The sequence below is a fragment of the Antedon mediterranea genome, chromosome 5 (genome assembly GCF_964355755.1).
Source record: "Antedon mediterranea chromosome 5, ecAntMedi1.1, whole genome shotgun sequence".
Classification (NCBI taxonomy): domain Eukaryota; kingdom Metazoa; phylum Echinodermata; class Crinoidea; order Comatulida; family Antedonidae; genus Antedon; species Antedon mediterranea.
In genome coordinates, this window is record NC_092674.1 from 16,786,929 (window position 1) to 17,048,685 (window position 261,757).

Below are 261,757 nucleotides of genomic sequence, written 5' to 3' on the forward strand. Positions count from 1 at the left end.
AGTTTGCAGGTATATTTCAAGATGAACATCTATTAGACAGTGTATACCATGATTGGAAAACAACCCTCTTTGGGGCAAATGGTTGAACCTAAATTCGTTTTAATTGTCAATAACTAATTATCTAACTCAATTTAATTAGTAAACAGGGTACAGGTGGTTAAAACAGTACTGAAAGTACGCCTAAACCATTGAGTAAAAATTGTAGTAACGCATGATTTACCGAATTTTTCCCTTGCGTAAATTTGTATATAGATGATACGACAAACTTATTATTGGTAACAATGTATTTCAATGAAGATAAGATAGTGCAACTAATGAAACATAAATAATGGCCCAGAAACTTATAGTAACAGGAATGATCTTAATAAAGTTAATGATATGCAAAATCCCACTAGTTTAAAAAGAAATAGTTCCCCATGGAAAGGTTTGCATAATCATTATCTTGTGGTTCTGTGACTCTGGGGATATTGTCATTTTCAGACTGATCATGTCTTACTTGTCAAATGCCTGTTTCAGCAGTACATTGATAGCTTGTGTGTCCGGAGTTTAAACAGGATCTAATAGCATTTGGCATTCAAATTATAAATGAACTTCTTCCAAGCAATTTGTGCATTTAAAAAAAATCTGGCTTTAAAGAAACCAACTTTAATATTCATCGGAATGGCAGTCAAATGTTTTTGTACAAAAATGATTATATTTAAAAGGTCTGTCTGCTGGAGCTTTCTCAAAGCTAACAAAAGAAAATGATATTGATATAACACAAAAACAAAATTGAATGAAAAACATTTTTATTAGCAGTATTTCAATAATAATCACAGCAACAGACACTCGTTCTTATTTAACCATTTTTTATGACAATAAAACAGCAAATCTTTTAGTAAAGGTTTGTTGCAATTCAACACATTTAACAAGTAATTTGGACTAAATTCAAACACAAATTTTACAAATGTGTAACCTCGATTGGTTAGTTATTGTAACCAGCAACTGATAATCTAACTATAAAAGGGAATTAGGTTGGAGAAACTTGATAATATTATATGTATAACTCATGAAATTATAATATACCAGAGAGAAACAAAAGCATGGCTTTAGATGTTCAAGATCATGAAAAATCAGGTAAAACATTAACTTTTAGAAAAAACGTGTAGGCTTATAAAAAATAATTATGAGACAGCTATATTTCATCGATCATGATGCATATTTTTAATTATTGCATACTTCATAAAACAAAAAATTGTATTATTTTAACAATAAAATAACCACAACATAAACTTATATATATATATATATATATATAAATAATGTTATATTAACAGAAAATAATATGTTAATTGTGTGAATGTCTGGTTGTAAGTACTAGTAGTCTAAACTCATCAATATAGCTGTACCTCTTTTGGTCCAATGGTCTGGTGGCATACTGCCTGTTTTTAAATCAACACCAACAATAAAAGATGCTCTTCCTGATGAGCCAGCACGGTTGGGGTAGTAATAACATGGACAAGAATAAATTCCTAACAAAAAAACCAACAAAATAAAATTAATGACTAATTTATTATATACTGTACTAAAAATAGATGCTATCATCTATTTAGTGGTTTCAGACAAGTAATAATAATGTGTACACACAGAAATGTCTTGTAATTACCTTTTCCAGATTTCTTTTTGTTTTCTACTGGTTTGAAGTGAATAGTTGGTAAAGGACAAACTAGTTGCATTGGGTTAGCATCCACAAGCACTGAATTCTTCTTATCCCAACCAGCACCTTCCAGATACAGACCTTTAATCCATACTCCATCTTTTGGTGGTTGCATAATATTGTTGTCATCAACAGTTGACACAATAAATTCCCAGGAAAGAGAATCAACAGAGACCTAATAATATGATTTTTAAAAAAGGATAAGAAGCAGATATTAAATAAATTGTGAGTAATGATATACTCATGTCCAATTACTCTGCCCTCAACCTTTTCTTGGACAAAAGAATAATTATTGTAATTCAAACTTACATTGTTTTGACGTGCTGATGTTTGCAGGACAGCTGTTAAAAAACCAGTTGGAAAAGTAAAACCAGACATCCAAAATATGACTGGGGGATGCGCTGTAGTAGCCCACTTCTCAAACTGCTCCACACGGCTTACTAGATCTCTAGTCCATGTACCTAATGGTTTTCTTGAAGGATATGCCTTCAAGTATAAGAAACAATTTATAAATTATTAATTTTAGCAAATCTAAAATTTTACCATAAAAAAAATGAATTTGCTAAACAGTTATTAAGATGCAGTCTCATAAATATGAAATGTTTAATACAATTTTCATATTTTATATATGTATATATATAATCCAAAGGCAAATTACTGAAAAATGGCAATGCTCTGGGTATCAGTGGCTGGATCTCAATGGAGATACAAAATAAAATGAGCAAAAAGCTAATTCAAAACAGTAAAACAGCTAGACAAATTTGCAGAGCTTTCAGCCCTTCATCATCATATATGTATTGAAGCATATTTTGTTAAAAAAACATTTTACGAATTGCACTTTGATTTTTACATATTGTGTTACAATTTGCAGCTCTAAACTGCACATGCGTATAAGCCCAGTATACTACTTTCTGTTCATTATTGGGATGGCATTTGGTCAATTTAAAGTTTTTGACATAATTTTGAAACTTAACAATAAAAAATGGCTGATCAGCAGCGAATGCATATGTTTTTCATTTTTAGTTGATATAAACTTAACCAAAACATCATATTTTATGTATATTATGAAGCGTAATTTACCAATCAAATTGCAAAAATACAATTAGGTGTATTATAAAAATATTATATTTGATACCTTTTGCCAAGTGGAAGGAACTCTTGCATCATAGATGCAATTAAAGATTTCTTCTAAATCACTTGACATCACTACTAAACCTTTGATGCCTTTCTCTAAGTCAATCAGTGAAGAACGAATTGCTCTCAATAGTACATTGTACCGTTGAATCTGAACAATAAAAATATGAAAAATTATAGTGTAATAAAAATATAAATCAGCATTGGTTTAAGACAGATAGAATACCAAGAATAACCCACAAACATCTAGAAAACACATTTCTGAATTAGGCCATACACTGGGAGCAAAATTAAATAAAGTAGCCAAAGGCTAAATGTATTGCATTTAAATAACAAAATTGCAAATAAATGTATAAGTTTTAACAATTAGATTTGAATCAGACTTCAGCCCACCACACAGTCATTCACCAATATTCGCAGTCTTCCATTAATTCACTTTGTCAATGGAAAGCAACCCTTTATTGAAGGAGTGATACTGTATATTTGATGATTAGATTTTACCTCTTGCAGAAGAACAACATTGAGTGGAGAGGGATCATCTTTTAATATCTTTGCAGTTCCTTCATAGTCAATATCTTCAGGTATTTTCTCAAGTACATCTGCTGCAAGTTTCAGCACCTAAAACAAACAAGAGAAGATGACACGTGTTGCTATAATAAAATGATATGAAATTAAAAAATTGGAGCCCATTGTTTAAAATGTTTTCATTGTAACACTATTTTTGTGCAAATTTATTTATTATTATTTATTATACATATTAAAAACAGATTACATACCTTACTCTCTCTACTCTCACCAGTTGACATAGATACCTGCGGTTGCAGTGATAGCAATGTACCAAACAATGTACTGGTCTCTGTTATTTGACTAGCAATATCTGCATTTGGATGTTGACCAAATGCTTCAGGGTGGTCAATAGCTGGAAGCATACTAATGTATTCCTTAAAAAAGTAAAACTTTATATTTAGATCAACATTGCAAATGCACTCAATGAATACATTGTTTCTATTGGCATGAACACCAGAGAAAACATTACACCATCCCACAAAGAACCTCTTGAGTACTTACATCAAAAGGCTACTCAGTCAATGTTTCTGTTACCTGTGCTTGAATACGAGGTCTTATGAAGGAGGATATAATGAATGGTCTCGGTATCCTGAAACACTAACATTCTCAGACTTCTTACTTTTGATTAGTTTCCATAACTTCTTTTTGGGCACAATTTTCCCATCAGATGATCTTTTCTCAGTAACTGTCTCTTCAACATAGGTCCAGTATTGACGTCTCAGTGAGTGTTGTAGCTCCCTTTTTAATGCCTTATACTTATTTTCCCAGATAGGGTCAGCAGTTTTCTATTACTTTTTATATAGTCTGTTCTTCCTCTTGGTCTTCTTATGTGTGTCAATTGATATCCAAGGAGCAAGGTGTTTGGCTCTTGATAAATTTCTGTGGAATACAATTATTCACAGCCTCTTTATAGCCAGATGTAAACTCTTTCCAGATATCTTCAGGATTGCTTTCCTGTTTGTCATACTTGTTTAATTGAAGTGCAAAAATAGTCCCAATCAGCCCTTGTGTACAGGAACAATAGTCGCTGTGGATGTTTGGTCCTTATGGCCTCTAGGAATACAATGTCATGGTCAGAAATTCCTGGTAACACTTCAACTCTTGGGATGTTGTTGGGAAGGTTAGTCAGATATAAATCAAGAGTGTTCGATTCTCTGGTGGGAATTTTAACAACTTGAGTGAGGCCAGCTTCATCTATAAAGTCGAGGAAGTCTTGATGCAATCTTACGTATTGGGCACCATGCTTAACTGAGATGGTTTTCCAGTCAATGCAAGGATAATTAAAATCACGGCCAATAATGATGAAAGCATTCTCAATTGTGAGAGCGCGTTGGAATGATTCTTGAAAGTGGTTAATGCTGTTTTCATCCAACTTGTCAGGACGATGATAAGAGCAAACAAGAAGACTCCACTGTGCCTTGAGTTAAATTCTAGACTATAAAACTTCACATTCTGTGAGCAGGATGGGTTCCTCATTACATGGCAGATTATCAGCAATTGTAATAAGGACTCCTCCACCTTGCCTGTTCCTTCTCTTCAGAGCTATTAATAGTGTAATCAAAGTGGGTCTCACAACCAATGATGACATCGGGCCTAGTACTCAGGTTTTGAAAGATGGTTAATCAAACTTAAGATTCAGAAATAAACATTTCCAGATGATAAGGAAAGTGATATAAAACAAATATTTAAGAAAAAAAAAGTTGCATTAATCAAAAAACATTAAGAAATTTGCCAGCTTTAAATAAGCCTGCCACACATACTTACGACTGGTTTATGTGTAAGAAATTCTACTAAATGTGGGTAAAACTAACTATGTTGTGTCCCATATTAGGCAAAAAGCTACAGATTTTCATGATATTAAAATCAAAATTAACAGCATGCCTATTGACGGAAAAAGACAGTGTTCCTTGGCATTTTAATTAATCAAAACTTCATCTGGGTAGATCATATATAAAAAATGTATCTCTTAAAATATCTAAAGCAACGGGTTAAATATGCAAAGTAAAACACTATTTCCCCCAATACTTCCTCTTAAACTTATATAATAGTCCCATACTACCATATCTTCAATATGGAAATTTAGTGTGGGGAAGCACTAACAAGACTAATTTGTTACCACTACTAAACAACAAAAGTGTATAGCAAGAATAGTTACTTCATCGCATTATTTGGAACACTCCTAGCTTATCTTTAAACATATGGCATAAATAATGTGAATGTACTATAACTTATGTACAATATGACCAAAATATGTTCTTGCCTGACAGAATAATAAAGATGCTTATAGACAGTAAAAAGTTACACTATTTATACTTATTCTTTAAGGAACTGACAACAGCAATTTAGAGTGCCGTTACTAGACTAATTTCTAATAAACATTCCATCAAAGTACATGGCCCAATTTTATGGAACCACACCTGTAAATATCACAATTTAACATCTGCTAAAACATTTTTTACATTCAAGTCCAAACTAAAACAAATCTTCATTGAAAACCCAAGCAAACACCCACGATATTACAACATATATTAATTAATTGTAATTCTATTAACGTTAATGAATGCTTGTATATATTTATGTTTATGTCAACGGTTTGTTAATTTGTGTTTTTTTTTTTTATTGTAAAATTGATTTTATGTTTACATACGTTATGTAATTGAGGAGGGGGCGACAGTGACGGAATTATTTCAGTCTCTATGTCGTCCCTTGACCAAATGATACTTTCTTGTTTCTTGTTTGTATACATATGTTGATTTTTGTCGAAATTAATGTTGTTGAATACACTATTTGGGATTTCAGGGATTTAACACTGAACAATGAAGGGAAGGTAAATTTTTACAATACCATTTTACAAAACACCAAAAATTGTTTACTGTGTTTAATGTGGTACATTGTTCTATAAACACAAATGCAAATAACTTTATTACTGAAAATGGTTCCTTAACAACTTTTAAAAAACATTGTAATCATCATCAATCATCAATTGAATTTTTTTTAATTATGAGGGCGGTGTGCATAATTGTTTTAAATTTATATTATGTTGCATTGAATTTGGTCCCATTTCTTTCATTTACAGTCATACCTCACTTTTTTTTAGATTTATTAATGTTTATATAATGTTTTAATATGTTTAAATTAAATTTGAGGTTATTTTATTATTGGTAGAGATAAGATTGTGATAATAAATCTTTGATTGATTGTTTGATATGAATGTTATAATTGTAAAGGTATCACTCTGAATTCTTTAAATGTATTAAGACAAGAATTTGGTAGAGGATGCAATAAACATGGTTAAATCTTTCGTTTAGTGAATTTTATGCACTAATATTGTTCGTGTTTCGGAGGGTGGTTAAAGTTAAAGGTATAGTTACACTTTGCTTTTCTTTGACAATTTCCAATAAAACAAGCAGTATAAACACATTGTTCAGTTCAAAAATTGGTAAATATTATGGAAACAAGAAATGGAAATCTGATCTTTGTAATATTTTTAGAAATTTTTATTGATAATTTTAAAAAAAAGTTTACCTTGTAAGTATTGAGATGGCCATCTTTTGGAATGTAGTATGTAGACAGTGATGACAACCTGAAACAAATCAAAATGTAGTGTTTTTATAAATCTGATTCTATCCAAACAGTGTCTTTGTTCTTTCTCTGGATAAATAGAAGACATTAAACATTGAGACCAATGGAACATTGAGAAATAATGAATTGTACTCATTTTAATTGAAGCCATCATTATTCACTAAAGAAAATAATTGTTCTTTCTATTACAGAACAAAAACTGTGAATTGAGAACAAAGGATGAGAACATTTTTTTTCTTTGAAACCGGTATAAAAGAATTCCTTACTTAAAGAAAGGTGTCATAAGAGTTGTTTCACCAAAGTATTCATTAATGTATGTCAGTAGAAGACGACGATCAAAATCATCAGTAACATGACCACCATAATTCACACCAGCAATAAGGTATTTAAGAGCATCCCAAGGTGTTTCATCATACTCATCGAGGTAAATACTCAAGAGATTCTCAGAAACCTAAAATAATGAATGTAATTTTATGAGTGTTATTTTAACAATAATAAAGTCATCTATCTATAATATAAATATAGTAAAAACCTTTCAACTAATTAATTGAAGTATAATTTCTATGCCATTTCTGTACCTAATAATATGTATTAACCCTTTCACTGCGCAGCATTAGTCCCACCTACATGCGCAATATTTATGTGCAAAAAAAATGTGATTTTAATAAATTGCAAAAAATACTAAATGAGATAGTTTTGTAATTATTTTTGTGGTGTGTGGTGGGCAAAAAGGTTGGTCTACAGTTGGGAGGAAAAAAAAGCTAATTTGCATATTAATGACATCATGTGACGTCATTACAGCTATTTTGGAATTCCTGTTTTTTGTCAATGATAAAAACTATTAATAATAAAAACTAACTAATTCTTATGGAATATGGGTTTCCCGCTGGATATTGATGAAGATATGTATATAAATAAAAATATTTAAAAAAAATTGAATTATTTTTATCGTTTTATAAAAGTTTTGGCTAAAAAACTCAGAAAAATGACATTTTCCCAAAAACGATTATTTCAGAATTTTTTTTCTGTATTACGATGAACACGATATTGCCCTATTAGAGTGGGTAAAATTTGGTAACTGGAGGATGTTTATGCGCCATTATAGCTAATAATACAACTTTTCAAGGTCGAAATGATTATAAAACGTGTGATATGTATTCCCCAGGGGGCACAACTTGAAACCGGAATTTCTAGACGATATCAAAGATCTTATATACTAAAGATGTGACACTACCCGCGTTTACGCGTAACACTTTAGAAGCGTCAAATTATAGTGCGCCCCCTCGCTTAAACAAGTAACAAACTTTTGCGTGACGATCGCAGTATTCTTTAGGGATTGAGTATTCGCGCCAAAGTTTGTATGGTTAACAAACAATGAAAAGATAAAAAGTGGAGGGATATACTGTGCTGCAATTAATTGTAAAAGCAATTCAAAGGCCAATCCAGAACTTAAGTTTTACAATTTTCCCAAAGACAAGAACAGGTAAATTTATGTAATTAAATAGCCTACATCTTAACATATGCTATGTAGGGACTAACCTTACTTTACTGTATTCAATTTATACATATATTAATAAACTAGGCTAGGTAGGCCTATTATTAATATTTATTATTTAAACGTAGGTATGAAATGATTATTATTATCATTATTAGGCTATTACTAGTACATTAATTATATAACAGTGAACTTACACTAATTTCTTCACTGTTCCCTGGTTATATTACTTATCCTTTAAAATTTAGTACCCTTAAACAACTTTTAAAACTTTCAATCCAAGAAACATTTATTGACAAAATATATATCATTACAATTGTTGGCATATAAGTACAAATTTGGTCGAAAGACTACAAGAAGCCAAATTGGCATGTCGCTGTAGTCCCTCTTTTTACATTATACAAATAATAATAATAATACTTAATATAAACAAATTGTGATCTTAATTATTTCATGCTTTCCGTCTCATGGTTAATATTTGCTTTCTGTCTCATGGTTATTTTATTTTGTTTAATTTAACTAGCCGTTACGTACATTACAGTATATTAACGCATGAAATGATTATTATTATCATTATTAGGCTAGGACATAGTTATAATAACAGTGAAATTACACTATTTTTATTGTTCCCTGGTTATATTACTTATCCGTTGAGTAGCCCTAACAAACAATTTTTAATTGAATCTTATACTTAATATTTATAAAATTCAACCGTTAGTTAGTTAGTGGTTTTAGGTTAGGCTTAAGTATTTGACTTTAGGCCCTAACCAATTTGAAAATCAATTAGCACGCAGACGTCCTATAATTACATATACGTTAATTATGATAAAGCAAAAACTCACTAGACAATTATTAATTTACAGGTGTGCAAAATGGGCCCAGAACACACGACGCGCGGATTTGAGAAGGAAACCAAGTTCCTATTTACACCGTAATTGCCACTTGTGCAATATTCATTTCGAAGAATCTCAAATACTGATGGTCACAGGCAGACTAAATCAAGATTGCATTGAGAACTTATTTTCTATTGTCAGAGGGAGAGGGGGTCATCGCTATAACCCGATGGTAGATGAATTTAGAGCCTCCCTGAAGGAAGTTATGTTCAACAGGATGTTGTTCCGTTAGGGGAATTCGAATTGCCTAGAAGACACTGATCGACAGTACAGCTAAATGGAATTGATGGAATAATGATGGCCCAATCATCATCAACGCCACAATCGCATCATGTTGCCGATCAAGAAGACAACGATGCCACCACTGACGACGACTGCTGCTTAGAAGACTTTGAGATGACTCTACTTATACTTTAGTATAATTATGTAGCCGGTTACGTCGTCAAGAAAGTAAGTGTAAAGCACAACTGCGATATCTGTAACAGTGCGATGCGAGAAACCATTCGAAAACTGGAAGACCCAAAGCAGTTCCTAACACATTTTAAGTCTTATATGCCCATCAACCAGTACCGACTTCGGAGGATTAATTATGCCTACTGACAATGTAGTTAATGTCCTATCTATATGTGAAAAGATTTTTGTTTCTAATTTTAACAAATACTTACATACATCAAACATCATCAGAAAAATAAAGTTAAAAATCGCTACCATGTTACATAGATTTGGTATAAAGTTGAATGTTTGTTCACCAGCAATTGAAACATTGCTAATTGAAACATAAGTAAACCTACGCATATTCTATGCTGTTAAATTCTTCAACAGAGACATAATCAGTGATAAGAAGAAGAGTAACAAATTTACATTTCTGAGGTATGGTAAAGTTGTAGGAGGTCTGTACGCGCCCCAGTCTGTGCATTATCGGCTAGAAATGATGATCATTACGACGGTCTGGTATGATGAATAATTGTAAATATGATGATTTTATTTCAATGTTTCTACATTTTTTATATTTCCTCTCGGTGGCCCGTGCATCATTTCGCAATAGTTATTGAGTTAATTTTAAACTGAGACTACTATAACATAACTAATTGTTATCTCAGGTTTTAAATAAATTATAATAATAAATGAATGTCATGGCGAATGATGGGTACATAATACAGTAGGCCTAGTATGAATTGTCTCAGAATTGACTATCATAATCTGTTTCATATCATGCCTGTAGGCTTAAGCCTATGATTGTTTATAAATATATTCCGAAAAATTACTGCAATAAAATAGTCGAAGTAGTGATTTTAAAAAGTGACTTCTTGTTCTTTTTTAATTGTTTATAACACACTATTTGACTAATATATTTTCCTAATCTGCACTGTTTTGCTGCTGGATGAAAAAGAAGAACACATCAAGAACAAAAACGGAATACGATGCGCTTAGTGTTAATACCAGAGCCGACTCGCATAAATAAGTAGTAGTAGTGATGTGAGTGATGATTACTCCTAGATGATGATTTTGAGGATGATGATAAACATTCAATAATAACAACAATATTCAGTAATTAAAACAAATAGAGATATACAAAGTACAGGAAATAAGTCTATCATTATAATTTAATCGCACATTACCGCAATTATTGTGATGAAAAACATTGAGTATTCAGTTACAATACAGTAGACATATCTGATCCATAAATCTACTTCTTTGAGCGAGAGGGCGCCCTATAAAATGAGCTCCATGTGTGTTACATGAATTGCACGTAAAATTCCGAGAGTGTCCCATCTTTAGTATATAAGATCTTTGACGATATTAACACATATAGAGGGCGCATGTTGTGCTAAAAAATAGTTTTAATGAATTGCAAATGTTTTCAAGTTTATCGAAAAATTATAGAGGGTGCTATAGGCAAATACGATTAAATAATTGTTTTTCCCCATACCCGGTAATACTCTGTATATGCAGTTCATTTGTTTATACCCGGTAATACCAGGTATACGCAGTGAATGAAAGGGTTAATCTTTGTTCAATAAAAAATCAATCAAACTTACATTTCATTGCAGTTAAAAAAAACTTAAATAACAAATTATTTTCCTTGCTTATGTATACACCAAACATACCTCAAAATCAGAGTCATTAAATCCATACATGATATTCCAACCAAGCATTAAAAATTTGCGTCTTTCAAGGAGGACACTATGAAAAAAGCACAAAGCGAACAGCAATTTCTTGTATTTTTCTGGTTTGCGACATCGATTAAATTGCTGCTCTGTAACTAGATGGTAAAGACGTTTCATATTTGCCTTCAGACCCTGTTTATAAAAATAATAAAAACATATTTAAACAACCATTTAATGAAAAGTTGAAAATCCAGTGTGATTGGATTGAGAGAAAAATCACATCATCATTTTAATGTTATGAAAATTAAAATTTGACCTTTGGTGGTTCTGTTGTCATCTTGATGCCAGCTTGCAGGATAGAAATTGGAAATTCAGGATGTGGACTACTACTCAACCATAGCCTGAAGTCCTGGTGAGGTTCCTCAACTTGTAGCTGCTCAACCAGTTTAGCCAACTGTGGCATCCAGCTTAGAGACAGATGACAGTTAGCCAAGAAAACCCAGTTACCCTCCCTCACACCTTCTTTAATCATACGGGTTGCAATTGGTGCCTGACCCTGTCCAAGAGATAAGGCATGAAACCTGTGGGCCATCTTGCTCTGCTCTGCCAACTGTAACAACATGCTTGTAGGATCCTAAGACAAAGGCAGAACATTATTTACTGTATCATGTATCAACACTTAATTGTGAATGAACACAAGGTGTTTCATAAAGCTGTCCAGTGTCATGTTATATTTGTGAAATAATATAGTATTAAGATATAAAGTTGAACAAGCCCAAAAAAGTGTCCTTGTTAGGTTTAAAAAAAAAAAGAATTTTGCACAAAATCCATGACAATCATGGTAAGAACTTACTACCATACCCATATTCAATGTTGAGATTCTTCCTATTTCAAAATTATTGCCAAATACAAAAATGTGTTTAGAAAACAATGTTTTGGGGAATTCCACAACCTAATTAAAAAGCCTGATGAATATTAATTAGTTAGGAATCACAGTTGTTTCAGAAACAAGCATTACAAGAATTTATTTTACTTCCAAGAAAAACTGGTGGCGAAGGGATACACAATTTCCTTTTATCTTCTTTTCTGATTGTGTAAATCTAACCATGTACAGTATTATATCTATATTTCAAATAGCTATACCATGCTTATTGATTTTCAGGAAAATCAAATATTAAATAGTTACCAAAAATATTAACATGTTTTGGGACTACAACCTCTATGGGCTTCATAATGAGCTAATGAGTTAGTTTAGAAAAACAATATAAACAAAATGAGTTAGGGAGAGTGGGATGATATGAGCAATCAATATAGCTAGATATCCTAATTAATGATTTTTCCACCTTGTAATAAAATGGCAGCCATTTTTCGACCTTTTACAGTTATAAGGTACCTAATGACAGGCGAGTATCACAAAACCATATCAACTTTAGTAACTTCAGAATATAGAACAGAATAGTACATCCACCACCCGTCATCACCAAATTGCAAAAGGTCCACCTTTTATAGGGTCTTAAAATAGGTTTGTAGAGTATTAAAAATTGTATACTCTGTCTTGTCCCTTATTATTGCTATTAACTATATAAGAAATCATAGTCGATCATTCAGTTAGAGGTTGGTGCGTACACCATGTTCCCACACACTGTATAATTTGTTGAGTGTATAATAAAACCAGTGAACAGCTTTGAAATACTCATCAGCCCGTCATGTAGGCGCGCCTTTTACAACAATAGTCAGTCTGTCAAAGAGTAGGCCTAGTCAATAATCATTTATTACCTATTTAATTATAATGGGTTGAAAGAACATTATGATAATAATATTTCATAACAACAACCCCGAAACCTAGACTCAGCTGAGAAACACCGGGATGGATGGTGTCCAGCGGGGTATAGTTTATTTACTTTAGTCAATTCACACCATGTATATCTATTCCAAACCCAAAACATAGACTCAGAAATACCAGGATGGTGTTTGGCAGGGGATAGTTTATTACCTTAGTTAAACATTTTATTACGATTTTAAATTCACTCTTTCAATCAAGAACCATCGATATAGAATGCCATTAAAGAATAACTTATTTTATTTCATTTTGTTTATTATTGTTTAGCATTTTTACTGTATATATGTGCCTGGTAAACCGATTTAAATTAACCAACTTGCTCTGACCAGCCCATGGTTGCTCGCAAAGTACTCAATATTATGAAATTGGTCCCAAAAAAAAATCCTGCGTATGGCCCTGATATGTGATTGTTTTAATCTAATTGTTGTATCCAATCCAAATAAGTATACAAATTATGATACCTAGAAGTACAGTATTGGAATAAGTTACCATTCAGTAAATTCAGATTGTCCGAAACAACACATATAATACCTCAGCAGCAAGATACATCATATCATCAATTATTTCCACACTCAGCTACATCACATAAGTCAATGACGATGTATTTCATAATCTATGAACGTGCCATCAAAGACCTTCCCCTTTGATGCATTTCCAACATATTTTCTTTTACATCTTTTATAAATGGTTCCAGTATTTATAACCATTATTATCTTTGTCAACAGGTACTGTACAAATGGGTACCTGGTAAGGTCAAGACACACTTTGAGCTGATTCCTAGCTGCATTATGAGTACTAGATGGTACGCTCGCGTACCATCTAGGTCGTGCCCACAGATGGTTCTCGAATACATAATAATTTCAGCGTTGAAAAACTGGCAATTTTAAATGTACGTACCGCAGGACAATAATACATGTCGTTTACAGGAACGAATAAATAGACACTGTGATTTATATACTCAACTAAAATTAGCACCCTGGGAATTACTTACTGCAAGAGAAACTTGTCACAAAATGAGAGCAATTGTTTAAGTCAAATTTAAACAAACTTAATAATTTGTGTTTTGTATGTAACATTAGGGTTGAGGGATGGGGAAGAGGATGGGTGCAAAGAGGAAAATTTTTTAAATATATTCTTTATCCATTTAGTAACGAAATATTAATTGTTTTCATGTTTTACAAATAATACACCACTAAACACAGTAAAACATTGCGATGTAATACTTTGTTGAAACTATCACCGTCCTAGTCGATTGAAACTGTACAGTATATGTAACGATACATCAATACGACGTGTATATGTTTATATAATGTAAAACAATTTGTGAAAACCACCTCTATTCGGGGCAAATCATAAATTTGATTTAATCGTCAATAAATATTAAATTATCTAACTCAACTTAATTAGTAGGCCTAATGGTTTTCAATTGTTTCTTAGAGCCAATTCATACTTTAAGTTGGTTCCTACCCTACCCACAAAAGTTGTTCTGCGTTTAGGGCATGTGATGCACCGTAGGCCTATCCTCTACTGGCTTTACAACGCTACTCGTGCCAGTGAGGGAAGGGTGATGATGTGGGTGGTTTAACTGCAATAATAAATATTTGTACATAATATACGGCGACTGAAAACGTTCATTATCCGTTTAAAAAAAATCTATATCCAACCTCTGCAGTACAGATTGAAAAAAAAAAATGGATCAAATTTCTGTTATGAGTATACAGTACTTGCCTTTACGACGCCTGAGGGAATAGACACTTGAATTGTGGAACAGAGATTGGAATGTTCCATTCATCGCAAGTCAATACATTTGTATAAACGTATATTAAATTTATCAAAATAGTATTTTTTTAAGAAAATCGGCCTGTCTTCAACATTATGATGCTGTATTCGAGCTGTTCAACTGGTTTTCAGCCATTAAAAACAATTATCGTAGGAGGAGATAGGAAAATGCGAAGCATCCTCGTATTATTGTCTGCGGGTATTTTTCAAGATGGACATCCATTAGACAGTGTATACCACGATCGAAAAACACCCCTATTTGGGGCAAATCGTTGAACCTAAATTTGTTTTAATTGTCAATAACTAATTATCGAACTCAATTTAATTAGTAAACAGGGTTACATCAGGTGGTTTAAATCAGTACCGAGATTCTAACCAACTTTATATACCATCGAGTAAACATTCTAGAAATAACGCGCGATTTACCAAATTTTGCCCTTACGTAAATTTATATATAGATGTTTCCATATATGTTTGATCAAAAAATTACTGGATGGTATTCATCAAATTCCTAACCACTCTGAGGTGCAGTGTGTTAGAAATTGGACTACTGATCGTGAGATTGTGGTTTCGAATCCAATGCTTGTTGTAATGTTATCAAATAGTAGAGAGGCCAAATACACAAAAGTCCTCTACAAAAAGTTTGGGGGGCATTTTTTGTTAATAGCAGGCAACCATGTTGAATATATTCTTTGTGGGGTGACAAAACCGATAGGGGTGGATGCCATCTTCAATTTTGAGTTTTAAGGTCAGTTTATGTGGTCAAGAGGTCAAACAAGGTCAATTTATAAGATTTTTATTTTATTCACGGAAAATCATCTACATCATCAGATCTATCCAAAAAAAGGATTTTTGAAGATCAACTGATGTTTCATATTATAGTAATTATGAGATAAACATTTTATTTTACACATAAAAACATAGGAAATTAAATATAAAAGTGTCTTTTTCTCAAAATGTTGTTTTCACATACTTCTGTAAAGTACACAGTTTTATAATAGGCTTTCGATCCCCAGTCTGTTGTTAATTTGTCTTTTTTATGTTGTCCACCAGTCATCGTTTTGATTTTTGTCGGAAAAATAGGTCAAGTATAATATGTATGAAACGCCATATGTGCCAAAAGATTGCTCTTTTACTATAATATTATTAATATTATCTATAATAATATAATAATATTTGAAAGTTTGTTTTTAGAAAAATCTCGAACACAGAGACCCTCAATATATGACTTAATATCCTCTATACCCTCTATAATGTAATTACTGTATTTAAACATTTTTGTTCATTCTTTCAATGATACAAGTTTTTGTTGAAGTTTGTGTTTCAAGAAATCTTGAAAGAGAAACCTGTGTATCGAGTCTCAAAAACCCTTCAGTAGGCCTATATTGGACTTAATCAAGGTTGGAAGGAGTGGTATAAATGGGTTCTCCTTCTTAAAGCCTTCGCATCTATGCTATCTTGGCTGACGGTGATAACAGATATGAAACTCCTTAAGTAATTAAGAGGTCCTTTATACACATGGATAAAGACGGTTTCAACGTTATTTACAAACACTACGTAGGCCTACTGTGTCTAGGTATGGAATCCATATCTCCAAAAAGACATAAGCGCACTTGAAAGAGGAAACGTCATGCGACAAAACTAATTCCAGCTATCCATTCTTATTCATATGAAGATTGTTTAAAGTTTCTTGGCCTAACAACCCTGTATGACAGACGTATTCGTGGTGACTTGATTGAAACATTCAACATTTTCAAAAGGTTTCGAGGGTGTAGCCTAGGAAGACTTCCTTCAAATGAGATGCAGAAATACACGAGGACATCAGCTTAGACTTTTCAAACCTACATTTCACAAAGGACTGATAGGAGATCCAACTTTTCACAATGAGTAATTATATATTTGAATAGTTTGCCAACCGAAGTCGTCATTTCTGAAACCACCAACACATTTAAAAACCGATTGTATTCGTTTTAGAAATGAGGTTAAAAGGGTAAACAAGTTTACCTATCTAAACTAATCAGAACCAAATATTCTAAACACTGAGTGGATGATCGATTCAAAATAGAATCATTGGTATATCAAGAAACGCTGCAATTCATTGATAGGTTCTGTATGACATGGTCAGACTGATCACGAATCAAACTGACAGAAAATCTGCTGACCAACCATTGGAGTATGATCATAGCTCAATTGTAATATCTTTAACCAAATCTGACTTCAGATATCTTGATGGATGGCATTGAAATACCCACAGATGTTCCAGAAGAAAACCAAAACATGTTGGTCATGCACTAAAGGATTCAGAAACATAGCTGTCAAACATCTGGTGACTATGCAAGTATTTATAAGTTACCTAGATATTTTATCATTTTATTGTATTTGATCATAACATTGGAAAAAGCAGTGAAACGATTGAAACGTATAGTCCCAATGTACTAATCTGTACTTCCATGTGTTCGGAGCCACATTCATCGGTTTGGAGGAGAACAAATATGACAAACATTCTTCTATGTCAATCACAAAGAAGCTTATGCAATTATACATGAAAGTTGATGTATGATATACACTTTGTAACTCCAATAGCAACCGTACTAAAGTATGGACGAAACCTATTAAGAACAATCTAACCAGCTTCCATTCCATTACAGGTTGCAGCACGTCATTATTTGCTGGTTATGGAAAGAAATCCTACTGGAAATTGTTTGTAACGCATCCACTCCTTGTAAATGGAATTGATTAACATTAAGAATTTGCACGTACAGTGTACAGTAAAGTTTAATTGCCAAATATCTCTTGAGCAACTGTATACTAACAGACTCTTTGGAGGGTCTTGAAATGCTACCTCCATTTAGACTCAGTGACCATATACCATAAACACTAGTGATATATTTCCCTTAAATATTAAGTATTTCACTTTACAAAATAAATATTTAAGGACTGTATTTCCCTTAAATTGTTTTGACTTAGGGAAACACTTAACATTTTAAAAGCTCACCTATGGTGAATACAGACATCTTAGAACCTAACATACGGGTCAACTATCAGGTATGTGGCCTAAATTAATCGGGTCGTTTGGAAGCCCCTAACCCAGTTGTCAGTTTGGAACTTTGTTACATGTGTATGTAAACTAAAGAGCCAGATTAAGTAGTGTGATTCAATCCGATATTGACATGGGCCTATTACTCCCAACCCACAAATCCTCTGTGACCGTTTTTAAATGAAATTTATGACATTCTAGTATGCCTCCAATTTCGGTTATTTTGATACTGTAGGACTCATCCTCTCCATCCCTTGAACACCTTCCAGGAGTGATTCAAAAAGTTTAAAATCTTCCCAGTACAATTCTGGTCTTTTTGACACCACACTATAAACATCAGCCCCAGGCTATCATGAAAATTATATTCATTTCAATTATTAATACCGATAATTAACAGGTCTGTGCTTTATTTGACCTTATGACCTTGAAAATGACCTTTAAACTGGTAAGTTGAAAAATTGATGAACTTGACCATATACCGCAATATGTCAATAATGATCCAATAATGGTTACATTTCTTTTAATTGGCTTATATGTTGTTGAAAACAGCTTAAACCTCTATTTTACCATATTTGACCTTATAACCTTGAAAATGACCTTTGACCTGAAATTTGAGAGTGGCATCCACCCCTATATTTTTTGTCATCCCATAAGAGATATATTCCACATGGTTGCCTGCTATTAACAGAAAATGCCCCCCATGATGAAAAAGCTCACATTGGCCGCCCTACTAAAATCTATGAAATGAAATTATGGATGTTTTATATTTGTTTACGTGTTTTTAATTATACTAAATTCCTTATTTATTTATTGATGTCACCAGCTAACCTAATGACCTCAATTTTCAATTTAAGGACAACCTATGACTTTTCTATTTCATTTATCAAGATTATTCTTCAATGATTATTTTGTATCACTTTTACCTACAAAAAAAAGGCCAAAAGGGAGTTTTTCTGAATTCAAGCTTAGTGACACTGACAGCGATATTCACTCATGAATGTATAGATCACAAAATTAATATAGCCCTTACTAACTATAAAGGTGATGCAATTTCATACACATCTTAAAACTATTCAAAATAGGGTACGCAATTCTTGAATGAAGCCCAAGCATGACTGGAAATTGTCAATGTGAATCAATTCATGTTTACAATCAGAATGGAGTACAGCACCTTAAAATTAGTATTTTATATTTAAAGCCTCTTACCACTCCAGTTGACAGCACAAATATCAGTGGTGTTTTTGTTGTAGAATCATCAACAACAGATTTCATGTCCAACACAGGCGGCTCGACAAACCTGAAACATATTCATATCTCATCATTAGTTAATAAGATTCAGGTACAAAAACAGGCAGTTGGTGTGAATGCAGTTTTCTGTCAAGGAAGTTTATGTGTACCTTTAATCTTTAGCAATTGAATAGTGAATAAAGAATAATATGGTAAAAGATTAATAAGAGTGATACTTACTTGGATCCTAGGTTATTTATAATGAATGAGGTTGAACAGAAAGAAACACGGTCAGGCCGAAGTGATCTAACAATTAGCATTCTTTGTAGCTCATTACAGGCATTATCCCATTCACCTAAATAGACACAATATATATAGGCTTATATATAAATCCAAAGGCAAATTACTGAAAAAAATGACAATGCTGTGGGTATCAGTGGCTGGATCTCAATGGAGATACAAAAATAAAAAGCGAAAAGCTAAATCAAAACGATAAAGTAAACAGCCAGAAAAGTTAGCAGAGCTTATATAGGCTTATATAGGCTTATATATATATACTGTATATACATATTGTGCCAGATCTGCGGTACATTTCATTTCGAAACCTGAGCTGCACTGACGAGATTTAACAAGATCGAAACAGTACTGTCTGCAGTCTTCAGAGCCAAGCACCTGAAGATTGAGTTCATACTCATGAAACAGCCTGTAGTGCAATAAAATGTCCAGTTGGTTCATTTATTTATACATATATACATATATATATATATAAACAAATCAGGCACAGAACATTAATTCTAAACCACCCGGTGATATACTGAAATTTTAATATATATAAATCCAAAGGCAAATAACTGAAAAAATGACAATGCTGTGGGTATCAGTGGCTGGATCTCAATGGAGATACAAAAAAAAAGCGAAAAGCTAAATCAAAACGATAAAGTAAAACAGCCAGAAAAGTTAGCAGAGCTTTCGGGCAACACTAGCCCTTCATCAGTGCAAGTGAAGGAATTTGGAATATAAGAACTGGCAAGTGCTGCCTGGGTGGACAGGAATAAAAGAAATACAACAAAAGGAGACAGGGTGAAGTCTGAATAAGAGTAGAAAACAAAGAAGGTAGCTTGGTAGAGATATAAACAATTTTGGAATGAAACTAAAAAACAGCTTAAATGGTGGTTAATATTGAAACTTAAATTTTGGTAGTCAATGGAATAATTTTACCGATCTGGGAGTATGTTCCTTATGTTAAGTCCAAAAGGTTTTGTGATTTTAAGTTCTAATTCCCAGTGGTTTTCTTTGTCTTTGCGAGTTTTGTCACTCCATTTGACATTATGGTCTATTGCAATAACTCTGAAATTTGCAATCGAATGGCCAGCTGAATTAAAATGTTCGGCTACAGGTTGATCAAGCTCTAATGTTTTGATAGCTGATCTGTGTTGTGTCATTCTCATACGGAGAGTGTTTTTTGTTTCTCCGACGTACTGTTTGCCACAAATATTACAGTATATGAGATAAATGACGTTTTTGGTTAGACAATTAATCGATTGTCTTATCTGAAAAATGCGGCCAGTTTGGTTACTATTATATATATATATATACTTATAGTATACAAGTAATGAATGTTTATGAGTGTGATGGTATAAATAATTTCAAGAGGTGAAAGATGAAAATATCACCTTTCATCTTTCACGGAATGAAATTATTTGTACATACAGGTAGCACGAATATAAAAACATTCAATATTTGTTTTGTATATCATCTAAGTAGATTCTTTTCATTTCATTCAGATTGAATGAAAGTTTGGCCTTCAGCGTCCAAGCGGAGATCGCCATTGTTGTTGTTAAGGGGTCGCGTAATTCTCGCGAGCGTAAAAATGGGGCAATTATTTTTTATCAGTTTGATTTATCGTTTTTTTATCTGTCTTAAAGCCACTAGACCTACATTTTTTCAACCTAATTTAAGGTCACACACATTTTATGTAAAAATAAATACTATATGTATTATTACTATATTTCGTCTTTCAACGGTAAAAAATTGTGAAAAATAAGTTGATTCTAATAATTTAAGTGGCCCACTATAAATTGATTAATATTTTCATATTGTGATGTGATGCACCCACTTTCGATCGATCGTGAAAGGGTAAACAAACAAAAGAACTGCAACTTTTCAGCGAAAATACCAGGTCTTTAGTCCCAATAGATTCTGCCAAAAAAAGAAAAGACAATTAATTCAGCAACGAGACAACACAGGGCTAGGCGTACGTTACTACTCTTTACCAGCTAGGCCTACAAAACTGAGCCTAGCTAAGCTAGGCCTAAGACCGTCCACGAGAGGACATTCGACACAAGCTACTTAGGTAGTGCACTGTTTCTCTCTTTTTATCATAATTAACCATAAACACGTAACAAATTGTAGGTCTAGTGTCTTTAAACAATTTCCATAATCATATGCAGATCAGACAGAAGATGAAACACTTTGGATCATCGCTGTATAAAAATATTGTTGATATGTCGTTGTTTGCATCAAAGTGGGCTAGCAATCAATTTTAGAAAATCAATGTACTGTAGTACCACAGCACGTTGGCGTCTAGCTACACCATCAAGTTCGTAACACACTTGGTAGCCAAATCCACACAGTTACTGTTTAAACATATGGTACATTAGAATGTTGGTTTAAACGCAACATAAAAATATTATACGATCACCTACCGACAAGGGTCTCAATGTTAATTATCTTCACACATGCCACCGGTGAATGTCAGTGAACTGGGCCAACTTCTAGCAAATGTTTTAAAGTAAATTTGTACAATGGGGATACCGCCAGACAAATATCAACATGTTTTGATCAAGACAATTAGATTGTCTTGTTTTGATCATCTATTCAAGGAGGGTTATTATTACCAGAATTCGTTCACAATAAGAAACATTGTTTCTTTTGATAGCTAGTAACAATGGTGAACACGACGATCCGCCTTTTGACCAGGGAGCGCATGGGATTGCGATTTAAAATAAATAATACTTTGTATGATCACGATAAAGCTAATATGTTGCCTAAATCGTCTAAATGTTATGACAATCACTTTTTTGCACAATGCCAGTGATTTCCAGCCAATGATACAATTCTTGAATGTGTTGGCAACCTCAAATTGTTAGGGGTTACTATTCAGGATAATATGAAATGGGACATGCATGTCACAGACATAGTTTCTAAGGTATCTCAAAAGATGTTTGATTTATTTATGATGAGAAGGTGGTCTGGATGACCTGATCAAGGTGTTCTGTTGTTATATTAGACCAATTTTCGAGTATGCATGCTCTGTGTGGCATGGCGCAATTACTACAAAATTAGTATATAAAATTGAAGCTGTTCAAAAAATAGCTCTAAGAACTATCCTGGGAAAAAATTATATATCTTACGATTTAGCTTTAGAGAAGACGCAACTCCTTTCGCTTGCGGGAAGGAGGGAAAGTCTGGTTTGGTGTGAGAACGGAGCAGTAATTAATAGCTGTACTGTACATAGCTTAGCAAATTTGTAGAACTTCAGTTAAACTTCATGTACCATAAGACATTTCATATTTTACCTGGCAATGGTGCAGACTCTGGTTCAGCACTTGTGTACCATATGTGCCAATCCCGAGGATATTGTTCAAATGACTGCACCAATCCATGGAAGTTAGCAAGTCTACCAAATTAAAGACAAATCAAAATCGATCACTACATGTTTAAAGTGTCTGAAACAAAGGTATTATAACATGCATACAATACTTGTAATCATGTAGAACTCAGTGGCGTAACGGCTATGAGCGCTCACTGGCTAAACCCAGGGGTCCCAGAACTTAGAAGGCCCATGGGCAGTGCCCAGAGGAAAAACAGGCATTCAAATATGTCAAAAAAGCCTAATAACGCCCGGCCTCCAGCGTTAGAAGGCCACTTAGGTTTCCTAAACCAGGGGCCTCAGGCCTCTACACTACTAGTTGAAAGGTATTGCAGAACTTGGCAATGAACAAAAATAAACACTACAGCAGTGGATTTTGAAATAGAAAGAGATGGGGATCAGGAAGGGGCCTTCGAAATTGTGAAATGAAATGTTGAAATTAACCTAATATCCTATCTTTAGCATTGCCGAAATATAGGGGCTGGGCCATTTGATGTGGATGTAGTTTCTGATGACAAATGATGAAAACATTGAATAGTGAACAATATCCAACTAGCGCACAAGTCTGACCTGTCGCGGTTCTGGAAGTACAATGATCTTAGCGGACACTGGTCGTGCCTCTCATGTTAACCCAGAAGTGCCACTGCTGATATGGTAGAATTTACATCAAACTTCACCTTACAGGTAAGCCTCGTTTAATTTTCAAGTTTATTGCCTAAAAATATTGAATGTTGAAGCCTTTAACATATACAATATCCAACCAATTTTATTAACCATTTCATTATATCATATCCTATCATTTTTTCGCCATATATCTGTTAAGGTACCGCTTCTCATAATCGACCACCTCTTGTAATTGATCACTGCTCATAAGGGACCGATTCTCATAATAGACTACCTCTCGTAAGTGACAACCTATCTTAACAACCACACCTCCTTTATGAGAGGTGGTCGATTATAAGAAGCGGTCCCTTAACAGAGATGTTGATCGTTCAATAGAGGTGGTCCTTAAGAGGTGGTCGCTAATGAGGGTGGTTGCTTACGAAGTATGGTCGTTTAAGGGAGGTGGTCGCTTACGAGAGGTAGATAGACTGATAGCTTAGTAAAAAGATGCATTTGCACATGACATAGGTTTGTAAAATATATATTTTCTACATTAGCTGGCGATAGTAACTACATTAGCTGTGAGGCAATTTTCATTACTACATCAGCTGTTGGTGTTTCTACATTAGCTGGCGTTTTCTACATTAGCGGTTGTAACAAGGCTCTCCAAAAAGAAATACGTACAAAGAATTAAATATTTAAAAAGAATTAAAATTGCATGAAAAGTACATTAAAATTGAATGAAAAATATGAGACATGTTTATAATTATTAATTTTAATAATTAGTTATCTGCACTCGGCGGATAACTCCTAATGATCAGCTGATGCTGGATGGACCACCCTCATAAAATATTGTTGAAATAAAAATAAATAAAATAAATTACTGTATTGGATAATCTTTTTTTTCTTTTTATATTATTCTTCTTTCTTTCCACCCTATTTTTGTGTATCATGTTTCTCTAAATTTCGTAACTTAATTTTGTCAACATATCAACATTTACATGAAGTTGTGCACCTCTTATTTTTTAAATCTGCGATAGATTTCATTCATTTTTATGAATTTTAATTGCAGAATAATGACACACGTGCACGTTAAACTTTGAAAACCGTGTGCTTAAAAAAAATCAGAAATACGGTACATGTAATAAATGTGATTACATTTGACTAATTGATAGTTTGGATAACTAGCATTATTTAGTATACTACTTAGTATATTACTTGTGACGTATTATTCAAATGTTAAACTTTGACTTAATGCCAATGGATTGAATGATGAATGTGCTCTTTTCTACACTTTTCACAATTTCTTGGCCCCTCCCTGTAGAATGTATTTTGTAGAGAGCACAAGAGCAATACCTGTATTTTCATAGTTTACACATGTCACCTATAACAATTGGTATAATAATGAGTCTTTATTAGAATAAAGACAACTATATATCAGTGGAACTCGTTTCAAGAAGAACAAAACTAATCTGCACCATTGTTACTGTATTGGTTTTCCAAAACACACACAAAAATTGTTATGCCATAAAATTGTTTTAGTATGAATTAATATTCAGTTGAAAAACATGCAAGACTTACTTGTCAAGTTCAGTTATATTATCCCATGATGAGTCTGCAAGCCATGAACCACAAGGATTATCAATCTGACCCTCACTATCAAGTACCTATAATACAAGATAATGCAATTCTATAATTATGCTATAAATTCTAGTAATTACTTCAGCAAGTCACAGATACAGAACATTATTGTCAAAATGATAAACATTATGAAATTTGATTTCATGTAGCATAAAACTCCAGTAAAATGCAAACATATAATATTATACAGATATTGCCTGCTTAGAGGTTAAATATAAGATTTGACATCCCGAGGTAATGATATTTTTTTCGAGGAAATATATTCCCTCAAATATTCCCTCGTGGCCGAATAAATAATAATTCGTCTTCTTCGACCCGAATCACCAGATGTTCAGCGCGCCGCGTGTTCCAGGTTACTACCGTGAGTAAACCAATCACAAACAGTCTTTCATCACATCTATAGAGGACAAATAACAAATGAGGGCACTATGTATGCATAGTTTAAATAGTTTAGTTGATTTTCTTCAAGCAAGTTGCGTGGCGCAGCGGGTAAAACGTTGTATCGTGAGAATGTGGACTAATCTTCGCAAGTTCAAGTCTCAGTAGAAGACTTTTGTTTATCACCAATTGCGAGTGTTGCCATACGAAAATTACACAGTCAATATCATCGTACTCGAGAATTTACTTGATTTTATATGTTTAATGACAGGAACACGATAATCATGTGAAAATTAATATCAATATACGATTTACAAATCCTCGCAACAGTAGTCATTTGATTAAGTTTCAACCAATCACGTTCACGTATTTACATAGGCTATGTAATATAATAAATTCACACACACACTGGATACAACATGAGGCAGGCCTACCTATAGGTAGGGTTTGATACCAGGCTATGAGTAGAGACTACAAATAATTCCTTTTCACATCTGCAAAATGTAACAACTTGTAACCAGGTTTGCATAATGTGATGACAATTTTCTGGAAAATCTCCCGAGATTTTGCATGTGAAATTTCAGGAGAAAAACACACCGACGAGAGGCCTGTTTTTTTCTTCCTGAGTTTGTACTGCGCATGTGTGTTGCCCTGGAATTTAACTGACCAATCACAGTACACTAATAACTAAATAGCGCCCCCACCCCAACTATGCAATGACAATACTTTCTAACAAGATTTCTCAGGGTTCGCATATGCGTATATGAAAGTGTGTAATAATTCGGGAGATCAAACCCGGTTACAACTTGTAACAATTTACGCAGATGTGAAAAGTGTACAAGTCTATGCCTAGAGATGAAAACCACATTTTAGGGTACATTGTTTTTTATTTATATCATAATTAACCATAAAATGTACATTTTAGGTGATTTTGTTTTTAAAACAAATGACGTGTATTGATTGGGCAATAAATAGGCTGTGTTTTAAAAAAAACAAACATGTTAAATTATGCAATCATTTGCTAAACTATGACTGTTATGGAAATTAATAGAATGTCATCCATTTAAGTTAAAGTCTACCTGTTCCACAGAAAACTTGATATTATTGCAATAAATTAATCTTCATGCTACATAGTAAACTTAGAGAACATTTGATGACAACCAATCAACACTCGTGAAATTTCTTTTACATTGAACCTATTATTTTAATGCATGTAACTTTGTTTCTGTATAATACATTTTGTGTATAATTGTTTCATAATTTTATTATTTTAAATTAACCCTCTAGATATAGGCTAAAAAAACAAAACAAAGAATGCATTGTGGATTTTATACACTCCCAATTGTGCACTAAATAGATTGTCAAATATCAGCCGTTTTTATAATAGTGCTGAATGCTCAAAGCCTCAAGAGCTTCACATTATTATCCCAGTCATTTTTAATCAAGCACGTATGGAAACATACTTCACATAATGTTGTAGCTAGTACTGTATTGTAATCAGTGAAGTTTGACCGTACCAGGTAGGCCTACCCATTTGTACACCTTGGCGGAGAGAGGCAAATGTCTTTCCTAATGAGCATGTGCAAGTTTTTTTTAGAAAAAATGTGCTACCCGATAATCCATATAGAATAATGTACAGTACTATATCAATTTGATTGTGCTACCATTTGAATGAATGTGCTACCCGATAACCCGTATAGAATAATGTACAGTATACTATGTATTTGATTGTGCTACCCAATGTGCTATCCATTTGAAATAATGTGCTATCCATTTGAATGAATGTGCTACACGATAATCCTTATAGAATAATGTACAGTACTATATCAATTTGATTGTGCTACTTAATGTGCTATCCATTTGAAATAATGTGCTATCCATTTGAAATAATGTCTACCCGATAATCCTTATAGAATCATTAGGTGTACATCCCCATTAGAACTTTTTGGTCAAAATCTTTATCAGATAAATCAACTAAGCAGGTGATTAATTACCTGAATCCTATTATACCCCTGTGATTTTATTAGCTCTCTTGTAATTAGAGAGTTAGATCTAGACACAACTGCGCTGGTTACCGGCTGCATTATGGGAGTATGTTTCCATACGTGTTTGATCCCAAAAAATACTGGGGTAATAATGCTTGTAAAAGCGCCTTTGAGCATGATTACTCATGAAAAGGGCGCTATATAAATCTGGTATTATTATTATTATTAATTGATTGATTAGGAAAAGGTACATTCTTCAGTATGCAAGGTCAATGGTCAGGCAAAAACTAGCAGAAGTCGGCAATGATCAAATAGTTTAACGACCTGCCTATCAAAGTTGGACTTAAATAAACACATGTCACAGTAGGAGGTTAAGTGACATTTACCCGAAGTTTTTCAAAACATCGGGTAAAAATGAACACCTTCTCTAATGGGGCTGTACACGTAATGATAATGTACAGTACAATTATATCCATTTGATTGTGCTATCTATTTTGCTATCCATTTGAAATAATATGCTGTTTATTTGTTCGGGTTCTTTGTTTTAAATATTTCGTGCTATCCATTTTAAATGTGCTAAAAAAGATACATATTTGATATTATATCCATTCAAATAATAAAAAAACCACAATCGATTTAATACAAAGTATTTTGTTTATATCGTAGCTATATTCAATCATGGCATATTCAGGGGATCTGTTTTCTCAGAGCAGGGTCTGTTCCGTATGTACTGTATGCTATTTTTTAATAATGTACAAAAAATGAAAGGAATACCAACATAAATATTAATTCTGTACGGAGAAAGCTCGAGCGGAAGTTGAGAGTTACTTTTCGCGAAACATTTGTTACAATGAGATTTATTTCATTCATAACTTTTTAACATTTAATATATGTAAGTCATTTTCCAGGCTCGGACCTGGAAGAAGGTCCTTAAAAAAACTGAATTGCTATGTTAGACCACATTTGCATAACTTTTCAAAACTCATCAAACCCTCTGCTAGTAATTAATATAGGAAGGTATCGCCAAATTATTCAGAAAAAAAAAGAATAAAACATGGCAAGATGTAATTAATCAAACGACGGCCAAAGAATACAGACAATTTTAATTTAGGTTTTGATTCATACGGTGGTGGATTAAGCCTAGTTTGAAACTATAGTGACCATTTATTTTTACTGTAGATAGAAAAAGTTGTTTCCATCTCCATGTTAATACCCAGGCACTTTTCAAGAAAAAATTATTTGTCACAGCTCCAGTTACAAGTGTCAATCATTTGGCCAGTGAACAGCCCACTGGTAGGATAGTCCTTGAAACCGTCCGTAAAACACATTAATCATAAAAATCAGTCATGCCGCTAATAGTTGAAAACATCACTTTTTGAGGTTTTCAAACGGTAACCAGGGCTTGTTCGCCTAATGAGGCCTAGATAAAAAATGTATGTGTAACTTACAATGCCTCCTCTTAGAAAGAAGTTGTACTCTTCCATATTTAGCTTGCCAGATGCCTCTAAAATCTTGGCACACATTTGGAATGAAAATAAGAGTTTGTGTTTTTCAAACAGACCTCTGCATGTAAATCTATTAAAGACAATAAAAACAAATATATAATTCAATACTAATGAACAATTACAAAAGTACTAATAATTTGCTTTACAGTATATGGAGCTGGGGTCCCATTAGGCATTTGAAATCAGCACTGCTGGCAGCCCCTGCATCTAGGATCTGCCTCAGACGTATTGGCTTATGCCTCTCCGCTGGTTAATTATTATTCACTTTTATTTCAAATATCAAAAAATTGACCAAAATTACAACTCGTGGCTAAGAGCCAAATTGCGTGTAAAATACATGTCATATCAAAAATATAAATATATATAAAAAATATGAAAACAAAAAAAACAACAAAGAAGGGGAGAGCAGTCGCAAACTAGCAGGGGAGAAAATTAAGAATTCAGTAATTTGATGAAGTAGGGTATAGGGCTATTGGTAAATCTGGATGTTTTAGACGCTAGCTGGGTAATTTTGTTTTTATTTCTTAAATTCCTACCATGACAGCTATGTCTGGTCGGTGGGATTAAATCAGCTGTTTGTTTAATTTTGGGGAGATACTCAGCGAACTTGCGACAATGCTCCACCCTTCTTTGAGCCAAAGTCTCTAATTTAAGAAATTCAAGGGCACCAGAGTAAGAAAAGTAATCATTGCCTAACATTATACGGCAAGCCCTCTTTTGAACATTTTCAATACAATCGCTTAATCTACTAGACAGGCCAGAATGCCAAACAACATCAGCATACTCAACAACTGGTCTAATGTAACCACAAAAGGTCAATTTAAGCTCTTCAATGTTAAAACCAAATCGTTTTAGTGATCGTAAAAAGAAAAGTTTCCTGGAAGCTTTAGTGATGATGGAATCAATATGACAGTCCCATTTAAGGTTGTCTTGAAAAAAAACTCCCAGGATCTTGGCTTTATTAACATATTGGAGCTTATCAGTTCCCAAGTGTATGTCAACGTGTGAAGGTTGGGTAGAACTGAAACACACCTTAAGGGCCTGACATTTTTTGGGGTTAAGCACTAAACAGTTGTCGTTACACCAGCGGAAAAAAGAATTAAGATCATCTTGTAAAAAACCAGGCAATGAGAGCTTACGATTTTCACAAAATGTAAGATCATCTACATATTTCAGATACTTAGTTTTAGCATTTGTACCAGCATCGTTGATCATGATCTGGAAACATAAAGGGCCTAACTTGGTTCCCTGTGGGACACCAGCTTTTAAGTAAGAGTAATTAGATAAGGTACCATTATATTTGACACACTGCATACGCATAAAAAGAAAATCACACAACCATGGTACCAAAGCCCCCCTGACACCAATATCAATGATCTTATTAACAAGGATGGTATGGTCGATAAGATCAAAGGCCTTGGAGAAATCAGTAAGAACCATGGTACCAACATTGTGCTTATTCTCAGCACCTTGACAGAGATAATGCACCAAGTGGGTCAGGTAATGAGCAGTAGACAAACCCTTAACATTTCCAAACTGGTTAACATCGATTTTTGAACTTATATCTTGTAAGATCCAGTCAGTGATAAACTCCTCAGCTACTTTGGCAAACACAGAAGTAATGGAGATAGGTCTGAGTTTGTCAATAGTAGGAGGCTGAACCTTGGGCACAGGGACTACAACTGCCTTTTTCCACTGAGAAGGGACAATACCTTCAGAAAAAGAACAGTTGAGTATATCACAAAGTGGTTCACAAAACTCCATGGCAAATAATTTAACAATTTTGGGTGGGACCAAATCTGGTCCGCAGGCCTTGTTTTCTTTAATAGATCTTAATTTTTTATAAATATCCCAAGGATGAAGTTTAGGTGCAGGTTTGTCAGAGGGAAGGAATGCAGGGAGTTGAGTTTTATTTAGAAAAGGGATGTGAGCACTAATGTTAGTAAACAAGTCATTGATGACATTAGCAATGGATTTATGATCCAATGGAGAGATTTCAGGAACTGGTATATTGAGATCAATTTTCTTAGTGTTTGTCATAACTCTGACCTGTTGGTGCCATTTACCTGGGTCAGTTTTTTGCAGGTGTCTAACTCTATCTACATTAAATTTTACTTTAGCTTTAATGATTTCCCTCTTGACTTTGTTTCTGCAAGCTTTCCAATGGGTTAAGTTATTGGATTTAAACGCTTTTTGGCGTTCAGAAATAGAATTTCTGATATTTTGTGTTAGCCAAGGTTTATCAGTATTGTGCGTTTTAATATTTTTCAACGGGAAAAACTTATTAATAGCAGTGATCAGTTTGTAATAGAAAGCATCAACTTTACTCTGTGTAGAAATGCAGCTATAAATATCATTCCAATTCTGAGATACAATCCAGGTGCCAAACGATCTTATTCTGGTATCATATAAGGGACGAACACTTATAGATTTGACAACATTTTTGATAGCTTGAACTTTAGGTTTCCATAAAATACAGATGTGGTCACTAAAACCAAGAGGAGACATCGCTTCTGGGGTATGGTATTTAGTTTCAAAATTAGTCAAGATGAGGTCTAATGTAGCAAGTTCACGGGTTGGAAAATTAACAATTTGTTTTAAACAGTTATTACGTAAAATGTAGTTAATGTTCATTCTGTTGAAATCGCCCATAATGCAAAAACCAGTCTGAAGTGATCTAGAACGAATAAGGTCTATCGTTTCACAAATATGCCGCTCAAGAAGAAGTTGATATGGGGAGTCTGTTGTGATGTAGATAGCACAAACAACGATTGATGACATTCCTCTTGGTAGACGAGAACATTTTAAGTTTATCCAAATGACTTCCAATTCAGGTGGTACAGGGATGTCAAGGATTGCACAATCAATGTTATCCTTCACATAAATTGCCACACCGCCTCCACGTCGATCCTCTCTACATTTGCCAAAAAAAGAATATCCTTGAACATGAATTTGAGCATTACATATATGAGGTCCATACCAGGATTCAGTAAATACTCCGACATCAACCCCTTGGGTGTTTAATAACAAACTCAATTCATCATGTTTATTGCAAAGTGATTGAGCATTGGTAAGTAAAAACAAAGGTAGTTGGCAAGAAGATGGTCTATCCTTGGCACCCACATTATTTGATAATGGGATGTTTATCAGTTGTCGATGCAGAAAATGAGTAAAATTTTTTCTTCTTTTATTAGAGTTAGGCAAAGAAGCATAATAACTAATTCTCACTGGTATACGTCGATGAATATGAGAACCACCACGTCTTCCTCTCTTGCTAGGCCGAAGCCTAGGCCTGGTAGGAATCCAGCTGTTAGTGCTACCAGGCGTGAGTTGAGAACAGCAAGGCATACAACTGTTAGTAGAGCAAGTAGAGCAGGCTTGGTCCGGCATAGGCCTAGGCCTAGCAGATTTCATCGAAAATAAGATGAAAATCAGGAAATGAATCGAAATGTCCGGAAAAAAAGCAATGATTAAATCCACTAAACAACAGCAAAATTACAGACATAACACAATACGACATCAAAAAGTTAACAAAACAACAGCAAAAAAATCAAAAATCATGAGAAAATCAAGGAGGTCGTCAGCTAGCTCAGCGCCCTCTGTAATAAATGGTTAAGGTGGGCACTGAACGAGAGAAGCCCTTGGTCAATGTTGGGACCAGCCAAAGTTGCTTTAAACAGTCCCAGGCTTAATCATCATTCAGATGAATGTAAGACTAATTGACATTGTCGTTTACGACAAAAGTCGGCCATATAAAAATAAAAAAATAATTAAAAAAAATAATACTAACAAAAATTAATTTTTTTGTATGTTTGTCAACTAAATTCTATATTCTAGTTGGTTTTTTTTCTATCTATTGTTTTTTTTAAAGAGAGGAAATCATTTGTTTTTGTTTTGTTTTATATATTTTGGCAAATTAGCCAAGGATAACCATAAGCAAATTCATTCACTATCCTTTACAAGACAACATATACACAAGATGCTCTACAAAATTGTAGTGGAGTTGTATTAATTGTCATTAGAAAAAATCCTGACATATGACAGGATCAACAGCAAAATAAAACCAAAGTAAATGGACAATGTTTAAACTCTCCAAATCACTCCTATTTAATAAAATATACCTCAAATGTGTTAGAACAAAGAAGTGAGATTCCAAATTACAATGACAATTGTAATAAAAAACAATAATAAATGCAAATTTGCTCTTGTTTTTTATACACTACCTATAGACAGAATAAGTATGATATTCATTCAGGTTTGTAATTCTTTGCTCCAATTGTGGACTGCGTTGGCTTTTATCAATTGAAATGTTAAAGAGATCAATGTAAGCATCTAATGAAAACTGGTACATTGGGTCAATTCGTCCCATATCATTCAGGACAAAAAAAAGAATTGATGCTCGTTGTGCGCAAGATCTGTATCCCTGCAAATAACAAACAGAATAAAAAAGTGAGTATTTGATTGAATTTATTTTATTTATTTTCCATTTTGCATTGATGTTTATAGACTATTCTAAGCAAATTTTAGTACATCCTTTGATCTTGTTGAGAAAGTGTGGCTGAATGGTATTAAATGCAGAGGAAAAGTAAAGTAAATGATCTTGCTGTTACCTTATTGTGAATTTTCTAAGTAGGAATAAAACAGATCTATTTTATATATAACTGCATCCTCAGTACTACATGTTCCTCTAATAATAGGCAAACTGTAGAGGATCCAGATAATGTACAGCAAATGGGATTCTTAATGATAACTTTTTCAGATGTTAAAGCAATGGGCAACAATAATACTGTAATAATTGTTATTTTTTTTATATAATAAAATGCACCCGTTTTGTTCCTATAATATAGTTACCGGTATTGTAGTAAACATTATATTCTAAGTCAAGACCCATCAGCCTTTTCAAAATAAAAGTGGCAGAATAATTATTTGTTTGTGATTGGGTGGCTTCTGATAAGATGTAAGGCAGTATGGCAATGTCAAAGATGCATGAAATAACCCTAACCCCCAGTTTAGTTCACAGTCTAAAGCAGTTCATGACATAAGCTCTGCAGCTGAGGAAGCCCACAAAATTAGGAGGGTCATCCTTTACTAAAGCCTTTGATAGAATTGTAAAAATTCCCTTTCAAATGTTACCATGTTAAAAGCTGGTATCAAACAAGTTAGATTCCATTGCCTTTCAAATCATGATTAATGATGCTTAATTAACATTTGTCACCTATACTATATACTTTTGGTTGGAGTCACATTACAAAACAACTTGAAATGGGATAAAGCAAAATTGGCAATATCATCCTCAAAATATAAATGAACAAATGTTTAGTTGTTTGTAATAAATTAAATAATTAAAATAAAAGAAATAATGTATGGTAGGCCCAACCTATTAAATATGCTGAGCACATAATAGCCTCATTTATGTTTTTTTCATGTACCTAAAGCCTGTTTTCCAGTCGACGTTGAGTTGCGACGAGTTGCATTGAAAGAAAAATTAGTACTTGCGTTTAATTTTCATTTTATCAATTGTTATATCATTTTGATTTAGTAACTACTTAGTTGCTTAGGGCCAGGGAGCTGGTTAATTGGTGTTGCCTAGATGTTTGCCTATTCTGTTGTAATTGTGCTTAATACAGTTCAGTCTGTCAATCATTGCAGTTTTATAATGTTACCTACCTCCCTAGCAGCATCAATTTTCGCTTCTGTTTGTTCAGACACTTGTAGTTGTTCAGATACTTCTTCAGACGTTTTCTTTGAAGACTGTAAAGTGTTTACAAGCTGTTCATCATCTAGTAATGACCCTGTAGCTTCATTCAATAGCCTGTGCCAATCAAGGACAAAGATCAACCATTTTAAGGAAATTATATTATTTTTACACTCAAAATCAATCAAATATAATAGTCAACATCTTCTTTAGCGATGTATTGTATAATTCAAATTTCCAAATGACTTGGCAAAAACAGACTAACAAGACATGAGCTAAATATGTATCAGTAATATATTCAAGAGCAGCTGATCAAATTTCAACATTTTAGTAAAATATATTGACTGATTCTAGAAACCACTACTGTACTCTAATAGAATATTATATAACATAAACACCTGAGAATCTCATCTTCAAGTTCAACCAATTTTTTTTTTCCAGCTGCAATATTCATCACCAATGTATCTTTCTGTTCTTCTAATTCTGGCCTTTCTTTACGAACAACAATTCCAAGCAACTGGGCCTCAAGACCTTGTTCCTTAACAGCAAAGTTAACAATGGTGGTCTTGGTAGAAATTTCTGGTGTGTAGTGAGGGTTGCTAAGTTTAGTTGTTATATAAAATTTAAACTCAGGGTTATAATCCAATTCTTTGTCACCAACTCGGATTGTCATGCGATTACCTATAAATAAAAATAACACAAACCTTTGGTTTCATTTAATGATTTTACATAATAATTTATGTGTTAAATATTGATAAAAAATTATTATCAATATTATTAAAACTAATACCGTATATCATCTTGTATAATCCCACCCCCCTAGAACATGAAATTGGGGTGGGATGGGATTGTTAATATATCGGAGAAATCCCTGGTTCAGGAAAAAAATGATTGATAAGCATTTCTTGTACAACTCATCTGAACTGGCTAGTCAAGAGGCCGTAACATCCAAAACAAAAGTCAATACTGGGACTATACCCGTTTGTGAAATCAGTCATAAAGTTGGAGGTTGGATTAGACTCGAAGTGGGACTATACCCGCGGATATACAGTATATGTGCAGGGCCGGTTGCAGGACTATTTTAAGGTGGTTGCCCAAGAGTCCAGGGCCGTAGACACAGTATTTTCTCCTGTGGCGAAGCAAATTTTGCTAAATGACACCCCTAGATGGTCGGAAATGGTACTCTCACACGTAAAATTCATGATAAATGGCACCTCTAGTTTGCCGAAAATGACACTCTATATCGCAATACCGTAGTAGCCAGCCTGCCTATATTTTCCGCTGGTAAAACACATGCAACTAACAATAGGATAACATTTTTTGCGTTCAATGCGAACGTCAGAGGTACTTCCAGTAAGGTAATAAATTATAGCAATTATAATCAATTAATACAAATTAATTATGGTTATCAATGAATAATGAAAAAAAATTTAGACAAAAAATATGAAGCTGCTGCTATAAATATATTGAGCAAAACGTATTATTTTAAAATAAATACTAACTAAGTCAGTAAAACCAGTGTTGCTTAAACCAAACTTCAGGAAAAAAAATATGATCGAAATTTGCAGAATGAAGCAATTAGGAACGTCTGTAATTACTATGGAAATTCGGCCCAATATTATGGATATACGGAAATATCTCAGTATCTTTCTTCAATAAATAAAACAATAACATATAAAAATACAAAGCAGCACAAGTCTAATCTGTCAGAAATTCATTCTGAGCATGTTCAGAAACATATCTACAATAACAAAAATATGCTGACCGCCGGTAAATTGTGCTGATTGGGTATTACACTGCAGTCTCTCAATTTACATACTGTATAAGCTTATTTTCTTCAACCCGGACCTCTATAGCGTTAATGGTTATTACATTTTAATTTAGTGGCAGAAAAAACATTTAGTATGAAATTAAGGATCTTTTCTGATCTCTATAATGGGCTCTGTAATGAAAATGGGTAAAACATTTGGTCCCAATAGGCTGGCCCATACAGGAAAAATTTCACACATTTCTATAAAATTCAGTATTATTGCATTAAATTAAAATCTATCTTCCCACGAAAGTTAATATTACAAATTAATTTAATCTCACATGTCGTACGTACCACCCTGTATGATACAACGAACATGTAATGTATGTAAAGATTGTATAGCATAGTACAGCGTACTGTAAGGCGACGTTCTTTGTGTTTACCGACAGTACGCGATGAATCTACAGTATCAGTAGTAGGCATGCGTGTACTGAAATTGCTAGTTACAAGTTCTTTGACCCAATTCCAATGCCCAGGCATTGATCGTACCATCGTACAGTACTGTATGTATTCTCACTGCGCATGTACCGGAAAAGTACTTGTAGTACTGTATTTTGCGTACATACTTTCGCGAATTGCAATCACTCGTGAAATTTTCTGGTTTTACAGTATGTCGGAAAAACATAGTAGCGTAGTTTTAGAGACTAAAGAAAGTTGTAAAAAGAAAAAATAAAACTAGATTTTCTAATGAATGGAAAAATATGTTTCCGTTTGTTAGTGCAAGTAATCAACACGTTACCGAGAGTGAATACAAGTTTTTTTGCACTATTTGTAACATGAATTTGTCATGCTCACAGGGAGAAATCAACGATGTTGCTGTACACTCCAGTAAGTTGTTTTTTTAATTTGTATTTTTGTTAATGAATTAATACAACTAAGTACAGATTTGATTTGTACTGTGAATGGTTTTTTATTTAAGTGTATACGACAATATAAAGTTAGTAAATCAAGTTTGATTTATAATCACCAAACAAGCTCTTTTCTTTTTGTTTGTATTACTGTATCTCTCAACTCAAAGCAAAACGTAACTGCAAAATCAATCAGAAAAGGCACTTTATTTATTACGATAGTTTTCAAAAAGCAATCAGCCATTAGTTCACTTTTATTAATGCAATAAATAATTCTTAGGCCTTACAAACATAATTATTATTAAAGTTAGTAAAATATAAGGTTTAAATATATCATCATCAATTAAGTTCCTTTTTTGTGTTATCTTACTAAAGGAACTCAGAAGCACAATTTGAATGAAAAATCGATCAGAAATACTTCAATGCGACGGTTTTTAAAACAACGACCAATTGATCAGCCAACTGTTCACCCTTCTATTCAGGCTGAGGTAAAGATGGCATTGATGATAGTTCATCATAATACTTTCTTCAATATTTCTGATCACCTAACAAAAATTATCAATCATGAGTTTCGTGGCAGCGCTGCAGCCGAGCAGTTTGCGTGCGGACGAACAAAAACGTCCGCAATTGTTAATTGCATTGGTGTTGAGCTAAGAACACAGCTTGTTACTGAAATGAAAAAGCAACCATTCAGTATAATGATTGATGGTAGCAACGACACAGGCATTGCAAAAATGTACCCGATAACCGTACGTATCTTCGATCCTGAATTTGGCAGAGTAATGACCAAGTTCCTGGATATCAATCTGATAGAAGGTCGTACAAGTGCTACAGCTGCAACAATCTTCGAGCACGTAGACGCTCTGTTTCAGAGAGAGGGACTTAATTGGAGTTCGGTCACCGGACTTGGTGTTGACAACACCAATACTAATATCGGAGAACACAATTCAATTAAAAGTCGTGTGTTGGAAAAAGAACCAACTATTGTCATTGCGGGATGCCCATGTCATATGGTACACAATGCAGCAGGCAAAGCATCAAGTGCCTTCGCCGTTGCAACCAAATTTGACGTCGAGGATCATTGCCTTGATCTGTTTTACTGGTTTGACAAGTCAACCAAAAGAAAAGGAGCTCTAAAAGAATATTTCGAATTTTGTGACATGGAGTATGCTGAGGTAATGAAGTATATTTCTGTTAGGTGGCTTTCTTTGGAGCATTGCTTAAACAGAGAACTTAAGAAGTTTGATGGTCTTAAGTCATACTTTTTATCAGAAAGCGAACGTGATGGCAGATTTCAGCGATTAAAATCTGCATTCAGTGAGCCGATCAGTGAGGTTTGCCTTTTGTTTTTTCAGTCTACAATAGCTATGTTTACTAAGTTTAATCGGTTTCTTCAAAGAGAAGACCCGCTTATATGTCTCCTGCATGAGCAGATGGAAAATGTTATGAATAAGCTGGCAGTTAAATTTGTAAAGCCCGAGGAGGTTATGAAGCACAGGGAAGAGTTTGGAACTTTGAAATCTTGGAAACTTCACTTGAAAATCAGAAGCCAGACGAAAGTCTCTCTATCGGCCTTGTGACAAAAGCGAAACTAAGACGGCTTTTGGCGGATGGAGACATCGATGTCAGACAAGTTGACGCTTTTTATGATGGTGAGAGAAGCTTCTATAGTACAGCATTCCAATACTGCGCTAAGTGGCTTCCACTTGATGACCCATTAATGAAAAATTGTGTTTTCATTGACTTCCTTCAAAGAATGGATCAAAGCATGGATAACGTTGAACATGTTTTAACATCACTTGAGCACATTCATAAAGATCTGATTAACGACCCGCATACCATGGATGAACTGGAAGAAGAATTTCTTGCATATCAGGCTATGTCTACCGCTCCAAGGTAATGGAAAGACCAGACGAAGAAAGTGGAGATACCCATCGAATGGATGTTGTATGGGGGTATATTAAAGGGAAACTCCCAATTTTTAGTAACGTTGCGTTATCGATATTAATAATTCCTCATAGCAACGCTGGTGAGGAAAGAGTTTTTTCGCTAATCAGAAAAAATAAAACCGATTTCCGGTCTACACTAGACCTTGAAAGACAGCTGAGTTCAATCGTTCGAATTAAAATGAATATGCCCTCCAGTCTTGTGCCCTGCCATAGCTTCAAACCATCTGAAGACCTCCTGCAAAAATGTAAAAGGTCCTGTATGGAGTACAACCGAGCACACAGCAGCACAAACACAGACGCATAGATGTTTCAAAATCAAATTATACACACAAAAATTGTGATGTTTCTTGTTGTTTAAAAATAAATGAATAGAGAAAATAAGATCGTTCCTTTTATTTTATTAATTGTTATTTCGATTGTAACTAGTAATGGTGACGTGGTTAAATGATACTGAGGGCCTATTATTACAGATAAATAAATAATACATTATAACTGAAATACTGTACTGTCACCGATGTAATAATATAACAATAAAAATAATACTAACTAGAGGGTACTCCGAGAGTACAAACCTCTGCCTACTGTAAAATTCCCCTACATAAAATGCCCCCTGAATATTTTTTTTTATTAGTTCTAAGTGTAAATATGTTAACTGCACACTAAAAAGTTGTGGATGACAGTGTGGTATAATGGTTATGTATCCAGCCTCTCACAGTTGAGATCGCTGTTTTTTTTTTTTATTGTTTTTTTATTTCTTTTTGTTTTGTTTTTTGTGGACCTTGATCTTTGACCCTGACTCTTCAAAATTTAACCACAATTATATGATGTGTCATTGATCATTGTGGCTAAGTTTGGTGAGAATCGGATAAAAGCTGTGGTCTCTAGGCAGTAAAATAGTTTTTTGTTAGTTGTGACCTTGACCTATGACCTTTTCCCCTCAAATTCGAACTCGTCCGAGCTTTTGGGGCATAGATCATTGTTGCCAAATTTGGTGAGAATCGGATAAAAACTGTGGCCTCCAGGCTGTTCACAGACACACACACAAACACACACAAACATACAGGGGTGAAAACATAACCTCTTTGGCGGAGGTAATTACGATACACGTGCGTACATGCATATACAATTCGTCAACTTCAATATATCCCTCTGATTTGCAAAGAGCTGTCTTAAGATTCGTGTTGGTAGTACAGTATACTTTTATTCTTGAACGTTGGTGGCAACAGACTTCACAGTGTTAACGTTGGTGGCGGTATACCCTCCTGATTTTTAATTCATTTAGGTTGGAACGTCTGCATTTGGCTACATAACGCCCTGTGTTAGAAATATATCGGGTAACTAAAACTGTGGGTTTAAGCCATGGGAAAGCCTGTCTGTTGTGCACCCTCGATCCTTAAGTAACCCATATGGATTTGCCAAAATGAACCAAGGGTAACTTTGGATTCTCTATGAATGCATGCCCTTTATTGGAGATACATGGATACGTGGATTAAACTGTTTGTCTTATATGGATTCACCCATATGGGAAAAAGCTACGATTCTTAAGGAACTCGTATCGATTTGTCCAAATTAACCTTTTGGGTACTCTTGGCGTATAAATGGGTCTTGCATCGGATATATATCGATCGAACTGTGAGTCCCTTGCAAATTGGTCCATGTGGGAAAAGTATAAACTCAATAAATCTTTAAATTGGTCTGCAGCCCAAATTTCGGTTGAGACATATTAACACCGTATTATGTTGTCCAATAACTTCTGACCATTCTGCCATTGCTTATAAAATTTTTCTAAAAGACATTGTACTGTATAGTAGTAGTAATAGTATCCCCCTTCTACACCTCTTTGAATTAAAATCCACTCCGATTGGCTCTTATGTACAGGATTTCAAAGCAATAGTCACACTTGTATTTTTCAAACAGTATAATAATAAAAACATCTATTATAAACAATTTGCGCTTAGAAATCTCTATGCCATGTCGTTATTTACTAGATGAGAAGAACATGTCAAAGGTTAAAATTACAGAAAAAATGGCTGTTTCACTCACTTTTTGAAAAAATGTTGCATTATGGCAAGTATACACATATATATTGTGAACAATTTTACACCACTACAAATATTATTAATTTATGTTATTATAATATAGAATAACATTATTAAATTATGTCAAAGGTCAATAACCACACTTCCTGTCATTTTCAAGCAATATCATCTGTTAAACTGAATATAAATGTATATATTGGGAACAATTTGCTCCGAATTTTAATGCTCTTAATTTTGAACAATTTGACAACAAAATTATCTCACTACGTCCAGTATTTCCAGAGATATAGCATGTTTTATGAAAATAGCGGCCATTTTGTTTATGCTAATTATGCAAATTGCTCAATGCTGACAGCCGTCCAGTAAAAAAATTCTTCATTCTGATGGTATCGAGAATCAAAATCCATAAAAAAAAAACTATAGAAAACATTGCAAGGTTATGGGAAAAATAGGCATTTGGCTGCTGGACAATATTGTTTTGTTAGAGTCCACTCACGACACCGCACCAAACACATTGGTTTGCCATCACATTTCTATGGGACATCAATAAACATGCTTATTGCAGATGAAGCAATTGTATAAATATTTGCCAATTCCCTCTCAGAAAATGATTACTTATTATACATAGATGAGGTTAGTATATTTATATCAAAGTTTGATTTATAAAATGTAATAAATTATGTGAGATTTATGTATGTTTATTAAAAAGAAAAACTCTAGGCTAGACTAGGAGTGAAAAACCCTATTATCTAGCCTTTGTACTTTAATTGAATACAAAATGCTAAAAGTGAGTCATGTTCTTTGTATAGTTATGTGGTTTTAGAATGTTATTTCAATAAAATATTCGGTATCGTTAACCTCCACTGTGAGCTTTGAAAAACAGATGAATTTAGCAAAAATGTCTGGTGGTGAAGTGTACTTCCTTTAGTCAGGCATGCATCCCCCCCACCCTTATTTTTTCGATGGAAAAATATTATTATCGGCCTAGGCTTAGTCCTGCCTGGGCCTGGCCTACTAAACGGGGTTTTATCTTAGAGTTATTGCCAAGAGTTCATTCCATTGTTATTTACTATTTCAAACATTCCAACCATCAAATGTGTAAATAATATGTGATTAAAATATCTATAATATAATAGAACTAAGTCAAAATTTGTTCCTCTATCTCCTCCTAAACCGCAAGCCCGATACTAACGCCGTTTGAACTGGTGCACTTTTTAATTCCTCTCTATCAATTAGTCTATATTAGAACGGCAAATTTGTATGAACAACAGTTTTTTTAGGCCAATTTCTTTGCAACTGGCAAATGCTTACGTAAAATTGAGATTGAGCACTAGGCTAAGTTATGTTTCTTATACGAATTAATATTCTAAAGCTGCTATGTAGGCAATAGTTAATTGAATGCGGGATGGTTTGGCCCAGGTGCAATGGGACGATTCTGCCCACTTTAGGCCGATATAATGTCTGACTAAGAGAAGCTTCTCATTTCATTAGCGCCTGATAGGGTTTTATGATATGAAATATTGTACATTATGCTAACATTATGTTTTGCATTATGTTTTATGTACAGTAATTTATTTTCAAGGGGTGTAGGCCTACAACGAGGTACAAACAAGGAGGATGAAGTTGTAATCATATTTACTTCTTTCTAATTAGGCCTACACCACCAACTACTACCAACACAAATCAAGACATTCCACTGAACAACAGGAGACTGCAAGAATATTCAACCAGATTCAACTAAGTCATTGTTCTCCAGTCGGAATTGATATTAACATACTTTGGAAGCTTTTACAAAACATGACAATTTACCAGATGACTATGAAATGCAGGATTATGTCCAATACCAAAATTGAGGACGGAAACAAAATTGAAATAATAGTATTAATCAATAAAATTAAGAACATGTGTTCTTCTTTTCGATACATCTGTATACTTAAAACGATAACAGAACTAAGGATAAAACAGATGGACGGTGAACTGCGTAATCACTCCAAGAAGATCGCACGCCTATTATACAAGGATCGAGACACATTACCAACTTATCTTCGTACCAGCTTTCCTTCTTCCAAAAACTGGTTCTTAGTCGTGGCTTACAGTTCCCCTTACCACATCAATCACAACGTAGGGAAATTTTAGCCAACTTTGAAAAGACTTACTGGCGTGTCGAGAAGAAACTAAATAATGAGGATATGAAGGAGCTCACATCAGCAACTTTAAAGTCGATTGCTCTAAACTACATTGAACGCAAGGACCCATCTCCACCTAGGTCCCTGAAAAGAGCATTGGGACAATTGAAGAAAAGGGATGACATTGTCATTACTAAACCTGACAAAGGTTCCGGAGTCGTTATCATGGATACACATCATTATGACCAACTTCTTAGACAATCGTCTATAAACAACACATCTAAGTTTATACCCGTAAGTAAGACACAACCTAAGTCTAGAGGTAGACCAATTAAGCATTTCCATCCTCTCTTAGAAAAGGAGAAGCAACTATCTAATATTGTTCGTAATATACTACCGAAGGAAGTAGCATCTACACTAACACCACAAGGCTCGAGGTTAGCCCATCTTTATGGTCTTCCCAAGACGCACAAAGAAAATCTATCTATTAGGCCAATACTCTCAGCCACTGGCACTTACAATTTTTAAATTAGCACAATGGTTAGATGAGAAGCTAAAACCATTAGCCAGCAACGAATACTCTATACCAGACATTTTTGATTTTGCTAAAGAGTTACATTCTACTGAAATTGGTTCAGATGATGTTCTTGTCTCTTACGACGTAGTTTCTCTATTCACCAATGTTCCACTTGATGAGACCATTAACATTCTTTTTCATAAGGCCTTTAAAGATGACTGGCTTAACATTGAACACGGTTTATCTATCGATAAACAAGGTCTTAAGGACCTACTTACAATTGCGACCAAAAATCAACTTTTTCAATATGATGGTGATCTATACGAGCAGGTTGATGGCGTAGCCATGGGTTCACCGCTTGGACCACTGATGGCAAATGTTTTCATGTGTTACATTGAAGATACCTTACAAGCAACAGGGAAAATGCCGCAGTTCTATCGTCGCTACGTTGATGACACAATCGTATTCATGCCAAGCCAGGTTTCAGCACAGAATTTTTTGAACACTTTGAACAATTCACACGATGCCGTTGATTTTACAATGGAAATTGCTAGAGATAACTCAATAAATTTTTTAGGTATGACTATCTCAAAAAACGATGTATCTCTTGAAACCAAAGTATATAAGAAATCCACTAATAAAGGCTTATTATTACATTATGATAGCCATGTGGATATCAAACATAAACGTAATCTAATTCACACAATGCTTAATAGGGCCTACAAATTGTCATCTACGCATGACATTTTCCTATCAGAGGCTGATAATGTAACTAAGATTTTTCAAAAGTTGAATTATCCTTTAGGTCTTATTAGTAATATTGTTAAGGCTTTCAACCAATCCATTAATACTTGTGTGACTCCTAGTAATACTAATGAAGATATGCTAACTGATGAATCTCCCCAGCCTATTAGGATTGTACTACCGTACAAGGATCAAACTTGTTGTAACACGGTTACTAAACAACTTAAACAACTTAGTGCGAAGATTGAAAATGATATTTTACCAGTATTTACTAGTCGTAAGATAGTTGACACCTTAAAACCTAAAGAAATGAAACCCAGAATCATTAATTCACAATGCGTTGTGTACAAATTTCAATGTGGTTTGTGTGATACAAACTATGTCGGTTACACTTGCCGACACCTTTACAAACGCATTAATGAACATAACAAAAGTATTATAGGCGATCACCTAAAACAACATGGCATAACTGGTGATATCTCAGAATACTTTAGAGTCTTATCTAAATGCAACAATAAGTTTGATTGCCTAATTAAGGAGATGTTGTGGATCAAAGAGATAAAACCTACACTCAATAAACAATCAGATTCCATCAAAGCTAAATTGTTTATCTAACTCAGTAGGAGGAGCTAATTACTTAATTAGCCCCAAATTAGCATTTCCTGTCACCAACTTTGGTGCTTAGTGCACATAATTATTATTGTTTTGTATTCACTTGATCTTGAAAATGGTTCTATGGTGGTACCGAAACGTCGATCTCTCTTTTTGTCATTAAATTTTATATTGAAATCAGGGAACATTTTCGCCAGTGTAGCGTAGCAAAAAGCTATACAAAACAACCTTATTGCAACACATTTTGAAAATTGTGTAGCAAAAAATACAATACAAAACTATGTTTCTCGACTTAAAAATCAGTTTGATTAGCAATATTGCTAAACAAAATTTTTAAATGAAAATTTTCCCTGGAAATTATATAGTAAACGTCTTTTAATTCCAAATAATAAATGTCTATTATATTAATATATTTACACAAACAAAACAAGAACAAAGATACAGATGAATATTACAAATTATTATGATTCTGAGTTTTTTTTTGTGACTGCATGTTTTAAAGTGAGCACTACTATTATTTGCGATTGGACAGGTACCTGCTAGTTGTCTATCAAGAGAAATATTGATTATAAATGTTAAAAAACGATATTTTCTCTATATCAGGCATTTATTATTCAAATCTTTTAGAGAAGATGTACCATAAAGTCGAAGTTTCATTTCTTTCATTTTTAAATGAATTTTGTGAATATTCCTGTGAGAGTTTGTACTACAAAAACCATTGGTGGTATGATGTCATTATAAGCTAATCAAAGCTGAGCTTTCCCGTGATTGGCAGAGCTGATGGTTGATTGATTTTGGATTCTGTTTTTTTTTTATTTCTGGAGACGCAAATACCCACAGCCGGAATATTTTATCTCGCACATGGTTCTCTCCTAGACTGATCCATTTCAGAACATCTGTCATTTACGAAATTCGCTTCGCCACAGCCCCCACCCTTGGGTGCCTGTGGTGAATGGACTTAGTATCTGCTCTGGGCCCCCTATTTCAAAATGCTGGATCTTCCCTGAAGTGAGTGCCTGGCAGTGAAAGTCAGTCTTCTACAAACTTTTTATACAAACTTTTATAATTATGATGCACCGCCAAATGTCTGTTCACATAATTATTCCATTAACACCAAAGCTGTTTTCGTTTTTTAAAGATGGAAGGGACAATCCTACTTGCCTACAAGCATGCATATGCAGTATTTCTGCCAAGCTTTATTATTTTGTAGCAGACTAGCTACGTAAGTATACAACAATGGAAACATATGGTGAACTCACCAGTCTTGACAACAGCCTTATTTAGAATTGGAGACAATGACGGATCAAGTTCTTCCTGGACATTTTGTAGAAGAACTGGAAAGCCATACTGAATTGCATTTTCTAAAGTACGAAGATAATCATGCTGTTGAAGATCAATGAGTTTCAGTTGTCGCGTACCCTCCATATTCTTGATCCACTTAATGGCCTGACCTTGAGGATCTACCATCAATGGCCACCTAGTAAAAAAAAAAAGATTTATACTGGTTTCTTTTTAAATGTCAAATTTGATTCCCTATTGACTACATAAATATAAGTTTCAATATTAACCACCATTTAAGCTGTTTTTTAGTTTTATTACAAAATTGTTTATATCTACCAAGCTATCTTCTTTGTTTTCTACCGTTACTCTCTCCACCCTCTATTCACCAGCCTGTGTCTCTTTTGTTTTATTTCTTTTATTCCTTTTTAATTTAGCCACTCAGGCAGCGCTTGCCTGATACAGTATATCTATCAATGCACCTTCACTTGCACTGATGAAGGGCTAGTGTTGCCCGAAAGCTCTGCTAACTTTTCTGGTTGTTTTACTTTATGGTTTTGATTTAGCTTTTCACTTTTGTTTTGTATCTCCATTGAGATCCAGCCACTGTACCCACAGCATTGTAATTTTTGCCAGAAAAGTTAGCAGAGCTTTCGGGCAACACTAGCCCTTATATATACACATATCAGGCATAGAACATTACTGTAATTCTAAACCGTCCGGTGATATACTGAAATTTAATTAATTTGTTTGAAACGATAAAGATAAGGAAATCTGTGAGAATGAGAAAAAGTCACCCCAGCCGAGACTCGAACTCGGAACCTTCTGCTTGATATGCAGATGTCCTAACCATTAGACCACTGGAGCTTTCATGGTATTGTTCAAACTCGATTGGATAGCGACCTCTTTAACACTCTCGACATGGTACAGCACTAGTCCCTCAATTGTACGCATGCACACAAGAGATCTATATAATATATATTATGAGATCATGTTCTGAATATGAGCACTGTTTCTATAATTTGACAGTATGATTCATATATAATTTGCACAGTGCTACGCAACATGACATTTTAGCAACTTAACACCTTAATAAAACCAATTTCCATTGGCTAGATTAAAAAAAATCCCTTAGGTTGTTAAAAATTATGGTAGCTGATTTCGAATAGATAGACCAAACATGACGTGATTCGGGTTAGTGCTTTGTTTACAAAAGCGTTGTAAAGAAAGTTGATTTTTCAGTAAACAAAAATACAATTTCCTAATAGATTTTCAATAGAAACGACATAAATAATTGCAAAATACACATACTTGTGATATTTTTTTATGAACAAGATTTTGATATGTTAAAGATAAGTGTTTATAGTATCGTATTTGAAATTTTAATATGGATAGGTTAGGCCGTTTTTCACATTCTGAACTTCAAGGCTAAATATCTCAAAAGTTTAGGTTGCGACTCTGCACCGCTTTTGTGATGCCAGGCCTCATATATATATATATAACTCGTGGTAAATTTAAAGCAGATCATGTAAACGAAAGTGCTCGATACAAGATGTAGAGTCAAATAGAAATAAATGATAAAGACGCTTGTAAATTACCAATTGAACATTTTATTGCACTACAACAGGCTGTTTCATGAGTATGAACTCAATCTTCAGGTGCTTGGCTCTATTCAAAACGAATACAAAAACTATAATATAATGAGTAAACAAGTTTTTGATATACATTTCACTCACTACAGTTTTTGGGAGTTCCACCATTCAAAAGGTGAAGGGTCTCAAATAAATATAAATGTGTAGCTCCTAATGAGATAAAACGAACATTTTTTGATTCTCATGTTGAGAGTGGATACAAACTAATTTGAATGTGAATTTGTTGTGAATACCAAAGTGACTCAAACTCTGTTGTATATGTTTAGATATTTAGATAGTAATAAAACATTATATTACCTGTTCCCTCTGGTGACAATGACACCATTTTCAGTTGAGAATGAATCAGACGGTAATCCTTGGATATTCCAGTCCCTAACTGCAGTTGGTTTGGATAGGAATGTTGAAAATGTAAAATTGGGACTGCAGGGTACCGAAAGCTTCCGGACTTCCTTTAACCATACCTCCTTTACAAGGAAGTCACGATACTCGGATAAGAACGGCCCCATATACGAGAGAAAACCGGCAGCTACTAGACAGTCACCAACTAGGTAAACCATGTTTTCTTCAAGTTCCTAATACAAAACAACAACCAAAATAATTATACATTGGAATTCAAATTAGCAGTTTCGAGATTAAAAAACAATAATACTATAATGAAAGATTTATTTACTACTACTACTTATGTAAAAGTAAAATTTTGGAAAATTGTAAAGTCGACCTCCATCCCCAACCAACATCATTAAAGGACAACTTTTATATATTTATATTTTGACAACGTATTAAGGATGTACGTATGATTTTAGAACAATTTGTGAGATTTACAATTTCGCGGTACGAGCTCGCCGTACAGCCATCGCAGTAAAACTGTGACGTCATATGTGCATAGCAAAATGTACCTCACTGTTGTTAACATACAAGAAATAGGTACCGGTCATTTCAATTGCTAATTTGACCTGCATGTAGGCTTAAATTTGAAAAAAAAAGAAGAAACACTTCAATATCCAGATAGGCAAAAGAAAAAAGGCAAAAAATTCAACATTTCTATTTTTTATGATTTATTTATTTTTTATTTTCACATGTTGGTACTTTGCTGGAAAGATTAAGTAAGTTTGGGTTAAACCTTGTAAATAAATAAAGGAAAATAATAATAAAAATAATAACAATAAAAATAATAATAACAATAAAAATAATAAAAATGTTGATATACAATTTGCGGTACAGAACGTGTATTAGTTCTGAAAAGAACTGTTGAGTTTCTCGACGTTTCGATCAATATGCTTTGATCGTCCTCAGGAGTGAGAATGCAGAAAGTCCAGGAAACTAATAAGAAGAATATAATAATAGAATATAAGTGGAAAGGGTGGGACTGGTGTGAGAGTCAGAAACAATGGCAAGTTTACACAGTGGGAGGGATTGAAACTAGCTATAGCAGAGCATTGTTTCTCATGAACAATAGTGAATGGAAACTTTGCTATAAAAGAGCATTGAAAAGCAAGGTGAGAGTAATAAAACTAACAATAAAATAATAATATAAAAAGAGGAATTTTTCAAGGAGACTCACTATCACCGTTCTGTTTGTCTTAATCATGCTGCGACTAACCTTTGTATTACGGAAGGTGAGAGCTGGTTATAAATTTCCATCTCTTGTTCATGGATGATCTGAAATTTTATGGATCTAACAACGACCATCTATTTTTTAAGATATTAGAATGTCGTTTGGACTTGAAAAATGTGCGGTCCAGAAATGAAAAGCGGTTGGCTGTAGTGGATTGGATCAACCTATCAGAGAGGTTGGAGAAGACGGGTACAAATACCTTGGTATATGCAGCTGGATAAGATTCTTAATGCCAAGATGAAAGACAAGATCACAGAGTATATAAATAGAGTTAAAAAACTATGTAAATTTAAACAAAATGGGGGAAATATGATAAGTGGCATCAACGCATGGGATGTTAGTGTGTTATGCTACAGAGCAGGGATAATTGATTGGTCGGTGGAAAGCTGGGCAACATGGACAGAAGAACTAGAAAAATTATGGCAATGAACGGAAGTATGCATACCAGAAGTAATGATGATCAGCATTGAAGACAGTGTAAAGAAGGAGAGTAAGTCACTGCATGGCTACCTTAAAATACATCAGAGTGGATGCTGCAATCTGCTTTGAGGGAGAAGGTGTTAGATGGAAAAGAGAATGTTACAGATTATCAGAAAAGATGGCAAGAGGAGAAAACCAAGGGTTGGAAAGAGAAAGCACTACATGAAGAGTTTGTGCTGTATCAGGAAAGATTCTTGAAGATGGCTTAGGAATGGTTTTTTGAAGGAGACAGAAGGTTTGATACTAGCTGCTCAAACGAATGCGATAAAATACAGATAGATAAGACATATTATCAGTGGATGCTCACTCAGAGAGAGTATAGAAATCGTCATGACAAGGTAGCATGACAAAAGCCATTAGAAGTCACAGAGAATAAAAACATTCAAATTACATGGGACATGACAGTTTACACTGATAAGAAATTAAAACACAATCGACCTGATATTACTATTCTAAAGAAATGTAGGCCCACACACGAGTGGACATTGGTTGACATAGCTGTGCCAGCGGACCAAAATATCATAAACGGAGAGAAAGAAAAGGAAGAAAAATACCTTTTGAAATAAAGAAAATTCACAAAGCGAACATTATAGTGATTCCAATCGTAATTGGCACTCTTGGAACAATTTAAAAAAATGCAAAAACATGGCATGAAAAATTAAATGTACCTGACATTTTAGCGGTCGGAAGACAGGATGGCATGACCTACCCTGACAAACAACAAAAATGCTTTGATTTCAAGAGGACTGTGTCATTTTATTTAGCCTGGACAATGCAACCTAGAATTGCACACAAGGAAATTGATGCAAGCAATTTGATATATATTTGGGATATATATATTTGTGGATATAACTCAAAGTAAGGTCTTTAAAACCTATAAATGGTAAATACCTGCTGTTATAAAAAAAACAACTAGCCTATCTTAGACCTACCGTTTAATCTGAATCAAATGTACCTTTCATTTCATATTCGCGGAATGGTACAAATAATTTAATTCGGTGAAATATGAAATTCCATTTTCACTTGGCTGTCGTCTTGTAAAAATAGACATTTTTTCTTTCACTTCATGAAGTTATTTGTACTGTACTATTTGCACTCCTAAACATTCATTATTTGTACGTACTGGAAGCTCAAGTCGTACATTTTAACTCTGGTTATGACAGAATGTTAATGATTTCCATTATATATTACTCATAGGCTGCTTTGAGTTATAGTTAAATATCTATCAATATACATTGTTATAACAATTTCCCAATTTGTTAGTGTTTTTGACATTAGAAATGTGGTAAATCTTAAATTGGGACAATTGGCAGTTATGGAGGGTGAATCAAAGCAGAACCATATGCAGTATAATTAATTATTACTAAATTAATTAATTTTAGGCAATAATAATGATTTATTTGGCTAAATCTATATTTAAAGAAACTTTTAAACTAGGTCAATGTTGTTGTGTTAAATTGCTTTTCAACTTTTGTGTGTCAATTTGATTCAGTTTAGTTAATGTTGACAAGTTTTTAAGTATCTTTGTTTAATTTTATGTATTACACCCAACACATTAATTCTTTATTCATTCTGAGAAATAAGAAATTAATTTTATTTATTTATTTTTATATGCATTTTTTGTGTATCTTATTCTTGTATGCCTTATGTTATGTATTACACACTACATTTTATTATTTTAACATTTATTTTGATTCATTTTGAGTAATAATTTTATTTATTTTTCTATGCCTTATGTTGTGTATACACACATGTTATTTTTTGCATTTATTTTGATACATTTTAAGTTAATATTTGGACGCAACTTTATCATCAAAGTGTGCCACTGTGAAGTTTCCAATAAATTATTATTACTTCGCTCGCATACCATTTAGTACGTGCCCATGGATGGTACATGTAAAGTCTCAACCAAATTTGGAAAAGGCACATAAATAAATATTTACACATTACATTATAGAACCTAACCCAAAATTATTATATATATATATATATTATTTATTTATAATGTAAACAGAGCAAATCGTTTTCAATCGCTGCTACAATTTGGTACGGAAAGTATGAACCCATTGAGAAAAAGGTTACGCATGATTTACTGAAATTTGTCCTTAATAATAGGAATACGAATAAAACTTTATGTCCTATAAAAACCTACATCTTTCGTAAATTTATACACGCTTTTGCCCAGATGTCTATCCCACCTCTGCAGTCACAGATTTTAAAAAAATGGATTGAATTTCTGTTATGAGTGTACTGGCTTTTGTTTGGCACTGATTTATTGCCACTGAGTGAGTGGCCAAGCGGTTAAGACAGTGAAACCGTAATTACGTAGCCATAACATCGGCAAGGGTTCGAGGCTCACTTGCTCAATGGTTCTGGTGGTAGAACGAGTCTTATCGGATAAGGACTATAAACCGTAGGTCCAGTGTACACATAGCTCATGTGCACTTTAAAGAACCTAGTACATCTTTCGAGACGAGTAGGGGGTTACCCCGGTGTACTAGTCCACACAAAACACAGCCACTGTCACACACAGCCACTGTGCAATTGGGACTTCACCGTTTTTAGAGGTGTTTACCACCTGTTGGTCCTGATCCTTCACTAACAGTGTTAGTGCAAAGTTGAATAAATAAAATAAATAAATATTATGCCTGAGGGAATCGACACTTGGAAGATAGATTGGAATGTTCAATTCATCGCCAAGCAATACATTTGTATACATATATATTTTAATACAGTTGGTTTGTCTTCAACATTGTGATGCTGTACTCGAGCTGTTTAACTGGTTTTCAGCTATTAAAAACATTTATTGTAAAAGGAGATAGGTAAATGCAAAGCATCCTCGAATTATTGTGTGCAGGTATTTTTGAAGATCGACATCCATAGACAGTGTATAGCACGTTCGGAAAACATTCCTATTTGGGGCAAAGCGTTGAACCTAAATTCGTTTTAAATTGTCAATAACTAATTATGTAACTAAACCTAATTAGTGTTATTTCATTAGGTGTTAAAAATCAGTACCGACAGTATGTACCAACTTTATATACCTTCGAGTAAATTTATATATAGATTATGAAAGTATAATATACTTATAGTGACTATACATACTGATTGAAAAGACACTTTTCCTACAATTTTTTCGTTCTATTTTTATTTATGTGGATGATATTTTCGTTTTGCTTCTATCATGCACCCACTTTTGGTGTGATAGAATAAAAAAATTAAAATGGAAGAACCTCAACTTTTCAGCAAGAATATCAGGTCTTTTATTAATGGACTCTGCCAAAAAAAGTAAGAAATATGTGTGTACATTAATGCTGTTATTACATGAGCCTAAAAACTAGTCAAAGCGAGAACTGTCTTTTTATCAACATTAAAAATTGCAGGGAAAGTGTAGTAATTACAGATCATGTGTACCTCAACATTCATTTCCCAACGTTCCCTCTCACCAGCTAAGCCAGAGACAAGCTTTCCAGCTCTATCTAATTTAATCTCCATCTGTTCAGCTTTGATTCTCAGTTCTTCTTTTTCTTTAAGTCGCTCATCATACTGCTTTTTTAGGTTTTCCATTCTATCTGTTACCTATAAACACAAATGAAAGTGTGATTTGAAACTGAGAAATTGTAATCCTTATAAGGTTTTTTTACGCATAAAAATTTCACTGAATTTTAAAGAACATTAACAACAACAGCAATCAGAGATTACATACTTCCGCCAAGGGCTGACCCCCCAAATTAAATATGATTAAGCCACGTTTTTACAAATATAGTAGACAAAAATATAACACGGTAATAACAATATTTCAGCTATAGATCAGCAACAATTGTCCAAATACCGTACCTCTTTAAGCTTAGCTTTTGCCTCAGCAAGAATTGCTTGTTTCTCTTGCAACTGCGATGTAGCATTGTTTAGTCGTTGTCTCTTAGGTTCCACTACACGGTAAATACGACCATACACTTCCATAGCACGTACCCACATGCACAAGGATTTGGCAGCATTTGACACGCGTCCAATGATCTCGGGTTGGAAGTCTGGCTGGGAACAGTATTTGCCAATCTTATTCAATACACGGTCAGACATGTTCTCTTTATCAAATTCAACAAGCTCTTTTATGAAATTTTGATTACCTGTATGAAAAATTGTTTCTAAATTACATTCCTAGTTTTCACACATCAAATTACAGAATACTAAAATATTATAGTATCAGTATCAAATTGATTAACCAATAATAAATATAATACAGATTCTGATATTAATGAGGCATACAGTACAACAAATGTCTTACAAAGATCACTATAGAAAAGTCAGACAATTATGATCTTTGCAACTGCATTATTATTGATATAAAGTTTGCAGTACACCACTGCAGTACTGTATATGATCATTTAGAATAAAATGATCACCTATTGTTTTATTATATAACACTTTGTTCTTATTTATTTCCTTCAGTAGAGATTTGTGTATTGATTATCTGAAAAACCTTTGACAACATCTTTCTCATAACGAAACTTAGCCATAATAAGCTTTTCAGCGTGATCACTCAACCATGACATCATAGAGGTGCCATTTTGTGAATTCACATTATCCATCATATTTTCATAACTGAAAAATTCACTACACAAAAGAAATGTCATTGTCAATGATCTCCAAAATTTCACAATATCTTTAAAATAATTTTAATTAATCCTAATAAGCTTTTCAGTGGATCACTCATCTGTGACGTAATTTATACGCCATTTTGTGAAATCACATTATCGATCATATCTCTATTACTCGTCATCACATTTCAATCAAATTCACTATACCTGTACATGTTTTTTTTGTAGATATATTAAGGAATAAACATTAATTTATTAGTGAATGTATTGAAAAAAAAAAACAAATTTCGGGTAAACAATAGAGGACGTGCTATGATTTAAAATTATATAGAGGGTGCTATATAAGCTAATATTAAGTTATACAAAAAATCTCGAGCATACATCATAATGGGAGTGGGATATCCAATACCAAATTTACTAGTCCTAGTCCTTTTCACCTCGTGGAGACATCGCCCGACTCTCTCTATTGACACATCAACACAACAACAACAATACAATGTCACATGTGTGATGGGCTTGGCAGTTGATAGATGGCTGTTAATTTAAGAAATAAAGCCCTAATAAATGCTTTTGTTTAAATACTGGGAATCATTATAAACAGTGCCAGGAGTGTTGTGAAATAACATGTTTGTTTTGGAAAAATGTTGTTTAATTTCAGTTATTTTAGATGAAAAATCTCTAGACTAGGCCCAGTTAGCCTAGACTTAAATCGTCCAGATTTTGTTTGGGAAATAACCAATTTTCGGGTAGGCATCTGAATAAAAAATTCAGGAAAATCGGAAAAACCCGCAAATTTCGGGGAACTTAGGACCTCTGATTTCAGGTTTTGAATTGTATTTCTTATCGCAGGAATTATATTCATCTGTGATTCTTTTTTATTTGCTGATATTTTCATATATGAATAAAGCATTTCTTTACAATACAAAAAGCCAAGAAAACTCATTCGTTGTCAAGAGCTAGTATGCAATGAATTTAGCAATAATGATACTGTACAAGCAATAAACATACCAAGTTGTCTTTTTGCTTCAGCCCATGTAGGATCACATCCTTTAAGTATCATGACTGCTTCCATGACCTTCTCTACCAGACCAGGTGGCTTGGCATACGATTTAATTTCTCCAACATCCTTCTTGTTTAAAGATTCCAGAGCCTAGAAATTAATGCATGCAACAATAAAACTAATAGTCCACAGGAAAGAAACGGTTTTTGTAATGTATTCTTTGGACCCTAACACACAACTTTCAAAGTTAGAACATTTTTGGCCATGGGAAAGTAGCCTAATTTGGAGAATTAAAAATGCAAATATAACCACCCCATATCTTGGAAACTGCTAGTAACAGAGAATTAATTATTGTGTGAAAATATTCTGAATATACATTGTATGAAAGTGCAAAAATATAAAAACTAACATTTAACATAAAATATGATGTTTTCTCTTCCTGTTAATCAATCATAGGTAATGAAAAGAGCATATTCATCATTTCATCAGTTGACATAAGGTCAAAGGTCAACATGTAATCACATTATTTGATCAGTAAATTAGTTAATTGTATTTCTTATATTTTTTTCTAGTGCACATTATTTAAAATGATAATACTGTTACATAAATAATAAAATTAATAATACTAGAGGCTGAGCTCGCTCCCGGCCCTCTAGGAAGTGTAGACGATGGTTCTCGGAATGATAATGTTCTCCTTGTACGTTTTCTGTCGGTTACCATTATTGAAAATGCTTGACATTTGTAAAACTAAACTACCTTTATAGGGCGGAGGTGGGGAGGCGGAGTTCATTTGAGGGAGGTGCTTATTCAAGGGATTTGTTAAATTTTTTAGTTTTAATAATATGGTAACATTTATAATCAAATGAAATCCTCTAATAGATATGAAATGCTCCCTTGTGTATAAAAGAGAGAAAATAGTTGAAACCAGGTTGTTGCGAGGTGAACTCATCGTGAACCCGGAAATTACTTTGACCACGAAGAATTGAAAATGAGTTGAAAATCTACTGTTGAAATCATAAATTTTGTTAAAAAACTCTTTATAATATCTTCCTAAGATAGAAATATGGAACAATATCGTAATAGTGAAAACTAATGTTATCAAATTTACATTTCACGGTACATATGAGATAGATCAGGTAGGTATACAAGGCAGAGATTTGTACCGAAATTTTTCCATTGTGCTCGCCTATGTCAGAATTAACCATAATTTATATATAGATGACTGTTAAAATGTTATGCTGACTTTCAACGCAATAAGGCAATAAGGTCTACAATTCATTGGATTATTTCGATCTGTCAATCTGATATAGTAGGATCTGACGCAAATAATCATATGTGAATGGATATAGAATTTTTTTACATGAGAATTGTGAGAATTTAAGGCTCTAACTAGGTTAGGCCAGGGCCAAGAAAAGCAAGCGTGGTTTTGAATACCATCACACCGGACCCTACCATCATGGACAGTGTCAAATGAAACTGCACTCACTGGGCCTACAATTATTGGAAATTGAGCCTAAGGATTACCGGAAATTTATCAATTTATAACTGGTGAGTTTATCTACAGAACAATATACTAGCAGTTTTGGATTCCTCTATTAATGTGAGATTTTACAGGAAAAATTGTTGGTAGCTTTTTCCTTTTTGCGCCAAACCATAATAATAGAGTTGCGGCATCACAATAGAGTTACGACATCACAATAGAGTTACGACATCACAATAGAGTTACGTAATAGCCACAACGTTCGTACGTTGCTTTGTTTACAAACACTGGAGATGACATTCAACGGAATTTTGACAGCTTTTTGCATCTACTTGACGATCTTACGTTACACAATAAACGTAACGAATGGAATTACGAATGATATCCCAGGTCCTACCTAAAAAAAGCGAAAAACTAAATCAAAACGATAAAGTAAAACAGCCAGAAAAGTTAGCAGAGCTTTCGGGCAACACTAGCCCTTCATCAATGCAAGTGAAGGAATTTGGATAACGTCATAGCTATTTATAATGATATATTTAATTTCCTCAACAAATTGATGTAAATAAATATTGAGCTATAATAGGCATTGAATTTTGCGCTTTTTTCAGGGCTTCCCATAGATGTACGTTCACATTGAACTTGAACGTACAAACAAAATTCATGGAAACATTTGTATGAACAAAACTGTATCAAATTTTTGTCATGAGTACTGATTTGTTGGGCTGTGATTTATGACGCCTAAGGGATCTAGACTTATTTTTTCAAATAAATGTACGTACCTATCAGATACACTTGTCTTGTGTCGTATAACAAATAAGTACTGTAATAGTTACTTAAGTTAACTATTACAAAATCGTCAATGAAAACACAAATATGTTTATGTTTATTCACTTATTTATGATAACACATACTATAAAGTTTCGTTTGTCTGTAAAATGATGTAATCAAGGTGTTTACAGGAGTAATTAAAAACCTAATTGTAATTTGGAGAAAAGAAACTACGAAGCATGTTTATGTTATGTTGTGTGCCGTTATGTTTTCACCATTGACAGCAATTGGAGTGGAGCTGTATCATGGAGGTTGGTGTTTGCCTTCCAATCCCAAGGTCCGCGGTTCATATATGGTTATAACTCACACTCTTTCAGTTGCACTGCCTGAGCTTCAAATGAGACGTAGTTTAACTGCATGATGCCTATTATATACTCTACGATAATCATTTGATTTCATACCTTTTTATTTGATGTTGTATGTGTAGGCTTAATGAAGTTTATTTTGTAGCAGCGGATAAAACGTTGTCTTGTGATGGTGTGTGGACAAATCATCGTGAGTTCAAGTCTAAGTAGATGACTTTTGTTTATTTATCGCCATTTGTTGCCACGTGAAAATTACACAGTCAATATCATTGTACTCGAGAATTTGCTGGATTTTATATGTTTAATGACAGGGACACGATAATTACGCGATATTTACGATTTACGATCCTCGCAGCGGTAGTCATGTGATGCAGTTTCAACCAATCACGTATTTACATAGGCTATGTAATATTAAATAATAGAGACTGATTCTTTTAAAATGTTATGTAGTCCTAAATTTTACCTTGACAGCTTCTTGTAAAGCAGGCAATGCTTCAGCCAAATCTTGCTGAGCTGCATCTGCCATAGACTGACATCGAACCTCCTCCTCTGCAATCTTTTCACTTCTTGCTTGTACAGACTGAATAAAAACAATAAAATACATGTTTGGACTACTACATGAGTTGAGAAAACCAACAATTAAATGTTATTGCCAAACAACTTCCACAAAATGCAATTTTTAATTTGTTGAGGTTTTGTTTATCAAACAGTGACTATCTAGACAAAATATCATAGCGATTCTTATTAATACAATAGATTGGAAATAAATAATTTTTAAGTAATGAGATCTATTATAAGAACAGTTGGAACAATGTATTGATTGACGATTGTTTTATTTTTGGGTTTGTTTAAATATACATTTTCCAAGTAAGATATTAAGATAAAATATTGATATTTCCAAAAAAAACCAAACAGCCTGCTATTAACTTGTGTATGTAGAGATTCATCTGGTTTAGAAAAAAAAGCCTACTAAAACAGAAATTCCCTATCGAAAACAGAGATCCCCTATAAAGTGACCACTGTAGAACACAATATTGAGATGTTGAGTTGCATGTCTCTTTTTGAGATGTGTATGTGCGAGAATATTCATGTCGTACAGCTGCTATTAAATGGCACTCATTCGTCCACAATGACAGGGGCTGAGATACTATTCTGAAATGCACTGGGTTCTTTAAAGTGCACACAAGACCTTCACTATACTAGTCCTAATCCAAGAAGACTACCGCCAGAACAATGGTCAAGGAGAACCTTGAACCTGTGACAATTGTTTGAATATGATTTGCGGTGCCCCTTCCTTAATTGCTGGGTCATTCGACTCAACTGAGATATCTCGAACACAAATGGTCTCTTTCGGGTTCGGGACAAGCTTTTTGAGATTGAATGGTGATGGCAAATCCACTGAGAAAACTTGACATGAAAATCAGTTTGGACCAGTTTATGATGGCAAATATTTTTATGAAACTATACCTTCTGTTGTTCATCTGCTTCCCGCTTCTGCTGCACAATAATTACTAAGTATTCTTCACATTGTTTTTGGAATTCAGCAACTTTAGTCTTGGCATCTTCAAGTTCTACAGACATTACTTCTACTTTAGCTCTGGTTTCATCAATCTTTTGCAATCCATTTCTCAGTTTGTTTGCAGCATCACCGAGATCTTTTCTTTTTTCACTCAACAGCCTAAGTTATTAACAAGTGTTATTTTATATAATATTATAACAATACTGTACATGCTCATTTTTGCGATTTTCTAATTGGCCTTACGTATAACAATAGAATGGATTTTGTAATAATATCTTCTAGTAACACCTAATAAAAAAAATTGAAAATCCATTTTTTGTTCATGTTATTGTTAAGGAGGACCTTAGTACTGTATCAAATTGTGAACACTCCCTAATCACCATAAATTTGTTTTAAATCCAAATTATTTATCTTCCCAATAATTTATTTAACTGGTTTTTATTACTGTAGATCGTTAAAAATGGTACAGGAATATGTATCAATTTTAAAAATAAAACTACAAAATTAATTACTAAAACGTATTCTTAACCTATTTTTCAAAAGATGAGAGAAAATACTTTACATAAACTGTAACATGCAATATAGTGCTTTTCTGTTTAAAAACACAAAATTAATTTCATACAAAAATATATTTCTAAATTATACAAAACATTTACAAACAAGGTTAAGGTAATTATAATCTGTGACTTACACTTTGTAGCCTGTAACCAATTCTAGATAGTTTGTAGGTGTCACATAGTTGTGTCTTTTTAGCTCAAACAATAATTTGCGAGAACTTTCAACAACAGATCGGTGAATTGTGCAAAATATCTGTGCTACATTTGTTTTTATCTAAGGAAGTAACAACACTGAATGAATTAGAAAATGATTTGCTATAAATAACATTGTGGTATGGAAAAAAGTGATACGGTACAATGTTTTGACATTCTTCCAGTAGGAGGTTGGAAATAACTGACAGAGTTTACTAACTTCTTCAGCTTCCCCTATATCTATTGTCTCTAGATATTTTTCAGCAACCTCTATGAGTGCTTCCTTAGGCCACTCGGTAAACCAATCAATTGTGGTACAGTTCACAAATGCTGGATACATACGAATACGATTTCTAAAAAAAGAAGATAACATCCATTTAGATAGTAATCATACTATAAAGATTTGACATTTCCAGTTGATTTCTACTTCAATTATATTTTGTTTACTGCATGCCAACCATACTTATCACAAGGTTTGAAACCTTCATTTCCATACAGATTGAAGTACAAACATTTAATAACTTGATATTAAACAATAAATCATGAAACAATGCGCTATTAGCAAATCAGCAGCATGTTAGAAAGCAGGTTAAAAAACATGGTTTTCTGCAAAAATAGAGGGTTTATAATGTGTTCTCTAAAAAAAATATTGCAAAGCTCTCCACACAAAATATCTCAAAAAGAGGAAACCTAGAACTACCATCCCGGAGTATTAGGTCATCCCTAAGTATAAGTCAACCAGCCAACCTTGGACTGGATTACTGTTATTGACAATCATTACTTAATTACATAATAAATTGGTCCAACTTGTACACTGAAAACAAACTTTTAGTAAACATACTATTTTGTGATAATGTACCAGAAACGTCCGAGATATTATGCCAAGACAGGACTGTGAAACGGGCGATGAACCAAGAGTGTAGTCCAAAATAAATTGGAGCTCAGAAGGCAAAAATGCAAAACAGTGTTGTGAAAATGGCTGATACTGTAGTCGAGAGCAAAATATGTGTGGTCCTATTACGCATATAGTAGTAGTAGGGACTAGGATGGTTAGGGAGAGGACGGAGATTCTGTGTTCGCAACATAGCCGTTTTATTAGTTACGCACCCTTGCTCATGAAGACGACAAGTCAGAGAAAACATGCCTCTTACTACTATTAGTTCACTATTAGTAATAGACCATAGGGGCCTCCTAGATAGTACTAATGGCAGTTGTAGTAAGCTACTAGTAGCTATAGGTATATTGATAGGCAATTGTATGAACTTAAAAAATTATGTTTTTAGTACTATATTTTGTATATCAACATTGTAAAATTCAATCAAATATGATATTACATACTTATTAAATAAAACGCAGTGGCTGTATCTACGCCTAGTCGTAGATCCAAGCTAGATTCTCTATCTACGCCTATTGACCCGATTGGGCCAAGGCTCTCTTTCTCGGGCCTCCGGCCCTCGTAACCTAAAAAAACATGTCCATTCAGCCATCGAGCTGGCTTACAATCCACTGATATCATAACATATTAGTATTTTATTATCCACTGATATCATAACATATTAGTATTTTATTATCCACTGATATCATAACATATTAGTATTTTATTATCCACTGATATCATAACATATTAGTATTTTATTATCCACTGATATCATAACATATTAGTATTTTATTATCCACTGATATCATAACATATTAGTATTTTATTATCCACTGATATCATAACATATTAGTATTTTATTATCCACTGATATCATAACATATTAGTATTTTATTATCCATTGATATCATAACATATTAGTATTTTATTAAAAACTATAAGGGGCGCGATATCGGCGTAAATATAGAATCTAGGATTGGATTTACGACTAGGCGTAGAGGCAGCCAGTTCGTAAATAAAAAGTGTTTTTATTTAACCTCATTCAAAGAATTTCAATACACGCGTGTTGGACATGCAGCAGTCCTCAGAGACAACGGCACACATGTGAGAAAATTCTTCTGCAGTCTGTTGATTCGCGTCAACCAATCAAAAGGCGAGAATCCAAAATCATTCAACCGTGAGCCCTCATAGACTCTCTTTTCCCAGACGTTTTTTGGGTCCAGCAGCTTGGATCAATTAGTCGAGTTTATAAAATATTAAAACTGTCAGCCTTAGATATACAGCTTTCGCGATGATAAAGCTTCTTATTGATTATGTCCTCTGGAGTTTTAGCTGACAGAATTTCATGCTAAGCTTCGGCCACTTTGTTAAATCTCTTGCATAAATTATTCTAAGCACCGTCCTGTGGCTTCTTGTCCTGTTGCGTAAAGTCCCTAGTTACTCTAGTAGCTAGATCAACTTTCGTATGCACTTTGAGGTCCAGAGAATTTGACTTCAGAAATTGGTTTAGGGTGGTCAAACAATCATTTTTGGCTTGGTTACACATTTTGAAAATGTGGCGAAAGGTCAAAAGGTCAGGGTCAAAGGTTATAAGATCAAACACCATTATGTCCTTAAATCTCGACAACCACTGGTCACAGCGAGGTAATTTTGGTCTCAAATTGATCAGAAGGTATACATTCATATTCAGTCTAATGAAACATTTTAGTCGAAAACGATCGGAAATGCCATTTGACCCATAAACCAGGGCATGTCTGTATCTCCGAAACTATTGGCCGTAGAGACTTGAATTTGGGCTCAAATTGTTCGAAATATACATTTAGTTATTTGTTACACATTTTGAACAATGTTACAAAAGGTCAAAAGGTCAAGGCCAGGGGTTATATGAATAAACACAAATAGGTATTTGTATCTCGGCAACCACTGGTCACAGCGAGTAAATTTTGGTCTCAAAATGTTCAGAAGGTATACATTCATATTCAGTCTAATGAAACATTTTGTAAAAAATGACCGGAAATGACATTTCTGACCTTTGACATACATACCAGGGCATCTTCTTATCTCTGTAAGTACAGGTCGTAGAAACTTAAATTTAGTATCAAATTGTTAGAAATACACATATTTACATTCATTCTAACAGAAAATTTGGATAAAAGATGATCATAAATACTATTAATTACTAATCTTTTAAATGAAAAACATATCTACCCAACTTATCATTAGACAGTAATGTTATGCAATAATTGATGCTTAATGATTTCCTTATACTGTAGGAATTAAAACAAATCCTTTACTGTTTGTAATAATTGTACTTTTGCTTATAATAATGCTAGAAATTATTGTTGACCCCCGAACGTTCAAACATTTTGAGAATGCTAGAAGTAATTTACTGTAGTTACCCGAATAAAAGCCTCGGGCATTTATTTATTCAGGGAAGGCGTTTATTTTGTTGGGTGTAATAATGGTAACATGTATAATCAACTAAATACACCCCAGATATATATATAAAAAAAATATATATATATAATAACGGGATTAAACCTCATTCTATCCTGGAGGAAGTACAATCATGTAATAAAAGGTATCGGAGACCACAATAATATATTATTACGTAACACTGTTGCATAATAGTTTTGAATGTCAACGACAAAACTTATACATATACACGTCTGTTCCCAGTGTAGATAATAAAACAATATATATTTCTGGAGATTTATTATCAATACCACTAGAAACTTTGACATGTTTTAGGTACTGAAAGCATTGACAATAAAACCATCAGAAGTTTATCATGATAAAATCATACTACAACACTGTACTACAGTACACAAGGGTGTTTTCAGGAAAGCTGGACATATTGTACAATAGTAATGAAACTATGTATTGGCATTTAAAACTATGCAAAAGATTGTTGTCAAATTGTAGTTACAAACAAATAGATGATAGAATGAAGATCCATTATGAGTGCAATCGTGTCAGGATAATGATGTGTCATTGTTTTATATCATTATACTGGCACATGGAGGGGAAGATCCATTTAATGGAATCTATCACTTTTATCTTAAAAGACAGAAACATTTCGTTAAAAAGCATAAAGAGGAAAACGAATCATGTAAATACCTTTTATCAGTTGAGAAAGGAAATACAATTATTAAAATTAGAGTATTCCTTCAAACTAGATGGTACGCTCGCGTACCATCTAGGTCGTGCCCACAGATGGTTCTCGAATACATAATAATTTCAGCGTTAAAGAACTGGCGATTTCAAATGTACGTACCGCAGGACAATAAAACATGTCGTTTACAGGAACGAATAAATAGACAATTTATGTACTCAACTAAAATTAGCACCCTGGGAATTACTTCCGAAAGAGAAACTTGTCACAAAATGAGACACATTGTTTAGGTCAAATTTAAACAAACTTAATTTGTGTTTTGTATGTAACATTAGGGTTGAGGGATGGGGAAGAGGATGGGTGCAAAGAAGAACAATTTTTAAATATATTCTTTATCCATTTAGTAACGAAATATTAATTGTTTTCATGTTTTACAAATAATATACCACTATACATAGTAAAACATTGCGATTTAATACTTTGTTGAAACTATCACCGTCGATTGAAATAGTATAGTACATGTAACGATACATCACTACGACGTGTATATGTTTATATAATTTAAAACAATTTGTGAAAACCACCTCTATTCGGGCAAAATCATAAATTCGATTTAATGGTCAATAAATATTAAATTATCTAACTCAACTTAATTAGTAGGCATAATGGTTTTCAATTGTTTCTTAGAGCCAATTCATACTTAAGTTGGTTCCTACCCTACCCTCCAAAGTTGTTCTGCGTTTAGTTAGGGCATGTGATGTAGCGTAGGCCCATCCTCTACTGGTTTTACAACGCTACTCATGCCAGTGAGGGAAGGGTGGTGATGTGGGTGGTTTAACTGCAATAATAAAGATGTGTACATAATATACGGCGAGTGAAAGCGCTAGCTCATTATCTGTTTTAAAAAATGTATATCCAACCTCTGCAGCACAGATTGAAATGGTTGGGTTGGTTGGAAAAAAAATGGATCGAATTTCTGTTATGAGTATACAGTACTTGCCTTTACGATGCCTGAGGGAATAGACACTTGTGGAACAGAGATTGGAATGTTCCATTCATCGCAAATCAATACATTTGTATAAACGTATATTAAATCTATCAAAATAGTATTTTTTTTTACAAAATCGGCCTGTCTTCAACATTATGATGCTGTACTCAAGCTGTTCAACCGGTTTTCAGCCATTAAAAACAATTATCGTAGGAGGAGATAGGAAAATGCGAAGCATCCTCGTATTATTGTCTGCGGGTATTTTTCAAGACGGACATCCATTAGACAGTGTATACCGCGATCGAAAAACACCCCTATTTGGGGCAAATCGTTGAACCTAAATTCGTTTTAATCGTCAATAACTAATTATCGAACTCAATTTAATTAGTAAACAGGGTTACATCAGGTGGTTAAAATCAGTACCGAAAGTACGAACCAACTTTATATACCATCGAGTAAACATTCTAGAAATAACGCGCGATTTACCGAATTTTGCCCTTACGTAAATTTATATATAGATAAACGCCACCATTCTCTCAAATAGAACACCATGTGGAATAAACGCCCCGCCACATGCATTTACACAATAATTGTATCACGTCAACACATTTCATTAACTACCATAATCTACAATTTACCAAGCATTTTGACATAATTTTATCACTTTTTGATATTAATTGTGCAGTATTTGTTTACATCTAGGTGGTATTTATTTGATTATACATGTTCCCATATTATACCCCAAATAAAGATGTCTCCTTTACCCCTAAAAACCATTTTGAACAATAAATTCCTGGGGCGTTTAATCGGATACATATGACAAGTTACTTCTAGCATTCTGAAAAGAACTGTTGAGCTTAACGTTTCTATCTATTTTCTATTGTACAGCGCTTTGGTCACTTGGAAAAGCGCTATATAAATCCAAAATTAAATTAAAATTAAAATTATCAAAATGTCCTCGGGGACAGCAATAACTAGTACTTGAAATTAAAACAATTTAAAGTATCAGTTATTGCATAACATTACTGTCTAAGGATAAGTTGTGTAGATAAGTTTTTTGTTTGAAACATTATTAAAAGTGTTTCTGTTCATCTTTTAACCACATTTTCTATTACAATGAATGTAAATATGTATATTTCGAACAATTTGATACCAAATTTAAGTTTCTACGACCTGTACTTACAGAGATATGAAGATGCCCTGGTATGTGGGTCAAAGGTCAGAAATGGCATTTCTTATCATTTTTTACTAAAATGCCCCATTAGATGGAATATAAATGCATGCCTTCTGAACATTTTGAGACCAAAATTGACTTGCTGCGACCAGTGGTTGCCGAGATAAAAGTACCTTTTTTTATTTGTTCAAATAACCCTTGACCTTGATCCTTTGACCTTTTGTAACATTTTTAAAAATGTGTAACAAATAACAAAACATATATTTCGAACAATTTAAAACCAAATTCAAGTGTCTACGACCAGTAGTTACGGAGATACATACATGCCCTGGGTTGTGGGTCAAAGGTCATAAATGGCATTTCCGGTCATTTTTTACTAAAATTTCCCATTAGACTGAATATAAATGTATACCTTCTGATTAATTTAAGACCAAAATTACCTCGTTGTGACCAGTGGTTGTTGAGATTTAAGGACATATTTATGTTTGGTCTTATGACCTTTCACCTTGACCTTTCGCCACATTTTCGAAATGTGTAACCAAGCCAAATATGATTGTTTGACCACCCTAAACCAATTTCTGAAGTCAAATTCTCTGGACCTCAAAGTGCATACGAAAGTTGATCTAGCTACTAGAGTAAGTATGTTCATTTTTTTTTACCTTTGAATACTAAAATTCCAGGGATGATTGAAATAATAGATATAATATATCTTAAAACTGTTTTCATCTGAGTAGACTATCGATGCCGACCACATGCTGCTTGTTTGCCATATACTGTTAAAAGGGTATTTTCCATAATGGACTGTTCTGCGACACAATTGTGTTCAAACAATCGCCATTTTGTTTTGACATTCAAAAAACAATAGCTATAGTCATTGGTGTGACATAAACATGTGTTTGTTTGAAAGGTGTTTTGAAATGGTGCTCTAGCTTATGAATATTATTATTGAGGTGAAATAATTAGAACTGTTGATTTTCAAACACGTTTGAAAGGCGGCACAAAATCTGTACATGTTCTTGTTGTTGCAAAAAAATGACATATTTCTATAAAAAGTGGATACAACCTACCTGAAAGGATCTCCAACAGGACTCATACATAGAACAACGTGTAAATTACTACGCACACGCTCTATAAAGTATGCAAACATAATTTCAGGGGTGTCTTGAATACCATCCTTTTTGGCCTCTTCTGAGAGGGATGTACGAACCTCTTCAAATTCATCTGACTTGTAAAGATTTGGAACCTCACCGCTACTGAGAATGTTATTGATGTCTTCGAGAAATGACTCATCTACAACTTGAGTGTCATTAAAAAGGAAAATAGTAGGCTTGTTTTCAACTCCTGCCTGCATGTACAATCGTTTCAGATCTGACAAAAACATAATATCATTTAAGAATCAGTAGAAAACAAAATATTTTTATTTATTAAAATTAGAAACAACAACCTGCTTATAATCAAATTCAGCGCGAGTACTTCGGAGGGCTATTACACTTTATATATTTGCATTATTGCCAGCGACCTAAACAATAGGTACACTTGTCTGGCGGTGTCCCTTTGTCAGTCGGGCAGCAGATTGGATGACCTCACAAATTATTCAAAATTTGAATTGCCGCCATCTTGGAATAGTAGTTCGAAAATACAAAATGTAGCAAAAGTAACCTTCAATAAAATTTGAAAAACAAATTCATAAAATTAAATTTATATTAATAAAATTCACAAAGGGGTTTACGAAAGAGGCTAATTCAGAAATACTGCCAAGATCTGTTCCCCAATACGACGTAGGGGAACTCAGTGCTGAAATCAGATTTTACTTATTAAACATGCTTGAACCAAAGGCATTTCAATATATATTATCCAGATTATATATAAAAACTAGAAAGCCACTCCGAGAGTGCATACCTCCGCCTACTGTAAAATTCTCCTACATAAGATTTCTCCGGTAAAAAAAATATATATACAGTATATTTGTGTGTGTCTTAATGCTGTTTGTGATTTAGGCTAATTTCACTACAAGCATGTGTATGCGAGTTTGGTGTAATGGTTATGTAACAAGCCTTTCAATTAACAATAGCTTCAGTTGACTAACAATAGAACAGCAACGCGAAAATCAAACAAGTGAATTTGAAAAGAAAATAGGTTTTTTAAACTACTGGCATAAAAAATGTGAACATTAAATCAAATTATGTTTTAAAATTACAAATCACAAATTATAACTCTTGCCTCTTGTACAAAAATGAAGTTTTTTTGGACAAGTAGTTCTCGAGAAAATGCAATTTCAGTATACTTGTTACTTTAAGACTGCTCGCCGGCTTTTGAAAAATTCTGTCCTATCTTTTAACACTAGCAGGTCTGAAAAGTATACTAAAAAGTGGTCCAGAATTGGGAAAATGGTCCCAAAATTTAATGGAATGGTCCTTGACCACATATCTATCTGTATATTCATTTTGGTAACGATCTTGTAATTACTTTTTTAGTAATCCTGCTAACAAACAAACAAACAAACACACACTACCGATTACATATACCTCCTTGGCGGAGGTAAACAAACTGATAAAAGGATTTGATGATTTGCTTATGAGAAAGTGCCGCATTCATTTCGCTAATGGCGAATTTTTTTATAATTCAAATTTGATCGCTTATTTTCCTTTACCCAAGAAGAAGTACAAATACAGTAATTTATTTAAATTCCTAATACAGAATTATTACATACAGTAACAATATATATCAGTTAGTTGACTTTACAAAATATTAAAACTGTCAGCCTTAGATATATAGCTTTCACGATGATAAAGCTTCTTATTATGTCCTCTGGGGCTAAATCCGCGGTACGAAAACCTACTAATAAACATCATTGGGTACATTAAATGGTTCAAAAACTGATTACACTTCTGATATTGAAGGAAATTATTCAACCACACGGCCTGTATTAAACATACAAATTCAAGATGGCATCTGCTTAGAATATATTCCAAGCTTTGAACGGACATTGAATCCGTCTTAAAAGGTGAATCAAGCTTTAACTTTCAGAAAAGATAGATCAATAATCTAATAACCAACCACTAAGTTTTTATAAAGGTTTCGTGCTGATGAGAAAAGTGCCGGATTCCTTACGAAACCAAAAAAATAAATCCTGTAACGTACGCACACCTCCAGCTGCACTTTTTTCTTCCTTAAGCTCTGTCGTCTTTTCCTGGGCTATTTATACCAAAATTTGTGGCGGGAATAATCTTCCATATTAGGAATGTCAATTCCCAAATATAGAAAGACATCATTTAACTCGGATGGTGGAAATTGCAGCAGATTTGGAAGGGTATTCTCATGCAAAATTCTTGCCGCAAAGTGAACAGCAAACTGGAAGTCACTATAACTTGGCGAAGCTCAGTGACCTGCGCAGTTAAAACACAGCGTTTTAACGGCTAAATGAGCACTCTGCTGCCCGACTGTCCAGGCAGAACATTGCGGTTTACGTGTGATATGTTAAATCCTCCACACAATTGGGGCAATGTACGCTTTTTGATGCATAGTTCGTTGTTAATAATACAAGTGGGGAATCCCCTTTTAGGACGTGGATTTAATAACCTACCAACTGGTTCTACAACGCTATTTTTCTGTAGTTTGCAAATGAGTGTGTAACTTGAATAGTGTGTAACATTAGAATAATGGAAAAAACAATATAATAAACAATACAGGTCCATCCTAAATTACATTCATAGTGATGTTGTTCAGGCCCTAGCCAGGGGAAATATTTATGGATTCGCATTGAATGCGAGCACGCTATTATTAGAGTGTCATTTCCATGGTATCGACATTCACTACAGCAAAAGGGTACGAATTATGTTCACGATGTAATTGTTACTGCTACAATTTTATAAAAATGTAAAAGAATTCTATTTATGATCACTAACTTTTTTTTTTTTTTTTTTGTAATTTGTTAACATCACTAGCATGTTATAGTATTAAAATGTGTTATATTAGCTGATTTTAAGCACTTAACATGAATTTATCAGAATTATGTGTATTTATTAAAACATTTTATTATTATTTAAATAAAGACAATTTAATTATCTATCCATTAAGACCATTTTCAAATTATTATGGCTAAAACTTAATTAATTCTTAATTAATTCTTTTACATTTTCATAAAATGTTGTTATCATATAAATGTAAATTTTTCTAAACAATTTAAAAAAAAAAAAAACTTTACGGCCAATAGTTTGTTAATGTACTAGAGCATGCACGCGCAATATTCTTTGCCGCAACTACTTCTGTACGCTGTGCACATCGATATTTCACCGTAAAATCACATTTTTTATATATAAGAAAAAGTTGAAAGTATTTTGTTGCTCCTATACTTTACATGCATTAACGGAGACAAGTTTGACACAATTTGATCTGCATATCACATGACTTTAATCCAATGTCGTAACTCTTTATATATATGGGTCTGGCCTAAACCTGTCTGTATTGAGGCATATATGCATCCTAGGCTGGATACTGGGCAGACAGGGGCCTAGCATCTCTACGTAGCCTACTAAACTGGCGCTAATTTCTATTACAAAGAAATGAGAAGCCATCTTCCATGAAAATAATGGCAGTCAAAACAAAAACAAATAAATGAATATATAGGCCTAGCCTAGACTAATTTGTATGGTGAGGATGAAGAAAAAAGGTCTAGATGCTACTCTAACCAAACATGAATCCTAGGCTGGTTACTGGGCAGACCAACAGGGCGCCTAGCATCTCTACCTAGCCAAAACTGTGGGGCTATCTACAAGTAGGCATAGTACTCGCACATACAGAATCGTCCGCACAACCAAGGTAATGAAGAGTTATGGGAACTTTTAAGGGACCTCTAAGGGGTCCCTTAAAAGTTAAGGGGAAAATAGACCAAGTCAAGGATTTCACTTAACCTTAAAACCTTTGTGAATACCACTTAAGTGAAACCCTATTTTCTTGATTTAAGGGAAACTCTTAGGATTCAAGGGAAATATTTCACTTAAGTGTGATTGGTGAATACGGCCACTGGCCTTTAGCTCGCATAAAATTCATAAAGAAATATTCATTAAAATTTGAAGAAAACAAAGGTTACTTACCATCTCTAAATTCAGTTTTTCTGTAGTTCTTAGTAACCTCAATTTGAAATGTATGAAACTCGCAGATACTGGATGCAAGTCTGGTCAAACTCTGTCGTCCACTCCCACCAATACCTACTAAAAGTATATTACCACGAGGCTGGCAAACAACGCGGATGATACGACAAACTGCAATTGAACAAAATCATTAATGATTAAAATTGACAAAATAAAATTCTTAATTCATTGTTTCCATGTAATTTATATTATTATAACTTGGACATTTACCATGCTCAATTGCATCTCTAAAAAGTACAAGATCCATCGATATAACACCTGGTGTTGAATTGTAGTCCTCTAATGCTTCTTCCATAAATTTCTTTAAAGCATTAAATTCTTGAAGATCCTCATAGATTGGAACTTCGCCTTGAGTCATGAAGTCACCAAAAATGGGTGGTTGTTTGTTGGGACAGATGTTATGAAAAGTCTGTTCAAAAAGACTACCAAGTTTTTCTGAGAGAATAGTGATGAACGTTTCCATATCATGATCATCAACTAGACGATCTGAAAATACTCTGAGAGAATTTGTGTTGCAAAAGTTAATTTTAAAATGTAATTAAAAAATTTAAAAACAAGCCACTGGAACACTTTCAATTTAAGCATAAAACATGATAGGTTTTATGAAAATCATACATAATTTACACCATCTTTTTAACCAACATACCACACAAAATGTTAAATTTATTTATTCATTTGTCTCAAAATAGAAAAACACCAAGGTAATGTAAATAAATACTGTTTTAGCTATCATTTTCTGTAAAAATTAAAAATTAAAAAAAATGTAATTTTCCAGCCTTATTGTTTTTGGTTGTTTCTACAAATCTGCACATGCGACTTGTGCAATTTCGCTTACATGTGCTATATATTGCAAAAAGATTTGAGTTTGAGTTACCATATTGTCTTTTTTACTTTACTTAGCACCGTTATAAATCTTGGTTAATGTTTTATATAACAACTGAAATATGGAAAGTATAATCCAGTATTACTGCACTTACAGTATTACAAAGTAATTAGGTATCATTATCATTAATTTACCTATAATTTCTCTTATTTGTCTTCTCCTCAATGTCAATATCTTTCCAATATTTAAATACACAGCTAAATACTAACCTGAAGCACTCATGTATCCATAGTCTAGTCATGCTAGCCTTTGTATCATGGAAGTCTTTATGAGCACGTAGCAAACCCTGAAACACTTTACTAATGTCTCTTAAATTAAATAAGTAATGAATCTTTGCTGGTGTTGGCAAAAATTTCTGCACAATGGCCTGGTACATCTCAAGAGTAGCTTGAGTCATGATGTCACCTATTGGCTTAACATCTTCTTCAAAATCTTGAAGTTTCTGATTAATCATTGTTCCAAAAATTCGTTTAATTTGGGAGTCCTAAAAATGGAAGTCAGAAAAAGAAGAGTAACAAGCAAAGTGAGTTTGATGTAAGTTTCAAAATTGTTGAAGGCATTCAATCAATTTAAAAACTACAATATCTAATACATATTGAAAAGTTTTACGGCACACATTTCCTTAGCGGAAGCTCGAACTTTTGAACTAGTGGGTCGAATTTTTTTGTCCAAAAAGATTTAATAAGATCAAAACAAATCCTATTTTTATATTGTAATTAAAAATAGATGTTATAAATATTAGTGTCGGACTTTAAGGTTTTATGTAGCTAATTTAGTTTTATTTGCAGCGTAAATTACGTGAAAACCCCGATTTTTACTGATCAAGCTTTAACATTTTGCATCACAACTCCGCTGTTCCTGGAGCGATTTTCTTTGTCCAAAAACTTTTAGCAAGCTTGTAATGTTTGCCAAACAATGATCTAAAACTTATTTTCATTGGTCAACTATCCTCATTGGACTGGTACCTTTTGTATGAATGAAGCCAATCACAGCAAGTTTTCTTTAAGCACTGGGAGATAGCGTCACTCGAAATCTATAGCTGAGTCCACGTAGAAGTAGCTTTATAATATCACGCAAAATTGCTGTTTTATAACTTACAAAGCTAGTTAAAGTGTTGATTTTCTGATTCTACTATTATAAGGTACTAGTTTGATATTATTTATAATTTGTAAAACTTAATAATTATTTAGTAAGAGCTGTTTTAAAAAGTGGTATATTGCCTACTGTTTCTGTAGCGGTTTAGCGATAGATTTGGAATGTACCAGTCACATTTTGGTAAAGTGGTTGGTTCATCGGTTGTCAATTTTGAAGTTAAAATGTTTATAAAATAGATATAACTTTAATTTCATGACAATTTCAAAACAAAATACTTTACTGTTTATTTTTTTGTTTTACAGATTTTGGATTTTTGAATTGGAAGGCGTGTTTATTTAGTAGTACAATGGTTGGAAAACAACTTTGACATGTCAAAATATTATAGCAGATATTCTTAGTTTCAGCTACAAACAAAACATATATGTATGTAATTTAATAAAATGAAGTTATATAATTTGTGCTAATTCAATTTATTTGTATTTAGTATAGGTATAATGTATGTTTTACTTATGTGCACCAGCACTTGCTTTGTTGTATACTACTGACTCTACTGATCTGTATAAATAAATCTTAAATATTAATTTGGATGATTAATTTTAATTAATGTTGTGATACTCTGTGATAACAATATATAATGTCCAGTTTATATAAAATAAAGTTTATAACTGCAGTCCGTGGATCTATTGTATTTATTTCCAAGTGTTTGTCAATAAGATTACCCTTACTCTTTTTGAATGGTACACGCCGACTGCTACAGTGAGCAGCCATGGTGTAACCTTCAAACAGAAACTGGATAAAAAAGAAAGAAACTTTTCAATATGCTGTATACAAATATTGCCTGCTTAGAGGTGAAATATAATATTTGACATCCCTTGGGGATGTAACATTTTACATCACTCTGGGATGTCAAATTGTATATTTCACAGATATAAAAGGTGATGCTTATGGATCTAAAGATCACAAGTTCGAAATCCAACATTTGTTCATTTTTATTTGTCTGTAATGGCAGATGCCAATTCTTACCCAAAAATTACTCAGTCAATATAACAAAGATCTTAAGATCTCACTGAATTTTATATGTATAATGACGGGAACACAAGAATTACTCAGTCTAAAAACCATGACGATGATGATAATGATCCACCAAACGGTAATTATGTGATGTCATTCTGACCAATCACATATCAAGGCAGACTTGCCCCTAGTTCTGGTGGTGGAACAAGTCAGATAAGGACTATAAACCGTAGGTGCAATGTGCACATTTATAACCCGTGTGCACTTTAAAGTTCATTATTCGAGACGAGTAGTGGAGTTACCGCAGTTCACAAAATAGTCTCTGTATCAGTGGGATTACCACCTATCTTATAGGACAGTGATGAGCATGATAGATTCAAAACATGCGTGCACACAAAATTTGAGTGGCCACATGGTGACTTCAGAACATCGGGTAGGTAAACATTTTATATAATAGGTATATTTTTGCACAAATTTGCATTAAATTACCTTTTTTTAGAACATTAAAGTTCATCAAAAAAATGAAATCTACTACAGAAGGTATAAAAAAACAAAAATCAATTGCAAAAAAAACATTTTTCTACGCTTTGTACGAGCAGTGCGCACGACGCAAAACAAAAATTGGAACATTTTAAAATTTTGCGCATATCGAAATATTAAATACGCGTAAGCACGTACATTTTTGTGCAGCATGCTATTTTTATTATGTTAAAAATTGCTCCATATTATGAAGTACACTTTTGTACAGTTTCATTGAAAAATGAATTTTTGTTCAGAATTTATTATCAACTATAAAATCGCGCTTAACTTACGCTGCACGATTAACAAAGTTTCTTGCACATCGACAGGTACAGATCAATCTTCTGGCAAAGTTATAATATCTCAGATGTTAAATATTCTTTATTTATTACTATTTAGGTATTCATGCTATTTTGACCAATCACGTTCTAGTTATAAAATTATAGAATGTTTTTTTTTATCAGATGATTTTTTACATCATTTAAAATTTGCATTAATTTATATAGACAGTTAAAAAAAAACTTACACTTGGGAATGTCATATTGATGAGATTAAACCTGCTTTGTAGTCTCTTAGTGATTACCATTCTACCACCCCCTGGTGGTCCCATGGAGGCTAAAAGCTGCATATCTTTAATACACTTTGTGGTTTGCTTGAGACGATCATACCAGAATCCATAATCCATCCACAGTTTCATGAGTTCAAGTGGGGGCTGTGAACCAAATGTGTCTTTGGCAGGCATATTAAAATCATCCATAAAAGTTATAAGTTTCTTGCCACCAATTGGAACATACACACCTATGTAAACAAGGCAATTTTAAATGTCAATAAATAAAAATAAGTAAAGTGCCTGGAAAATTAACAGGCCACCTGTACTGTGAAATATTCGTTTAATTCCTTTAGCCTCCCACACTTTAATTGGATAAATTGGAGGTTTAAGTATGTATGTTCTTCACAAAAAATATTGTATACTAGTTTAGTATTCAAAATGTCGAGTTTGCAAACATTTAATTAAATCCTAAATAAAAGCATAGTTGCAAGTTACCTTTAGTACGTTTTTCAACCCTGCTCTCAATGATGTCTTGCACATTGCTAGATGTTGTCTGTGCAGACATGTTAATTGTCAACACACTATATTTGTTTGAATCCATATGGCCTAAAACATTCTGAGCTACAGAAGTTTTTCCTGTTCCTACTGGGCCACAGAGTAAAACTGGCTGCACTCGCTGAATTAAACGGCGTACAATAAAATCATAGCGTACAGTATCCACAGTGGGGACAATAATCTTGTAGAAAGGAGAGCTACAGATGAAAATTATTTATTAATAAATTTCATTCTCTTTGTGGATACAAATGTTATGTTGAATGTACAAAACTACCTTTTATAAATTTTAAATAATGAGTAATAGTGTAAAATATTAGAATTAAAAGTTCTTTGATAAATGATAGCAAACAAAAAACATCATATTTATAATGAGATACAATAAAACAAAATCTTCCAGTACAGGCAACAGCTGAGGAAGAGGTAATTACTAATTGTGTCAATAAGTTCCCCCGGACAGTTTGATATCTTGAAAGACTTTTTTCTGTTGTCTTGGTCAATTTATTCGGTTTATTAGGCTATTTCCTGGTTTATTTTACATCAAATTTTTCATTTTTATACTTGTGCTAAGCGCATAGAGACTATTTGTATTTTGCGCTATATAAATTTAAAACCATTAAACCATTTACCAGTAACCATAGTTTGACAACATATTATTATATTATTTGATATCAGAACAATTGCGAGATTTCCGATTTTTTGTTAATGCATAGGAAAATCTACTTGATCAGTTTTCACTGTTAACATACTACTGTAGGTATTGGTCACTTTATGTTCACTCTATTATTTGAGGAAACACTCATATTATAACAAAAAACAACATTTAAAATGTGTTAGTACTAGAAATTGCTTTTCGGTTTATTTACCAGTGGAGTTTCAACAAGTATAATCATGAGAAGAACTGTTTGAAACGGGGCTGAAAGTTCGATACCCTATGTTTTCTCCAGATTTAAAAAATAATATTATATTGCAGGCTTGGTCAATTTTGTGTTTATACTTCATTGCAAGTATATAGAGAAAATCCTGGGTAGTGGTATGCAGAAGTGCCGTGGGGGTTGGGGGGAGGTGAAGGAAGATGGGTGCGAGTAGGTATTTTCATAATTCCACGACCTGCTACACCCATCAAATTACATGCAGAATAATTAGGAATATAATTAAGGTTAGGAAACAAACAGATTTTAGAATCAGTAATTCAAAATGCAATTTTGTTAGTTTTACATTGTTTAACAGAATTGATAGGTCTGAAACTGCTTGTTCAGTGGTGATTTTGTCTAAATCAAAAGTGGCGGGATGGAAAATGTTAAAAAGTTGTTTAAAATTATTTAAGTTTAGCAGAATAGCTTTGGTGGTTGGAAATATAAAATAATCTATAAACAATATTAAAATTTTGTTAATCGTAGCCATAAAAGAAAAACTACAAGATGTCATGGTGGCGGTATAGAATTTATTCAACCTACAAATATTCTATTTCAAAAATCAGCCAATAAAAAATTGAATAAAACAATTAATCTATTCTACTGGTTATCATTGATAAAAAAAGTTTTACATTGTTTACACAATTTATTAGGTCTCAAATAGCATTGTTCGGTGATGATTTTGTCTAAATATCAAAAGTGGCGAGACAGAAAATAAAAAAGGGCAACACTAGCCCTTCTTCAGTACAAGCAAGAATACTTAGACAAGATTGATATTATAAATCAGGCAATCGCTGCCTGAATGGACTGGAATAAAAGAAAGAAAAACAAAGGATGCACAGTTCATAGTTCATAATACTATTAAGGGGCCGTATCAAAATTATATTACGCCGTGTAACGCAGTTAATACAATGTTTAGAACGGATGTTCGTTTCTGCATAATCTTGTGGATTTCAGTAATTGCGTTAGCAAATTGATTATTCATAAGTAAGCAAATGACTATTCATTCGCTTCGTTGATTTTTGGGGTTAATAAAAGCATTAAATAAAATATCCGGCCTACTTTGATTACATTCTACTGTTACTATTATTTATACCATTGTTTACACGTTCAAAAACAAGCTGCACGCTCTCACTCGGACAGTGAGCAAACCCTGTCAACATCTAAATATAGTGCGATAGTTGTTGACTATATAGGCTAGCAGGAATTGTGTACTCTTTCATTTTATTAAAATCATTAAATAAAATAATTACATAGCGATTGATGTTACACAAATATCTTATGGAAAATGGGCAACAAGTTTTATTTTCTATTTGTAACTTTGTTATTGTTACTTGACAATAAACCCCAAACACTATTTTGTTTACTGTACGGTATGTAGGCCTACACGAACTGGTAACCAATGAAATACACGAAACACTATATTATTATGTTTTATTGTACCGTACGGTTTTAAAATAACCACTTTTAGTAAGGGAGGGGTACATCAAATGGAATTTCCACAACAATGTTTCGGCTCACATGATGCAACGGACCCATGTAGTAATTTCTTACCAGAGGGATGCATGTACATCAAATGGAATGTCCACAATAATCGTTCGTTTGTTATGACAAACTCGCGTGAACACACGTGGTAATTTCTGACCAGAGGGGTAAGTGTACAATCAAATGGAATTTCCACAACAATCAAAATTATTTTCCAATGCTTGCGATCGTGCAACTCATGAACACACATGGTAGTTCATAGTAGAGGTGTGCGTATACACTACACCAAATGGAATTGTTTTTCTACAAAGATCGTTGGCAATAAATACACATACACCATGATAGGTTTAAATAAAAATAGCCTACATTTAAGTAATTATAAACCCTTTTTAGGACCTTGGGAAAATGTGCAAGAAAATGGGAAAATTGTGATTTTTTATTGTAAATATTTAGATCAGACATGATTTTACCATATTTTCATTATAGTTTCAAATTTAAAAAAAAAAAGTAAAACTGTATTTTAATTTTTTTTAAAACCCAATCCTACTATTACTAAGAATAAATTGTATACAGTAAGTATGTATAGTCAGAGCCTTGCAGCACGGCGGTGTGACAGCCACACAACGGGAGATCCCCTGTTCACTGAACAAATGTTACTACCGTACTGTACTACATTATACCGTATGTTGTCGCTAAAAATTGTTTGTGGGAATGGGAATAATTGAAATTCCTCTGAATTATATCATCATATTCAAACCATTTACCACATGTACTGTTTTTTTTTATTGAAGCAAACGAGTCTGTAATCACCTCATGAATATGAATGAGGCAAAACATTATGTGTTAGGGTTACACAATTGGCTCAATTTATTAAAGGAAAATCTGTGTTTACAAATAAAAAATTAACCTGCATGGAGAGAACAACGTTTGTTTTGTAACTTTTAACCTACCTTGATGGATATCTCCAACCACTTCGCAGTTTCTCTTCCCAGTGTACCCAATTCTTATTTTTGGGATCAACACAGTATTCATACACAGTATCTTTATTTGGAAAAGTGCCTTCAATTTCACGTATGTAATTATCTAATTTCTTTCGCCCATCTTCATCAACAGATGCACAGACAGACCAGATAATGCCGAATAGGAACCAAAGTTCTACCATGCGTTCAAAATTGTTCTTATCATTAGGATCAACCTTAGATATATAAAAAGATTCTATAAAAATACTATATTTTTACATGAAAAACAAACAATAACATTAGTAGTAAAAATTAAAATCCACACAAAGAAAAAATAATTATAAAAATAACATAATAAATAATTAGAAGAAAAATAATCAAAAATAAAAAAAGAAGAATTTATGCCCCCTTTTTTTTCTGGATCACCCCTTTAGAAAATGTCTGGAAATGGTATAAACAATTAAATTCAGTTAAATTATTTGTACTATTTCACTCAAAAACTGATTTGTATACTGTTCAATAGAAATGATCTGATATGCATTTCTTGTTTGAAGACGTGTGCAAGACTTACTGCAGTTACAGTATGTAACAATGTACACACTTTTTTTTGGTAGTATAGGGTGGGACAATCACTTACCCCATTTTCCACTGTCCCAAATGCATCAAAAAGTTTACACAGGGAAGTAACACCATTGAGCTCCGATATTGGCACTAGTTCATGACAATTAACACGCTTGTAGTCAATAATTTTCATCAGATACTTATCAAATAGACGATGAAGTGTATCAACCATTTGCTACAAAAAATGACAAAATAATACAATTCAATGGTTACATGCAACATAATATCAAACTGCTACATAAATAAATACATTTCTTAGATAAAATGATTTTTTTAATTATTATTTTCTTCTGTATGATTGATGTTCGTCAATTATTGAGAGATACAGTATGTATCATCAATCTAAATAAAATATTCACAGTATAATCCTTACGGTCAGAAATTGTTTGAATAAAACTTTTACGACAATTACACAATCTAGCTAAAATTTCAGTATCTCCAGAAACCAAATGCTAATAAACTTCATGTCTTGTGTCATCATGTCAGAATAAAAATGTTTGTGTAGTGTATATATATTTATGTAAGGGCAAAATTCGGTAAATCGTGCCTTACTTCTAGAATTTTTATTCGATGGTATATAAAGTTGGTTCATACTTTCGGTACTGATTTTAACCACCTGATGTAACCCTGTTTACTAATTAAATTGAGTTAGATAATTATTCATTGACAATTAAAACGAATTTAGGTTCAACGGTTTGCCCCAAATAGGGGTATTTTCCGATCCTGGTATACACTGTCTAATGGATGTCAATTTTGAAGACTCCATTTTTATGTAGTGTCCCCCCGTGGGTTCTATTGTATTCGAGAACCATCTGTGTGGACCCCTAGATGGTACCATCTGTGTGGACCCCTAGATGGTACCATCTGTGTGGACCCCTAGATGGTACCATCTGTGTGGACCCCTAGATGGTACCATCTGTGTGGACCCCTAGATGGTACCATCTGTGTGGACCCCTAGATGGTACCATCTGTGTGGACCCCTAGATGGTACCATCTGTGTGGACCCCTAGATGGTACCATCTGTGTGGACCCCTAGATGGTACCATCTGTGTGGACCCCTAGATGGTACCATCTGTGTGGACCCCTAGATGGTACCATCTAGTGTACTAATGCACATTTGAGGGCATCTTTGGCATTTCACATGGACTGCAGTTAAAGTTCTAATGCATTTTTTTTTACTTGATTTTTGTATATTTTCCCAAAATGTATAAATTACATTTGAGAGTTATTATGGAGTTAAAGATGTATTGTCCCTCGAAACACAAAAAAATGAAGGTAAAAATATTCTAAATTTAAATTAGCCATATCAAAGTAATATTAAAGTTATTCACTTTAAGTCGAAAATTTGAGCCAAAAACAACAAGTTTACGTAATTAACAGGTACATTTGATTACAATTCGACTGGAAAATCGTCGCGAGCGAAAGTAAACAAAGATTTCAAACCACGAGTACACATTTGCATATGCTAATTAGGATTGTTTACAACTTGTCACGGTTGAGAAGATATTTTCACACAGATCGTGAGGAAGTTTTATGATTATGCATACAGAGTAGCCAAACAAGCGCGTTTCATTATGGGATATGTTTTGATCGAAAACTTTGACTGGAAGTCAAAGTTATTTTTTTAACAAAAAAAACCGTCTGTATTTCAGTTAAGTGATTTTTTTTGTCGACAAATTTTTTGTGATAGTTAATAACTATTATGATACTTTAAAATGACCCACATTTTTTCGAAATCTTTAATTTTTTATTTTTTTGGAATTAGTCAAAGGGACAATACATCTTTAAGGAAAAAAATGGATAAAGTCTTCATTATATACATATTAAATATATTTTTGGGAAATTTTGATTATCGAAGAAAGTATAACATTTTTTTAGATAAAAAAAAATCAACACAAATTTGAATCACAGTAGAGTAACAACTTGAATCTATCAAAAAAATAGATCTGGATGTCCATAAACTTCTTGAAGCTTCATGACAAGATCGAATTCATTGTATTTGATTCATCTCAACAGTTCAACATGTACCTTACTTTTCTAGACATATCAATGAACATGAGCAGAAAGATTTAAAAAATAAATTTGGTGGATGTGTATGTATGTTGTCACAAAAACCTGCAATTGTAGATTAATCCGAAGCCAATAAGACGGAAGTGCAGTAAAAACCAGTAAATATCTATACTAAATGCGTGATTGGCGTGTCACACTTGTTACAATGTAGTATAATCCAGCTGTGTATAATATGCAAAGATGCATGGCGAGTCTTATTGTATGGCTACAGGGTTTTTTGGTTAGTGTATTTTGGGCAGGTAGCACATTGTTGTTGCCAGGGTTGTGGACTGCAGTGTAGGTATTACATTGTGGGAAAATCCGTAGAATTAGTTATCTGATACAGTGATAGTTAAAGAACCCTTCCCTGCAATTTTGGACGTTTTTTGGAAAATAATACATATATATCACTTTAAAAACATTAAACCATGTCATTCCTTGTCTTAAATGTACGTTTTATGGTAAATTATGATAAAAAGTGAGAAACAATGCACTACCTAAGTAGCTCGCGGCGATCGACCTCTCGTGGACGGTCTTAGGCCTAGCCTAGCTAGGCTTAGTTTTGTAGGCCTAGCTGGTAAACATCGATAACGTACGAACATCGTACGCTAGCTATATACCTAGCCTGACGTTGTATAGTTGCTGCATTAATTGTCTTTCTATTTTTGCCAGACTCCGTTGATACAAATTGGGGAAAACCCGGTATTTTCGCTGAAAAGTTAGGAGTCTTCCATTTGTTTTGGCTTCACGATCGATCGAAAAGTGGGCGAATTACAGGTAAAAAACAAAAATATCAATCCGCGCGCAATGCATTTTGGGATTTATAGCGGGCCGAATTAGAATCGATTTATTTTCCACATTTTTAACCGTTTAAAGACGAAAAAAGTTATCACAATAGGACCATATAGTATTATTTTTACATTAAATATAGTTTGTGATCTTAAATTAGATCTAAAAAACGTAGGGAATGGGGCTTTAACAGTGGGCTTCTCTGTTAAGAGTACATCTCCACTCCTGTATGTAGTTAGCCATTGGGACGGTGAGTAAATTGTAACTCCAGACATTATTTACCTTAATCATTGTATTGTATTGTGATGGGAAGTGTTGACTTAATTGTATATGGGCACACCATTTGGAACTTTGGGTTATTTTACTTTTAAGGTTTGTTTGGTTGTTTTGAACGGGTGCTGAATGACTTTGTTGGTCATCAGCATTTACTGAGATTCTTCCAAGCTGGGGTCGCCGACGGGTACCGTCAAGCCAAGGTTGTAAGAAGAAATGTAAGTGGAGCTGTATGCATCTAGCCTAAAACTTTTTTTGTGGTGAAAGCGATTGGTAGAAAATAGATGAGTGGAGCTGTATGCGTCTAGTTATTTATCGTCCAACTGCCTGGGCTCAAGTATTCCTCACAAACTTTTGTTTATCAATATTTATTGTACCATGGCAATGTTGTAGTGTTTGCTTATGAAATTAATGGATATGCTCAGAACGAGTTGTTACTTGTAGATAATTGTTGAGAATTTATATTGCGATATGGGGCTTGAATGACATTGGCATGGCATCACAATATCGGCGTAATGTCGGAAATAATAATTTTTTAGATTTTTATATATTCGTAATCTATATTTAATAAGCTTTAAAATGAGGCGTGAGGCAGGAAATCTTCATTTTGAGAAAATCAACAATGAAGTAGCGACGCCGATTAGCTGGGGCTGGCCTAGCCCGCCGATCAACTCTCTGTCAAAACTCGCTATTTTCTTCTCAACAACGGCAAACTAGTCGAACATATATCACTGTGTGGTACATAATATTATGTTTTGTGTTATTTAAAAAAAATATATGGATAAAAATAACGATTAAATTCCTAAATATTCACAAAATGTTGAAACGTTCATTCGAGAAACTAAGTTGGAAGCCATGCTATTTCATCGTAAACAAAAGCGTCAGCCAATCAGAGAGCGTAATTTATCTCTATAGCCAATCAGTCAAGGATTCACAAATTCTTGTTATAAATTTCAGCAACCTAACACCTTAATAAAACCAATTCCCATTGGCTAAATTAAAAAAAATCCCTTAAGTTGTTAAAACTTATGGTAGCTGATATATTTTCGAACAGATAGGTACCAAACATGACGTGATTTGGGTTAGCGTTTTTTTTTACAAAAGTGCTGTAAAGAAAGTTGATTTTTGAGAGAACAAAAATACAATTTCCTAGAATAGATTTTCAATGGAAACGACTTAAATAATTGCAAAATATGATTTGATATGTTAAAGATAAGTGTTTATAGTATAGGTAGACAAGGCTCGCACTAGATATTCGTGACATATGTGCACTTAATAAATCTTATCATTATTATTATCATTATTTTACAAGTCAATACAATGTTGCTTAAATTTCACTAATACTTTACAGAAGTAAAAAAAAAGTGGTTTCTACCTTATAATTTTTTATATATAATATTATTTATTTTTTCTACCTTATTCTTGATGCGATCAAACCATGAGTTGACATATGGTTCCCAACTCATGTCAGCATAGTCAGTGTATACCATACCACAACGGCTAACAGTTGCAGGTGATGCAACGGCTAAATCCTCAACTTCAAATAGTAATGTGACCTATAAAGAACAAAAAATGTCATTAAATGAGTAAATAAGTGAATAAAGTTAAGACAGTAATCATGACATTAGTAAAGAAAAATGGATACAATTCTGAATGAAGATTGGTAGTAGAAAAATAATAAAACAATTCAACGACATTCAATAAATGAACGACTATTTCAGTGATACCAACCACCGTCAGAGTTGCAAATCTGAATGCTGAACTGATAATAGAGAAGTTATGTTCATTAGGAAAGAGACTAGCCCCACTCTAGCCCCTACTACAGTACAGAATGAAGAAAAAATACTAACCTGATCAGGCATGGCAATACGTTCACCATTTATGAGTGTCAAAACTTTGTTGTCGTCCATCACAGAATTCATGCTCTCAATCCATAAGGTATCTACAGGACTATCAAAAAGTAGCCACTTCTCATCTGGTTTTTCATCTGCACACGTTGTTCTCATAACACTTGATAGTACACCATCAGTCCATTCATTAGTATTTAGGTCAAATTCACCATACAGTTCACCAAGAGATAAAGCTTTAGGATTGATGGGATATTCCTAATATAAAGGTAAAAAAGGGTTTGATTATTAAATAGTGCTTGTATGTAGCCTGGGTACAGTACAAATTTTGTGGGAAAAAGGATAAGGAATTTTTTTTTTGGTTTTTCTGATAGAGTATACCATATAGAATGTCAAAAAAATCCTCATCCAAGGGTCTTGGGCAAAATTTGTTATGGTAATTTTAAATTTTGGCCTATAACACACATAAATGCCTATTAACACACACAAATACCTATATATAGGGGATAGGGAAAACCAATTCATGTTTTTTTTTACTTGGAGTTGTGTTATGATTAAAATTAGCTGAGGCTTACTTTAATAACTACTTCTCATAGTAGTTGATAAATCGAGTCGATAATAATGACATCATCATGCTAGAATCCAATATGGCATCCAATTTGGAGGGAAAAAATACCGATTTTGAAAAATTCCTTTTAACGTCAAAATGTACGAATACTATCTTAAAATTAAATGTATACACCAATGCGATTGTATTTTATTATCCTTCCAACATTAGAAAAATAGGTCGCAAATAATGCTGACTCAAATTCGCACTTCAAATGGAAAGGAACATTCACGGTATGGTGATGTTTTTGGTATTCATGTTACAATAGCAGATTCCGATCAGGGTGTACAGTCTCTTGATGAACAAATACATGTTTAAATCATCTTCCAAAAAATCAAGCTTATGGATTCTGTATGTAAATTTAGTTGAAATTGCAGAAATGTTTATTTATGCCGCAAAATCAGTTTTTGAATAGAAATTATAAGGAATACATTGAAACTGCTATAAAGAAAGCAAAAGATATTCCTCGATATCAGCCAAATTTGACCAGAGCGCCATTGGTCACAACCTATCACCTTTTACTTTTAAAAAGTTATGCTTATTAATTTTTTTCATTAAAATAATGCATATCATATCAATGAAAAAAGAATGCATACCTTTACAATATTGTAACTATCGTCACCTTCTTTTTTAAGTCGAGATAAGACAGACTGTAGCATTTTCCATGTGACAGTCTTCCCACTTCCTGTTTTTCCAACAATCATTACCGAATGACGTGAGTTCTTGGTCTCGTAAAGTTGAATAATTTTCAAAACAGTTGACTGGATGCACTGGTATCCATTATTTTTTAACTCTGACTCTATCACTGAGCGCATCTTTTGTTATGAAAACAAATTATTTTAATATTTTTTTTGTTCGTATGGTGAGGCTGATATATATTAAAAAGGGGAAAAGTGGAATTCCGTGAAGCACCGAAAACATGCAAACTATACTCACTGCTGAAGTGTAGGTGTAGCCATATAGTCTAGTTCCTTATGTATTTTCATGTGCAAATCATGGGGAAAGTGTAAAAATTGTGTTTTATGAATATTTGAAGCATGCTGGTTATAAAAACCCATGTCAAATTTCTAAAATTTATCTTTGACCTCTGACCTCAATTTGAATATTTTGACCAATTGAAAACAAATGGTCATATCTTTGCAATGCTTAGATTAAATGAAATAATTTTAGTGTCAAATTATTTGGAAGATGAATATTAATATTCGTTCTAATGGAAAAGTTGGATTTTTGGCATTTTTAACCTTTGACCTACATGTCATATAACTCTGTAACTAACAGTTGGACACACTTTAAATATACTCTAGTAGCTAGATCAACTTTCATATGCACTATGGTCAAAGATGAATTTTAGAAATTTGACAAAATGGGTCTTTATAACCAGCATGCTTCAAATATTTATAAAACACAAGGTTTACAATTTCCACATGATCTGCCCACAAAGGCACTTTTTTTGACAGGGAACTGGACTAATAGTCTGACAGCACTTTTTACTGCCATGCCATTAGCCATGGTGTAGCCAATTTCTATTTCGGTCTATTTTCAAAAAGTTCTTACCTCAGCCACAAACAATGAGGTTTTCCAGATAGTTTCACTTATTCATCCAAAAATATAAGTTGTTTTTGCCTACAGACAGGTTTTAATTAAAATTTGAGGGGTTGGAATGTCGGCTTGTTTCATATGTCTTTTTCACAATACAGTAGAAATCTTTGATTGATAAAAACAATGATGTGCAGCGAAGCATAACAAAAAAAATAACATACTATGTGTGGCAAGAGGACAATTTATTTATGAAAACAATATACTTATGTATGGTATAAATTTCAAAAAAGACATTTTTAGTAAAATATTATAAAAGCCGCCAGTGTGCATGTGCATATGGTAGGTAGTAGGCCTTATGCATGTCATGGTATATTTTTCTATGACTCATGAGCGACATTATCTTACTAAGTAGTAAGCCGATTTACCGCTTTCCATGTTTCATTGTTTAAACTTGAAAATTGAAATAATGTGATAACCTAATATAATTAGTGAATTAAGGCAGGAATGACACTTTTTAAAATAAGCCAGATGGCATAAGACCACTGAAGTGGTCTAAAAAAGAAAAATCACAAAAGCCTACAGTACCTTGCCATAATCAATGACAGGGGTGTCAACACCTGGAAAGAGATCTGAAACAATGCCATTAAATAATGGAAGATCCTCTACTGTCATCTTTGGTACATTCATGTCTTTCATACCAAGCAACAGAATCTATGAAGCAAAAATAAACTTACTAGATAAAAGCTAAAATATTACAAGAGGAAAGTGTGATAAAGGTAGTATTATTGTTTCTTCTGGTTCACATGTCCCAAACTGACTTGCACATCAAGTCTTCATGTGAGCAACAGTGCTAATATGCTGTATGTTCACAATAATTCTTTGTAAAAGCATGGAGGTTTCCTCCATGGTAAAAGTGTGTGGTCACTTTTTGAAATCTTCATATTAAAAAAGCTTACCATTTTTTTTTAATACTTAGGGTATGCATTCCAATTTATTGTAATGTTCACTTACCAAGCAAAAGCTGGATTATAGATTTAGCAATATATACCTATGAACTAAAGTGATGACCGAACAACATATTTAAGATTTGTCCTAGAGCAATTCTGGATAATTATATTGAAGTAGTTGTTGTGAAGATTTCTGCTAAGTTTTATGATAATCTGACCATTGGTGAGTAAGTTATTAGAAATTATGTCAGGAAAATAAAAAAGTATTTTGAGAAAACTGTATAATATTAGTATTTACATGATTTTAAATAGAAAAATTCATTTTGGGGTTTGAAATTGATAGTTGTTAAAAAAAAAATATAAACAAAATATAGAATTGTTTTTCCTCTTAATAAGATAAGTAATAAAAAAAACATTGTTACTATAAAAAAAGTATACTGTACCAAGATTACTGGGGGCTTAAAAGTCAGGGACAAAACTGAAAATGGTTACCTCTTCATCAGTCATATTTGGGAAAGCTCTCTTCTTTTTTCCTGCATATCGAAGAACAGATGTCAATGCTCTAAGACCAAAGTCATAATGATCTTGCTTAGAAAGCTGTTGGACAGCTAATGAGTAAAGAGTATGCACTTTCTTTGCAAGAACCTGTAAAAAAGTAAAACAATTACAGGTACAAATACACGTTTAACTTTAAAAATCTTAAAAATGATAACAGGGTATCTTTAAAACGCTCTCTCTAAAACTGTTCATGTTTTGTAAAAATAAAGCACATATTACTTTAAAACATTAAATCACGTCAATCTATGTCTTATGTACACTCTATGGCAATGATCATAAGAGAAACATTGTATCAAATGTATTTCTCTACCAGACGAACCAAGGATAGTTTGTAGGCTCTACTCGTAGCCTGGTAACAGCGGTAACAAACAACCATCGTGCCCTAGCTATAGATAGGCCTAGCTTTACGCTATCTCATTGGTGAATTAATTGCCTTTTTTAGAAGGATCCGTTAATCAGGAAAGATGCGGTATGCCTGCTGAAAAGTTCAAATTTTTATCTTCACGATCAATTCTATCACATCAAACGTGGGTGCATCACAGAAGCAAGACCAAAATATCGATCTGTGCATGATGCATGCGGGTACTTATAGAGGGCAGCTTAAATTATTTGTTTCAAATTTCTCATTTTTAACCGATTAAAGCAAAAAAAAATTGATTGATTGAAATTGAATTTGAAATAGACCCATATATGATTTATTTTTACAAAAATGTAGCTTGTGACCTTAAAATAGACTGAACAAATTTAGAGAAAGTGCCATGATTTGAAGATTTTTTTTCTGATGATTTAAACAATACAGCATTAAAGTCAAACACACTTGATATTTTAAAAACTAAAATAAAGTATTTACCTCCGGTACCTGTAGAAATATATAAATTCTTGATAGTACTATATCTAAATCCAATTGTGGAACATTCCACTTTAAGTAGAAGATACTTAAATGTGAAAACATTTTCACTTGATTTAGTAATGAGATAGCTGACAGCTTGTGATTTAGTAATGAGATAGCTGACAGCTTGTGATTTAGTAATGAGATAGCTGACAGCTTGTGATTTAGTAATGAGATAGCTGACAGCTTGTGATTTAGTAATGAGATAGCTGACAGCTTGTGATTTAGTAATGAGATAGCTGACAGCTTGTGATTTAGTAATGAGATAGCTGACAGCTTGACGAAACTGTCTTCACCACCAAGTAATGGTTTACAATTCATGAACTCTATCTCATTAGAAGATACTTGACTTGATATGATTTAGAAAATAAAACAAAATTATGCTATCTTTTAAATAAGTCATGAAATAGCACTATTTTAATGAAGAAATGTTTTAAAATTTTACCTAAAAATAAGTGTGACTTTAACACCCAAATATAAGGCAAATAGTAAATAAAAATATTATAGTTGAATAAAGTGTAACGTAACATAAAATTCATACTCTTGTGTTACTGAAGCCTTCACCAAACAGGATAATCTCAGCAATGTATGCAGAGTCGGGGACAACCATAGAAATTGGTCTGAACATCGATTTTAAGTTATCTGGCAGCTCAGAACGTCCAGCATAACCTACAAAAACCAAATTATTATTTGAACAAATGTGTTTTCAAAAAATCTCTTATCATCCTTAGATTATTGCATAGAGATATTATAGTGAACTATAATATCTCTATGATTATTGTTATCCTATAAATTAAAATAAACAGGTCAAAATTGGTACATGCAAACATAATATTTCAGCATAAAAAAATTGTTTGGATATCATTTAGTACATACTTGTAAAATAAAAACAAATACAATCTAAATGACTGAGCCCAGCATCACTGCAATGACGACACATTATTTGACTTGATTTACTGTATTTCTAAACAACACAGGAAGCATATACCCCTTAAATTTACCCCTCCCAGGCATGTTGATTTCACCCCATCTCATACTGTACATGGAAAAAACAAAGTACCACATAGTAATGTCAATATTAATATCATAATATAACATTTTCTCATTTAATCAATCTATGCAATAATGTTAAAATGTACAAACCCCATGACCTTTCCAATCAGAGATTAATTTGTTTGTGTAAAAAAAATGTTTGGTGGGTGATAAATCGGGTGGAGAAGTGGTAATTTATTGGGGTTTGAAATGAAGTTTCTAAATGTTTACAATTTTGTCATATACTGACATACTACTAATTACTACTAATAACTATAGTAATGTTGGTGTGTACTAATAACTATAGTAATTTTGGTGTGAGATGGGGTAAATTAACAGGCTAGGAAGGGTAACTTTAAGACAGGCTGAAATGACCTCTCCAACTTTTTTTGTTTATTAAGTGACATACTAAATGTTTGTGCCAAATTTGCTCCATTGGTGAGGTGGGGTGAAATTAACAAGATTGAGATTGTTTTCAGTAGTACAGTATAGAACACAATGGGTTCAAATCTTCTGAGTGGAACAGGATCAAATCATCAATTATGTGCTCCCAGAATATATTTGAAAAAATTAAACAAATTACTCATTTACTATAACATTCATTGTATTGTAAAAAACACTCATGTATACCTGGGTTCATAGTAATAAAAATTCCACATGACCAAACAAGGTTAATTTCTCTTCCTTCAAATACAAAGCGGCTTGAGCCTGCAGCTAGGGCTGATAGTATAGAAAGGATTTGTTGCGCTACCACAGACAGAACTTCAATATTGATACGATTAAATTCATCAAAGCAGCCCCATGCACCAGTCTGTACATAATGACATTTTTAAACGTTAAAAGAATCATTTACAATAAAGATACACTGTACTGTAAGAAAACTGTTATTGTAAAAAATAAGTTGGAATATTGCACAAAAAAAAGAAAGAAAGAAAAAGATTATGGCATTATGACCCGAACTGAAGAATATGATATGTTGTTAGTTGCTGAATTCTGTCTATTTTGTGTCATATACTATAGACAGTATAATCTGTATACATACATACAGTGTAGAATAGGTGAAATTACGGGAACCGCTATTTATTCAAATTTTTAACATGGTGACGGTATCAAAATTATCTGCAACTTTGTTGCAGATAACCAATTAATGTAGACTTATTGATGGAAAATCGTCTCTTAATTTACAAGACCTAGGGCTAAGTGAATATTTTATTACCAAGGAATCATTAATTAGTAATTACCTGTATATTATTCTTCGCAAGGTATAGGTGCTTACTAGTCAGGCTTATTTACATAAAAGGAGGCCTAGCTACCCGACCCACCAGATATTCTACTTGTTGTTGGCTATATAATATAACATTAACAAATATAGCCTTTTATATCGGTAAAATATAAGATTTGACATCCCTCGGGAATGATATTTTGCTCTCAAGAAATATATTTCCCTCAGCTGGTTTTTTGGGAAATATATATTCCTTCGAGCAAAATATCATTCCCTCGAGGATGTCAAATCTTATATTTTACCTCTAAGCAGGCAATATCTGTATAATAATTATTGATGCAGGGGTGTGTCAAATAACATAGATGGTACGTCACATTAATAAACAATAGTGTGTCAATGTCCGTCACTTTACCACAAACCATAAAAACAACATGGTCACCTAAAGGTATATGGTATGACGCACATTGGACAAATGTCGCACCTCTCCCGGGGGTCCTATAGTGGGACATACAATTGACAAGTGCATTACTCTGTTCCTTAAGGGTCAATTTTAGGACTATAGCTATTTTCAATGTATGCTTCCTATCTATGTATTAATTTCAACTTTGTCATCATACATATATGCTGATTTGTTTCTTTTAAGCCCATGGTCACAGATGTTGAAGTAGCACTTTCTGATTGCATTTCTGAGTTGAAGATCTAGATGTCAACAAACTTCTTGAATATAATACCTTGTTATAATTTGTTAATTTTGAACTTTGACCCCTTATATCTAAAAAACGCTTCCTATCTTGATTACCTTCCAGATTCGTAATCTACGGAAAATTCTGGTCTAGAAAAATTAGGTGGTGGTGATACTCCTTCTGCCACCGGACTTGCTACTGGGCCTTCTGGGAGAACAGACCTTGACTGAATAGGTCCCCCCATACAAAGAAGAAATAAATAAATTTAAAAAATACCTGTGCAAGACCACTGAACATTCTACCCATTGACTTGAAATCCAGACCTTCTGAACAGTTGATAACAATAACATAATTACCAAGAGCTTTGCCTAAATCTTTAGTGGTTTCAGTTTTACCAGTACCAGCTGGTCCCTTTGGTGAACCACCACGATGCAAGTGAAGAGCAGTGGTCAAAGTCATGTAACAACTGGCAACAATTAAAAAAATATATAGATATATTTATAAAAACATGGTATTTGAGAAAAGGGCTTAAAACTACATTTTTATTCGAAATCAAGATTGTTGTCTTATTTGACTCTTGAGGGATTACTCTATCACTTGAATTGACCATTTAAATATGTCTATAAATATGAAATTTATTATAATAAATGGGGCTATCTACAAACAACCATAGAAATTGCGGTGTAATGAACGCAATTGAAAATTGCTCATGCATGGGCATTTTTATTTTTAACACCGATTTTTTTCAACTGGTTGGCTGGCTTAGTGGTGTGGTACTGCAGCCAGGGATCTTGAGGTTTTGTAGGTTTAATTCAAGTTTAATGTTTTCAATTTTTTTTTTAACTCACTATTGTCTTTTACAAACCATAGTCTTTACCCATCAGTCTTACCCACCATTGCTTTGTATGCCTTGAGGTATGTTTTTCTAGGCTTACTCATAATTTTTTTAGTCAAAGAGGTTAGACGACACATTCAGTTTACTCCAAACAAAACAAAGCTGTCAAAATCTAATAAAAAAATAAGAAACTAACCGATCGGTAAGAGGGGTAATAACTAGCCTTCCAGAATTTCCAAGGTACTCATAGCCATACTGAAATTGAGTATTAGTCTGTCTTACAACACAGTCATCAATCTCCTTATCCCAGTAAACACGTAGTTGACTAAGCCACTCAAATGCTGTTACATCATTTACATTTGATTTTATCAACTTTTCAATCACATCTCTTGCATGAACTTCTATTGTTACCAGGGACACCACCTTTGCACGTAGCATTTTACTTAGTGAGCCTCGAATCATTTCAGAGTACTTGTTTAGTACTGAAACTTGCTTTTTCTTCATATTTTTGAGGAATTTCTTTTCACCTCTTTCTTTGGTCATTGCTAATGCTTTTGTACAATCTGCTGTCCACTGCATCTGGCTTGATGTGATGGTCATCTGAAACAACAATTTAATTAAATACGTTTAAACATGATACTTTATCAATCAGCAAATGTCATGTTAAATAAACAAGTAAATCATTTTGGTCACTGGTTTAAATGATGTATTATATAGTTGGATAAAAAAAAACAGAATAGAAGACAATATTTTGCAAACACCCTTTTATGTGTGGACTATACATGAAAATATATTAAATGAATTACTATTAGTAAGAACAGGCAAATCATTAAATATCCATTGTCATATTTAGGTTCTGATCACGTACTTGTATGATATTTAACTATACAATGTCTATACCCTGGAGGATCTTTTATTAGGCAATTTAGCCTGTCCTATACAAAATAATCATCAAAGTTGCTGAACAACAGTCAGTTTTATGAATACAGGAAATTGTGATTTGTAAATAAATGCTACAGAGAATGTATCCATGTTACCTGTCCAGGCCATTCTTTGATCCATTTATCTCTCTTTGAGTTCTTCTTTGACGCTAAGTTTTTAAGGGAGATCTTACACTGTTTAAGAATATCTTTTAGTGTCCACCTCATTGTCCTCTCAATATCACAAAGCCATGCCTACACAACAACAACAATATGTAAAAAAGTTTAATAATAGTAAAGCCAAAATACCGCTAATATCAATTAATAATGATAGACATGAGAAAAAAAAAATAAACAATTTATTAGGCAACAGAAAAGTAGAAAAAAAATTGTATTCAGTGGCTGTTAAAAACATTGCAGGATTCGTCTTCACCAAATACAAAAGTAAAATTGGGTCCAGAGAAAACAAGAACACAACATACAACACATGCACAACAAACAATAAATTACTAAAATGAGGGTGTCCAATTTTGGCAAGACCCAATTGCATAGTCAGGTGGCTTAAAGCACCAAATTTGGCATGAGGCTTCTTTTATACCTACTAATTGATTTTTGCCAAAGAGCCACCCGATCATCTTCTGATTTTCCAAGATGGCAGTAAAAGTTAAAAATAGACAAATAATGTACTGAATCAAGAATTTCTGAGGTCAGTAAACCGATTCAGGAAATATTATATAATGTGAGTTCAAAGATGGCGGCCAAAAATAAAAATGGTGGTGAAATACATATAATCCTATACAAAGTCACAAATAATCCATTCCTTCTGTATTTTTGTCTGCAAATCAGACAGATAATGCAAGAATTGCATTTTAAGAATTGTTTAACTACAAAAACCAATGTTGTCAAATTTCTAAAGTTTTTCTTTGACCTCGAATCACAAATTATTTCTTTGGTCTTATCCGCATTTAATTGGAAGATGTATATTAATATTCGGTCTAATGGAAATATTTGTCAAAAATTGGCAGGAAAGATTATTTTTGGTATTATTGACCTTTAACCTACATGTCGTATAACTCCGTAACTAACAGTTGGATAAAATTTAAATAGGTCTCAAATTAATCAGAAGATGTATGTTTCTATTTAGTCTAATACAAACTTTTCCAAAAAATGACCCAGATTCTTTTTTATTGACCTTTGACCTGTACTGGTACACATTTCTATATCTATATATAAATTTACGTAAGGGCAAAATTCGGTAAATCGCGCGTTATTTCTAGAATGTTTACTCGATGGTATATAAAGTTGGTTCATACTTTCGGTACTGATTTTAACCACCTGATATAACCCTGTTTACTAATTAAATTGAGTTAGATAATTAGTTATTGACAATTAAAACGAATTTAGGTTCAACGATTTGCCCCAAATAGGGGTGTTTTCCAATCGTGGTATACACTGTCTAATGCATGTCCATCTTGAAAAATACCCGTATACAATAATACGAGGATGATTCGCATTTTCCTATCTCCTCCTACGATAATTGTTTTTAATGGCTGAAAACGGGTTGAACAGCTCGAGTACAGTATTGTAACACACGAGAGAATATAAATCTATTAACTTGTGATCGGTTATAATAGTAAAGGGGACATCTCGTAGATAATGGCGGAAATGACGGACACTCCACACAATTGCGTATAGTTCTCGGTCGTATGTCGCCCAGCGTCTCTCAGATTGTGTTAAAGTGTGGCTGGCATAAGCGACAACTCATTCTAAACCATCTTGCAATTGTGTTAAAACAGATCCAATAGCAAAATCTGAGGCATCAGTAAAAAAATAAAAGGTTTTGAAAAATCTGTATATGCAACAATTGGGGGGTTTAGTAAATCTTGTTTAAGTGCATTAAATGCAGTGGTGCAGTCGGCGGTCCACCGGAAGGGGACGTTTTTCTTCGTTAATTCCTGTACAGGACTAATAATATTAGCAAAGTCTTTAATAAAACGTCGGTAATACGAACAAAGGCCAATGAATCCACGAACTTGTTTAACATTTCTGGGAACAGGCCAATCTCTAACTTTCTCCAAATTGGATGGGTCAGGTTCGATACCATTTTGGGAGATAACATGTCCTAAGTATGTGACTTTTTCCTGAAAGAATTTGCATTTGTCGGGCCGAAGTTTTAAACCAGCCTGCTTAAGGCGAGAGAACACTTCCTTAATATTTGAAAGTTTCTCCTCACAGGTTTTACCAAAAATAATTAAATCGTCCAAATATACCATAACTGTTTTCCATAGAAGACCTTTAAGTACATTTTGCATTAATCTTTGGAATGTGGATGGTGCATTAGTCAAACCCATTGGCATAACATTAAAATGGTATAAGGCATCGCCTGTTGTAAAGGCAGTTTTGTGTTTGCTAGCTGGGTCCATAGCAACTTGCCAATACCCGGATGATAAATCAAGGGTAGTAAAGTATTTATTTCCAGCTAGGGCATCTAACATATCCTCAATACGAGTTAATGGATGAGAATCATGGAAAGTATTTTGGTTCAACTTCCAATAATCAACGCAGAAACGGTATGATTTGTCTTTCTTTTTAACCATGACTACAGGTGAACTCCAAGGACTATTACTGGGTTCAATAACACCTTTATGTAATAATTCATCAATTTGGTTATTAATTTCATCTCTCATTTTTGGGGATGTTCGATATGCCCTTTGGCGAATTGGGTTAGGATGTTGGGTATCAATAAAATGCTGAATAATATCTGTGCGACCATAATCAGATTTGTCTTTACTGAAAATAGAGTCAAATTTTTCAATTAAATCATTAACACTGTCAGATTGCTGTTGAGATAAAGCATTAGGCAGGGTGATACTAAATTTCTTATCCTTTTGCTCTTATTCGAATTATAAATTCCACAATATACCAACAGGTGAACAGTTAATAGATTTATATTCTCTCGTGTGTTACAGTATCATAATGTTGAAGACAGGCCGATTTTCTTTAAAAAATACTATTTTGATAGATTTAATATACGTTTATACAAATGTATTAATTTGAGATGAATGGAACATTCCAATCTTTGTTCCACAAGTGTCTATTCCCTCAGGCGTCGTAAAGGCAAGTACTGTATACTCAAAACAGAAATTCGATCCATTTGTTTTTCAATCTGTGCTGCAGAGGTTGGATATAGATTTTTTATAAACGGATAATGAGCTAGCGTTTTCAGTCGCCGTATATTTATGTACAAATATTTATTATTGCAGTTAAACCACCCACTTAAGTATGAATTGGCTCTAAGAAACAATTGAAAACCATTAGGCCTACTAATTAAGTTGAGTTAGATAATTTAATATATATTGACGATTAAATCGAATTTATGATTTGCCCCGAATAGGTGGTTTTCACAAATTGTTTTACATTATATAAACATATACACGTCGTAGTGATGTATTGTTACATGTACTGTACTATTTCAATCGACTAGGACGGTGATAGTTTCAACAAAGTATTACATCGCAATGTTTTACTGTGTTTAGTGGTATATTATTTGTAAAACATGAAAACAATTAATATTTCGTTACTAAATGGATAAAGAATATATTTAAAAATTGTTCCTCTTTGCACCCATTCTCTTCCCCATCCCTCAACCCTAATGTTACATATAAAACACAAATTAAGTTTGTTTAAATCTGACTTAAACAATTGGTCTCATTTTGTGACAAGTTTCTCTTTCGGAAGTAATTCCCAGGGTGCTAATTTTAGTTGAGTACATAAATCACAGTGTCTATTTATTCGTTTCTGTAAACAACATGTATTATTGTCCTGCGGTACGTACATTTGAAATCGCCAGTTTTTTAACGCTGAAATTATTATGTATTCGAGAACCATCTGTGGGCACGACCATGGAGTAAAGAATAAGAGGAGGCACAACACGGCCTAGCTATCCAGTTAATCCAATTAGTATCACGCTGTGTGGTAGTGCTTAAGCATAGGGTAATAAACTTCCCATAACGATCCTTTGGAGAACATCCTGTTTACCCGTGCAGCTCGCTGCAGAGTCGGCTCTGATTACGTAACACCCTAATTAAGGAAGAAGCCAGGCATGACATCAGTGACAAGAAAAGTAAACAACAGAGGCTGCGCAGTAGTTTCTAATACATCATAGTGAAGCATGACCTTTGTGCAGTTGTTCATTGTTCTTTGAGCTTTTTTCTGGAAAAAAACGTAGTTTTTATACCAGCTAACAAATTAATCATATTTTTATCAAGCCATAGACGTATCATTTGGTAAATCGAAATTTTACCGTTTAAGCAACTTTTTAATTTACGAACCCTAGTGCATTTTGTAGCATATTAAAGACTCCAACTTATTTTAAAATCATATTTAAGTGCGCGCAAATGCGTGCATGAAAAAAATTATATAATTTGTTCTCATGAATATTCAAAAATATACGTATATTAGAATTCCAACGACACAATTTCTTACTTTTATTACTGTATATGACATTTAATTTATGTTTCAGTCTATATTATGACCATTTAGCAAAACTAAAATTCTTCTATTTTAGTCTGATATTGTATAATTAAATTATTTATGATATTAATATCATAAAATATATGATTTTTACGATCACATACTTAGAGTTCAGTGAAATTGTAGGACTAACTTATATATCGTTTAACGATTTGTGGCAGGCTACACATAGGCCTACTACATAGTAGGCCTCAGTTCGTAATATATTATTATAATAAATAGCCTAAATAAGGATAATATTTAATCCCATAATGATGGACATATTTAGTGCATACCGTAACCGGTAGGCCTAATAGGTTCAGGCATAGGCGCGCCTATAGTAATAATAAACAATATCAATAATTAAATAGCAATAGGTAAAAAATTAGTGGTCATAAAAGTTTTTTTATGAGAACTTGTTGGAAAAATATATATTTATATGTTTTATAATAAAAAAGTTTCTATAAAAATGTAAAAGAAACCTATTAATTTATGATTAATTAAATTAACAAAATTTGTAATTTGTTAACACCCAACAGTATTTGTTATGTACAGCATTAAAATGTGTTATATCTGCTGATTTTAGGCACTTAACGTAACATTATCAGAACTCATGACAAAAACTTAACTAGTTACAGGTAAAAGAGTGTACTTTTACTTATGTGAACATTGCCCTCAATCTTTATTTTCCCAAATATGTTTCAATGACCATGAATACATAATGTTTTGCTATTTCATTTGCCTATATTGGACTTCTGCAACCAATGAAATATCAGGCCTTGTCTTTTAAGGCGAGTGAGTGTGATACTCACCTAACACACTCCTAAACCTAATTTGAGACCTACTTAAAGTTTGTCAAACTGTTACCGAGTTATATGACATGTATGTCAAAGGTAAAAAATACCAAAAATCATACTTCCGGCCATTTTTTGACAAAAGTTTTCCATTAGGACGAATATTAATTTGCATCTTCCAAATACTTGGCACTAAAATTAAATTAAAATTTAATGTAAGTGTTGCGGAGATATGGCCATTTTGATTTCAATTGGATTAAAATATTCAAATTGAGGTCAGAGGTCAAAGTCAAAGAAATTTTGATGGGTTTCCTGATTTGCAGACGAAAATACATAAGGAATGGACTATTTGTGACTTTTTATACGATTATATGTATTTCAATTTCAATGGCTACTACATGACATGTACAAGTTCCTTAGATTTTTTATTATTTCATTTAACCTGTCAAAATTATAATGAGGTATCATTTTAACACAAACACAGCAGGGTTCTTGTAACACCAATCTGCTTCATTGGGACTGCTATATACTTTACAGTAGTACAGTTTCTAGGTGGCCTTGTACCACTGGACATTAGTAATTAAGGGGTCATAAATCATCAGAATTGGTGATTAAGAGCTTTTATTACACCCAAGTGAGGCTCTCCTCATCAGGGCATGACTGGAAATTTATCTAAGGCCCTGTTCAGACCAATGGCGTTAGACCGTTAAATAAATACAATCTCCATCAGCAGGCCTGCTTTATTTTGTAACAACACAAGAGCCTGGGGGAGATGGCCGCCATTTTGGAACTCGATTATATATTATTTCCTGTTTCGGTTTTACTGACCTCAGAAATTCTTGATTCAGTACATTATTTGTAACTTTTACAGGCAGAGATATATGATAATCCAATCTACTGGCAGCCATTTTGGATTTTGGCTGCCATCTTGGAAAATCGGAAGCTGATTTTGTGGCTCCTGGACAAAAATAAACTTTTAATAGCATATCAGTAGCAACCACAACTGCTTCCCGAGCTATAGCCAAAATAGCAGCTATAGCAGTAACACTTAACCCTTAGACTTGATAGCATAATACAGTAACAGTCCCACTGTCTGTTGACCAATAATGGCACAACTAGCATTAACTAGCATGGTCATAGCACCAAAATAGCTAAAAATGTCTTAACACACAAAAAAAGCAGATACAAACCCAAAACAGTCAATTCTGCACTTTACTAAAGAGATGTTGGTACTAACCTCAACTGGACCATCTAAGAGCACTGGATGGCCAAATTCCACATATTCACCGTCTCCAGAATACATTCCTTGAGCTTCAAACTTCTGAGTGATTCCCATTTTATGCATCTTGAGACGACTAATATTGTCAAAGCACTTTTTTAGATGTGGTTGAACCTAGTAGACAAATTTTCAAGATTCGGTATTAGAACGTCATTTAACCAGTTATTACTGTGCAACTTTTAGCTGCAACGCAAAATAACGGAAAACCACTGACCTTTAGACCTAGAGTGATTTAAAAAAATAAGAAAAGGGAACCTAAAGTATTGCACAAATTGAAATTTGACAGACCTGTCCCATTTAATATTTAACAAAACTAGTAATATGAAAACAATTCATATTTTATCAATACTGTGATTAAGCAGTATTTGTACAAGTTCGAATAAAGTCGGCTCTAAAAAATGTCTGCTCAGCGTAAAGTCGGCCTAGTGTCAACGGCAACACAACCACAAACTAATCTTGCAACGCGGCCTACAAAGTGCAAACTACTTTCTACTTAGGTAGTGCAATGTTTTTCTCATTTTATCGTAATTAACCATAAAACAAGCGATGACCTGGTTTAATGTTTTTAAATGTCAAAACGTCAACAATTGTAGGTAAAATGTCCTTAAATGACGTGCACTGTGCCCTATCAATTCTTCTATCAAAATATAGAAAAGTACACATTATGGTCTCATAATTTGACTTTGACCCTAACCCACATCTGCTCTCACTTGAGCAGCTGATACCTTCAACGACGCTCTGACCGATGAGGTAGTTGACCTGTGCTTACTGGTTATCTTCCTTGACTTCCCGGCCGACGCACATGTTTTTTTTTAAAGTATAGTAGTTGAGCTACTTATTCAGTGAGACTAGATCTCTTATTCGTCATGCTATTTTGCTTTTTCTTTTTAATTTTGCTTTGGATGCACCGTTAGGTATTGTCTAACGTGTGCCACTGTTACACAAGTGATTCCATTAAATTGTATTGTATATTGACATAACCTCGACTAAATCGAGACGGATTTTGATAAATTTTTTTATTCCTCATGGGGGCAGGCTAAATGGTCAACTAAATGGTATTTAAACGAGGTTTACAAAAATGTAACAGTCATTGAGTTGTTATATTGGCCAGATATTGAAGAATGAAATATCTATTTTTATATTAGCTTAATTAAATATACATTGGCATATTATGTTATAATAATGAAAATCATCTTTATTTACAACCGTATACAAATTACATTATTTTCTTCACGCAAGTCCGACTTGAACTATGTCACGCCACAGCAACAATGAGAGATGCAGAAATTCACCACGCGATGGAATGTTTAGGGGGCCTAGCGCTTTCTTGTCACGCTATAAAGTGTGTGTGGTTCGTCGCGATCATACTTTGTTGGAGGCCTAGAAAATATGAAAGTTACCGTACCGCCATGGTTCCTAAATATATTTTGAAGATATTGTTTGTTGTTAATCAAAAGTACTTCACTGTTAAATTAATACTGATCTTGTTCTAATAATTAACGATTAAAATTATTTTTCATGTATATAGTCCTGATGCGTAAAAAGTTTTGTAAGAAAATGGAACTTTAGTGATATCAATGCGCAAAATTTCGTCTGCTCCTCAAATACTCTGTTGTCATTGGCAAATTTATAGCCTTTCTTACCCAGACGTGTGCAACTCGACTAAAAGCTCAACTTCATTAAGTCGAACTGCAAACTTCGATTACTTCGTTTATGAATCGAATTTGAAGTAATAGCTCGTACTACGACTTTTTCAAGTCGAACTCCGAACTCCGGTTTAAGAATACAGGCGTTAGCTCTAAAGCATTTCGCTAGTGAGTTTTTAAAACAATATTAATGAAAACACTAGATTTGAACTCGTCACTACGGACGAGTTAGGTTATCCGCAGCGCAAACGCCACGTGCACGTCATACGTTGGAATATTGCGCGCAGAAAAACGATTATGCCATTGAAAAAATGTTAGTGCGCTCTCTATTTTGCGTCACGTCAAAGTATATACGGTATAGGCTTACACTGTATTCTGTATACGTACTACATACAGTGCAGAATAGGTGAAAATAAGGGACCCAAGTTATTGACGCTTTTGGACATGATGACGTCATCACAATTTAAAAAATGGTAGATTGTGCGAAAGATAATTGATTGGCCTAGACAATATAACAAAATGGGGGGAAATGGAATACGGATAAGTGGAGATGCGCTCTATTAAATGTGATGAGCTATGAGAAAGTGACAAAAATCCTATATTTTATATTCGAGTGGCCATACGATGACGTCACAATGTCCGGTTAGCCATATCGATGCATGATTCGATATCTACAACTCATCACCTTTCAGAATATGTAATTTTAAAAAAGTTCACCACGTAGTTTACAATCTATGACTGTTTTAAAAAAGGCATAATTTTCACGAATTTTTGAACTTTTTAATCAAAAACGCGCGCAAATTGTTCAATTCTACGTGCTCGTATGACGTGATTTCAAGTCGAAATTGATTGAAAATTGGTAAATTTACTAGAAAAGGCTGAAAAAACTGAAAAAACAAAAATCAAGCAAAAAAAACATGTTTTTGCCTTGCGTGCGCACGCGCGCGTAAAAATATTGCGCACGCGTGGGAATTTTTGAAATGCTCAAAATGACATGAAACGCGTAGAAAGTTGATTAGAAATGAATTTTGCGCATTCTGAAATTTTGAACGCGCGTGCGCGCGTAACTTTATGTAAAACATTCCATTTTTAATCCATAGAAAGTTTGCGCATGATATAACTTAAATTTTCACCAAGTGTCAATAGAAAATGACTTTTGGTTTTTAATCTATGATCAATCATTGAAATTCATAAAATTGCGCGTAACTTACGCTGCGCAACTCGAAAATCAAAAAACAAAGTTTCTTGCACATCTACAGATATAGGTCAATCTTATGACAAAGTTATACAATCATTTGTTAGCCAGAATTAGAGATATGCGTGCAACAAAATTCGTGGAAAGAAAGAAGAATATAGAAAAAAAAAAAAAAGAAAAAAAAAAAAAAAAAGATCCTGACAATAACAAGGGGTTATCCGCCAAGTGCGGATAACCAATTATTTCTCTATGTAACACAAAACAGAAAAGAACAAGGTAAAAGAGAAGCAATTCTATTTTCTTTTTCATTAAAAATAATTACTTACAGCCTCTGGATTACGTGACTGACCAAGAATCTCCAGCAAGTCATCATTTGACAGAAAGTAAAATCGAGGGAAAATTTGCCTCTTAGTCTCTAGATACATGTCTAAAGATTTTTGAATCTCTTCTAATTTACCATTCATCTCATTCAAAGTCTCAAGCAGACCTTTAAAATGGAAAAACAAACACTTTATTAATCAAAGTCGAAGGACAAAAAAAAAACAAAAACCAGAAACCCTTACAATTGTGGGAGGATGGTATTTTACTAAACTATTTTATGTATACCACAAGATGTATTTTTGGTACGGTACTAAATAAGATTACATGTGTAAGAGTTCAGCGTAGTTCACCGGCAATAGAAGCTAGAGTAAGAGAAGGTTATTGGTACATTGAAATATATTGTAGATAAAATGCATTGAAATCATATTATAATACTTTAAGATACTGTGATTGATTGATAATCCTATTATACTTATATCTACCATGTTAATTAACTAGTGAACTTATTATTTTATTATTATTTTGGTCATTCATACGTGTGTGCATATCGTATGTATGCTAGCTACAGAACATGGTGGCGGAATGGGATGTTCCCGTTCTTTCTTGTTGTACTTTATTGTACTGGAACTAGGCCTGAACTAGAATAGTAATATGTCATACTTTAATTGATGATGTTTAAAATTATTTTTTTTTCTTATTGATTTTTTCAGAATCTTTATTTATTTATTCTTTCTCTAGCATTATTTTGTCGGTCAATTTCAACTAGCTACGTCAATTTTTCAGAGTATATTCCTAATGGCCAGGAATCGATGCGATTATCTTTTCACGGTGCGCAATCAAATATTACTCTCTACGCGCGCTTTAACAAAATCATGTTTGTAATCATATCTTCACAAGCATATATTATAATTAAACCAAATTTGGTAGTCATAAATTTCAGGTCATATAGCAATACAGCGTAGCGCATATAAGGTATGCGCTTAAAATTTTCAAAATTTGTTTTCAATGAAATTTCGTTTCAGGCAATTTTAAGCATTTAAAAACTTGCCACTCTTTTTGCCCGATTTCTGTTTTACAACCTTTCTTTAGCAATTTCTTCATATTTTATTTGCTTTTCAACCTGAAACCGTGGTATACAAGCACGTTAAAAGTGACAGGTTACGCACATGTAAGTTAACAAAATGGAGAAAATATGCTAAATTTAAACATTATTATAGATCGTCAGAATGCTCGGTGAACCCTATTTTTCATATCATTTCATTTTCTTAAAGTGTATGTATCATATGTATGATTTATTATGAAATAAAGAAAAAAAAAGTTGATCACGTCATCATTAGGTGGAGGGTCTTTGATCGGATTGTTTTATTCAAGCTCGATGTGCAGTGATACCAGCTATTGTATTTGCGCTATCAAGATCCTATCCTTCATATTATAAATAATTAAAGATTCTGACAAAATCAATCAATCTATCTTCTAAAAATCAATTATCTTTATTTAATTCAATGCATATAACCTATAATTCATCATAGTGACGAATTAAATCTAGTTATTTGTTGTGGTTATTTCTTGACTTGGCGTTGTGGTTATTTCTTGACTTGGCTTCGTGTGTAAGCCGATCGGGTTGCATTCAACATATGTGTATATGAATGTGAATGGATGATGTTTCAGATACATGTATCGAATGAAGTAAAGAACTTGTCTGTAATTTGACTATTTGTATACAGTCTCCTACCACACAATCAAAAAGTAAAGTCATGTTTGCAGTACACCATATGTTTCTAAAAGGATTTATAGATGGTTTAACATGCAATGATATAATTACAACTTTTTCATCTTTTCTGATTAAGCCAGAACCATATATATAAAGAGTTACGGCATTGCGCTCACGGATTTTAGAAAGTCACATGGTAAATTACCGGCCATCTTTGTGTCCAACTATGCCTACTGTATGCAGAGTATATGGAGTTGAGTCATTAATACGTTAATACTCACTATTTTTGTCTGATTTCGATTTTACAACCTTTCTTTAATAATTCCGGAATATTTGATTCACTTTTCAACTCGAAATTTTGTTATACGAGCACGTCAAAAGTGACAGGCAACACACATGAAAGTTAACAAAATCGTGAAAATATGCTAAATTTTAAAATTAATATAGATTGTAGAATGCTCGGGAACCCCTATTTTGCATCACTTTCTTAAAGTGTATGATTTATTATGAAAATAATAGAAAACAAGTTGATTACGTCACCATTAATTGCAATAATTTCGACAATCAAATAAACTATGACATTTTCTTGGACCGAAATAACAAACTTAACATTAATCTTCTTTAAAATGTTCATATATTAACGTTGGAAGTATATACTTTGACATTGCATCATTTTTGTTAAAATTACTTGTATGTTATTATGTTGTTGATGCAGTTTTAAAGGCCAGTTGTCGTTTTTTAAACGCATTTTGATACAAATTGATGGCAGCATAGAGATATTCATAGAGATATTATAGTGATATAATATCTCTATGATGGCAGTAAGCATGACGGAATGTTAGGCAATGTCCGTTGCTGTCGCAACCCCTGGACCACTTGTTGTCGAATAAAGAAATGAAATGAAAAATGAAATAAAGTGTAAAGGAAATTCTAACAGAAAGTATGCAAATATTGGTGTCACAAAATCTCCATTGTTCAATAAAAACTAACTTAATAAACTGTATACAATAGTACCTTCATGATGCGTTCCTCTATGTGCATTTTTGTCTTTGTTTAATCTCTGCATAATTAACTTCCAGTTGATGTTAACAGAATCAAATTCTGCAGACTCCCTGGGAAGCTGTTTTCGTATGTCCTCGCCCAGGAAAATATTCTGGGTTAAAAATATTAAAATAGTATATTTAATGTAAGAGTGGAAAACAGGGGCCAACAAAACTTCAATCCTCAACGTCCTAATCAAACCTACTTTAACTTATAGCGGGCTGCAAAACTGTCAACTCACAAGATTTCAAGTTCTCCAGATCTAATATTATTTTCACCCGATTTTATTACACCTGATATTACTGATTTTACAAATTTCCAGCAAGATACTCCAAACTAAAAAACCAGCAAAGAGACATATGGAACAATATCGTATTTCAAAACTGTTATTAAATCTATGTTTCGCAGAACGTCAAAGATTGAAAGGTAGGTACCCAAGATGGTTATTTCTACAAAATATATAGATATCAAATGTACCTCCAGATACATCCACTGTCGCTGGACAGTTAACAAGAGCTCAATGACTTCAAGAATATGTGACAGAGTCCTTTCCCAGTGATCCACATCTTTTTCAAACGCCTTCACATATCGTGATGCTTTCATAGTTGACAAGGTTACTTGATTGTCTTCCAAGACTTGAAATACTTCATCTGTAGATCTTTTTTTTTTAAATATAAAATTGTATTGGATTTGAGCCATGACTGAGCACAGAATTATAAATATTTTTGTGAAAGTATTTACATTACTTTTTACTATTTAGTTTATTTTATTTTTTAATATTATATTTAAGATCCATAAAATTAATTATCCACTATGTGTTGCTCAACTTGACTTAATGTGTTTTAATGACCATGTAATATTCTAAATAAAATGAATTTGCAAAAAAATGCATACTTAATTTTGAAGTGCCCCCTATCTTTATATGGTCCAATCTCAAGCACTGTTTGATCCCAGGTTTCCATAATCTGTGAAAGTGTCTCCTCAATATTCAGTTCTTTAGTAGCAGCAGCAGATATCTCTGATACTTTTTCAGCATGTTGATCAAAGCCAAGATCTATGATCTTCTCAAGAGTAAAATCTGTTGATGTGTGATCAAATGTCTTTTGCAATTCTTGCTGAAGTTCACCCCAATGGCGTTGGCGCATAGCACTGTTGTGGAGATCTGTGACCAATGGCATTGTTCGTCGGAATTGATCTACTTTGACCCTAGAAGTCTCTACAATTTCCCAGTTTTTATCCTATTTGAAAAGAAGAAATTATTGTATTATTAAATTAATTACTATTAGAGCAATAGAGCACTGTCTCTATTTGGATATTTCATATTATTATCTACAGTATATTATAAGTTTGTACGTTTATTTGTTTGTTCGTTATACAAATTTGTGTTACTTCATGTATCTATACATATGGGGTATCAAAATGACCGCAATCTATAATTGAACATCATCGGCCATCTTGGATCCACGTTAGGGGCTAAAATGGGGTCAAAATTCCCCACTTTTCCCCACTTTCGATGTTTGTTCGTTATACAAATTTATGTTTCTGCACGTAACCATACATATTATGGAGTATCAAAATGACCGCAATTTTACCGGAAAGGTTCTAAACTATATTTTAAAAATTCCTTGAGTCCGGGGGTTTGGAAGGGGGAGTTGGGTTAAGTAGTCCAGTCCCTAAGGGGAGAAAAAGAGGTGGGATGTTACCAGACTGGATACAAATTATTCAATATAGCAGTTTGGTAGAATATAGTGTGGATATGCCAAAACAAAGTTACTGGAAATCTGATTTGACCTGTGACCTTTGACCTCAATTTTTATATTTTTCTATTATATAACTAAAAATCGAATGGACATTTTACATAAATTTTTTTGTCGAAATGCTTGGAAGATATATATTTATATTCGCTACAATGAAAGAAATTGTAAAAAAATGGCCGCAAAGGCTTTATTTTTCAGTTTGACCTTTGACCTTGATCGTCTAATATCTCAATAACGTGCAATCTCAGAGATTTAAGAATGGGCTCAAAATTTTAAGAAAATAAATCTAATATTTAGTCTAATAGAAACTTTTTTTCAAAAAATTACCATAAATTAAGCTTTTTTGACCCTTGACCTCTAATATTTGAATATGTTGATATCTCGGTAACTATTTGTCCTAAAAAGTTCAGTTTGATGTCAAATTGTTCAGAATATACACATTTATATTTGCTCTAACAACATATTTTGTCATAATTCAATTGGAAATGTCAATTTGAGCTATGACCCATCGTTTTGCATATATTTAGCAACTAATAATCTATAAAAAGAGAGCGAGAGAGGGCAGGTGGTTGGGGTGGAGAGACACATATTTTTTACATGTTTGTTACACAAATGTTAAACTCTGTCTACACTATCAAACTTTATGTGACAAAAAATGTGATGTGTAATGTAATGTAATGCGACATTTATATAGCACTATTTCATGAAGATCAGAGCGCTGTGGACTTAGATGTTACACCTTTTCAACAACATTCTTCTCCCCTAAGGGTTACACCGTGTCATCGGCAGCCAACTACGGCGCTATTACGTCTGTCCATGACAGTGTGTGTGTGTGTGTGAACTAGTACACCGGGGTAACCCCCTACTTGTCTCGAAAGATGTACTAGGTTCTTTAAAGTGCACACGGAAAATGTGCATGCACTGGACCTATGGTTTATAGTCCTTATCCGAGAAGACTTGTTCCACCACCAGAACCATGGAGCGAGTGAGCCTCGAACCCTTGCCGATGTTATGGCTATGGATTACGGTTCCGCTGTCTTAACCGCTTGGCCACTCACTCACCCATATATGGACACGATGACATCATATCACTACCATATTTGGGCACATCACACCTTTTTTGTTAAACTAGTTTGATAGTATAGACAAACGCTTTTCCAATGCTACATGCATGCATCTATACACATCAAAATGGCTGGAATTGTACTGGAAAGTTTTAAGCTACATTTGAAAATAAGTTCCAGAGGATGATTGTATTGTAATGTTATCAGAATAATGGCAATTGTTTGTAATGGGAAAGTTTCAAAACTACATTTGAAATATTTGCTAATAAGATCACATGCTATTAAAGATATAATTATTGTCCCCCTGACAAAGTAATTTTTACAAATATTTTTGTTGAATATGCAATTTTAATGTCACGTATAGTTATTCACTTTCACCAAAAATTGGATCGAAAAAAAATGATATAGTGCATACCCAAAAAAACTGTAATTCAAAGCAAAAAATAGGCTGGAAGTCAATGTGGTTTTGGTTAAATTAACCATTTATTTTGTCTTTTTATAAGTGATATTTAGTGTATTTTTTAGATTAGCTGTTTGATTAAACACCTCTTCCAATGCAGTAAAGATCTTAGTGTCTCCTTGTCTTACTAATCTTCCTTAACTTCTCTTAGAGTGATCGTAATTAGATCGAAAAAAAAAATTATTTACCTGAAAAACTGTAATTTAAAGCAAAAAATGGTCAAATTGGCTGCCAGCGAATGGATTTTTGGTTGAATGTAACCATTTATTACGTTATTTTATAAGTGAAAACATTGTTTTTTTTCTTCTACGGAAGTGATTAACTTTATTAAAACTACAAAATAACCTATTCAAATTCTGATTTAATTAACCTTCATTTTTTCATGGGGGACAATACATGTTTAACTTGTTTTGTGCCAACCATAATTTAAATCTTTGGACCTACTTTACCTTTTATGACATGCACAGGCTGTACAGAAAATAATCTTAATTAGTGGTCTTTAACGAAGGTCGTTAAAAAGAAGACAAGTACATGCGCGATCAAAACCTCAAACTGAATCTCAAATCCCAACCATCCTATCATAAAACAGTTACCCAACTAATATTTTCCCCCGTACAATATTCAATGGTGGACACATTTCAATACGTGGCTCAGACATTATTAAACGGGCCGGACAGCATTCAATTGTTGAAAACCGCCCGTGAACCGTTGAAAAATGCAACTGGGCACTATTCAATGCTTAAAAGTGTCCGGACACTTTTGAATGCCGGACACATTTCAATCTTACACCGGCAACACATTTTTGGTCTGAGAAAAAAAACTTTTGCTACTGATTTACCCATTTTTGGGATTTACCCAAAATGTGGCCAACACATTTTTTTTTTTGGCCTTACCTGGCTTTTAACTACTAATGAGGCCTTTCCTTGTTACAATTACATCAATGCTGAAAATGTTAAATATACCTTAAGTTCTCTGTTTAAACGGTTGAGTTTCTTGTAAAGAACACCAGCTGTTTGTTCCATCTCTGTAGTGACAAGTTCACTGAATTTTCCAACTTTCCATGAACTCCATAGCAATTCCCACTCTTTGGTTAGTTGCCAAATAGTTGCAATATTATCAAGGTCCTAAACATTTGAAAAATTATTAAATTAAAATTGCACTGATACAGTTTAATATAGTTGACATAGTGACTAAAAAACAGTGCATTAGTCTATGAAGAGTGCCACGAGAAGTGAAGATGTTATGATACACTTAAGTGTATCTTTGCCAATTGGTTAATTAATTATCATCTTAATTATTATCCTCCTTTGGTTTGGCTACTATCAGGCTCTTGACTCTTACTGGTTTACCCGAACTCTCTGAACGTTGCGACAGAATTTGTAAAAATTACTTTATAAAACTAAAACACCAAACGGCATATCAAATACTCTCTCAGAAATGTAAACCAGTTACCAACCTCAAAAATCAAAACTGAGAGAGCAAATTTATCACTAAATTTTCAAAGAATGGTAGCCTTGGTTACGTCGCTCAGAGAATCTGCCTTGTTTTCTCATATTTTTATATGTATATTTATTTTTTTCTAGCTGTATTTTTATATTTGTTGTGTTTACATTAATTGTGTTTTTCTGTTTTTATAATGATAGCTTATTATATTTTTACTGTACTGTTAAACTTAAATTTGCTAATTCAAGTTGCAATAAAGAATATGATTATGATTTTAAATTTCTTATATTTTTATATTGAATTACTACTAGCAGTAACCCGTGCTCCGCACGGTCTTGTTCTGCCTTAATATGTAGTATACTTTGTATGGGCAAGTATAATAAAAGCGCACTCTGATAAAAGTACGTACAAATTATTAAAATAAAAACAAATTATATCAGGAATAAAATTAGAAACTACTGCCATTGATTTGTTATACACTATCCCTTCACTTTATAATATATGTAGGCTAAAAAATTAAAGCAATAGTGGATATGGAAATTTAGACTTTACGTTTGACTGTTCAGACTTTACGAAAATAAAGACTCTAAAGAAAAATTGTGCTGTGTGAATTAGATGATGTGCACAAACACTAACAATAGTATAAAATACCATACTATAATTATTTTTTTTTTTTTTTCATGGTGTATTAATTATTTGATACATATAGATAAAATAAAAAAGTTTAACATAAATCGATTGAAAAATACATTGCTGTGGAAACATGAATTGTTAAGTTGTTTTAATGTTCAACAATATATAAAGCCATTTGGAATCGTTTTCTTTGTGTGTGTTCATTTTTATTCATTTACAATTTATTTTTATTTCAATGGTTTTGATATTTTACAAATTTTTTGTGTGGAAGATTGTTAGTTATTTGCTATAACTTCTGTAATTAAATTGTGATCTATAGCAGTAACCCGTGCTCCACACGGTCTTGTCTGCCTTAATAATAATTTGCGCAGGATGAGTAAGTATAAAAACGCAATACTGGATATGGGATATGAAAGTGACAATGTGCATGAGAGGTGCACGTTTGAGGTATGTCAATCAGTCAGCAGATTAAAACATTTTAATGATTGTGGTCTAGTTTTGATTTTTAGCTTTAACCGGTGATACTTAATAATTACACATGTCGCGGATTGAACTTGAACGTACTAAACATTGATTATCAATGGCCACAGCGTTTTACTCACTGAGCCAAACCGTGATTTACGGTCATTCTGTTCAAAGAATAGGTGTGATTAATTAAAACTTCAATGACGCGATCATTTGATACGGTTGCCTAAAGACTGTTTTTATAGCGGCCCGGCCATGGCAGTACACAACAGAGGATGTTGCGTAGTTTATTCAGTGACGTAACATGATCGCTGAGATGGAAATAAGTTATAGAATAATAAAACTACAGCTGCTTACAGATACCAAAAGTGTCCGAAATTAAATGTTGCGCTCAGACTTTTTTTGGTTGTTGATATTTTGTGGAAACACGACACCCATTTGGATTCGTTTTATTTGTGTGTGTGTGTTTTTTTTAGATCATTTACATTTTTTCCCATGGTTTTTTTATATTTTGCAATTTTTTTGTGTGTGAGGTTTCGTATCTTTTTTGCTAGTTCTGTAATTACATTGTGGACTAGTTTTTATTTTTAGCTTCAACCGGTGATACTTAATAATTACACATGTCGCGGATTGAACTTGAACGTACTAACCACTGATATCAATGGCCAAGGCATTTTACTCACTGAGCCAAACCGTGATTTACAGTCATTCTGTTCAAAGAATCTATATATAAATTGACGTAAGGGCATAGGTGTAATTAAAACTTCAACGACGCGATCATTCGATACGGTTGACTAAGGACTGTTTTTATAGCAGCCCGGCATGGTATTTGTAGATCCGGCCATGGCAGTACACAACAGAGGTTGCGTAGTTTATACAGTGACTTAACATGGTCGCTGAGACGTTAAAGTGACATAGCCTATCATGTGCGGCCCATCAATAAACATCAGTGTCTATGAATAGGGGTGCAAGGAATTTAAAGCGTTAGCATTCGTTATTGAACACCCAGTGGCGGATCTAGGGTGTGAATAGGGACCCCCCACCCCTTAATTCTCAAAAAGAGAAGAAAAAAAGATGCAACATACCCGCGGCCGTCTCCAGACGTGGATTCGACGCACCTGACTTTTTTTAATAAAGAAGAGGTTTAGGCCTAGAGCTAGGGTTAGCATTAGTTGTGTAAATAGGCCTACATAGTGAAAGAGCTAAGAGTTTAATTACTATTTATGAATTCAAGAGTTTAAAAAGAATTAGTTATTTTCAAAACACACGCACTCCTTCTACTACCAGTGTCACGTTGTCTAGCTCGCGCCTCATGTGAATGCTAACGTCATCACTCTCCAAAAACACACCATTTTCCATTTCAGTTAATTACCGCCTTGGTCCTCCGTCTTGTGTGCAAGCGTTAGCGTGGTATATTTACACCTCTAAGTGGAGTGTAATATCGTTTCTCCCGCTATGAGGGTTTTTTATATAATAATGGTATGCAGTATAAATGATAAAAATAAACAAGAAACATGGTGTTCTTTTATTATTTCATAGGCATAAAATAAACATGAAATGTCTTGTATGTACACGGCCGAAAAAAAGTGTGTGGCGTATTTGGCGTTTTATTGATTTGTGTTATAGACATGGCGATTACTGCAATCTTTGTATACTGAATTACATTGAGTTATTCACCCGGCTGTAGGGTATATATCTGAGGTTAACAGACCACCAAAACACAGTACACAACACATGCACTATCGAGGCATTTTCCGAGTACCGCATTAGCAAATGTTCATTTCGTTGGAAGTGTTTTTCGATCAAAGTTTATTATTAGTTAGTCGAAAAAGATCCGTACAGCATTTAGGAAGGATTTATTTAAATTTACATTTGTTATTAAATGTGATGGAAACAGTTGTTCTAGCCTATTAAACAGTGTGTAAGCATCTATTTTTTCAAAATTGTCTGAGGCTCGGGAGGGGGACATCCCCTCCTAAACCCACCCACGCTCGGTGTTACGCACCTTGTTTTCCACTTTCGTGGCCACCCCCCCTCGTCAGATCCTAGAACCGCCACTGACACATATGTTACACATGTAGATAGGAGAATCATACATTCTTGTAATAACTACTCATGGGTACGAGTCATCTAAACCAAAACACTCATAACTAAAGGAAGGTTGATATTATATACCTTATCAAGTTGTAGTATTTCTTTTGAAGGAGGTTGATCAATTTTGAAGATATTCAAACCTCTTCTTAGTGTGGCCTCAGTGTCCTTCAATACCTTTAGCTGTGCACGTATATTTTCAATTTGTTCTAAAGATGTATTACATTCAATTTGACTATTGAACGGACCTATGATAACACAAATTGCAAATAGAATTAGAATTCTAAAATTAAAAATGCCATTTATACACGCAGAAAATATAAATCAGTTCATTTGTAAGAAATGTTTACTTTTATTGAAACTACAAAATTATTATAAATTTCTAAAGTAAAACATGTACTCCATAATGTATTAATCTTTCTTGACAGCACAATAACTTAAAGTAAAATACAATGTCTAATTGTGAGGAAGATGTTTCTGTAAAACTGTACAAAGGTGAATTAATTACAAACAATGGAGACATACTAACTGCCACCCACTACCAATACCATCCAATTTTTTGCATCAGATTCTTGAAAGTAGTGACAATATTAGTTGTTTGAAATGTCTTAAATTCCAGAACTATCATTCCATTGTTGCAATTGATTTGTATTCATACCATAACCACAATCAAATAAAACCTAAAACTTAAACCAACTCAATTTACCTACCATTGTTATGGAAATCTTCTTGAAGAAGGTGTACATTTTTTTTAAATTCTTCTGAAGAATGGATTAGTCCAGATTTAAATTTCTCTTTATGTTTCTTCAGCATGACATCGCTACTAATTAGGCAATGTTGAAATTCCATCCACTCAGAACCCAGAGAATCAAGCATTTCTTGTGTCTAACAAAATTAGTAAAAATAAAGTGAATTCCATACAATGAATAAACTATAATGATAGTACAGTACTTTATAGATAATTTAACTTCAATTCTTGCATTATATGCGAACAAGTCGAAAATGCCCATGCTTCACTTCCAGCACCAATGTCATTGGGGATACCAATGGCTATGCTTTATTTTAAAATATAGTAATTTTAAGCACGGAGCTACCCTAAGAGTGGTAAAGGTACTCAAAATTGTTTACCAACGTCTAAATGTTAAATATAAAATATCTGCATAAATTATTTATATGTTAATTTGCTAAATTAAACATTACATTATCGTTAAATATATTTAAATAACAGTATGGTATAAATTCAAATATACGTTTTTCATAAATATTATTACTCTAGTAGCTAGATCAACTTTCATGTGCACTTTGAGGTTTCAGAGAACTTTTGACTTAGGGAAATTGGTTTAGGGCTTAATTACACATTTTAAAAAAGGGGCAAAAGGTCAGGGTGAAAGGTTATAAGAGCAAACGCCAATAGGTCCTTAAATCTTGACAACCACTGGTCACAGCGATTTGGTCTCAAATCAGAAGGTATACATTTATGTTCAGTCTAATGGGACATTTTAGTCAAAAATGCATGGAAATGGCATTTCTAACCTTTGACCAACAACCCAGGGCATGTATGTATCTCCTGTATCTAAACTACTGGTCATAGACACTTGAATTTGATCTTAAATTGTTTGAAATATACATTTTGTTATTTGTTACACATTTTGAAATATTGTTACAAAAGGTCAAGGGTTGTATGAACAAACACAAATAGGTAGGCAACCACTGGTCACAGCAAGTCAATTTTGGTCTCAAATGTTCAATGTATATTTCGAACAATTTGATACAAAATTTAAGTTTCTACGACCAGTACTTACAAAGATATGAAGATGCCCTGGTATGTGGGTCAAATGTCAGAAATGGCATTTCTGATCATTTTTGACTAAAATGCCCCATTAGACTGAATTTGATCTAGTAGAGAATATATAAATCTTTGATGCCAAAATAAAAATATTTGCAATATATATCAATGCACTGTACAAACATCAATACTTGATACATTAACCAATTCTGGTCACTGTATTACAGTATGAAATTATATCACATTACTTAGAGTACAAGATGTCAGGTCGGTCTATCTGTGAGAAATCATATTTTAAATAAATACTGTAAAACAATGTGTTGAGGTGATTACCTGTTCTGGAACGGAAACTTCATATTTTTCAAGAATTGCAAACTCATCATGTAATGGACTAAATTGAGACTCAATCTCTCGTTGTTCATTCTGTAGCTTTTCAAGTAAATCTAAGCTGTCACCAAGTTCATCCAACGTTTGAGGAGGCTTACTTAGCCTGGAAGAATATTAGTAAAAACCCAAATGCCTTAATTAAATTACCAACAACATTGTTATACAGTACTAACAAATTATTGTTAATTATAACACACATGAATTTATCCTTGACATTTGATTGGTTTTCCAACCGACGTTGAGTTGTGTTGAGTTTTAAACTTGATAAAGTTGAGAATAAATGATGATCAAGCCGGACTGCTAATAACATAAATTCATTAATTCGACCTTGGTTTAGCATCCTCTCTCAAGTGGACATGCAAAAGTGCAACAACAAAAAAATGAAGACAAAACTTTAAAATTACATTGTCATTTTTTATTATAATTTAATTTGACTTACATTTCTTATTTCAAAGACCATCAGACCTTAAAAGTTTACAAATAGGTGAAAAAGATTGCTGCGTTATGAAAATTCAAGGAGCATCAGCGGTTATACATTTTGTTCACAAACTACAATGTCATAACTTGTGAACCATTTGATTGGTTTCCTGTCAATCACATTTCAGTGATCTGAACTAAGTCGATAAAAAGCCTGTTAAATTGTTGAACCTGGTGAACTCAACATCGACTGGAAAATACTTGTGTTGTCTTTCGATTGTGGTTAACTACCTGGTACAGGCGCCGCTGTGAGTTCAGTACAGCTAGCGTTATAGTATAAAACATATTGTATGCTCATAGTATATATAGATATATGTGTATGTTATCATATAAAACATACACAGTATAAAAAGTATTAGGCAAATCATAATCAGTTATTTACAAAGACTGTACTTGTAATTGTATTGCATTTAAGCCATTTTAAGATTGGAAATTGGAATTAGGTACTTTTACTGACTGAACTCACTCTTCCCTGGTAATACCTTCTAACTAGAGCAGGTTCTGGAATGTCTGTACTGAACGGATGGTTCCTGAATATTTAAATTAGGCGAATACGCCCTCCTAAATCCTAAACCCTCTCTTGAAATTTTCAAACTCCCCTTCAGCTACAAGGCCCCTCATTTCTACAATGATCTTCCTCTATCTATCCGCAATTCCTTATCCTTTTCCTCTTTCAAAACTAGACTTATGACTTTTCTCAAAACTATGTAATCCCTTTCCAGATTTGAAATTGTAAAATATTAGCTCTAAATATTTATATTTTTGCTTAATTTAACATATCAGTTATTTTCTATATTCCAAATTTTCTTATTATTCAGATTTTTATTCTTATGTAATTAATTTGATTTTTTTGGTTTTTGTTTTTCTTTCACTTTTCTGTTTTTGTTGTATTTTGTGTATTGTATCTGTTCTGAGGGTCCCAAATGATCAGCAACTGCTGGATGGATCACCCTCATTAAATATGGTTAAAATAAAAAATAAATAAAATAAAACAAGCTCCATCAAGCCGATATTTGATGTACCACATCCAATTATTTCACAGCATGATATAGTACGTACCAAATGGTACAGGCACAGGCATTTCTTCAAGATGGAATGCCATTGCCAAAGACATTTTACTCATGAACAAGCTGTGCAAGCTGATTATCTTTCCTAGTATATACATTATATACCTTTGCGCTATGACTACGAGCAGTGGATATGAATGGTATTATGAGACTTATGAGACAATCCTTTAACCAAGTGTCTGGCGCGCTTGAAGAAATTTGATCATTTCATAATGATCATTTTGACTGTGTTTTAAACATGACATTCTTTTGTTAAAAATTGACTGGTCGAACAGGTATTATTATAGATCCACCATACATTTTAATGGCCATTGGCCAGCGGGCGTGTACTAAACAAATGTGTGTTAATATATCTTTATGAGTGAAATGGAGAGATTATTTCATTTTTTTGATTCTACATATAGAATAGAAAGAGAACAGTCAATCTTTCAACTTCCAAAATATTTTAACTTTTCCGAAATATTTCAACTTTTCCAATCATAAACATTCATTATACTATATTTCTGCTTTCTCAACTTGACATAAAATATTGAAAGTTTTATTAAAATCTTGTTTTATTTTGACATTCCTATAAATTAAAAATCAATGACTTACTTTTCTGAGTTATCCTTAAGGTATGTGTGTAACTTGGTGAGTTTTTGGCTGGCCATAAATTGTAAGAGCGTTGTAAACTTACTCTGCCACTCATTGCAGTGATGTAAAAGTGCAAATTTGAGGGGAGAGCAATCCAGCAAAACAAATTGTATGTTCAAAACTGTCTCCTCCTTTTGTACATTATTGGCTACCTCAGTATATCTTTAAATATTGCAAATAAAAACAGTTAATCAGTAATTATAAAGTTGCAAGAGATCAGATAATATGAATTATTGGCAATGCACAATTCTGCATTCGAATAGGCGTGATTGGTTATAAAACCAAGCACTATATTATCTATGTAGAAACTATATTTGTACCTAACAAAATTAGCCACCAATTTTTGTTTATAGAATATGATTAGACATTGGTCCCTAAACAAGGAACAGGTCATTAAAAACTAGGGACTACTGCCTTCTTTACATAATGAATGTTGCACAACAAAAATTAAAGAAACAAAATAAAAATTGTAACTAAATATCTACCAGTAGTAGTAGTTACAACTTACAGTAGTGAATGTTAGTAAATAAAAACAACATTATGTAAAAGAGAATATATGATTTTTATTGTACTTAAATAATCTAACCCTAACCTAGCAATATCGGCATCAAATGATGAAACAGGAGGATTCAAATTTTGGTATCTACGTATAAAAGCATCTTTATTGATCTCCCAGATCTCTCGATAGTTATCCCATGTGCTTAGATACGACTTAAGGTGTTGTGCATTGGCCTGCATACCACTGTCAATACTCTTCTGTATTTTTCGTGTCTCTTCATCTTTATCAATAACAGAAAATATTGGCTGTGAAAAAAAGGCAACACATAATATTATATAATTTTTTTGGCGTCCAAAAATAATATTTTCCCACACACAAGGTGTCTCTTATCAAGCTAATCTAACAACAGGACACTGAGCTCGACTTGCCAAGATAGGCTATCATAACAGACTTTGATCTGACAAATTCATACAAAGCCGTCAAATTCTAGGCTATATACACCATGCGTTTTTATTGCTATTTAATTGTATTTTAGTATTTTAAAAGATCTGTGTCTGATTTTTTTACAAATATGAAGTTTAAATAGCCATCTATTTTTTGGTTTTTTTTTTTATCCAAGTAGACAGAACATTTCATAGTTAACAGTTATTTGAAATTTTTCATTTTTTCGAGTGAATTGAAATTATGTTCATTATATCATTAAAATGCATAAAGTCAGATGTTTATACAGTACTCACTTTATTGTGATGTTTCCCCAAAAGGGTGCCTCTCATATACATACTTCAATGTACACATTGATTAATATATATATATATTGAAAGTGGGAAGGGTTTTGGATAATAAAGCAATGCTATCAATAAGTTGTACGGATGGTACTGTTTTGGTACCCACTGGAAAATCGAAAATCAGTCAAGCATTTAGGGGACATAGACTGATCGTTTCGGAACTAGAAATAAACATTTGATCTGGCGGAGCTCAGCGTCCTGTTGTTAGATTGCCTTGCACTTATTATGTATTTTATACAGATACTGTATTATAAACACCAGTTTTTAAACTTGGTTGATTACATTAATAATGTGTACAGTTATTTTAAAAATTATTTAAAAAAATGTATTTCTTAAGCCTACATGTACTATTGTTAAAGGGGGATTCTGGGTTTAAAATTGCTTTTAAATATCATTTATTTATTAAATAAAAAATATTATAACAATATAGACATGTCAGAATGAAGAAGTAATAACGAGAAATTAAAAAATTAAATTTCATATACATTTTAGGGTAAATTCATGGAAAGTCTGTTTTTCAGCGGCTTAGGGAAGCTCATTAATATTCATGAGATATTCACAAAGTCACGTCATCAGTGGATTCCAAACTCGCGACGTCATGTACGTTGTGTTTGTCAACTAATTTACATCTCTCTCCCCCTGTCAAACGACGACCACCCGATCATTGTGAAATACATTTTTTTGTAGATTTTCTAAGCTAGGCCTAAAGTGTAATAATAACAGTAGTAGCATATATTTATTTGACATTTAATGAAATAAAAAATTTAGTACAGTTACGGAGTCATAAATTATATACTTTTTTATACCTCAAATAGTACAGATCGTATTATCGGCTTCACGTACTAGGCTAGGCCTAGCCTAAATCATTTTTTTTTCATGGGTGAGAGCCATTCTGACTAGGGATTCCATATGGCTACGTTAAAACATTGGGGCCCATCATGGGCCTAGCTAGCCTACTACTAAACGATTGGCCCATAAATAACAAAACTCAGTGGATTCCAAACCCATCCTATCAACCAAACTCCTAAACAATCTAAACCTAAAACATTCTACAAAATCGGCTGTAAATATTGAGGCAAAACAAGGTCCGATCGCCGTCCGCACGTATGGTGTCCCGATCGTTTAAGTAGGCCTAAAATAAGCCTAGTTTACTCTCCAAAAAAGCGGATACTGCATCAAGCAAGTAGACCAGGTAGTAGGAAGGAGACCTAGCCGATCCGGCCCAGTTAAAAATTGAGCTAGCTAGTGTAGTAGACCCTTGCGAATTGATACTACCAGGCCTTTTACTATAGGCTACACTTAAAATTAGCAATACTTATGTTTACAAACATTCCAACTCTCTCATTCGAGCTATATTATCTATACCATTCCGGTAGGTCGAGTCGACCTTCAATCAAATACTGTACATCGTTCATGTTGTGATTATAGACGGGGTATACTCGACCCGACCAGTTTGGTATTGTATACTGTATCTGCTTATCACGTGACGATGCCAGGCATGGGCAGAGAGAGCACGTGTATCGTCGTCTCGCTCTCCTCGCTCAGCAGGAATGTATACGTTACGCTTCATTGATTTTAAAGACTTTCCCTAAGTCAGTGCGAAAATCGGCAAACCTAAAGTGCAAACATATCTAATTTTTCACTGTTTTGATGAATTTTCATAGAAAATTGACTTTATAAATGGGAAGACCGACTAAAATTAAATCAGATAAGTATAATTTTACAAAAGTAATTGATATGGTTAATGATAACGAGTCGTCGGAAGATTGACCATTTCACGAATTTCCTATTCTGTAACACAGTGTCATATCGCCGTAGCTGCACTTGTAATCTGGCCTCATTTCACAGCCTTCGTTCTGCTTCACTGGGCGCTTATATAAATTGAAACTTTTACCGTTCAAGAGATAAACAAATATATTTTACATTTTTTACTATTCATTTTAAACCCGCAACCCCCCTTTAATGTTTGGCCAATGTAATGAATATATATCAATTTCTTACAAAGTACTATATTGAATTTTAGTATGCTGGATGAATCTAAAGTTTGAAATATTAATGTCTAAACAGCACAAGCTTACTTCTTTTGTAGATTTTTTTCTCGTCAAAAGATCTGGAAGTCTTGGTATAATAGAGACAGCCTTGGTCAAATGACTACTGGTGCTCATCACCAACGATGCTAATTGCATTAGTGTTGGTGAAAACTCAACCTGAAAAAATAATCCACAAAGACGAAAGATTGAATTCTAATTTTTAAAAAAAGAAGCACAAAGAATATCTAATTACATTCATCTCTTCACACGCACCCTTTGCCGAATGAAGTTCAAACCAACTAAAATGAGAGGGTGGTTGGAGGCAAGTGCAACAGACCAAACAAATGTTTACTAAAAATCCAGCTGCAATGTAGAGTCCGCCCACTTGCTTGGCACATTGCCAACTTCTGTATGCAATTCAAAACATTAAAAATATGAATTTGTTTTATATTTATATAACTTTTATTGAATGAATATAGTATTACAATTATTCTTTTTGAACTTTTAATTTTACACAAACCACATTGTCAACAGCAGTGAAAATCAACCAAAGGACCAGGTCATTTTGGGTGTTACAATTCATCTCTAATAAACGTTGTTTATGTTCAGGGCATATATATATATATATATGCTTTATCTTGATAACTATTGTTCATAGCAACATGTATTTGGCCTTATATTTTATATTCATTCTAAATCTAATGAACCATTTCAGCAAAAAAAGAGAATAGGAAAATGTTGAAAATAGGATTTATGGTAATGACAGGTGGTGTCTACAAAATCCATAGTCATGTGTATTAATGTTAAGATACCAATTTCATAGAAAAAATAATTTTATTTTAATGAAAACATTATTATTATTATTATTATTATTATTATAGTGTTGTAATTAAGATTAAGCGTTATACGCGTATTAAGTAACGATGCATCATTATGTTTATGCGTATCAATTAAGAACGTACGCTTATGTTGGTCGCGTGCGTTGTATTCAAACAAGTCTCAATAGTATTCTTATAGTTGTTATGAGTCAGTTAGCGTATCTACGTCGAGTAGTAAAGTACCGACTAGGCCTGGTCTGTTGCTAACCTGTTGCTAACTAGTCATCTTGGACGCTCTAAATGCAGAAAGAGTGATTTACGATGTACAGAGCTGTGTGTTGCCAGGGAAAATGTGACCTACAATAAGTGTTAAATGCATGTAACTATAATAGTAGAGAGGCCAAATACACAAAAGTCCTCTACAAAAAGTTTGGGGGGCATTTTTTGTTAATAGCAGGCAACCATGTTGAATATATTCTTTGTGGGGTGACAAAACCGATAGGGGTGGATGCCATCTTCAATTTTGAGTTTTAAGGTCAGTTTATGTGGTCAAGAGGTCAAACAAGGTCAATTTATAAGATTTTTATTTTATTCACGGAAAATCATCTACATCATCAGATCTATCCAAAAAAAGGATTTTTGAAGATCAACTGATGTTTCATATTATAGTAATTATGAGATAAACATTTTATTTTACACATAAAAACATAGGAAATTAAATATAAAAGTGTCTTTTTCTCAAAATGTTGTTTTCACATACTTCTGTAAAGTACACAGTTTTATAATAGGCTTTCGATCCCCAGTCTGTTGTTAATTTGTCTTTTTTATGTTGTCCACCAGTCATCGTTTTGATTTTTGTCGGAAAAATAGGTCAAGTATAATATGTATGAAACGCCATATGTGCCAAAAGATTGCTCTTTTACTATAATATTATTAATATTATCTATAATAATATAATAATATTTGAAAGTTTGTTTTTAGAAAAATCTCGAACACAGAGACCCTCAATATATGACTTAATATCCTCTATACCCTCTATAATGTAATTACTGTATTTAAACATTTTTGTTCATTCTTTCAATGATACAAGTTTTTGTTGAAGTTTGTGTTTCAAGAAATCTTGAAAGAGAAACCTGTGTATCGAGTCTCAAAAACCCTTCAGTAGGCCTATATTGGACTTAATCAAGGTTGGAAGGAGTGGTATAAATGGGTTCTCCTTCTTAAAGCCTTCGCATCTATGCTATCTTGGCTGACGGTGATAACAGATATGAAACTCCTTAAGTAATTAAGAGGTCCTTTATACACATGGATAAAGACGGTTTCAACGTTATTTACAAACACTACGTAGGCCTACTGTGTCTAGGTATGGAATCCATATCTCCAAAAAGACATAAGCGCACTTGAAAGAGGAAACGTCATGCGACAAAACTAATTCCAGCTATCCATTCTTATTCATATGAAGATTGTTTAAAGTTTCTTGGCCTAACAACCCTGTATGACAGACGTATTCGTGGTGACTTGATTGAAACATTCAACATTTTCAAAAGGTTTCGAGGGTGTAGCCTAGGAAGACTTCCTTCAAATGAGATGCAGAAATACACGAGGACATCAGCTTAGACTTTTCAAACCTACATTTCACAAAGGACTGATAGGAGATCCAACTTTTCACAATGAGTAATTATATATTTGAATAGTTTGCCAACCGAAGTCGTCATTTCTGAAACCACCAACACATTTAAAAACCGATTGTATTCGTTTTAGAAATGAGGTTAAAAGGGTAAACAAGTTTACCTATCTAAACTAATCAGAACCAAATATTCTAAACACTGAGTGGATGATCGATTCAAAATAGAATCATTGGTATATCAAGAAACGCTGCAATTCATTGATAGGTTCTGTATGACATGGTCAGACTGATCACGAATCAAACTGACAGAAAATCTGCTGACCAACCATTGGAGTATGATCATAGCTCAATTGTAATATCTTTAACCAAATCTGACTTCAGATATCTTGATGGATGGCATTGAAATACCCACAGATGTTCCAGAAGAAAACCAAAACATGTTGGTCATGCACTAAAGGATTCAGAAACATAGCTGTCAAACATCTGGTGACTATGCAAGTATTTATAAGTTACCTAGATATTTTATCATTTTATTGTATTTGATCATAACATTGGAAAAAGCAGTGAAACGATTGAAACGTATAGTCCCAATGTACTAATCTGTACTTCCATGTGTTCGGAGCCACATTCATCGGTTTGGAGGAGAACAAATATGACAAACATTCTTCTATGTCAATCACAAAGAAGCTTATGCAATTATACATGAAAGTTGATGTATGATATACACTTTGTAACTCCAATAGCAACCGTACTAAAGTATGGACGAAACCTATTAAGAACAATCTAACCAGCTTCCATTCCATTACAGGTTGCAGCACGTCATTATTTGCTGGTTATGGAAAGAAATCCTACTGGAAATTGTTTGTAACGCATCCACTCCTTGTAAATGGAATTGATTAACATTAAGAATTTGCACGTACAGTGTACAGTAAAGTTTAATTGCCAAATATCTCTTGAGCAACTGTATACTAACAGACTCTTTGGAGGGTCTTGAAATGCTACCTCCATTTAGACTCAGTGACCATATACCATAAACACTAGTGATATATTTCCCTTAAATATTAAGTATTTCACTTTACAAAATAAATATTTAAGGACTGTATTTCCCTTAAATTGTTTTGACTTAGGGAAACACTTAACATTTTAAAAGCTCACCTATGGTGAATACAGACATCTTAGAACCTAACATACGGGTCAACTATCAGGTATGTGGCCTAAATTAATCGGGTCGTTTGGAAGCCCCTAACCCAGTTGTCAGTTTGGAACTTTGTTACATGTGTATGTAAACTAAAGAGCCAGATTAAGTAGTGTGATTCAATCCGATATTGACATGGGCCTATTACTCCCAACCCACAAATCCTCTGTGACCGTTTTTAAATGAAATTTATGACATTCTAGTATGCCTCCAATTTCGGTTATTTTGATACTGTAGGACTCATCCTCTCCATCCCTTGAACACCTTCCAGGAGTGATTCAAAAAGTTTAAAATCTTCCCAGTACAATTCTGGTCTTTTTGACACCACACTATAAACATCAGCCCCAGGCTATCATGAAAATTATATTCATTTCAATTATTAATACCGATAATTAACAGGTCTGTGCTTTATTTGACCTTATGACCTTGAAAATGACCTTTAAACTGGTAAGTTGAAAAATTGATGAACTTGACCATATACCGCAATATGTCAATAATGATCCAATAATGGTTACATTTCTTTTAATTGGCTTATATGTTGTTGAAAACAGCTTAAACCTCTATTTTACCATATTTGACCTTATAACCTTGAAAATGACCTTTGACCTGAAATTTGAGAGTGGCATCCACCCCTATATTTTTTGTCATCCCATAAGAGATATATTCCACATGGTTGCCTGCTATTAACAGAAAATGCCCCCCATGATGAAAAAGCTCACATTGGCCGCCCTACTATAAACATAAACAAATAGTGTAAAGCCAGTATGGTTTGAGCTACATTCAAAATGGCCGCCATGCAATCAAAGACGTTATACCAATATGTTTGTTGACCTCAATACCATATTATACTTTGTACCTAAAATTATAACGGTAGGTACCGTACTGAAACATTTTGAGTTCGCCATTTTGAAATTCAAAATGGCCGCCATGCAATTAAAATGTTAGTTAAATACCAATATGTTTGGTGACCCATTACCATATAATTTGCACCTAAAATCAGAACTCTGTGTACCTTTTTAGCAGAGATATACCTGAAAAGTAAAAATTTGAAGGCCGCCATTTTGAAATCCAACATGGCCACCATGTAATCAAAATGTTAGTTATACCAATATGTTTTGTGACCCCATTAACATATAATTTGCACCTAAAATCAGAACTCTAGGTGCCTCTTTAGCAGAGATATACCTGAAAAGTGAACTGTGCAAAGTTTCAGAATGTTACCACAATTTGAAGGATTGGTTCATTTAACAGGCCTACTATTCAGGAAAAATGTTAATCACATTCCACTTTCCGCGTTATTGACGGAAATCATGTTTGAAAATCCAGAGTCTCATAAATAATTAGGGGTTTGGATATATACGAATCTAAGTTGGGATACACATATGTGCAAAGTGTCTTCTAAAGGTGTTTAACGACTGTATTCAGTTAGTTGAAACAATATAATAGAGGCCGTAATTCTTTATCTCTTTGTTATCAATGTGTTATTCAATCTGTATTAAAGACCCCTTCCCTGCAATTTTGGACGTTTTTTGGAAAATAATACATATATATCACTTTAAAAACATTAAACCATGTCATTCCTTGTCTTAAATGTACGTTTTATGGTAAATTATGATAAAAAGTGAGAAACAATGCACTACCTAAGTAGCTCGCGGCGATCGACCTCTCGTGGACGGTCTTAGGCCTAGCCTGGCTAGGCTTAGTTTTGTAGGCCTAGCTGGTAAACATCGGTAACGTACGAACATCGTACGCTAGCTATATACCTAGCCTGACGTTGTATAGTTGCTGCATTAATTGTCTTTCTATTTTTGCCAGACTCCGTTGATACAAATTGGGGAAAACCCGGTATTTTCGCTGAAAAGTTAGGAGTCTTCCATTTGTTTTGGCCTCACGATCGATCGAAAAGTGGGCGAATTACAGGTGAAAAACAAAAATATCAATCCGCGCGCAATGCATTTTGGGATTTATAGCGGGCCGCTATAATTATTAAAATCGACTTATTTTTCACATTTTTAACCGTTTAAAGACGAAAAAAGTTATCGCAATAGGACCATATAGTATTATTTTTACATTAAATATAGTTTGTGATCTTAAATTAGATCTAAAAAACGTAGGGAATGGGGCTTTAAGCTTTGTTGTGTTACTTGGGTAAATGGTCTAACAAAGACAAATTTGAGAACATAGTTAGGAATGCAAGCAAAATTACTGGTGTCGAGATTAAAGATATTACACAAATGTGTAATGATGAAATGATATCTAAATTAAATAGTATTTTAGCTGATGAATCTCAAATTCTCAACAATAAGTTAGTAGTTACCAGATCTGGAAGATTAACAACAATTCCAGTTAAAACAATTAGACATAAATTTCATTCTTACCTAGCGCTATTAGACTACACAACAATGAGCTCCAAAGATAGGTCTTTTGTATTTTATATTGCTTGATCAGTTGTTAAGTTCCATGTTGATCATGAATGTAAATATTATGTGTGTATTGTTTTGTTTGTGTTTTTCTACCAAGAAAACAATTATCATTGTACTATATGTATGAATGACTTAATAAATCGAATATGAATCTGAAACTATTATTTATACCATTAGACATTCAAAAACAAGCCGCACGCTTTCATGACCAGTGGGCAAACTCTGTCAACGTCTAAATATAGTGTGATGTCGTTGGTGGTATATACATGTATGACGTTGTTGACTAGACTAGCAGGATGAAAAAGACAGTGCTAATATTATTAGCTGAAAATATAATTCTGAAAACAATATTCTTTTCCAGCTTTTCTTTTCATTAAAAATCATTAAATAAAATAATTACTCTCGCGATTGACGTTACACAAATATCTTTCGGAAAATGGTCTTAATAATAGCTGCGTTGTTCATGACAAATCGCCACTGAGCTAGCGCGAAACTATAGCCTACTGCTGACGTTGTTGTTGAAAAAATGTTAATGTTCTGCCAATTGTCAGCAGAAACGAACAGATACTATACAGGCAAGAACAAACATATTAATTTCTTAGGGTGTGTGTGTACGTCAAATGGAATTTCTACAACGATCGTTCGGCTCACTCGGAATTGTTTTTCCAATGATTGATCATGCAGCTCACGAACACACGTGGTTGTTCCTTATAAGAAAAGGGTGCATGTACACTACACCAAATGGAATTGTTTTTCTACAAAGATCATTCGCATTAAATACATGTAAGCCTACACTATTGTATACCATGATGATAGGTTTATTTAATAAATAAACATACAATAGCCTACATTTAAGTATAAACCCTTTTTAGGACCATGCAGAACCGTGGGAAAATGTGAAAGATCATGGGAAAATTGTGATTTTTTATTGTGATATTTAGATCAGACATATTTTGCAATCATTATAGTTTCAAATTTTTTTAAATAAAAGTAAAACTGTATTTTAATTTGTTTTAAACAAAACAAAATTATTACTGCACTTTACTATACTAAGAATAACATTGTATACAGTATGTAGGTATAGCCAGAGATTTGCAGCACGACGGTGACGGCCACACAACTGGGAATTCCCCTGTCCACTGAACAAACGTTACTACAGCGTACTCTACTGTACTACATTATACCGCATGTTGTTGCTGAAAAAAAAATCATTCAGATTCCAAAAACGGGAATTTCCCTGAATTGAAAAAAGCGGAAGCAACACACGCAACGTATAATGTATTACAAAATGTTCAAACCGTTTACTATGTTTAGATAGAAATTTCTATGACGTACGTTACACAGTGAATTGGGTTTTGATTAAATTTCCTTGTTTTTATCATGTCAATTGTCATCATGAATGAAATTCTGTCAACTGCCATTGATGTTCCACATGTTTTTTTCACTTCGTGTCGACGGTGTGCTCAGAGTGATGTGGGTCATGGGTCCCAGTTGGATTTAAATTCAATGCATTAATGAATGTATTTTTATTAGCGGTGTTGGCTAATTGTCTTTCGTAGGGCCACATTTGGAATTACTTTTTACACAATATCATATTATTTTGTTATAACTTAAGAAATATAGACTTATTAATAGCTAGGCCTAGGCTCTGGGCCTACTAATACTACATAGGGCGTAACTGTAAGGGTAGAATTTGTGGGATCATGACCAAAAAACAAAACACCATGGGTTTGCGATCAAACAAGGCCATACACATGGCTGCAGTCGCGTGCTCAAATTTGAGTTTGTGTTTACCGACCAACAGACCAACCAACCGACCGACATAGTGAGCTGTAGAGTTGCGTTGCACACGACTAAAAACAATTGGCCACTCATAGACTTAAGAATGGTTACTTGCGGGAACGAAGCAATAGTTAATAGCTGTACTGTATAAACCATTTTTAGGAACATGCAGAACCGTGGGAAAATGTGAAAGATCATGGGAAAATTGTGATTTTTTATTGTGATATTTAGATCAGACATATTTTGCCATCATTATAGTTTCACATTTTTTTAAATAAAAGTAAAACTGTATTTTAATTTTTATTAAACAAAAAAAAATTATTACTGCACTTTACTATACTAAGAATAACATTGTATACAGTATGTACGTATAGCCAGAGATTTGCAGCACGACGGTGACGGCCACACAACTGGGAATTCCCCTGTCCACTGAACAAACGTTACTACAGCGTACTCTACTGTACTACATTATACCGCATGTTGTTGCTGAAAAAAAAAATCATTCAGGCTCCAAAAACGGGAATTTTCCTGAATTGAAAATAGCGGAAGCAACACACGCAACGTATAACTATAATGTATTACAAAATGTTCAAACCGTTTACCGCATGTACTGGTTTTTGTTTTTTATTATTCAGTAAACGAAGCAAACGAATCTGCAATTGCCTCATGAATATGAATGAGGCAAAACGTTGGTAGCGTTAGCACTGAACGCTTCAATGAACATGGTTACACCCACCTCATTAACGAATTGAAATACACAGAATAGCGAGTAATATAATTTTGACACGGCCCCTTACTATGTTTAGATAGAAATTTCTATGACGTACGTTACACAGTGAATTGGGTTTTGATTAAATTTCCTTGTTTTTATCATGTCAATTGTCATCATGAATGAAATTCTGTCAACTGCCATCGATGTTCCACATGTTTTTTTCACTTCGTGTCGACGGTGTGCTCAGAGTGATGTGGGTCATGGGTTCCAGTTGGATTTAAATTCAATGCATTAATGAATGTATTTTTATTAGCGGTGTTGGCTAATTGTCTTTCGTAGAGCCACATTTGGAATTACTTTTTACACAATATCATATTATTTTGTTAACTTAACAAGGAATATAGCCTTATTAATCGCTAGGCCTAGGCTCTGGGCCTACTAATACTACATAGGGCGTAACTGTAAGGGTAGAATTTGTGGGATCACGACCAAAAAACAAAACACCATGGGTTTGCGATCAAACAAGGCCATACACATGGCTGCAGTCGCGTGCTCAAATTTGAGTTTGTGTTTACCGACCAACAGACCAACCAACCGACCGACATAGTGAGCTGTAGAGTTGCGTTGCACACGACTAAAAACAATTGGCCACTCATAGACTTAAGAATGGTTACTTGCGGGAACGAAGCAATAGTTAATAGCTGTACTGTATATAATAATAATATATAATGTTTAAAAGAGTTATATAGAATGATATTATAATATAATGTGACTCAAGAATCCTCCAATCACTCAAAATGACAAAGAGTGCATTCAGGTGTGTTGTAAAATTTAACTAGAGGCCTAGCTGTTTTTAACCTTAATAAAGAAAATTTGAAGTTAGTTAATTTAAATAAGATTTACCTTCACTCCATCAAGGGTAACCTTTACTCTGAAGAGAGGGTTTGGCATACTTTTTCCATCACCATTAATGGCTCTCGACAGTTCTTGTAAAGACCATTTGACATTTAATCTGAAAGCCTCTTCTACCATACGATCCATTTTTTCTGTGTACCTGTGCCAGTGGTTTTGTACCTGTAAAATATTTGATCTGTATTTTTATCTATAGTCCAGTCATAGAAACAAACGAAATGAATGAAAGAAACATGCTTTAAGATAAAGTACAAACTAAATGTAAATGTCTTGTAGTAGCATAACTAATATACCTGAATGTAATGTATGTTTGTTTGTATTTGAACTTTTACTAAATGTTATTTAATATTTATATACATATGCTGTATTTGAAGATTGAAAATGAAATTTTAAGTTTTAGTATTTTGTTTTAAAAGTCTTAAAATTACGTGACATGTTTCTCATCATCAGAAAATTGAGCAAGTAATATATAAGAAAATGTATCCCAATGGTTCACAACCAGCTAGAATGTATGGCTTACCAAAGATGGACAAACCCTGTTCTCCCAATTCCACACCTAAATTTTTTTTAAATAATTCCACACCTAAATTTTGACCAATAGGCACTGTTAATTATATTCTGACAAATTGTTTGTGCTAATTACTTCTTCTGGTATTACCTAAACAATGTGTGGCGACTGATTTGTTCACATTTGTGAAGGAAGTCCAAAATGTTGACACTTCACACAAATGTATGGTGTCTTTTGACGTTGATAGTTTGATGGTAATTATAATATGAGGTTAAACAAAAGCAATTTATGCAAATTAATTTTACTTGCTACGGAAAAAAACAATTTCATATTCAATGGTAATATTTATGACCAAGTAGACAGAGCGTGTCAATGGGATTCCCCCTTGAACCACAGAACGCCACCCAATCGTCTACCCACAAAGACAGGGGTTAATATGGACCAGTACAGTATACCACATACTATGTTCTATGATCATCTGGACTATCATGAACAATCGCATGCAAAAAACTAAAACTTAATTAGTTTACATAAATTCACAGATAAAATTAATACCTCTACTCCATCATTTCTGAAAACTTCATATGTATGTTTCATAATGTTTAAAATGCTCTCATGCATAGTTTGCAGTCTTTTCTGGATGTTGAGACGATGTCGCCTTTGTTCATCATCAAACTCCATCCCTTCATAAATGCGCTTATTATCGATGCGAACTAGCAACATCTCACTAATCATTTGACAATTGCGTGAAATGGTTAAATTAGCCATCTTGTAATCATCCACAATTGCCTGAACCTAAATAAAACATACAATAACAATTTTATAACAAAATGTGACATGATCTGATTAAACCTTACTTTTGTTGGAAATTCTTTTGTATTTTTTTTATATATTAAGATTACTTAGCTTTGCTAACTGGTTTCGGAAGTTATTACGATATTGACAGAATCAAGCAGGCCTAGCTTTGGTGTTAGTTGGGCCTAAATCGCATATATGGCTTGTGTTTTTAGTGAATCATATCATCCGTCAGCTAGAAAACTAGCCAAGGAAAGTTAAGGGCATTGTAGCTAATTAAACTACAGTATTATTATTGATATAAAGTTTTCGGTACACCACATATGTATATTACTGAAAAGAACTGCCAAGTTTCTAGACATTTCAATCAATATACTTTGATCGTCCTCAGGAGTTAGAATGCAGAAAGTTCAGGAAACTAGGAATATAAGACTGGTGTGAAAGCTCAAATAATAGCAATGTTCACAGTGATTGATATAGCATTGTTTCTCATAAACAATGGTGAATGGAAACTAGCTATAGAAAGAGCATTGTTTCGAAGCTGGGCCGGGTGTAGACTGTTTGGAAGCTGGGTGTAGACTGCCCAAACAAAGACCATGTGTCTAGACAGGGCTGTGAAATGTAAACTGGCCAAAGACTATGGCATGCATGGTTTACTGTCGATTCTTGTTGAATAAAGATAGCAAAATATCAAATAACAAATCCAATATCGTAAAGAACGGTATTGTGTTTCTAGATTTTAATAGATTCTCTGGTGTGTTTGGAATGCCAAGAAAGACGAATAGCAATCAGTTCAGTAGTATATTGATCGAAAGGTCCAGAAGGTCAACAGTTCTTTTCAGAACCATACATACGTGGTGTACTGTAAACTGTATTTATATCTGTGATTCGTGTATTGAGAGTTTAAATGCATTTTTTACAATATATATTTATTAAATATATTTGTTTTGTAATATTACATGCAATTTTAATGTGCAATAAAGTTAATGTGTATGATTTCTTATAACATTACCTTTTGTGAATGTTGTCGGCTTTCACCAATGTAGAAGTCTGTAATACCTTTAGTTGCCCAAGTAAGTTTTGTTAGGCCTGGATGAATCTTTTTATCAAGATGACGTATCACCTCTTTGAACAAGCTACGTTCTTCGATAGACAATGCGGCTACGATTCTGACACAAAAAAGTGTTATAATAAATGTTCATTTCTTAAATGTACTGAACATGTTTTAAAAACTGTTCCTTTTGAAAGAAATCTTAAATTAATACTAAATGTACATTGAGACAATGGTTGAAGGTTGCCATATCTCTCTCTATCATTAGCGTTTTTCGAGATGGTAACACTGTAATTTGCAAAATTCATATGACTTGTATAATTTGCTTACTTTCGAGGTGTGTGACAAAGGCGTGATTTTATCAATTACTAAACGGTCCTATGCTGGCTAAAGAAAAACTGTATCCAAGTCATTTGAGGCAAAAATAAAGTCTGCACAGACATTTTAGTTGCATTATATATGCAAATGTTGAGAAATGGGATTGAGGGTCAAATGTCATACTTCCGTCTTATCGGTTTTCAAAATATGGGAACCTGTAATTTCACCCCCTTACTACTAATTTACAGGCGTGATTTTGAGATTTACTTAACAATCCTATGTTGACTATTAGAAACCTGTATCTGTGCCATTTGAGGGCAGAACAAAGGGCGCGTTTATACAACACGCTATTACACGCATATTCTACACGCCTACGAAAAGTGTGTTGTATAACAACAAAGAGATTCCGTGTAATGAGATTTTAATTGCAAAAAAGGCTACTTGGCTGAATCCTAAAATTTGGTGGATTCCCGGTCGCCGTTACCGTGTTGGAAGTGTCCTCAGGGTATATTTTGACCTCTCGTTAAAACAGGTCGTAATATCAATCATTGCTAACAAGATTGGGCCCATTTATTGCTGCTTCGCTGCCAGCAATCATCCTCCTACCACGTCTTACGCCTAGCCTAGTGGGGCCAACTCGTAGTGGTAGGCCTAGTAGGCCTCTATCGTTTCCCACTCCAAACAGAATTAAAAAAATAACATCGCAAAAATGGCATCTTCTTCCATAGTGTATAGATGAAACAATGAAACCCTTAAAATAACTTTTATTAATTTAAATGAACCGAGAACAAAATAAACAACAATGCAAACGTGAGCGAATACAATATAATGAAAATGGTAAAAACCGCGCGAATACATCGGACAGCGAGGAGGCGACGATGATTGTTGACAACTCAGCCAATTCAAGCGCGATCAACGATTTGACCTTTTATCCTAGCATGCACTGCGTGTTGATGAAACTTCCGGTATAACACGGTATCGTGATTTCTAGTATAACAGCAAACGTTAAGGTGGGTTGACCTCGGTCCGAACAACACGCTAAAAATTAAAGCCGTGTTCAAATTTAGGGTGTTGTATAAACACGACCAAAGTCTCTACAGACATTTTAATTTCATTGTATGCAAGCATTGACAAATGGGGTCGAGGGTCAAATGTTGCAATTCCGGTCTTTTTTTTCGTAAAATGTTTCATTAGAGCAAATATAAATATATACATTCTGAATAAATCAGTGAAAAAATCAACTCTCTCGGACTAGTAGTTTTTGAGATATTATAACCCTGTAATTTCACCCTAATTTGCATATTTAAAGATGTATTGTCCCTTGAAACACAAAAAAATGAAGGTCAAAATATTCTAAATTTAAATTGGCCATATCAAAGTAATATTAAAGTCATTCACTTTAAGTTGAAAATTCTAGCCAAAAGCAACAAGATTAAGTAATTAACAGGTAAATTAGTTTGATTACATTTCGTCTGGAAAATCGTCGCGAGCGAAAGTAAACAAAGATTTCAAACCACAAGTATGCATTATGCATGATGCTAATTATGATTGTTTACAACTCGTCATGGTTGAGAAGGCATTTTCACACAGATCGCGAGGAAGTTTTATGATTATGCATACAGAGTAGCCAAACAAGCGCGTTTCATTATGGGATATGTTTTGATCGAAAATTATTTTTTTAACAAAAAAAACGTCTGCATTTCAGTTAAATGATTTTTTTTTCGACAAATTTTTGGTGAAAGTTAATAACTATTATGATACTTCAAAATGACCCACCTTCTTTCGAAATCTGTTATTTTTTATTTTTTGGGAATTTGTCAAAGGGACAATACATCTTTAAGCTAATTTGTATATCATCGGGATAATTTTGATCTCCTTATATGTGACCATTTAAAAAAGAAAAATCTCTGTTGTAATAATTGTTTCACTCAAAATGCTAGATTGTCTAGTCTAATAAATAATTATAAGATATCGAATCCTGACAAGATGGTACTGTATCTACAGTATATATAAATTATGGTTAATTCTGACATAGGCAAGCACAATGGAAAGACTTTGGGACAAATCTCTGCCTTGGATCATCTCAGATGTACCACGAAATGTAAATTTGATGTCATTAGTTTTCACTATTACGATATTGTTCCATATTTCTATCTTGAAAGATATTATAAAGAGTTTTAAAACAAAAGTTCTGATTACATCGGTAGATTTTCAACATTTTCAATTGTACGCGGTCAGAGTAATTTCCAGGTTCACGATGAGTTCACAGATTCATCTTGCCACCACTATCTGGTTTCAACAAAGTTGGCCGTTTAGTTTTTTTGTTTATTTTCAGGATCGGACCTGCGCGTGTGAAGGTACAGTAGTTAAAAAATAAAAATTATACTGCAAATTAATAAAGATCAAATTAAATATACGCCATAAAGCATCGGAATATATTGTGGAGAATAGTATTATAAAATTACATAGGGAGATCTGATGATAAGACATTTTATTTAAAATCGAGTAAAATCCTGATAGCCAAGTTTTATTGAGTAAGCTGGCAGGAATAACTGTAGGCTATCTGTGTCCCGTTAGGACCGGGATGTCTGCCCATGTTGCAAGCCGTCTAAAATGTCTTCCTTCTTGGGCCAAAACGGCCCACTCTGTCACGGAAGTTAATTTCAAAAGATGTTTAAATTAAATAAGGTATTAATTATTAGGATGGTATTTATACACACAATATTGTATTATATTTATAATAACACAACTATTTGTAGTAGAATTCATCGCACTGTTAACTACAATTTACCAAGCATTTGTTATTCTTTTTTACCACTTTTCATATCTATTAGAGGATTTTATTTGATTATAAATGTTACCATATTATTAAAATTAAAAAATTAAACATATCCCTCAAATAAGCACCTCCCTCAAATGAACTCCGCCTCCTCACCTCCGCCTTTAAGGGCCCTACCAAACAATAAACACTATACTTGCTATTAATCATCTAAGACACTGTGAAACAGAGTAGGTTTAGTTTTACGAATGTCAAGCATTTTCAATAATGGTAACCGACAGAAAACATACAAGGAGAATGTCCTTTCGAGAACCATCGTCTACACTTCCTCTAGTCGCTCGCTCCCCCTCTAGTGTATATAATTGTTTTAGTGAATTTCATTACAGTTTTCCACAACAAATGATTGTTTACTTTCAAATAATCATTTTGTGTTTTTACTTACCGATTGTAGTCCCTGACAACAAGTAACACAAACTCACGAAGACTTCTGAGTTCTTCTCTCTTTAAATACACTTCAGAAACATAATGAGGAATCTCAAACATTAAACGTTCCCAATAATGAATCTCGTTAAACATCTTTAGCAGTGTTCTACAATATAATACATTTTACTCATGTTATATGTTAAAATAAGGTTATATAATAATGTTATAATAAAGTTATTTTGCTGTTTAAAAGAGCAGCGATACTTTCCTTTTAATTTAATTTTATTCAATTTTCAGGCACAAATAACAACATATAATACATGACAACGGTGCACCACTCTGGGGATTGCCTTGAGTGCTATGCACTATCAAATTGGCTGTCCATACTGCACTTCAAGCATATACTTATATATATATTAACTGCACTTCAAGCATATACATATATATATATTATATATAGATAAAATGGTTCATGTGTACACAAAATTAAAGTTGCCTGATGTAAGATTGGAGAGCTGTCACAAATGTCACTATTTAAATTTTTTCTGAAAAAAAATAATCAGTGAATTAGAACTATCAATATTTACCGGTCAAAGTTGATGTCCATCATACCATGGCGTTCCATACTACGACACATCAATGGTACTTCCAGCAGTTTCATGCAGTCTTTATCTACTGTTGCTGTCCACTCATTAAATGTTTTTCGAATAAACTCATCCAAGGCAATGCTTAGTTGTGTATACTGTATCTTGGTTTCAGCACCAGTACCAATGTGTGGTAAGAAATAAGCTTTATCAAGAACCTAACATAAAACAAATACATATGTCGTAATTGTTGTATTTAAGGAGTACTATGCAATCGTAGTCATTTATTTGTATTTCCTGTACCATATTGTGCATTTTGTTAATACAGTACTATTATGTGGTATGTATGAATAGTCTTCTTTCTTTTATTTCTAAATTTCTAATTTTGTGTTTCAGATCGATATATTGTATAAAGCAAAATAAATATTCAAACAATTCATTATGGGTGGTATTTTTTAAAGAGGTGCAACTGTGGAGCTGCTTGTTTACCACCATCCCAAACCTGAATGGTTGGCAGTTTTTTGGTATGGTCAATGATTCATGGTAGCTGTTGACACCAACTTTGCCAGCAACGTAGATGCTTTCTTTCAATTTTCCTCATCCCAACCTTTCTTTAACCCACATAGCTCCTGCAAGATTATCTTGGCTGAAATGATAAATGAGTGAGGATTGCTTTTCTTGTTGGCATCACATTGAAAATGATGAATTTAATTCTTGCACATTCCATTGACTTCCAAGAGCTCTTCTGCAGGCAAATTCTCTTTAAAGTCCAAGTCGGCTAACAAGACATCTTTACTATAGTTGACTTCAAAGGTGTGCAAACTTATGAAACAAAAAACAGCAACTGAGCTGAGTAAACGATAACCCTACAAAGGAACAAAAGGCCCACACACTGTGCATGCTGCCATGTAAATAATATGTAAATTAGATAAAGTTGGCACTTCCTGAATATAATTAAGTCATCTCTTTCTATGTAGGCCTAACGATACATTGATGACTTCTGCATGAGCTAGTACGTCTATAATTTCTTTATACAAACCACGCTCTGCTTCGCTAAGCAGCGGGTATAGATCTACGTAAGCTTGGCGCACAGTAATTTCTTGATCTATGACCTCCTGTATAGTGTCCTCACTAGGATTTGATTCCTCTTTAACTAAAGCGAAAACCCAGTGTAATTTCTTTCTTTCTTTATCCAATGCTTTCTTCTTTATTACCTCCGCCAAGGAGGTTATGTTTTCACCCCTGTATGTTTGTGTGTGTGTTTGTGTGTGTGTCTGTGAACAGCTTGGAGGCCACAGTTTTTATCTGATTCTCACCAAATTTGGCAACAATGATCTATGCCCCAAAAGCTCGGACGAGTTTGAATTTGAGGGGAAAAGGTCATAGGTCAAGGTCACAACTAACAAAAAACTATTTTACTGCCTAGAGACCACAGTTTTTATCCGATTCTCACCAAACTTAGCCACAATGATCAATGACACATCATATAATTGTGGTTAAATTTTGAAGGGTCAGGGTCAAAGATCAAGGTCCACAAAAAACAAACAAAAAAAGAAAAAAAAAATAATAAAAAAAAAAACCTCAGTGGGACTTAAACCAGCGATCTCAACTGTGAGAGGCTGGATACATAACCATTACACCACACTGTCATCCACAACTTTGTAGTGTGCAGTTAACATACAGTATTTACACTTAGAACTAATAAAAAAAATGAAAAAAAAAAAAAATATTCAGGGGGCATTTTATGTAGGGGAATTTTACAGTAGGCGGAGGTTTGTACTCTCGGAGTACCCTCTAGTTTTGTATATAATACTCCAAGCCTTTCTCTGTAAATTTTCTCTCTCTCTCTCTTTGCCATTGTTTCGTTGTTTACTATAGTTGACTTCAACTAGGTCACTGCTCATACCTCGTACGTATATTAATGGATGCAGTACAAGTAAATCCACAATATAGTTGTATTCACTTTTCACTTTAATACTCATACTATCATGCTATACTGCAGTTTACACTGTGCTGGTAAACAACGATACAAGGCTAAAAAAAAACACAGCAACTGAGCCGAGTAAACGATAACCAGCTACCTTCTAAAACAAAGGAACAAAAGAAAATCAAACACTGTAACATTTACTGTAGCTATATCGAACCCACCATGTCGACATAATAACATCAAGGATTAAGGTAACTACACTTTTCAAAACTTTGACTTACAGTCATCCATAGAAAAGTTCCTAAGTACAGTGGTCAGAACTTCTTTGTGATGAAATTCTTGTTGTCCTGGGGGCTGTTGCAAAGTTAGTACATGAAGGGGAGGATTTCGCACCAAACTGTCAGCCTATAAGTCACTGGTTCCTTTGTCAAGTTCTCATTCGGTCACCACCAGAAGCGGGCACCTGAACTTGATAGAACAAAGCAGTGATATCTCCTATACATGATATTGGATTGGTGCAAAATCTCATAAGAATGCCCACTAGATTGTTAAGAATATTTGGGCCTGTAATAAGCTAAATAAACTACAGTAGTATGTCAGAATCCTACAAAGTAGCCGACAAAGGCATGGTTAGTTAAGAAGTTCTACTAAGTTTAAACACAGCAGCAACTTTGTCATGCCTACAATGGTTATAGGCTGTATTGACTGCTAAGGTTACACTGTACTGCTTGCACAACAACAAGAAGCAATGCCAATAACTGAATGATTAACTACTGAAATACACCGGAGGATAAGTATACCCTATAGTAGCATAAAGCAATAATAGCAATAAGCACTCAAAATTATGCACATGTGTATTTAACTAATTTAAAAGCATTAATTATCATAAGAGTGCCTTAGCTAATGTACATAGATGATGCTCAGCTACAGCTAAAATGTTTTCTAGGAAATGTAATCAAAATATCATTTAATTCACCTCCATTGACCGATCAATACGTCGACGCAAACACCTTGCCCAGTATGCCTGACCACCATATTTCGGCATGTTTGAGTTAAGCTGGGGATTCTTGCGAGTAAGTTCCTTCTTAACACTATTGAGTTCATCATTAAACATAGAATATACTTCAACGGTTTTTTTATCAATTGTACGTCGAATAGCCTGTTAAAAAAAATGTTAAAAAGTAACTTCAAAAAAACAAAAGGACTGCAAAATAAAAAGTTAGAAACTGACAGTTTGGGGGGTCATTTCCTGATATCACGTTTGTGACGACCAGCACATGTGACCGCTTGTGAATTACATACATATTCAAGCCAAACTTATACTGTATGTAATTTCAGTAAAAAAAATTTTCATAAATTGTTTTATTGTGATATAATCAATAAAAAGTAGTAATTGCTCTAGTAGTTCTATCAACTTTTGTATGCACTTTGAGGTCCAGAGAATTTGACTTCAGAAATTGGTTTAGGATGGTCAAACAATCATTTTTGGTTTGGTTACACATTTTGAAAATGTGATGAAAGGTCATGGTGAAAGGTTATAAGACCAAACACCAATATGTCCTTAAATCTCAACAACCACTGGTCGCAGCAAGATAATTTTGGTCTCAAATCGATGAGAAGGTATACATTCAATCATATTCAGTCTAATGGGACATTTTAGTAAAAAATGATTGGAAATGCCATTTCTGACCTCTGACCCACAACCCAGGCCATGTATGCATCTACTGGTCGTAGACACTTGAATTTGGTCTCAAATTGTTCGCAATATACATTTTTGCATTGTGACAGAACAACATAACTGCACAGAGACGTACAGACGTAATGTTATGCAATATTAGGAAGTCAAACGTAATAGAGTTATATGCTGGACATATTGTATAATAGTCATGAAACTATGTTTTTAAGTTTCTATGTGGGTATGGCATTTCTGATCATTTTCTACTAAATTCCCTATTAGACTGAATATGAATGCCTCCCCAAGTTGCAAAAGGTCCATATTTTATTATAGTCTTTTGGTTTATGTAAAATATTTATATTCAAAGAAATCATAATCATTCATTTACCAACCAGTAGCACAATAAAAATAGTGAAAATATCAAGAACCGTCAATATACTAGAATGCCATTAAAGAATAACTTATTAGGTTATGTGCATTATCATATTGTCAGAATCTTTATTTATTTAATCTCACTCCCTATTTTCATACATGAGGAACCTGACTATAATTAGTAAACAGGGTTTATTAGGTGTTAAAAATCAGTACCAAAAGTATGTACTGTACCAACTTACACAATTTTCCCCTATATATAACATCTTTATTGCAACATTTGACAGTATGCATAATCAACCTAAGCATACAATTTGTTTTGGATTTGGACGATGACTTTCAGATCTAGTCAAATGCAGCAGCATACATTTGTCAGTAGCATTTTATTGGTAATACACCAAATAGCTTGAATTGAAGGTCTTTGTAAAATATTTTTTATTATCATTTTGGGTGTTTCTGATGACCCTATATTAATCTTAGAATCAACACAGGAAGGGAGGTCAGACACAGAAAAGTTAAAAGGAATAGGTACAATTATGGAACCCAATGAGACCCAAGATTTAAAAGACACCTTAAATTTAACTCGCTGTGACCTACATGATATGACCTAAACAAATCTAGCAGTGATTCACACTCACAGATACCAGCATTATGCTTTACACCAAACAAGAAATATTGCATCTATGTGAGAAAGGGAATGCTCATCAAGAATTTTGACCATTCAGTTATAGCATCTGTGAGCAAAGCAAAGTGGTACAGGACCTTCCATTTAAAAATCTGTGCTGGTTATCTGGAAGGAGTTTACTATCTTTAAAGAATATAATTAAATAATGAGCAACAATAATACCAACAGTGGAGTGGAGGTCTATAATTATATCTACATTGCTAGTGATAAAATTTAGTGTAACTACCTCTCTGGCAGACAGATGCTGAAAAGCATCTAGAAGCTCAACACCCTGTGCAACCATAGAAATTGTTTCAAATGCAGTGGTGATCACATTTTGAACCATGACTTCTAGATCTTTGATTCCAGCCCGAAATCTGACAAATAAATCAAAGTTATTGTGAAATATAAATATGAATACAGTAGAACCCCTCCTTTGGGACATTCCTATTAAGGGAACACTTTCTCATGAAATGAAGGGGAAATATATGTTTTAACACTACGGCCAACCCCTTCTCAGGGGACACCCCTACAAAGGGGACAGGGATATTCATCAACCCCTATTAAGAGGACAATATTTTTTCATAAAAACAAAAAATAAGACAAAATAATTATATTCATTTATATCGTTTTAAATTAAAAAAATGGATAGTGACTCTTTAATTACACTTGTTTTTTTTAACTTGGTAAAAATTCATGAATTGTGCATAAATTTTTTTCACAAACTATGATGATGTAATTTTTTTTTAAATTTTGATTGGTCAGTTTTAACGATCGTATCATTGAAGTTGAACTTGGTTTCACTTCAAAATTTGCAGATTTTAACGATTTTTAGCAGTGATTTTTACCACTTTTCCTGTAAAAAAACTGTTGAATACGGTAAATTTATGCAATTCGCCGCAACTCAAGGTTGATTGGAAAACAGGCTTTAATTTTGATTAGAAAAGAGAATATACTACTAATTATTAAAACAATATTGCCTTCAGCTAGGCCCTTCATGTTACTAGCAAGGGGCAATTTGCTCAGTGTTTTTCTTAAATGGATTGATTTCGACCACAAGTTAACTGTGCAAGTGCAAAATCTCTGAGCTGCGGTTATTTGCATAACAAAGGCAAAGACACAAAACCATGGTCACTTCCAATCTCTTCGTTTAGGCTCGGTAATTGGCTGTGTAATAGATGACCTAAAAACCAAAAGCCAATCAACAAACACTACAATATCTAAAATATGTGGAAATTCATGAAAAAAATCTAAAACTCCACATGACATACATGATCCAAAAAAGTTATTTAATAGTCTATTATAGGTTAAAGTAATTTTAAGCTTATCTGTTAACAGTATAATAATTCAAATTTAAAAAATTACATATCTTAATAATTCTCAAATAATTTTATTCTGTTGTCTGATTTTAATAAAATAAAAATCACTTTCTTGTCAATTCAAAAAGAAATTATTTTTCCATGATTAAACCACGACACATTTGTCAATAGAGTAATCAGAATGCACATACAATTTATAAATTATCAGTTGATTTGCAACTTCCCATAGAGGGTTGTGGCAAGAGACAATGTGTTCAAAAAGGCAGACAGCAGTTATTTAGCACAGACTAGCAGATCAAATTATTCTTTTATCTTACTGCCAAATTTTCTCTTATTTGTCAATGATATGACTAAACACTTTGCTTTATCAAGCAAATGAATCTCACCTATTATAATCATCATGCCATGTAGTAGCTTTTACATCAAGAATTGTGTGTTTGACATTTCGAAGAATCTGCAAATTTTTTTCAAAAGTACCTTCAATCTCCAAAAGACTACGAGTAATCTCTGGCCCACGCTGACCAGAAAAATATGGCATTAGGGTTTTATTACCATCTTCACGTCGTGCAAAATGTCTCTGACACTCGCATACCTAAGAAAACAGACACATTTTTAGTCAACAAGCCTAAAAGTAAAACCTTAAACTGTTTTCTTTCCGAAAATAAGTGCTTTGATTGCATCTTCTATCTTCTTGGCAGTGAAAAGCAAGCACGGTTTTATGGTACAGTATTTTGTTTTAGAAAACATGAAATTTAACAAAAATATGAAATCATCTACAGTATGTAACTTGCCTCTAAAAGATCACGGCATCTCTGAATAAATGCCTCTACCTGAGCAAAGATGCTGGTTTGGTCTAGAACCCAACCTTCCTCACTAAGACGATGATGCATGGCACGAATCTAAAAACCATAAAATGAATTGCTTACCTACAGTGCAGTATATCAGTTTATTTCTTACATCCTCTATTCTTTTTTATTTTTCTTCACATAGGGAAACATACAACAGTTTAAACATCATTACATTTCAGTTTCCTTGATCTTTTAAAATTTTATTTAATATGAAAATGAGATGTTATCAAGTTTTCATACATTTCAAGAAATATGTTAAAAATGCCTTGCATTCTGAAGAGCTAAATCAATTTTAAAATGAAGCATATTTTAAAACGTTTACAATTGTTTTTACATCTTATCAGACTAGCACAGAGGGTGCAGACTGTAACTTTCATTATGCTTGTATAACTTATAGGATAATAATTTTAAAATTGTGGACATTGTCATGCAAACAAACATACAAAGCAAGTAATAATATTCAAGAATTTTGCAAAGTACAAACTACAGCGAATGAGAAACTACCTTAAAAACATCAAATTATTTTGGCATGAATGGATGAATCTTGACCTTCCACCCTTCTGTAGGTTTGTGACTGAATTCTTCTGTATTTACATCCTTTACAGGCATATAAGTACAGTAACTATATAAAAGATGTAGGTCAAGTGTTATTATAGCTTCAAAAACATTATAATAACACTTGACCTACATCTTATTCTCAAAGTATGTTGGTCTGAATAAATTACCCCTGACCTTTGAAATTTCCCCTACCTGTGATTTATTTTCTTTATTTTCAATAATTTAGGTACATGAATGGATGACAATACAAATGTGTGTAAACCTTACCCATCTGTAAGTCTCTTTCCAGCTGTTACAACAATTAATACATTCATTCAGGCTCTTGGTTGATGTAAGTACATTGCCATCAAATAGCTTATCTAGGTTAATTTCCTTGCAGCATCTATGGATAATCTCATTGCTAAGCTGTAAATTAAAAATATATAAATTAATTTCAAAAAGTATAAGAGTCATTTTATAAATATATTAAAGTAAAAATGTTTTCATTCAAAGTGAATAATTAATAATATTTTTTAAATTCATCTGAAATTAAGAAAAATCATCATATAAAAAATCCCATTTTAACAAAAACCATACACAAAATTAGTTTGATTTTACAGACATTTTAATTGAAATAGCTAAAAAACAACAAACAACTAACTTTTCGAAAAAGTCCTGTCAATCTCTCCCTGCTTTTATAGTGATCAGAGTTAAGCCAAATCATGCGCACTTTATTGATGAGCTTAGGAAGCAGAGGGGGTATATCAGCAGGTCTAGATTTGGAAAGTTCTTCACAATCAGCCGATAGAGTAGACAGGAACTTTAGGTTGCTTTGAGCCTTAGCTGATCCATCCTAAGGCATAAAATAAACCAGTAATATTTTTTATTGTTTTTATTTGAGGAATACACTTTTTTAAAATTACTATGAAGTGAATAGATTTCTCTAAAAACAAAATAGAACTAGATTTAATTTGTAACTATAGTATGACGAAATATAGGTTATATGCATTGATTTAATAAAGATAATTTAATTTTAAAAGATTGATTGATTGATTTTGTCAGAATCTTTAATTATTTATTTTATATGAAAGATAGGATCTTGGCAATGCAAATACAATAGCCGGTATCACTGCACATCGAGCCATATACACTTGAATAAAACAATTCGATAAAAGATCCCTCCGCATATATGTCATAAACCACCCTTGTTACATAATAATAAAGACATTATTTTTTCGCTAGATTTCATTATAAATCATGCATATAATTTATACACTAAGAAATAAAATTGAACAAACAATACAGATAGAAACAAAAATCTAGTTTTTTTTCCTAAAGTGAGACTCGATCTCAATACCTTGAATATTATAGACGCGATCACAGCCACTGAGCCATATACACACCTGAATAAAAGAATATTCCTCTGTGTATTTGTTATGCAGTAACCACTTTGGCGCAGATAGATTATTATATACCGCAATGAATCATAATTTTTTACTACGACGATATCTTTAAACATTTTTTTAATGATGCAAATTATATATTTTCAACTTTAATATATGAACATTTTAAGAAGAAGGTTAATCAGTCGGCCTCAGTATGCATGACATGTTGCTTATATCAAATATAGGTCTGCAGATAGAAGAATTTGTGACTTCTACCTTTACAAAAAAGATTAGTTAGGCAACATTATAAAGAAGAATACAAGGAGAACCTGAATAAGAAATTTGTTTGGAAAACTACAAGGTATTTTTTTGTGATATTTGGTGTATCATGATACATCTTTCTAGGCTGAAACCAAGCCATCGAAAGCTTTCAACAAGCATTATCAAGGGAAAAAAAAACTGTTTATAGACCTTTGTATATAACTGATAACTAGGGCTAATAATACTAAACAGGAAGTTTCGGGTGTCACGAAACCTAAGAACCCCTAAGACCTAAGATCACAAAACCTAAGACCCAAGACCTAAGAAAATTCATTTTCACACATGCCTTGTATTTTAACTCTAAATTTGTTAACCAACTTTAACCTGAATACCACACCTTAGAATTAGATGAAGAAGAGTCAATAAATAACAGAATAAATACAGACGTTTTTCTCATGCGAATTTCGCATATTCTATGTTCAATATTTTGTTTCTATGGAACGCCAAAAGAGCAACATTAATAGAGGGCTAAAAACTAGGTGGAATCCATCTATTTAACTAAGTTTTTGGTGAAAATCATGTTCAATTCAATATATTTTGTCACTGTCAATACAAATAAAATGTTACTGTTGATACTTTACACAGTCTCTTTAACTTTAAGAATAAAATCGACAAAGTCATCATATCCCCTTAGGTCGCCCTTATGACTAGTGATGCTGATTTTAAGATTGATTAATATTCTTTGAAAATAGAAAAATATCAGCATTAACATATTACACCATTTTTACGATTACACGATCGTTAATGGTTTCTTGGTTCTTTCGACGTTGCTGGGACGTGAAGTTTTGCAAAGCCAAGGCCAGTCACGCGCAGCCGGGCCTGTGTGTGAAAATTGAAAAAGTTACAAGTTTTGATGCTTCAACCCACCCGGCCTAGGACATGCTTTCGCTGATATCTTAATCTAGTCTTGACACTAAAGACAAACATTAAATTAAATTGTTTTTATATTAAAGATGTATTGTCCCTTTGTCAAATTCCAAAAAAATAAAAATTAGAAGATTTTAAAAAAAAGTGGGTCATTTTGAAGTATCATAATAGTTATTAACTTTCTCCAAAAATTAGTCGAAAAAAAAAATTATTTAACTGAAATATAGACGTTTTTTAGTTTAAAAAAAAACTGTGACTTCCAGTCAAAGTTTTCGATCAAAACATATCTCATAATGCAACGCGCTTGTTTGGCTACTCTGTATGCATAATCATAAAACTTCCTCGCGATCTGTGTGAAAACACCTTCTCAACCGTGACGAGTTGTAAGCAATCCTAATTAGGATCATGCAAAATGCATACTCTTGGTTTGAAATCTTTGTTTACTTTCTCTCGTGACGATTTTCCAGACGAAATGTAATCAAACTAATTTACCTGTTAATTACGTAAAATTGTTGTTTTTGGCACGAATTTTCGACTAAAAGTGAATAACTTTAATATTACTTTGATATGGCCAATTTAAATTTAGAATATTTTGACTTTCATTTTTTTGTGTTTCAAGGGACAATACATCTTTAAAATTTAGTTTTTACACTTATTTTGAAATATCAGACTTTAAAAGAGTACAAAAAACATCGTCGCGTTGTAAAAAATCAAGAATTGTCAGCGCGTACGTATCATAACGTTGAAGCCCCTGTGTACGGTAGAACCTTGCTTATTTCCATATGCATGCGCTGCATACAGCAGAGGCTAGTAGTCTGTATGAGGAGGAGAGCAGGAGAACACTAACCATGTGCTATTTTACGAGGTATATTCAGAGCGTCATTTCGACGATCGAGCATTCTCTACTTCTACGGAGCGCCATTTATGCCTTTATTTACTTCCGAAATAGAAATAGTACTACGGTAACTGGTCCATTGGACTAAATTTAGCATTGGTGGAGCACAGTGACATAAAATAGAAATAAGTCACTAATTTTAATATCTTTTCGTATGTTAATACACTGTGCTCAAGTGGACACAATTTGGCGCCAGTGAGGAGCACAGTGATATAAAATAGAAATAAGTCACTGAATTTTAATATCTTTTTGTATGTTAATACACTGTGCTCAAGTGGACCCAATTTGGAGCCAGTGGAGCACAGTGATATAAAATAGAAACAAGTCACTGAATTTTAATATCTTTTCGTATGTTATTACATTGTGCTCAAGTGGACCCAATTTGGAGCCAGTGGAGCACAGTGATATAAAATAGAAACAAGTCACTGAATTTTAATATCTTTTCGCATGTTATTACATTGTGCTCAAGTGGACCCAATTTGGAGCCAGTGGAGCACAGTGATATAAAATAGAAACAAGTCACTGAATTGTAATATTATCTTTTCGTATGCTAATACACTGTGCTCAAGTGGACCCAATTTGGAGCCAGGGAGCACAGTGATATAAAATAGAAATAGTCACTGAATTTTAATATCTTTTCGTATGTTAATACACTGTGCTAATGTGGACCCAAATAATAAATTAATGCTCACAATTCAAATATGTTAGAAAACGATGTTAATGATTGGAATAAGTTAAAAGGTTGTAAAACAGAAATCTGGAAAAAAGAGTGCGCAACAACGCTTAACGTTAAGCAGCATTTTCTATTTCAATTGAAAAATTTATAAAATAGCTGGTATGATTTGACCATCTAGGTAATATAGACTGGCTAGAGGGTGAACTCCAATGTTATCAAAGTTAGAAAAATGATTATTCATGGGGAGGGAACCAAGAAGATGAAGGCTACAATCAACCATTCGTAGTCAAGAACTAATACGCCTGTATTAAGTGTATCAGCGTGAGATCACTTTTTAGTCTGCCTTCTAGCCAATTTATATAAACTGTTTGGGCTTGACACACAAAACAAAACAATGAAAAAACACCTGAATAAGTTTAGAAAGTTTCCTAAATGGTGTTACATATGAAGATTTGGAAAACTCAAGTATTGTCTGGATATGAATGACTCCATGTTTCTGCAACTGTTCACTAATACCGGATAGATCAATACAACGATTATGCCAGAACTCTATTTCTTCCAATGGACCAGCATTCTCAGAGGTTTCAATGGCATCTTGTGAAGCTAGAACCTCTTTGATTTGCCTTGTCCAATGTACCATTGCAGCTGCAGAAAAAAAAATGTATTACTGTACTGTATATCATTTATGAATATGAAATTGTTCTTTGTACTGTAATCATAAGCTTAATGGCTTATGGCAATTCATGAATTTCATTTCTTTAGAACAAAGAAAGTTAGCAGAAACTGAGAACTGTACAGAATTATACAAAAAGTTGCAAAAGGAATAAGATAAGCATCAGTTTGGCCTATACTAATAAGCATCTACCTTTAAACACTACTAAAATACTATCAAATGCACAAATGTAATAAAGTTTCAAAAAAAGATTTTTGCAAAAGGAATAAGACCTACTAACAAGTATCTACTTTTCAACACTACTAAAATGCTATCAAATGCAGTTATAATGTCCTTTTTTGACTATTGTAGTTGCATTTGGTCAAGTACTACTAACAATTATTTGGCCTACAAGCACCTACTTTTCGCCACACTGCTCACAAATTCCGCACGCTGTGCAAATGGGACAAGTCACGCAGTATTAGCATTACCGCTTATGGAGTAAGAACAGTTTTCTATTTGGGCTCATGCCTATTACTTGCTCCTGGCAAGATGAAATGTAAAACGTATTTTAAGAACTTTTGCCGAATAAATATTATTATTATTATAATATTTTATTATTATTATTACCATTACCGCTCGTCTGTGTAAATTTTCCATAATGAATGCCTTAGAATGGAAGAGGTTAAATGAACATTTGAGAGAAAGCCTTCTTAAAAAAATTTGCTCCTCCTATGTAACAGATTTATTTTTAACCATAATAACCATACCCAATGTACCAGAAGGAAATCAAATAATTCATTAATAGAACAGAAATGGAATTGTGTATAAGGCAAGAGAACAATTTTATTCCATGCCACTGAAGCATGGAATGAACTCCCAAATGAAATCAAAACTAACCTAAATGAACTCTGTATTATATAACAACATTTAAGAACTTATTAAGCAACATTTAATTTGAATTAAATTTATCTTCTCCATTGTCCACTTACTTTTTACCAATATGTTAAGGGGTGTCATTTTTAGTTTATTTTTAAAATATGGTGCCATACCAAAATAATGTTCTGTCAGACAACTAATTTTCAGCAACATTAACTCTAAATGTGTGGGTGTGCAGACTATAATGGAACATAGGAATTGACTTTCTCCCCATACAGGTGCCCATAAATTCAAATGTTCTGTTATGCCAAATTAAGGGAAAGTTAGGGTAAAGGGATCATCTCAAAAGAGTAGATTAAGAGCACATGTTTTGATCGCGCATTGAGCGAGTGTTGTTCACTCGTTCAGATTTTACAGCAGTCACGTAAGCATGAAAATACAAGACAGTTCTGGCCAATTACCATTATGTACAAGAACAATTAATTCCACAGTGTAATAGCAAAGGTCATTCATTGATTACATTTTTATTTATTTCAAAGCCTGCCATCAGTAATTTGTTGAAGTTCTTTGGATGTTTTTAATGTAATCGAATAGATCGTTTAATGTTAGGTTGGCACAAGTACTTAGGCCTAGTCAGACTCACTAGCTAGCTTAGTGAGTAGTAGTAGCAGGCTAGCTGTATTATAAAATGAAAGCAAATGTTTACAAAATAATTAAATTCTTTGTTATAAATTTCTACAAAACACATTTGCATTGAATCCTTGCTTTACAAATTCTTCATTTATTATAGACCATTTATCATAGTAGTTAAATTGATACCCTGACCCATTGTTTGGGTCGCGAAAAATATTTGATGGGTTGCGAAATCGTCTCCGATGCTGAAACTTTTTATCAATTATACACTGATCTGTATGTGAAATTTACTCCGTTTTGTAGAATGTACAAGTTTTTTCTGTGTTGATGTAAGTAGTACACACAATTGGGAACTGAAGATGGGGGCGCGCGCCGATGGGGCACATTGACGCTTTTGGCACATAGTTCATTGTAGTAACAAGTGGGGAATCTCCTTTTAGCACCTGGATTTAATCACCTACCTGTTGGTTCCGGTTCTACGATAGAATCTTTGATGCTGCCACAGGCTTTTAATTTGATTTATAACATATGGGTTCAAGGATGTAGCCATAAATATTTCATTACTGAGTGGATAACATTACTGAGTGGATAAAGAATATCTCTTTGCACCGATCCTCTACCCTATCCCTCAACCCTAATGTTACATACAAAACACAAATTGGGAGTTTCTCTTTCGGAAGTAAATTCCAGGGTGCTAATTGTAGTTGACTACATAAATCACTGTCTATTTAGTTATCTGCACCTTGGCGGAAAACTCCTTGTGATTGTATGAAATCATCATCAACTTTTTTTTCAGTATTATTCTTCTTTCTTTCCACCCTATATTTGTGTCGTGTTTCTCTAAAACGTGTAAACATAACATTTCGTAACTTTGTCAACATATCGACATTTACGTGAAGTTGTGCACCTCCTATTTTTGAAAACGTAAAAGTTGCCCAACGTGACTTGTGCGCGATTTTATTTGGTCAAAGATCAATAAATTCCTCTGACTGGGTATGTTCCAATGAACATAGTATCTCTACTTTTACCTACTTTCAAGTCTTTGAACAAGTTCTTTATCTTTGGCAGCTTTAATAGGTTCCATTTTAAGACCTTCATTCGGTATGTATAGTACAGTGTGGTTCTGCATTTTGTAGTGTGTATCTGTCACAGTTGCCATGAAACGATGAAGTTGTGCTGAGAAATCATTTCTTATACCTAGTCATAAAGTGTTAAGGTTTTTTTATAAAAGTATAAATGCACTCCATAAAAACTTGATGGGGATTTTTTTGGCATTATTCAGTACCAGCTACACACACTCCCTGCATGAAGATATGATGTCACATAGGACAGGAATCTTCTTTCCTGATGGAATTTAGCAGCTTGTTTAGATATGATTAGTGGATCTAAATGTCAAGAAACAAAAACCTTTAGTTTCAGTTATTTACAATTTCATTTTACTTCAGGAATTGGAAAACATTGCATTATACATTGTTTATATTTTATTAACTAAGTATATAACAAAAGAAATGTTAAAGGATACTGTCAGGCCAAGACTTGTTTTCCATGAAAAGCGGTACATAAATACTCTGCATCAAACTTAGTAAACTTTTGATGTGACCTGGTTTCATTGTCCCATACTGCACTAACTTTGTAATGTTTGTAGAATTAATTTCAACACCAGAATCTAACTTGATAAAGTATGCCATATCCTTGGTCATATTAGGTGGCACATTATTATTTAAGCACAATCCCATTTGAGTATCAACATATACAACTAATAGACGAGCAGTAGATGACACATTGAAAAATGTGTCTACTGTTTCATAGTGCTGTTCTGTCCAAAGGTCTGATTTCAATTCTTGTAATGTTGCTCTTGCTTTAACATATGCTCTCTATAAAAAAAAAATAAATAAAATTATCACATATTTTAAAGAAACCAATGAGTATGATTATTGAAATATTAAAAAAAAACCACTAAAATAATTTTCTAAACTTCCAAACATTTTTGGACAAACTTTTCCATTACAACGAAAATTAATATGCATTGCGTCGATGTAATGAAAATTGCGTCGATGAAAATTTGTAATTTTAAAAACATAATTTGATTTAAAGTACAGGTTTTTTTGATACAACTAATAAAAAAAAAATTCTGTTAGTACTATTTGCAGCATTTTTTTTTAGTACCAACATGTGTATAATTATTTATTTCATTCTGTAAAACGTACATCTCAGTAAAGTGGTATGGCCCTGCACTAATAATATTAAATAGGACAACAAAAAAAATTCTATTAAAAGAAAATTATACTAAATAAAAAATAAATAAAATATTATTAATACCGTAGTTCCTCGGGTATAATCCCACCTCGGGTATAATCCCACCTCGGGTATAATCCCACCCCCGACTTTACGATTACCTTCGCACGCAAGCATATCCCCGGGCAAAGTCCCAGTGTATAATTTAACATTAGGCCATAGGTGGGCCTAGGCCTACTGTAGCTAGCTAGGCCGACGTCAATTTCTCACCCAAAAAATAGAGTAATTTCTCTGAATTTGGCTGACTTAAAACTCATCAAACATTGTTAAGTTGAATACAAGCATGCTCCAATCGTCACGTTCTGTACATCCTTTCGCCGTGTCGTGTACATTCTTTCTTGACGCTTGATTACCGTAAAAAAAAACACCGCCCTCTATACCGATCGGCTTGTGCAGTAGAGTTTGTGTCACATGCAACAACATGCGATTTACACAGAGAGCTCGAGCGTGTGGGTGAACGTGGAGAACTCGTATGATCGAGTTCATGTCGATTTAGGAAGCTAGGCCTAGATCACATTTTAGGGTATTTTTTAAGTAGAAATCTCGGGGAAAATCTATACGGTAGGCATAGCACAGGTAAGACCAATTAGGCCGCCTAGGCCTAGATGGCCTGGCCGTCTAATTGCTAGGCCTACATCGGAATATAGCTTTTAGATAGCAAAATCGTAGACAGAAGAAATATCGTCATTTTCAGTTCATGCAGCGGGAAATCCCCGGGTATAGTCCCACCTCCCAAATTCGGGCAAATTTCACGTACAAGGGGGGTGGGATTATACCCGGGGAACTACGGTAATTGTAAAAACAATTTAAATAAAATATTTTTAAAAAAAGAGATGACAATAAAAGATCCTCAGTAGGAGTTGAACCAGGGACCTCAACTGTATAAGGCTGGATATAATAATCATTACCCCAAACTCACATTCACAAAGTTGTTTGTAGTGAAGATACAGCATTAGACACAAAAATAAAAAAAAAATATATAATTTTGGGAGAAATCTTATGTAGCGGAATTTTACAGTAGGCGGAGGTATGTACTCTCGGGGTGCCCTTCTAGTTCTAAATGCAAAACGTCACTTCTAGTTATAAGCATTAAGTGGAAAATAATTTCCCTTCTTTGTACCTTTGATCAGAGAATTATCAACAGTTCTTTAATAATGTATTTCATAAATCACGGTTCAGCACAGTGAGTAAAACACCGTGGCCATTGACATTAATGCTCATTACAGTTAAGTTCAAATCCGCAAAATGTAAATAAAAAGAATCACCATTTAACCCTTTCACTGCGTATACCCGGTACTACCGGGTATAAACAAACGTCGTTGAAATACGTACAAAAGGTAATACCGGGTATGGGCAAAACAATGATTTAATTGTATTTGTCTATAATATATAGCACCCTCTACATTTTTTCGATGAACTTGAATATTTTTTCAAGTCATTAAAAATTTTTTCCAGGAAAAAAAAACAGCCCCCTATAGTTGTATTATTGTCTTGAAAATCATGCGCCCTCTATAATTATATTATATATAGTATAGTATATAATAGTATTTCTATCTTGGAAATTTGTTTTTTTGTAGCGTCATGGCGGCCATTTTGAAAGTAACAAAATTTACCCGCCCCAATAGGGCAACATCGTGTTTATCACAACACGCAAACAAAAAAATTCTGAAACAATAGTTAGTTTTTGTACTACAGTATAGTGAATTTTTGGAAAATGTCATTATTTTCACGATTTTGCCCCAAAACTTTGATTTGTGCATAATTTTTATTACTAAACAATTAATTATGTTTATGTCATGTTTCCGATTTGTGTCCACTTTTTTATTTTATCTTATCTATATGTACGGTATCAAATAATTCACCATGAAAAACACCCAAAATAATAGAGTTTGGACTTTCGTTCGTGTTCATGTCTAATTTCGACTACCACCACCATGTGAACTTTTTTGTGTTGATTTCAAGTCCGTAAGCAGCTGTAGTTTTATTATTCCAATACATCTTAATTCTATAAATTACCAATTCATATTTTATCATTGAAATGTTTTAAAATGCCGACTGAGTTCAACGTGCATTCCCCTCTCATGTACATGCACGCTGTTGTCACTTTCTGATGCGCACCCTAGAATAATATTCACACAGCACAATTTTTAGTGTTTCTTTTATTTTCATAAAGTCTGAACACTTACAAGCAAAGTCTAAAGTTCCATATCCAGTATTGCTTTATTTTTGAGCTTACAGATTTGAGCTTCAAAGTGAAGGGATAGTGTATATAACAAAATCAATGCCTTATACAATTTCTTTTTATTTTAATAATTTGTACTTTTATCAGAGTGCACTTTTATTATACTTACTCCTACCATGCGAAGTATATAACCACATATTATGGCAGAAAAAGGCCGTGCAGAGTACAGGTTACTGCCTAGTCACCTATAATTTGTCTTCAGTGATTAATTAAATTCTAGTTTTTGATTATTTCAAAAGTAATACTCCTATGTGCGCTTTTATTGGGATACCTAGTATCAATATATGTATCCTGTTTTGCTCCTTATGGATTAGACAACTTTAATTAATTAACCTACATTATTGTTTTGATCTGTAGTCTAATTTGTTGATTGTAATTTTTTTTTCTTTATTATATCACAATAAAAGTGATTCCTATGAATAAATGAAAATAAATAAAACACATTTAAAATTTGTATTTACTTACATAATCTATTGGTTTAGGTTCCAGTTCTGGTGGAAAATCCAACTTTGTTCTGTTACTTTTTTGACATCCATGGTCATTTGAAACAAAGTTATCATCTTCAGTATATCTATTCAGATCACCTAGAGTATAAATGATTGTATTTTCAAGCAATTGTGATAAAACATATGTGAATTTAATTTATTAAATGCGTACTGTTTTTCCCCACACATCTGATTTTTAAAATAGGAACAATTGGGTTGCAATGTGTAAACCAACAATGCTGGATGGTAGGATATAATATAGATTGTAGGTCATAGACTAATAATAATTTTTATTTATTTTTTTGTTAAATTTCAATTCTACGCAAGTAATCGCCACTAAAATCTTACAGAACTTAATTACTTGATTTGAACTAGATATGAAATTTGTCATTAACGAATTAGGTGGAACACGCAAATGCAACATGCACACGTTTAGAGCGCAGAGAGTTGACTATGCCATCCTTAGCCTCCTATCACCTGAAGTATGTATGTAGAATTGATTTTGTGTCATAGTATATAATAGGGACTTTACGAAACACGACGGGAAGCCATAGGACGGTGCTCATGAATAATTTATGCATGAGCTTTAACAAAATGTGCAGAGCGTGAAATTCTGTCGTCTTAACTTCTTGAACGATAAAGTTGCCATTTTCCCATTTACGGAGAAAGACTAGAAATAATGTGTATAACCTTAACCATACAGTTCAAGTTACACTTAAACGTGGAATTTTAAAAACTGTAAATAATATTTTAACTTCTAATTTAACTGTTTAATGAAATAACATTTTATTGGGTTAAAGTGGCTGTGTTAAAAGTGGGGTTTGAATGCGAGGCCAAGCTAGGAAAGCTAGGCCTATGCTGTATCACCAGAGCCAAGCGATTAAAGGGCCCCGCGCCATGAGACAGGGGAGGGATCGGAGAGATATACTGCCGGTTGTGTTGTCTTCGCAAAGGGGTGCATAAAATAAAGGGCGTGCGAACAATTTTGGCCTTTACAGTATATGAATTCATATCTACAATTCGACAGCTTTCATATACGGTTCAGTGTTCTCCCCAGGCCTTTGAAGCGTCGTGGTACCGTGATGCTTGGGTTCTCTACCATAGCGGTTTATGGTCGGCCGTGCCGCTTAAAACCTTATCCATGACCCTTAAAAACATCAACCACAACCAATCAAAAAATAGATTAATAACAGGTACTTTCTAGATCTGAGGAATCTGACACATGCCATGTCTCTCTTTCGATCTCTAGTTTTAATTGGATCGGTGAAATTTACTCTTTCGTCGGAAAGTATGCACATCATCAAAGGCGCAATTCATTTGCTAGTTGCTTTGATCATATAATATTGTGCATTCCAATCAAGAAGGTTAAATTTGTTGTTTGCTAGCGCGCTATGACATTTCCTGCCAACTAGATGTGTCCTACTGATGGGGGACTACCTCCTGACGTTCGCATTGATTGATTAGTTCTTATCACGTATGTTTACCGGCGGAAAAGGTAGGCTACGATCATTTTGATGTTTGCTAGCATGCTATAAAATGTGGTTTCCGACTACCTAGAGTTCCCCCTTACGTTCGTAATGAACGCTAAAAAAGTTTCTTATCGCGTATGTTTACAGGCAGAATAGTAGGCTTCGATCGTTTTGCTGTTTTTTTCATTGGGGATTTCCCCTTGACATTCGTAATGAACGCAAAAAATGTTTCTTATCGCGTATGTTTAACAGCGGAAAAAGGCTACGATCGTTTTGCTGTTTGCTAGCTCGCTACGGAGTCTCGTTTCCGGCCAAACTAGGTGTCATTCAACATGTATTTTACTTTCGTATGCACTTTGAGGTCCAGAGAATTTGACTACATGAATTGGTTTAGGGTGGTCAAACAATCATTTTTTGGCTTGGTTACACATTTTGAAAATGTGGCAAAAGGTCAAAAAGTCAGGGTGAAAGGTTATAAGACCGAACACCAATAGGTCCTTATATCTCGACAAAAATTTTGGTCTCAAATTGATCAGAAGGTACACATTTATATTCAGTCTAATGGGACATCTTAGTCAGAAATGACCGGAAATACCATTTCTGACCCATGGCATGTATGTATCTCTGTAAGTAACTACTGGTCGTAGACACTTGAATTTGGTCTTAAATTGTTCGAAATATATATTTTTTTATTTCTTACACATTTTGAAAAATGTTACAATAGTCAAAGGGTCAATGATTACATAAACAAATATAAATAGGTACTTGTATCTCGGCAACCACTGGTCGCAGAAAGTGGTCTCAAAATGTTCAGAAGGCATGCATTCATATTCAGTCTAATGTGGCATTATTTAGTCAAAAATGATCATATCATCATATAAAATAATTATTATATTATAAAATAATTATAAATAATACTTGACAAAATTCTCAACCGACCGACTTCTAAGCTAGTCTCATTGTTTTTTTTTACCATTTTCCTGTATTGGTGTAGCACTGTTAGATTTTGATTGCTCAAATGTTCCTAAATCTGGATCTGCCCCTTTTGGTACAGGTGAATCCATCTTTGAATCTTCTGTAGACATTTCTGGAAAATAAAAAAAATGTTCAGATAAACAATGGTATTGGTGGCAGTCATAGTGTTAATCAACTATCAAGTGGATCAATATACCAATATAAAACGGAACACAATACATATACAAATGTTTACTGGGATGAGGAGCATTGTTAAAAATATAGCCCAAGGTCATCTGGTGACTATATTATCTCCCGATCCAGATCACTGAGCCCAGTAAATATTTGTTTTATACACCATACCACACAATTCGGTTGTAGGCTAGGCCGAAGCGAACGCATAACATGGACTTGGTTGGAGTAGGCCTAGCTAGTGGCATGCACAGTTCATCATTCATTCACCGAGGAGAAGCAACATCATCAAATTAGTCGCTTCCAGATAAACAACAATTTTCCCAAAATACTTTATTTGTTTCTTCATATTTTAACTGGCAACTAAACTTACTACATTCAGTCTAAGTTAGCTACATCTACACAAGTTTTAAATACCATCGTAGGCTAGCAACACAATCGTCGTTGAAAGATGCCGGAATATAACATTAACATAAAGTATATCATTTCATCCTTTTAAATAATCTTTTGAGATGACCTGGAATTGTGTAACCAGAGTCCGGAAATGCAAGCTGGTGTAAACAACATAAAAAATTCGCTAACCCACCCAGGTAATGTGGAATGTATTTAGCTTCAAGTCAACCCGGGACGAACCTGTGTATTCGCGGTTTAAACAGTCCCGCATATGTTTTCCTCGGTTGGTTGGTTGCTTTCCTCGCTCACTATACTGTTCAGTCAATTTTGCAACTACAGAAAATTATGGCCATAGAACTAGCTGGTAGGTGACATCTAGATCAGTTTAATTGATAAAAAATGTCAGCATCAGAAACGTTTTTTTTTTACCCGCAACTCATAATTTGCGGAACGGTGGTTTACAACATAATGGTCTGATCTACCGATTTCTGCTGTCGGATTCTTATAAAAGTCATTAAGTGATGGCGAAATGTAAATAAGGTCCAAAATACATTCTTTGATTTAATTCTTAAGTATATTGGTATCTTCCATTTTATATGTTGTAATACATGTATTGACAGAAATACATCGTCATAATATGGCCACTCAAGGATTTTTTTCTCACTTGTACTAGTTAATAAAATTTATTAGAGTGCATCTCGCTTATCCGTTCCCTATTTTCTCCAAGATTTTAATATTTTTTTTACTCAATCAATTCTCTTTTACATGAGACATAATTGTATGACGTCATCATATGGCCAGTTGAATTAAAAAAGTCGGATTTTCATCTTTTTCGTAAAAAGTTAATAAATTCTTCAAATGGGTCTCATAATTTCTTCTATTCTACACTGTATATATTATACAGCAGTGTAAATACTCCATATATTTACTTCATGCTGTTCACATGTGCATGTTTTTGAAATATAGTTTATTATATCATTTGCCAATCTGTAAACATTTTCGCCCATGGCATGGTGTCCAATTTTCTTCCAAATCTTATATATTTTTGCTGAAATCATATCTTCTGAAATTTTCATCTTCTTGTTTGATTTTCATCATCATCATACCAAAAAATCAACATATGTGGGTTCCATAATTTCACCTGCTACAATGTACGGTATTATTATAGATACAGTACTGTATATACACACAGCAGGCAAAGAACATTAATTCTAAACCGCCCGGTGATATACTGAAATTTAATTAATTAATTTGAAACGATAAAGATGAGGAAATACAGTACTGTATATAGATATACAGTACTGTATATACAGTATTGTATACTGTAAACCCCAACATTTTCGCGCAGCCTTTATTTTCGCGACTTTTTGCATTTTTGCGCACACCACAGATACGTAAAGTGGGAAGACCATTTTTGCAATTAATTTTTCATCAAAAATACGCGCGATTGTCCAATTTGACGTGCTCGTATGCCATGATTTTAAGTCGAAATTGTTTAAAAGTTAGTAAAATTACTAGAAAAGGCTGGAAAAACATAATTCAAGCAAAAACAATATGTCTTTAACGCTACGTGCACACCACGTGCATGAAAATTTGCGCATGCATGGACATTTTTACATGCTTAAAATGAAATGAAACACATAGAAATTGATTTTTCGCATATTTCATTTTTAAACGCGTAACTTTCTGTGTAACAATATAACATGCCATTTTTTTTCAACAAAAATTTAGCGCATGATATAAATTATACTTTTGCTAAGTTTCAATTTAAAATTGTTGTTTCGTTTTTGTAAGTCACATTGTGCAATTGTAAATGTCATCAATGAAAATGTTAGCTGCACAACTTGATGATATGTTGAGAAAGTTCCAAAATATTATTGCAAGTTTTAGAGATACGCGAGACACAAAAACTAAACTAGAGAGTAAGAATTTGTTACTGTATTTTCTTGCCTAATAAAATCTGAAAACTAGCCTATTTATTTTGCTTTATATCAATTATCATTTACTAGATAGTATGCTCGCTTCGCTCGCGTACCATCTAGGTCGTGCCCACAGATGCTTCTCGAATACATATAATAGTGATTTCAGCGTTAAAAAACTGGCGACTTCAAATGTACATGCAGGACTCGACAATAATACATGTCGTTTACAGGAACGAATAAATAGACACAGTGATTTATTATGTACTAAACTAAAATTAGCACACTGGGAATTACTTCCGAAAGAGAAACTTGTCACAAAATAAGACCAATTGTTTTGTAACAAACTGAATTTGTATTTTGTATGTAACATTATGGTTGATAGATGGGGAAGAGGATGGGTGTGCAAAGACGAAAATTTTTTTAATGTATTCTTTATCCATTTAGGCCTAGGCCTAGGCCTAGTAACGAAATATTAATTGTTTTCATGTTTTACAAATAATATACACTAAACACAGTAAAACATTGCGATTTAATACTTTGTTGAAACTGTCACCGTCATAGTCGATTGAAAATACTTAGTACAGTACATGTAACGATACATCACTAATACGACGTTTATATTTTTTTGTAATTATATTATTAATGCCTAAAAATCCCGCCTAGCCTAGCCCTATACTAGCCTATCTATAGGCCTAGCTAGGTAGGCCTCTAATAGCTAGTAATAGGCCTAGCCTACAAAAGAATTCTTATTAGGGCCTACCCTAGGCCTACCTTTTTTTCTCACAAACACTTTTATAAAAAAATAAAATAACTGTGTGTGGTTTAAATAAACGAACTGCAGTGCAGCGTTTAGAGAGAGAAGATGGGGCTAGCCTTTTTAGGCCTAGCTAGGTCCCGGCTTATACAATCTTTCGATGATAAACACACTTTACTGCGCCTCTCTCTCCTAGCAACCGCCGACGATGTAGGGTAGATGTATTTTCGGATCACGGCCGGGCAGTTGTTTTGGTGGTGGTACGCTGTTGGTAAATAGAGACGTACGTACAGGTATAATATTGAGGTATATTCAGAGCGTCATTTCGACGATCAAGCATTCTCTACTTCTACGGAGCGCCATTTATGCCTTTATTTACTTCTGAAATAGAAATAGTACTACGGTAGCTGCTCCAGTGGACCAAATTTAGCACCGGTGGAGCACAGTGATATAAAATAGAAAAAGTCACTAATTGTAATACCTTTTCGTATGTTAATACACTGTGCTCAAGTGGACCCAATTTGGAGCCTTGGGAGCATAGTGATATAAAATGGAAATAAGTCAATGAATTTTAATATTTCGTATGTTAATACACTGTGCTCAAGTGGATCCAATTTGGAGCCAGTGGAGCACAGTGATATAAAATAGAAATAAGTCACTGAATTTTAATATCTTTTCGTACGTTAATACACTGTGCTCAAGTGGACCCAATTTGGAGCCAGTGGAGCACAGTGATATAAAATAGAAAAAAGTCACTGAATTTTAATATTTTTTCGTATGTTAATACACTGTGCTCAAGTGGACCCAATTTGGAGCCAGTGGAGCACAGTGATATAAAATAGAAAAAAGTCACTGAATTTTAATATTTTTCGTATGTTAATACACTGTGCTCAAGTGGACCCAATTTGGAGCCAGTGGAGCACTGTGATATAAAATAGAAGTCACTGAATGTTAATATCTTTTCGTATGTTAATACACTGTGCTCAAGTGGACCTAATTTGGCGCGCGCGCCAGTGAGCACAGTGATATAAAATAGAAAAAAGTCACTAAATTATAATATCTTTTCGTATTTTAATACACTGTGCTCAAGTGGACCCAATTTGGCACCAATGGGAGCACAGGGAAAAAGTCACATACAAAAACATCGAGAAAAAATACTTCTGGAATTTAAAAATATTTCAAACTTGGTATATTTGTTCAATATCGGTTACTCCATCCGTAAACCAAAAGAAAAAATAGTTTCAAGCCACATCAGTGATTTTAATAACTTGCGTAAGATAATACTTATGAAAAAACATACAATTACGACACATATATTAAACTCTAATAATGATTTTTACAACAAAAAACGGTTAGGAATTCGATTTTTCCCTGTAAATTGAGCAACTAAAATAAAAAATATACCAAGAAATATATATTGAATTCGAGGTGTATTTTTTTTTTACAAAAGAAATGTTCGTATGTTAATACACTGTGCTCCAGTTGATCCAATTTGGCACCAATTGGAGCACAGGGAAATAGTCACATACAAAAACATCGAGAAAGAATACTTCTGGATTTCAAAAATATTTCAAACTTGGTATATAATGTTCAATATCGGTTACTCCATCTGTAAAGCAAAAGAAAAAATAGTTTCAAGCCATATCAGTGATTTTAGTAATTTTCGTTCGTTTAAAATGTATATTTATGATAGAACATAGAATTCCAACACATTTTTTAAACTTTAAATTTTGATCGTCATCAAATAATTGTCCTACACATTTTAAATTTGGTAGTATAGCCTACGTTCAATAGGTTACTACACGTTCAATAATGTTACTACATAATTCATATTTTTAACATATGTCTTTTTTTTAATCGCTAAAGTTTAAAAAAATGTGTTGGAATTTTATGTTCTTTCATAAGTATTTATCTTAGACAAACGCAAGTTATTAAAATCACTGATGTGGCTTGAAACTAATTTTTCTTTTGCATTACGGATGGAGTAACCGATATTGAACTTATATACCAAGTTTGAAATATTTTTGAATTCGATAAATAAAGTTTTTGTATGTGACTATTTCCCTGTGCTCCACTGGCGCCAAATTGGATCCACTGGAGCACAGTGTATTAACATACGAACATTTCTTTTGTAAAAAAAAAATACTCCTTGATTTCAATATATATTTCTAGGTATATTTTAAATTTAAGTTGCTCAATATTGAGAGACCACGTAAAATTGCACAACGTATTATTAAAGCTGATCTAACGCCTTGTTCATTTATCTATGAAAAGAGTATTCTAAAAAAAGTAAACAATATTATGAAAGACCCCACTCATCCGTTACATTACTGTTATAACTTAAATAGATCAGGCATTAGGCTACGACCTCCAAGAGCAAATCTTTGTAGAACTAGAAAATCCTTCGTTGTAAATAGCATTCATATTTTTAATTCTAATGTAAGACGTTAATGCAATTTTTAATAGTTTTACATTTTTAACAGTATTTTTAACTTTTTATCTTGTATTTTTAATCTGTTATAATACTGCACGTTTTTAAATTTTTGCAATACTGTTGTTTTAATCTACCAAGCAAAGTGAATTTCCATTTTTATGGACAAATAAAAATTTCTTGAATCTTGAATCTTGAATCAATTTACAGGGAAAAATCGAATTCCTAACCGTTTATTTTGTTATTAGAGTTTAACATAATATGTGTCGGATATGTTTTTTCATAAGTATTATCTTAATCGAACGCAAGTTATTAAAATCACTGATGTGGCTTGAAACTATTTTTTCTTTTGGTTTACGGATGGAGTAACCGATATTGAACATATATACCAAGTTTGAAATATTTTTTAATTCCAGAACTATTTTTTCTCGATGTTTTTGTATGTGACTATTTTCCTGTGCTCCCATTGGTGCCAAATTGGGTCCACTTGAGCACAGTGTATTAACATACGAAAAGATATTAACATTTAGTGACTTTTTTCTATTTTATATTACTGTGCTCACTGGCGCGCGCGCCAAATTGGGTCCACGTAAGCACAGTGTATTAACATACGAAAAGATATTAAAATTCAGTGACTTATTTCTATTTTATATCACAGTGCTCCCCTGGCTCCAAATCGGGTCCACTTGAGCATAGTGTATATTAAATTCGAAAAGATATTAAAATTCAGTGACTTTTTCCATTTTATATCACTGTGCTCCACTGGCGCCAAATTGGGTCCACTTGAGCACAGTGTATTCACATACAAAAATATATTAACATTCAATGACTTATTTCTATTTTATATCACTGTGCTCTCCTGGCGCCAAATTGGGTCCACTTGAGCACAGTGTATTAACATACGAAAAGATATTAAAATTCAGTGACTTTTTTTCTATTTTATATCACTGTGCTCCACTGGCTCCAAATTGGGTCCACTTGAGCACAGTGTATTAACATACGAAAAGATATTAAAATTCAGTGACTTTTTTCTATTTTATATCACTGTGCTCCCCTGGCTCCAAATTGGGTCCACTTGAGCACAGTGTATTAATACGAAAAGATATTAAAATTTAGTGACTTATTTCTATTTTATATCACTGTGCTCCACTAGTGCTAAATTTGGTCCACTGGAGCAGCTACCGTAGTACTATTTCTATTTCGTAAGTAAATAAAGGCATAAATGGCGCTCCGTAGAAGTAGAGAATGCTCGATCGTCGAAATGACGCTCTGAATATACCTCTAATATTACCGTAGTTACAAAGTGGTTAGGATTAATTCCGGCAGAATCAACGCAATTGATTGGTCAATTGAAAATCGCTCATGCATGCATATTTTTTATGAACCTCATTATTATTAAGATTAATCATAAACATATTAAAGTTAGACGGGGTAAAAAGAAATCTAAATTTTTTATTTTGTTTATTTTATGTCTTTAGGAGGCAATGTGGCCAAGGATTACCAATAGTGAATTAATCACTGTCCTGTCAGATAGGTGGTAACTCTTTTCGAATAATGAACTGGGTTCTTTAAAGTGCACACAGGTTATAACTGTGTACTATGGACCTACGGTTTGTAGTCCTTATCCGAGAAGACTTGTTCCACCACCAGAACTAGGAGCGAGTCGGCCTCGAACCCTTGCCGATGTTGTTGGCTCTTTAGGTACGGTAAACGGTGCCCCTGTCTTAACCGCTCGGCCATTTGACTCGTAATACTAATTCTAACATTAAAATAGCATACAATAATATCAGAGGCTACAAAAGCAAAAAGTATATGATATCCAAAAATTTGTAAATAGGCCTATCAATAAAATTAATGTATTTGGAATAGTTGAATCATTTCTAAAAGATAAGGAAGATATACAAATCAAAGGTTAAAATTGGATTGGGAAAAATAGATCATCATATGCTAAAAAAGAGTCAATGCGGGATCGGCTTCCTAAAATTAGGGACGACATTAAGATCATAGATGACAATGGATGTACTAGATACGAGATGTGATACCCTCGAACGACTAGGCCTATGGGTAAAAGTGCAATTTAATAGTTCTACCAAATCTGTTTATCCTTAACGGTAGTGAAAAATGCACAGGAGTATTTATTATTATTATTATTTATTGCCAAAAACCAGTTACAAACAAACAAAAACACAGAAACTAAGGGAGTAGGCAGGAACCTAAAAGTGGACCTAATCACTTTAACAAGAGTTCAGGTTCCGTACTCCCAAGTATTTACGTGGGTAGTAAAAGAATCAACATAAAAGTGTTTTGGATTAGGGCCTATGGTCTTGTTTCAACAAATATTCAAAACGATATAAATGAATTCATGATAGATGATCAATGTAACTTTCACATAGGTAGCGATCATAACATGTTTATAATTGATATGAATGTGGAATCATTAATAATAATAACACAATCCCTGAAACATTTAAACAACGATGGGATATAAAGTATAACTACGATTGGACAACGTTCCAACAGGACCTTGAATCTAAATTCACTAACTGGGACCCAGCCCATTATTTAGATGCTAATGAAGCTGGGAATCATGGAAACGCCTTGTAGTGTCTGCTGCCGAAGAGACAATAGGTTATTAAAAACAGTCCAGAAAAAATAAACAATGGTTTGATTGTGATATTGAACAGTCAATGAAACAAGGCCAACAGCCATTAAGTCGCGTGCTACACAATGCATAGTGATACCGGACCGACAGACAGACAGACCGACCGACAGACAGACCGACAGACAGACCGACCGACAGACCGACCGACCGACATAGTGAACTATACTGACCGAAATTACTGAACATGTTTAAAAATGTTGAAATGTTTAAAAACATTTATATTTTTTTAATTTACACGTGCGTAGCCTGTCACTTTTGACGTGCTCGTATAACGTAATTTCGAGTTGAAAAGTAAGTCAAGAAAACAGAAATCGGGCAAAAAGAGTGCGCAATAACATTTAACGCGCAGTGCGCGCGCAAAAATATGCGCACTCATGGAAATTTTGTAAACGCTTAAAATTGCCTGAAACGTACTCTTATTTCATCGAAAATAAATTTTGAAAATTTTAAGCGCGCGTACGCATGTGTTACATGCGCTACGCACGTAATTGTATTGCCATATGTTGATTTATGCCCTGAAATTTATGAGTACCAAATTTTATTTAATTGTGATTCATGGTTGTGAAGATATGATTACAAACGTGATTTCGTTAAATCGTGCGTAGACCGCGTAATTTTTTATTGCGCACCGTGAAAACATAACCACATTGATTCCAGGCCATAAGGAAGATAAGGTCAGAAAGCGATAAAACGCATAGTGATACCGGACCGACAGAGCGACAGACAGACCGACAGACCGACCAACCGACCGACATAGTGAACTATAGAGTCGCTTCCACGCGACTAAAAACGAAAAAAAGCTTGTCGAGCACACCGACTTTATTGTAGGCCTAAGAACAAAACTAATTCTGACTTTAATGAAACTATAAGGGATAATCTCTGGAAAGATTATCAAATTAAACAAAACGAATGTAAAACATTAATTAGACAAAAAATGATGCAAATCCGGATGGATAGATGTTAAAAAATAATGGAAAAAGGCGGACCTCAGTCTAGAGACTTCTTTTTAAAAGGGAATAAACGAGCGAACAGTGTTACATCTATAATAATTCCGGGAACGCACAATGTAACATCAGACGCACCCATAATTAAGTCCTCGTTAACGAATTACTTTAATACCTTAGGTAAGAAAAACTTAGATGTAGAGAATGATCTATTTGATGACAGTTTAGCTGACAGCTACAACACGAATGTTCAAACCGCTACTCTGGATAAACTCGAATTCTCATGTGAAGATGTAAAATACGCAGTCTCCCTATGTAAAAACAACAAAAGCCCGGGCAATGATAATATTTCTAACGAATTGATAAAAAACGGCGGTAATTACACAATGGTTGCAACACTGTATAAACTGTTTAAAAGGCTCTCTCATCTCGAATGTATCCCAGATGAATGGAACAACGGCGCAATAGTATATTTAAAAAGGCGACCGGCGAAATTTAGATAACTATAGAGGAATTACCTTAAACTCATGCATTGCTAAGATCTATAGTCGAATAATTTCTCGAAGAATATCAGAATTCCTTGAAGACTACGATTTATTAACCGAAGCACAATGGGGCTTCCGTAGAGATAGACGATGAGTAGTTAAATGGCGTTTATGGGCTGTTTTTACAAAATTGTAAATATTAGTCAGCTTTACAAAGTACTGAAGAGTAAATGACTACGGAAGTATGAAACAATAGGTATTGTGTTTCGGGGTATTATAACAATAGAGGTATTACCGTATATTATAATTTAAATTAGTTACATGCTATCGTGTTGTGTTGGTAACATTTAAAGTGGGTTAATTCAGTATGTTGGCTACTATATGCAGTATGATATAAATTGTACAACTTGTAGTCCAGTTTTACAAAGTACTGAAAAGTAAATGACTACGGAAGAATAAAACAATCGTTGTTGTGATAGTATAAAATAGGTGTGATGTTTCGGATATATAACAATATAGGTATTATTTAATTTGATTACATTACGTCATGTATTGTCGGAAATTTTAAAATTAACTTTCATTTTCATTTAAATGGTTTACGTTTTACATAAAGAATTCTTTGATAAAGATGCACCTGGTTAATTAAAACTAGTTAATTGAGATATCGAACCCACATATAATTAATAAGGGTAATTTGTTTCCGGATATTATAACAATGACAAAAAACAAAAAGATAAGAATAAATGAAGTTAAATAATAAGTATGTCTTGATTGAACTATACCGACATCTAACGTGCATACCGGTATTGAACAAGAATTTGAAAACAGCAGTCTTAGCGGTAACGAGGAATTTTTGTTAGAAATTCTTAATGACAACGATGAAATGGTAAGTTGAAGCAATTTGTATAAAAAAAAACACAAAAATTTACGTATATTATTTTCCAAATGTTATTAAGAATGACTTCTTTGTTCTGTCTGTTACATGGGTTTTGTTATTTAATTTTCAGATTCGATGTATAGAAGAGTTAATTGATGATCAGATAAAAAATATTTGGTGATGATTTAGTCGTTTGTGATGAGAAAAAATGGTATACAATGGTTGAAGTCAATAGGTGTTATGTTTCGGATATAATATTACAATGGTTAACATTGGGTAAGGAAGTATAAGATTGTTGTAAGATTTGAATTAGTCATGTACTTGGCGGTATTTTTAAAAAGGGGTACAATAAAAGATGCTCCTGGTTTAATTAAAACAACGTAACAACATAAGTTATTTGATCAGGATATTATAACAATGACTAAAACAAAAAGTTAAGAGAATTTAGTACAGTTTTCATCAGTATGAACTTCTGCAAACCAACAGCTGATTACGCCGATTCTAAAATAGCTGATAAGGCTAAGGCTAGTATGCAGCGAGTTATGAGAAAACGGTTTGATCTTTGATGATTTTGGATCGGACATTTTTTAAATTGAATGACATTGGGGAAGCTACTTAATGAAACAAAAGATACACGGCGCTTCGACACAATGTTCCGACAGGAAATACAACAATGACAATTGGCTGAAACAAATTTGGTAAATGCCGAATGTAATCCTTTGACTGTATATAACTCTCGAATATTTTGTAATCTTTACCTCATTCTACAACGCTACAGAGCTCGACAAGACAGACCAAAAACCAACAACTAGTTACTATGGGTTCCGTGATTGAAATAATTGATCTTACTATGGACTCTGATGTCGAAGAAGATGTTATATATATAAGCAGTGATTCAGAATTTGAAGACGAAGACATACTAGCTATGACTGGTGCCTATTTTACAGCAAAGGAGGAGGAAGAGATGAGGGAAGAGATGGGGGATATGACGTGTTTAATGGCGATTCAACCCCCACCTCCAATGAACGTTGATTTCAATAATGTATCTAATACTGAAGAAGACGAACATTATAGATCGAGAATAATTTCTGAAGAGGAGAGGATTGTATACGACGACACGTCATCGGTAGTTGACTACCACCTATTTCTGGCAAGAAAAGCCGATGTAGAAGATGAGGTAGAAGATGGGGTGTTTGCGGAAGAGTACCTGAACCCTGTGCTGGAGGCGGAGATTAAGAAAGAAACTACCGAACTTGAGTACAAAGAGATAATGAGAACAATTGAGAAGGTTTTCATAGAAGAATTTATATTCATTCTGAAGGACATGGTTGAACGTTATAACTTTCACGGCTCAAGATATGAACAACTCCTAACATTTTTTCGACCAATTCTGGCATTGAAACTTGTGGACAATAGCGCTACCCATTTTGAATGGGCGCTAAACTACTTTCATTTACGTTGTATAAATGTTGATGCGTTTGCTAAAGCCATAAAGTTGATTACAAATGATTCAGAACTTTTTAATAAGATTCTTTACCAATTGTAATTTGTACAAATTTAAAATAATATCTTAACACTTTTTTTAATTAATGTTACATATTTTTATATTTCTTATTTCTTTTCGGTAAATTTATTATTATTATGGTTGTAAATTATATTGAAATAGAATATGTGTTAAAATAAAGGTTGTGTTTTTTCTTTTAAAAGCAACAACAACGAAAATGAATTTGATCTTTGCGTGTTATTTAAGTATTTTATTTATTTTTTTAATTTTCATTTGGGTGAATGAGGGTAATGAGTATGGATGAGTACTTAAGAAAAGTATATTATTACGATCCTAAGCATCCTGATAGTTTTGCTGGTGTAGACCGACTTTATCAAAATGTAAAATACGATTTAAATATTACCAAGAGACAAGTTCAAGACTGACTGAGCAAGCAAGATACATATACATTACACAAATCCATTCAACGTAAATTCAAACGAAACTGGGTACTTGTAAGTGTTATTGATGAACAATGGGGAATGGATTTGGAAAAATAACGTGTATAAAATTTGATTCAGACAAACTGTTTGACTTTAAATTTCCAAAAATCAAAGGAAGTCAATTTTGAAATAGTTGGTAGCATGGTACAAGGAATCGGACTGGAAAAAATAACAACAACTAATCCTAACAAAATAACCCGTAAACCAAAATCTCACTCTCTACCATTCAAAAACAACATTTTTGATGTAGCAATTTTTTCAAGCGGTATTGTCATGAACGTATTGAAAAGAAAATAGTTTTATTGTCAATGATTTGTCAAGTGTTTTATTTTAATTTCAATTACTTTTGTATTGTATTTAGTTTTACCCGTTCATGTTGGCATGATCAATATTTGCTCAAACTCCATTTTATCGTTATGTTTGTAGTATTTTAGAGCTTCCCGATCATCGTAATAATGATATAACTAGAATTCGTAACCGTGTGTTAGATTCCACGCGTATTATATTATACATATTGTCTTACTTTAATTCCTTCTCTCGTTATTCACCCGATGTAGTTTGATCAAACAATTGTACCTGAGCCTGAAAGGTTAGTTGTTATGGTACAAGGAATCGGCCCGGAAAATAATTTGTTTTCTTTTCTGTTAAATTATTATTATGTTTGTGAATTGTGTATTGCAATAGATTTGTTTAATGAAATTAAATTAATTAGGCCTATGTTTTGACTTAATTTACTGTCAGTGTAAATTTGTAAAAGTAGTTTTCCTACTTTAATTCACGGTAAATTTATTTATCGACTTAATTTAATTTGTTTTCTTTTCTGTTGTTGTTAAATGTAATTGCAAACACACATAATAAATGATTGTGATTATAAATATTCTGTTTACTTCTTTTAATTTTAAACAGTACAATAGATCTGTAATGTAAAGTTATATTTTATATAATATAATAAGTAATATTACAAAAATAAACATACAAAATGTATAAAGCATAGATTAATTAAATTTAAATACAATTTCTTTATTTCAAAATGAATTTCATTTTCTACGTGTTTTCAATTTTAAATCTTTTAAGAAAGACACAATACGTACTGCTAAAAAAATAAAACGCACACAAAAGAAAACAAATTTGAGACGCACGATATGTAACGACGGTTTCAATAAAAAGGCATATTATAAATGTATTTTTACCAAATTTATAAAGTAAAGGGTTATTATTGAGAAATATACATTTTAGATAAATGATAACACATCTAAAATTAATTAGAGAGATCAATACAATATGGTGTTCATAATAATTTGTTTTGATGACTAGAGGAAACATCTGAAGATATTCAACAAAAAACAAGCGTTAACAACATACCAGTCACTAAGAATGCTACTACTCTGAAAAAAACATCTCCCTTCAAACACAGAAACAAATTCTGTTAATTAGTAAACGAAACACGCGCATTATAAATAAAATGAATAATTTAAGAATATTTGTTAAAATACCCACGAACAAAACAAAAAAAGAAACATACTAACCGATTTATCGTCATTACGAAGTTCAAATAACGAAAACTTTTCCTTGAAAAATCCACAAGAGACACGTTTTACATTTTCTAACTGCATTTCAGTGTCACATTGTTTCGCAACACATGTACATAAAACGAGTCCTGTCACAAATCTGCCGACATTTATTTTTTTATCGCTCATCATTTGTTCTAATACATAATACAGCGATTCTGAAGAAATATCTTTACACAATTCTAACACATTAAAATTGTTTTCCAACTCTTTACAAGCACGAATAGTACTCTGGAGGATGGGTGAATCCAAAACAATTAACCCCGTCAATTTATATTCAATGTATGTTAAACTACTTCCTCTAAATCAACCATAACGCTCGACAAAACAAATGATAATGGATGTAATTACCAAGAAAGTTACAACTTAAAACATTTATTTTTGTTTTTAAAAAGAAGTTGTATTTGTGTAATGTATATGTATCTTGCTTGCTCAGTCAGTCTTGAACTTGTCTCTTGGTAATATTTAAATCGTATTTTACATTTTGATAAAGTCGGTCTACACCAGCAAAACTATCAGGATGCTTAGGATCGTAATAATATACTTTTCTTAAGTACTCATCCATACTCATTACCCTCATTCACCCAAATGAAAATTAAAAAAATAAATAAAATACTTAAATAACACGCAAAGATCAAATTCATTTTCGTTGTTGTTGCTTTTAAAAGAAAAAACACAACCTTTATTTTAACACATATTCTATTTCAATATAATTTACAACCATAATAATAATAAATTTACCGAAAAGAAATAAGAAATATAAAAATATGTAACATTAATTAAAAAAAGTGTTAAGATATTATTTTAAATTTGTACAAATTACAATTGGTAAAGAATCTTATTAAAAAGTTCTGAATCATTTGTAATCAACTTTATGGCTTTAGCAAACGCATCAACATTTATACAACGTAAATGAAAGTAGTTTAGCGCCCATTCAAAATGGGTAGCGCTATTGTCCACAAGTTTCAATGCCAGAATTGGTCGAAAAAATGTTAGGAGTTGTTCATATCTTGAGCCGTGAAAGTTATAACGTTCAACCATGTCCTTCAGAATGAATATAAATTCTTCTATGAAAACCTTCTCAATTGTTCTCATTATCTCTTTGTACTCAAGTTCGGTAGTTTCTTTCTTAATCTCCGCCTCCAGCACAGGGTTCAGGTACTCTTCCGCAAACACCCCATCTTCTACCTCATCTTCTACATCGGCTTTTCTTGCCAGAAATAGGTGGTAGTCAACTACCGATGACGTGTCGTCGTATACAATCCTCTCCTCTTCAGAAATTATTCTTGATCTATAATGTTCGTCTTCTTCAGTATTAGATACATTATTGAAATCAACGTTCATTGGAGGTGGGGGTTGAATCGCCATTAAACACGTCATATCCCCCATCTCTTCCCTCATCTCTTCCTCCTCCTTTGCTGTAAAATAGGCACCAGTCATAGCTAGTATGTCTTCGTCTTCAAATTCTGAATCACTGCTTATATATATAACATCTTCTTCGACATCAGAGTCCATAGTAAGATCAATTATTTCAATCACGGAACCCATAGTAACTAGTTGTTGGTTTTTGGTCTGTCTTGTCGAGCTCTGTAGCGTTGTAGAATGAGGTAAAGATTACAAAATATTCGAGAGTTATATACAGTCAAAGGATTACATTCGGCATTTACCAAATTTGTTTCAGCCAATTGTCATTGTTGTATTTCCTGTCGGAACATTGTGTCGAAGCGCCGTGTATCTTTTGTTTCATTAAGTAGCTTCCCCAATGTCATTCAATTTAAAAAATGTCCGATCCAAAATCATCAAAGATCAAACCGTTTTCTCATAACTCGCTGCATACTAGCCTTAGCCTTATCAGCTATTTTAGAATCGGCGTAATCAGCTGTTGGTTTGCAGAAGTTCATACTGATGAAAACTGTACTAAATTCTCTTAACTTTTTGTTTTAGTCATTGTTATAATATCCTGATCAAATAACTTATGTTGTTACGTTGTTTTAATTAAACCAGGAGCATCTTTTATTGTACCCCTTTTTAAAAATACCGCCAAGTACATGACTAATTAAATCTTACAACAATCTTATACTTCCTTACCCAATGTTAACCATTGTAATATTATATCCGAAACATAACACCTATTGACTTCAACCATTGTATACCATTTTTTCTCATCACAAACGACTAAATCATCACCAAATATTTTTTATCTGATCATCAATTAACTCTTCTATACATCGAATCTGAAAATTAAATAACAAAACCCATGTAACAGACAGAACAAAGAAGTCATTCTTAATAACATTTGGAAAATAATATACGTAAATTTTTGTGTTTTTTTTTATACAAATTGCTTCAACTTACCATTTCATCGTTGTCATTAAGAATTTCTAACAAAAATTCCTCGTTACCGCTAAGACTGCTGTTTTCAAATTCTTGTTCAATACCGGTATGCACGTTAGATGTCGGTATAGTTCAATCAAGACATACTTATTATTTAACTTCATTCATTCTTATCTTTTTGTTTTTTGTCATTGTTATAATATCCGGAAACAAATTACCCTTATTAATTATATGTGGGTTCGATATCTCAATTAACTAGTTTTAATTAACCAGGTGCATCTTTATCAAAGAATTCTTTATGTAAAACGTAAACCATTTAAATGAAAATGAAACTTAATTTTAAAATTTCCGACAATACATGACGTCATGTAATCAAATTAAATAATACCTATATTGTTATATATCCGAAACATCACACCTATTTTATAATATCACAACAACGACTGTTTTATTCTTCCGTAGTCATTTACTTTTCAGTACTTTGTAAAACTGGACTACAAGTTGTACAATTTATATCATACAGCATAGAGTAGCCAACATACTGAATTAACCCACTTTAAATGTTACCAACACAACACGATAGCATGTAACTAATTTAAATTATAATATACGGTAATACCTCTATTGTTATAATACCCCGAAACACAATACCTATTGTTTCATACTTCCGTAGTCATTTACTCTTCAGTACTTTGTACAGCTGACTAATATTTACAATTTTGTAAAAACAGCCCATAAACGCCATTTAACTACTACGATGTGAAGAGCATAATATCTTCACCCCCGGGCTTCACCCTTAAAAGCTTGATAGCTACTCGACAAGCCGAGGGTAAAAAGACATTTTTGGCTTTTCTCGATTTCCGAAAAGCATTCGATACAGTCTGGAGAGAAGGACTAATAAAAGCATTACATCGAATCGGTATAAAGGTAACCTAATTAAATAATATCGTAAAATTTATATGAGAATGTTAAATGTAAGGTCCAATTTGCTAATTTAGAGACGGAGTTATTGATATCGATGAAGGTGTTAGACAGTGATGCTCGTTATCTCCAACACTCTTCTCAATATACATCAATGAATTACTAATGAACTAATAATGCTTAACAACTCAGATCTAGGTGTTAACATCTTTAACACTAAAATTAATTGTTTACTATAACCGACGACGTCGTGCTAATAGGAGAAAACGAGAAAGAACATAAAATTCTGCTACAAACTACTACAGAATTCGCTAAACAAAGGAAAATGTCATTTAATTATGATAAATCAATGTCCTTATCACAGGACAAAGGACCAACTTATATAGAAAATGGAGGTTAGGAAACAATTCTATAACAGAAACTGATAAATACAAATAATTGGGAGTATTACATTTCTCGCACGTTGTCGGACAATCTTCACGACGAAGTTATCAAGAAGGGTAATCGCATCATTGCGTATAGTAAATCCATTATAAATGAACAAGACGATTATAACAGAATTTATTACGGGGACCTATTATGGAAATCTATCGGAATCCCTACCATTAATTACGCATGCTCAGTTTGATACTGTAACGGAAAAACAACAATGGCAAAAGTTGAAAACCTGCAGTTTTTAATGGCGAGAACCATTCTTCAGGTTCCGCGTAACGTTGCACAAGAGCTCTATACGGTGACTTGGGCTGGCAATCACTAGAATCGCTTCAAAACTACTCCAATGTGATTTTTAACGCCATAAACATTCTTGAAGATAAATTTAAATGGGGATGGTTAAATCAAGTTAAAGAAGCCGTACATAAATGTAACATGGGTGATATGTTCACCAACGAATCACCCGGTAATTGGTTAACCCAATTTAAATGCAAGAACAAAGATATCGATAATAACGAATGGCAAAAGAGAGCACAATCAAAATCATCTCAGCTCTGGCACAGTGTTGTACAAGAATAAACCGATGCTAGAACCATACCTTCTTTACAAAAATGACTTCAAAGAAGTTGTTTGAAATTTAAGGCGAGATCTAACTCTCTAAACCTTGAAGGTAGGGAACAGTCATGGTCACCCATGAATACGGGTGTGTGTGCACTCTGCAATAATGACACTGAAACTATCGCACACTTTATGCTAGAATGTAATACATTTAGTAAATTAAGAAAAGAAACCTTCTACCCAATGAAATTACAATTAATGAATAACGGGTTTGAACATTAATGGAAATCTTTCTACGAAGGAACCTCTGAAATGAAATTACATTTGTTTTTGACTTGGCTTGTAAAAAGTACCTACAAAGTGCCTGGGATACCCGGTTAGATATATATAAGAAATTACCAACATTACCCCAATAGCCTATTTGGCTTTTACATTGTGTTACGGGCTCGCTCGTTAGGCTGAAACCAACAATAAGAACATAACAAAACACGTTGTAGTTGTCGTCCATCTTTATTCATCCCTCTCTTTTACTCTAGAGGGCTCACTTCCGTGTGACAAACTCATCACACACCCCCACTTAAAGAAAGTTTGATATGATTAAACTTATAACTGTTTACTATAACATCTTAAATCTTTTCTTATACAGTAGTTATTTTAACAGGTCGTTGATATGAATTTACTTCAACTGCTTCTTTAAAATTTCACAAGTTCTAATTACTTTAAATCCGTGTATGCCATTAATGCATCACTCTATCACAACTAACATATTATAATTAACTAAACACTTTAAAAATCAACAAAACTTTTAAAATCATTTCATGCATGTTTTATCTAAACTCTTGACAAAGCGTCAGCTACAACATTGTCTTTTCCTCTGATATCATGAATTTCCAGATTCATTTCTTGAACTGCTAAACTCCATCTCAACAAGCGTTGATTCTTGTCTTTCATTCTTGCCAAGAACGTTAATGGGTTGCTGTCAGTCCAAACTATAATTGGAAACGGAGTAGACCCAAGATACACTTCAAAGTGCTTTAACGCTGACATCAAAGCTAATGTCTCCTTCTCAACAGAATAACGCTTCTCATGCTGGTTGAATTTTTTCGAGTAGAAACACACAGGCTTGTCAACACAATTCTCGTCTGTTTGCGCCAACACAGCACCAGAACCAACATCACTGGCATCAATCATTAACGAGAACTGTTTATCAAATTGTGGAGCCATCAACACCGGTTCGTTTGATAACATCGCTTTAACTTTAATGAACGCATTATTGCATTCCTCCAACCACACAAAGCTCGCATTCTTTTTCAGCAGATTCGTTAATGGAGCTACAAGCGTGGAGAAACTTCTGCAAAAACGTCGATAAAACCCAGCCATTCCCAGGAAACGCATTTACTCCTGCTTACTCTTTGGAACTGGGAAATCACAGACTGCCTTAATCTTAGCACTTAATGGTTTCACTTTTCCGCAACCAACTTTATGACCTAAGAACACAATTTCTGCACAGGAAAACTCACTTTTCACCAAATTTACTGTCAACTTTGCAGCTGCTAACCTGTCAAAAATGCCTTAATTCTCTGCACATGGACATCCCATGTATCACTATAAACAACCAAATCGTCTATATAAGCTTCACAGCCCTCCAACCCTGAAATTATACCATTAACCAATCTCTGGAACGTGGCTGGTGCATTCTTTAAACCGAAAGGCATGACTTTATACTGATAAAGACCCATAGGAGTTACAAAAGCTGACACTTTCGCACGCTCTGTTAAAGGAATTTGCCAGTAACCCTTTAGAAGATCAAATTTACTGACAAACTTAGCACTACCCACACGATCAATACAGTCGTCTATCCTCGGTATAGGATATGAATCTGTAGTAGATTTAGCATTAACCTTCCGATAATCAGTACAAAAACGATACGATTTATCTGGCTTTGGAACTAATATACATGGAGAACTCCAAGCACTGCAACTAGGCTCAATTATATCATTCTTAATCATGTAATCAATCTCATTTTGTAATATCTTCATCTTGAACGGATTTGCTCTATATGGATTTTGTTTTATTGGTGAACAATCAGCTGTCTTAACGTCATGCTCCACTAAGTTCGTTCGACCTGGAACATCGGAAAACAACTGCAGATTTTCAAATATCAAACTAACAATTTCAACCTTACGATCACGAGATAAATGACCAACTTTGTCTTCAATGTTTGCAAGGACATCTGAATTACTGAACTTAACACATGTATCAGGATCCCCAAACTCTTTAGAATTCTCTTCAACAACACACGTAACTGGTGTTGACGTACAGGTATCAGTATTATTTCTCGCTGTGTATGGTTTCAACATGTTTATATGACACAGTCGCTTCTTCTTACGCCTATCTGGAGTATCTAACACATAGTCAACTTCTCCTACTCTTTCTAATACTTTGTAAGGACCAGCAAATCTTGCAGATAATGGTTGACTGGGAAGAGGCAACATAACTAACACTTCATCACCTGAACTAAAGCTTCTCTTTTCTGATTTCCTATCAAACAATCTCTTCATTTTACCCTGAGCCTTCACAAGATTCTTTCTAGCCATCTCACGAGCACGATTTAATCGATCACCAAATTCAGACACATAATCTAGTATCGATACAGACTCTTCTGCATTCCTTAACAGCCTTTCTTTGACTATTTTAAGAGGGCCTCGGACCGAATGACCATACACCAACTCAAATGGGCTAAACCCTAAGGACTCTTGCACTGTTTCACGAACAGCGAATAACAATAAGGGAACTCCCTCATCCCATTCCTTTTCACATTGAAAACAATAGGTTTTAATCACATTCTTAAGTGTTTGATGAAATCTCTCAAGTGCCCCTTGAGACTGTGGATGGTAAGCACTTGAACTTATAAGGGCAACACCTAACTGCTCTAAGACTTGTTTAAATATCTTTGACATGAAGTTTGATCCTTGATCGGACTGAACAGCTTTAGGCAATCCTACCCATGTAAAGAATTTTACCAATGCTTTAACAACATTCTTAGCTGTAATACGCCTAAGAGGAATCGCTTCTGGAAACCTACTTGATGCACACATTATTGTTAATAGATACTCATTTCCATTTTTAGTACGTGGTAATGGACCCACACAATCAACAATAACCCTTGAAAATGGTTCACCGAATGCAGGAATAGGCCTAAGTGGGGCTACTGGAACCTTTTGATTAGGCTTCCCAACTACCTGACACGCATGACAGGATTTACAATAGTTAGACACATCTTTTCTAAGACCTGACCAAAAGAAATGCCTGAGAATTTTGTCTACCGTTTTATTGACACCTAAATGCCCTGAAAGAGGATCATCATGCGCAATACCAATAATATCCTGACGGTATCTACTAGGAATAACTATCTGGTGAATCTCATTCCAAACATCACTACTTGGAATATCTGGTGGCCTCCACTTACGCATAAGTATGCCATCCTTTATATAATAACAAACAGGAACAATAGACATTTCCTCTACAGAAAGAGCTTTCTGACCAGATGACACCAAATCAGGATCTTTACTCTGCTCTTCCACTAACCTGGACCGATTGAGAACTGTCGGACCGAAATCACACACTTTTGGGTGCTGTTGTTCAGCCTGGGCAGTGTGTGACTCGGGACCTGAGCAGACAGCCTCTTGGGAAACGCGATCCGTAATGTCTCCGTAAAAACTATCACATAAGTCAATACTCTCATCCTCATCTATGGTTATATTTGCCATAGATCGCGTCACCGCACATGATGGAAACACATGTGATAATTCTTTCTCTAAACACACCGTGCTTTCGTCTTCAACAGGACTCTTGCACACAACCGGTTCTACTGTCACTCTGTCTCCGGCCAAATCATTCCCCAAAAGGAGTGTGACACCCCATACTGGAAGACTCGGAACGACACCGACAACAAAATCTCCGCTAACAATATCTGTTTCAATCCGAATTACATGAAGTGGGACTTCCTTATAACCCCCTTCAACACCTTGAATGAGCACACTTGCTCCAGCAGAAGACTCGTTTGAAAATGACAATGCCGATTCTATTATCAGGGATTGTGACGCCCCTGTGTCTCTTAAGACACGAACTTTACTCAGATTCACATCGTTGATCAATGCTACAGAACCAGTAGAGAGGAAAGGCTTAAATAGCTTTCGCACTTTTTCCGGACCTGAAGATTGGATCAACTTCTCACATTCATTAACGTCATGACTCGCTGTGTTTGGAAGTGATTGGGGTTTCTTATTATCCCCTTTAGATTTGCTTTGAAACAGCCAGCAATCTGCCTTTATATGACCCTTTTTCTTGCAGTAAAAACAAGTTCTGACAAATTTACTACTACTATTAACTGTAGTTTTCTGACTTTGGACCTTAGAATCATCAACAGATTTGGAAACCGATTTGGTATCCACCACCTTGTGCGTGAGCACATAATTATCGGCAACAGAAGCCGCTTTCATTAAATTATCAACTTTTTGCTCCTCTAGATATGTTCGAACTTCAGTAGGGGAACAAGATTTAAACTCCTCAACTAACATAAGCTCACGAAGCTTTCCAAATTCTCCCTTTACTCCTTCCGAACTACACCATCTATCAAAAAGAATCTGCTTCTTACGTGCAAATTCTGTAAACGTTTGATCATAAGGTTTACCTAAGTTCCTAAATTTCTGACGATACGCCTCTGGAACTAACTCATAAGCTGACAAAACAGCAGTTTTAACCGCATCATAGTTTTCACATTGATCATCAGCCAATGCAGAAAATACCTCTTGGGCTTTACCCACAAGAGCAGTTTGTAACAACACAGTTCAGTGTCTAGCAGGCCACTTTAATCTATTAGCAATTTTCTCAAAAGCTAAAAAATATGTCTGTACCTCGTCCTCATTAAACTTGGGAACCCAATATTCTGAGTAATCTCTGAATCATTAGGTGTAGAAACCCGTGTGGTGTGACCCATTTGGTTAGCTAATTCTAATTTCCTTAACTCAAATTCATGTTTTTCTTTTTCCATTTCTCTTTGAGTTTGCATCTCTATTTTTCTTCTTTCAAAAATCAATTTTTCACGTTCCAACTCAATTCTAGCCAACTCGACCTCATTCCCCGCAGTTTTTACGGATTCATGAGTAATTAAACCAACATGATTTCCAATCACATTTATCAAGTCATATTTATTCATGGAATCATTTATAGATGCTCCAACCCTAGTACCTAGGAGTCGCAAACGCTCCTCTGATAGCTGAGCTACCACCTCAATGGACATGCTATCCAAAAATTCCTCGTCAAAATCACTTTCTGACATAGTTTCTATTCGAAACAAACAAACAAAAACACAGGTTAAAATAACCAATATGACGATAATTAAGGCACCAGTAATAAATTACCTGCCAAGCCCACACAGTATTAAACCTACCGTGCGCCGTGGTCTCAATAACTAGACCCCTAAAATCAAAGCCAAACCGACTTCTACTATCACAGGCAAGCCTACACAAGCCTAAAACAACAACACAGTGTACTGGCTCGACGACCGCCAAACCTCGTTCGTTATAAAACGCCTCTAAACCTAAAACCAGCTTAGAATAAGTAACTAAAATTACCAGTTCGATCTACAACTACAATTCCGCACTTTGTTCCCGGATGACCCCCCAATTTGTTACGGGCTCGCTCGTTAGGCTGAAACCAACAATAAGAACATAACAAAACACGTTGTAGTTGTCGTCCATCTTTATTCATCCCTCTCTTTTACTCTAGAGGGCTCACTTCCGTTTGACAAACCCATCACAATTGTAATATAATGTTGCGTTGTTGAGGTACTAATGAAGACTCTGACTCGCTTGACTGTCGTAACACATTGTTTATTCAGTATAATACTTCAGTACAATATACAACTATAAGTATAGATAAGGACGGAGGATCAATGATGCTGTCGGTGAGGTGTGAAGTGTGTAGGTCTGCTTCTGAAGAAGTGGCTGTGAGGTGTGTGCTCCGTGAAGTGGCTGTAAGGTGTGTCTGGGCCCTTCTGAAACTTGGGAGTATATTGGCTCAGTTCATTTGCATAATGTCATTACATCATTTATGGAGCTAATGATTGGTCCTAAGTTGATCCAGGGGTGTTTAAGTGGGAATGATTGATCTTATCTGGGGAGGTTACAATGATGAATTGGCCCTGTCGAATCTCTGCTTAAAACTGTCAGTATCTAATTGTTTTACGATGGGAACGGTCGCAAAGTTAAGCTAAGTGTTTTCTTTAGGGACTCTATTATAAACTAAATGGTCATTAAAACATCTGGACAAACTCTCCTCTGGACTTTCTGGGTCAAGTTCGTGAACCTATTTGAATTCCGATACAAAGGTCAATTTCTTAAATATAAAAGTATATCGTTATATTACATCCCTCTGTTTCTCTTTTTTTTTTTCTAATCTATTTAACATATAAAATGGTTATAATAGTGGCATGCAAAATTAAAGTTATATTAAAAGAAAAAAAAACATTATTATACATATAAGCAAAAATTGAGTTAGCCAAAACCATTGACTCTGAAGTGTAACCTTATCACTTTCACTCTCTCTCTTCTCTCTCTTAAAAAAATGAAATTAAAAATGAATTTGGTATAAAATTCGCGTAAATCAAACATAAATCGGTTAAAAATAAAATACAAAACTTAAAAATAGTATGTTACATTGAACATACGTCAATCAAATCGTGCGACAACTCATCGCGTTCTAATGGTCTTCAAACATAAATCATCAAATCAAAACATAAAACTCAAGAAAACTGTGGCTGATTAGCCTAAAATCAAAATATCAAACTTAATCACTTAAAACTTTAAAAGAAACAAATGTGTGTGTCCCGTTGACACAAACTTATCCACAATATGTCGTTATCGTCACAACTTTATCGATTTAAGCATTTATATTCACAGGTAATTACGATTTCAATCGGTCGACAAATTCGACTTTTGTACTCAATGTCAAAACAAAATTACAATTAAAAGTACTAAGAAAATCTCCTGTTATTGTATATCAATTAATTAATGCTTGAGATTAACGACTCAAAGGTTAAACAAAATATTTGTTACAAAATGGTTGTCGTTCTTTTCAATATCTCAATATATCGATCATCAAAATTCAAATTTAATCTTTATCAAAAAACTCGTTACAAAATCAATACTTAAACATAAATTCAATTCTCTTTTAACTGAAATCACATCATTACTAAACAAATCTCATCAAAAATACGTAGACTATGCTATCATTAATTTAGCAAATGTCGTAATTTAAAAATAATCTTGCAAAAAAATTAAATCAGTAATTCGTTGAATTATACAAACGTTTTATGAATCGTTTTGGCGATCCACTTATCGGTATCTGTTTATCATTAATGATCTCTTTAATTAATTTATCTGTATCGTTATATCTGTCAATATTCCACCAAAATTTGCGATCATTAGATTCGTGTTTTGTTTTATCGGTGTTGCGTTTGGCTGAAGTCGGTTTAGAATACGAAACTAAAACTTGGAAATGTCCTGCTTTAAATCTACCTCGGTTTAATGTCATATTTGAATCATTAGGTGCTGTCATAATTAAATTAGTTTGTTCCTTAATTTGTTCCTCTTTCATTTGGAATGGGGCTGCTAATCCCATGTTGTTCTCTACACAGTCAAAGTAAGGTTGTAAGTTAAGGGGTTCTACTTTAGTTGGATGTGTAAGGGTATCTGATTGCAATTGGGCTGGTGTCCTATCATGTTCGTCTACAAATTCAACATTGATTTCGTCATTTACTACATTAATGGTGTCTTGGATTTTATCGTTATTATCATCAGTTGGTTCATTCAACAATTGTTTAAGTTTTTGTAGATGTGTAACATTTTTGCGTTCTTTGGGTGTTCTCATAAAACAGGGTTTCAGTCTGTTATAATTGAATACGTCGCGAAGTATTTCTCCTTTAATCGTCGCTAGGATGTAGTGTGTTCTGTCTAGTACTTCATGAATTACTAATGGTCCGACCCATTCTGCGGCGATTTTCTTTGAATTTGCCGTTAGTGATGATGATGTTGGCTTGTATAAATATACGAGTTGTCCTACTGAGTAAATTGGACTTTTTTCTAAGCGTTGGGAAATTTTTGAGTTTTGGACGTTTTGTTGTGTTCGCTGTAATTGTAGCATTGTCTGTGAAATGTTTTGAAATTTCTTCTTGAGGTGTTCAAAGTATTCTTCATAGGAATGAGACAATCCTGAAATAGGGTTAAATGCTAATGAGGTCAAACTTGGAGGTTGGCGGCCAAAAACTAATTCGTAAGGGGAGTGGTTTCCTAAATGTGGGGATGAAAACGAGTTATAAGCATAACATGTTGTTGATACAAATCTAACCCAATCTGTTCCGAATTGGTTAAGGTTGACCTTTAACAGGTCCGATACGGTGCGGATATGACGTTCAACTTGTAAACTACCGTGATTGTGGACGCTGATGATTTTCCTATCAATATTAAGGGTGTTACATAATAGTGTTAATAATTTTCCTGTAAGGGAGGTTGCTGCATCTGAAATAAGATGAGATGGGGGTCCAAAAATACTGATGACCTTTTGAATTAGTGCTTCGCAAATTGTTTCGGCATCAATGGATTTCAAAGGTACACAAATCAAAAATCTAGTTATCTCATCACATACTACCATAATATGTTTAAAACCTGAAGGTGAAGTTGGCATACTCATAAAATCTAGACTGAGTGTATGAAAGGGACGGTAAGTTGCTGGTACTCGATCGTGTAAAGGACGTAATTTATCGGTTTTGGGACGAAATTGTTGACATCTAAGACACGCTTGGGTATAATTGTTGACTTTCTCGAACATAAGGGGCATGTAAAATAATTTCCTAATAGTAAGGTAAGTACGCATCGTACCTTGGTGGCTACTTAACAAATTGTCGTGATACTGAGAAATAATAGTCTCGGCTAAGTTTTCAGGAACAGCTAATTGCAATACAAATTCTCCACCTTTATCTTGGAAAAATAAACGGAATAGTAAACCGTTGCACAATATGTACTGCTCTGACTTATTCTGAACTGCACGAGCTGCTTTCTTATCAGCTGGAAGGATATCATGAGCTAAATAATCGTAAACTGGCTTAAAAAATGGTGAAGTTTCTTGTTCAACACGTAATTGTTTAACATCTACTGGGAGGTTATAATCTCTAATTATCTTTCTTTGAATAACATCCATTAATCTATCTAAGTCTTGTTGTTTTGGGATGTGTGCTGACTTAAATGCAGTTATGTTGGGTACTAGTGGTTTGGACGATGTATACAATTCAACTGGTACGTTTCGATGTGTAGTATCTTTGCTTTGCTTGTTTTTGTCTACTAGTCGTTCCTCTGGAGGTTGTCGAATGTTTACAATACGTATTGGGGGTGGTGTTACGATAGATGGCGTTATGATAGGCGGTGATCGATGTGCGTTTGTTTGTTGTCTCGTGATTATCTGTGGTGTAGTGGAAGGTTGAGGTGTAGGTCGCGTGTTTGTTGTCACTGGGTTTTGATTAATGACGGGCGTTTGTACTGGTTTGGGTTTATGTAGGTCAGGTATATTTATTCCCATTTTGTTGGCGTATGACCTTGTTACTGGTCTGCAAGTAGATGTGTTTGTAATCGGGTTAAGAGATTCAGTCTCTGTAATATTAAATGCAATGGGTACAACTTGATCAATTTCGGAATCGTCGTCACGAGGGGCTCGGGAGAGAAAATCTGCTAAAACTAATTCAGTTCCTTTCTTATAACCAATTTGGAAAATGTATCCGGACAATCGTAATATTAGTTTCTGTAAACGGGGTGTACCTGGCTGATCTTTTGAATTCCAAATTTGTACAATTGCTGAGTGGTCTACGAATGCATCAAATTCGCAACCCTTTAGTAAGTGTCGAAATGCTGAAACGTTAATGTAAAGTCCAAATAACTCTAGTTCTGTGACGCTATATCGTTGACAGGCTTGTGGTAAGATTTTGGAATAATAACCTATTATGTGTTCTTTACCGTTTACTGTTTGTGTTAAATATGAACCTGTTGCGGTTCTTGAAGTGTCGCTATATAGCGTAAATCTACCTTCTTTTCTAGGCATTTGAAGAGTTGGTGGTTTAACCATTAATTGTTTAATTTCGTCAAATGCTTTCTGGTGTTCAGTAGACCAAACAAATTTTCGGCGTTTACTTGCGAGTGTATGTAACGGACGTAAAATTGATTGTATTTGAGGGAAAAAATGGGATACATAATTTACTGCACCAATAAATCGTTTAGTTTCTTTATGGGTTCGTGGGACTGGCAAATTTCGGATAGTTGCACACCTGTCGCCTAATGGTGTGATACATGCGTGTCCTGAAGAATTAATCATGATGGTGTGTCCCATATATTGCACTTTATTCTTGAATAACTTACATTTCTTTGGACAAATTCTAAAACCATTTAATTGTAGGGCTTGTAAAACGGAAACAAGGTGCTGCTTATGAGCAAATTTGTCTTGGCTAAATAAAATAATATCATCATGATGGGCGATACAGAATTCTCTAGTATTTGGGATTTCATTTAAAATTTCGTCAATCTTTGCTTGAAATATACCTGGCGAAACGTTTAATCCTTGTGCTAATCTCTTATAATAATAATGTTTTCCACCATGATATGAAGCTATACCTGTGTATTGTTGGGCATGTTCGGCTAATGGTACACAGTGGAACGCTGATTTCAAATCAATTACGCTAAGAATCTGTGCATTAGCGTTACCTATTGTTTTCAAAGTTTCGGCTAATAATGGGAATGGGTGATTAATACGTTTTATCCTGGAATTTAGATAGCGAAAGTCTGTGACAACTCTTTTATCTTTTGAATTTTTCTTTGAAACAAGAAGGACAGGGGAAGTATACGATTGGTGTCCTACTGCTAAGATTCCTAGTTTGACTAATTTGTTCAATTCGGCCTCAATAACATTTTTGTCTTTGTCTGTCGCGAAGTATGGTCGAATAAAAAATGGTTCATCGTTAGAGAGGTGTATGTCAGCTTTGAAGTTTGGGCAGCTAGATAGTTCACCATAAAGTGAAAATGCGTTTCTGTTTTGTTGTAAGGTTTTATACAAATCTTCTTTTTCTCTATGTGTTAAAACGCTGTCTGTTAAATCAACTTGTTTTCTAATTATTTCTTCCTCGGTTAAAGTTAGCAATGGGTCTGTACGTTCTAAATGTGGGTACTTGTTTGCGTTGTCATTGGTCAACTTTATTCTATCTATTGGTAGGTCATTAGTAACTGTTACAAGGTTGGTTAAATGAAGGCTCGCGATAGGTTGATGTGTATTTAGAGATACGTTTCTGTTTGTGTTGTTAGTGATATCAATGTTGGTTTCTCCTCTATGTAATTTTACTAACATATCTGATGGACAAAGTTTTGAAATATGGGTGGTTGCATGTAGAACAACATCAGAATTGCGTACAAAGGCGGGAACCCTTCCTTTTAATTTAACTGTTTTAGTATCACCGGGTTTAAGAAAAATCTTGTGTACTGGACGAAGGCTAAAAATCTTTGGTCTAATGCGAAATGTGTTTTCCTTAAAATTTAAAGTACCGTCGAGTTCAGACAATGTTTCGGTTCCAAGTATCAGGTCAATACCTGTCAAAGTTTTAACGATTAATGCTGAAATTTTAAATTTGTGTCCTTGGATAAATAATTCGAATTGCACTAAGTGGTTGGCATATAAGAAGTCACCGTTACCTAATCGAAATTTAGTTGTGTTCACTTTAACTGGCTTTAGACGCGATAAATAAAGTGAGGAATTAACGTACGATTGTGAGATTATAGTTCTAGTTGAACCACTGTCAAATAAAGTTAAAACATTTCTACCATCTGGTAAATTTCCTTTAACGTAATTTCTGTCGTTAAGTAACAAATCAATATTATCTGAATTCCCTAAGTATTTTGCCTTAAAATTGTCGTATTTAGTATGGGGGGCCAGATTATAGGCGGCATCTAGTCCCCTTTTTAAAAATCCTGCTGGTGGCTAGGGTAGTAATTGTTTGACTGTTGGTATGGGTATGGCGGGGGATAGTTTCCGTAAGAGCGGTTTTGTTGTCGGCAGTGCCTTGCTATGTGGCCTGGTTTCCCGCAGTAATAACAGGTTGGGGGAGGTTGTCTATATCTTGGGGTCGGTGGGGTCTGGAATCGGGGTTTGTATGGGCTTGGGCTTCGGTTTCGTCTTGGGATATAATTTCGGGTGGGGGGAACGTGAGCGTCGAGTATCATCATTAAGGGATCGTTTTGTTGTGGCCATGTCTAACTTGAGAAAATTTATCTCATGTTGGAGCGATTCGAGACTATTATCTGTTTCCTTATTGATATTGAATGAAACTTCCCGTGTGGCATCATCTACGGAAAGATCAAGGTAGTTTTGTGTGCTATTTACGATATTGTCAATAGTGGCATCGATTGGGGTGGACATGGCTACAGCTGCTCTACATTTTGGTGGAAGGGTCGAAATAAATTTATTCTTTATCTGCTGGTCAGCGTATCCAATTCTGTCTGCGGCTTGTTTGATTTTGGTTAAGTGCTTTTCGGCGGTGTCGCCAGTGGTGTATGTAATTGAATCGTATTCTCTTATGTGCGCATATATTGATTTGTTTTTACTAAACCTGTTGATGAATTGGGTTTTTAAGGATTCTAGTGAATCGAACTGCTTTCCCTCAATCCAGAGTCTAGCTTGGCCCTGAAGGCTACGTTTGAAAATACTTATTACATTAATTAATTGGGCATTGTTTACAGGGTTTTCTAAAGTGTGGGCCTCAAGGTAGTCGGTAAACGATAAGTAATGTGCACTACATTGGTCGTGATCGGTTATGGAACCGTCATATCTTTTGGGAAGGAAATCGGTTTGTCTTAGGTGGGGCACGGGGTGAGGATTGACGGGCTCATTTAAAATTACTTCGTTATCAACAATGTCGACCATACTTTATAATATTAATTATTAATCAAATATCAAAAACAATTTAGTGTATATATATGTAAACTCTCACTTTTTCAATCAAGGTTACAAATCAAAAATCAAAATGGTTTTGACTTACCCCAAATGCTTCGGATCCAATTAAAAATGAATTAAAGGAATGCAAAAAGTGTTCAAAATTGTTTAAATGTTCAAACAACGAATTAAAGAAAATGTTAAAGTGCTCATCAATGTTCAACTTTTCAAACAACGAATTCAAAAAAATGCGAAAGGTGTTCATCAATGTTAAAAAAAAGTAAATGTTAAAAAAAACGATCGAAGAAAAAAAAACGGCGTGAAGTTGAAAGTGTCCAAACGAAACAGTTCTTGTCCGCTTGCTTCTGTTTTGATTCTGCTTGGGTCTTCCTCGATTATCTTCTTTGTCTTTATCCAATGGTTATAATTTGATAACATTTCTGCTTGTCTCGATCTCATTCAAATATAATTTCAGCTTGTCTTTTGTGTCTTCCTCGATTATCTTCTTTGTCTTCATCCAATGGTAATAATTTGATAAAATTTCTGCTTGTCTCGATCTCATTCAAATATAATTTCAGCTTGTCTTTTGAGTCAAAGTAAATTTCTGGTTTTCTCCTTTCAAACAAATATGGTTATTTTTGTCTTCGTCTTCGTCTTCGTGTCTTGTTAAGTGTTTATTTCTTGTTTTCTCACTCCGTTCCTTATGAAATTTGGGTCTTCCACCATGTAATATAATGTTGCGTTGTTGAGGTACTAATGAAGACTCTGACTCGCTTGACTGTCGTAACACATTGTTTATTCAGTATAATACTTCAGTACAATATACAACTATAAGTATAGATAAGGACGGAGGATCATTGATGCTGTCGGTGAGGTGTGAAGTGTGTAGGTCTGCTTCTGAAGAAGTGGCTGTGAGGTGTGTGCTCCGTGAAGTGGCTGTAAGGTGTGTCTGGGCCCTTCTGAAACTTGGGAGTATATTGGCTCAGTTCATTTGCATAATGTCATTACATCATTTATGGAGCTAATGATTGGTCCTAAGTTGATCCAGGGGTGTTTAAGTGGGAATGATTGATCTTATCTGGGGAGGTTACAATGATGAATTGGCCCTGTCGAATCTCTGCTTAAAACTGTCAGTATCTAATTGTTTTACGATGGGAACGGTCGCAAAGTTAAGCTAAGTGTTTTCTTTAGGGACTCTATTATAAACTAAATGGTCATTAAAACATCTGGACAAACTCTCCTCTGGACTTTCTGGGTCAAGTTCGTGAACCTATTTGAATTCCGATACAAAGGTCAATTTCTTCAATATAAAAGTATATCGTTATATTACACAATTGATAGACTAGTTAGTTGTACCAATAACTAATTAAGCAAATAAAATAATTTATTTGCTTATCTAACTTCAAATACATATAAACATATTTGTGTTTATCTCGATTTATGTAAATCCAAAGGCAAATTACTGAAAAAATGACAATGCTGTGGGTATCAGTGGCTGGATCTCAATGGAGATACAAAAAAAAAAGCGAAAAGCTAAAAAGTAAAACAGCCAGAAAAGTTAGCAGAGCTTTCGGGCAACACTAGCCCTTCATCAGTGCAAGTGAAGGAATTTGGATAACGTCATAGTATAAGAGCTGGCAAGTGCTGCCTGGGTGGACAGGAATAAAAGAAATACAACAACAGAAGGCAGGGTGGAGGAGTAATAAGAGTAGAAAACAAAGAAGGTAGCTTGGTAGAGATATAAACAATTTTGGAATGAAACTAAAAAACAGCTAAAATGGTGGTTATTAATATTGAAACTTAAATTTTGGTAGTCAATGGAATAATTTTTACCGATCTGGGAGTATGTTCCTAAAGTCCAAAAAGTTTTGTGGTTTTACGTTGTAATTCCCAGTGGTTTTCTTTGTCTTTGCGAGTTTTGTCGCTCCATTTGACATCGTGGTCTATTGCAATAACTCTGAAATTTGCAATCGAGTGACCAGCTGAATTAAAATGTTCGGCTACAGGTTGATCAAGCTTTAATGGTTTGATAGCTGATCTGTGTTGTGTCATTCTCATACGGAGAGTGTTTTTTGTATCTCCGACGTACTGTTTTCCACAAATATTACAGTATATGAGATAAATGACGTTTTTGGTTAGACAATTAATTGATTGTCTTATCCGAAAAATGCGGCCAGTTTGGTTACTCTTAAATTTTTCAGTAGAATCAACCAATAAACAAGTTTTGCAAGATTTGCCGCAAAGGTGACTGCCCAAATTTTGGCTGTCATGAGAGTTAATTTCACTCTTAAATTTGGATCTGACTAATATATCACGAAGGTTGTGAGGTCTACGAAATGCAATAATGAGTGGTTCCGGAAAAACAGTCCTGAGACGTTCTGTGGACTGTAGAATGGGCATATGTTTCTCAATAATAGCCCGTAATGAAGGCAACCTAGGGTGATAATAATAATAATAATAATAATAATTTATATGGAGATTACACTTTTACAACTGTGGCACTCGACCAAATGGAAGGTGCATCCAAAAGAAATATACAAAAAAGAAACATGATATAGAAAATAACAATTACAATAAAAAGTCGACGTAGGTCAACAAGTCAAAACAATTCAACTACAGTAACTACAATACCATTGATAATTAACACAACAGCAGCAGGAAACCCACTGACACCTAAAAATACAAAATTACAAGAAATAAACATATAGAATGGGTAGGAACTGTACAATATAAATGAATTGTGCAACAACAATGTAGACCAACAAATAAACAATGATAGGTTGTGACCAATGGCACTCTGGTCGAATTTTTTGGCTGACGTGGTTTGTACGTCAGTGTTTGACATCGAGGAATATCTTTTGCTTTCTTTATAGCAGTTTCGATGTATTCCTTCTTGTAATTTCTATTCCGGAGATGTCCGGTTAGTTCTTCGGTACGATTCTGAAAATCTAAATCTGAAGAACAGATACGTCTGATACGTAATGCTTGACTGTACGGTATGTTTTTAGTACAGTGTCGGGGATGACAACTGCTAGGGAGCAGATACATATTTTTATCCGTGGGTTTATGGAATAGGTCAGTTTTTAGTGTACCATTTTCTATGGTCACTATAGTGTCCAAAAAATCAACGCTACTAGTGGATTTGGTAGCTGTAAATTTGATGGTTGGGTGGGCTGAATAAATATTGAGAAGAAAAGATTCCAAATTATCTTCACCATGGGTCCAGATCATGAAGTGTCGTTAATGTATCTAAACCAAACAAGTGGTTTATTAGTTGGAGGGACAGAACATTGGCCTCAAATTGTCCCATAAATAAATTTGCAAAAGATGGCGCCATTTTGTGCCCATCGCTGTGCCATGAATTTGAAGGTAATGGTCATTTCCAAAAATGAAATTGTTGTTGGTTAAAATCAACATGACCAGTTCTCGTAAATGAGCTTTAGTAGGCGTTTTGCCTGGAATTTGTTTGTAATTTAAAATACAAGCGTCGGCTCCTTCTTCGTGAGGGATATTAGTATACAATGATGAAACATCTAATGTAGCCAGAACAGAATTATTAGGTACATTTTGAATTTGGTTAATTTTGCGCGCGGATAAAGTCCGTGGAGTCCTGAATGTGTGAAGGGAGTTCAGTCACATATGGTCTAAATAAATCATCCAAATATTCAGAAATTTTCTCTGTAGAAGTGCCATTGCCCGAAATAATGTGCCTGGTCTACCAGGATTGCCTGCTTTGTGGATTTTAGGTAGGAAATAAAATTTGCCTGGAACGGGATTGACCTGTGCCAAATGAGGTGGTCCAATCTTGGGATCGAGTGTTTTTTTACCATCACAGAAACAGATTTGGCCACCTTATCCGCAATTTCCGGGGTGGGATCCGTTGTAAGTTTACGATAATGAAGAGGATTGTTTAGCTGTCTTAAAGACTCCTCTTCATAAAATTTGATGTCCATAGCAACAGTGGCAGAACCTTTATCAGCGGGTTTAATGATGATATCGTTACGCTGACGCAATTTGGCAATTGCCCGCCTTTCTTGTTTTGAGAGATTGTCACGTTTATCTGGACTCGGGACGTAGTTTTGTACATCCTCCTCAATAGCCTGAATAAATGTTTCTAAAGCTGGACCGTAACGATTTTCAGGTGGATTCCAGGAACTTTTTGGTTTAAATTTGTTAGCGTTGCCTTCGTTTTGCGTGGTGCTGCTGTCTGAATCAGCAAAATGTTCACGTAATCGTAATCTTCTGGAGAAAGACTCCATATCCAAATATAGTTGTTGTGCGCCGACCTACCTTGGTTTTGGGCAGAATTTAAGTCCTCGGGAAAGAAGTAATTTTTCTCTCCTTTGGAAAGTAGACAATTAATTTCAACAACTGAATCAGAGGTGTTGCTCCGATTCTTGTTATACGTCTGAACGAACCTTCTGCAGGGTTTCCTAAAAGCCCTGAAATCATCCGAAGGTAGAGTCACTTGTGTTGAAATGACCAAGTCTGCAGGTAGACCAAATTTGTGATGTCCCCTTCGGGCCATTACCGTTGATTGCTTACGGCAATCATTGGCGATAATCTTGAGTTTGTTTTGAAACTCGGATGCAGGAAGTTCTCTTTTCAACTTCTTAGTTCTAGAGTGAATTTCAACGTCAAACTCAGTGAGGATTTTGCGGCAATTGCCAATTTGGATCTCATTGAGTTCACAAGCATTTTTGTAAAGGACAGCGTTCCAACGAGAACGCATGCCATCATCTGCAAATCGAATACCAGATGTGACATAACATTGAAGTCCTTTAGGGGCCGAATGTTTAGAACGATATAAAAGAAAAGTATGTACGTAAATGTTACTTGTTTTAATAACACAGGTAGTAGTCGTGACTTGATTAGTGTTTCATTTATTACATCTCGACCATCTTGGTTCTCCTACATCAAGTGATGCCATGAGCCATTGCTCCCTCAACTGTACACTAACTATAGAGGGCTCACTCTATACTTACAATATCATAGCCTTAACTATATGCTATCATTACATCTCCCTTTTTTTAAATTAAAAAGTTAATTACTGTTCATCTAAATCTAATAACTAACAAAACTCTAACAATATCTTTTTTTTTGTTCACAAAACAAAACTATTACATCTTTCTTCTCTTACATATATATCCTAACAATCTTTATTTACCCAAGGCCAACAGCCATTAAGTCGCGTGCTACAATGCATAGTGATACCGGACCGACAGACAGACCGACAGACAGACCGACAGACCGACAGACAGACCGACCGACCGACATAGTGAACTATACTGACCAAAATTACTGAACATGTTTAAAAATGTTGAAATGTTTAAAAACATTTATATTTTTTTAATTTACACGTGCGTAGCCTGTCACTTTCGACGTGCTCGTATAACGTAATTTCGAGTTGAAAAGTAAGTCAAGAAAACAGAAACCGGGCAAAAAGAGTGCGCAATAACATTTAACGCGCAGTGCGCGCGCAAAAATATGCGCACTCATGGCAATTTTGTAAACGCTTAAAATTGCCTGAAATGTACTCTTATTTCATCGAAAATAAATTTTGAAAATTTTAAGCGCGCGTACACATGCGTGACATGCGCTACGCACGTAATTGTATTGCCATATGATGATTTATGCCCTGAAATTTATGAGTACCAAATTTTATTTAATTGTGATTCATGGTTGTGAAGATATGATTACAAACGTGATTTCGTTAAATCGTGCGTAGACCGCGTAATTTTTTATTGCGCACCGTGAAAACATAACCACATTGATTCCTGGCCATAAGGAATATACTGTGAAAAATTGACCTAGCTAGATTAAACTGATATCAAGATAAGGTCAGAAAGCGATAAAACGCATAGTGATACCGGACCGACAGACAGACCGACAGACAGACAGACAGACAGACCGACCAACCGACCGACATAGTGAACTATAGAGTCGCTTCCACGCGACTAAAAACCTCAACAGGCAAAAGCTCTTTCCTAACATACATACAGTACATTACATATAATGCTGTTTATGTTGTGCTCAGAGGTAGACTATTCTGGCACACAATTTAGGGGTTATTCTGCCCTTAGTTCACAAATCTAGTTTTGTCAATTGTTTTCTGTTGCTTTTAGGGTAGCGACGTTTTTCTTGTGTGGTGTTTGGTTCTATTATATGTGATGTCTGTGAATCCTGCGAACTTGTTACTTTAATGATATCTCTGCGATTGCGTCTATAATATTTTCCATCGCTTTCAACTGTGTATGATCGTGGACTTTCTTGTTTCTCAACGATTGTTGCTGGTTTCCACTGACAATCTTTACGCACATAAATTCTATCTCCAACTTTAAGTGTCTTTAGCGGTTTTGTTCCTTTGTCGTAATAGTTCTTTTGTTTTGCTTTGTTTTGTTTTAATTGTCTCATGTTGTTTGTTACTTTTGGTTTCAGCAGTTTCGTAGACGTTGGTAAATGTGTTTTTGTTCTACGGCCCATTAGCATTTGTACTGGTGATGGTAATCCATCTCTAGGTGTATTGCGGTAACTTAATAGCGCTAAATATGGATCTTGTTTATCTTCTTTCGCTTTTTTGAGTATCATTTTTGCGGTTTGAACTGCTTTTTCGGCTCTTCCATTTGCTTGCGGATAAAATGGGGATGCTGTTGTATGTTTGAAATCATACGCTTTGCCAAAATTTTGGAATTCCATTGACGCAAATTGTGGTCCATTATCAGAAATTACTTCTTCTGGTATCCCATGTCTAGCAAATTGTTGCTTGCAAAATTTTATAACTGAGCTAGATTTCGTGCTTTTTAACATGTTTATTTCGAAATATCCTGAATACTAGTCTACGATTATTAGGTATTCCTCAGCTTCTAGTGTGAATAGGTCCATGCCCACTTTCTGCCATGGTCTTGATGGTATTTGATGGGCTACCATTGGTTCTTTCTGGTTTTTCATTCGATGTTTTAGGCATATTTCACATTTTCCTACTGTGTCTGTCACTTGGGCATTTATTCCTGGCCAGAAGATTAAATCTCGTGCAAGTTTCTTTGTTTTTTCAATACCTTGGTGACTAGCATGCAATTTACTCAACATCAGTTTACGTTGTGTCGCTGTTATGATTAATCTGTTATTTTTGAATAGCATATCTCCTTCTACTAAGATTTCATCTCTATAATCCCAATATGGTTTAACGTCTGGTTCTAAGATAGCTTTGTTCTCTGGCCATCCATTTATTACTACGTCCTTTAATTTACTTAAAGCTGTATCCTTTACTGTTTCTTTCTTTATTTCTACTAGTCTTTCTTTTGTCATTTGTAGGTTGTTAATCATGTAAAGCGGAATGCTAAACTGTTCTGTTTCTATATCTGGTAGATGATTTCTACTCAATGCATCTGCTATATACAACTCGTTGCCTCTCTTATAAACTAGTTCCAGCTTGTATTTCTGTAACTTTAATAACATTTTCTGTAATCTTGGTTGCGTTAGTGCTAGTGCTTTTTTCATTATCGATTCTAAGGGTTTATGGTCGCTTTCTACGATAAATTCTTTGCCATACAAATATTGATGGAAACGCTCACATCCAAAAACTACAGCTGCTAATTCTTTCTCTATCTGTGCATATCTTGTTTGAGGCTCTGTAAACGCTTTTGATGCAAACGCTATCGGATGTTCATCTTGCAATAATACTGCGCCTACACCTGTGCTTGATGCGTCAACACTTACTGTCACCGGTCTCTCTACATCATAATATTGTAAAACTGGCGCCTCTGTTACTAAGCGCTGCAACTGTCCAAAACTAATATCATGTTCTGCTTGCCATTGCCACATAGTATTTTTCTCTAAGAGTTGTCTTAATGGTTTGGTTACATTACTTAAATTTGGTATAAATTTACCTAGATAATTTATCATTCCAAGAAACTGTTGTAACTCTTTCTTATTATTAGGTTTGTGCATTTCTTGTACTGCTTTAACTTTTCTCTCATCTGTTTTTAAACCTTCAGATGTTAATGTGTGACCAATGTATTTTACTTCATCTAATCCAAATTTTCATTTTTCTGGGTTTAATTTTAAATTTCTTTCTTTTGCTCGATTGAGAAATTTCTCAAGTCGTTCGTCATGTTGTTTCTTATCTATACCCCATACTAAAATATCATCCATTATGACTTCTGTACCTTCCAAATCTTCAAACATTTGGGTCATTACTCTTTGAAAAATCTCAGGGGCTGACCTAATACCAAATGGTAATCTAGTGTATATGTTTCGCTTAGAAACTAAGTTGTTTATCTGAACAGAGAGGGCGCTATATTGCGTGGGTAATTCAGAATGTTCTGCTGAGTTCATCTACACGTCTAATGTTTCTCTGATGTAATTACTGGGTTTTTCTATTTAAAACCATAACTGATGTTTGATAATTGTCATTATGATGATATGTAAGTATTTAAGAATCACATGATTGTTCGTAATTAAGTAATTTTATTGCGTATACCGAATTATGAGCACATTTTAGGTTGATCACTCTAGCATGTGTTTATCATTAGCGACGCTCACATGGTCGGCCACTCGTATCGGCAGACTTGCTGTATGTATAGATTTGTCGCTGTAGTGGGGCAGTTTTTGCCTACATTGATCATAACTTAGATAAATAACTGAATTATCGTATTAGATATAAGTCAAGTTTACCGTTACGTTGATGACTTTAATGTTTGTTTGTAAGAACTAATTTATTGCGCTTGAGATATTTCCTTTGTTTGGAGGTAGAACACCGTGGTTTGGTGTCGCATTGATATTTGGCAGGACTATTATGTAATAATGCTTGTTATCTGCTTAGTGTATTTACGAAGCTGTTTTTTAGGTTACATTGTTTAAACTTACTGTATTTTAATTTTCATGAGATTGTCATTACTGTTTTCATTACTGTTTTACTGATACTGTTATTTCTGATTTGATTCTTTAGAATTGAATAAAAGTTCATCTAGTATCTTACACTGGAGTTTATCTCAATACTGTCTCTCCGCGCCTGCGCCGATCCATAGCCTCGCCACAATTCAATTAACTTTTTTGGAACAGCAACCAACTAGGATTATGGAGGCACAGGATTTGGCATCACTGAGACGAAGCAGAGGTCTTCGCAAGGGCAAGTTGACGATGGCCTTAAACGAGTTGAAGGCCGAGTTAAAAGAAGAAGACGTTGTACCAGATCAGATACGCCAGCTACTGGAGAAGTTCAAGACTCGTCTAGATGATGTGGAAGCTGCACATGATAATCTGGTCGACGCTATTAAGGAACAAGAGGAAATCGAGCAAGAAGAAGAGTGGCTAGGACTTGTTGTGAGAGAGTTTAACCAGGTTACAAGGGTATCAAGAAAGGTGTTAGCTACAGTCGGTAAGACCCCGATCATTAACGTAAACCCTGCAAATATTGAAGTTATAGACGGGTCAACAGATAAGTCGAATGAAAATTCAACTGATAATGCATCTAATGAATCAGTAGTTAACATAGACACCCAAAGTGGTAATGATGTAAAGGTAGATGCTATGAAAGTTAATTTAGGATCAATTACGACTCATGAGAATAGCCTAATAAGTATGGTGCAAGCCATGGCTCTACCCAAAGCCCACGTAAGAAAGTTTGAGGGTGATGCGCTGTACTACTACACATTTATCGCATCCTTTAATAACAGTGTTAGTTGCATAACTGACCCAAGTATAAAATTAAATGTTCTAAGGTCTTTATGTTGTGGCCGAGCACTTGACGCCACTGAATTCTGTGTTCTTAAACCGCCTGCTGAGGGCCTTGAATCTGCTTTGGCCACACTGAAGAAACGGTTCGGCAACAGCGCAACCATAGTACAGGCTTGGATACAAAAAATAGTAGCTAGGCCTAAGGTTGAGCCTACAAAAATCGAAGGTTATGCTGACGACCTAACCAATTGTTTCCAAGCGCTGGAGGCCCTACGATACCTACAAGAGCTAAACAACCAGGGAAGCCTAAAAACAATAATAGAGAAACTGCCTAAATTTCTGCAGCAGAGATGGACTCGCGAGGTCTTCAAGATGCGAGAGAGGGATAGGATACCATGTTTAAAGGATGTTGTTACATTTGTAAGGTCATCTGCAAGCGAAATGAGCGACCCAGTGTTCGGAACTGCCCTAGAGAGTTTTTTTTTTCTCTTTTGTGTCGCAAACACCACTTTTATTCACATTCATATTATCTCATATTACATAAAATCGTATTATTTAACTTGTAAATGTCGTTACAGTTCATAAGTAACATTTTTACATATATGAATTCTGTATTACTCCTTTTTTCATTAATTTTCTTATATTTTGTTATATACTTGACAGGATCATCATTATCATCTATCCCGTTTTAAAATAGTTCACACATTTTCATTTGTTTGTTTTCATTTTACAACCCGGATTATACAAATATATTTATATACATGATAAAAAAAACAATAATAGCTCAGTACCACCAGTAACCCGTATCACTGTAATTCCTTTTCGGTTAATCGTATCAAATTAGAATTTATATTATCATAATCTTATTTCTTAAAGCTACCCATTTTTCTATACTTGTTTCTTTATTGTTATATGTTTCACATTCAATGTTATATAACATATTGCTTTTAAATGAATTCCATAAAGATTTACTCACTGGCTTATTTAGTGCAGATAACATTTTTATTCTATAAATAGTAAATGCTGCAAAAGTGTAAATATAATCTATTAGCTTATCTCCCGTTCCTAGTATTAATTGTTTAAATGATATATTATTGTGATTTAAACTTACAAAGATACTAAGCATTTTCCTCCAATATTTCTGAATAAATCTACAACTAAAAAACAAATGATTTTCATTTTCAATTTCTCCACATTTGTCACACGTTTGTGTTTCCTTAACTTTCCACTGATACAGCCGTTTGTTGGTAGGCAGTATTCTATGTAACATCTTATAATTGAATTGTGCTAGTTTCGTATCTTTCATTTTACATACTTTCCGTAACCAAGAAGTTTTCCAATCAATGTTGTTATCATTGAAGTACTCTTCCCATTTTAGTTGTGACATTGGAATAATGAAATATTCTTTCACAAACCATGAGTATATTAGTTTGGTAGTATTAATCTCATACTTAGTCCCAACTACTTCATCATTATCATCACAATTGAAAATATCTACCTCCTTAATAATACGTTTCCATTGAATTGGTATTGCCTTAATAATGCACAAATACTCATTTAACCAGTTTGTTTTACATTGTAGTTTCACCAGTATTTCGTTCGATGTTAAAAAAGTGTTCTTATTAACAATGTCTTTAATACTGATAATGCCACTGTCAATCCAATGCTTGTAGAAAAGCGTTTTTTTTTTAGTTTAACGTAGTGGTTTCCCCACAGTTGCTCATTCATTATATCGTTATAAGTTTCAGGTTTTTTTTTAGAGATTCTGTTATAATTTATGTAGGCTTTTATCATATTTTTGTAAAAAAGTGGAATTTTATCAGAATTAACATCAATAATGTTATAACATGACATATTAAGTAAAACATTAACATCACATATTTTTTTAATATAATACATTGGAATATTTTTCCATTTAGCACCATCATCATTCATAATTCTTTTTAACCAGCCACACATGAGTGCGTTAACATGAAGAGTAAAATCAGGCATTTTAATGCCTCCCATCTCAACATCACCAATTAGAGTTTTTCTTTTTATCTTTTCCCTTTTATTGTTCCAAATAAAATTATATATTAGATTTGTAACTTGTGTATATACATATTTTGGAACATCAGTGATATTTGCAGCATATGTTAATTTAGATAGTGCAAGACTTTTCAGGATTATTATTCTACCAAAAATTGAGAGATTTCTAGCATTCCATTGTTTTAAAGTCTTTTCTAGCTCTATTAATTTAACATCCCAGTTTTTTCTGGTACATTCTTCTGTATTATACCCTACATATATGCCTAAAATTTTGATCGGGTGTTTTACCCAATTTAATTCTAAAGGTCTATCTATTCTGTTCTTCCATTTACCAATCCAAAAAGCATTGGTTTTTTTTTTATTTAGTGTCATTCCAGATACTTCACAAAAACGTTCAATTACACTGACTGCTGACTTAATACTTTTGTCATTACCAACCTACAAAACAGTATCATCGGCTAATTGGCTTATTCTAGCTTCTATGTTATTTTCATTATTTGGAAGTTTAATACCCTTATAGTCATCTTTGTTTCTTATTCTAGATGCCATTACTTCAACCACTAAAATGAATAACAGAGCAGATAGAGGACAACCTTGTCTAATAGTTCTTTCCATTTTAAAATTGTTTGAAACCCAACCATTGTTAACTGTGACACATTCAACGTTATTGTATAATACTTTTACCCAGTTACAAAAGAACATTCCAAAGTTAAACTTTTCTAGAACATTGAACATAAAATCTCTACTAATAGAGTCAAAAGCCTTCTTAAAATCTACGGTAATTATTGCCCCTTCGATATCATTACACTCTGTATAATAAAGCAGGTCTTCTATTAACCGAATGTTTTCACCAGCGAAACGGCCTTTTATATAACCTTTTTGGTCTGAACTTACTATTGATTTAATAACCATTTTAAGTCTGTTACTTAATACATGTGCAAGAATTTTGTAATCGGTGTTTAAGAGGGTAATGGGACGCCAATTATTCAAATTTTCTCTTTCTCCATCCTTGAACAAAAGGGTGATTACACCTCGTTTTTGCGAAAAGGATAATTCTTGAGAATTATAACTTTCATTTAACGCATCGCAAATTAAATGTTTAATATTATTCCAAAAGAACACATAAAATTCAACACTTAGACCATCCGATCCAGGTGTTTTATTTTTTTCCACCATTGAAATGGCCTTTTTACATTCATCAATAGTGACGTAACCTTAACAATTTTCTTTTTCTATTTCTGAAAGCTTGTTTATAATAGAATTACAAAGGTATTTATTAATTTTTCCAGGGTTTATAACATTTTTTGCGTATAAACCTTCGAAATGTTGTATTTGTTCCTTTAAAATATCAATTGGGCTCGTTGCTAAGCTCCCATCTTTAGTAATTAAACTTTTTATGTGTTTCTTTTTACTTTTGGATCTTTCTAACCCAAGAAAGTATTTTGTATTCCGCTCGCCTTCCTCTATCCATTTTACTCTGGACCTAATTTGCGCGCCTTTTGCTTCTACATTATAAATGTTTTCAAGCTCTATTTTTTTGTTTTCAATTTTATTTTCAATGGTTATATCACAATTTTGAGTATTCATAATTGTTTCATTTAAGTTTTTTATCCGCACTTTGGCGGATAACCTCTTGTTATTGTCAGGATCTTTTTTTTTTTTCTTTTTAGTTATCCGCAACGAAGTTGCAGGATAACTCCTTGTGATTGTACGAAATCAACATCTTTTTTTTCTTTATCTTCTTTCTTTCTGTAATTTTTTGTGTCACGCATATCTGTAAAACTTGCAAACATAACATTTCGTAACTTTCTCAACATATCGCCATTCATATGAAGTTGTGCAGCGAACCTTTTCAGGATGTTTACAATTGCGCAACGTGACTTACGCGCGATTTTATGAATTTCGGGTATTTAACATAGGTCAAAAACCAAACAACATCTTAACTTGAAATTTTGCAAAAGTTAAATTTATATCATGCGCAAACTTTCTGTTGGAAAAAAATTGCGTGTTTTACACAAAGTTACGCGCGCACGCGCATTTAAAACTTTAAAATGCGCAAAATTTATTTCTAATCAACTTTCTACGCGTTTCATGTCATTTTAAGCATGTCAAAAATTCCAACGCACGTGCACAATTTTACGCGCGCGGTGCGCATGTAGAGGTAACAACATATTTTTTTTGCATGATTTATGTTTTTCTAGCCTTTTCTAGTAATTTTACCAACTTTTAAACAATTTAGACTTAAAGTAACGTCATACGAGCACGTCGAATTGGCCAATTTGTGCGCGTTTTTTTATGAAAAAGTTCAAAAATTCGTCAAAATTATGCCTTTTTTTAAACAGTTGTAATTTCTAAACTGCACGGTCAACTTTTTGTGGATGACATTTTCTGGAAGTTAATGAGTTTTAGATATCGGATCATGTATTAATATGGCTAACCGGACATTGTGAAGTCATCGTATGGCCACGCTAATATAAAATTTAGGATTTTTGTATATTTCGTCATAGCTCATCACATTTAATAGAGCGCATCTCCACTTATCCGTTTTCCATTTTCACCCCGATTTTGATATTGTCTAGGTCAAGCAACTGTCTTTCGCATGAGTTAAAAATATTTTATTTTTTTTGACGTCATCATGCCTAAAAATTGAAATTACGTGTGGCATTAATTTCATCTTTACAGTAAATTTTGAACTGTTATTGCTCGTAAGAATAAAATGTGATAATCACAATTAAAACTTTTTCCGGAAGCTATTGGATTGTAGATATGAAATCATGTAAAAATTTTGCCAATCGGATGTTGTGACGTCATCATATGGCCAGTTAAATGAAAAAAGTCGTATTTTCATCTTTTGCGTCATAGTTCATCACATTTAAAAGAGCGCGCATCTATATTTCACGTATTCAAATTTCTTCTACACGTTAATATGTTGTTGCTGAGATAATTTGCTTCCGAAATTGCTATCTTAGTGTTTCATTTTGATACCGTCGCCATGTTAAAAATTGGAATAAATGGCAGGTCCCATAATTTCACTTATTCTACGCTGTATGTAATATGTATACATATTATACTATATATACTATATGACACAAAATTGACAGAATTAAGCACTAACAACATATCATATTCTTCAGTTCAGGTCATAATGCCATAATCTTTTTCTGTGTGCAATATTCCAACGTATGACGTGCACGTGACGTTTGTCGTGCGGATAACTAACTCGTCAAAGTGACGAGTTACATGTCTAGTTAGTTATCCGCATTGAGCGGATAACTCCTTGTAACTGTCCTGTTTCATCATCTTTTTTTTTTTTTTTTTCTGTATTCTTCTTTCTTTCTGTCATTTTTGTGTCTCGCGTAACTCAAAAACGTGTAAACATAACATTTCATTACTTTGTCAACATGTGGGCATTTACGTGAAATTGTGCACCTCCTATTTTTGAATGACGTCAGAGTTGCGCAACATGACTTACGCGCGTTTTTCCGAATTTCGCGTATTTAACATAGATCGAAAACCATATAACAATTTAAATTGAAACTGAAAAAAAGTTTAAGTTATATCTTGCGCTAACTGACTATGGGGAAAAAATGGCATGTTCCACACGAAGTTACGCGCGCACGCGCGTTTAAAATTTCAAATTGCGAAAAATCAATTTCTAATCAACTTTCTACGCGTTTCATGTCATTTTAAGCATGTAAAAAATTCCAACGCGCGCGCTTTTTTTTTACGCGCGTGGTGCGAACGTAGCGTTGAAAACAATTTTTCTCTCGTGATTTATGTTTTCAAGCCTTTTATAGTAATTTTACCAACTTTGAAACAATTTCAACTTCAAATTACGTCATACGGGCACGTCGAATTGGATAATTTATGTACGTTTTTGAGAAAAAAGTTCAAAAATTTGTCAAAATTATACCTTTTTTTAAACAATCATAGATTCTAAACTACGAGGTGAACTTTGTTTAAATTACATATCCAGGAAGATGATAAGTTGTAGATAAGGAATCATGCATTGATATGGCAAACCGGACATTGTGACGTCATCGTATGGCCACGCGAATATAAAATATAGAATTTTTGTATCTTTCGTCATAGCGCATCTCATTTAATAGAGCGCCTCTCCACTTATCCGTTTTCAATTTTCACCCCGATTTTGACATTGTCTAGGTCAATCACCTATCTTTCGCATGAGTTAAAAATATTTTAATTTTTATGACGTCATCATGTCTAAAAATGTAAATAACGTGGGTCACTTATATTTATCTTTACAGTAAATTTTAATCTGTTATAGCTCATCAGAATAAAATGTGATAATCACGATTAAAACGTTTTCTGGAAGCTATTGGATTTTAGATACGAATTCATGTAAACATTTTGCCAATCGGATGTTGTGACGTCATCATATGGCCAGTTGAATAAAAAAAGACGTATTTTCATATTTTGCGTAATAGTTCATCACATTTAAAAGGGTGCGCATCTATATTTTACGTATTCAAATTTCTTCTACACGTTGATATGCTGTTCCTGAGATAATTTCCTTCTGAAATTGCTATCTAAGTGTTTCATTTTGATACCGTCGCCATGTTAAAAATTGGAATAAATGGCGGGTCCCGTAATTCCACCTATTCTACACTGTATGTAATATGTATACAGATTATACTGTTTGCATGTATATACTATATGACACAAAATTGACAGAATTCAGCACTAACAGCATATCATATTCTTCAGTTCTTGTCATAATGCCATAATCTTTATCTGTGTGCAATATTCCAACGTATGACGTGCACGTGGCGTTTGTCGTGGTGCGGATAACTAACTCGTCAATGTGACGAGTTTCATGTCTAGTTAGTTATCCGCATTTAGCGGATAACTCCTTGTAACTGTCCTGTGTCTTTTTTGGCATTATTCTTCGATCTTTCTCCCTCACTTTTTGTGCAGAGCGTATCTCTAAAATGGGTAAACATAACATTTCATAACTTTGTCAACATATGGGCATTTACGTGAAGTTGTGCACCTCCTATTTTTGAATGACGTCATAGTTACGCAACGTGACTTACGCGTGATTTTATGATTTTTTTAAATTGATGATAGATTTAAAACCAAGTGTAATTTTGTTTTGACACTTTGTGAACATTTAAGTCATATCAAGGGCAAACTTTTTGTGCAAAAAAAATGGCATGTTTTACAAGAAGTTACGCGCGCACGCGCGTTTAAAATTTTAAAATGCGAAAAACCAATTTCTAATCAACTTTCTACGCGTTTCTTGTCATTTTGAGCATGTCAAAAATTCCCACGCATGCGCAAATTTTTACGCGCGCGGTACCCACGTAGCGTTAAAAATATACTTTTTCCACGTGATTTATGTTTTTTCAGCCTTTTCTAGTAATTTTACCAACTTTTAAACAATTTAGACTTAAAATTACGTCATACGAGGACGCAGAATTGGATAATTTGTGCGCGTTTTTGATGAAAAAGTTCAAAAATTCGTCAAAATCATGCCCTTTTTTAAACAGTCGTAGTTTCTAAACTAAACGGTGAAAGTTATTTTTATTACATATTCTGGAAGTTGATGAGTTGTAGATATCGGTTCATGCTTTAATATGGCGAACCGAACATTGTGACGTCATCGTATGGCCACGCGAATATAAAATATAGGATTTTTGTATCTTTCATCATAGCTCATCACATTTAATAGAGCGCATCTCCACTTATCTGTTTTTCATTTTTATCCCGATTTTTATATTTTCTAGGTCAATCAACTATCAATCGCATGAGTTAAAAATATTTTAATTTTTATGACGTCATGATGTCTAAAAATGTAAATAACCTGGGTCACTTATTTTCATCTTTACAGTAAATTTCAATCTGTTATAGCTCGTCAGAATAAAACGTGATAATCATGATTAAAACATTTTGAGGAAGCTATTGGATTGCAGATACGAATTCATGTAAACATTTTGCCAATTAGATGTTGTGACGTCATCATATGGCCAGTTAAATAAAAAAAGTCGTATTTTGATCTTTTGCATCATAGTTCATTACATTTAAAAGAGCACGCATCAATATTTAACATATTCAAATTTCTTAAACACGTTAATATGTTGTTGCTGAGATAATTTCCTTCCGAAATTGCTACCTTAGTTTTTCATTTTGAAACCGTCAACATTAAAAATTGGAATAAATAGCGGGTCCCGTAATTTCACCTATTCTACACTGTATGTGATATGTATACAGATTATACTGTGTATGACACAAAATAACAGAATTCAGCAATAACAACATATCATATTCTTCAGTTCAGGTCATAATGCCATAATTTTTCTGTGTGCAATATTCCAACGTATGACGTGCACGTGACGTTTGTCGTGCGGATAACTAACTCGTCAAAGTGACGAGTTTCATGTCTAGTTGGTTATCCGCAACTTAGTTGCAGGATAACCCATGTGATTGTAAATATCTTTTTTTTTCATCTTCTTTGTTATTAGTTATCCGCTTAGTAGCGGATAACTCCTTGTAATCGTCCTGTTACTTTTTTTTTTAGTTATCCGCATTTAGCGGATAACTCCTGTGTCTTTTTTTTTTTTTTCATTATTCTTCAGTCTTTCTCCCTCACTTTTTGTGCAGAGCGTATCTCTAAAATGGGTAAACATAACATTTCATAACTTTGTCAACATATATGCATTTACGTGAAGTTGTGCACCTCCTATTTTTGAATGACGTCATAGTTACGCAACGTGACTTACGCGTGATTTTATGATTTTTTTAAATTGATCATAGATTTAAAACCAAGCGTAATTTTGTTTTTACATTTTGTGAAAATTTAAGTCATATCAAGGGCAAACTGTTTGTGCACAAAAAATTGCATGTTTTACAAGAAGTTACGCGCGCACGCGCGTTTGAAATTTTAAAGTGCGAAAAATTAATTTCTAATCAACTTTCTACGCGTTTCATGTCATTTTAAGCATGTAAAAAATTCCCACGCATGCGCAAATTTTTACGTGTGCGGTGCGCACGTAGCATTAAAAACATATATTTTTTGCGTGATTTATGTTTTTCCAGCCTTTTCTAGTAATTTTACCAACTTTTAAACAATTTCGACTTAAAGTTACGTCATACGAGCACGTCGAATTGGACAATTTGCACACGTTTTTGATGAAAAAGTACAACAATTTGTCAAAATTATGCCTTTTTTTAAACAATCGTAATTTCTAAACTACACGGTCAACTTTTTGTGGATGACATATTCTGGAAGTTGATGAGTTGTAGATATCGGATCATGTATTAATATGGCTAACCGGACATTTTAACGTCATCGTATGGCCACACGAATATAAAATTGAGGATTTTTGTATCTTTCGTCATAGCTCATCACATTTAATAGAGCGCATCTCCACTTATACATTTTCCATTTTCACCCCGATTTTGATATTGTCTAGGTCAATCAACTATCTTTCGCATGAGTTAAAAATATTTTAATTGTTATGACGTCATCGTGCCTAAAAATTTAAATTACATGTGGCATTAATTTCATCTTTACAGTAAATTTTAATCTGTTATAGCTCGTAAGAATAAAATGTGATAATCACGATTAAAACGTTTTCTGGAAGCGATTGGATTGTAGATACGAAATCATGTAAAAAATTTTCCAATCGGAACTAACTAACTCGTCAAAGTGACGAGTTTCATGTCTGGTTTTTTAGTTATCCGCTTAGTAGCGGATAACTCCTTGTAATCGTCCTGTTACTTTTTTTTTTTTTTTTTTTTTTTTTTTTTTTTCTTATTTCTTTCTCCCTCATTTTTGTGCCTCACGTATCTCAAAAACTTGTAAACATAACATTTCATAACTTTGTCAACATATGGGCATTTACGTGAAGTTGTGCACCTCCTATTTTTGAATGACGTCAGAGTTGCGCAACGTGACTTACGTGCGATTTTATGATTTTTTATGATTGATCATAGACTAAAAACCAAGCATAAATTTGTTTTGAGACTTTGTGAAAATTTAAGTCATATCAAGGGCAAACTTTTTGTGGATTAAAAATGCCATGTTTTACAAGACGTTACGCGCGCACGCGCATTTCTCCTCTATTTTTGTATCTCGCGTATCTCAAAAACGTGTAAACATAACATTTCATAACTTTGTCAACATATGGGCATTCACGTGAAGTTGTGCACCTCCTATTGTGAATGACGTCAGAAATGCGCAACGTGACTTACGCACGATTTTATGAATTTCGCGTATTTAACATAGATTTAAAACCATATAACAATTTAAATTGAAACTTAGCAAAACTTTAATTTATATCATGCGCTAACTTTTTGTGGAAAAAAATTGCGTGTTTTACACAAAGTTACGCGCGCACGCGCATTTAAAATTCAAAATGCGCAAAATTAATTTTTAATCAACTTTCTACGCTGATCATGACATTTTGACCATGTCAAAATTTCCCACGCGCGCGAACAATTTTATGCGCGTGGTGCGCACGTAGCGCTAAAAGTATTTTTTTAAAATTGAATTATGTTTTTCCAGCCTTTTATAGTAATTTTACAAATTTTAAAACAATTTCGACTTACAATTACGTCATACGGGCACGTTGAATTGGATACTTTACGTGCGTTTTTGATGAAAAAGTTCAAAAATTTGTCAAAATTATGCCTTTTTTTAAACAGTCATAGATTCTAAACAACGAGGTGAACTTTTTTTAAATTACATATTCTGGAAGTTGATGAGTTGTAGAAATCGGATCATGAATCAATATGGCTAACCGGACATTGTGACGTCATCGTATGGCCACACGAATGTAAAATATAGGATTTTTGTCTTTTTCGTTATTGCTCATCATATTCAATGGAGCGCATCACGCCTATCTGTATTCCTTTTTCTCTGAGATTTTAATTTTGTCTAGGTCAATCAACTATCTTACGCATGAGTTAAAAATATTTTAATTTTTATGACGTCACCATGCCTAAAAATTTTAATTAACAGCGTCATTAATTTCATCTTTACAGTAAATTTTAATCTGTTATAGCTCGTAAGAATAAAATGTGATAATCACGATTAAAACGTTTTCAGGAAGCTATGGGATTGTAGATACGAAATCATGTGAACTTTTCGCCAATCAGATGTTGTGACGTCATCATATGGCCAGTTAAATAAACAAAGTCATATTTTCATCTTTTGCGTCATAGTTCTTTACATTTAAAAAAGCGCGCATTAATATTTCACGTATTCAAATTTCTTCTAAACGTTAATATGTTGTTGCTGAGATAATTTTCTTCCGAAATTACTACTGTACCTTCGCGTTTCCTTTTGAAAATTAAAATAAAATACGGGTCCCGTAATTTCACCTATTTTACACTGTTTGTGACATGTATACAGATTATACTGTGTATACTATATGACAGAAAATATACAGCATTCAGCACTAACAACATATCATATTCTTCAGTTCAGGTCATAATGACATAATCTTTTCGGTGTGCAATATTCCAACGTATGACGTGCACGTGGCGTTTGTCGTGCGGATAACTAACTCGTCAAAGTGACGAGTTTCATTGGTTATCCGCAACGAAGTTGCAGGATAACCTCTTGTGATTGTACGAAATCATTCTGTATGATTTTTGTGTAACGCTTTTCTCTAAAACTCGCAAACATAACATTTCGGTAACTATCTTAACATATTGACATTTACGTAACGTCGTCAAGCGAAGCTTTTCATGACGTTTACAATTGCGCAACGTGACTTACGCGCGATTTAACGATTTTGTCGTATTTAACATAGCTCGACCACCAAATAACATTTCAACTTGAAACTTTGCAAAAGTTTAATTTATATCATGCGCTAACTTTCTGTTGAAAAAAAATTCCGTGTTTTACACAAAGTTACGCGCGCACGCGCATTTAAAATTTCAAAATGCGCAAAATTAATTTCTAATCAACTTTCTACGCGTTTCATGTCGTTTTAAGCATGTCAAAAATTCCCACGCGTGCGCACATTTTTACGTGTGCGGTGCGCACGTAGCATGGAAAACGTATTTTTTCGCGTGATTTATGTTTTTCCAGCTTTTTCTAGTAATTTTACCAAATTTTAAACAATTTCGACTTAAAGATACGTCATACGAGCACGTCGAATTGGACAATTTGCGCGCGTTTTTTATGAAAAGGTTAAAAAATTCGTTTAAAATATGCCGTTTTTTAAACAGTCGTAATTTCTAAACTAGACGGTCAAATTTTTGTGGATGACATATTCTAGAAGTAGATGAGTTGTAGATATCGGATCAGGTATTAATATGGCTAACCGGACATTGTGACGTCATCGTATGGCCACGCGAATATAAAATTTAGGATTTTTGTATCTTTCGTCATAGCTCATCACATTGAATAGAGCGCATCTCCACTTATCCGTTTTCCATTTTCACCCCGATTTTGATATTGTCTAGGTCAATCAACTATCTTTCGCATGAGTTAAAAAATATTTAATTTTTTTGACGTCATCATGCCTAAAAATTTAAATCACGTGTGGCATCAATTTCATCTTTACAGTAAATTTTAATCTGTTATAGCTCGTAAAAATAAAATATGATAATCACGATTAAAACTTTTTCTGGAAGCTATTGGATTGTAGATACGAAATTATGTAAAAATGTTGCCAATCGGATGTTGTGACGTCATCCTATGGCCAGTTAAATAAAAAAGGTCGTATTTTCATCTTTTGCGTCATAATTCATTACATTTAAAAGAGCGAGCATCAATATTTCACGTATTCAAATTTCTCCTACACGCTAATACGTTGTTGCTGAGATAATTTCCTTTCGGAATTGCTACCTTCGCGTTTCATTTTAAAACCGTCAACATGTTAAAAATTGCAATAAATACCGGGTCCCGTAATTTCACCTATTCTACACTGTATGTGATATGGATACAGATTATACTGTGTATACTATATATGAATTTAAATAATAAAATTCAGCAATAACAACATATCATATTCTTCAGTTCAGGTCATAATGCCAACGTGAACACTTCCTTTTGTCCTCAACCTATCTCCTTAATGTTAATGTTGCACCACTTGCGCGGCGGATAACCAAACTCGTCAAAGTGCAGGATAACCTCTTGTGATTGTACGAAATCATTCTGTATGATGTTTGTGTAACGCTTTTCTCTAAAACTCGCAAACATAACATTTCGGTAACTATCTTAACATATTGACATTTACGTAACGTCGTCAAGCGAAGCTTTTCATGACGTTTACAATTGCGCAACGTGACTTACGCGCGATTTAACGATTTTGTCGTATTTAACATAGCTCGACCACCAAATAACATTTCAACTTGAAACTTTGCAAAAGTTTAATTTATATCATGCGCTAACTTTCTGTTGAAAAAAAATTCCGTGTTTTACACAAAGTTACGCGCGCACGCGCATTTAAAATTTCAAAATGGGCAAAATTAATTTCTAATCAACTTTCTACGCGTTTCATGTCGTTTTAAGCATGTCAAAAATTCCCACGCGTGCGCACATTTTTACGTGTGCGGTGCGCACGTAGCATTGAAAACGTATTTTTTTCGCGTGATTTATTTTTTTCCAGCTTTTTCTAGTAATTTTACCAAATTTTAAACAATTTCGACTTAAAGATACGTCATACGAGCACGTCGAATTGGACAATTTGCGCGCGTTTTTTATGAAAAGGTTAAAAAATTCGTTTAAAATATGCCGTTTTTTAAACAGTCGTAATTTCTAAACTAGACGGTCAAATTTTTGTGGATGACATATTCTAGAAGTAGATGAGTTGTAGATATCGGATCAGGTATTAATATGGCTAACCGGACATTGTGACGTCATCGTATGGCCACGCGAATATAAAATTTAGGATTTTTGTATCTTTCGTCATAGCTCATCACATTGAATAGAGCGCATCTCCACTTATCCGTTTTCCATTTTCACCCCGATTTTGATATTGTCTAGGTCAATCAACTATCTTTCGCATGAGTTAAAAAATATTTAATTTTTTTGACGTCATCATGCCTAAAAATTTAAATCACGTGTGGCATCAATTTCATCTTTACAGTAAATTTTAATCTGTTATAGCTCGTAAAAATAAAATGTGATAATCACGATTAAAACTTTTTCTGGAAGCTATTGGATTGTAGATACGAAATTATGTAAAAATGTTGCCAATCGGATGTTGTGACGTCATCATATGGCCAGTTTAATAAAAAAGGTCGTATTTTCATCTTTTGCGTCATAATTCATTACATTTAAAAGAGCGCGCATCAATATTTCACGTATTCAAATTTCTCCTACACGCTAATACGTTGTTGCTGAGATAATTTCCTTTCGGAATTGCTACCTTCGCGTTTCATTTTAAAACCGTCAACATGTTAAAAATTGCAATAAATACCGGGTCCCGTAATTTCACCTATTCTACACTGTATGTGATATGGATACAGATTATACTGTGTATACTATATATGAATTTAAATAATAAAATTCAGCAATAACAACATATCATATTCTTCAGTTCAGGTCATAATGCCAACGTGAACACTTCCTTTTGTCCTCAACCTATCTCCTTAATGTTAATGTTGCACCACTTGCGCGGCGGATAACCAAACTCGTCAAAGTGACGAGTTACATGTCTAGTTCTTATTTCTTTCTCCCCCATTTTTGTGTCTCACGTATCTCAAAAACTTGTAAACATAACATTTCATAACTTTGTCAACATATGGGCATATACGTGAAGTTGTGCACCTCCTATTTTAGAATGACGTCAGAGTTGCGCAACGTGACTTACGCACGATTTTATGATTTTTTATGATTGACCATAGATTAAAAACCAAGCGTAATTTTGTTTTGACACTTTATGAAAATTTAAGTCATATCAAGTGCAAATTTTCTATGGATTAAAAATGGCATGTTTTACAAGAAGTTACGCGCGCACGCGCATTTAAAATTTCAAAATGCGCAAAATTAATTTCTAATCAACTTTCTACGCTGATCATGACATTTTGAGCATGTCAAAAATTCCCACGCGCGCGAAAAAATTTACGCGTAAGGGGCGCACGGAGTATGAAAACCATGTTTTTTTTTCTTGAATTTTGAGTGTCCAGCCTTTCGTAGTCATTTTAAACAAGATTGACATCATTTCAAGTTAAAATGACGTCATACGTACACGTTGATTTAGACCATTTGCATGCGTTTTAGTTGCAAAAGTGACAAAATATTGTCAAAATTATGCCTATTTTGAATCTATTATAGCTCGTCAGGATCAAAGGTGACCCCAATTTGTTTTAACTTATTATGCAAGAAGATAAATTGTAGATATAAATTCATGCAGAATTTTTACCTCTCGGAAGTTATGACGTCATCGTATGGCCACACGAATGTAAAAAATAGGATTTTTGTCTCTTTCGTTATTGCTCACCACATTCAATGGACCGCATCACGCTTATCCGTTTTCCATTTTCACCCCGATTTTGATATTGTCTAGGTCAATCAACTATCTTTCGCATGAGTTAAAAATATTTTAATTTTTATGACGTCATCATGCCAAAAAAATTCAATTACGTGTAGCATTAATTCCATCTTTACAGTAAATTTTAATCTGTTATAGCTCGTAAGAATAAAATGTGATAATAACGATTAAAACGTTTTCTAGTAGCTATTAGATTGTAGATAGGAAATCATGTGAAAATTTTGCCAATCGGATGTTGTGACGTCATCATATGACCAGTTAAATAAAAAAGTCGTATTTTCATCTTTTGCGTCATAATTCATTACATTTCAAAAAGCGCGCATCAATATTTTACGTATTTAAATTTTTTCTACACGTTAATATGTTGTTGCCGAGATAATTTCCTTCTGAAATTGCTATCTTAGTGTTTCATTTTGATACCGTCACCATGTTAAAAATTGGAATAAATGGCGGGTCCAGTCATTTCACCTATTCTACACTGTATGTAATATGTATACAGATTATACTGTGTATACTATATGACACAAAATAACAGAATTCAGCAATAACAACATATCATATTCTTCAGGTCAGGTCATAAATGCCATAATCTTTTTCTGTGTGCAATATTCCAACGTATAAAGTGCACGTGGCGTTTGTGGTGCGGATAACTAACTCGTCAAAGTGACGAGTTACATGTCTAGTTCTTCTTTCTTTCCCGGATTTTTGTGACCAGCATATCTCTATTGCTTGTTACTATATCATATATATAACTTTTTCATCATATGGACATTTACCTGAAGTTGTGCACCTCCATATTTTGAATGACGTCAGAGTTGCGCAACGTGACTTACGCGCGATTTTATGAATTTCAATGATTGTTCATAGATTATAAACCAAAAGTCATTTTGTTTTGACACTTAGTGAAAATTTAAGTCATATCAAGGGCAAACTTTCTATGGATTAAAAATGACATGTTTCACAAGAAGTTAAGCGCGCACGCGCATTTAAAGTTTCAAAATGCGCAAAATTAATTTCTAATCAACTTTCTACGCTGATCATGACATTTTGAGCATGTCAAAAATTCCCGCGCGCGCAAACAAATTTACGCGTATGGTGCGCACGGAGCATGAAAATCATGTTTTTTCTCTTGAATTATGATTTTCCAGCCTTTCCTAGTCATTTTAAAAAAGATTGACATCATTTCTAATTAAAATGACGTCATACGAACACGTTGATTTAGACAATTTGCGCGCATTTTAGTTGAAAAAGTTACAAAATAATGTCAAAATTATGCCTACTTTGAATCTATTATAGCTCCTCAGGATCAACCGTTACCCCCAATTTTTTTAATTTAATATGTAAGCAGATATGTTGTAGATATGAATTCATGCAGAATCTTTATCCCTCGGATGTTATGATGTCATCGTATGGCCACACGAATGTAAAATATTGGATTTTTGACTGTTTCGTTATTGCTCATTACATTAAATAGAGCGCATATCGCTTATACGTATTCCATTTCCTCATATATTTAATACTGTCTAGGTCAATCAACTATCTTTCGCATGAGTTAAAAATATTTTAATTTTTATGACGTCATCATGTCTAAAAATGTAAATAATGTGGGTCACTTATTTTTATCTTTACAGTAAATTTCAATCGGTTATAGCTCGTCAGAATTATAAGTGATAATCATGATTAAAACGTTTTCTGGAAGCTATTGGATTGTAGATACGAATTCATGTGAATATTTTGCCAATCAGATGTTGTGATGTCATCATATGGCCAGTTAAATTCAAAAAGTCATATTTTCATCTCTTGCGTAAAAGTTCATTGCGTTTAAAGGAGAGCGCATCTCACTTTCACGTGCCCAAAATTCTTAAAATTTGTATTAATGTAATTATTTAGATAATTATCTTCTAAAATTGTTATCTTTATATGCCAATTTGATGACGTCATCGTGTTAATAATTGGATTTAAAAGATGGGTCTCGTAATTTCGTCTATTCTACACTGTATATAACATACAGTGTATTCTGTAAACACTGTAATATGCTGTATGCTACAAAATAGGTACAATTCAGCACTGTAAACATTCTTAATTCATGTCATAGGATGGTATAATAATTGTCGAAGTTCATATAGTTTAAAGTATGTGCATGTTGCGTTTGCGCGGATAACCCGAACTCGTCAAAGTGACGAGTTCAAATCTAGTTAGTTATCCGCTTAGTAGCGGATAACTCCTTGTAATCGTCCTGTTTCATCATATTTTTTTTTTTTTTCTGTATTATACTTATTTCCTTCCGTCATTTTTGTGCGTCGCGTTTCTCTAAAACGTGTAAACAGAACATATCGTAACTTTGTCAACATATCGACATTTACGTGAACTTGTGCACCTCCTATTTTTGAATGACGTCAGAGTTGCGCAACGTGACTTACGCGTGATTTTATGAATTTCAATGATTGATCATAGACTGAAAACCAAACATAATTTTGTTTTGACACTTTGTGAAAATTTAAGTCACATCAAGCGCAAACTTTCTATGGATTAAAAATAGCATCTTTCACAAAAAGTTACGCGCGCACGCGCGTTTAAAATTTTAGAGTGCGAAAAATCAACTTCTAATCAACTTTCTATGCGTTTCATGTCATTTTGAGCATGTCAAAAATTCCCACGCGCGCGAAACTTTTTACGCACGCGGTGCACACGTAGCGTTAAAAACATGCTTTTTTCGCGTGATTTATGTTTTTTCAGCCTTTTATAGTAATGTTACCAACTTTTAAACAATTTCGACTTAAAATTACGTCATACGAGCACGTCGAATTAAATAATTTGCACGCGTTTCTGATGAAAAAGTTTAAAAATTCGTCAAAATTATGCCTATTTTTAAACAGTCATAGATTCTAAACTACATGGAGAACTTTTTTTTAATTACATATTCTGGAAGTTGATGAGTTGTAGATATCGAATCATGCATTAATATGGCTAACCGGACATTGTGACGTCATCGTATGGCCACGCGAATATAAAATATAGGATTTTTGTCTCTTTCGTCATAGCTCATCACATTTAATAGAGCGCATCTCCACTTATTCGTAGTCGATTTTCATCCCGATTTTAATATATTCTAGGTCAATCAACTATCTTTTGCATGAATTAAAAAATTTTTAATTTTTTTAACGTCATCATGCCTAAAAATTTAAATTACGTTGGTCATTAATTTCATCTTTACAGTAAATTTTAATCTGTTATAGCTCGTAAGAATAAAATGTGATAATCACGATTAAAACGTTTTCAGGAAGCTATTGTATTGTAGATACAAAATCATGTAAAAATTGTGCCAATCGAATGTTGTGACGTCATCATATGGCCAGTTAAATACAAAAAGTCGTATTTTCATCTTTTGCGTTATATTTCATTACATTTAAAAGAACGCGCATCAATATTTCACGTATTCAAATTTCTACTACACGTTAATATGTTGTTGCTTAGATAATTTCATTCTGAAATTTCTACTTTTGCATTTCATTTTGAAACCGTCAAGATGTTAAAAATTACAATAAAATACGGGTCCCGTAATTTCACCTATTTTACACTGTTTGTGATATGTATACAGATTGTACCGTGTATACTATGTATATGACACAAAATAACAGAATTCAGAAATAACAACATATCATATTCTTCAGTTCAGGTCATAATGCCTTAATATTTTTCTGTGTGCAATATTCTAACGTATGACGTGCACGTGGCGTTTGTCGAGCGGATAACTAACTCGTCAAAGTGACGAGTTTCATGTCTAGTTGGTTATCCGCAACGAAGTTGCAGGATAACCTCTTGTGATTGTACGAGATCAACATCATTGGTTATCCGCAACGAAGTTGCAGGATAACCTCTTGTGATTGTACGAAATCATCAACATCAACTTTTTATTTGTCTTCTTTCTTTCTGTATGATTTTTGTGGATCGCTTTTCTCTAAAACTTGCAAACATAACATTTTGTAACTTTCTCAACATATCGTCATGCACATGAAGATGTGCAGCGAAGCTTTTCATGATGTTTACAATTGCGCAACGTGACTTACGCGCGATTTAACGATTTTGTCGTATTTAACATAGCTCGACAACCAAATAACATTTCAACTTGAAACTTTGCAAAAGTTTAATTTATATTATGCGCTAACTTTCTGTTGAAAAAAAATTGCGTGTTTTACACAAAGTTACGCGCGCACGCGCATTTAAAATTTCAAAATGCGCAAAATTAATTTATAATCAACTTTCTACGCGATTCATGTCGTTTTAAGCATGTCAAAAATTCCCACGCGTGCGCACATTTTTACGTGTGCGGTGCGCACGTAGCATTGAAAACGTATTTTTTTCGCGTGATTTATATTTTTCCAGCCTTTTCTAGTAATTTTACCAAATTTTAAACAATTTCGACTTAAAGATACGTCATACGAGCACGTCGAATTGGACAATTTGCGCGCGTTTTTTAAGAAAAGGTTAAAAAATTTGTTTAAAATATGCCTTTTTTTAAACAGTCGTAATTTCTAAACTAGACGGTCAACTTTTTGTGGATGGCATATTCTGGAAGTAGATGAGTTGTAGATATCGGATCAGGTATTAATATGGCTAACCGGACATTGTGACGTCATCGTATGGCCACGCGAATATAAAATTTAGGATTTTTGTACCTTTCGTCATAGCTCATCACATTGAATAGAGCGCATCTCCACTTATCCGTTTTCCATTTTCACCCAGACTTTGATATTGTCTAGGTCAATCAAGTATCTTTCGCAGGAGTTAAAAATATTTTAATTTTTTTGACGTCATCATGCCTAAAAATTTAAATCACGTGTGGCATTAATTTCATCTTTACAGTAAATTTTAATCTGTTATAGCTCATAAGAATAAAATGTGATAATCACGATTAAAACTTTTTCTGGAAGCTATTGGATTGTAGATACGAAATTATGTAAAGATGTTGCCAATCGGATGTTGTGACGTCATCATATGGCCAGTTATATAAAAAAGGTCGTATTTTCATCTTTTGCGTCATAATTCATTACATTTAAAAGAGCGCGCATCAATATTTCACGTATTCAAATTTCTTCTACACGCTAATACGTTGTTGCTGAGATAATTTCCTTTCGGAATTGCTACCTTCGCGTTTCATTTTAAAACCGTCAACATGTTAAAAATTGCAATAAATAGCGGGTCCCGTAATTTCACCTATTCTACACTGTATGTGATATGGATACAGATTATACTGTGTATACTATATATGAATTTAAATAATAAAATTCAGCAATAACAACATATCATATTCTTCAGTTCAGGTCATAATGCCAACGTGAACACTTCCTTTTGTCCTCAACCTATCCCCTTAATGTTAATGTTGCACCACTTGCGCGGCGGATAACCAAACTCGTCAAAGTGACGAGTTACATGTCTAGTCTTTTTTGGTTATCCGCAACGAAGTTGCAGGATAACCTCTTGTGATTGTACGAGATCAACATCATCTTTTTCTTGATCTTCTTTCTTTCTGTATGATTTTTGTGGAACGCTTTTCTCTAAAACTTGTAAACATAACATTTTGTAACTTTCTCAACATATCGTCATGCACATGAAGATGTGCTGCGAAGCTTTTCATGACGTTTACAATTGCGCAACGTGACTTACGCGTGATTTACCGATTTCCTCGTATTTAACATAGGTCGAAAACCAAATAACATTTCAAATTGAAACTTTCCAAAAGTTTAATTTATATCATGCGCTAACTTTATGTTGAAAAAAAATTGCGTGTTTTACACAAAGTTACGCGCGCACGCGCATTTAAAATTTCAAAATGCGCAAAATTAATTTCTAATCAACTTTCTACGCGTTTCATGTCGTTTTAAGCATGTAAAAAATTCCCACGCGTGCGCAAATTTTTACGTGTGCGGTGCGCACGTAGCATTGAAAACATATTTTTTTCGCGTGATTTATGTTTTTCCAGCCTTTTCTAGTAATTTTATCAAATTTTAAACAATTTCGACTTAAAGTTACGTCATACGAGCACGTCGAATTGGACAATTTGCGCGTGTTTTTGATGAAAAAGTTCAAAATTCCGTTAAAAATATGCCTTTTTTTAAACAGTCGTAATTTCTAAACTACACGGTCAACTTTTTGTGGATGACATATTCTGGAAGTTGATGAGTTGTAGATATCGGATCAGGTATTAATATGGCTAACCGGACATTGTGACGTCCTCGTATGGCCACACGAATATAAAATTTAGGATTTTTGTATCTTTCGTCATAGCTCATCACATTATATAGAGCGCATCTCCACTTATTCGTTTTCCATTTTAACCCCGATTTTGATATTGTCTAGGTCAATCAACTATCTTTCACATGAGTTAAAAATATTTTAATTTTTATGACGTCATCATGCCTAACAATTTAAATTACGTGTGGCATTAATTTCATCTTTACAGTAAATTTTAATCTGTTATAGCTCGTAAGAATAAAATGTGACAATCACGATTAAAACGTTTTCTGGAAGCTATTGGATTGTAGATACGAAATCATGTAAAAATTTTGCCAATCGGATGTTGTGACGTCATCATATGGCCAGTTAAATAAAAAAGATCGTATTTTCATCTTTTGCGTCATAATTCATTACATTTAAAAGAGCGCGCATCAATATTTCACATATTCAAATTTCTTCTACACATTAATATGTTGTTGCTGAGATAATTTTCTTCCGAAATTTCTACCTTCGCGTTTCATTTTAAAACCGTGAACATGTTAAAAATTGCAATAAATGGCGGGTCCCGTAATTTCACCTATTCTACACTGTATGTGATATGGATACAGATTATACTTTGTATACTATATATGAATCTAAATAATAAAATTCAGCAATAACAACATATCATATTCTTCAGTTCAGGTCATACGTGAACACTTCCTTTTGTCCTCAACCTATCCCCTTAATGTTAATGTTGCACCACTTGCGCGGCGGATAACCAAACTCGTCAAAGTGACGAGTTACATGTCTAGTCTTGATCTTCTTTCTTTCTGTATGATTTTTGTGGAACGCTTTTCTCTAAAACTTGTAAACATAACATTTTGTAACTTTCTCAACATATCGTCATGCACATGAAGATGTGCTGCGAAGCTTTTCATGACGTTTACAATTGCGCAACGTGACTTACGCGTGATTTAACGATTTCCTCGTATTTAACATAGGTCGAAAACCAAATAACATTTCAAATTGAAACTTTCCAAAAGTTTAATTTATATCATGCGCTAACTTTATGTTGAAAAAAAATTGCGTGTTTTACACAAAGTTACGCGCGCACGCGCATTTAAAATTTCAAAATGCGCAAAATTAATTTCTAATCAACTTTCTACGCGTTTCATGTCGTTTTAAGCATGTAAAAAATTCCCACGCGTGCGCAAATTTTTACGTGTGCGGTGCGCACGTAGCATTGAAAACATATTTTTTTCGCGTGATTTATGTTTTTCCAGCCTTTTCTAGTAATTTTATCAAATTTTAAACAATTTCGACTTAAAGTTACGTCATACGAGCACGTCGAATTGGACAATTTGCGCGTGTTTTTGATGAAAAAGTTCAAAATTCCGTTAAAAATATGCCTTTTTTTAAACAGTCGTAATTTCTAAACTACACGGTCAACTTTTTGTGGATGACATATTCTGGAAGTTGATGAGTTGTAGATATCGGATCAGGTATTAATATGGCTAACCGGACATTGTGACGTCCTCGTATGGCCACACGAATATAAAATTTAGGATTTTTGTATCTTTCGTCATAGCTCATCACATTATATAGAGCGCATCTCCACTTATTCGTTTTCCATTTTAACCCCGATTTTGATATTGTCTAGGTCAATCAACTATCTTTCACATGAGTTAAAAATATTTTAATTTTTATGACGTCATCATGCCTAACAATTTAAATTACGTGTGGCATTAATTTCATCTTTACAGTAAATTTTAATCTGTTATAGCTCGTAAGAATAAAATGTGACAATCACGATTAAAACGTTTTCTGGAAGCTATTGGATTGTAGATACGAAATCATGTAAAAATTTTGCCAATCGGATGTTGTGACGTCATCATATGGCCAGTTAAATAAAAAAGATCGTATTTTCATCTTTTGCGTCATAATTCATTACATTTAAAAGAGCGCGCATCAATATTTCACATATTCAAATTTCTTCTACACATTAATATGTTGTTGCTGAGATAATTTTCTTCCGAAATTTCTACCTTCGCGTTTCATTTTAAAACCGTGAACATGTTAAAAATTGCAATAAATGGCGGGTCCCGTAATTTCACCTATTCTACACTGTATGTGATATGGATACAGATTATACTTTGTATACTATATATGAATCTAAATAATAAAATTCAGCAATAACAACATATCATATTCTTCAGTTCAGGTCATACGTGAACACTTCCTTTTGTCCTCAACCTATCCCCTTAATGTTAATGTTGCACCACTTGCGCGGCGGATAACCAAACTCGTCAAAGTGACGAGTTACATGTCTAGTTAGTTATCCGCTTAGTAGCGGATAACTCCTTGTAATCGTCCTGTTTCATCATATTTTTTTTTTTTTTCTGTATTATACTTATTTCCTTCCGTCATTTTTGTGCGTCGCGTTTCTCTAAAACGTGTAAACAGAACATATCGTAACTTTGTCAACATATCGACATTTACGTGAACTTGTGCACCTCCTATTTTTGAATGACGTCAGAGTTGCGCAACGTGAATTACGCGCGATTTTATGAATTTCAATGATTGATTATAGACTAAAAACCAAACATAATTTTGTTTTGACACTTTGTGAAAATTTAAGTCACATCAAGCGCAAACTTTCTATGAATTAAAAATAGCACCATTCACAAAAAGTTACGCGCGCACGCGCGTTTAAAATTTTAGAGTGCGAAAAATCAACGTCTTATCAACTTTCTATGCGTTTCATGTCATTTTGAGCATGTCAAAAATTCCCACGCGCGCGAAACTTTTTACGCACGCGGTGCACACGTAGCGTTAAAAACATATTTTTTTCGCGTGATTTATGTTTTTTCAGCCTTTTATAGTAATGTCACCAACTTTTAAACAATTTCGACTTAAAATTACGTCATACGAGCACGTCGAATTAAATAATTTGCACGCGTTTCTGGTGAAAAAGTTCAAAAAATCGTCAAAATTATACCTATTTTTAAACAGTCATAGATTCTAAACTACATGGAGAACTTTTTTTTAATTACATATTCTGGAAGTTGATGAGTTGTAGATATCGAATCATGCATTAATATGGCTAACCGGACATTGTGACGTCATCGTATGGCCACGCAAATATAAAATATAGGATTTTTGTCTCTTTCGTCATAGCTCATCACATTTAATAGAGCGCATCTCCACTTATTCGTTGTTCATTTTCACCCCGATTTTAATATCTTCTAGGTCTATCAACTATGTTTTGCATGAATTAAAAATTTTTTAATTTTTTTAACGTCATCATGCCTAAAAATTTAAATTACGTTGGTCACTAATTTCATCTTTACAGTAAATTTTAATCTGTTATAGCTCGTAAGAATAAAATGTGATAATCACGATTAAAACGTTTTCAGGAAGCTATTGTATTGTAGATACAAAATCATGTGAAAATTGTGCCAATCGAATGTGGTGACGTCATCATATGGCCAGTTAAATACAAAAAGTCATATTTTCATCTTTTGCGTTATATTTCATTACATTTAAAAGAGCGCGCATCAATATTTCACGTATTCAAATTTCTTCTACACGTTAATATGTTGTTGCTGAGATAATTTCCTTCTGAAATTTCTACTTTTGCATTTCATTTTGAAACCGTCAAGATGTTAAAAATTACAATAAAATACGGGTCCCGTAATTTCACCTATTTTACACTGTTTGTGATATGTATACAGATTGTACTGTGTATACTATGTATATGACACAAAATAACAGAATTCAGAAATAACAACATATCATATTCTTCAGTTCAGGTCATAATGCCTTAATATTTTTCTGTGTGCAATATTCTAACGTATGACGTGCACGTGGCGTTTGTCGAGCGGATAACTAACTCGTCAAAGTGACGAGTTTCATGTCTAGTTGGTTATCCGCAACGAAGTTGCTGATAACCTCTTGTGATTGTACGAAATCAACATCAACTTTTTATTTTTGGTTATCCGCACTTGGCGGATAACCTCTTGTTATTGTCAGGATCTTTTTTTTTTTTTTTTTTTTTTTCTTTCTTATTAGTTATCCGCTTAGTAGCGGATAACTCCTTGTAATCGTCCTGTTTCATCATATTTTTTTTTTTTTTCTGTATTATACTTCTTTCCTTCTGTCATTTTTGTGCGTCGCGTTTCTCTAAAACGTGTAAACAGAACATATCGTAACTTTGTCAACATATCGACATTTACGTGAACTTGTGCACCTCCTATTTTTGAATGACGTCAGAGTTGCGCAACGTGACTTACGCGCGATTTTATGAATTTCAATGAGTGATCATAGACTAAAAACGAAACATAATTTTGTTTTGACACTTTGTGAAAATTTAAGTCACATGAAGCGCAAACTTTCTATGGATTAAAAATAGCATGTTTCACAAAAAGTTACGCGCGCACGCGCGTTTAAAATTTTAGAGTGCGAAAAATCAACTTCTAATCAACTTTCTATGCGTTTCATGTCATTTTGAGCATGTCAAAAATTCCCACGCGCGCGAAACTTTTTACGCACGCGGTACACACGTAGCGTTAAAAACATATTTTTTTCGCGTGATTTATGTTTTTTCAGCCTTTTATAGTAATGTTACCAACTTTTAAACAATTTCGACTTAAAATTACGTCATACGAGCACGTCGAATTAAATAATTTGCACGCGTTTCTCGTGAAAAAGTTCAAAAATTCATCAAAATTATGCCTATTTTTAAACAGTCATAGATTCTAAACTACATGGAGAACTTTTTTTAAATTACATATTCTGGAAGTTGATGAGTTGTAGATATCGAATCATGCATTAATATGGCTAACCGGACATTGTGACGTCATCGTATGGCCACGCGAATATAAAATATAGGATTTTTGTCTCTTTCGTCATAGCTCATCACATTTAATAGAGCGCATCTCCACTTATTCGTTGTCCATTTTCACCCCGATTTTAATATATTCTAGGTCAATCAACTATCTTTTGCATGAATTAAAAATTTTTTAATTTTTTTAACGTCATCATGCCTAAAAATTTAATTACATTGGTCATTAATTTCATCTTTACAGTAAATTTTAATCTGTTATAGCTCGTAAGAATAAAATGTGATAATCACGATTAAAACGTTTTCAGGAAGCTATTGTATTGTAGATACAAAATCATGTGAAAATTTTGCCAATCGAATGTTGTGACGTTATCATATGGCCAGTTAAATACAAAAAGTCGTATTTTCATCTTTTGCGTTATATTTCATTACATTTAAAAGAGCGCGCATCAATATTTCACGTATTCAAATTTCTTCTACACGTTAATATGTTGTTGCTGAGATAATTTCATTCTGAAATTTCTACTTTTGCATTTCATTTTGAAACCGTCAAGATGTTAAAAATTACAATAAAATACGGGTCCCGTAATTTCACCTATTTTACACTGTTTGTGATATGTATACAGATTGTACTTTGTATACTATATGACAAAAAATAACAGAATTCAGAAATAACAACATATCATATTCTTCAGTTCAGGTCATAATGCCTTAATATTTTTCTGTGTGCAATATTCTAACGTATGACGTGCACGTGGCGTTTGTCGAGCGGATAACTAACTCGTCAAAGTGACGAGTTTCATGTCTAGTTCTTCTTTCTTTCCCAGAATTTTGTTGCGCGTGTATCTCTAAATCTTCTCAACATAACATTTTGTAACTTTATCAGAAGATTGATCTCTATCTGAATATGTCGTAATAAGGTTTTCGGTACCGTCCGAGTTGCGCAGCGTAAGTTACGCGCGATTTTATGAATTTTGCGTATTTAATTTAGATCAAAAACTAATAAACGATTTAAATTGGAACTTGGCAAAAGTTTAATTTATATCATGCGCTAACTTTCTATGGAGAGAAAATGGCATGTTTTACAGAAAGTTACGCGCGCACGCACGTTTAAAATTTCAAAATGCGAAAAATCAATTTCTAATCAACTTTCTACGCGTTTCATGTCATTTTGAGCATTTCAAAAATTCCCACGCGTGCGCACTTTTCTTACGCGCGCGTGCGCATGTAGCGCAAAAACATCTATTTTTTCCTTGATTTTTGTTTTTCCAGCCTTTTCTAGTAAATTTACCAGTTTTCAATCAATTTCGACTTAAAATCACGTCATACGAGCACGTAGAATTGAACAATTTGCGCGCGTTTTTGATGAAAAAGTTAAAAAATTCGTGAAAATTATGCCTTTTTTTAAAAAGTCATAGATTCTAAAGTCCGTGGTGAAAATTTTGAAAATTTCAGATTCTGGAAGTAGATGAGTTGTAGATATCATATCATGCATCGATATGGCTAACCGGACATTGTGACGTCAACGTATGGCCACTCGAATATAAAATATAGGATTTTTGTCTCTTTCTCATAGCTCATCACATTTAATAGAGCGCATCTCCACTTATCAGTATTCCATTTCCTCCATTTTGTTATATTGTCTAGGCCAATCAATTATCTTTCGCATAATCTACCATTTTTTAAATTGTGATGACGTCATCATGTCCAAAAGCGTCAATAACTTGGGTCCCTTATTTTCACCTATTCTGCACTGTATGTTGTACGTATACAGAATATAGTGTATACCGTATATACTTTGACGTGACACAAAATAGAGAGCGCACTAACATTTTTTCAATGGCATAATCGCTTTTCTGCGCGCAATATTCTAACGTATGACGTGCACGTGGCCTTTGCGCTGCGGATAACCTAACTCGTCCGAAGTGACGAGTTCAAATCTAGTTCTTCTTTCTTTCTGTATGATTTTTGTGGCACGTTTTTCTCTAAAACTTGCAAACATAACATTTTGTTAACTATGTTAACATTTTGACATTTATGTAACGTCGTCAAGCGAAGCTTTTCATGATGTTTACAATTGCGCAACGTGACGTACGCGTGATTTAACGATTTTCTCGTATTTAACATATGTCAAAAACCAAACAACATTTTAAAGTGAAACTTTGCAAAAGTTTAATTTATATCATGCGCTAACTTTCTGTTGGAAAAAAATTGCGTGTTTTACACAAAGTTACGCGCGCACGCGCATTTAAAATTTCAAAATGCGCAAAATTAATTTATAATCAACTTTCTACGCGTTTCATGTCGTTTTAAGCATGTCAAAAATTCCCACGCGTGCGCACATTTTTACGTGTGCGGTGCGCACGTAGCATTGAAAACGTATTTTTTTCACGTGATTTCTGTTTTTCCAGCCTTTTCAAGTAATTTTACCAAATTTTAAACAATTTCGACTTAAAGAGATGTCATACGAGCACGTCGAATTGGACAATTTGCGCGCGTTTTTTATGAAAAGGTTAAAAAATTCGTTTAAAATATGCCTTTTTTTAAACAGTAGTAATTTCTAAACTAGACGGTCAACTTTTTGTGGATGGCATATTCTGGAAGTAGATGAGTTGTAGATATCGGATTAGGTATTAATATGGCCAAACGGACATTGTGACGTCATCGTATGGCCACGCGAATATAAAATTTAGGATTTTTGTATCTTTCGTCATTGCTCATCACATTGAATAGAGCGCATCTCCACTTATCCGTTTTCCATTTTCACCCCGATTTTGATATTGTCTAGGTCAATCAACTATCTTTCGCATGAATTAAAAATATTTTAATTTTTATGACGTCATCATGCCTAAAAATTGAAATCACGTGTGGCATCAATTTCATCTTTACAGTAAATTTTAATCTGTTATAGCTCGTAAGAATAAAATGTGATAATCACGATTAAAACTTTTTCTGGAAGCTATTGGATTGTAGATACGAAATTATGTAAAAATGTTGCCAATCGGATATTGTGACGTCATCATATGGCCAGTTAAATAAAAAAGGTCGTATTTTCATCTTTTGCGTCATAATTCATTACATTTAAAAGAGCGCGCATCAATATTTCACGTATTCAAATTTCTTCTACACGCTAATACGTTGTTGCTGAGATAATTTCGTTTCGGAATTGCTACCTTCGCGTTTCATTTTAAAACCGTCAACATGTTAAAAATTGCAATAAATAGCGGGTCCCGTAATTTCACCTATTCTACACTGTATGTGATATGGATACAGATTATACTGTGTATACTATATATGAATTTAAATAATAAAATTCAGCAATAACAACATATCATATTCTTCAGTTCAGGTCCTAATGCCAACGTGAACACTTCCTTTTGTCCTCAACCTATCCCCTTAATGTTAATGTTGCACCACTTGTGCGGCGGATAACCAAACTCGTCAAAGTGACGAGTTACATGTCTAGTTTTTCTTCTTTCTTTCCCAGAATTTTGTTGCGCGTGTATCTCAAAATCTTCTTAACATAACATTGTATAACTTTATCAGAAGATTGACCTCTATCTAAAGATGTCGTAATAAGGTTTTCGGTCCAGTCCGAGTTGCGCAGCGTAACTTACGCGCGATTTTATGAATTTCAATGATTGATCATAGATTAAAAACCAAAAGTAATTTTGTATTGAAACTTGGTGAAAATTTAAGTCATATTAATCGGAAACTTTCTATGGATTAAAAATGACAGGTTGCGCAGAAAGTTACGCGCGCACGCGCATTTAAAATTTCAAAATGCGAAAAATCAATTTCCAATCAACTTTCTACGCGTTTCATGTCATTTTGAGCGTTTCAAAAATTCCCAGGCGTGCGCAATTTTTTTACGCGTGCGTGCGCACGTAGCGCAAAAACATCATTTTTTGGCTTGATTTTTGTTTTTCCTGTCTTTTTTAGTAGATTTACTAACTTCCAAACAATTTCGACTTAAAATCACGTCATACGAGCACGTAGAATTGAAAAATTTGCGCGGGTTTTTGATGAAAAAGTTCAAAAATTCGTGAAAATTATGCCTTTTTTAAAAAAGTCATAGATTATAAACTACGTGGTGAAATTTTTTTAAATTACAGATTCTGGAAGTAGATGAGTTGTAGATATCAAATCATCCATGAATATGGCTAACCGAACATTATGACGTCATCGTATGGCCACTCGAATATAAAATATAGAATTTTTTTCTCTTTCGTCATAGCTCGTCACATTTAATAAAGCGCATCTCCACTTATCCGTATTCCATTTCCCTCAATTTTTTTATATTGTCTAGGTCAATCAATTATCTTTCGCATGATTCACATTTTTTGAAATTTCTATGACGTCATCATGTGCAAAAGCGTCAGTAACTTTGGTCACATATTTTCACCTATTCTGCACTGTATGTAGTACCTATACAGTATATAGCGTATACCGTATATACTTATACGTGACGCAAAATAGAGAGCGCACTAAATTTTTTTTCAATGGCATAATCGTTTTTCTGCGCGCAATATTCTGACGTGTGGCGTGCGCGTGGCCTTTGCGCTGCGGATAACCTAACTCGTCCGAAGTGACGAGTTCAAGTCTAGTTTGTTTTTGTAATTTTTCTTTCTTTTTATTCTGGTTTTTATTTTTTTGTTTTCCGTATGCAATTGCAAATTCTTTTATTTTTGTTTTTACAAGCTCCCATAACAAACTTGCACTTACAGGTTCTCTATTATTTTTTAGTATTGAAACATCAATTATTTTAATTACTAATTTTGTAAATGTTTCATCTTTCAGAAAGCTATTGTTGAACATCCATAAACCAGGACCGCGTTTTTTTTCATGCAAATCTATTTTAATTGATACCGCCTGGTGATCTGTGAGAATAGCTGGACGAATGTCACAGGCTAAAACATCTCCATTTAAAAAGAGATCTTCTGATATTAACCAGTAATCCAGCCTACGGAAAATGTTGTTAAATCTCTTACGCCACGTCAATTGTCGCTTATTCATGTTTTTGGATCTCCAAATATCATTTAAATTTAAATTTTTCATTAGGTTTTTAATCGTAAAAACAGATTTATCAGACCTATTTGCGCTACCTTTTTGGTCAATGTCACTATTCATGATGCAATTCAGATCTCCACCTAGGATGATAGAATTACCCTTCCCTCCATCAAAGTCATTGTAACATTTGTGTATGGTCCTAAAGAATGCACTTCTATTTTTGCTTTCATTAGGAGCATAAATATTTATAATGTCCAATTCCTTTTCATTTATCATTAAATTAAGAAATATATATCTTCCATCAATATCAGTTAACTTTTTAACAATTTTGCATTCAAGACTATTTCGTAATAGTATCGACACTCCTCTACTATGTGAATTACCTATACTATGGATCGCTTCACCTTCCCAAACAAAGTTTGATTTGTTAATAATCTCATTTGTTAGATGGGTTTCCTGAAGCAGACATATATCCGCTTTTTGATCTTTTACCCATTGGAATAGCTTATGTTGCTTATTTATATTTCTAGCTCCTCTAACGTTTAGTGTTATACAATGTAAATTCATAAGATTAGAGTAAAGAGCTTCCTAGGGAAATTACAATATTTAGAATACATATTATTAAGATTAAATTACTTGTTTTTGTTTCTCTTTCTTAAACTTCTTTTTTCAATACTCTTTGTTTTTTCTTCTGTCCTGCCTTCATTTCCGGACTGTTCCTTCAGATCTCTCGCTGCTTTCTTGTTTGTGCTAACACTTTTACTTTTTTGCATACTTTTTTCAAAGTAGTCAGTTACCTTCTTCTGTTCATGTTCCTCTCTTTCCCCAACTTCCTGCTCCTCTCTTTCTTCAGCTTTCTGGTACTTTCTTCCCGGTACTTCTAGTTCCTCTCCTTCTTCAACTTCCTCCTCCTCTCTTTCATCCACTTCCTGCTCTTCTCTCTGCTCCTCTTTGTCATCATCTTCCTGCTCATTTTGGTCTGTGTGTTGTTCTATAGTGATCACACTTGTTTCTTTCTGCGCATTTTCATCATCTGATGATTCACTACTTCCATCAATACTAAACACTTCATCATGTGTTTCTGTATCAGATTGTACCGTAGCTCTTTTCCCGTAGTGGTTATCGTTAGCATTATTATTTTTTGGGTTTTCAAAGTTAAAAACCGATTCCCAAACTTTATTAATGTATGCACCAGGTGAACCAGATGATGATACATTATGCGCTTCAACATTACATCTGTCCCTAGTATGCCCTGGTAAATGACACTTGAAACAGATTATATCAGCTTTGCATTGAAAAGCTAAATGCCCAGTCTTTGTACATTTTATTGCATTTCACTTCCTGACCGTCATGAAAAGCCCGTGCTCTAAAACCATTTATTATTATCTGTCTTGGTATTTGCGATTTTAGCTTTTCTACAACGACAGCTCTGTCACCGTTTAGCCAGCTGGTTAATTGACCATTAACCCTTATTTTTAGCCTTGTAACATCTCCTATTGGTTTGCATCCTAGCGCTTTCAACTTGCTAGCAATCTCTACGTCAGCAACCGATAATGGTATATCCTTTATGACTATTCTCGTTGTTTCCATGTTGTTGTATGCCAAATAAGGATTTTTATCATGAATTGTAATATTACAATTCCTAATGTTTAGTCCATTCGTAATTAGTTTCACTCTATCATTTCTATTATTTAGATAAATTCGCCATAGGTTCCGTATTTTTTGAGCACCGATTATACTTTCTGCAGCAATTATTTTTAGTAGGGCTATACATAGGTCTTCATCTTTGAAAAAGCTTTTTCCTGTTGGTATTTGATCAGCCTTCAAAAAGATTGGCTTCACTACACTACGTTCTTTGTTTACTGTTTGCCCGTTCATCCTGCTGATTTCGTCACCGTCAGCCTGTGCAGCACTGTACATTCCTTTGTTAGTCCCGTTTCTATGGGTTTTTGACGCCATTGTTTGGCTTTCACCGGGCTTAGACGTGAACGATATACAAATTGTTTTTTCTTAGTATTTCTTTCAGGTAAAAACTTCCACCTTAACAAAGACTTGGTTTAACTTGACTTATTCACTGTATTATACTCACTTAGAAATCAATCGAGATTTAGAAAACGTCAAATTTTAACTATATTTCAGGAGCTGTAAAAAACTATACCTTGGTTAAGTGAAATCACAACGCCCTAGAGAGTTACAAACCGTCGAAGCCCGGCGAGAAGACCACTGGACGTGTGTTGCAAACAGAAGCGACAATGGTCAACCCAGAAAACAAGATGTCTACCAAATGGAAGAAGTGCTGGGGATGCGAGACAGACGACCATTGGCCAGACCAGTGCCCTGTGCTGCTGCAGGTACCTGCTGAAGAGAGGATGAAGCGAGCTAAGGAGTGTCATGTATGCTTTGCTTGCTTTAAGAAGGCTGGTAAGCAGCACTCAATGGTAAACTGCCGCCGAAGAAAGAAGTGTATACTGTACATTGTGATAAATTTCACCACCCAATGTTGCATATCGCCCCTAAGTCGACGACACAACTGATGACCCTTGATCTAGATTCAAGTAAAGATGGAGATGTCGTCATGCCGATGCTGACTGCGAAGGTGTTAGATAGAGACTCCAACATCCTGTTTGACACTTGTGCCACGTTGACCTTAATAAGAGATGATCTGGCCAAGGAGTGCAAATTTCCAAGCAAGCCTATTACAGTTGAGATAACGACGCTTGGCTCTGAGAAGTCATTGCTTCACACCAGGGTGTACAACGTCATCGTCACATCTAAGGAAGGGACATCACACTCCTTAAGTGCTGTTGGGGTACCAAGCATTACAGATGTATCCGAGATTGGTGAAAACCTACGAACTGAAGTCGAAGGGAAGCTGGGAGAGCCCATCCATAGGGGCAGCGGTGATGTTGACATTTTGATAGGGGTCAACTATGCGAAGATGCACACGGGTAGATGTATAGTTATGGGTGACTATGTAACAAGAAAGTCTCCATTAGGATGGGTTGTGTTTGGCACAAACGCCAGAGGGTCAACAAGGCAACAACAAAACCCCATGCTGCTTGACAAGTTAGCTGAACCTGTAGATATTTCAAAATTTTGGTCCACAGAAGAGATGGGGGTAAAGCTTTCACACTGTGTCTGTACAAAGGAGGATGTGTCACTGAGCCTGATGATAAGATATTCTCAAGGATGTGGGACTCGTGCACAAAGAGCGAAGATGGTCGTTGGATGATGCCGTACCCTTGTGTTAAACCCCCAGAAGCGTTGGCAAACAATGAGAAACAATGCTTCGCGAAGCTATGCTCGTTAGAAAAACGTCTCCAGAAGACACCAACTTCTGCTAATCAATACAACAAAGCGATTGAAGATCTAGTTGACCGTGGATTTGCAAGAAAACTCTCAATCAAGGAGAAGAATGGTTATTCTGGGCCAGCACATTTCATTCCGCATCATGCTGTAGTTAGACCGGAAAATGCTAGTACACCAATCAGAATTGTTTTCAACTCATCCAGTGTATGCCAGGGCGTATCCTTAAACGACTGCTGGAGTAAAGGACCTGACCTGTTACAGAATTTGATGGGAGTAATTATGAGGTTTAGAGAATTTAAGGTTGCCGTTGTGGGAGACATCAGCAAGATGTTTTATCAAGTGAAGATACCACTGAGCGATATGCACATGCACCGATTTCTATGGAGAAATTTCGAACAACGTACTCCTGACACATATGTACTGACCATAGTGACGCCAGGTGATAAGCCAGCGCCAGCCATGGCAATAACTGCTCTCCTAAAAACTGCTAAAGAAAACGAAGCCAACCATCCGCAAGCTGCGAATACACTTTGCAAAGACACCTACATGGACGACATTTGCACGTCTGTCAAAGACGAAACCAATGCTGTCTACCTTACCAAGGACATAGATAGAGTTCTGTCTACCGCCAAGTTTAAGGTCAAGAAATGGGTGTCTAACATTAATCTGAACGGCGACCAGGATTATACTGAACAAAGTGTCATGACTGAGAAGGACGAGCAGAAGGTAGTGGGTGTTGCATGGGAACCGAGAACAGATGTGCTTAAGTACAAGGTGGAGCAGGACGATGTTAATGTCAAACTCACTAAGCGAACAGTGTTGAGCGAAATTTCTAAGATCTTTGATCCTATCGGATTTGCAGGTGCATTCTTAATTCGAGCTAAGATCATGATGCAGCGTCTTTGGGCAACTGGAGTCGGTTGGGATGACGAGTTGAGTGTTGCGGAGAAAGCCAAATGGGTTAAGTTCTTTGCTGAAATGAAGAGTTTGCATGGTGTTGGATTCATGAGATGCTTGATTCCTGAACCAGATGCTGAATTACAACTAGTAATATTCTGCGATGCGTCTGAGACTGCATTCGGTGCCGTTTGTTATACGAGATGGATAATGCCTGATGGTTCAGTTCGTGTAAGGTTCCTGACTGCGAAGTCCCGCGTTGCACCGCTTAAAACTTGACTGTACCAAGACTGGAATTACAGGCAGCTGTGTTAGCAACTAGACTGTATGCGTCTGTGATCAAAGAAATGTCTGTGAAATTTAAGAAGGCTGTCTTTCTGTCGGATTCTATCATTGCTCTATCCTGGATAAGAGGTCAATCACGTCAGTATAAACCATTTATCGCCAACAGAGTGGCTGAGATTCAGAGCAGTACAGGCCCATCAGATTGGAGACACATTCCAGGAGAATTCAACATAGCTGACAAGATATCTAGAGGAGTGAGTGTTGACGAGTTAAGTGGCGATTGGAAAGAAGGTCCATCAAGTTAGCAGAGAATGAATGGCCAAGATCCATTCCTAAGGCAAATGAAGCAGATGTAGACTTGGAGAAAAGAAAAGTGAAAACTGTCATGCTGGTCCAAGACCACGAGGAGGCGATAAACAGTAACAATTACTCAATCTGGCGAAGACTTGTTAGAGTTACCGCTTACGTTTTTAGATTCATCACGAATTCTAAAGCCAAATGCTGCGTAGATGATGGTGCGCTGTCTTCACAAGAACTAATGGTAGCAGAACGGCATTGGGTTATTGATGCGCAAAAGTCACTAAGGGAGTTGAAAGATTATAAGTCTCTCAGTCCTTTCAGGATGAATGGTGTTGTTTTTTTTGTCTTGTGTGGGGTCTTCCCACTTTATTATAATTCTCAGATTTATATGTATATATATTATATATAAAATAAAGGTACATTGTAGCAATTAATTATTTGTATGAATATTTCTATTTCTATTGTATATTACTAAGATTGTTACAAGTTAACAAGTAGTTAAAAAGTAGGCATATTTACATAAAAAGATGATTGATTTCAATATAATAACCATGCTTTCATTTACAATTTTAAAAAGATGTTAATTAAAATATAAAGATAAAAGATGGTAATAAAAGTCTATGAACTGTCATTAAAAACGTACTTATAAAATCTTGTTCATGTTCTGGTAGAGAGGCTATAAACTCAGAGGAGGAATATAAAATATCCTCCCTTTTCACCAAGACAAAAAGGATGAGATGAAAAAAGAGGAATGCAAAAGTTTGAAAACTAGATAAGGATGATAGAGTGGAATGAAATATTTAAATGAAAACCGTAAGGTTAGAGTCCATACACCGTGCAAGTCCAAGATGCCATTTTGGCTCTGTGTGTATGTGAGACGCTTCATACCCGATGACATCTTATTATAATACTACTTCTACTTCTGTATACAATTTGTAATTGGGAAATAAACAAAACATATTGCATTTTAGAAAACATGAAAAAAACACTTCATACAAATTATATTCATGCTATCAATTGTAGCAGAGTTTCCTTTTTTGCACCCCATTTACGTTGTGCCTTAATGAAGTTATACATATGTTCATTTTCTATTAGATTTTTAACTTCAGCAGTGAAAAGAATCCAGATCTTTTTTTTTATCATCTTTATCTTTTCTTCCACCATTGGATATTATGTGTACCTTGTATATACAGAATAAAAACATAGAAATCAATTCATTTACAATATTGTTTTTTGTTCCTGTAACAATTTTAAACCATGTAATATTATCTTCAGCTGGAAAGCAATTAGCCAGCACACCTTTAAATTTGTGCCATGTCCATTGAATGGCATTGCATTCAAACAGCATGTGCTGTTCACTTTCTATCTGATTTATACAATTGTCACATAAATTATTTTCTATCAAATTCCATAATTTTAATCTTTTTTACACGGTAATATTCGATGTAAGAGTTTAAAGTTGAATTGAGCAACTTTAACTATATGTTTCATCTTGTATACCTTATAATACCATACTTTATTTCAATCTATTTCTACGTTATTTAGCTCACATTCCCATTTTCTTTGTGAACCTGGTTCAGTGGAACGTTTGTTTATAAAATATTTATAGTAGATAGATCCTTTAATGTTCTTATGCAACACTGAGTCATTATTACCTACATCTTGATTATTTGTATTGTTTTTTCTAATAATTTCTTTCCACCCATTTGGTATGGCATTCATAAGCTGTAAATATTCAATTAAACCATTATGTTTTTTATACAAATTTGAGATTATTTCACCTGCGGTACATACTCTATCATTTATAAATATGTCACCAATTATTTTATAATCAGAATATAACCATGATTTGAAGTACAATGATTTATTGTTAGATAGTATAAACTTATTTTCCCATAGTTGTTGATTTTTTGAAATATTTTGGTATGCATTTCCATTTACCTGGATCTGGACTTAACAGTCGCTTGACCCAATTCAGTTTAAGTGATTCAACCACAGAGCTAATATCTGGCTGAATGGTGTTGTTTACGTAGGAGGATGTACTAGGAACGAAAGGCTGTCCTATGATCAAGCCTATCCCATTTTACTCCCTAGATGTCATCCTGTCTCATACCTTATAACAAGACAAATACATGAAACCGGACATTATGGCGTCGCAACGACTGCTGCAAAAGTAAGGCGAAAGTTCTGGATTATTAAGGGAACTACTCTTGCGAAAACTGTCAAGTTCAGATGTACAGCATGTAGAGTGTTTGAGCACAAAACTGAAACCCAGATTATGGCTGAACTACCGGTAGAACGTGTGACACCATTTACACCACCCTTTCACTACACTGCATGCGACTACTTTGTACCATACCACGTCAAAGTTGGCCGCAACAAGACGACCAAGCATTATGGGGTCATCTTCACCTGTCTAGTGACCCGTGCTGTTCATTTGGAGCTTGCGGTTGACTGTTCGACTCAGGAATATATTCAGGTGCTAAGACGATTTTTTGCTATTAGGGGACGTCCAAAACTGATCCAGAGTGACAACGGAACGCAATTTATTGGAGCTGAGCGTGAGCTAAGGGAAATGGTTGCCGGCTGGGACACAATAAAGCTGAAGGAGTACTGCGCTGAAGAGCAAGTCACTTGGAGGTTTACGACACCATTAGCTCCACACCACAACGGCTGTGCAGAGGCGCTCGTCAAAAGTTGTAAACACGCACTAAAGAAGTCAATGGGTGAACAACGTCTGACTCCATTTGAGCTGTTTACTTACTTGCAAGAGGTGGCGAATTTAATAAACGAGAGGCCTATTGGTAGAAAGCCGAACGATCCTGATGACGGTGCATATATTTGTCCTAATGACATCTTACTAGGAAGGGCTTCTAGTCATGTGCCGCAAGGTCCATTTCGTGAAACCAAGAACCCTCAGAAAAGGGTGGAGTTCGTGCAGAGGTTGGTCGATGCCTTTTGGAAAGCCTGGATGAGGGACGTTTTTCCTTTATTAGTGCCGAGAAAGAAATGGAGTGTTCAAAAAAGAGATGTGAGGGTTGGTGATGTCGTTATGTTGGCAGATCCCAATGCCGTAAGAGGAAAATGGACCATAGCCAAGATCACGGATGTGTACCCCGGAAAGGACCAACACGTGCGAAGTGTAGCGTTGAGAACATCGAGTGGAAGTTATACACGGCCTATCACTAAATTGTCAGTAATCTATCCTGTTGAAGGTTATGAATAGGTTAAGTTTATGTGATTTCCTCACATAGGGGAGGAGGATGTTTCGCTTAGAAACTAAGTTGTTTATCTGAACAGAGAGGGCGCTATATTGCGTGGGAAATTCAGAATGTTCTGCTGCATTCATCTACACGTCTAATGTTTCTCTGATGTAATTACTGGGTTTTTCTATTTAAAACCATAACTGATGTTTGATAATTGTCATTATGATGATATGTAAGTATTTAAGAATCACATGATTGTTCGTAATTAAGTAATTTTATTGCGTATACCGAATTATGAGCACATTTTAGGTTGATCACTCTAGCATGTGTTTATCATTAGCGACGCTCACATGGTCGGCCTGCTGTTGCTAGCACTCGTATCGGCAGACTTGCTGTATGTGTAGATTTGTCGCTGTAGTGGGGCAGTTTTTGCCTACATTGATCATAACTTAGATAAATTACAATAACTGAATTATCGTATTAGATATAAGTCAAGTTTACCGTTACGTTGATGACTTTAATGTTTGTTTGTAAGAACTAATTTATTGCGCTTGAGATATTTCCTTTGTTTGGAGGTAGAACACCGTGGTTTGGTGTCGCATTGATATTTGGCAGGACTATTATGTAATAATGCTTGTTATCTGCTTAGTGTATTTACGAAGCTGTTTTTTAGGTTACATTGTTTAAACTTACTGTATTTTAATTCTGTCTATTCAGAATGTTTTCTGATAAGAATACTTAACTGATGACGTACTGTACTGATTTGATGTGTAGTTGGGGAGATAAGTTGTAAGTTAACATGTTGTGTATTAATAGTATTGTAACAATTTAATCTGTTAATTTTCATGAGATTGTCATTACTGTTTTCATTACTGTTTTACTGATACTGTTATTTCTGATTTGATTCTTTAGAATTGAATAAAAGTTCCTCTATTATCTTACACTGGAGTTTATCTCAATACTTTCTCTTCGCGCCTGCGCCGATCCCTCACCTCGCCAGTATCTATACCTTCCATTAGGACTATTAAACGTACACAACTTTGAACTATCCTCATCTAACTGTATTTGCCAATACCCACTGCTGAACACTTTTGCATTAGGTAGCTTAGTTATTACTTCTTCTATCGTTTTCATTGGGTAATGCTGTCTTTCAAGAGCGTCGTTCAAATTGTTTGGATCTATACATATACGTACACTATCTTTATTTTTTTTACTACCATACTGCTCACCCATTGGGTAGGGTCATTTTGTTTCACTATTACCCCTTTACTTTCCATATTATTTAACTCCTTTAATACTTTCTTTCTTATTGGAATAGGTACTGATCTTGGCGGATGAATTACCGGTTTTGCATCTTCTTTTACATGCAACTTTTGTACACCACCAATACAACCTAAACCTTTAAATACATCGTATTTGGATTTCAATTCATTGTAGTCACTATTAGTTTCTATTCTTTCTACTCTCTTCACTAAGTTTAGTCTTTCACAAGCCTGCAGTCCCAATACAGGATGAACTGCTTTATTCATGACTTGGAACTCTAATTCATAGTATTTATGTTTGTTTTCACAGAGTAGTGTTACTTTACCAACTGGTCTTATCTTTTCACCAGAATATGTTATAAGCCTTGCATTTGTTTTATTTACTGGAATCTTTAATTCTTGTACTATACTTTCTGTTATCACATTACACTGAGCTCCAGTATCAATTTTCAACTTTACTACCTTATGTTTGCTATCACTGTTATAGATCTTTAAATTTACAGACCATTCTTTGGTGTTATCTTTATTCTCTAATGTATCCATTAGGAACTCTTCATCACTATTTGTACTATCACTATCTATTTCTTCTAGTACTTCTATTTTATTTTTCTTATGCCTATATGGCTTTCTTTTATCTTTACTCCTACATTTTATAGCAAAATGATTATTTCTTCCACATGCTTTACATTGTTTGCCATATGCTGGACAATTCTTATACTCATGAGTTTTACCACATTGCCTACAATCCCTTATAACACCAGTTTTATTGTATGAACTACTGGCAGCACTACTGCTAGCTTTTTTGTACTTATATTCTGTTTTAAGCTTATTTATTTTACTCTCTTCTATCACTTCGCTGTTGTCCGTCTTCGATGCATCTTTCATTACACATCTTTGTTTGCGGCTAATCTCTGTTGCTTGGCATATTTCTACTGCTTTCTGTAGCGTTAAATCATTTTCACGAAGTAACCTTTCTCTTACAGTATCACTTTCTAATTCCTACTACTATTCTGTCCTTTATTAAGCTATCATGTAAATTATCAAATTCACACGTTCTTGCTTTACTTCTTAAATCAGTTATGAATTGATCAAACCCTTCACCTTCCTTTTGTATTCTTGTATTGAACTTATGCCTTTCATACGTTATGTTTCTTTGGGGCTCAAAATGTGTTTTAAATTTCTGAAGAATTACCTCTACATCTTCAGCATCTTCGTCAGCTGTAAATACAAATGTGTTGAATATGTCTAGCGCCTCCTCGCCTATTACATGCAATAGTGTACTACACTTTACCTTTGCTGGCTTCCTATCTAGGCCACTAGCTGTAATGTACAACCCAAAACGTTGACTCCATTTTCTCCATTCTTCTGCCATATTATTATTGACATTTACTTTCAAAGATTCTGGAGGTTTTAATCCATTCATTCTGACACCATGTAATATTACTTGTTTTAATAATAACACAGGTAGTAGTCGTGACTTGATTAGTGTTTCATTTATTACATCTCGACCATCTTGGTTCTCCTACATCAAGTGATGCCATGAGGCATTGCTCACTCAACTGTACCAAAGAATATATATCACAAGAATGAGTATTCCGCGATTTTTGCATGAGAAAGTTGTAACAGAAAGCTCCAGTGAGTGATGCCCGCCCTCATAAGGGTGGATGTATACATACTAAATAAGACTTGATTTAATAGATATTATACATGTCACATTAAATAGAATGATGATACTGGTTTTTGCAATTGTAAACTATTTTATAATACATATCTATTAACAAACTAGTGTACATTCACTTTTACAGACAATTATTTACTAACATGCTAAGTTTAGTTCACAAAAAAGGCCTAACACAGCAATACCAAAAATCAACGAATCGTTACTCAGCACGGCCTATTCTTTACCATTGCCGTGTACTACTCTACGCCCGGTAAATTAAGTATTGTTTTTATGATATAAATTAGTATAAAATACATGTTATTAATAGGACAAAATGTTAAATGTCATTAACATTTATTTGTTTTACCAGAAACAAGTTAAATATAGGAATATTATTAAACTATCCTTCGTGAAAACGCGTAAACACCAACACGCCCGGTCACGCTATCGTAGCGGCCGGTTGATAAAGCAAACTGTTTATACGGCAGTTTTTACTAAATAAATTGCATAAAATGAACAATTAAATATCCAAATAGTATTTAACATGATGTTGGCATGTAGTTGATAACATTTTTTATCATGAAAATACTACCGGTGGTCCAGCCTTTGATTAGTGAAACCGTCACAAAAAGTATACATCCCAGATACATCCACACTTATGGCAGCGCCCTACCACATGGACAATATTACTGTTACAGAGAAAATCGCGGATTACTCATTCTTGTGATATATATTCTTTGACTGTACACTAACTATAGAGGGCTCACTCTATACTTACAATATCCAGAAAGATTTCGAACGCATTGAGTCGGATGCCTCTCATCCTCTCCACAAAGTGATCATAGACCAACTTAATCCAAGTGGTAGATTGAGGCTCCTCAGTGTGAAAACAAATCGATTTGCTAAATCCTTTATTCCCTCCGGTATCATCCAGTACAACAGGAAGTCAAGAAGATAATTTTATATTGTAATTTTTTAGATGTTTTTATATGAATGGTTTTATGCTATATTTGTTTTTATAGTGTTTTCTTTGTTATTATGACGAGCAATGAATTTCCTTTTTGAGGATCAATAAAAGTTATCTTATCTTATCTTATAGCCTTAACTATTATGCTATCATTACAAAATGGTGACGATACCTGACACGTTTCTCGGAAAGGCGACGTAGGCCTATTTGGTAAAGTTATCCAAAGTACCCTCCAGGATTACAGCAGAATCAGATCAAAATTGATACAAACAGTAGAAAATATATATAAATCCAAAGGTAAATTACTAAAAAAATGACAATGATGTGGGTATCAGTGGCTGGATCTCAATGGAGATACAGTACAAAAAAAAAAAGCGAAAAGCTAAATCAAAACGATATGTAAAAAGCCAGAAAAGTTAGCAGAGCTTTCGGGCAACGCTAGCCCTTCATCAGTACAAGTGAAGGAATTTGGATAACGTCATAGTATATATACTTGAATTATAATTTATGTATACATATTTTTTTTTTCATTTACCAATATCGGTAGTTATTTCATTTATAATTATCATGAAACTATTGAAATATAACTTAAATAATTTTTATAAAGAAGATGTTAGTTATGTTATTATACTGTAATTTTTTATCCTAAATTATATAATTATATATTCTAGGTTATTTTTATTTTTTTAGTAATGTGTTTTGTTGTGGGTCCCTACGAGACAAGTTTTTAACTTCTAGAAGGGATCCATGATAATAATGACTACCAATTACTGCTTTATCTATGTTCACTTTAATATCTTTTTTCTATTTTGTATATATTCATTCATTATTATCTAAATAAATATTATCTGAATCTGAATCTGAGAGCTGGCAAGTGTTGCCTGGGTGGACAGGAATAAAAGAAATACAACAAAAGGAGGCAGAGTGGAGTCTGAATAAGAGCAGAAACAGAGAAGGTAGCTTGGTAGAGATATAAACAATTTTGTAATAAATTAATCATGATTATGTATTATTTATACTGTTGACCTATTGTATCTTTATACTTTTATTCAATTGTTTTTTAGTTTTATTTTCTATATAAGTATTTTTTTTTTCTGTCAGACATTTTGGGATACCACTAGGTTAGATATATATATATGATCTAGGTGTTCGTATTTATAATGTATGCATGGGTAGCCTTTTTTGGGCAGATGACGTTGTACTTATGGCAAACAATGAAAATGATCTGAGTGAGATGCTCAATCTAGCATCTAAATTTGCAAAGTCATGGAAATTAAATTTTAATCATGAAAAGTCGAAGGTCCTTATTGTTGGACAGCGCATAAACAATAAGATGTGGAAATTGGGCGATCAATATATTTCTGAGGTTGAAACCTATAAATATCTTGGTACTTACGTATCAAGAAATATTTCAGATCATTTTCACATCGACCAAATCATCAATAAAGGCAATAGAGTCATTGCTTATGTAAGGATGTGGACGACAACACAAAAGGAAAAACACGCCTTTTCTCACTTTTACCACGGTCCGGTGGTGTATTTGGTTTTAATTTGTTTTTAGCATAACAATAGAGATCAGTATGGTCCTGAAAACCACAAAATAAATACAATGAGAAACAAAAGTAAATAATATTCTAAAATACAAGCCAATTCTTAGTAACGACCTCAACTTAACAGGCGACTCTAATAAAAAGGATTCTCTCTGAGGACTGCGACTATTACGTCAAACGGCACGTCTACCTAAACAGCCTCTGTATACTTTGTTAGAGTATACAAATACCTAATTAATTACCTACACAATTGCATCATAAGTGCCTGAATATTACTATTATATTACTAGAATAAATGCATGTTGGAATTTACTCACACTATTTGAATACTAAACTTAGTCTATTCATTGAATCAAGGAGTTATAATCTTAGGTTTGTGTAAAATATATAAACAATAACAAATCCATGGGCGCAGCCATTTTGTATGATAAATAGAGGGCGCACTACATGACGATCTATCACGAGCATGGTAGCCTCGTGTGTACAAATTAATCAAGTGTGAACTGTAGGATGAACTATTTTATACAAACTGTTAACTAGAAACTATCTTCTATAAACTAAACATTACTAAATCTATCTAAACATATTTTGTTAATACAAAGAAGGTTTATCACAAAAGTATATATTATAACATTATATGGCATAAAATCCTAGTTCAAAGATTGTAACACAATACTATTCAATAGGCTTCCTAACTGCACATTCCATGAGTCACGGTTAACCCAAAACAAATGTCTAGGCCTATGAATGCAATCATCTTAAAATACAACATTAATGTTTCTTAAACATAACAGAATCTTATAAATGTATAACAAAGTAATATATGTATAAAGTAGAGCAATTACCTTTTAATCAGATCTTTAATTAAATAAGAGACAAAACTATCTGCTTCCTTGACCGGTTCATGAATACAAAAGAAAGAAAATCATTTGAAAAAGACTGTTACAATTATAGGGGGCAGCAACACCTATAGGGGGCAGTATTTATTTATCACATGATTAGATTAATCCCCACACTTATATTAAGTCAATTATAGACCGATTTGATAATTTTAGTAGAATTTTCTATGGTGACATTCTATGGAAAACAATTGCTCTTCCTACAATAAATTATGCTTGTTCAGTGTGGGTTAGCCAAAGCAGGAAAGATATTGATAAAATTGAGTCACTTCAATTACAAATGGCGCGGTACATCTTAAAAGCTAGTAGAAATACACCTAAAGAGGCCTTGCATGGGGATTTAGGGTGGGTTCCAATTAAAGTTATTCAAGATATATCTAGAGCCAAATTTATTAATTATGTAATGAACATGGATAAACACCGTTGGCCTAACTTTATCCTTAATACGTGTCTAAGTTCAACTACAAATGTAGAACCACGCTATAAACTGATTCCCAGTTTTGCTAAGACGTGTGCGTCTATTAATATGGACATTGACTCAATTTTCGAAACTTCCTACCTTGGCAATGACCCTGATAGTCATTGGGTTAAGAGATTTAAATAGTTGATGCATGACACAAACATTGCATTTTGAAAAAGTGAAATGCTAAGAAAATCGTCACTTCAGACATACTCCCTTATTAAGTCTAATCCGTGCCTTGAAAAATATTTATTGGATTGTACAGACTTTCTAGGATCTAGCCTCAAATTCAAACTACGTTCTAACACCCTTCCTTTAGGTCACAGGAGTTGTAAGTGGCTTCCTGAATATGATGGTATCTGTAATATGTGTAAGAATGGTTTAGAAGACATTCAACATTTTCTATTCACATGTAACCAACTCAATGGCATAAGGATTGAAGAATATACCAAATTAGAATATATGTTAATCGATATCAATCATTTAGATGTATGGGAAAATTTTATCTCTGGTGACCTGAACACCAAATTAAATCTTGTATTAGGTGGAACTGATAACTACTATCATTATATGTATGACGTCGATTCCATATAAAATATCTTTGATTGTTACTGTAAGCACTATGTTAAAAGAGCTTGGGCACACAGATGTATTGTTCTAGGCGAGTAATGTTCATATCAATCAAACTAAATGTTCTTGTAATTTTGTATTTTTAGGTGTCAGTTCAATGGTATTGTAGTTACTGTAGTTGAATTGTTTTGACATGTTGACCTACGTCGACTTTTTATTGTAATTGTTATTTTCTATATCATGTTTTTTTTTTTTTTTTTTTGTATATTTCTCTTGGATGCACCTTCCATTTGGTCGAGTGCCACTGTTGTAAAAGTGTAATCTCCAAATAAATTATTATTATTATATAAGAAATTACCAACATTTCACTGTTCTTTGACAAGAATAATAGAGAGGTTTCGCAATCTTACGAATACGAAAACGGATACGTCACGCACACGTATTCGTTTTCGTAAGTCAGTAAAAATCTGTTTCGCATGGCAACGAAATATTGAGGGCGCCGTCCAAAGTATGACTGTGGTAAATTTGAGCGCTTGGCTGCCTAGGCCTAGCGTAACATTAAAGCGAGTGAGGACTTTAAAAACTGCTATTTATCTAAATTGACCTGGCATTTTAGTAAATTACTTTAGTAAATTACTTTCAATAAATCTATAATTATATTATAATCATGAATCATTCCTAATTCAAATGCAAAATGTGCAAAATAGATAAAAAACTATAGGCCTACTCGTTTTGTAGTTACGAATATGACTGGTGATATTGCTATGCTATCATTACAAAATGGTGACGATACCTGACACGTTTCTCGGAAAGGCGACGTAGGCCTATTTGGTAAAGTTATCCAAAGTATCCTCCAAGATTGCAGCAAAATCAGATCAAAATTGATACAAACAGTAGAAAATATATATATAAATCCAAAGGTAAATTACTGAAAAAATGACAATGATGTGGGTATCAGTGGCTGGATCTCAATGGAGATACAAAAAAAAAGCGAAAAGCTAAATCAAAACGACATGTAAACAGCCAGAAAAGTTAGCAGAGCTTTCGGGCAACACTAGCCCTGTAGTATATGCACGCGCACATATAATATATGCGTACTGCGCATATGGTCGGACGAGGTTAGCCTACAAAACGTTCTATACTATTGTTCATAACTACTAGTTGGTTTCATTAAATACGTTCATTATTATACTCATCTCAACGTACTTATTAATTTGTCTACGACGATACACGACACTGGCGACGAGGATACAGGCACATTTACATAGAGAGAAACGGAAGTATAATAATATTATAAAACTAGGCCTAGGCTAGCAGTTTTTGATTTTCCAACAACGGCAACCGTAACCAAGGAACCGCACGGGCTAATAACGATTCTGAGCGCCCTGAACGTACAGAGCGAAGCGCGGTAATGGCAGCGGCTGATACCAGAATTCTATTCGAGGAATTCAACGTCCAGGATGGAGACATAGATACGTATGTGGACAGGCTGGAACAATATTTTGTGGCATTAGATATCAATGACGGAGGTAAGAAAAGAGCGATATTAATGAGTAGTTTAGGAGAGACTGGATACACAACGATACGAGATTTGTGTTTTCCTGATAAACCAAGTACAAAATCGTACGATACGCTCACAACCAAGCTCAAAGAGCATTACAAACCTACTCGAATAACGATTTCTGAACGATTTATATTCAGAAATGTAAAACAGACACCGGGACAGACTATTTCTCAATTTGTATCCCATCTAAAGAAAAAGGCGATACATTGTGGTTTTGAAGGAGAGGCATTGGAAAACGCACTGCGTGATCAGTTCGTATGTGGACTAATAAGTCAGAGCATCCAAAAGAAATTATTGACAAAGAACCATACGTTCAAGGAAGCAACAGACATAGCCATAGCCTCGGAGGCAGCAACAGCGAATATGAAAAGTATGTCGCACGATGTGGACAAGCCAATCAACCACGTTACGTCTAACAGCAGGAAGTCTACGAAAACGTATCAAGCGTCAAAACAAACACGAACGCAGAAATGTGACCGCTGTGGTATGAACAATCATACAAGAGATACGTGTAAATACAAAAACGCTACATGCTTTAAATGCAACAAACAAGGACACCTAAAATCAGAATGCAGGCAGTCGAGTAAATCAACAAAACAATATAAACCTAAATCCATCAAGCAAGTAGAAGCACCGGATTACGACGAAGGTAATGACGATTTTGTAGATACAATGTTTTGCGTAGGCATTAAGCAGGACAATTCGGTACCACCAATAACGGTACAGATGCGAGTTGATGATATAGATATTGATTTTGAAGTAGATACGGGCGCAGCAGTATCGATAATTAGCTTTGACGATTACGAAAGCAAGCTTAGCCATCTACCATTAAAGTCAGTAAAACGTACACTTCACGCATACACAGGTACTAAGTTCGATATAGCAGGAGAAATTAAAGTCACCGTGAACTATAGGGGCGAGAGTAACGTTCTCCCACTGATAGTAGTGAGAACACAGCGACGAAACTCACCACCCTTGCTTGGAAGAACCTGGTTAGAAGTGATTAAGTTGGACTGGAAGTCATTATTTCCACCATCGCTTGCTCAGAATTCGGTAGAAATAGATAACGATGTCGGTCAGTCATTCAAACGGAAGTTCCCAGAAGTTTTCCGAACGGAATTAGGTACGGTTCAGGGACACAAAGCGACATTACATCTAAAAGTGAACGCAATCCCAAAATTCTGCAAAGCTCGAAATGTTCCATTTGCGCTACGCTCCGCAGTTGAGGTAGAGTTAGACAGAATGCAAAACGAAGGAGTTATTTATCCGGTAGACTTTAGTCAGTGGGCAACCCCATTGGTATGTATTCCAAAGGCCGATGGCAGGGTACGTGTCTGCGGAGATTATAAAGTAACAGTCAACCCGAGTTTAAATTGCGACCAATATCCAATTCCGACCCCAGAGGAAGTTTTCACCAAGTTGGGAGGTGGAAAGCGATTCTTTAAGATTGATTTGAAATGTGCGTACCAGCAGTTAGTACTGGAAGACGAGGCGCAAGAGTTGGTAACGATCAACACGCACCGCGGATTATATCGATACACGAGGTTACCGTTTGGTATTTCGTCCAGTCCAGCCATATGGCAGCGATTCATAGAACAGGTGATAGCAGGACTTAAAGGAACATGTGCGATCATGGACGATGTTCTTGTTACAGGTGCGTCTGATAAAGAGCATATTAGTAATCTTGAGAAACTATTTGAGAGATTTAACAAGTATGGTCTCAGAGTGAAAGCTGAGAAATGCGCGTTTGTACAAAAGGAAGTAGTCTACATGGGACGTAAGCTATCAGCAGCAGGAATTCAACCGACAAACGATAAAGTGAAAGCCATCAAGGATGCACGAGCACCACAGAATGCAACAGAACTAAGATCCTGGCTAGGACTAGTTAACTATCACGCGTCATTTATTCCACGATTATCGACGATGATACATCCTTTGAATGAGCTGTTGGGAAGCAAACCATGGTCATGGACTGTCGACTGTAGTAAAGCGTTTAACGCGGTAAAGCGAATTATTAGCGAAGACATGATGTTGACGCATTATGACCCATTAAAACCACTGGAACTATACACGGACGCATCACCATACGGAGTTGGCGCAGTCATTTGCCACGTAAACGAGAACAATATCAAAACACCGATCGCGTACGCATCGCGAAGCCTGCATAAACACGAAAAGGGTTATGCACAACTAGACAAGGAAGCCCTAAGCATCATGTTTGGACTTCAAAGGTTTAGAACATACTTATACGGACGGAAATTCACGATAAGAACTGATCATAAGCCACTTGAACGCATTCTAGGACCTAAATCAGCTATTCCGACACTGGCCGCACAGAGATTACAGCGATGGGCAATCGTGCTGTCAGCGTTCGAATACGATTTAAAGTTCATTCCTGGAAAACAGAACGTAATTGCCGACGCACTCTCACGTCTCCCAATGCCATACGAAGGACGGGAAGACGATGCAGTATATAACATAGCGGGGCATACATTAGACAATTTGCCAGTCACGAGTACGAACGTACAACAGCATACCAGGAAAGACCCGCTATTGAGCAAAGTGTTATACATGGTACAGACAGGTTTATGGCAGTCAGAAAACGACGACGATCTAAAACCATTCCTACACCGAAGAGACGAATTGAGTGTAGAACAGGACTGTTTGCTGTGGGGATACAGGGTAGTGATTCCACCGAAACTCAGAGGGGCAGTTCTGGAGGAGCTTCATTGTGCTCACCCCGGAATCGTGCGTATGAAAGAGATTGCGCGAAGTCATGTCTGGTGGCCCCAGATAGATTCCGACATTGAACGATTGGTGAAGCAATGTCAAGCATGTCACCAAACACAAAGTCGACCAAGCGTAGCACCAATGATGCCCTGGATCTGGCCAAATCAGCCTTGGACACGAATACATATTGACTATGCGCAGAAAGATAAACGAGATTATCTAGTAGTGGTTGACTCATATTCGAAATGGCCAGAAGTCGTTCAGATGAACAGTACGACGAGTGCAGCGACCATCAAAGCGATGAGAGAGTTGTTCAGTAGATACGGATTGCCTGTTCAACTTGTAAGCGATAATGGACCTCAGTTTGTTAGCGACGAATTTGAATTCTTCTTAAAGCAAAACGGGGTGAAACATGTAAAGGTTGCACCTTATCACGCCGCAAGCAACGGAGCAGCAGAACGAATGGTTCAATCTTTCAAAAGATCGTTAGCGGCAAGCCGAGCTAATGGGAAGGATTTCCAACAATGTTTGGACAGATTTCTTTTATCGTATCGCACAACAAAACACGCAACTACGGGACAAACGCCAGCGAAGTTATTCATGGGCCGTGAGTTAAGAACGCGAGTATCACTTTTACATCCCAGTACAGAAAACAAGGTACTTAACAAGCAGAGTGATCAGAAGCTTCATCACGACAAAACGAAAGATCTACGAGAATTTTACCCAGGTGAAATGGTATTAGTGAAAGATTTCCGACAAGAGGGAAAGTGGTGGCCAGGTACCGTGATAGAACGTACCGCTCCAAAATCATACGTAATTAGTGTTGAGGATGGCCGAGTGTGGAAAAGACACATTGACCAGTTGAAAGCGACAGACGCGGACGCTTACGCGAGTAAAACCCCTACTTCACATAGCGAGTTGGAACACAAGATTAAACAGACAGTACCAATAACGATTGCGAGCGAAACGATTGCGAACAAAGAGCAAACATCCACCAACCAACCGGTTGAAGAGGAACATAGATTGTCTTCATCGCCTGAGGTTATTCCACGACGCTCCACGCGACTTCGAAGGAAGCCAACACGACTTATCGAAGAGATATAGAACTTGTGAACAATGTTATTATTATGAACGTTAAAGTTATGTTGTTCATGTTTTTACACAAAATTATAATGGTGAGAATTACTCACATTTGTTAATTATTATGAGGAACCAAATAAGAACTATCTGGAACTATAGAAGCAGTAATTTAATCACGATGATTAACCTATTTGATTAACAAAATAATTAACGAAAGTTTATTGTGCTTATTGATATAATGTTAACGTTAAAATAAGAAAGGAGGAGTGTAGTATATGCACGCGCACATATAATATATGCGTACTGCGCATATGGTCGGACGAGGTTAGCCTACAAAACGTTCTATACTATTGTTCATAACTACTAGTTGGTTTCATTAAATACGTTCATTATTATACTCATCTCAACGTACTTATTAATTTGTCTACGACGATACACGACAAGCCCTTCATCAGTACAAGTGAAGGAATTTGGATAACGTCATAGTATAAGAGCTGGCAAGTGTTGCCTGGGTGGACAAGAATAAAAGAAATACAACAAAAGGAGGCAGAGTGGAGTCTGAATAAGAGCAGAAACAAAGAAGGTAGCTTGGTAGAGATATAAACAATTTTGTAATAAATTAATCATGATTATGTATTATTTATACTGTTGACCTATTGTATCTTTATACTTTTATTCAATTGTTTTTTAGTTTTATTTTCTATATAAGTATTTTTTTTTCTGTCAGACATTTTGGGATACCACTAGGTTAGATATATATAAGAAATTACCAACATTTCACTGTTCTTTGATATGACTGGTGATATTCGTCAACACGATACGCCTTACGAATATGAAATGGGGATCAGCTCAAAAGTTTCGAAAATGTGTGACGTATCCGTTTTCGTTATCGTATTCGTATGGGTGCGAAACTCTGCTACTACTACTACATATACTACGGGGCGCCGTTTGGGACATTGCTAATTTTGTCGAAATATTACAATTTTGTCTACACATAATTAATTCTGTACAAATTTACAAAATTCATTTTGTAAACACAAAATTCATTTTGTGTTGACAACATTTATTCTGTGTGGACAAAATTCATTTTGTCTCGACAAAATTAATTCTGTGTAAACAAAATTCATTCTGTGTAGACAAAATTAATTCTGTGTTGACAAAATTAATTCTGTGTTGACAAAATTAATTCTGGGTAGACAAAATTAATTCTGGGTAGACAAAATTCATTTTGTGGCGACAAAATTCATTCTGTAACGACAAAATTCATTTTGTGTAGACAAAATTAATTATGTGTAGACAAAATTCATTCTGTGTATTCTGTGTAGACAAAATTTATTCTGTGTAGACAAAATTCATTCTGTGTAGACAAAATTCATTTTGTCGCGACAAAATGAATTTTGTTAGCCTAGCCTACTCAAGCGTGGGACAAAACGTTTTTTAAAACATTTTGTCCCATGCTTGAGTAGGCTCGGTTTTAACATTTAAATTAGAAGGCGGAGTTTAAACGTGAAAAGGGCAAGACAGGGTGAAGCTATAAATGATGACAGCGCGCGAATCGTTGACATTTGTTATTGGTTCAGTTATTATGGCTGAGCATGCCTCCGTCTCTATTGCTACCATATTAATCTATTTTATATCAGGGACCCCTGAAAATATCAGATATGATCAGTATTCATACTTTGACAATTTAATATCCACGTCGTCAGTAATAATTATTATTATAATGTATTCTATATTAAAAAATCGGAAAATGGTTTTTATAGAGCCCTGCTTAATTATTACTTAAGTAAAATTGTAGTAATGGGGCTATTTAATATTTTGTTGTTTAAAATATTATTTATTAATCTTATAAAATGTATATACTTTATTTTAAAATTAAAGATGTATTGTCTCCCAAAATCATGAAAAATAAAGATTTTTAAAATCGGACTTTGAATAGGCCATTATGCAGTTTTAATGAAGTTGTTCACTTCCATAAGAAAAAAGAACGGGGAAAAAATTATTTCACCTATAAAAAGACAAAATAAACAGTTAAATTACCCAAAAACTCAGGCTTCCAGACAATTTGACCTTTTTTTGCTTTAAATTACATTTTTTTCAGGTAAATAATTTTTTTTCAGACCCAATTCTTTGTGAAAGTGAATAACTATTATGTGACATTAAAATAACATATTCAACAAAAAGATTAAAAAAAAACATTTTTTTCAGGGGACAATCTTTAAGATAATAATAATCATTGCAGAAACAATGATGCTGAAAGCTGTCCGTTATTTGAAAATAAAACATTTAAAGAACTGACTACAAAAGATTGCTCACGTTAGTTTTATTATAACAGTCATCCACCCTGCGAAACCTAATAACCTTTAACCTACAGTAGTAAGTAGGCCTAGGCCAGGTAGCCTACGTTGGCTAGGTTCAGGACTGATTGCCCATAAAACATTCGATGTATAAATATCAACACCTCAGACAGTGTAATAATGACCTTTCCAGACCGAAAACCATTCTGGTTTGACTGAGGGTCTGGGCTTCTCCAAGATTACGCAAGTTGTCTAGGACCTTTCCAGGTAAAGCTTCAATAATGGGGCTATTGGATTCGATTCGAACATACGATGTATAAATATCAACACTCCAGACAGTGTAATAATGACCTTTCCAGACCGAAAACCATTCTGCCCGAAATTACGATACTCTCTCGATACAACTCCATATTTTATTAGTGGAAAATGCATTTTTATTTAACATCAATCTTATCCAGCCAGCCAAAGACTGAATACGTACATTAAAAGTACAAAGAACAATGTACACCTATAAACAATTATTTGCAATTAGCAATGTATAATAAATAAAATCAACCACGGAGAAGGTGGAAAGGTTATATACACTGCCATGGGAATGGATACTTGAGAGGCGCCATATGTCAGTTGTGTGAACACCCATATAACTATTTGGTCAAAGTTGAATTATATCTTTCGAGGGTAAATATATAATAATATGCAACCGAGAGTAAAATTAATAGTTAAACGTAAATTTGAAATTAAATTTAACCTTTTAACGACAATTTGCAATATCATAATCTATGGCGTACCAAACTGTCATTTATTTAGGCAACTAAAATATCTTAGTTTTTAATAGATGTAGTTAGTTTACAATATAGATCTTAGGTTCCAATAGAGATATATCCCTGTTTATAACCAAGATATCTTTTCAATAAAGATATCTCTATTATTCCAATTAGAGACAATTAATATATGTCTTAAGAGATATATCATAGTTTTGTTCCCTTGAGTTAGACCTATTAGCAATTTAGTATTCCTATCAAATAAACTTGGTAGGCCTATATAGACGACGCAATTCCCATAAGAATAAATAGGCCTATACTAACTATTATATTAAAATAAATGTATTAACTAAAATCATTTCATTACTACTCAACTTATCAGATGTTATCGTAAATAGTGTTGTCATTTTCTTAATCAATATTATCGGTATCGATATAAATCTTCAACCATCAAAATTGGTAGGCATATAGGGCTACGTGTTCCGTTTTGCTGAATCGGAATTAATTTTAAGTATACAATAATATTGTTATACGTCAGTATAAACTGTACTTGTACTCGACGCAAAGTATTCAAGTTCCATAATAGACTGTTGCTTAATTAGTTTGCTTTTACTCACGGTAGATAAATTAATTTAAATTCCTTTACCTATTAACAATTTGTTGGCACCGGTGTAGAGGAGGTCGTAAAATGATATTCGCGCGCTGTTTGATCGTAAGCCTATAACTGTCAATCTTCGAGTTTCCAATAACAACCCCGCCTTCTAATTTAAATGTTAAAACGTTTTGTCCCACGCTTGAGTAGGCTCGGCTAAAAAAATGAATTTTGTCGCGACAAAATGAATTTTGTTGCAACAAAATGAATTTTGTCTACACAATATGAATTTTGTCTACACAGAATGAATTTTGTCTACACAGAATACATTTTGTCGCCACAAAATGAATGTTGTCCACACAGAATTAATTTTGTCCACACAGAATTAATTTTGTCTACACAAAATGAATTTTGTCGTTACAGAAAGAATTTTGTCGCCACAAAATGAATTTTGTCGTTACAGAATGAATTTTGTCTACACAGAATTAATTTTGTCTACACAGAATGAATTTTGTTTACTGTTATGGGCTCGCTCGTTAGGCTGAAACCAACAATAAGAATATAACAAAACACGTTGTAGTTGTCATCCATCTTTATTCATCTCCCCTCTTTTACTCTAGAGGGCTCACTTCCGTGTGACAAACCATACATCACACACCCCCACTTAAAGAAAGTTTGATATGATTAAACTTATAACTGTTTACTATAACTACTCTAGTAGCTAGGCCTAGATCAACTTTCGTATGCACTTTGAGGTCCAGAGAATTTGACTTCAGAAATTGGTTTAGGGTCGTCAAACAATCATTTTTTGCTTGGTTACACATTTTGAAAATGTGGCGAAAGGTCAAAAGGTCAGGGTGAAAAGTCATAAGACCAAACACCAATATGTCCTTAAATCTCAACAACCACTGGTCACAGTGAGATAATTTTGGTCTTAAATTAATCCCAAGGTATACATTTATATTCAGTCTAATGGGCCATTTTAGTAAAAAATTCCCGGAAATGCCATTTCTGACCTTTGACCCACAATCCAGGGCATGTATGTATCTCCGTAACTACTGGTCGTAGATACTTGAATTTGATTTTAAATTGTTCGAAATATATATTTTGTTATTTGTTACACATTTTGAAAAATGTTACAAAAGGTCAAAGGGTCAGGGTCAAGGGTTATATGAACAAATAAAAAAGGTACTTGTATCTCGGCAATTTTGGTCTCAAAATGTTCAGAAGGCATGCATTTATATTCCGTCTAATGGGGCATTTTAGTCAAAAATGATCAGAAATGCCATTTCTGACCTTTGACCCACATACCAGGGCATCTTCATATCTCTGTAAGTACTGGTCAGAGAAACTTAAATTTGGTATCAAATTGTTCAAAATATACATAATTACATTAATTGTAATAGAAAATGTGGTTAAAAGATGAACAGAAATACTATTACTAATGTTTCAAACAAAAAACATATCTCTACACAACTTATCCTTAGACAGTAACGTTATGCAATGACTGATACGTTAAATTGTTCAATTTCAAGTACTAGTTATTGCTGTCTCCAACGACATTTTGATAGTAACGTCAAGCTCAACAGTTCTTTTCAGAATGCTAGAAGTAACTTGCCATATGTATCCGATTAAACGCCCCAGGCATTTATTGTTCAAAAGGGTTTTTAGGGGGAGGGCAGGCATCTTTATTTGGGGTATAATATGATAACATGTATAATCAAATAAATACCACCTAGATGTAAAAAAATACAGCACAATTAATATCAAAAACTGATAAAATTATGTCAAAATGCTTGGTAAATTGTAGATTATGGTAGCATGGTAGTATGGTATTATGAAATGTGTTGTGATACAATTATTGTGTAAATACATGAGGTTCTATTGGAGGAAATGATGACGTTTATTTGAGGGAGGCTTTTATTCAAAGCGGGTGTTTATTCGAATAAATACTCTAATTTTAATAATTATAATTCGTTTCGCAACTGATAAAAAGTACTTCATATGATTCGTTTTCCTCTTTATGCTTTTTAACGAAATGTTTCTGTCTTTAAGAATAACACTGACACTGTCATAGATTCCATTAAATGGATCTTCTCCTCCAGGTGCCAGTATAATGATATAAAACAATGACACATCATTATCCTGACACGATTGCACTCATAATGGATCTTCATTCTATGATCTGTTTGTTTGTGACTAAAATTTGACAACAATCTTTTGCATATTTTTAAATGCCAATACATAGTTTCATTACTATTGTACAATATGTCCAGCTTTCCTGAAAATACCCTTGTGTACTGTAGTACAGTGTTGTAGTATGATTTTATCATAACTTCTGATGCTTTTATTGTCAATGCATTCAGTACCTAAAACATGTCAAAGTTTCTAGTGGTATTGATAATAAATCTCCAGAAATGTATATTGTTTTATTATCTACACTTGGAACAGACGTGTATATGTATAAGTTTTGTCGATGACATTCAAAAATATTATGCAACAGTGTTACGGAAAAATGACAATGAATTGGTCTATTATAGTTGTCTCTGATACCTTTTATTACATGATTGTACTTGCACCAGGATAGAATAAGGTTTAATCCAGTTATTATTCTTATTATTATTTTTTTTTATATCTGGGGTGTATTTATTTGATTATACATGTTACCAATATTACACCCAAACAAAATAAACGCTTTTCGTGAATAAATAAATGCCCGGGGCTACGGTAAGTTACTTCTAGCATTCATTTTCTGTTAGAATGAATGTAAATATGTGTATTTCTAACAATTTGATACCAAATTTAAGTTTCTACGACCAGTACTTACAGAGATATGAAGATGCCATGATATGTGGGTCAAAGGTCAGAAATGGCATTTATGATAATTTTTGACTACAATTTCCCATTAGATTGAATATGAATGCATGCCTTCTGAACATTTTGAGACTAAAATTTACTTGCTGCGACGAGTGGTTGCCGAGATACAAGTATCTATTTGTATTTATATAACCCTTGACCCTGACCCTTTGACCTTTTGTAACATTTTTAAAAATGTGCAACAAATAACAAAATGTTTATTTCGAACAATTTAAGACCATACTAAATTGTCTACGACCAGTAGTTACGGAGATACATGCATACCCTGGGGTGTGGGTCAAAGGTCAGAAATGGAATTTCCGGTCATTTTTGACTAAAATGTCCCATTAGACTGAATATAAATGTATACCTTCTGATCAATTTGAGACGAAAATTACCTCGCTGTGACCAGTGGTTGTCGAGATTTAAGGACCTATTGGTGTTTAGTTTTATAACTTTTCACCTTTCGCCACATTTTCAAAATGTCTAACCAAGCCAATAATGATTGTTTGACCATCCTAAACCAATTTCTGAAGTCAAATTCTCTGGACCTCAAAGTGCATACGAAAGTTGATCTAGCTACTAGAGTAAACATCTTAAATCTTTTCTTTCACAGTAGTTATTTTAACAGGTCGTTGATATGAATTTACTTCAACTGCTTCTTTAAAATTTCACAAGTTATAATTACTTTAAATCCGTGTATGCCATTAATTCATCACTCTATCACAACTAACATATTATAATTAAATAAACGCTTTAAAAATCAACAAAACTTTTAAAATCATTTCATGCATGTTTTATCTAAACTCTTGACAAAGCGTCAGCTACAACATTGTCTTTTCCTCTGATATGATGAATTTCCAGATTCATTTCTTGAACTGCTAAACTCCATCTCAACAAGCGTTGATTCTTGTCTTTCATTCTTGCCAAGAACATTAATGGGTTGCTGTCAGTCCAAACTATAATTGGAAACGGAGTAGATCCAAGATACACTTCAAAGTGCTTTAACGCTGACATCAAAGCTAATGTCTCCTTCTCAACAGTAGAAAAACGCTTCTCATGCTGGTTGAATTTTTTCGAGTAGAAACACACAGGCTTGTCAACACAATTCTCGTCTGTTTGCGCCAACACAGCACCAGAACCAACATCACTGGCATCAATCATTAACGAGAACTGTTTATCAAATTGTGGAGCCATCAACACCGGTTCGTTTGATAACATCGCTTTAACTTTAATGAACGCATTATTGCATTCCTCCAACCACACAAAGCTCGCATTCTTTTTCAGCAGATTCGTTAATGGAGCTACAAGCGTGGAGAAACTTCTGCAAAAACGTCGATAAAACCCAGCCATTCCCAGGAAACGCATTTACTCCTGCTTACTCTTTGGAACTGGGAAATCACAGACTGCCTTAATCTTAGCACTTAATGGTTTCACTTTTCCGCAACCAACTTTATGACCTAAGAACACAATTTCTGCACAGGAAAACTCACTTTTCACCAAATTTACTGTCAACTTTGCAGCTGCTAACCTGTCAAAATATGCCTTAATTCTCTGCACATGGACATCCCATGTATCACTATAAACAACCAAATCGTCTATATAAGCTTCACAGCCCTCCAACCCTGAAATTATACCA

The 261,757-nt window shown here is 34.0% G+C and overlaps 3 protein-coding genes, 1 non-coding gene and 1 pseudogene across 6 annotated transcripts; 2 read left to right on the forward strand and 3 right to left on the reverse strand.

Moving 5' to 3' along the window:
* Nucleotides 1-797: 797 nt before the first annotated feature.
* On the reverse strand, nucleotides 798-163,581 carry LOC140050011 (dynein axonemal heavy chain 2-like). Of its 3 annotated transcripts, XM_072094992.1 has the most exons (74): nucleotides 163,426-163,581; nucleotides 160,167-160,280; nucleotides 157,705-157,823; nucleotides 154,225-154,576; nucleotides 153,735-153,899; nucleotides 150,945-151,183; nucleotides 147,056-147,247; nucleotides 146,683-146,820; nucleotides 145,801-145,908; nucleotides 145,396-145,601; nucleotides 143,938-144,067; nucleotides 141,956-142,138; nucleotides 139,056-139,270; nucleotides 138,488-138,634; nucleotides 134,910-135,066; nucleotides 133,658-133,897; nucleotides 132,586-132,756; nucleotides 123,174-123,302; nucleotides 120,404-120,615; nucleotides 119,773-119,973; nucleotides 117,581-117,737; nucleotides 116,172-116,346; nucleotides 115,546-115,709; nucleotides 111,792-111,953; nucleotides 108,443-108,786; nucleotides 108,026-108,206; nucleotides 107,522-107,660; nucleotides 104,802-104,962; nucleotides 101,593-101,748; nucleotides 95,167-95,304; nucleotides 94,326-94,729; nucleotides 93,571-93,760; nucleotides 92,020-92,200; nucleotides 90,899-91,026; nucleotides 89,403-89,555; nucleotides 88,549-88,674; nucleotides 87,021-87,239; nucleotides 85,821-86,075; nucleotides 85,386-85,526; nucleotides 80,876-81,034; nucleotides 80,230-80,474; nucleotides 76,824-77,080; nucleotides 76,305-76,576; nucleotides 73,360-73,634; nucleotides 72,478-72,764; nucleotides 72,211-72,378; nucleotides 68,185-68,485; nucleotides 61,184-61,316; nucleotides 60,906-61,045; nucleotides 60,163-60,373; nucleotides 59,159-59,275; nucleotides 56,091-56,232; nucleotides 54,325-54,611; nucleotides 53,902-54,066; nucleotides 48,690-48,964; nucleotides 46,722-46,939; nucleotides 35,216-35,498; nucleotides 34,790-34,934; nucleotides 33,346-33,545; nucleotides 29,066-29,192; nucleotides 25,195-25,280; nucleotides 22,937-23,037; nucleotides 19,599-19,713; nucleotides 19,338-19,428; nucleotides 11,792-12,109; nucleotides 11,476-11,667; nucleotides 7,246-7,430; nucleotides 6,923-6,980; nucleotides 3,607-3,771; nucleotides 3,332-3,448; nucleotides 2,832-2,981; nucleotides 2,006-2,182; nucleotides 1,646-1,871; nucleotides 798-1,511 (listed from the first exon to the last, which is right to left on the reverse strand). In XM_072094992.1, exons 2-74 carry the CDS (start codon nucleotides 160,276-160,278, stop codon nucleotides 1,357-1,359), a joined length of 13,533 nt encoding a protein of 4,510 aa, XP_071951093.1. In that variant the 5' UTR covers nucleotides 160,279-160,280; nucleotides 163,426-163,581; the 3' UTR covers nucleotides 798-1,356. The 3 variants fall into 3 exon arrangements, with proteins under 3 accessions (XP_071951093.1, XP_071951095.1, XP_071951094.1); XM_072094994.1 differs by lacking the exon at nucleotides 163,426-163,581 and having other exon boundaries at nucleotides 160,133-160,258; XM_072094993.1 differs by lacking the exon at nucleotides 163,426-163,581 and having other exon boundaries at nucleotides 160,112-160,258.
* Trnad-auc (transfer RNA aspartic acid (anticodon AUC)) lies at nucleotides 47,535-47,607 on the reverse strand. Its single transcript has one exon. It is a non-coding gene; the product is annotated as a tRNA-Asp (tRNA).
* A 16,578-nt stretch (nucleotides 163,582-180,159) lies between the features above and the next one.
* Nucleotides 180,160-183,947, reverse strand: LOC140049745 (uncharacterized). The gene is made up of 2 exons (XM_072094696.1): nucleotides 183,539-183,947; nucleotides 180,160-183,422 (listed from the first exon to the last, which is right to left on the reverse strand). The coding sequence occupies exons 1-2, from the start codon at nucleotides 183,945-183,947 to the stop codon at nucleotides 180,160-180,162; spliced, it is 3,672 nt and encodes a 1,223-aa protein (XP_071950797.1).
* Nucleotides 183,948-235,125: 51,178 nt separating this feature from the next.
* On the forward strand, nucleotides 235,126-237,865 carry LOC140049746 (uncharacterized; annotated as a pseudogene).
* Nucleotides 237,866-239,942: 2,077 nt separating this feature from the next.
* LOC140049748 (uncharacterized) lies at nucleotides 239,943-240,963 on the forward strand. Its single transcript, XM_072094698.1, has one exon. It carries the CDS (start codon nucleotides 239,943-239,945, stop codon nucleotides 240,888-240,890), a length of 948 nt encoding a protein of 315 aa, XP_071950799.1. The 3' UTR covers nucleotides 240,891-240,963.
* The last annotated feature ends 20,794 nt before the right edge of the window (nucleotides 240,964-261,757 follow it).

Bases quoted from the DNA above. Each gene is read 5' to 3' on its own strand.
- LOC140049745 (XM_072094696.1), bottom strand. From the start codon at position 183,947: ATGTCAGAAAGTGATTTTGACGAGGAATTTTTGGATAGCATGTCCATT. The intron at 183,423-183,538 runs GTTTAATGAGGA...TTGTGGGTAAAG, and splicing joins TCAGAATATTGGGTTCCCAA to CCCAAGAGGTATTTTCTGCA.
- LOC140050011 (XM_072094992.1), bottom strand. From the start codon at position 160,278: ATGTCTACAGAAGATTCAAAGATGGATTCACCTGTACCAAAAGGGGCA. The intron at 139,271-141,955 runs GTGAATTAAATG...GTTTTATGTTAG, and splicing joins GTATTGATCGGTCAATGGAG to GTTCTTGATAAAGCTTATTT. The intron at 116,347-117,580 runs GTAATCACCTCA...TAATTTTGTTAG, and splicing joins AAGTTTCCGTTCCAGAACAG to ACACAAGAAATGCTTGATTC.
- LOC140049748 (XM_072094698.1), top strand. From the start codon at position 239,943: ATGGCTGAACTACCGGTAGAACGTGTGACACCATTTACACCACCCTTT.